Below are 276,698 nucleotides of genomic sequence, written 5' to 3'. Positions count from 1 at the left end.
TGGAAGAAATACTATTACGTTTTATTTAACGTTACATATTCTACAATACATCTGTTACTATTCAGTTCTTCTATTTTATCGTGTCGAATCGATCACCACCAAGTAGATCATAGTTGTGCTTGCGAGCTAGGCAAAGAACACGTGACCTTGGACGGTCAAATTTTTCGGTCTCGGGTTTAGCACACTATCTATCGAAGCAAATATTTCCATGAATCCAGAACAAACGCTAAACACTTTGAGCGAAAAACCTGTTGAGTATATTAGTTCGGTTAGAGAAGTGCACAGATGATGGGAACAAATATGGCGACCCATTACGAACAAACTGGAACGATCTGCTGAATTTTTATTGCATTTATTTTAGTTTACTTTCAAAAATTATAAATAAAAATTATTTCTCAGAAATGTACGTATCAATGAATCGATAAGAATCAGAGAACTTTCTTAAGTTCTCGAAACAGAATCGTTCAGAAACTGGAACAGAATTGTTTTAGGTTTGCATCTTTATTGATGACATCCTACAGTAAGACATTATCTCTTTAACTCGTATTCATCACCTATAGTTCATACGAGATCGCTATATTTGTTCCAGATAGTGTATTGAATCCACTCCGATAGAAAAATACCTTTTCTTTACTCACTAATATATTTTACTATTCATTTCAGTATAACCGGGCGAGGAAAATTTGAACTATCACTCGAGAGACGAGAACATCATGAAATAGGACATTGTGTTCTTTACAAGCTGGAACGTAAGTATCGATGTAGAGTATTGTTTGGAGTAATGTTACGATATTGATTATGATAGAATCAATTGCAACGCGACATACCCCGGAGAAACCTTCGACCGATATATAATAGATGCCGAAAAAGGTTAAATTGACAGCATCACTGGACCTGAGCATAAAGATCAATAACAATTTCTGTATAAACACCGATGTTTCGTACCAATTAGTGTTGTATCTGTAAATTCGACAAAAATCTTATTAAGGTGTAAATTTGAAACTCTCGTAACAAACCCGAAAATTATGTAGAATTTGAAACTCTCGATTCACCGTAACGAACTCGAAAATTATGTAAAAATCGTCCAAGACGATTTTACGTTAACTGTAAAAGTACTATCAAACGAAATGAAGAGTTTAACGCTTACATTATCAAGGTAATGTTATCGGCGAAATCTAGCATTTGCTGTGCCAAATAGTTTATGAAAAACATGTAAAGTAGCTCGCTAACGGAAAACAGCAGGGAAATGACAAATTCCTCGATATCGTGTGTCAAAAATGCTGCTTGAGACAACTGGAATACAAGTGTGATCTTTTAAGGACGAATTTAGAGACGGTTACTTCCGGTGTGTCTGGCTTTCCATATTACCAACGTGATCGTTTTATTTTATTGGTTAACAAAGAAAATGAATTACTCACGCGAAAGAAATTAATGCTTAAGGAGACGACGGCAAGTATAAGGAGTAAAGAATACGAGACTTGAAACTTATCTTTTAAATCTTGAGTAAACCTTTACGAACAGATAAGATTATTTGAATGGAAAATAATAAATGTGCAGTGGTAATTAACGAGATCGATGCAAGGGTGCCAGCAGACAGAAAAAATCGTACCACATTGTCCACCAATGTAAATGTTTGCATATAATGAAGCATATTTTGACGAGTTTAATTAAACGTTCAGTGGCAGCTACATAGTTTTCTGATCGTATAATGAAACCTAGTATGAAATAATTTGCCACGACACTGAATGATCTTCGGTGTTACATAAGTATGCGTGAAAAGATCAAAATGGGTCTTCGTATGCAATCACAAACATTTAAGTACAGTTTACAGCTAAACATGTAATGTCGTTAAGTAAATACTGACTTTGACGCTTTTCTATGTGCAACTACTGCACTTATTAGATATTTCTTACTGTTAGGATCCAAATAATCCCGAGAAATATACTTCCACGCAGATGCTTTCGAAACTGCTTCTTGAATATGGTAACTGTAAATTACAGCAAACAATTCATTTAGATTGGAACATCGTTATTCTCTGATATTAAATATTAATAATATTTATAAACAGATGAGAAACATTTTGATCCTCAAGGTCTCCTGAGAATAATTTTCAAAAAAATCAGATCCCAAAGTTCGTTTAACGAAGCATCGTATAATATTCTAACTGTCGCGTTCAAGAATTTCAAATAACCTAGTTAATGACAAAATTTGTTCAATTCGAGGATTCCTTTCGTGTTCATTTTCTCAAACGTTCCTGAACATTTTTTATACGTTTGGTAAACATTAAACAAAATCTTTGAATTCTTCCAGAGGGCAATCATCCTATCTGTTGTCTTGTTTCCCTTTCGGTTACGCGACAGTTCCAAGAATTTTTGAATTATTCGTAATTGATGAGTATCCACGGTACGAGTACACTGTTCGTTGATAAGACGACGACGCCCCGGACAAACAATGCACCGCCAAAGGGGAAACAAGCACAGTGGTAGCGCAAACAATGGTGTCAAACAGTGCGATGATTAATGTGCGCCTCGTTTCTGTGAGACCACGATCGAGTAATTAGTCCTTTTTACCTGGTGATTTCAAACAGGCTGACGGCATGCTGTATCCACATAATGTACAACGTCTCCGTTGCTATAAACGTACTCGTGCATATGAAAATTGACAGATTCTGGTGTATCGCGATTAAATAGAGATACTTCTCTTCGTCGAGCAAGTACTCAGTCATTATTGGGAAATAGTTGGTTCGTGTCCCGTTCGTTGGTACGTTCGTGATCAGAACGAGCGATGCGAAATAGCAGATCGTCAGGATGAACGACGACGGATAAACAAACACTGTAACATATTCATTGGATCTTGGAATTGCAAACGAGAGCGGATCGTCCCGATCGATAGATCCTCTTTAAGGATCGTTCTTACAGGCATAGATCGTTGCGTACTGTTTTCCCACGCAGGCTCGCTTCTTCAAGATCTCGAGCTCGTGGTCCTGTTTCGTCTCCCATTCGCACTTCACGCGCTCCATAAATTCCTTAATCTGGATTTGCAATCGTCGTTACATTGGGCCTAACAAGCGTTAACATAACTGGGAATGTTTTGCAACTCACTGTATCGCTCTGATACCAAAACGCATAGTACTTCACGATGGAACCCATGTACATCAACAACGTTGACAGATGCTTTAACACTAGGGCCACCGTGAACTCCATGGTTTTGAAAACCATCAACTGAAAGAAGCGCTTTAGAATTCGTGTTCCGCTCGGTTATTACGCGCGACGTTCGCGCGATCCTTAACATTAATACCACTCGATAAACGGTCGCGTGCTCCCTCTATAAAACGTAGCGAATCGTCCCCGTTTACTGTTCGCGTTCCCGTCGATTGAACACCAAAGCGGGCCACCGATGCAAACTAAGAATTAGTATATTTCTGATTGTATCTTCGTTATTATTGTCAATGGGTCGGCGAGATTCTGGTTTAAATTATAGTTGGTTGAAAATTTTTCAAAAATTCTTCGATAACGTGCAGGTGAATGTTTCGAGTAAGATCGAGTTTGGTCTCGTTTTTATCGGGAGAATCTCACCGATCCATTGATAATACTTTCACGTGGATACAACGAGAAACTTATGAAAGTTGTTAATTTGCATTAGTATTATCCACTGACGCGCAGTATCGCTTTGAAGTTCGACAACCGAGCTCCTGTCACAGAGCTGTTCTCGCTGTTACGCTTACACTTGGTCCACATTTCGTTTACTTCTCTCATGTTTGCGTCTGTTCCTAACCCGAGATAGAAAAGGTCGGTTTCAGGAACAAATTCGCCACCGTTTCAGCTTAATATTTCACACAAGGTGTCGTTACACCGTACGGAAGCGTTTTATTTTCTGCTTGCAAAACCGTTTGTATATGTATAATACTATCGTGTGTGCTATTTATGCACAGATTACGTCGTTCGAGACACTCTATTGAAACACAGTTCAATTGTTTCGTAACTATGCCTTCAATAAGCAGAGATATCACCGCGGAGCAACAGTACGAAAATATATATAAATGTAGGGAATTTTCCAATTCGAAAAACGAATTTAGCGATGTAAATGATCGAATAACTGCGAACGTTATTGCAAATGTACGCGATGACGATACAGTTTCGAGTACAAAGTCGAAAATGCACAACGATGTAAAAAAAAAAAAAAAATAAACGAAAAAACGGAACTCTACGCCGTACTCGACGGGTTAAAAGGGTGAACGCGTTTTATCGAGGGGTTCGTGTGATCGTAAGTCGTTACGGTCGATAAATATCGAAAATTGACGTTTTACACGTACGTGGAAATATCTATCGCAAAGGACGAATAATCGTAACACTTTCGAATAGAAGTGTAACGTTAGATACATATGGTACCGATTCAGATTATAGAATCCAATACACGAGATAAAGCTACTGTACCTGAACTACTATGAAATAGAAGGATAAGAAACTGATAATGCCAATTTGAAATCGTCGAACCGTTGGATTTTGGTACGGCCAGATTCCTATCATCGACATCATATATATGCTCAGTTTGTAATATTTCTCCAATTCCGTCATCGTGGCCAATGGTTGAAACGCGACTGCTACCTCAGTATCTAACTACCTTCGGTTCCACCACTCCTTGAAGTCGATTTTACCTCTTCAGAGGATTACCTTGGAACTACAGCGAAAATTCACCGATCCGTGACAAAATGAATGGCAGAGTGTGCAATTTCCTCATAATTTATTCATTCGCAAATACTCGGAAAAGAAGAACGGAACGATCGATATTCTTTCACTCGTGATAATGTATACACCGTTATTACGAAAATGACACGTTTCGAAAACAAGGGAAAACACATTCTGAAGAGTTTAACCGTGTATTTGTATAATTCACGGTTGCTTTTTTTCTCTTTTCTGTTTCCTTGTATCTGTGGCGCGAATGTTCGCGCGTGGCAACTTCAGTCTCTATTGCATCGTCGGAGGGAACGGTCGAAGTCGAAGTAACTTTGCGACTCTGGCCGAGCTTTGAGATTCCAGACAAGGGTCCTCGTGGAATCGCGATGACCGCACCACGATTTATCAGCGGCAGTGTACTTGAAAGAGGACTAATTTCGCGCGAAGAAGTTGCGCGAAAGTCGTGCACGAAGAGGCGTATCGCAAGGTAAACGAATACTACATTAATCGCGCGATGAGTGTCTTTGGAATATTATAAAATGCACGAGCTCTTCAACATACGTATTTTGTATATACACACTCAGATGCTGATATTTAACTTCAAGCGAGTTTCAATATTCATACTTCGTTATTGTTACTTTCCCACATTAACCCCTTTCTATCGGAACCACTTACTTAATTTATGTCTGTATCAGATCACAAGATCACATGCCTCTCAAATACAAGATACAGACGTAACAAACTGTTACAAATTGACATTGGAATAAATACGAAACTTTTCGCATATTGAATGTTCTGTACGGTTGAACGCGTGTCACACGTTTGCGTACGCGTTATTCGAATAAGATGTGCAAAATGCTGCGACACGTATTTCATAAATAACAGTTTATCCTTGGATCGATCGTTTATTTCGTATATCACGCGTAGAGGGGTGGTGACGGATCGTTGTTATTTCGCTACGATTTACGCGACTCGACGTATGTGGGTCAATGGCATCTAGGTTAGATGTTTCGGAAGGTTAATGTCGCGCTGTTACGGGGTCATTGGCCTTATGATGTTGCGCATCTATGTCGCGCAGCCGTCACGTGCTGCGGCGCGCGAGACCGAGCCACGTGCCGCGTAGGAGTGGGGGTACCGCGAACGTGGCAATTAGTTCCGTAACCGACAAGACGTCAGTAGCAATTTCGCACGAGTGACGGTCGCTGCTGACGTCTCGCGACATCGTGCGGTAACGTGTAGCGTTTTGCCCGGGAACCGAAAATTGATACAGACGAAGAACATCCCGTGTCACCGACAAGATCCATTAATTCCATTTTGTTCAAAGTACGGTAATCGAGTCTTCTATTGTCACCTGATAGTACTCGTTCGAACGACGAGTCGTGTTGCTTTTCTTTATGTACGACTTGTACCGTAGTTCTTTCCATCGTAACCTTTCTAAGAGTAAACAACTTGGTATCTGTGATAAGTAAGGTAAACCCACTGAGCGTTTCGTCTTCAATGTCAATCGTTCCACACTCCATTGACAATATTTTTGCACGAGTAGGTTTGTGACCTTGAGTCGATGACTTTCTCTTCGCACGGAAAGAATGAATGGCGATTCAAGGATCTGCGTCTCGGTCGTCAGATGTACCGTAGCTCGTGGTAGTCGCTGGATGTGTAACCACGGCTTGAAACCGGGCACATGCTATCGACTTTCCGTCGACCAGACTGTTTAGTCGGTGTGCCAAAAGGCACGACCCTACTTGTCGAGTCGAGGAGCTATAGACAAGTGTACTCGCTTCCATAGAGGTCCGTGCCTTTTACCACATCGACCAAAGTGTCGTACGACAGAAATTCGATAGCGCGGGCCTAGCCTTAGTCGACTAGACGACGAAAGGTGAGGGGCTGTGCGCACGCAAGAATTGCGGGTGTTTCTCAGAAAAGTAGAAGAGGTCGTGCAGAGTACGATTGAGTGGGTGTATGCCTTAAAGACGAACAAAGAAAACAATCTGACTGACGAGTAGGGGTGTTTCTTCGTTAGAACGATGATTGCTCACTCGTATTAACCGGACTAAGTTAAAACGTAAATCGTATAGTGATTTATCAAATATAGTATCTAATGTATATTGAAAGTCAATTTGGGATGTTATTGTTTCGTTAAAGTCTCCTCGCGAAAATACCTTATTGGAAGGTTGATAAATCATAGAAGACGATAGGAAGAAAAATCAGAGAAGAGGAACGAAACGAAAAATGTATCCAATAACATAAAAGTAAACTTAATGCTTTAGAGCCAATTTCCTCGCAAGTACTTTTGTCTGACTGGTATATCGGTTTCCTGTGGAAACCAATCAATTTTCACGGGATCGAATGCACGTATACAATAAACGTAGCGTTATTTCCGGTACAATCTACGATCAATGTTTCTCGATTTAAACGATGATCGCTTCTTGTGCGAGATTTCATTTTCTTCTCAAATTATCGCCGTTTCAAATCGTTGTTTGGATGTCGTTCATGTTAGAGCTATATTTCGTGACGATGGAGTGACGTTGGGAAAGACATACTTTTAAGCCAGGAGCTGCGAACTCAACGATACTGAACGATTCAGCTCTGAACCTACCCTTGGACCAACCGTACGAGAATATCGTCCTGTATTGGTGTTGGGATTAGCTACCGAAACGCGTATTGGTCTAATCAGGCTCACCATCGATGACCAATAAGCAAACCGGATCGTTGCAGCGATCGTGTAAGGTGAGTGAGCTTCTCCATCTTTTCTTTTCGATGAAATACGTAGTTTGGCGCTCTGCTTGGGAGTAAAAACGTGTTACTCGTGGAAGAACGTTCTTCCAGAAGACGTACGCGGATTGTCCATAGGATTACCGCGTAAATTCGTGGAACGTCGTCCGATAAGCGAAACGAAAGCAAAAAGAACAGATCGTTAAAATAAATTAAAGAGACGAAAGATCTCGATTTCGAATTCAGCCGCCAGTGTTTCCCTTTGTTCGCGACTCTTGCGTTAGTGTAGATTAACAATCACGGGAAATAAACGACTGACAGTGAAGAGGTGTTTATTGCTCAATAATGGATAACAGATGCAAGTTAAGAATATGAGATAACGAAAGAAATCTATATACATTTGTTAACACATTCTTAACTGTTCTTGTATGTTTGTGAGAGCGTTGTTTGAATCTTCAGTGGGAGGAGTATATCACCATGCAATAAGATATGGATGTTTTCAACATCTGAAAATGTATCTATCGCTGGTTAAAAGGAAGATAACATCCCGATGCTGAATGAAAATGGTCTCGTTGTCAGACTAGATCGAACAAATACGTACCATCAAGAAACCTTCCATGGATGGTTTGTATACAAATAGCATATTGACATCAATCGCTCTGGAACATCTTAACATAATGAACAACACCGTTTTTTGGGTGGACAATGACATTTTGTACCATTCTGTATTATATCTATGCATTTTATAAGATATTATTATACAATATCCGGGATATTGTTATTCGAGGACACAATAGATATTTTTCTGCGTTCGGTCGAATAATGTGAGAAATACTTACAGTACCATAAAGATATTATTGCCACAGTCCAACGTTTGTTGTATTATGTAATTTAAATAAAACATGTAACTGAATATCGAAAAAATAAACATCAGGTTCATCAGCGTCTCTTCTATCTCGTTTGGCAGAAATATTGATTGGGTTAACTGAAAAACCATAGCTTTGAATTTCTATGAACTCCATTATTCCACAAGAGAACAAGAACTCACGCGAAATAAGCAAATGCTTTGGCACATGATACTTAATACCAGTAGAATAGAGTAGGGTAGTATAAACATCGTCTTGAAATTATTGAGAAACCTTTAATTGGAAATAGCGTTAATTGCATTGAAAGATAAAAAAGAAGTAACAAGAAGAAACATTTTCAAAGTTGATTTTAACATTTTATCATTTTTACGCAACCGCACGATTCACGTAAAAGTTGCTGGCAATAGACAGCAACTTTTACGTGTTTCAATGTAATACAACTCTCGAAACTGAGTTTTTGAGATTGAAAGAATTTGAAGTCATACGAGTATCAATTTTATCGACTTTACACGAATTGAAGATTGTGATTAATTACATGTTGTGATTACATACTATTTTGAAAAAAATACTGACTTTATTACTTTCGTATGCATCGTTACTATTCTTGATAGTCGTCTATTATTGTTTCGATAGCACGGTTTTCGAGAGACATACGAGTAACCAACACAGTCCACCAACGTGTTGTTGATACGATAGCTGTAAATTGACAATTATTTTAGCGTTCTGATATTTAGTACAACGAAAAATGAGGAACCCATTACGGTCTTCCATGTTTTCGGTATAGTAAAAAACATTTTACATTCAAAAATTTGAAAGTAAATCGAAAAGAAACTAAAAATTTAAACAATACATTCACCATAACGATATCGTAGATCATCGTCGTGTTTATTTGTAATCGTATGACGTTTCTCTTACCAAACGATCTTAAACAACGACACACTGTGTTGAAACATCATCGTAACGAACGCTTCAGTGCCTACGGTCGTAATTCCACATATGATGATTCCCAACTCCTGATAGATTGAGATAGGATAGAAGTATTTCTGTTCGTCTACGAAGTACTCTGTCACTACAGGATATTTATGAAGACGAGTTTCGTTCAATGGCCATATAACGTCCAAGATATAGGACAAAAAATAAGTCATTACTCCGATAACAACCGTTGGAGAAATAAACACTGAAACACAACCGTTGTTGCAGCGACCCGTGCACACCGATCCCTAATGTATCTTTTAACGTTTGTTCCTCACGTGCGAAAATGATCGAATACCATCTTCCCGTGTCAGTGTTCTCCTGAATGATCCTCAACTCCTCACCGGTAAACGTGCTCCAATCGTGTTTCACTTCTTCCATAAATGCCTTGATCTGTATTAGGAATCTTTCTCAGACTGTCTTAGGACACATTATTCCGACAATAATTCTATCAACTCACTACTTCGGTTTGCTGCCAAAACAAAGTGTACTTGAGGAGGCAGGATATTGTCATTATGATGCAAGCCGTGTTCTTTATAATTATTACCTTCGTGGACTCTTGTGTGGTAAACGGCGTCAGCTAAAATCGGTGCTGTACAATTGACTTTGTTCTGATTAATTACATTGTCGTCAGTTGTTGTAGCAACGAACGGCACGTAAGATCGTTCGGTGTTACAATAATTGTTGGTTCGTTTAAAATTAATCGAATCGAAAACATTGATATTTGTGATAAAGGTGTGACGTTGTATCATCATCGGTTATTGTAGCAACGAACAAAAGATTGTTCGGTGTTAGAATAATAGTTTGTTCGTTTAAAATTAATCGAATCGAAAACATTGATATTTGTGATAAAGGTGTGACGTTGTATCATCATCGGTTATTGTAGCAACGAACAAAAGATTGTTCGGTGTTAGAATAATAGTTTGTTCGTTTAAAATTAATCGAATCGAAAACATTCATATTTGTGATAAAGGTGTGACGTTATATCATCATCGGTTATTGTAACAACGAACAAAAGATTGTTCGGTGTTAGAATAATAGTTTGTTCGTTTAAAATTAATCGAATCGAAAACATTGATATTTGCGATAAAGGTGTGACATTATCGATTAATTTGTGTAATGTATATTGCGAAACGTCGTAGTAATTGTCCACAGAAATTAAATGCATTGAAAGTTAATGGAACCGAATAAGCGCGAAATTCGTACAGTCGAGAGTAATTGACATATGTCAGAGATTGAGATAAGTGGAACGATTTATATCATTCTAACGTGCATTATTTAAATCGAGCGAACAGATTTCAATTTCACAATTGTACCTGACTGATCAGAAGAGACGCTATTATAAGAGTGATCACAGGATTCAGAAAGCGACGAACTAATGCGCTCTGATACGGCCAAAGTCCAATAGAGGAGAGAATCAATGTAGTGAAATTATAGTACCGAGCTATTGTATCATCCATGTTGCGGCGCGACTGAAACACGACTGACCACAATGTCTCTACGCTCGATCAATTTCTCTTTCTAATTTTAATATCTTCCGTGAAAATATTTCCCTCTAAAATGAAACGCAAGATACAGCGGTACACGTTGATTGACAGGTGCTGTAATTTCGAAATTCTGCAAATAAACCGCGTCGGAGGCGCGCTGTGAACGTTATCGATCGATACGACTCCGTAGTAATTTGTGCAATATCCGCAATTATGAAGATTATACGTTACCGGGAGAAAATAAATTTTTTATCACTGTTTTCTCTCGTTGGACTATTCTTTTGCGAAAATTTCCTTTTATTCTCGTTTCGAATGGCGGAGTGTGTGGATCTTAGGAACGCAAATGACGAGAAGTTTGGTCTCGCGAACGTTTCATTCCTTCCATCGAGAGTGTATAAAATAGTCAACGTCCACTCTATTCGAGCATCGAGTATTTGAGATTTAAGCATGGTATTATAACAACGTGAGTGATTAAATTCAGCTTTATTATTGAGTGATTTTCACGAACGTGCGCTATGGATTAAAAGTTCGAGTACACCTACAGTTTGAACAAAATTATATTAATACTCTTATTTTGTATACGTAATACACAAGCTTTTGTAAAGTATTACTATGGGCGTATGTTAAACTGGCAGCTTCGTTAAATCGATAGAAGAATTTCTTTTTGTTGAAAATAATCAATAAATTTAAAAGAAACTGAATTGTACTACACTAAACTCTGGTTCTAAATCTAGCTTCTGCATCAAGTCTATTGCACTATGTAACTCTCTCGTTCTTCAAATTATTTACATACAGCACACAGTTCAGTAGCGTGTATTCCGACAACTGAAATCTTCAGATGGATTTCAAGAATATATTCTGCGGTGCTTTTCGCTTGCAAACGATGCTCTAGCATTCCGGTATGAACAGAATGCTCTACCATTCGCATTCTTTTACTTTGTCCCAGACACTTTTCATTTATTCGTGGTTATACAATCCGCTAAGAACAAATGTCACTCGTACTTACAATTATTAGTGACTTAGGGACAATCTAACGACTTAGATGACTCCGTCTTAAATGTTAGGTATGTCTGACTAGTCCTTAATGATAATTTACTATCTTAACATGATCTGGAGTCTGTAATCATATAACTATAATCATATAACTTATCATGAGCCCAGAACTAATTACAGTGTGGAGCTCAGGTGCAGTGTCTATGTACACTTTAGTTGTATGTTTGTCAGAGAAAATAATGCACAAATAGGTGGCATTCCCTGTGGAACTCGTTCAGCTCTAAGTATTATTAAAGTGGCTGTAATATTTCTGACAAGTGAGATTTGTATTCCTTCCAAAGTTAAACATTTGAGCTTCACATTGTAACAAGAAATGACCTTTGATTTTATAACTGCAATAAAAGATTGACCCTATTAGATCTCACGTTTTTGTTCATTTTTAACGATGATTTACTGACAGGGTTGGACGACGATAGAACCAACGTCTTAATAGTTCCACGTAGTCAAAGAAAGCTGAAAGCTGCATCGAGCAAGTAGATGTGCACTCTATGCGGAAGTATACTTCATGGAAAAACTATAACGAGGTACTCAAGGCAATCTCAGCTGACATGGAAAACGATACCCTTAAGAATACCTTCGAAATGTATCTTCCACCACGTGAGTTCAATTACGTTACTGTCTCTATTTCCTACTGCTTTACATTCATACTACAGGGCCTTTCTGAATTACCTGCTCTATTTTTTCAAGCTATACATTCTACTTATCCCACGTAACCTCTAAAGAGTTGTAACGTTCGGAATAGCTAATCACAATATAATCCTCTAGTGGATATCTAATTTTGTAAGAAATACTCATCAGATTCAGAGCTACAGTATCCACACAGAGATCCTATTGTCATAATTCTTGTTCTGTTACTTTTTAAATATCCTGTGTTCTTCTTTTATTTTGTTGATAGAACAGAAAATTCGATATTCACTTAACACTTACTTTGAAAGTGGATCTTTTTATGTGGCTTGTCGTATGGGTGTTGTAAATAGATTATTTTATGCATATGCGCAGTTTTGGTCGCGACGTTTCACGCATGCGTGCGTGGAGAAGCCCTGCGTGTAGACCCCGAGTTTGGACCGCGCACGAGGAATCCCTGCGTGTAGACCCCGAACCTATACAGCGTGTGTTGCTGATTACAGTGGTTACCGTTAATTATACGAGACACGTATTGTATTAAATTACACGTGCTGGACCTTTAATATTATTCGTACCTGACTGACCCGTAACGTTTGCTTATTCCCATGGCTAATCTATGCAAGCAACTAACGTCTACCAAGAAATATCAGACACGTTGCATTACTAATACCTCGTTGTTTTTAAGTTTATTACTTAAACGAAACATTTAATTCGGGGAAAATTATCTACGCGCGTGAATACGATACCTCGAAGCAGATTCAGTTTTCATTTTGCAGACAGAACACATTGTTCCTCAGAGAATTGACGTTACTTACCTGAAACAAAAAGAAGAATTGCAAGTTTATATCATTTCACGTTGTTGAGCATAAATTCGTGAGTAACGTTAAACTATATTTTCCTATCATCCCTGGGAAATCAAAATTATGTTTTGTATTACAACTTACATGGAAGACAATCTTTTTGATCGATATACACAATGAACATTTGTTTCCATTAGTGATGAGGAGGTGTCCTCTGGTAGTATCCTCAACTTAAAGGATAACATTATTGAAGGGACAATATTATCCAAAGAACGATTGAACTTACTTTCGCAGACTTGACATAAAACATAACGTACTTTAAAATAAATGACACTGACAATTGTATAGTGGCCATATTTACCAGGAAAGGTGCAATAGAACAAGGTTTATAAAGTATAGGAATAAATTGTGACAATTGTTACGTCAGAAAAAGTATTCAATACTTATACCATCGTGAGTAGTGGCGAATTATCCCTTGGAGGAGTCAAAGACTCGAACAAAGTTTGTGTAAGAGAGACAAATCTAACAATGCACTTGATTTTCTTTTGACAAGCATTTTCTTTTACCTTCGTTTTTTAATGCAATCATTTAAATTTTTCTTACGTAAATCTTGAGAATCCTAGGTCAGGTACTATTTTTCTCATATATGACAAAATGAATCATTTATTATCACTACATGAAGTCTGGAGTTTAATATACTAAGAAAGACATCATTTGTACCATATCATTTCACTAGATCAGTTACAGATATCTTCTTGCTGTCATGACTGTGTGGAATAAATGACGGTGAAATAAGAGAACGACATTCTGATAAGCTGTAAACGAAGGTTTGAGAGAAGATTAGAAATCGATAAATTCTAAATTGCTCGAGTATTATGTTACCGTGGAAAATCCCTCGTAACACGGTATGAATAGACCACCTATCAGGAAGGTATAATTTTTCATGCAGTGATGCATCATATACAAGAACATTTTTTGTACAGATAGAGGTGCCAGGTACCATCGTGTATCGTATCTGCAAAGTGAACACACCATTTGCCTCGATTCAGCAATTGTAGATCACACAAATAAGAGAAAATTCACTTCTTTAACGATTCGTTTCGAAAATCCATGTTAGATTGGTTACTCACACGTTCCTGAAAACCTTCGAACTGTTATCCGTAATTATTTGCCCCATGTAATTAGCCAGAAACAAGTATAAGAAGTGTACAAAAATGAGGACCACTTCGATCAGCATTGAGAACAACTTTTTGGTTTGTAACATGATCTGAGATGCCTGTACGATTTAAATAAAATACCGTTAATATACGTATTCAATCCATGAAAAAATGAAATAACTGTATCTATACGTACACGTAGGAGGTTAAGACTAAGGGAACTCACTCCCATGATGAGCAATATGAAATACGAACGTCCAAAAGCATTATCCGAGTGTTTACAAAACCTTCAAGAAGGGAACACTTCCATTAGACGATACGATTTCGATCGTACACATGAATTCAATTTTTACGGATAACGTGTAGGATTGAAAAAGATAAAATTTACTCGAAAGTATGGCTATATTCAACTGTACTGACTGTAGCGTTTTCCTGTGTACTTTTGCGGCGATTATTAATCTGCTACGTATTATCTTACTTCTGTCGAAAAACGAAGTGTTTAATACTTCGTCGCTGAATGCATCCTTTATGCGATAACTGTTACAGAAGATAAATATGAGACAAATGTGTGTGTCCAACAACAATTGACAGAGACGAATGTTCCGATTTATACGTAAGCTTACAGACAAAAGTTAAAAACTTTAGATTTACGGATAGATTGCAGTTGAATCCAAATGAAAATATATTAGGTTGTTCGGATATTGTGCACTACTATTTACGTATAACAACTTTATCTATATCTACATCTTATGAACTTCGATCAGCACTGAGAACAACTTTATTTATACATCTATTAAGTATATTTATATACTTCGTAAGTACACCTTGTCTCTTAACATTCGTCTGTAAACATTTGCGCAAAGCATGAAGATGAATTATTAATCGTGTCCACACCATGTTCACGTTCTTTCAAACACTTCTTACCATACAACGTGAAACAAAGCACAAGCGTAATTAGCGAATAACAGCGTTGTTACTTCTGCGCCTATCATGGCTGTTACTCCGAACGTGATAAAAGCGTATAAATGTAAGTTTTTCAAGTAAGTGTATTTATCGCGATCGACAAAATAATCCATTGTATCTTGCAAGTTAATGGAAAGTCCGCTGTTGTCGAGAGAAGTATCATAGAAGTTCGACCAAAATATATATATTACGTAGCCGGATATTGCTAGACAAATACTGCCTGTAATAATGCGATTTACGTTACTCTGTCTAACATTTCATACACAATTGAGTCCCCGAGAACGAGAGTCCGTGCAAGAGATGTTGGAAAAATCAACTTTCATTTACGTTTCCATTCTTACACCGAATAGTTTCGTTCAAATTTCTTCAAACGGTACAATGTTGTCGTAACTCTCGTTTTCAGTGATACAATTATTGAAGCGCTATCTCAGAAATACATGTTCATTCTTACATGTAAAAATTCCACTCACGAGCATTGCATGATTGGTTTGCTTTAGAACTATTCGGTGCTCGTTCTCATTCATGCATCTCCAGTCACGTCGAATATTTTCCACGATGATCTTTATCTACAGGCGCGAATGATTGTTGATTCGTGGCAATGAAATGAAAAATCGCGAATGAACATTTCGGTTTTTCAACATTCGGTCGAGAAATCGCATTTAATCAAATCACGGTGGTACTAAACAAAAAATGTTTCGAGTAGTTTCTTAAAGATTTACCTCTTTCTGGTTAGACCAATAGGTGTAGTATTTAAGAACAAAAATACTCGTAAACATTATGTTGGTCGTTTTCTTTATGAACACTTCCTGGTTATATTCCGTAGTACGTAAAAACCCAGCTAACTGAAATCGACAATTAGCAGGACGTTAACCGCGATTCTTTTTTTGTTCGAAATGGTGATAATTCATAGAAACATATAGATGTCATGTTCAATATGTGGAATATAATCATTTTATTTAAAATGGCGAAAAATCCAAAATTTAAACCCGTACTGATTCACGATATCAATCTCGGGACAATGTTGTATCATTGGAAAATCCAAATGCGATAACTTATTCGCAATTTGAACGAATGTACCATCTCAGGATCAAACTAGTCAACGATAACACAAGTATACCTGGAATACCATACCGGAACAAAGTATCAATACAATAAGTGCTCGTTTCCCATACGCAAACCGTTTATCCTCGTAGGGCCACAGTCCAATCAACGACAAAGAAACTTTGCTCAACTTGTAGCGAAGATCGTTAAGATCGTCCATTGCTAGCCGAAAACTGAAACGCGTCTACGGCGACAAACGCTCGAGAAACTCCCTCGAACCTCCGTTCCATTGTCTATTCTCGCTGGTATGTTTTTTCGTTGTTTCGCCGTATGAAAAAATAATGAATCTTGAATGACTGGGAGAACACCGAGTGGTAATGTATTTTACAGAAAAAGTCTACAAAGAGTGCGATAATTATAGGCTGGTGTTCAACGATCGATCCACCGACGTTACATTGTTTCCCCCAGGACGACAAATCGAGCGGCAAGAGTCACGTTAAATTACACGTTCGGTGAAACACGCAACCCCTTGATTTCACAGAATCGGTCTACCCCTCTTTGCGTTTGATTATCGGTTACGTCGAAACAGATGGCCCTTTCCCATAGATATATGAATACTTAACATTGCCGATTTCCCTTTGCCGCCGCGCTGTTTTACCTGGCCGCTGATGCCACAAGTGGGTGATCCGTAGTGTGTACTTGGTCACAGGTGTCTGTCAACCAGGGTACAGATGAGTCAGTTTCGAAGATGGCACAACGATCGTGCCGTGACATCGTATGATGGAAATTGGACACGTGAGGACGGTTTTCGTGATCACCTGGATGGATCACGGTGTTCTTAATCACCTGGATGGACATGCTTGTTTTCGTGATCACCCGAATGGATTAGAGTTTTCGTGATCACCTGGACGGATCGATGCGCTGGAATCATGCGTTGAAAATAGTGAGAGTTTCAAGGATCCTCGAGCTCACTGAAACGAGAACACTTGCCGCTGGGACGTTTAAGGAATCTGCTCCTGTGACGTAAGAAATTTTGCTTATACGCTTGAACTAGTTATGCAATAGTGTCATTACTGATTGTGCCCTTGTGACGCGAGAAATTTTTCGTTTATACGCTTGAACTAGTTATGCAATAGTGGAAACATTAATGTTGATTTGGAATAGCGTTTAGGACGATAGTGTCTTAAACGGACTTGTGGTAGAAGATTTTTGGAGATTTGAATGCTTATGGTTCGACATGGCAGTAAAATTGTACGATTGGTAAACATGCTTATAGTGTTGTCGATGATAATAGATGTAGTATTAGATTATGGTAAGACGTGGTATTATGATAGGTTTCTCTTTACGCTAAAAGTAGATCGATTATATATATCAGTTTAGTTTTATATTATATATATATATATATAACTAAACTGATCATCTTAAATGTATTGGGTTGCTCGGAGTCATTTCGTTTTCCAAAATGGAGAGTATATAATTTAATAAAATGTTTAATAAAATGTTTAATAAAAAAAAAAAACGAAATGACTTTCCGAACAATTTAATATTATTCCAGGCCTGCACTCGAAGCAGGTTCAAGTGCATTTCCGGGAACGGAAAATTCCGATACAGCAATAGTTTTGTCGTTACAAGAGAATTCTTTTGGAACGATACACTTGGAAATACGTTCTTTGGGACTTTTATCACTGCGATGCATTATCGTGTTCTACGAGATTAATTATAAACTTATATTTATATTTAGATTTAATAGAATTCTTTGGTATAAAACATACTATGAAATCTATCGAAAAGTTCCCAAGGAATATGTCAGAGATAGAATAATATTCAGTGTGTTATATTTTTATCGTCCTTTATTGTTTGCAGAACACGGAAACAGGTATGACACACGTGATGTCAGTGTTAGGTTTACTGGAGCAACCGAATACTATAATACAATTTTGAATATTTGAACATCGAAAAAACCATGTTATCCATGAAATGGAAATACAAATTTCATTCATATTTTAGAATTTTTCCACTTACTTCCTTATTGGAAAAATTTGTTTACTTCCGATGAGCAGAAATGAATTACTCTTACCTTTGAACTTTCGAAACGAACATTTACGTTTCTGTGAAATATTTCTGGTATTATCTATGTAGACAGTTTGCTACCGTGTTAGCTCTGCGTTTAACGAGAATCCATTCTACCTACAAAGTGGGAATTGATACTCGAACCATCGATAGTATTTGTCAAGTGTTATTTTTTTCTCGGATAATGCGAAATCACTGCTGTTTATTAGCGATACAGATCGTATCGAGTGTAACGTATCGATAAAGACACGTTCGCCTCGTTACTCGAACGGTTATGGAGATTCTCCTACCATCATAATTGTGTGGAATAAATAACGGTGAAATAGGAGAACGACATTCTGATAAGCTGTAAACGAAGATTTCGAAAAATTGTAGTATCGTAGATCAATGAATTTCGAACCGTTCGAATGTTATGTTACCGTGGAAAGTCCCTCGTAAGATGACGTGAATAGACCCCCGATCTTAATGGTACAGTGTTTGAGGCTGTGATGCATAATGTACAAGAACAATTTCTGCACTGGCACGGAAGTCGCGTACCACCGTGTATTGTACCTACGAATAAAAGCAACGTGAACGCAGGTTTGGTAATTATAAATTATACATTACCTCTCGACTCGGTTCGGTAATTATAAATTACTCAAATAAGAGAGAATTCAGTTCATTCAGTTTTTCAAAAGTTCTATTTTGAGAAACTGTTTGCTTTGCACGTGTCACTCACGTTTCCGTAAAGATCTTGGAACTGTTGTCTATGATCGCTTGCCCCATACTGTTAGCCATAAACACGTAGGAAAGATGACCAAGAATGAAAAATATTTCCGACAGTACTGCTGTGAACTTAGCTTGCAAAGTGACCCGAGAAAGCTACACGTTTCAACAGAACACCACCCGGTGTACATATGTAATTATTTCGTTTGAAAAACAAGGTAGCTACAGGCTTGTTCGTAATTCGTGGTACGTACGAGGCTAGAGAGTTTACAGCTCGGAAAGATGAAAATCAGGAATGACGAAATTGCGTTGGAAGTATCGTTTTCGAAAAAATTTACATTCGAAAGTCAGTCGAGTATCCGTGCCCTTAACCGACGATTGGCAGGTTGAATTTTATATAATTGTTATTTTAAGTAGTTTCTATCGTTTTTGTATACTATCATGGAAACTATAACGCCAATAATTAGGTGCACGTGTACTTGATTGATGTTTAAGCACACTTTTCACGAAAATCAAATCTCGTACGCAATTTCGTCTTGATTTTCGCTTCGCTTCGAGTCATAAAATCATCTTGACTCTACCGAATTGTGGACCATACTATATTTATATCTGTATATATATATGTACTTACGCGCAGTAAGTTGAAAGTCAGAGAACTCACCCCCATTGTCATTAACAACAAATACCATGGCCCGAGGATATCACTCAGGCGTTTGCACTCCCTTCGAGAAATTAGAATTTTATCGATTCAAGTATCACGCGTGAACACAATTTTATTACATGTATGGTGTGTCGGGTCGATATGGTAAAAATTGTGCGAAAATACGGAACTATGTTACTAACTGTAGCGTTTTTGTGTGTACTCTTGCGGCATTGATCAGTCTCTGGCGAGCTACTCTGTTTCGTTCGAAAACTGTAGCTTTGAGCAATTCGTCGCTAAACGCATCCTTTACGCGATAACTGTGACAGACAACGAAGATCAGATCAATGTTCGTGACTCGCGATAATTGCTCGTAACTTGTGCCTTGTGCACCCGGATAGCTCGAAAGCTAAATCTTTCGTTGTGTGTTAACTTTATCGTGGTGTGTCAAGTTTTTCAGGTGTACTTACTGGCTAATATTTCTTACCAGACAACGTTGAACAGACCGCAAGCGTGACGAACGAATAACATAATTGTTACTTCGGTCGATATCAGGGAGATTCCTCCCAATACGATGATAGCGTACATGTGCAACATCGTGACGTAAGAGGGTGCCTCGCCCTCGATAAAATAATCCATTTTCATGCGAAAGTCAATGGAATTCTCAATTTTATGGAACATAATCTCAGAAACGTTCCAGCAAGTCACGTATATCAAGTAGACGATAAGTGCCATACCTATACAACCTGTGATAATAAAACGGGAATTAACTGAATTGATAGTTCGAATATTGAGCCCATGGGAACGATAGTACGTGAAATTTAAATATTCAATAGTATTCCAGCCCTTCGTTTTCAATCGTTTCGTTCGAGTTTCGTAGAGCAGATTGAATTTTACATAATTGTTACTTTCACGGTTTCGATTACCAAACGAACGATACGAATTTTAGAAAAATTAACGATTATTCGTTCGAATGAGAAACACAGCTGTCGGATTTTCAGCATCGTGCTTTGTGATAAATTGCGTAACGTTTAACCTTACATGTGAACAACTGATTCACGAACATTCCATGGTCGATGCATTTTAGAATTATTCTTTGTTCGTTCTCGTCTCTCCAGTATGTCCAGTTGTCTCGAATGAACTGTACGGACTGTTTGATCTAAAATCGTAGAAAATTGTCGATGATTCGTAGGAACGGAACGAAAAATCTTACTGTTACTCGTAATTGGAATTTGGGGAACGAGTATTCCCCTCTATGACCAGGTTACTGAGAATGAGAGCGATGCAACTGACACAGAATCGAGTATCGCCCTGTATGCACTGGTTTCTGGATGTGAAATGAATTCGATCAACACCACTCTCGTTCTCATGACGTTCTTAAAGAAACAAAAGTTTCGTGCAGTTTCTCAAAAACTTACATCTTTCATGTAATGGCAAAAAGTGCACCACTTAATGACAAATATCATCGTTAACATGACGTTCGTGACGGTTTTTAATATTAGATCCATGGTGTATTCCGTGGCGTGTAAAAGTGCAGCTATCTGGAAGCAATGATTATCCCACGTGATGTGAAATTTACGAAGTGTTCAGATTACGGGCGCATCGATTAATTAAAATTCGTTTCCTCGTACAAAACGATGGTAATTTGACAAAAAGAAGCGTTCACTTCGAAGATTGTCATCCGTCGAGTTCAAGAGACGTTTAATCAATTTCGCGGAGAAATTCCACTGTTAGAAATAAATAAAAATTCAATAATTTCTACCAATCTTGTAACGACATTGTGGTGAGATTGGAAAATTTAAACGCGAAATTTTCTTTGTGGTCGTAATGCTTCCGTGTGAAATTATTTCAAATAATTGATCAATGAAACGCGAACGAAGTCAGTAACTCCAGTCGAGGTTAATTGAAACCAAGCGATAATAAACGGTAAGAGTAGAGTAGTACCTGAAAGACTATACCGGAGCCAAGTGTCGATATGAAAAATATTCTCTTCACGTACACGAACAGCGTGTCTTCGTAAGGCCACAGTCCGATCACTGATAAGGAAACTCTGCTCAGTGTATAGTGATGATCGTTCAGATCGTCCATTGCCACCCGAAAGCTAACACGCGACTAAGGCGACAGACCACTAGCGATCTCCCCTAGATTCCAGATCATCGTTTTTTACCTAAGGTACATTTTATCCTAGACGCGTCGTTTGAAAAAATAATGAACCTCGGTGTCGGAGAAAACACCGAGGAGAAAGGTAATTTTAAAAAAAAAAAGAAAAAAAAGAGCCCGCACCGGGTGCGATGATTATAGTGCGCTGTTCATCGATCGATCCACCGACGTTACATTGTTTCCCCCGAGACGACAAATCGAGCGGCAAGAGTCGCGGTAAATTACACGTTCGGTGAAACACGCAACCCCTTGATTTTCCACAGTTGGTGTAAACCTCTCTGCTTTTGAATATCTTTTGGCCCGAGGCAGATGGACACTTCCCACACTCATGGATAGCTAACGTCGTCAATTTTCTTTTCGTGTTACTCCACCAAGTTGGTCCCCTCCTTTGCTTTATTTTTCTCGCTCAGTGTTGCACGGTGGCTACAGCAAGTCCCGTACTGCTGTACGGGATAATCATCTGTTCAAGATATCATATGTTTCGAGAGTAGGTTCTTCCCTTACGGTGAAAATGGGAAATAAAAAAGTTTTATTACGAGTTGGATGATAAATATGCTTGAATTGGAACAGTGACGATTGCTTAGAGTGTTCGTCTTTTAAACAGTGCTGATCGATGAATTTTCGAGATTCGAGTGCTTGTAATTCAACGTGCGGACAAAGTTTCGGGATTAATCATCCACGAGTGATCATTCTTTCGGGATACATTTGGATGTACGTACTTCTTTTGGAAAATCTTCGATTTGTCAAGTTTTGTGCGATGTAATTGATCTCGAGGGTGTAATCGAACTGTTCGTTCGGTACAAATGCAATTTGGCGTAAGTATTCCATTTTGTTCGTCGATGACATTGCTCGAGAACTTTATGATTAATAGTTTATGATTAATAGTATTGATAAATGTAATGAAATAGAGTACAGTAGAAAGGTGCAGATTTTTTTAAACGAGACGTTACGTGCGATGCATCCACTGACGTTTACAGTTGCAATTAGAGTGCAGATTTTGCACGAATATTTACTTACGAGAGATAAATTGATGTTGGCTCCGGGGAAGCAAAAAATCAATAACATGGTGCAGTTATCTGTATATTTGTAAGTCTGTGTATTCTGCAAATCTTCGACAAGAAAAATATTTTCTTACCGTGCAAATATTACGACGTAACTGTGCGAAAATACTAGCGAAAGAAATCGTACAGTCGAGACTTTAAATTGCCTGAAAATTGCGTTAAGTCGACAGGGACGTCTGACCCAGCACGATCCACATTTCCTTCCTCAGGTCAGCTTCTGAATTCCAGACACTACTTTGCGCTGTTTTTACCAATCAAGGTATTATTCGAACAAATTTTCCTCACATTGCATATACATTTATCATCAATTGTTCAATTGATTGCGCTGTTTTTACCAATGAAGGTATTATTCAAACAAATTTTCCTCAAATTGCATATACATTTATCATCAATTGTTCAATTGTCTGTCGTTCTTTCTATTACTTTTTCTCCTTTCACTAAAATTACCCCTGCTCAATACTATATTGTAATAGTTACTTCAATATTTCAGAATTTGTTCGTTTATTTTATTGTCACCGAAGACTCACAAAGAGGATCTTTAGCCAAGGTAGAAAAATGTAACGGTACACTTGTTTTGTATCTGATAAGCAGAAATGAACGTATTTATATTTCTGTTAGATGGACATCGTTCCTTTTCAGACATTACAAAATTATTCATTTAATTGTACTACATGTAGCATTCGGTGTAACACATTGAGTAACAGATTGCTGTATTTTGATTGGAATAGTTACAGATACTCCTTTACCGCTGTGACTGTGTGGAATAAATGACGGTGAAATAAGAGAACGACATTTTGGTAAGCTGTAAACGAAGATTTGCGTAATCAGTGCGAGCAAAAATTGGAGATTGATGAATTCGAAACTGTTCGAGTGTTTATTGCGTTACCGTGGAAAATCCCTCGTAACACGGCGTGAACATTCCTGCGAGCTGATAAGAATAATGTTTGAGGCTGTGATGCATAATGTATAAGAAAACTTTTTGCGTTGGCACGGACATCGTGTACCACTGTGTTTGGCATCTAAAAAGTAAACACACCGCTTGAATCGATTCAGCGATCGTAAATTATTTAAATACGAAATGCATTTCGTTCGTTGTTCAATTATCTGAACAAAATTCATTTCGTTCAAGATACTTTTTGATACTGAGTTTCACTGGTCTCACTCACGTGTCGAGAAAGACCATGGAACTGTTATCCATGACTATTTGCCCCATGTAGTTGGCCATGAATAAGTACAGAAAGCATATAAAAATGAGAGCCAATTGCACCAGCAATGATGAAAGCTCTTTTTCCAGCAGAGCTTGAGATAGCTACACATTTGGATAAAAATATCGTCTGTATACATTCGTTAGAAAAAAATACATACATTTTGTTAGAAAAAAAGTAACTGTATTGTGTATTTACACGTAGAAGGTTAAGACTTAAGCAACACACCCCGAGCACCATCAATACCAGATACGATGGTCCCAGGGTAGCCTCTGTTTCTTTGCAGTACCTTCAGAAGACAGAATTTTACGTCATTATATTGGACAATACGACACGAAAATACGAATATGAATTTGGATTTTGCACGGTTGATGCGTACGATTGGAAAATTTTCGATTGTTTGAAAATATAAATTAATGGTACTGACTGCAGTGCTCTTTTGTGCACTTTTGCGGCACTGACCAGTCTGTCGTGAACCGCCTTGTTTCTTCGGGAGTCTGTAGTTTTCAGTAGCTCGTCGCTGAAGGTATTTTTTACGTGATAACTGTGACCGAGAAAACAAACGTATGAAGTAACTTGTCTCTACGAACGAAAGTTAAGAAACTATTGATTCGTGCTAGGGATCACAAGCACTCGAAAAGTTTAAGAAATATATGTTTTATCGAATGAAAATCGTACGGTACACACGTAGGTAAAAATTGTGCGCGACACGTACAATAATTGTACGAAAATATTCCATTTAGTGTTAGGTGATCAAGATCTAGAGATTTTCTAAAAGTATAGTACGCGAGATATATTTTGTAATCTCAAATATAGCAGTTCTTAGAAACGTATTAAATTGTTTTTACGTTTCGACCACCCTCTTGTGAATCGTTTCTTAACTTTTGTCCGTAAGTGTTCACGTGAAAGCTACGAAGCTGAGTTTTTTAATGGCGTCAGCTTTATGTTCACTCCCTTTGGAACATATCTTACCAAACAACGCGAAACAGACCGCAAGCGTGACAAAGGAATAACACTGCTGTTATTTCTGCCCCTAATATGGTGGTTGTTCCTAACAAAATAGCAACGTAAATGTGCAACAATGTAACATAAGGGGATGTCTCGCCTTCGGTTAAATAGTCCATTCTGATCTCTATTTTAACGGAATTTTCAGTTTCGTCGGTTGTTGCGTTGAGAGTGTTCATCCAGGTCAGATATATTAAAAGTCCGCCCATAGTCAGATAAATACTGCCTGCGATAATGAGATACGAATTAATTGGGTTAGCGGTTGACGTGGGATTGAAACCCTGAGAGTGTAATGAAAAAATGTTTGCAAGTACTGTTTGCGTTTGTTTCACAATTTTAAATTTCTTGAAACGATTTAAATATGAGAAAAGTCTCATTTTCGGGGTTGCGATCGTTGTACAGCGATAGAGATTTTCTTGAGTAAATGAGTATTGTATTTCTCAAAATAAGAAACACAGCTATCGGAGGTTTTTGTGTCAATGTTTTTTTTTGTAAAAAATGGTATAATATTGTCCTTACACGTGAACAGATGACTTAAGAACAATCCATGGTCAATGTATTTCAGAATTATTTTTCGTTCGTTCACGTTCTTGATGTAGGTCCAGTTGTCTCGCATGGCATCTATGTGCTTCTTTATCTGTTACAAGCGTAACTTGGTTTGTAAATAAAGAAAAGTGTTGAGCAATTTCTCAAAAACTTACATCGTTTATGTGATGCCAAAAAGTGCACCACTTAATAACAAATACCGTTGTCAGCACTATATTTGTGATGGTGCTTAAGACTAGATCCCTAGTGCATTTCGTATCGCGTAAAAGTGCTGTTATCTGGAAGCAATGATTAGCCACGATAGTCACGTGAAATTCACCAAGTATTCAGATTATAGTTCATTTGGTAAATCGTCGTTTCTTTTCTCGTATCGAACGATCGTAATTTAATAGAAAGAAGTGTCTGCTACGTAAACGATTGTCAGGTTCAAGAGACAGTCAGTCTATTTAAGGATAAACTTCTCTGATCCGGAAGATACAAAAATTCAAACTAATATCGACCCACGACACTTACTATACTTGTAACAATAATAATACTAACATCGGAGACTTGAAACATAAAATTGTATTTTCCATCTTAATGTTTACTTACGCGTTAAAATATTTAAAACTCCACCAACCGAACCTAGACAAATGAACTACAATCTCCATCCAGATTGATCAAACCCAAACGATAGATTAACCATACCAGGGATAAACGTACCTGAAAGATTACGCAGGAGGTAAGTATCAATATACAAAACACTCTTTTCACGTATGCGAACAACGTGTTCTCGTAAGGCCAGAGTCCAATGAACGACAAGAAAACTCTGCTCAGTGTGTAGTGTTGATCGTTCAGATCGTCCATTGCTACCCGAAAGCTGAAACACGTTTGAGGCGACGAACGATCGAGAAGCTCTCCCGGACCTCTGTCGCATCGTCTATTTTTTTCACGGTGCAGTTTCTCCGTGGCGCGCCATTTGAAAAAATAATGAACCTCGATGTCGGGTGGAAACACCGAGTGGAAATGAATTTAAAATAAAAGGGCTTGGACCGAGTGCGATGATTATAGGTTACCGTTCATCGATCGATCCACCGACGTTACATTGTTTCCCCCCAGGACGACAAATCGAGCGGCAAGACTCGCGGTAAATTACACGTTCGATGGAACACGCGACCCCTTGTTCTTGCAAAATCGGTATACTCGGATATCGTCGGCGGGAAACAGATGGAGTTTTCCCACAACGTTGGAAAGTTTACGCCGTCAATTTCCCTTCCGCGTCACTCTGTTTTACGTGGCCGCCGGTGCCACAAGTGGGTGACCTCCTCTGCTGTATTTTACTTGCTCATTGTCGTTCGACCGAGCAACAAGTTGCTCCCGGTTCTGGCGAGCGATACCTACGATACGTGGCGTATATATGTATACGTTTCAAAGAGAGCGAAACTAGCGAGCCACGATCGGCAGTCGGTGGATACGAGGAATTAGAAACGAGAGGTTTTACGATCGTCCAGATGTCGCAACACGTTCGATTAATTATTCGTCGAAGAGGGACTCGAGTTAACCTTAAAGAAGACATTTGCTTCTATGTGTCTTAGAGCGTTCTGGCTGTAAGTAAGAAATTTTGTCATAAATTTAAAGTGGTTAGAAAATAATCATGAATAGAACTCAGGAGTTAGAAGAGCGGATGTGTTTAAAAGATGAGATTTGGATATTTGTGGTTCGAGATGTGAACGAAATTAAAGAAGATAAACACGCATGTTATATATGTATCGAGTATTTTATCTTGGTACTGTTCGGCCAAGAAAGAGTGAGGTTACGAATGCGCATGCGTGAACCGATGAGTACGATCAACACGGAGTCTCGTCTCTTCCACTTCCTATTCTGTGACTTAAACGTTTGTATGTGCCAATCCTGCGGTTGCTCCCCATTCATCACCTCCCACTGTGACGTCAATTGGCCTATAGCTGTGGTCCGCCAATTGTCCGTGAGCTGAAACGAGCACCATGGCTTACGAAGACATCGATTGACCATTCTCGGGTCTAGTGGAAGGTTTCGTGCCCTGTTTTCTCCATAAACGCATCCGCTTTCACACCCCACTCTGACTTGGACGTTTATATGTACGAGAATATTCGAATCGAGATTTCCGTATATTCTCGTACGTTCGTATATCTGAATTGCAGGTATATCCGAGTAACGTAGGTTCGTATATTCGAATTCTGGGTACATCCGAGTCACGTAGGTTCGTATATTCGAATTCTGGGTATATCCGAGTCATGTAGGTTCGTATATTCGAATTCTAGGTATATCCGAGTAACATAGGTTCGTATATTCGAATTCTGGGTATATCCGAGTCATGTAGGTTTGTATATTCGAATTCTAGGTACATCCGAGACATGTAGATTCGTATATTCAAATTCTAGGTATATCCGAGTCACGTAGGTTCGTATATTCGAATTTCAGATATTTCCAAGTTACGTATGTTCGTATATACGAATTTGAGGTACATTCGAGTCTTATGTACTTATGTATATGTACTATCTGAATTTCACATGTTCTCTTACTATAATATTTTCTATTCATTTTTTTCATTAACTTAAAGGACATGAAAATTAAAATTAATCATTACTTTCGTTGTTCACAGTTATGCTGGAGTGTAATTCGATGCATAAGCGAGGAATGTTGTATAGAATGACTCCTTCAAACGGAAATAATTGGAAAAAATGAGGTACGATGTAACAGATTATGCATTTATTACTAGTACTATTTGTGCACAAATAAAGGGACAAATGATGCTTCTGAACTAGTTCATTTGACACTTTAGCTTTGATACTCAGTCATTGATGATTGTAAGATTTTTTAGTACGTTTTTTTACCGTATAGAGTAAATGAACATAAAGTATGAAACAGATACACGGATACACTGAAAGAAACAGGTGCAATTAGAACTAAGAACGAACTAAGTTGTATATCATTATCAATGTACTTATTTAACTATTTACCGTAAAAAAACCCATACAACTGGGTACGAATAACTCTTTTACTGTCAATAAATGACAGGGCTTCATGCTTCTTTGCATAAGCAACAACAGTAACTTTTGCGCAGGCAATGGTGCTATGTACCAGAGGCTATTGTAGCTATGAAATTCGTATAAACAATTCTGAATTTATAAAAAATGAATCGTAGATTGTAAAGCAGACATGTGAGATTATATTTTATTGTTCTTTTTATCACTTGGAGTAGATTGGTAGACCGAGTAAATTCTTTCAGGATAAATTTGAAATACATACGTTTTGTAGAAAATCTCGTTACTATGATCGATCAAGACCTGTCCCATGTAATTAATCATAAATGAGTAAAGAAACTGTGCAATCAGTACGCTCGATATTATCCAGAAGTCTTCTATATTTTTTGTTATTAATATTGCTTGAAAAACCTGCGATGAATATAATTTTTATTGCCAGTACTAATGAAAAGGATCAATCGTTGAATAATATTACAAAGTAACACAGTGCAAAGTTTTTTCGAATGAAATGTTTAGGTGCAATGGTTTTGTTGACACTCGAAGACACAATTATATTTTTAAAAGCATTTACTCACACGATACAGATTGAGGCTAGTTCCAACGATAGAAGTGATCAATAATATATTGTAGGAAACTGCAAAGTTGCAGTTTATGTATTCTAGGAACCTTTAACAAGAAAAATATTTTGTTAGTCTACGTAAGCATTTTGAATATTAAACGTGGTCAATTGGTCTTTCCATAACTATAAAAATGAACAAATTTAACCAATATAGAAAGGCAAATAGGATTAAGATTGAACGGTAATTCTGAGCAAAAAATTCTGAGAAGCAATTCGGGAAGCAATTTCAAGCAAGAGACTCTACAAATATTACGAAGAAAATATTTTTATAACGAAACATCATGCAACGTGGATACAAACTCCGTGGCTTGTTTATGAGTTTCTATCACTTCGATTATATTCCTGCAAGTAATGAAACATTTTTCGGTAACGTTCGGCAGTGCACACACGTCCATCGAACGTTCGATTCGATAACTGTGAAAAGTAAAGATCGTTACGTTCAAATATTAAAACATTGTTATTTATTTGAAGTGAAAGCGAATACGCGATATTTCGAAGAAAAACGAAATAATTGAAATAGAGTTTCCATGTTAATTGAATTGGTTTTGAATGAAACTTTTCGCTGGATGTAACAACACCAGTTTCAGAAACGAAAATAATTGGAAATAAAATCCGAAAAGATATATTTGTGCGCGTACGTTTGTGCTCACCTTGTAATTTTTAATATTGCGCAACAATATTGTACAAACACTATCACCGTGGTTTCGGTAATTATTATAAATAGTAATCCAATTGTAACGATCAGGTATTCGTGCAGCAGAATGTAAAGGATATACTTTTCTTGGTCGACAAAGTATACGATGTCGATGGGCAATTTAATTGCACGAGATTCGTTTAACGGTACTACAATATTGAGAATAGCAGGGTACAATGAAGACACCACAAATGTTACGACGATTGGAGAAAAGCACACTGCAACAAGCGCAGAACATCTAACAGATGCAACGACGAATGATTGGAAAAAATCACAATGCTTCTTAAATTTTTCTCTATAAGTTCGCTGTGCACACAAATATCAGCTCGCTCCTTAAATCATTGTCAGAGATATAAAATTTAAAGAAAGGAACAACGCTATTTTTTAAATATCATCTTTAAGCAGCGGATTAAAAATACACAGTGTATAAAGAAAAATTTAAGAATTTGGGGAGTATGATACAGGCTCGTGCGTTGTTTTATTTTCGTATGCAGACAATTCGACGAGCCACACTATACTGGGAAAAGGGGTTCATTGTTGTAAAGGAAATAAATTATTCGAATAACTTATTAGATGTCGATCTTACGTGTGAAAAATATAGCAAAGTATTGTCCACTGCCAATGTACTTCTCTATTATTTTGCATTCCTCGTCGTTATCTAGTTTGCTCCAATCGCTTTCAAAGTGATGTACAAGGTACTTGATCTGTTGCAAACAAGTACGAAAATGTAAGTATATTAGCTACAGGACGTTAGGATAACGTAGAGGTGTTCCTGTTAACTTACTTTGTCCGTGGAAAAGTATAGTATTTTGTATTTCATGATAAATGTCATCGTGAATAGAATGAACGGTACGTTCTTTAAAAAATTCTCCAGTTGAAACGACGTCATGATGAATGGCATTAACTACAATGAGCACGATTTTTTAACAAAATGTAACATTAGAAACATCGCGCGGCATTCCTCGATATAAAAATATAAAGTTTCATTAGTGTTAAATATTACAACAAGGCAGTAGTTACTAATATTGTAATTAAATATTCGTAATTAAATTTCTCAATAATGTAATTGATAGATGTTATGGGTAACCATTATTTTGAATTTTTGTTTATTTCAAACCAAGCAGTTCTACAAAACCGTTTCACAAAATTGTGCTTCTTGTTTATAATTTAAGAACGGTACAAAAAGTCGGTTAATTGTGAAATGCAATAAACGATAATTCTAAAATATTATTTCTCCGTTGAATTTGTGTTACATGAATTATTACGAATTGTCTGAATCATGGACAAAATGCTCCATAGAATGTGAATCGCTGTACCATCTCATTGTTGATCGAGATCGATTAATTAATACAAAGTTTAATTTTAACAATAACAAATAATTCCAACCACTCATTGTACGCAAGTAAGCAAGTTATAATTATTAAACGATAGAATATCAGAACAGACGGAACCGAAGCGTATTTAATAAAATCACGATATCTCTACTGAACATTTCGATCGTACGCTAAATCGAAATTAAGAAATTTCAATCGTTAGATCTAATTTCGTTAAGCAGTACAGTACCAAGGTAGTAAAAGGAACGAACAAACCTGAGCAATCAAGCCAGAAGTGAATAAAAACAAATAAATGAATCTGTGTATTCTTTCTAGCCATGTGTCGTTGCGTATCCAAATTTTGACGATACATAAAAGAACCTTGTGCAATTTATAGTAACGATAGTCTTCGAAGTTCATTTTCGCGCGGTCGTCGAAACACTGTCGTTTTCGAAGTGTCAGATGCTTCTCCCCACCAGTGAAAGTCCCGTATTATTTTTACCTTCAAATTTTCCGTAATATGTTCGATATTGTGGATTGTGTCAGTTTGAAATGATTGACGGAAGGTGTAATTTAAAAGTGTCTTTTCTTCTCAAGAATGCAAGGAGGAACCAATTTAACGATCGATACACGCTCCAGTCCCTGCACCGTTGCTGTTGTTTCGCGTTGAATTTCCTCAAAAACATGTGTGCATTTCTCGATGGCGATTCACTTGACTTTCCACTGTAACTTAATGACTGTTATTTGCTCGGACATCGATGTCGCGAGGGGTTGATATTTTCAGTCTTACATTTGAACAGTGAGCGAACAGTGAGCGAATAGTAAGCATTTAGATACCTCGCTACGAAGGCTTGACCTGGTGCATTCGTAATATCGTTCAGTATACATTGTACGTGTGCGAATCGATGAAACGTGCATTCGACGTGCAGCGACTTTGAAGCTCAGTTCATCGAATGATGTAAGTATAGCGAAGCTCATTCATTGATAATCATTTCTGAAGCTACATGGCAGAAGATGTTTGGAAGATAGAGGTACGTACAAACACAAAACAGTTGAATATTTAATTGTCGCACGGTACAAATATTACGTTAACATTTGCAAATATTACGACTCGAATATGTGGACCTTCAATATTTAATATTTGCAAATACATCCATAACTGTGTAACACGAATTATACTGCTGATCGTTCGGTAAAGCACAGTGAAGGCAGTGGTGAAATTAAAAGTGCATAAATTTCACTTACTTACTTGGTGTAAGTGACCTGTCAATCGGTGCAACTGCATTGAATTGCATTCATTAAGAAAAATAAAAAATTGTACGTTCTTGTCGTTGTACCTTTATGAGAATGTTATCGATAAGTTGGCCGTTTTTTACCGATGAAAATGAGTCCAAACACGGTCTAATTCGGATGATTTTTAATTATTCGGGTTTTTTTTTCAAAAATAGATAAATTTATTTTTTGAAGACGAGAGTACAGTGCAGAAGGGGACAAGGAAGACGAGAGAACAATGCAGAAGAAAAAATGGTAGCAAACGTGGGAGAATCAAGATCGTGGAAACTGTATTTTAGGTTATACCACGGTTTGACAACGATGATGGTACGTATTTTATATATTATGGAAACATGGTCATTGTTCGAAATGTTGCTGAGATTTTCAACTATTTGCGAGTTGTTCGACTGTAGCTACATTGTTGAATGATGTTCCTTTTCGGTGAATTGAGCAATGCATGCGCGTCGTGGCGTGTTAATGAAGTGCATTAGTTGAGAGCGAGAATCATGATACGTGCACACGTTGGTTAATTATAATGTATACAGTAACGTTCAGACTTAATCGAGTGATTTACAGTTATAATAGCGCGGTGTTTTTTTGAAGTAACATGGTTGCTCTCGAGACGTAAATAAATATGCAAATACGAAGTAACATTCACGTATAATTTATCGCGAGCTTGTAAATTGGGATAAATATGCTGTCGATACGAAAGCTGCGATTTCTTTCTGAATTTTCTAGGTCACGGATCGTTTTTTTCTTAAATAGGTTAAAATTGTTCGACTTATGTATATAAATCACGCTCCAAGCTGAAAGAATTGTTCACAACTTGAAGAACCATCTTCGCGAAAGAGCTGAAATCTCTCCCACCAACTTCTTAGAATTTTAATTTTTTCTTCATTTTCGAAATCGATACGAAGCGAGGTAAAATTGTCTCGGTTGAAACACACGCTTTTTATCAATAGTGAGCGTACAGTGCATAAAGGGACAGTCCATTTTGAAGATGAAAGTAGTGTCAAAGAGATTGTGGGGATTCTACTGCACATTGCATTGCAATCTTTAAATGGTAAGAATATATCTACTACACGAGTATATTAAGAAAGCATAAATATTGTTCTACTATTTGTCACAAGTGTTTTGAAAAATTTTATATTATCTAGGATGTTGCTTAGCTTATCTTCTTCTTATTAAAGTAAGGCACAAAGAACAAAAGTGATTTTTATAATAAAACGTACATGTTTTGGTATTGATCAATTTAATGGAAATATTACCACGAATATCATCTTGTTCTCTTATAAATAATTGTTTGAAGATAAACAATCAGAGTACGCCGAATTGTCGCCATTGATATTTACGATTTGAACAAATGTTTCATTACCGTAATTGGAATAATTCAACATTGCACGATCGTGTAATAACGTAACAAAATTACTGTCAAAGATTACAAGACGATTTTGTTCTATATTTTATTTTTGTTCTTTCATGAGAAGTCATTGTATATTTTTGGATCGACACTGTGGACATTTTATAACGTTATATCGTTTACAGGATACACTGTCGACAAGATCAATTACACTGCATTCAATATGAGTCACTGTTTTCTATTCAGAGAGAACGAATTGGCCATAATTGAAATAAAATCAAATAGGTGGTGTTACCTCCTCAGTGACTTTGAGCGATCGGTTGAGTTTCATCCAAGTATAGAAACCACAGTGGTTAATCGTAGTTCAGATTACCCGGTAAGTTTGAACAATCCGCAAGCGTGTTCCACGATTATTATGGTGGTAGTTTCGGTTGGAATTACAATGCTCGTATCCAGAACATTGACTGTGTCAATATGCAACATAATGAGGTGAAAGCAGTCGTCAAAGTTGACGTAATATTTGAAGAGAATTAGAATGCTCAGAGACCGATTATAAACAAATAAAATATTGCTAGAAAAATAAATATATACGAAAAGACGTCATGCTCCATTTACTCGTGTGCAACGATGTTAATGTAACGAGTGTGGAATTATGTACATTTGTCGGGCAAACATTCTATCGTTTATAAAATACTATAACGGTTCTCTCATTCATAGCATGTCTGGCTATAATCACTTGTTCCACTTCACCGACGAAGCAATCCACTTGCATCGAATCCAACATCCGTGTCATCTGCAAATTATGTTACGATGGTGTGTCTCTCAGAAATTATTATAAGAATTTGAATTATTTAAACTGACAGAGTACTGCCATGGTGTATGCTGATATAACGAACCGATCTTCGATAACAAGTTTACGTTTATTCAAATACGTGTCTTAAATTTAGCAATTGTTCAAACAAAAATATTTGACAAAAATTACTTTCACTGGTATCGATACGATAGATTGTACAATTAATGTGTTACATATATTGTGTGTTTTCAGGTGCCTTTAAATTGATGCTGCTTTTTAATTTAATAATTGTTTAATGAACAAAGAAAAAGACCCTGTGACGGTTTTATTAATACTGCTTGTGCTTCGATGTTCAAGTGCGTAAGTAATATCATAATCAATTCAAATAAAAGGTTCTTGCTGCGTCAAAAATCGTTAGTCTTAATTATTTCTATTAATATAAAATTATCGCGCGGAGAATATTGAAATTAAATAAAAAAAAGTAATACTTTAAAGCTCGGTACACCAATGATTAATATTCAAGAATACAATTTATTGGTTAATTTATTTAATTTCCTTTCGTAAATTTTCACATAAAAGCTGTATTCACTTTCAGTGAGCAATACTTTCAGGAATAAAATAAAAATTGTTAATTTTTTGGTCATGGTCTTAAGAACTAGTCAGTTAGAACCTCGGTGTGAAAACCTTTAAAATTTTTCTATTATTGCAAACATTTGTGAACAATCGTGTGTCAGGAGACATTTTGTACACTGTGCAGGAAAACATTAATCAGACAACAATAACGGTTGAACAAGTTACGGATACGTGTGAACGTCTCTTTCGTGCATTTCCTTCAATTCGTTTTCCAGTTTAATTGTAGTTACTTCTGAACCGACTGGAAGAGCATAAAGTATGAAAATGTTGTATTTAATATCTGAAATGAAAGAAAATCCATTTACACTTTGAACAATGTACCGTACAGATCGAACTGTGTATTATATCGTAACGAAGGAAATTCTTTTACCGAGGTGAGACCCTCCATAGAGTTAACGAAGAAACCTTTTTTGGTTAACATGCAGCTGTTTATGCTTCGTTGCAGAATAAATAGGTAGAATTTTTGAATTTCGAGAGGGATCTCGTACCAACTTGAGTCGTATCTAAAATTCATATACACGATAATTTCCTTTTTCGAACTACTTTGGCGGTACAGTGATCCCCGCTTTCAAGTGACAGATTCAGAATCGTCGATTCACTTGAAAGCGGGAATTACTGTAAAAAAGAACTACCATAGATCTATTATAAAGAAATACACAACACGTTAAGTACCAGAATATTTTAACGAAATACAAATATAAGGAAAGCCATTGATAGTTCTCAAGTTTTCGATACAACTCGTATTGTTTTTCAAAGTATTATATATTAACGAAAGTTAAGTACAGTAGAGGCTCCCATATCTGAATATTCTAACGTACGATTATAATAGAGCTGTGACAAAGACCTTATGATTATGACCTTAATAATGTGACCTTAAATAATTAAAAAAATTGTCAAGTTTCTTAATTTTCGAATAAGTGAAGTTTATTTAAATTTTTCTGGTTTCTTTAATATCAGAATAGTAATAATTCTATCGTTCGAACGCTTTGTATAAATTCTTATTAATTCGGATACGACAGCTCTACTGTGCACTTAAGTTTACTAAATTTCTTTTGCATGACTAATGATAATTTATTGATTGTACAGTCTCGAGAATTTCTAGTAGAAAAATACATAGCCAACGTGTTAATACAAAATTATGGATAAAGGAGAAGTTCGAGAAGAATGGTAATGTTTGTGATCGTGTTTAATGATGTATATATTAAATTAATGTTTCTACCAACTTGATTGTTTTCACGCGTATTGTTTCGTTCGGAGATGGGAAATTTTTTTAATGTACACGTCAATTGTGTATTTCAAATGGCGCCTATCCGGAACAAAATATAATTCATTGTGTGAATCAACGAAGGAGCTTTGTTATTTAATGCAAAACGACGGACACGAGGTATTGTTTTCGATACACACCAATTTTCGAAAAATTATATTGTTATCGCGGATTTTACGTATTCATGCCGCATGCCAATGTGCGAAATAGAATGAAAAACGTGTACAGAATATATTTCATAAACAGGAACAATAATATTAATACATCACTTCGAACAAACGGTACATATTCTGCGTAGATTTGATATATTTTTGTTGTTGTTTATATACGCCATAAATGCATAAACTAGAGAGTCTAGATGTTACAATATTAACTGTGTTTTCGTTTTATAAATTGTTGGTACACTACTTGTAATCGCGTGCGCAATGGTTGTCAACTATACAACGACAGATCGAAGAATAATGTCATCTTTACAATTTTTACGTAAAATTTCTTATTCAATGAAATGAAATTTTCTTTTTCTTCCACTTGAGAGTTTTAAGTGGAAATAAAATACAGACACCAACGTTTCTCGTGTATATACGACCAATGTTAAATTAACGGACAATATGACGTTCGATCCTCGAATTTACAACCCTTGGAGGACACCTGCGATCACGAATATCGTAGTGCACCAATATTAATCTATAAACCGAAAACGAACAGTGTTTATCGTAATAACTATACAGGAACTAATAATATTTAATGATCGATCGTATCGAATAATTTGAAGTGTTTGGTGCTTTCAAAGTGTTTAAAATTGAGATTACTCGTTCCATTGGTTGACCATTGAACATGGAATATTTTAATTAGGCATAGTGTTCGGTGTGAATAGAAAAGTGTTCAAGTTTCAGCACATTTTATGAATCAAGTCAGAGTGTGTAAAATCTGAACATTGGACATTGGTAAGTACACCGCGTTAATTGTACATTTTCTTTTTTTTAAATTTACTTTAGTGAATATTACGTTTCGAAAATTCTGAATGTTCGATTTTAAACACTCTTTCCTCTCAATATGTTCCTTACCCGACAATCCTGAACATCCCACACAGGTGTTCCAATAAAGTCAGGAAACTGGTTTCGGTTGCGATCACGAGGAAACAATTTACGGATAAGGATAATATTATACAAAACGCGATGGTGCGTATGTAGGTCTGCGGTCCAAAGTATTCGGCTAGGAATGGCTGCCTCTGAAGTAGCGAATAACAATCTGGCAATTCGTAGATGAAAAACGTTGCCAGAATAATTGTCACGCCGATCGTGCAGATCAGCAAGACTGAAATCAATGTATCGTTAATCCATCGAGTATCGAATCAATCGTTTACCCAAAATTGACGTTCATTCTCTGTATCTATCGTCAAAAATATCGAATAAGAAAAAAACAATTTCGTTCAAATATTACGTAAATACTGACGAGATACTCAACATATAGACTATTCAACAATCATCAATTAATTGTTAGAAACGTGGTAAAAAAATTTAAACAAAAAATTATCGTAGAACTTCGTATCTTGTAAGAGCACACGTTTGATAATTATTTACAAAAACACCTCGTGATTTATTACGATTTTTGAACATTTTACGAAGAACAGAGTTTCGAGTTATTCGTGATTCGAATCGTGTTTTATCGAGATTCCATTCGAAGCACGGATTACTCGAGATTCCACAATCTACCTGTGTCAAGGGCAAGGTCATGGACGATGCGCAACATTTTGTGAATACTCTGAACCCTCTTACAACACGGTTAATTCGTTGTGTTGTACTCTAACCCTATTAAACAAAACCGAGACAGTGTGGTGGAAATACTTGCGTTGCACTAGAGTCGTTTATTAAGTTTATTGAGTCGTGTTACACGGGAACCGTGCTGTAGGAGGGCTGTCACAATTTTTACACGATATTGTAGAACTGTCACAATTTTTGCCCCGTGTTATAGAAGAACTGTCACATTTTTTTACGGTGTTACAAGATTGTCACAATTTTTGCAAGTTATATCAAAACTGTGTTACGAGAGGACTGTCACAATATTTACACCATTTTCTAGGACTGTCACAATTTTTGCACCGTGTCAAAAAAGAACTGTCATAAATTTTTGCACCGTATTATTGGAGGATGCAATTTTTACACCGTTTTCTAGGAGTGTCACAATTTTTGCATCGTGTAACAAAAGTACTGTCGTAATTTTTGCATCGCGTCACAAGAGAACTGTCACAATTTTTGCCCCGTGTTATATCGAAACCGTATTTCAGAACTGTCAAAATTTGCACCGTGTTGCAAGAGGACTGTCACAATCTTTTCACCATATTATAAGTGAACTCTTCTAATTTTTGCACCGTGTTGCAAGAGGACTGTCACAAACTTTTCACCATATTATAAGTGAACTCTTCTAATTTTTGCACCGTGTTACAAGAGGACTGTCACAATTTTTGCCCCGTGTTATATCGAAACCGTATTACAGGTCTGTCAAAATTTGCACCGTGTTGCAAGAGGACTGTCACAATCTTTTCACCGTATTCTAAGTGAACTCTTCTAATTTTTGCACCGTGTTGCAAGAGGACTGTCACAAACTTTTCACCATATTATAAGTGAACTCTTCTAATTTTTGCACCGTGTTACAAGAGGACTATCACAAATTTTGCCCCATGTTATATCGAAACCGTATGACTGTCGAAATTTGCACCGTGTTGTAAGAGGACTGTCAAAATTTTTTACATCACGTAATAAAAAAAGTGTCGTAATTTTTGCACCTTTTACAAGAGTACCGTCACAAATTTTGCCCCGTGTTATATCGAAACCCTGTATTATATAACCGTCGAAATTTTCAATTTCTAATAATAAAACTGTCACAATTTTTTCACCGTGTACAAGCGTACGTCGTAATTTTCATCCGTGTTACATCGAAGCGATGTTCCCGGAGTCCCGAGTCACAAGAGAGTCTCCAAGCAATTACGAATCAAACTCTCCAAAAGTCACCTGAAAGTCTTACTGGTACTCAACGGTTCAAACTCAACCATCCCCGTCACTGGATCACGATCACGTCACTGCAGGTGAATTTCTCGCCGACTCTCCACCCCTTAAAATCAAAATCGTCACCGTTCTCTCCCCCTTTCTTACGTGTAAGCAGCATGTCGAAGAGACGTACGTTGCTCGCGTATTCCCGCAGGATCTCGATACTTTCACGGTCCTCCTTGAGAAACTCCCATTCGGTTGGTATCTCCGGGAACAGGTTTTCCAGCTAGTCACGTCGCACAGGACACACGGCTCGATCGTTAAACGTTTCGCGGTTGCGGTCCGGTTTCGTGTTAAAACGTTATCCCACGATTGTGTTAGCTTACGGTGGCGAGGCTGTCGTGGAAGCTGACGTACTTGACGCTGGTGAACACATTCGGGAGTACAGACGAGAGGATGCGTAGCTCGCAACGAATGTCGCACTCGTCGAAGAATATCAACGCCAGCTAGGGGAACAGAGACGGGTCTCTTTTCGATTAAGATGCGTTTCTTTTTCTTTATTTTTCTTTCTCTCCAACCGAACGGACACTGGTCCTGGAACCCTCGTACCTGGAACAGTATACCGAACACTGACACGAAATAGACGAAGAGCACCCTGAGTGTTCGCAGTCTTGGTCGGTGGCTGGGCCAGAGTCCGGCCAGAAGCCTTCAGAAGCGTTTTTTGGAACGTGTGCTCGTAACTGTCGACGAGGTACATTCTCCAGCGAGGTCGTGGACGCGAGTGCCGACCCGATCGATCGACGAGCTCCCTTTATATATCCTCACGCACCCCCGTGGCGGTGAAAATTCACTGGCACGCGTCGCGACGCGCGGCGCAAGGAAACACGGATGATCGACAGCGGGTGCAATTTGCGGGATCGATGACCCGTGGCGGGTCCTCGACCCCGTCCGTGAGAGAAATAAAAAGAAAAAAAGAAAAATGAAAGGAAAACAGAAAGAAATTATACTCAGAAACGAAGGAACGAAACCGGTGGGAAAAAATTGTCCCCGGTAATAACCGGGTGTCATCCACCGGTGACATCCCCCTCTTTTCGGGAAAAGTCGACGCAAGCGCAGGGCTTTCCCTTTGTTCGGTCACCCTCCGTCACTGGTGCTTGAAATGTTGCGTAGGGTGGAACGTTTTATACTTTGTCCAGGTGGGAGGGCGAAGTGTAATATTGTTGCGTTTCGCTTGGGAATTTAATAACGGTCGATGGGGGGACTTCGAGCGGGCTTGTGATAGTCGGTGAGCGCGCAGGGGTGGACAAGGAGGTGGTACTTGAATTTCGGCGGGGGTTCTATGCAAATTTTACCGAGGTGGTCCTCTTGAACGGTTACGGAAGGTTGCGGAATATTCGCCAGTCGTCGCTTCGGTATTATCGGTTATTCGTATTTATTAATACTTGCTACTTGTTCAGTTTGAAAAGAATTTATTGTTTAAAGAGAAGTATTTATTAGGCAAAGAAACAAGTGTTTACAGTGTATTTATTAATATTTGCTACTTGTTTACCTGGAAAAGAATTTATTATTAAAAGAGAAGTATTTACTAGGCAAAGAAAGAAGTGTTTATAGTGTATTTATTAATATTTGCTACTTGTTCACCTGGAAAAGAATTTATTATTTAAAGAGAAGTATTTACTAGGCAAAGAAAGAAGGGTTTATAGTGTATTTATTAATATTTGCTACTCGTTTATCTGGAAAAGAATTTATTACTTAAAGAGCAGTATTTACTAGGCAAAGAAAGAAGTATTTATGATGGGTTTATTAATATTTCCTACTTGTTTACTTGAAAAAGAATTTATTATTGAAAGAGAAATATTTATTATGCAAAGAAGGAAGTGTTTATAGTGTATTTATTAATATTTGCTACTTGTTTATTCGAAAGAGAAATTTTAATTCGAAGAGAAGTGTTTACTGTAATTGGACTCTAGATTGCATTGGTTGAAACAAGTGCAATCTTTCTTGTTTACGATGATGTTCGTAAGTGAATGGGGAATGGTATTTGATTTGGAGGATTTAGAAGCTTTTTAATGGAAAGCAAACACGATCGAGGAATTAAAGCGTGATTTAAATTAAAATTCGTTGACTTTGTGATAATGGTAAAATGATTTCTCGAGGAGATCGCTAGTGAGAAAGGTCAAGCCCCTCGGTGTGTCGCAGGACGTATCGATCCTTCGTGAAAGGGTGCGAAAGTGTGTCACGGGAGGAACGTGGCATGCAAGGAAAAATCAATATTCCCCCGTCCGCACGGTGGAGGCATTCAAATGAGGATCTTGACCTTCGCAACATCGGTACGGATCACGGGGAAGCTTCTGTCGAAACTAGGAACTAGGTAGCTAGATACTAGGTACTATAGAAACTATTATTACCCTGCATATTTCTGTTCGCAAGTCGCTGGACACTTAACAAATGCGAAATAAGAACGAATTGACATTACAAAATTGTACAAATCATGAAACGGAAGTAATACTCATCAATTGGTTGCGCTATAGAAGAAATACGAATCGTATCGCATATTAAAAATTTCAACATTTTCAATTTCAATTTTGTTGCAATATTCTCTACGTGTGATTTTAGGCATCTCGAAAATTTACTCGCGGATAAAATTACACTTTTTTCGTATTATTGTTAACTATACTGTAAAGTAACGACTTCAAATATGTAAATATAAGAAAATAAGACCACTTTGGGAATTTGTATCTGCATCTTAATTTACATTTTTCATGGCGGACATGCAAGCATCCGGTGACTTATAAATGGTAATGGTATTTATAAATTTTTTAAAAGCATTAAGAGTTTCTGTGCCCGAGACGAAATTTCCGTTAGGAAGCGAAATTAAAATTACACGATGTTTTTTTTTTTCGAGGGAATGCGCTATTCCCGAGATAAAGGAACTGTAAAAATGCGAAAAAGTGGAACGTTTTTGTCAACGGCTAAGCTTGATTATTGATTTCCCGTTAAAAGGTGCAAAAGTGTGTTACGGGGGAGACGTGTCACGCGAGGGAAAATCCATATAATCTGAAAATCAATATAATCTTATAACAGAATGAGTTAAGGGTGAGTGTTTTGACTTTTAGAAGGAGGTAAAGGTTAAACAAATAACAAATAATAATTTCCCTTCCAAATTAAAGTCTCGAAGTGGTTACAGAAATTATTATCGCGTTAATGTTATAGCTTTTCTGATACTAATATTATTATTACACTGTAACAGCATTGCAGGATGATATTATTGCAGAATATTATTGCACGGCGTAAGCGGTATCTCTTTGGAAGAACGTTCTGAAGTTTACACGGTCCAACACAGTATTGTACAATATTCTACGGTACAATAGAACATCGTACAATATTTCACGATTCAATAAAATATCGTACAATATTCCACGGTTCAATAGAGTATCGTACAATGTTCCACGGTTCAATAGAGTATCGTACAATGTTCCACGATACAATAGAGTATCTACAATATTTCGCGGTACAATAGAGCATCGTGCTATATTCCACGGTACAATAGAGCATTGTACAATATATTAGGATACAATAAAATATCATACAATATTCCACGGTTCAATAGAGTATCGTACAATGTTCCATGGTTCGATAGAGTATCGTACAATGTTCCACGATATAGTAGAGTATCTACAATATTTCGCGGTACAATAGAGTATCGTGCTATATTCCACGGTACAATAGAGCATTGTACACTATTTTACGATACAATAAAATATCGTACAATATTACACCGTACAATACAGTATCGTACAATGTTTCACGATATAATAAAATATCGTACAATATTACACGGTTCAATAGAGTATCGTACAATGTTCCACGGTATAATAGAGTATCTATTATACAATATTTCGCGGTACAATAGAGCATCGTGCTATATTCCACGGTATAATAGAGCATTGTACAATATTTTACGATACAATAAAATATCGTACAATATTACACGGTTCAATAGAGTATCGTACAATGTTCCACGGTATAATAGAGTATCGTACAATGTTCCACGGTATAATAGAGTATCTACAATATTTCGCGGTACAATAGAGCATCGTGCTATATTCCACGGTATAATAGAGCATTGTACAATATTTTACGATACAATAAAATATCGTACAATATTACACGGTTCAATAGAGTATCGTACAATGTTCCAAGGTACAATAGAGTATCGTGCAATGTTCCACGGTACAATAGAGCATCGTACTGTATTCCATGGTACAATAGAGCATTGTACAATATTTTACGATACAATAAAATATCGTACAATATTACACGGTTCAATAGAGTATCGTACAATGTTCCAAGGTACAATAGAGTATCGTGCAATGTTCCACGGTACAATAGAGCATCGTATAGTATTCCACGGTACAATAGACCAGCGTATAATATTCCACGGTACAATAGAGTATCGCATAATATTCCACGGTACAATAGAGCATCGTACAACGTTCCACGATACAATACCGTACGGGACAATACTTTGCAGCATCATACAGGATTATACAGTGTCACCGGGTATCGTAGAGAATTCCATTACCCTATTGATCAATGAATCATGTAGTAGACCTAGAATCAAATGTAGTAGATGTCAGTGTATCATTGGACACCCGATGAAGTTGTAGACGATTTAAAATCAATTATTCGCTCGAGGTTACTAAGGAATTATCTATCCCGTTTGTTTATTCATAAGGTGTTCTACCTACTGTAGCACTTGATCATCTTCACGCATAAATCCACAGGTACACGTTCTCTGTCACTAATAGTATCTCTCCCATCGCGAAAGTGAAAGTTATAGTCCAAGTGATTCGTAGTAGAGGGAGTAACCTTGTGCAGCCAATCGATTTTAATTTGCCTAAAAATACTGGCCAAACGTTGGAACACTCTTTTCAAAGAATACAACTCGAAAAAGATATAAGGTGAAGTATGAGAAAAATTTTTTCTGGGAATGGAAGTATGTAGACTGATCTAGCCTGTTGGTACGATAAGATTTATTGCTTGTATTGTTAAAACGAATCGTTAAATTGTTGGACAATTTGAGCAATTTATTATAATACAGCATAATATGCTTTGAGATATTTTCAGTAGAAACTATTTCTACTGAACATTCTACTATAACATTCTGTTAAGGATTAGAATAAACTGATCGAGACACTCGTATATTAATATTTTCTTCGTATACTTTACTTCAAATTTTCAATAACTAATATTGTGATAAAAATTACTCGAAGAACAGAGATATACTACGATAAATCGTAAGCATAGTCTAACAATTTCTCGATTCGTCCCGTCTATTAATTATCTCGTGAGTGGGTTCTTCTCAAAAACTTAAGTACTAATAAGCGATGCAAAACAATATGTATAAGGTATAAGATAGATCGTTTATTTTCACTAATGAGCGACACTGTTTCTGACAAGCTATTCTTTCGTAACATCACTATTGGCGGAATACTACGTTGAGCTACACTTTTGTACACTGCTCCGTTATCCAGTATAATTCATGTCGATATTAGGCTCCGCATCGAAGGAAATAAAATACACCGAAATATTAGAGAAACGTATCGAGCATTTGAAATTAATATTTCTTTTTTATCAAACTCCGTCACCTTTAATAGATGACGAAACGAAAAGAAATTTCATTTCAGGATTTCTTTCTCCTGGATTTTTTCGCTTAAATTATTTATCTGCAACGATATTGCGTCGAGTTAAAATGGGAAAAGCGTACGATTATTAAAACTCGTCAGAACGTCGAATGCATACGGTTATTAAAAATCGTGAAGATGTTACCAGTTAATGGGAGAAAGATTTCCAAAAATATTCAAATGGCGAAAATCCATTCGTCGATGGAAAGTAAATGGTGATGAAGATGGGAATACAGTCCTCCAAATTTCTTTGCAGTACTAAAAGTAATGATTTTTTTACTTTCAAGTGGTAGTACGTATTATAGTGTGTTACAGAAGAGTCGTTAATACATTTTTAACGAAAACTTACTGTCCACGCTATCGTCAACGGTTACACAATGTCGTTTTACTCACGCTTCGAGATACACGTTCAAGGAATAGTCGGTGTACATCCGGTGAATAAACTTCGCTTGGAAAGAGCAAAGAAAATGAATTAAAACGATCAATGCGTTCACTATCAGGTCGTTGAAGTGGCCCGACGAGTAACTGAATACGACCAACTGTTACGCAAAGAAAGCAAAAGTGGTTTCCTGTCTAGTAGAAGCGAGACTTGTTTTACGATTGTACGAAATATCGTTAAATATTGGAACAGTCCACAAGTTCGTATTTTTCAACTTACACGAAACGAAATATTACTTTTTTAAGTTTTACCGTTTTAAAGGCAATTTTTTTTATGTTGTCTTTATAGACAACACATTGATGCCAAGAAGAAGGTGTCAACCATACTGATAGTTATTGCTTAGAGCAACCACAAGGGAGTAAATATAATTAAATAATATTTTCTACGTTCATGACAGAGAAAATATTTTTTAACCGATTATTAATATTTATATTATATTTAGGGATTGTATCAGTATTTGACAACATTATTATAATAGCGATGATCACAGATGTTTTTACTAAAAGGAGATAAATTTAAGAGCTGACCCGATATGTGTGTGAGAATTGTTCGTAAATTTATTTCGAGCAAATGAAATTTGTATCAATGGTGGAACAGTAGAGTATTATGCAAAAATAATATTTTCGAACAGATGTTTTGGTTTGTGACCAGTTTGGAAATAAATACTCTTAGAATAGTCATTACAGTCGATTTAAGAAACGAATTGTAGAATTTTGACAAGTTACTTACTTCGATCATGTGAATCGGGTGGTCGATGTGATCGTCGTGTTATACTCGAAGATTCTTGAATAGTGAAAACTTTATTACACTTTGATTGTTATATGGTCATCGTGATCTCAATACCGACCTCGCGAGTCTTCTATAAATATCCATCGTCTTGCAAATTTTTTACGAGACTGACAACTTTCCTCGAGAGTTGAACATCTCTTTTTAAGCCAATCGTTGATCGTTGATTTTATTCGGTAACTGCAAGTGTAAACATTTATTGCGTACACGAGCGACGTTCGATGCTAATAAATAAAATTCACTCGCATTATTTGCTTCATCGGCATTTTTTTATGGAAATGAACAATGCAGAGGATCCAAATGTAAACTTCCGATAACAAGTCGCTAACGAAGCAAATAGAATGGCAAAAATTTCATTTATATCGTAAACGAAATTTATACAGTAAACGAAAGAATTTGGTTAAATTACCTTATACGAAACATTGCACAGTGGTGATGTGTTATTAAAGTAAATAGAGAATTTGTTGTTGTTGTTTTTTTATTTGGGGCTCCGTTTTCGAGAAAATCGACTCTAAAGTTTGTTCAACTTTGTGAATGATTTAGTTGTGTATTATGGAGAGATTCGAGAAATTAAAAAACGATGTCAGCTTAGATTCAGTTCACATATTATTAATTCGTCGAGCAAACTTATGTATGGAAATAACATTGTATGTAACAATACTTGTAATAGTAAACTTTATTGTAGTATTGCGATAGAAAATATTAATAATTAGGAACAATCAATAGAAACACTTTGTATTGCTTTAAGAATACAATAAATAATATTTGTAAACACTATTTCGGATAGAGGCAACCATGATAGAAGTTCACAAAGATGAATAAACTTTAAAGTTAATTTTCTCGTAAATTGAACCCTGGATGAATAAATGTTATACTAAATTTTATTCTTATTTTTTCACATAGAATTGCTCAGTTTTACTATGAATTTCGGCCCACTCTGTATAATAAACTGTACGAGATGCATATCACAATGTTCAAGACAAATGATTGATTAGTTTCAAGGAACAGCGAGGGCTTACGTTAGGAAAATTAATTAAACCCTCCAACGGATAGAATCGTTATTTTACACACTTAGTTTTTCAGGATCGGGCGATTTCTTTCATCCAGAGCACTCGGAGAATGTCCGGAATTTTTAATAAGTTCCTTGACATCCTGCAAATTCTAGCTGGGTAGTCTTGAGTTTTTACATTTTTGCATGGTTCTTCAGTTCACGAGATCAGTAACGAAACATCGACTGTTCCTTGGAGAATTCAGTATGCATACGAAGGGTTAATTAAAATTTATTAATCAAAGGAAGGTTGTTTAAATCAACTGATTAAAATTTGTATCGTTAGATATAAGGTAATAACTGACATATGAAATTTACAAATTTTACGCGTACTTTGCCGATACTGGGTAACTTGATAAGATTATCATGCACTTATGCAAATAAGTGCATGGTAAGTGCAGTGCACGAGTGCATAGAATTTCTAATCGAAGGAAATAAAATTGGTGAAATTAATCAAGGATTCGGTGAAGATACACTCGCAAGAAGTATTACATATGTAAATCAGGGTGATCAGTCTTTGAGTTTTGGTAAACTTTTGTAGTATTTTAATCTCCTTATCAACAAGTATGCACCAATCGTAAATTATATTCTCCAACACACATTTTATTCAGAGTTATATATTATTAGATTACTATCGGTCGTAATAAATACAACCCGACGTATTATACGGGAAATATGCATGATGAAATTCTATAAATTAATGCGTATACAGGGTGTGAAATACTTAAAATGATCACCTTGATGTACACCGATATTATTATCTCTGGTGAAAAACGAGTTAAAGAAATGTTATATGGTTACAAGGAGTGCGCTGCGCGGAAACATCGATTCTGCTGTGTCAAATCATTCGGGTCTTTTAAATAAATATTTTTCTCATTCACGAGTTGCATAATGAAATACACACATTTTACGTTAAACGTACATATTTCGAGGTAGTAATACCGAAGTAAATCGAGACTGTAGTATCAAGTACTCGTTGGAATTCATGATGAAAAAAAAAGGGCATAGTTACGGTCTGAATGAAAAATATTTATGTAAACGATACAACAACACCTTTTACGATTTACCATACGACACCTGACAAGTTCTAAAACAATAAAGCGCGAAAAAGTTTCGTTGCAACAAATTGGTATCAAAAGTTATTGTCAATCGACTCGTAAATCATAAGATAATATATACACCATAGAACACGAATTTACAATCTCAATTTACACAAAGATCCTTAAAACAATCGACAACAATTTTATTGCAAAGATTCTTACTTAAACAACATTTAAACAATATTTCCCCAGGTTTTGTTATTCGATTGAAAATAACCGAGAAGGTAACTCTACGTTTTTGCATGTAAATACATTTATCCACAATAGTAATTCAAAAGCGTATCCCGAGTACGATCCGAGGATTACATTTCTAAAACAAAATTTCACCCCTTTGAAGTTCAAGATTCGCGCTCAGTGGCGCATTCGTTCAACGAATCGGTAAAATCCACGAGGAAATATTTCCGCGTAAACTGCGCGGTTAACGAATCGGTTTCCATTACCTGATAAAAAATGAAAGACACCGCTAGGAGTGTGTACAGAGGCCCTTGGATCGTCACCAGTATCGAGTTCCTATACGGCCAGAGATCGATGACTATCAGAAGTTTGCGACCCGGATTATAAGGACTGTTCTGGTAAGTGTTTCGTGTCGCTGCGAGTGATGATGATAACTACTGTTACGATTATCTGGTGGCTAGTCGTTAGACTGAGCTGAATGTAGTACGGTGAAGTAGGAGAAGGATGTACTTATCATCTAAAATGGAAACGGTTTTAACGTGGGAGCGGATGACTGCACGGGACGCGTGCCGGTTGAATAATGGCGAACGATAAAACGGGGAAAAATTACCGCCGAAAAGCCCTGATAGGACGCTATAAACAGACCAGAAAGATCGAACGTGCACTCGATCGTGCTCCTCTGCATTATAATTAACACCATCTTCTGCATCCTCAATGGTACGCAATACCACATTGAATCGTATCTGTATTGTTTTCGCACAGCGTCATTATTTTCCTCTTATCCATCGATAGTTTATTGGCTAACCGATAGTTTCACAACTATCGTACGACAAGACTCACGTTTCGTAAAAGACGCCTACGCTGTCGTTTATTATCATTTGTCCCATGTGATTGTTCATGAACATGATTATGAGATGTATGCCGAATATCGTGGCAGATAAAAGGATTTCTTGTACATCGGTCACCATTGTCAGTGCTAGATAAAACTGTCAAATAGAAGGGAAAATCGCGGCTGATTCTCGTTGGCGGGGAACAATTATAAATATAGCGTGAGTTTTCGATTCATTGATGTATGATTTCAATTCGATGTAACGTCGAGTAGCGAGACGATACGATTCACCTCTTCAAGGATATCGTCGATCTTAACCTATTTGCATCTTTGCTTTAAATGTGAAACTTGGACTGTTCCAGGTTGAACCATGAAAACGGTAACATCGAGGTAATTGCTAAATTGAAAATAAATATAATTGAAATTTCCAATTGTCACGGGACAATTTTCGAATCGTCCCTGAAGAGGTTGAAGCGTCGAAGTACCGAATCTTGATCGAAAGAAATATTTGTTTCAAAGTGGAAAAATATTGAAAACGATAGCGATAGTAGTCCAGCGATACTTACGCGATACATACTGAAAATGAAGGAAAATACGACCATCGAGGTTGCTACTAAGTAGGATATCTTCGTCCCGTTCACAAATGTGTCGATCACTCTGGATCGTGTAGATCGCAGTGATCCGGTACCACGAGAAGCAAAAATTGAGGCAAGAAACAAAGCTTGATGAAAAATAATCCTACCGAAGAAAGTTATGTTGCAAACTGTAAACGAATGGTACCAACTTGATACTCTTCTCGTGTATTATGATAGCATCGCGAATGTTGATTTCAGCCGAGATCTTGTGTTTCGAATCGATTAAATGATTGGCTGCTTCCTCGATCGCGTTTTTCACTCGGTAACTAGAAAGGTGATAATGGATCGTTAAATTTCGTTAAATTTATTCGTCGTTGGAGTGTCTCCAACCCCATAGAAATACCGTTCGCGAAAAGAAGGCACAGTTGTGTTTACAGACAGAATGATCTTTTTTAGTATTTATACATGACTGCTACACACTGAGTACTACAACCGAGTGATTCTTTGTACTGCTCTAACCACGTAGTAAACAATGTTTGTGAACACTATCTCGAATGGGGAGAATTAAATCGTACGTAAAGATGAACGATCTTAAAAGTTATCAATCAACGATCTTATATATCAAGTTCAATTTCGTAAATGAATACCTGGATGAAAAAATGTTGCATCAAATTTTTTTCTTATTCTTTCACGTAGAATCCAGCCTGTGCTCGGTTGTACTACGAATTCGTTGATTTTCTAGCGAGGATGTAAACACAGCTGTGCTTTCTTATCGTGTACGAACGTTACACGAAGCAAAGTATGGATTCCAGCGTACCTGGTGATCTTGAACAATCCGCTCGTATAATAGGCCATAATAGTGAGTGTCGCTTCGGTGCACGATAACGTCGCCAAGCCTATCCCAACGGTCAATACAACGTGCAACGATATGATATTGATATATTTCCCTTGATCGATGAAAAATCCAAAGGCTTTTAGGTAACTGTATTGGGACACGTTTAGCGATTGTGTTACGTCCAGAATTATTGGCAACGATAGCAATGTAAAGGCGACAACGAATCCTGAACCACATACACCTAGAATTCAGGACAGTTGTGCAATAAATGCAAATTGTGGGACAGATGTCGTCGAAACGTGAGAACAAACATGTGGAAGGACAGTGGAACACTTTGGAGCAGTGCTGTTCAAGCTAGGTCTCGCGAGATCTCTGAGCGCTAAGGGTCATATCCCTGATGGAATTGTTTGTTAAATTCCAGCAGGAAAAAATGACCCGAGAGTAAACACAACTGGTGCAAACTGAAGTCAAGAGTAATACGAGAGGAGATCAGACTCCCTGGTACTGGTGGATTTTAGATGGTAGATACTTGTATAGGTCGATCAATGGGGGTTGAAAGTAAAAGTTTCAGTAGCCATGGACACCACTCGTGCAACTTGCAATAGGACAAAGAGACCTCTGGAGACTCACCAAATGCTGCCTCAATGTGACACCGACCCAGACGTTATGGGTACTATGCAGAAATCGTAAGTTATTAAGTCCCTACAAACTGAAAGAGGGGCAAAGGGACTAGGCTCTTGTTTCACCCAATCCTCACCAAGAATCCTCGCATTTAGGTGCTAAGTGATAACATTGCACAGGAATGGAATTTCCGTATCCATGGAAAATATTCAAAACCGTTTCATATGTATGATCTTACTGCATAACAAAATTCCTCGTGTATATCTTTTATAAAGTTAAAGGTATCTTTAGTATAGTTCTGAACGATATATTGCACTCTAAAGGAGTATGTTAAAAAGTGATAAAAATTTGAGTAGTTCTGGTAGATAAAATGTTAATAAAGTTCCATGGGTAATAAGGAATTGCAAACGTACAATTATCTATCGAAAATGGGATGGAAAAGTTATTTAAAGAAAACAGTTGATCGGATGTGTAGAGCGAGTAAACGAGAAAATTTTACTTAATTGTGATACTTATCCTTGAGAATGTTTGTTAGGTAGAATTTATTAGGATTATATTACGAAAGGTAGAGGAATTTTATTTCTTCTTCGTGACTTTATTACTCGATAGAGTCGTATGTGATTGCCTTAGTTAATAAACAAAATGTGTGTAATTCGAAGTAGAACGATTAATATGTTGGCAACTTACGATCTTTACATAGTAGGAATGTCGCGTAAAGAAAAGAATGATTAAAAGAGGACAGTTAGGGCGTGAAATGCGGAGGATTTGAGAATTATTTTCTTTGCAATGTATCGACGGAACAATATTCATCGAATTTCTTACCCAACAATATCAAGTTCAAACGCCGCGAAGAGTTTAGATAATTCGCTAGTATCTTCAGTTCGTTCGGATTCTGTATCGTTTTGTAATCATTCTGTAGGTTCTCATAGAGTATTCTGATCTGTGATCAAAGAGAATAGTAAGATCATAGCAAGTCCATTTAATCTCGTAACACTCAGTTAAATTTTTTGAAACGTATTTCAAATCTCCCGCCCATTTCGTCACAAAGAACAAGACTTTGACGCATACTTTTCGACGAGTGTTCGAGAAACATCTTGTGTGTCACTTTCGATAATTTAAACACGTTAGAAATTGTTGTAAACATATCTGTTTAAGAATCTCCCATTTTTAAAAACAAGTTGAAATTTCACCCTTCCAAATTCAGCGATTCGATTACAGCTCAACAAGATAAATAAGGTCTCTCAGATCTAAGATCTGTCTCATTAATTTACAACAGAAATAATATTGTATTCGTAACACATTTACTATGAATCACAATGATTAACCAGTGTACAATTCGTTATTTTAGCAATACTATTTTTTGTTTCTTCAAGCATCAGACAGACACGTTATTTATGTGCTCAGATGATTCCTGAATGAACTTCGAATGCAATCTTTTTACATGCGTATTGTACAATGAAAATTTCGTTCGAAAGCTATTTCGACACTCTTCGTTCAGACTCCAATGACTGGCAAAACTAAATTAGAAACACGCTACGAAGCTTTTTCGGGCTGCAGAATTGAAAGAGAAATCAATTTTGCGAGCCAAAAGTAGTCAATATTGTATTTGGTAACTTACGGTTGGAAAATTCGAGATAAAACCGATATATCGTAAAAGGAACAATATCAACGGCCCGCTGAAGGTTAACGTCATTAATAAATTCCTCATCGTAAGCTCGGTCATTGCTAGCGTTGTTAACTGAAAAAATGTTTCGTTCATTAGTCGACAATCACAGGACGTAACAACGACAGCATGAATTGTTAAAGAAGTTTACGTGACGATATTAACTCTTTCACCGCTGAATTAATAAACATCGGTACTGTCAATTAATTTTATAATTTATTTATTAAGAGAACGATTTCACGATGAAAAAATTAAACAAAGAAGAAAAAAGTATGTTTTTTTTTCTTCAACTGGATCATTTGAATTAATATCGATTAAAAGTTTAATAACACGATGAATGGACAAAAATTTACTGTTAGATCAAGGAAAAGAATGTACAGTAGAATTCCATTTATTAGAACGAAACATCATGGTATGGGGCTGTTTGACTGCGTTTGATCGTGTTATTCATCGAATGAATGAAAGGACGACTGCAAAGGATTAGATAAATATTTTAAATATTTCTTTGATGGGTTATTTGAAAAACGAAGATGTGAATTTTAAAGAAACAGATTTATCATGGGAAAATATATTAGAACATTGCAAAGACAGAATTTAAGTTATCGATACCAAGAGCAGGTACACAAAATTAAAGTTATTTGATGTCGAGTCATACTATCGATCACTTTCAACATTACACCCAGTATTTAATTATTCTTTCGATGAATATTATTTTCGACATGTTTTGTATTTTTATTAAAAAAAAAATAACAATTCAAGTTATTCGCAAGTTGTGTTAAATCTGCACGAACGAAAAACTGGAATATATCGTGCTGAAATAAAAAAAAAAAAAAAATACGAGACTGAAGTGAAAATTGGAAGAATTTCTACAAAGATTGAAATATCGTCATAATCCACAGAACGAGCTAAGTTGTGCGATCGGATCCGATTATACGAACGAAACGTTACGCACGATGTAGATTAATAATAATTTAACGGTAATCACTTTGACAAACTATTACTTTCGTCAATTGTCACGTTAACGGTAATCGCTTCGACGAAGTATTACTTTCGGTAATGATCAATTTAATAATAATTCCATTACACGAACCTACACCGTCACGCGAATCGTTTGTCCACCGTTGGGTTTGCATAAATGGATCTCCACTGTATCGTCGATGACGGATAGCCATTGGATAAAATTTCACAGCTACGCGAATACAAAGACAGACGCGATTTAGTTACCTGGACCGCTAGACAGCAGACAATAACGATGCTGAAAATCGTTCGTTGAATCTTCGTGAGGATTGAGTTGTCGAACGGCCACAGGCCAGTGATGCACAACACGAAATAGTAGATGTTGTAGGGTCCTTGGAATACGTCCATCTTCTTGTCCAATGCCGAAGAAGATCTGAGCGCAAAACCGGGCGCATCGTCCGACTACACCTCGGTGTCATGTTTTATTCACGGTGTTACGTTTTTGTCTCGAATTCCCAGCCCGTAGCTTGTCCATAGAAATAGACAATAATACATCGAAATTACAGGTTTCAGCGCGAAACCGATCGATTTGATTACCGTTGTCGGGGAAATTTAAAAACCAAGAAATATCGAGCTCACGTGAACCGGCGCGCGACACGAAAAACATTCCCGTTTTACCCTCTTATTTGCCGATACGGAAACATTTTCATTTTACCCTCTTATTTGTCGAAACCGTGGGGTTCGGAATTTTTATTCCCGATGGTAGTTCTCAGAATTGATACGGACATTGGACGAAGTGGACCTCTACGTGTTTGCTCTCGGTATTCCCTCGAGTACAATGGATAGAGAGATGAGATGCTGACACACCACCCACAAGTTGAACCGACACGGGGGTAAGGGGAACCGTTCGTGGCGTAACAGTGACGCGACTGTTCGCACATATATTGTCATTATTGACCGTGTCGATCGCAAATAGAAATCCATCGTGTAACGAACGAGACAGATCGCGACAGAGTGACATTGACGTAGATGTATTCGTTTTCATCGTGGTCCGGTGTGGATTCTTTGTCCTTTCTTACGCGAAGCTACCGTGGACAGGGTAAGAGTATCGATTAGTGTGAACATTGAGATCGAGTTTTTAGAGTTTTTTCTTTTTTTTTTTTATTAAATCGAACCAACGTCCTTTCTTTTTTCAATTCTTAAAACGCGTGTGCTGTGTTTGAACGATTTAAAATATCGAAAGAAGCGAACCGGTTATAACTGAAAAATGTGGGAAGAATCGGTTATCGTGTGTTGATTATACTCTGCTCGGTTTTTGAATACTTAAATAAAATTATTCAAATTGCGCCAACATTACACCTCGAAATTAATACTTGATATTATAACGAAAACGAAAATGGAACGAAATTTACACAGGAAGATTACCACCGAAGAAACTATTGCTTTCGATATTGCGAGTAACCTGATCGTTCTTCGAACTCTTATGGAAGAAATGTATAATTATTCATTATTCAATGCATAATTTATCTAATGCAAAAATTTAACTTTCAGTATTTAATAATTACACAGTTAGACAGACTTAGTCGTTTCGTCCATTGAAAAGACTTTTAATTTTCTTAAATATATACGATTGCATTTATCTCGATAATTTTCATTGACTCACGAGTACAGAGATTCCGTTACCATGCATTGTAACCGTCGAGAACCTAAAAAGTAGGATTTCGAGCAAATGATTCACCCTTCATCTGTATTGGTTCAACTTGTGGATGGTGTGTCAACATTTCATTTTTCTACAGTACAAACGGGACCAGAGAAGGATGGATACTGGAAAGACAAACAAGGAAAGCCTCGAAGAATACTCGAAGCACCGAAACGGGGTAGAACACTCGAAGATTCATGCGTTTCATTATAAAACAGTGTGAACGTGCATAGAAATGCCCTCGAGATACGTCGAGCGGCGTTCCTTCTCTTAAAAACATACTCAAGCATTCCTTCTTGGGTAGACAGGTGCGTAGAAATCTCGGTTAAGATCTAGCCTAAATTGGTACGTCGGTTATCTTCATCTTTTTATTCGCGTCTTCCACTTTCGAGGGAAATACACTTTCCATGGTGAAAACTGCCGGCTCTACTGTATATACAATTCCCTTTAACATCCGAATGCACTTTTCTCGGAAGTTGCGCATTAAATTGAAAAAATTATTCTACTTGTTGCGACGAGTAAATATCGGCTGGAAAGGAAATTAGAATTGAGAAAAATATGTCACAGAAATGCACGAGAAACGTGTCGTTTATATCCAACAACATCTGTATGAATGAAAAATATATTTCGGTTTATTTTCGAGGACAAGAGTCTGTAGGAGACATTATTGTAAATATATAACGCATATGTAACGCATATTGTAAATATGTAATCGGATTTACATAAATTTGAGGAGATGTAGTTCGAGAAATAATTGTTTAGAACGAGTAACAACAGTCTCGAGATAAATTTCTTAGTTAAATTTTATTTAAATTGGTAATTCCCGAGCTTTCGATATTCGATGAGAAATAATTATAACAGTGTAGTAAATCTAAATTTTAGTCCATTCGAGTCACGGTTGGTACCTCGTATACATTTAGCGATAACAATAATCCAAGAGTGTTTCGAGCACAATGTACGGTTTGTATTTCTTAAATAATACTCCCTTCGAAGCTCAATCAGCGTATTTGTTTCACGAATCGCCATCGTTAAACATTCGACACTTTTTACGGTCACTGATGGAGTTCAACTCAGATTATAGTACGTTCGTGTCGCTGTGAGTTGTGAAACATCTGCAAGATGAAAAGCAAAAAACTACTCGCTACAGAAAGACACGATTATTTATTTATTACGAGATCCTCACCTGCAGGGTTTTCTACACAGTTGTCCTTCTCAAAAACGATCTCAAAAATAGCACAAGTCGTATTAAAAATACATTGAAATTCGAAACATTGAGCAAACAATGTTTTACCTGGAGGTAAACAACTTTAGATTTACAATACCGAAAGCTTCCAACGATTTGAATATTTATTAAATTATTTCCAATGAGAGATGAATTTTGATATTGATACCAATGTACGAGAAAAATTGATCGATTTTTTCGAAATCTTACAAAAATTATTCAGTATACACAACTAACTAAAACTTGCCACTGATTACACGAACGATCATTAAATTACTAAAATATAAACGTACTGGTACGTTACCTGAAGACGAAGTAACACGTTACCGACAAGGCACTTCGTAATTGCATGTTGTTTTTAATCGTGGATGCCTCTGAGTGCCATTAACTTTATGATAACTACTAACCATGATCGTCGTTGCTACGCGCTCTATTGTATCGAATAGAGCATAGTAAAATACGAGAAGGATGTACTGACCATCTGAAATGTAATTGCTTTTAACGTGGTATCGTAGACTGGTAGCCATTCCTAGACGTAGAAACGTTGAAAATTACCGTCGAAAAGCCCTGGTAACACGGCACGAATAAACCGGAGAGATTAAACGCACATTCGATCGAGCTCCTGTGCATTATCAACAAAAGTTGTTTCTGCATTCTCAGCGGGATACAATACCACATGGAGTTGTATCTGTATCATTAAATAGAGCCGCGTCAGTATTTTCGTACTCGCGGTTCAACTTTGGTGAATTTATCGCGTAACAGAAACGAAGAGATCTCTCAGTGTACGAACAATGTTCGAAATATGAACTCACGTCTCATAAAAAACATCCACGCTGTCGTCCAGTATCAATTGCCCGCTATAGTTGTTCAAGAACATGATCACCAGATGGATGAACACTACCAGACCACTGAAGACAATTTCGAGTATATCGGTCAACTCCACAACCGCTAAGAAAAACTGTCACACAGGATGAAACGTTTTTACGAAAAAACGAAGCTCCCTAAAACGTTCCTTGCAAAAACAGAATTTAATTGCACACGTGTATATTACACGTGTACTGAAAGTATCCGTACTGTGACCGGTGTTATGTTTCGTGTAACCTGTATTATTTCGCAATGTTTACATTCTCTAGGAATTCTTCTAGAGTAACGATATTTCCAACAGTTGAGAAACACCATACGGGAGGAACTAATGTCGCGTGTGCAATTGGACAGAATTTAGAATTTTTCTGGATACGTATTTTTACATTAAAACAATTTTAGTTAAATCATTTCGCACACCTGTATCCGAAATTGATCACACTTTCCTTTGATTATTAACGTAAAAAACTTAGTAGTATTCTTTCGTAACGAATCAATTCTATGAATTAAATGTATACATTTAATTAAATGTAACAATATCTAGAAATCGGGAATCGTACGTCGTCCTTAATTCTTCGAGGGAAATTTTTTAAACACGTAAAATTATACAAAATGACCAAAAATAAAAAACAGATCGATTAGATATTTAATTACGGGGATGTGATATTAATAGTCCCATCGTGTAGCTTGTCTTCGGTTATTTTACAAGATGGGACACTTTTTTATTCCACTCGGCTACAAAGAGTCGGGTTAAAGTCCAATCGTACAAATTGTCTCAACCGTTTCGAGGTGCGAAGATATCTTAGGAGAATATAGTCGTTGAACCATCATAGTGGTACTTACACGGTACATGTTCACAGCAAACGAGGCCACAACCATCAGAATCGCCATTAAATAGGACCACATCAGCTCACTTATCATTGTATTGATGATGCTGTTATCACGGGCACGGTGCAACCATTATCGAAGGTTGACGAACCGTACGCAAGAGAAGAAGGTAATTCGGTAATAACGTCCACGGATAAGAAACATTGCTACGAAGTTTGAATCAATTTTACTAACTTAATTGTTTTTTTATGCATCTCCACAGCCTTCTGAATGCTACCGAAATTCGAGACGTCCTGTTTCGACATCGTGTTCTCTTTGGCCGCGTTGTTCACTGCACGTTGTATACGATAACTGAATAAGGAGATTGAAAAATAATAACTAAATTCCATTAAATAAAATACGTCGCGATAGAAATTAATACCTGGTTATTTTGAACAGACCGCATAAATAGTGCGCAACAACAGTGAGCATCGATTCGCTGCACGTTATCGTCAACATTCCGATTATGGTCGTCATTATCACGTGCACGGATACCAAATTGACGTACTTTTGTTGATGAACGATATACCCCAAGGCTCTCAGATATTCGGATCGAGGTTCGTCCAGGGGCGCCACAGCGTCGAGCAAAATCGCGACCAATAACAGTGTAGAGACGAAAACTATTCCAGCTAAACATACCTCTAGAGTTTGGAGCAATTGTTGAATAAGTCTCTACATGAATCTTATAGAAACGCAAACACAATTTCGCGATACATTTTTGTCAGAAGGGATTCCTGGCCATTTTGATCCGTAGCTCTACAATCAATACTGTTCGATATTGGTGCGCGCCTTGTTATCGTTAAGGACTCATTGGCTGTCCACGTTGGGAGTCTACAAGAGGCAGTAGCTTCACGAGACACTTTTTCATGAGATAATAGTAACAACCAGGGAGAGTTCATCGTGGTAAATATTGGAAATCATTGAACACTCCAAGAATATCGATTGGAGCTCTTATCGTGTAGGAGCGTATCCGTGCAAAATTCAAAATCTTGGAAGCGAAGGGGCATGTAAATCACTTGTGAATATTAGATTGTAAATAATGATCGATTAGCGATCGATTGGAACCCTCGCGAGAGAAGGGTAGCATGGACAGATGTTAAATTATTTTTTTATTGAAAAATCCCAACGAATTAACCGATCAATCGACGAGTATTGATCGATTTGTGAAATCGAACGAATATTTCTTGTATTCTAATACATCGAACAGTATCAATTGTAGAGTAGGCTTTGTTAACATATTGAATACAAGTTCGGTGCCAAGCTGCAAATCGTAAAAGATTGAATTAAACTTAAATTCTGTTTCGACATTTTCTTTTTCGGTATAAATTTGTTATCGTAACGTGTACGTAAAGTGAAACTGTTCCGTTTTTTGCAACGGAATTTTGACTGTTTTTTAGGAAACTTTTATAGCTCGACACATTGAAAGGATCAACGAGTAAAACGTGGATTCGAAATTAGGATATCCACGGGCTCGCTTCTTCGGGCAACAAAGGCTATAATAAATATATTTGTTGAACATCTTACGGAAAAACATTCGTACTACACGCCTTGATTCCTTTACATACTTCATTAGTATCTCCATTTCGGTCGGATTTTTTATCGTGTTGCAATCAGTTTGTATGTGACTATAGACATATCTCAGCTGCGGTCAGACAAAGACATTTAAATCGTTTTAGTTCCGTTTCAACAATCAAAAATTTATCGATTCTTGTAATTTCATGGTATAGTAGTGTTTCGTATAATTGTTAGATTCAACTTATACGATCGTCGCTATTCTCACCCTCTAGGGGTTTCGAAGCATCAAATACGTGTCGTGAAAAAGATATTAATAAGAATCCTCAATTTTAAAAATAAAATCATTATTTTTAAAATCTTCAAATTTTTTAAATTATCATTTTTAGAATCTCCAAATTAAAAAAATTATATTTTCAAAATCTCTAGAAAAATTTCTATTTCAAGTTTAGAGAAAGTACATGTATTTGATGGTTCCGTTACTTTGTAAGAAAATGTTCAAATTTTTGGTTTTATTCTTATGAAAAAATTTGGAACGCAATAATGAGATTTTTCTGATTAAAATAAGACCAAACACGATATGATTTTGATAATATTTAGTTACGAGATATTTGAAAATTGTTCAGATATAGGAGCCACTATTGTAATTGGTTGACAAGCGGAAGGAACGCGAACGAAATCAATGTCGAAGGGTGAATCTAACTCGTGTCTGGTTACTTACAGTTGAGAAATTGAAGATTATACCGACGTATCGTAAAACGAACAATATCATTGGAAAACTCCAGGTTATCATTAATAATATATTCTTCAACGTAATCTCAGACATCAATAGCGTTGTAAACTGAAATAATTTATTCATTAGTTGACAATCACAAGAAAACGAGTTCGTACTGAAAAAAGAAGCACAAAAATTACATATCGTGATTATGGAAAATGAAATCGATAAAGCGAAGGAGTAAGAAAGTCTCGTTACAGTAAACAATTTGACAAATGTCCTCGAATCCTTTTTCATCGGTGTTTAAATTCTTCAACTTTTATATTTCTCGTTTTATCTTCGCGAGAGTATTGTTAATGGATTGGCGAGATTCTCACGATGAAAACGAGACCAAACATGACCGTATTCGGACTATTTTTAATTATACGTAGTTGAGAGTTCTTTGAAAATGATTCGTATAACATATAATGTAAAGATTAAATATCTTCTCTCATTTTGATCAGAAGAACTTTCTCAATCCGTTAATAATACTCTCGAAAAGGTAGGAGAAGAAATATAAGAGTTGTTAGCTTGCATTAATGTTATCAAACTGATAACACGCGAGTGGCGTCGCTTTGAAGTTCAGCGACCAACTTCACGATTCGCAGGTAGTTGAATCTCAAGTTACGAGTTCATTACACTTTTAATCGTAAAACGAGACGAAAGAATAAGACGAAGTTTCTAATTTAACGCTTGTGATAGATACAACATAATTTTTGTTGTCCGAATCTAAAAGAAATTCGCAAAAGCAACGTGTAGTGTGTTGTTCACAACATATAAATAGAGGAGAAATCAGAAAATACACACAACACTATTATCGAAATTGTAACACTGGTTCGTGTATACCGTGTTTCAAAATTGATCAGACTAAAATCAACGACCAAAAACATTGAAAAACATGTACAACAAATACGTCAAATTGATACAAGTTACAAAAGAATCTTTGATTCAGTGAACGTCATAAATGTTAAATACTATCGCATTTATCGAGCACCGGTCTGCACTTAAGAGACCCCCTTAAGAGATTAGTTACATTTGATAAAAAATAAATCAACGTAACAGTCGAAACATCCATTATATTTTAACATACTTATAGAACTATATCATTATACAGTAAATTGAAATTAGAAACTATACCGGTACAATTGAAACGTATCGTACAATGTAGGTTTCCCGAAAAGTGTAGATTTTTAAAGAACATTCCATACGGTAAGTGACCAAAATTTTTTAATCGTTTTAAAATAGGAATAAAAGGGCTTACAATTTCTAGGAGCAAGACTATCGAGTTACTGTACCGAACTGAGGAGAAATTGTACGCATAAATCATCGAATGACCGCAGGATAAAAATTCACAGTAACGTAGGTAGTGTACGTTAAGTGTACGTTGAGTGTACGTTGAGTGTACGTTACCTGGACCACTATACAGCTGAGCGGAATGAGACAGAAGATCACTCTTTGAACGTTTGTGAAGATCGAGTTGTCGAATGGCCACAAGCCAGTGATACACAACAAGGAATAATAGGTGTTGTACTCTCTTCGGAACACGTCCATGTTTTCGTCCGATGTCGAAGTACGTCTGAGCGTAAAACCGGGCGCATCATCCGACTACACCTCGCAATTATATTTTATTCAAGCACTTACGTTTTTGTCTCGAATTTCCAACGTGTCGCTCGTCCGTAGAAATAGACTATAATTTCCCGATATTATAGACTCCCGCGCGAAACCGATCGATTTGATTACCACTTACGTGGGAATTTGAGTAAAATACACATCAAACTCAAGAAAACCAGGAGACGCAAAATAATACTCCTTTTTTCTCTCACATTTTTCAATATCGGGGGTTCGACGATTTTTACTTCCGATATTGGTTCTCAGAAACGATTTGGACGTTGCACGGAACAGACGTATCCGCGTGCTCTCGGCCACTGAATAATAAACGGAGAGACGGAGATACAATACTTGACACGAACAGTCGAAATGTTTGGGATATATTTGTGTTACTCGATAATTTAGTATGTATCTTCCGAACGTGTGGAAGGTTCTAAAAATCGAAGGGAAAGGTACGTAGGAATTTTCTAAAGATTTATCTCACACCGTGTCAATTTCCATCTGCTTTAATAATAAACGGAGAGACGGAGATACAATACTTGACGAGCGAACGCGAACAGTCGAAATGTTTGGGATATATTTGTGTTGCTCGATAATTTAGTATGTATCTTCCGAACGTGTGGAAGGTTCTAAAAATCGAAGGGAAAGGTACGTAGGAATTTTCTAAAGATTTATCTCGCACCGTGTCAATTTCCATCTGCTTTAATAATAAACGGAGAGACGGAGATACAATACTTGACGAGCGAACGCGAACAGTCGAAATGTTTGGGATATATTTGTGTTACTCGATAATTTAGTATGTATCTTCCGAACGTGTGGAAGGTTCTAAAAATCGAAGGGAAAGGTACGTAGGAATTTTCTAAGGATTTATCTCGTACCGTGTCAATTTCCATCCCGCTTTGACGAAGAATGCACTTTCGATCATCGATCGGTACAGTGACTGTTGCGCGTGCACAATTTTTTGCGCGAGCTACGAAAATGTAATAACAGTTGGCTGCACGGGGGACGGTTATTTTCACTTCGAAGCTATGGGTGTGTAAAAAAAAAAAAACAATTTACCCGTAACATCATTATCGAAGTTGCGTGGAACGACAGCGAGGACATAACTGTGCCTCGTGCGTCCTTTTTTTTCGCTGTGTCATCCGCCACGGGTCATCCGGTAATTTGTTTCTTATTTGGCAAAAAGGATCGAACGGTACAATCCATTCCGGTTGAAATCGAAAGAGATTGTGTCAGCTGTCTGAGATTAGAATTTCTTGCAACGATACATTTTCCTCGATTCGTAACCGCCAACGATCCTCATCTTCTGGGATCACACTCTCCTAGAATTGAACGTTTGCCGAACGACAACAGACCAGTCCAGGTTTTAATCGCGATAATTTACTGAACTGAATAATCACGAGGGCAACAATTCTGCAATGTTCGACCAAAGTTGTGAATCAATCCCAAATTCAAACGGATGACCGTGGTCATCGATAGGATTCAGTGGGCTATGACGAATGACTATAGATAATGGTAATATACAGCAACGTGCGATGATGAACGACTATAGATACCATTAGTATCGAAAGGGCCATTAAGTAAATTTTCACCTCTCAGTTTCAAGAAGAAAGTGCCACAGTTTCGTGCCGTACATCTGCATTTTATATTGTTAATTTAAAGGTAGAACATAGACAAACCGTGCTCTCGGGTGAAACACAGTTACGAAAGATATAGTTAACGTGGTTACAATCTTACCAAAAGTCGATCGTGTTCACTCCTTCGATTTGGTCCTCCGATCCAGCATCGTAGGAACCTCGATCAACATCGTTCGACAGTTTCGAGATAATCAATGTCCTTGACACGTTAAACGTAGTCACGGTGATTCCTGGGGACTGGTAAAGTTACATTGATTCTCTGGACACGAATTGTAGTACTTGTAAACTTTCAAATTGTAGGCGATGAGTGGAACGATCAGTTGGACGACGAATGACATATAGTACATTTGATCGTTTATGTGGTAGTGGGAACAGGTGGTCTTGCGTGTGGTCCGGGGAAAATGTGAAGTGTTTGGGATGGACGAGTGAGTGAAGTGTTCTTAACGTGTGAAAGAAGAGCGTTTGAACTGGACCAAGGTGTGAAAGACGAACAGTCGAGTTGGCGTCAGAACGATGAATTTTGGGTGAACGTTTGGAAATGTTTGTTGGAAATTTGTCACGAAATAAAGATCATTTGCGAAAAAAATAATCCACTGGCCTTCAATTACGTATCCTGTGCGTAATGTTGCGTCTATTGTAAAGTAGTATTGCTCTCGTTGGTATAGAGCGACAAGTACGTCGACAAATTATCGAATGTTTTAATTTTTTGCTACAGGGGTTCGAACAAGTATCGGGGACATTCTTAAGTATAGAAAACCGGTGTGGCGTTTAACGTGTTGAACAGTATCGAATCGGTGGATTCGAGAGTACAGTTTGCGCGACATCTGTCACCACCAGTGGCACAGCGAATTCGTGTACGTCGAGGGATTCTTATTTGTCGTCGGTGCAAAAACTGATTAGCTGGCGGCAGAGTAATCAGAGACGCGAGACAGAGAACAGTTTCGTCTGTTCAGTCATCGTACTAGTCATAGTCCACGCAATACATCGAACCCAAGTCTGACTTGAAAGAGAGCGCAAGACCTTTGGGTCACGGATTCGCAAGAAAGGGTCCCAAAATCGTTGGTCCCCCTATACAATGTTGCTTTTTGAAAATTTATAATCGAATACGCATAATTCAAGATTCATTCTTGGCAGTACACAAAATTGTAAGTAACAGTTTTTCTACCACAACAGATCTTTGCACTATCTATACAATTTTGACGAATACTACAGTTTCATCACCAATTCAACAATACACTGTTACTTTCACGTTGTACAATAAATGAACAAACTAGCCAAAGCATTCAATTATTTTTTTTTTAATGTACTTCTACAATTCTATTATTCCGGTACTAAATATAAATTGGAAACTATATCGACAGAACTTCGTAAAATGTAGTTTCCTGGAAAATATCGATTTTTAAAGAACTTTTTAATTATATTCGAATAGAATGTAGAAAATTGTGAAATCAGTGTTTAGAAGAATGTTAATTGGAGTTTGTGTGAGAGAAGCTAATTTCGATCGTTTCTTTTTTTCTTTATTTTTATCATTATTGCTATTATTGTAATTACTACTACAACTTCTATAATCCCCAGTGACCTTCCCAGTACTTCGTCCTCGACGTTGGGTATGGAACAAGGTGGAACGAATTGCATCGTAAATTAGAATATCTATTTCTGAGCGATAATAATGAAACAGGTGACGTTTCCTTTATTGATTTACAGTGCCGGTGAGTCAAAAGTGATTCGACATCGTCGACTTTGTACGCTACACTTCCCTTTGTTCCCTCGATAGAGCGTCGTTGGAGAAATTTGAGGATCAGGCTGCTCAGTAGGTGCAGAAACGTCCCTAACTGATATCGAATCGACGTATTCGCTGGCAATGTGAACGCTACATCTAACCGGTGATGGCACGGTAAATTCAAGAGCGACGTGGAGGTTCCCTTAGTCGTCGTCTACTCGACAAGGGATTCGGTAGCGTCGGGACGCGCCACGTCGATGAACAGAGACGCGACGAAACAGCAACGTCGGATGGGATCTTCCAGCGTGGAAATGTTTCGTATCCGACAACCCAGCAATCCTCTGTCTTTAACAAATTCAGTCATCCTAACAACACCGAGCTTCTTGTTACGATGGTCGTGGTGGTGTTCGTACTGTATTTTCTCTACAGCTACATTCTATTTCATCGAATGAAGCATAGTGAAATACGAGAAAGACGTACTCATCATCTGAAATGTAAACACGATTCGTTTCAGACTCTTCTCAACTCGATTCCCGGGTGGTAAAATGTAGAAGATTACCATCGAAAAGCTTTTCAGGCAGGGCACGAATAAACCGGAGAGATTAAACTCGCACTCGGTCATGCTTCTCGTCAGTATTATTAGGATCAATTTCTGCGTACCGATCGGTGTACGGTACCACACAGAGTCGCATCTGTATCGTTAAATAATCGAGTATTTTCTTACTTGTCGACTTTTCGAAGAAACTTGTCCGATCGATTCCTTGTGTACGAACGGTGCGTTTAAAAGGCATGCAAACTCACGTCTGATCGAAAACATCCACGCTATTGTCGATCAGTTTCTGTCCGCTGTAATTGTTCGTGAGTATGATTACCAAGTGCATGACGAATAGCACGTTGGAAATGATAATTTCCTCTGCATCGTTTGTCTCCGTCATCGCTAGAAATACCTGTCGCGCACGGTACGAAACGTTTTAACGAAAGTTTTCCGAATAACTGAAATCTCCACCGATACTTACGCGGTATATATTTAAACCGAACGAGACCATAACTACTGGAATAACTATCAAGTAGAATATCATCAACCCTTTCGCCGTCACGTTGACGATGCTGTTACGACGATTCGGTCGGTTGACGAACAACGTGCACGTGAAAATAAAACACGTTAACAAATCAATAACAGAATCAACGCTGGGTAACGTAGCTACGAAGTTTAAACGAGTTTTACCAACTTAATCGTTCTCCAGTGCATCTGCACGGCCTCGCGAATGGAAGCGTGGCCGATGACGTTCTGTTTCGATACGATGAACTCTTCCGCTGCCAAGTTAACCGCGTTAGATATTCGGTAACTACAAAACACGAAGACGTCTCTAAATTCGTTCGAGTGAGCACCATTTTTTTTTTTTTATCAAACATCTGTACCTAGTGATTTTAAACAGTCCGCATACATAGTAGGCGAAAACACTCAGCGTTAATTCGGTGCACGTTATCATTGGGAATCCCATCATGCAGGTCAGTATGGCGTACCAGGATATGAAATCGATGTATTTCCTTTCGTCGATAAAAAATCCAAAGTGTTTCAAATAGTGAGGCCAGGATTCGTTCCGGGGTGCCACGTAGTTCAGTAACATTGGGTATGATAATATTATAACGAGGAACAGAAGTGAAAAGGTACACGTACCTAGAATTCAGTAGAGTCGTTCTAGAGCAAAACCTCGGGATGCATTTCTATAGTGCGTCCGCTACGATAGTGATATTTTTATCTCGAAACTCTCGGCTGATAACACGTGTCCTTTTATGATAGACGAAGTTTCGTCAGCATTGCAGTTAACTTCGCAAACTGTCCGATGTCTTTCGTCGTGTAAACGAAAGTTAGCGATGCTCGAGAGAAACAAGAAGACCGGGAACGTAGGATATTTGTTGAGAAATATTTTACTTTATGTATCGCGAAAGGAAAATGGAAACGAAGATTTGGAAACTTTTGGACGACTCAACTGCTATTCGTGACTCATTCTTCCCAATGATTTCAGTAAGTGAGAAGTTGTGATCAGTGATCGATAATCCGTACACATTAGTATCGGTTTATCACGGGATATCTGACGAAGCTAACTGCAGTGTTGGAGAAATGGACATAGATTATACCGAGACACATTGAAGAGTATTAGTTGTGAAGAACGTGTTACTTTCGTTCGATGTTATCGGTGAAGAGAACAGACTCGGTCTTAGGGATCACAGATTCGCGAAAGAAACGTTTATTGGTTGTATTTTAAAACTTTGAAATCCAGTCGGATACGGTCAAGTGTTCGACGTTGAAATACAATACGTAAATCATAAAACTGAGCTGGAATTTTTGATTCCACCGATGCAAATTGTTCCCTCGCTTCTTCACGTTCGAACTACTTATACGGAACGGGAACAGATCGTGAAATAATTCATCGATGACATAAAATGTCAAAACAATCGACCGGTAAATGACACACTCGTAATTAGAAACTTGCACGATCGTGTTACATTTTTCTTGTGATATCGAAGAGTGTATATATTTGTTGAAAGTCTTACAGAAGTAGAACAGGATAATACGCTTCGAAGCATCCATATATTTCATTAGTATTTCCAGTTCGATTGGATTTTTCAGCTTGGTGCAATCAGTTTGTATGTTGTCGTAGATAAATCTCACCTGCAGTCGTATAAGAACATTAAAATAATTGCAATCGACTTAATGCTTTTAAAGTCATCGATTTACGCAATTGTTACTATTTGCGATTCGATATATAAACGACCATATTTCAATTCTGCTAGATGAATAGATCTTCGTGGAATATACCGAGTAATGATTTCAATAGATCTTCGATATGTACCGATTGATCGTAACGTTTCTTTTTTTCAGATTATCACCACACGTTTTCGAAAGGCTGAACAACAATAGTACATCGCAAATGGATACTTATAGGAAGATCTTTCACGGGGCAGGATTGGAAACGACATCGATTTCTGTAGTTGAAAACGGTTTGCATAGGTGTTTGGTGACTTACAGTTGGAAAGCAACAGAGAAAACCAATATATCTTAAAATATATAACAGTATTGGGAATGAAATGGACAATGTTTTTACTATGTTCTTCAACGAATGCTCGGCGAATGCTAACGTCGTAAGCTGAAAAAATGTTACGTACATTAATCGAAAACTACAGCGCTTAAAGACAAACGTGTAAGCTGGTATTCAAGTAAAAGAATACAGAAATTGGTACGGACGTCGAAATTATGAAAAAAAGAGAAAAAATTGATAAAAGATCGTTTATAGAAATAAAACGTACTATGGAATAGATATGGTTATTACCTGGACTATTATACAGCAGAACGGAATGATAGCGAAGAACGTTCTTTGAACCTTTACGAATTTTGAGTGATCGAATGGCCACAGGCCAATGATGTACAATGTCGAATAGTAGATGTTGAACGTTCTTTGGACCGTGTCCATTTCTTTGTCGAATATCGAAGAACGTCTGAGCGCAAAACTAGACGCAGCGTCCGACTACACCTCGCCGTCATATTTTATTCACGCTATTGCCTTATGGTCTCATATCTCCAACGTGTTGCCCGTTTGTAGAAATGGACTATAATTTCATGAAATTACACTTCGTGCAAAACCGATCGATTTGATTACCATTGTCGCGGATATACGACTAGACTGCATATCAAACTCAAGGAAATACAGAGAAGCAAAGTATTGTCTTTTTCTTCTCTCATATTTTTCAATATCGGGGGTTGAACAGTTCTATTTCCAATGTTGATTTTCAGAATCGGTGCAGACGTTACACGTAACAGACGTATCTGGATTTACTGTTCAGATCTTCTTGAGTGTAAAACAGTAAGGAGGGGAGATAGACAAGGTTGATTCGTTTGAAGAATAGTCGCTACAGAGATACAAACAACAATGCGTACGAGAATTTGGGTATTGTTAAAAAATTGTATAAATGTGTTCTCGAATTACTAATTAGTGTTTGAAGTATTAATTCTTCATTAGATGTGTACATAGACGTTTCTCTAATGACTGCCTCGAAACGGAATATCGATTCTTTAACGCGAATGCACTTTCAATTCTTCAATTGTTAACTTACGATCCACAGATGTGTGAAAAGCAATCAGTCGGCAATGTTGCTATCGAAGTTGCGCGCAAGTACAATCGAATCGTAGCTGTGCACCGTGAAAGTTTTCTTTTTTAAATATTGATACAAGGCTCTGTCGTTCATCGTTGATTATCCAGTGACGTGTTTCTTATTTGATCTAAGATGTTTCAAAATGCGAAACATTTTAATAAAAGAAGATTGGTGAAGGAAAAAACAAACGAAAAGTATACTTCTAAGCGAAATTCAAGTTATTTATTGCTTTTCACGATAAATTCTAAAACATTCATCTACACACAGCTCTATGGGTAGCCTCTTATTTGTTCTACTTATCATAGATTAAGTTTTTCTGTAATAATATTTTCTCTTTGTTTGTTTCATGTCTCCTCCAGGACTGAAATTGTTCTATCGCTTGAATCGAGATCATTAAGCTACCCGATATCTCGAACGACAGCTTATGGTAATACTAACGCTACTATGTCACCTACAGAAGACTCACGCATGATCGACAAAGACGTTTGCAATTTCGTAGCGATCGAATTGTTGCTAATGGTCGTGGATTCATCCGCGTGATGTTACTTCACAATAATTACTGCCACGATCTGGATCTCTAAACGGACTAGAATGTGGAATATAGTATGGAAAAGTAGGAGAAGGATGCACTCATCATCTAAAACATAAATGCTTTTCATTGATCACTGTGGTAACTCAAACAGGATAGAACGTAAAACATTACCATCGAGAAACCCTGGTAGCATGCTACAAACAAACCGGCGATATGAAACGAACATTCGATCGAACTTCTGTGCACTATCACTAGAAGCAGTTTCTGTGTACTCATTGGTGCGCAATACCACATAGAGTTGCATCTGTATTGTTAAATGGTGCAACGTAAGTATTCTCATACTTGCGGTTCAATGTTCATAAACGATTTCACGTCGGAAATCGCGAAACCCGCTAAGGTAGAAGCAACATTTAAAGTAACTGTGAACTCACATCTGTTGAAAAATATCCAAACTATCGTTGATTACTTTCTGACCGCTATGATTGTTCATAAATATGATGAAAAGATGACCAAAAATTATCAGGATAGAAATGACAAATTCCTCCGCATCGTTCCTCTCTACAATTGCTAGAAGAAACTATTGTAGAGAATGAAAGATTTTAACAAAAGGTAGTCTCGATGGCCCTTAAAGAAGTGATGGGAATATGATACGAAACAAAATGTGGTGTACAAATGTGGTATGAAAGAAAATGTGGTGTACAAATATGGTACGAAACAAAATGTGGTGTACAAATATGGTACGAAACAAAATGTGGTGTACAAATATGATACGAAACAAAATGTGGTGTACAAATATGATACGAAACAAAATGTGGTGTAGAAATATAATACGAAACAAAATGTGGTGTACAAATGTGGTATGAAACAAAATGTGGTGTACAAATATAATATGAAACAAATGAAACAAACTGTATGGTGCATACGACAATGTGGTTGAATTAAAAGGTATCAATGGATACGAGAGTTTGGATTGTTAAAGATATCTAGTTTAGAAACGTCACTACTATTATACTTGGTAGTCTACTGTAGTGATACTTACACGGTATAGATTTATAGCAAACGATACTATAATCATCATAACTGCTCCTAAATATGATATTGTTTGCTTGGTTAGTGTCGCTACAATCATGCTGTTTTCACGCACGTATCGTAACGATGCGATCGGTCGACGAACGATATACATAAAAATAAACGAGAAATGTTTAATAATAGAATGAACGGTCGCCAATATCGATTCGAAGTTTAATTTCGTTCTACCAACTTAATCGATTTCGTATGCATGTCCATGGCCTCTCGAATACCAGCGTGACTAGTGGCGTTGTTTTTCGAAACGATCCGTTTCGTCGCCACGTCAATTGCATTACATATTCGGTAACTAGAAATACAAAGGGTGATCAGTAAATTTGGACGGGCATCTTCTCGTAATGTGTTGCGTACCTGGTAATTTTAAACAATCCGCATGCATAGTATGCACAAAGAGTGAACGACGATTCGGTGCACGCTGCCACGAAGAGTCCGAACCAAATCGAGAATATTGCAAGGATCGATAAAAAATTGACGTACTTGTTTTGTACGACATGAAATCCAAGAATCTGTAGAACGTGAGGCAGAAGTTCTTTCGTGGGTTCTACGTGGTTAAACAAAAGTGGAAACAATAGAAATGTAAAGCCGCAAATGCATATAGACATTTGCACCGCTAGAATTAAGAAGAATCATCGTTAAGCATTACATCGAGATTATTATTCTCGATACGCGTACGCAATCTCGGGCAACAATTTTTGTTCTTTCTGTCAAGATATAGATCTTAAAACACGCAATTATATTAAAAATTTGTTCCTTTGTATCCGTTTATACAAATGTGTTGTCGTTTCGTTGCTTCTTTGTACGCAAATTCTTTATACGTAATTGCACGGTTTATTTACAAGTTCTTCTCGTATCGAGTTTGAAAATTGAGCTCGGTGTAAAACGATCAATATTACCAATATCGTCATTACGGTTTCAAAATGTTGAAACCATCAACCAATTAAGGACAGACTCGAGACACGAAAATTGATCGTATCGTTCTTTTCTTGTAGGAAGGAATATGTATTTGTTGAACGTCTTACATAAATAGATCAGCATAATACGCCGCGAAGCATTTAAATGATTCATTAGTATTTCCGTTTCGATTGGATTTTTCAATCCAGTGTAATCAGTTTGTATGCTGCGATAGATGAATCTCACCTGCAATCACGTATAAACACATTAAAACAGTTGCATTTGTATTTGATGCCTTTCGAGTCAGTAGTTTACACATTTTATTGCTATCCTCAATTCTCAAACCATATTTTCTCTAATCCTAATCACTGCTAGAACATTGTTCCTACAACTGACCAACGAAGATACATTAGAAATCGATATGCGCTACGAAGATCTTTTTCACTTTAAAGGGTTAAGTCGCAAGCAACTTCGATTTCTGTGGCAAACAAGAGATCTCTATCGCGTTTGGTGACTTACAGATGGGAACCAATAAATAAAACCAACGTATCGTAAAAAGAACAATATCAGTATACTTCCAAAGGACAATGTCATTAATATCTTCTTCAACGAAAGCTCAGACAATGCTAACATCGTGAACTGAAAGAACGTTACAACGATTACGAAAAATTGTCAAAGTGGCGAAAACAAATATATACATACATATAAAATTGGTTACTTGTAGCCATCCGATAAAATTTCGCAGAAAGGCACTATGGGTTATACGTATATGATTCTTATTACCTGAACTATTATAGAGGTCAGCATGATGAGAGCGAGAGTCGTTCGTTGAATCTTTGTAAAAGTCGATTGGTCAAATGGCCACAGGCCAGCCATACGCAAAATGGTGTAGTAGGTGCTGTAATATCTTTGAAACACGTCCATCTCTTCGTTCGCTGTCGAAGAATGTCTGAGCGGAAAACCAGTCGCATCGTCCGACTACACCTCGGTTTCATATTTTATTAACACTACCACGACTTTACCTCGAATTTCCAACGCGTCGGTTCGCCCATGGAAATGGACAATAATAAACAGAAATTGTAGCGTACGGTGAAAAACCGATCGATTTAATCGCCCACGTCTCGGAAATTTGCAAAATAGGAGTATCAGTTTCAAGAAAACCGAGGGACTAAATGTTGTCGTTCGTCTCCTTGTTTTGCACGCCAGAGGGCACCGAATTTGTACTCGGAATTTCAACGTTCAGAAACGATCGGGACGTTGCTCGGTACAGACGTATCTGCCCTTGCTGTGGGTAGACGGACGATTCGTTTCAAGAATAGCTTATACAGTGATACAAACAATACTGTGTACAGTTAGAGGTCTGTAGATCGCGGTAAAATAGTGCAAATGTGTATAACGTATAACTTAGAAGTTATATGTGTATAACTCTGAAATTTGACAAAGAATGTGTCGACCGTTTGAAATTAAGTTTAATAGAACAATACCATCTCTTCAGTTTCTACCCTTGGACGTGATTGAAATTTCTTTTTCTTTTTTTCTTTAGGTATTCCGCATGGACCTTTCCAATCACTTGACGTGTGCTGCAAGTGTTGCAGTTTAATTGGATGTCCATCCTTCCTTTACATTGTACATGGTTTTTGAAACTCGCTGTGTTCAAAGGTGGAATTTATTCTCTTCTGAAAAAGCAGTAGGCCTACTCGAGTCGTCACCTTAGACAGTTTAAAGGACTGTAGGTAAGAATTTTTCCATCGTTGCTAAAAGTTCCATTGTTACACCGCTCATAAAATTCTGACCAATACCAGAGTATTCTCGGTATTGGTTAATATCAGTTCCGAGAAAACAATCACGTTCTTTGACACACAGTAGCGTTTCAATCTCGAAAAGAAAACAACACTCTCGTATTGATGTTACATAGTTATATTGCACACTGTTAACTTAACTGTTGAACGTACATAGATAAACTCTAGCCTCGAGCAAAATCTAGTTCCTGTTCGTGAATCTTAACGATTAAAAGATAAGAAGAAGGTGATTTGCAAAATAAAAGGGTGTCAGTGCCAGTGGATCGAATGTGATTCAATGTCGTTGACTTTTTTTTTTTTGTAGCTCACAATTTTCTCGTGTTCAGACACGCTCGGGAGTTGACATTGAACGTGACTGTGGCTTACTTGTTCGATCCAGGATCAGAATTGTCGTATCAGTTGAATCGAGATCATTGAACTATTAGAAATCGTAAACGACACCTGATACTACTCGAGACACTACTGTGTCACCAGCAGAGGACTCGTGTACGATTGACAGTGACATTTCCAATTACGTGGCAATTGAATTGTTGATTTTAATCGTGGATTCGTCCGCGTGCCGTTGAATTTTAATAAAAAAAAACTGCCACGATCGCCACTGCTGTGCTGGACTACAGAATTGAATACAGTACAGAAAAATACGAGAACGATGAACTCACCAACTGAAACGTAAACACTTTCAACGTGGTATCGTTACGGGTGTAGACGGCCTAAGGAGGATAAAAGGTTAAACATTACCGTTGAGAAACCCTCGTAGCATAACATAAATATACCGGTGACATGAAACGAGCATTGGATCGAACTTCTGTGTATTATCACCAGGAGCATTTTCTGTGTACTGATTGGTGCACAATACCACATGGAATCGTATCTGCATTGTTAAATGGTGCAACCGTGAGTATTACTAGCTCTTCAATATTCGCAATAGACAACGTTTAATAAACAGCACGATAAACAACTATTAAAACGATTGTGAACTCACGTCTGATAAAAAATATCCAGGCTATCGTCGATTATTTTTTGACCGCTGCGATTGCTCATGTACATTAGGAACATGTAACCCGATAATATTAGGCTACATAATAAAAACTCTTCGAGTGCAGCCCCCTCGACGATCATTAGAACAATCTGTCGAACGTAACGGAAAATTTTAACAAAAGATAGTCTTCTCGATGCTTCCTAAAGAATTCACCGAAAAGAATAAATCAAAATCAGAATCTCATTGCAATCTTATATTTCGAAAGAAAGCGCGTGTAAACTGTACGGTGCGTTCGGTATTGCAATTCAATTGAATTATAATCGATACGAGTGCTTAGAGCGCGAAAATAATCTACAAGAGAGAACATCGTTTGTGGAATGGATACTACAGAGATACTTACACGGTATAGATTTATTGTCAAAGACGGTACAAACACCAATGCTATTAATACATATGGTACCGTGTTGCTAGCTAATGCTAGTAGAATGATGCTGTTTTCATGCATATATTTTAATGACACGGTCGGTGACGAACAATATGCACGAGAAAACGAGGCATGTTTAATAATATAATAAACGATCGGGTACATTGATTGGAAGATTAAATTTGTTCTACCAACTTAATCGTTTTCGTGTGCATGTCCAGTGCATCTCGCATCATGGCGTGACTGGTGACGTTGTTTTTCGGAACGACTCGCTTCGTCGCCACGTCAATTGCATTGGATATTCGATAACTAGGAAGTCAAAGACAGGTTGTTAAATTTGGGCGCATTTTTGGGACAGAGGTTTCTTTTCTTCTTTTTTTTTTTTACGTAATGTATTCTATACCTAGTTATTTTAAACAGCCCGCATACATAGTACGTACAAACAGCGAGAGTCGATTCGCTGCACGTTAGCACTAAGCTTCCAATTACATATCCGAGTGAATTAAGTATCGCTATCAAATACACGTATTTGTCTCGATCAATGGCAAATCCGAAAGCTTTTAGAACGAAAAACAAAGATTTTCTTATCGGTGTCGGGTAGTTAAACAAAATTGGAAACACGAACATTACAAAGCCAGCAACGAGTATAAATAATACCATAACTAGAATTAAGAAGAGTCATTGTATAAGTACAGCTTCGTTTCGGGATTATTCTTGTTGATGCACGAAAATGAACCCGGGAAGTGATTTTTCTCGTAAAATAGAAATTGCAAAAAAAAGAAAAAAACTAAATTACACTTGAATTTAATTTTTCCGTTTCTATAGATGTGAATTCGTTATTGCACCGTGAGTTTCAACGTTTTCAATATAAAAGCAGAACCGGTTTCTTCGATGCCCGCACTGCGATCGTATCGGTATTAGACTCGGAGCGAAACAATTTATTAATAAGATATAGTACTATTAATCGATCCATGGCAGAAACGACAAAATTGATGGTATGCTTCTCTTTTTGTACGAAGGAGTATGTATCTGTTGAACGTCTTACATAAGTAGATCATAATAACACGCCTCGAAGCACTTAAATGTTTCATAAATATTTCCATTTCGATCGGATTCGTCAGTCTATTGAAGTCAGAGAGTAGGCTACGACAGGTGAATCTAACCTGCAGTCACGTATAAGTATATTATAGTAGTTGCATTTATATTTAACGCTTTTTGAGTTATCGGATTACACATTTCTTGCTATTTTCAATTCGTAAACCTTCGTTTCGCTAATCTTATTCAATGGTATAATAGAACATCGCAGAAAGGATAGAGCGGGATCATTCCGGCCAGCTGGTAATGTTGTGCTTTGTTCTTTAAAAAATAGAAAACGCATTAGGTAGGTAACTTGTTATGCCTCTGTAACCTATTACAGATGCAACTACTTAATATACATAATAGGAGAAATGTGTCTCCTATGAAACTCTCGTTTGGTTTTTGGTGATATTTAAATCCAACTAAATTTCTTACTTGATAAACTTGTGCGCAAAGTAACTCGTTCTTTAAATTGTATTACATTTTTTACTCAGATAGCCGGTATTACGCCGCTTTCTCCTAGCAAGTATCTAATTCCAAAGCCAGTTGCGAATCATTCACTCTAATTTTTCTCAAACTAACCGAGATATATCACAAATCAATACACACTACGAAGGTGTTCCGTGTGGTGAATTGAAAACAACATCGGTTTCTCTGGCCAATAGAGGTCAGTATTGGGAATAGTGACTTACAACTGGAAAACAATACATAACACCAATATATCGTAAAAGGAACAATGTATGTAGACTACCAAATGACAATGCCAGTAATAAGTTCTTCAACGAAACCTCAGACGATGCCAACGTTGCAAACTGGAAAAATGTTGTATGGGTTACGACAATTATACTGGCTAACGACACATTAAATATAAAACCTTATTTACGTAAACACACGAAACAAAAATCAGGACGCACGTAGTGATTAAGAAATACTGTCAGAGTGAAGGAAAAAGAATCATTTGCAATTAGCAATTCGATAAAATTTGTCAGTGACGTAGAATAATTTAGATACGGTTCTCATTACCTGAACTATTATGCAGCAGAGCATAGTGAGAGTGAAAATAGATCGATGAATATATGCCAATGATGATTGGTTAAATGGCCACAGGCCAGTAATATGCAACAAAGCATAGTAAGTGTAGTAATATCTTTGAAGCTCGTTCATTCCTTCGTCCAGTGTCGAAGACCATCTGAGCGCAAAATCGAACGCATCGTTCGACTACACCTCGGTCTCATATTTTATTCACACTACCGCGAATTTATTTCAAGTTTCCAAGGCATTGTTTGCACATAGAGATGGACAATAATAACCAGACATTATAGACTTCGCGGAAAAAGCGATCGATTTAATTATCCAAGTACCGGAAATTTGAAAAATAGAAATACCAGTTTCAAGAAATCCAAATTATACGATGGTGTCATTCATTTTCTTATTTTGCAGACTAGAGGTGCACAATTTTTATTCGGAATTTTAACGTTCAGAAACGTTGTAGATATTGCACGGGATGGATGTATCTACGTTTGCTGTGAATACATACGACGATTCGTTTGAAGAATAGAAGATATAGTGATCAACAGAACGTCGAGTATAGTTAGACACATATGTGTTTCCGAATGAAGGATCAACTTTTAGACGATTAATTCTTAGGAAGAAGAGTACGTACAGGTTTCTATGATTTCTGTCTCCGAAGTGAAATGAATTTTCAACATTTTGTTACGTGCGACAATTCTTCTTCGCTTTTCAAACTCTTGACTACGACACATACACAGAATTTTGTGCAAGTTACAATAAACATGATAGCAATTTATCGCACGTGAAGGTTAATTATTCTTAGTCAGTGATGTGCAAAATGCTGATCGACTGCGACGTTATTATAGAAGGCAAATATTCCAACGGGGAAACTATAACTGTGCCTAATAAATATATTCGGTATGACGCATTGCTCTTAAATGGTCAAACCTTGTATTACCTCTCCCAATACAAGTTTATTTTATAATAATACCTCGTCTCCTCTTTTTAAACTGTGACGTAATAGAAATTAATTTCTTTTCCCGGTGTTCTGCATGGGCTGTTCCTTAAGAAGTGTTTCCTGCAACACTCTGTTCAGAAGTTTTCCAGCTGAATTTCACATACTTCAGGCACATGGGCGATAAATGTGTTTCGAATCGTTTGATACCAAGACACCTGTCTTCGTTCGCATTTTAAAATGTGTAAAACGGTTGAATATGTCCAATCTCTGCTTCAAGTAGTTTGCAGAAATGTAAGTAACAATTTCTTTACTTTATTTTAGCGTTTGAATAGCGGAAAGAAAACAAAAGATTCGTATTATAGTTATTCAGTTATATTGCGTTCTATTAAGTTGAACATATAACATTCTCCACGTATAAAACTCAGTTCGTGACACGCTTAACAATTTACCAGCTGATAGTCATTGCTTTACTATAAAATAATGGGGAGTCAATGGCAGTGGATCGAAAGTGATTCAATGTCGTTGACTCCGTACCATTCCGTTGTTTCGTATTTCACAATTTTCCCGTGTAGACAAGGTCAGAACTTCACATCAAATGCCGCAATTGCTTATGTCAAGATAGGTGCAGGACTCGAATTTCCTAACCAGGTGACTAGAGAAGAATAAACCATTAGAAAATTTCAAACGACAGTTTATACAACTGGAGACATTACTGCGTTACCTGCAGAAGGCGTACGTAGGATTGACAAAGACATTTCTAATTAGGTGACGATTGAATTGTTGTTTTTCGTCTTAGATTCGTTGCTTGCCGTTAATTTTTAGTAACTACTGCCATGATCTGGACCTCTAATGGGACTGCAGTGTTGAATAGAGTATAGAAAAATACGAGAAGGATGCACTCATCATCTAAAGCATGAATGGTTTTAATGTGGTATCGATAACTCTAGTCACTCGTAGACGATAAAACGCGAAACGTTACCGTCCAAAAGCCCCGGTAGGATGGCACAAATAATCCGCCAAGATTAAACGAACATTGGATCGCACTTCTGTGTATTATCACTAGCAACAGTTTCTGTATACTCATCGGTGCGCAGTACCACATAGAATCGCACCTGCATTGTTAAACGGTGCAACGTGAGTATTCTCTTGCTCATCAATTTTCGTAAACAATCACACGTCATAAATCGTGAGACTCCCAGAGATGTGAACAATATTTCAAATGATTGTGAACTTACGTCTGGTAAAAAACATCCAAGCTATTGTCGATTACTTTTTGACCGCTGTAATTGTTCATGTACATGACGAACAGATAACCAGATACTATCATGCTGGTCAAGAGAACCTCTTCCAGAGCAGCTTCCTCCGAGATCATTAGAGTGACCTGTCGGACATGGCGAAACATTGTAACAAAACGTACTTTCGATGGTTCTTAATGAATACATATGTGAACAATATGAAACATAATGTTCTTGTAACCTTATGCTTTAGAAGAACTCGTAGCTAAAATGTGCGGTGCGTTTGGTATTCTAAATCAATTAAACTATATCAATGAACACAAGTATATAAATGCCCAGCGAAAGTACATTACTCGAGAAACATCACTGTTACTTGTATCCTAGTATTGTGATACTTACACGGTATAGATTCACAACGAACGTTGTCATAAACACCAACGTTGCTGGTAAATATGATATCGAGTGCCTAGTTCTTGATACTACAATGATACTGTTTTACGCATATATTGTAATGATGCGGTCGGTTGACGAACAATATGCGCGTGAAAACAAAACATGTTTAATAATGTAATAAACGATTGGCAACATTGATTCGAAGGTTAAATTCGTTCTACCAACTTGATCGATTTCCTATGCATGTCCATGGCCTCGCGAATGCTAGCGTGTCTGTTTACGTTGTTTTTCGAAACGAACCGTTTCGTTGCCATGTCAATTGCATTACACATTCGGTAACTGGAAAGTCAAAGACAGGTGTCAGAATTCGGGTGAATTATTCGAGCGGGGGTCGTTTCGTAATGTATAGTATACCTAGTAATTTTAAACAGTCCACTAACATAGTAAGCACCAACAGATAGCATCGATTCGCTGCAGGCTGCCACTAAGGCTCCACACGTATACCCGAATGCGTGAATAATCGATAACAAATAGATGTAATTGTGAAGTCCGCGTGTTCTCAGAGAACGAGACAGAGATTCTTTTGGTGGCAAGTTGAAGTTATATACAGTTGGACACAATACAATTGTACTGCCGCAAATGAACGTAAGTAATCCCAACACTGAAATTAAGGAGAATTATTCTATAAGTTTATTATCGGGATTACACTTCTTGATGCACGAACACAGATTCGGGAAACAATTTTCATTTCGAAATAGAAATTGTATGGAAAATTATACTTAAATTCAATTTTTCCGATTCTCTATATGAAAATTTGTCATTAAATTGTTCGTTCTTTGCGCACGAACCGTACAAAAATGGAGTCATTTTTTCGAAGTTCGATGACGATAGTTTCAATATCAGCGTGAAACAATATATCTGTATGGTGTAACTTCAAAACTATCGATCAGTCCGTGACAGAATCAGAATTAAGAAATTGTTCCCTCTTTGTACGAAGGAATATCCATCTCTTGAACGTCTTACGTAAGTAGATCTGGGTAACACGTCTCGAAGCATTTAAATGTTTCGTTAGTATTTCCATTTCAATTGGATTTTTCAGCTCAGTGTAGTCAGTGAGTATGTTGCGACAGACGAATCTCATCTGAAGTCATGTACAAACATATGAAAATAGTTACATTTCTACTTAATGCTATTCAACCCAACAGCTTGCTACAAATTTCTTGCTATTTTCAATTCGCACATATATTAATGTTCGTGATCCCACTCAATGGTAGAACTTCGCAGTAAATATAAATTGAAAATAACATTGATTTCTGTACCTACGGAAGATCTGTTCTGTCAATATTAACTTACAGTTGGGAAGCAATATATAAAACCAATATATCGTATAAGTAACAACATCAATAAACCTCCAAAGGAAAGTGTTATTAATAGGTTCTTTGATGAAAAGTCGGACCATGCTAACGTTGCAAACTGGAAAAATAATACATGCGTTATTCAACAGTTATACCGTTTAACGACAAATTGAATACGACATCTTGTTGAAGTGTTGCGTGATAGTAGGCGAGAAATATTGAATTGAATTATCTCGTCGATTTCGCTTCTGGAAGAACAAATTAATGTTATTAGGATCGTTGGAATTTAATGAACGAAGAAATTCAATTTTATAAATGTGTAATTGGTCGTACTTGACCATCGAAGTGGACTCCTTGTTGTATACGGAAAATTTACAGAAATGAATGTTGGTAGGATGTGTGTTGAGTACTGAATGTAGAATGAATGTGACGGAATGAATATTTTTCGTGTGTGTATGCTGTTTATATAGGTTTGGTGTGTGTTTCTATTAGTTAAGCGGTGTGTCGGAGAAGTGAACATCGTTGTGCCTGATTGGTCCGTGTAGGTGTGGTTAATTTTGCGTGGAAAGAAAGGGAAATGCGAAGTAAGAATTTTCCTTCACAGTGTGAACCTGGAATTCTTAGAAGTAATATTACATTGAATTGAATAATTACGGAAAAAGTCCTAATTTGCCTCGCACATGTTTCACAGCTGTCCAAAAATCACAGATTATGGGAATCGTTGTCAGTAATGGCTAATTAGACTAATTGAAGACTGCGAGTCGATCGGAGATATTGTTCGGTGGTTCGGTACGCGAATTAATTCTGTCATAAATTGACAAATATCGAGAACTCGTGCAGAGAGTATGCATGCGTAATCATTAAGGGAACAAAACGAAACAGAAACCTGAACGCGTATAATGATCACGAAATACTGTCCAAGTGATGAAAAAAAATCATAAACAAATCGTTCACGCGTAGCGATACGATAAAAGTTTGCCGTCATATAATATGAGTTAAAGATGGTTCTTATTACCTGAACTATTATAGAGCACAGCATAGCGAGAGCGAAAGTCGTTCGTTGAATCTTTGCAAAGAATGATTGATCAAATGGACACAGGCCAGCAATACGCAAACAGGAATCGTAGGTGGTATAATATGTTCGAAGCACGTCCATTTCTTCGTCCAGTGTCGAAGAACGTCTGAGCTCAACACCAGTCGCATCGTCCGACAACACCTCGGTTTCATATTTTATTAACACTATCGATTTTACCTCGAATTTTCAACGCGTCGGTTATTCATAGAAATGGACAATAATAACCGGAAATTATAGCATACGATGGAAAACCGATCGATTTAATTACATATGTCTCAGGAATTTACGGAATAGAAGTATCGGTTTCAAGAAACCTGAGGAATAAAATGTTGTCGTTTATACTCTTATTTTGCGCGTTAGAGGGTGCAGAATTTTTGTTCGGAAATAAATGTACAGAAACGATTCGGACATTGCTCGGAACAGACGTATCTGTCCTTGCTGTAGTTAGACTAGACGATTCGCTTGAAGAGTAGTTTGCACAGTGAGTTAAATAATATTGCGTAGAAGTAGAGTTCTGTAAGTAGTTAATTAGTACGAATGGATATAACGCACTCGGTTGTTATTTTGCCAAGAACGTGTTTGTGGTATTAAAATAAGTTTTTTAGAATACCATCTCTTCAAATTTTTGGCTTGGACGTAACACAAATTGATTTGCGTTTTCTAGGTACTTCGGATGTACCCCTTCTAGCATTTTTGTCTGCTGCAAGTGTAGAAGCTCAACTGTGTATGCATTTTGTACCTACGTGGTAAATGTCTTCTGAAAAACACATGCTGGAATGTTCGGTCCTCAAAAGCGAAATGCGTTTCTTTCTGATAACTTTGGAAGCAATAGGCCTAGTCCAGCCTCGACTTCAGTTAGTTCACAGGATGGTAAGTAAGAATTGCTCTACCATCGCTAAAGTTCCATTGTTGTAGCACCTATAAAGTCTTGGTCACTACTATAAGATTTCATATCAGATCCGAAGAAACAATCAGGTTTTTATTTAACGTTGTAGTCTCGGAAAAAAAAACAACACAATTTCGTATGATAGCCATTCAGTTGTATTGCGCACTGTTTACTTAAATATAGAACAGAGACGGATAAACTTTGCCATCGATCAAAGTCTAGGTCCTATTCGTAAACCACAACAATTAACTCATAACAACATGGTGATGTTTACTGTATTCTTCGAAGATAAAAGGGTATCAGTGGCAGTGGATTAGAAACGATGCAATGTTGTTGACCCACAACGCTGCAATTTTTTGTACATTCCCGTGTAGATTCGACTAGATCATAACATTGAATGTCACCGTAATTTACTTTATGTCTAGTCCCGGACTTGAATCGTCTTATTGACCGAGTACAAACAATCAAGCTATTAGAGATCTCAAACCACAGCTTACGCTGTTGGAGACCCGAGTACGTTACCTTCGAAAAACATAGGAATGATTGACAAGGACATTTCGAATTGCGTAGCGATCGAAATGTTGTTTACAGTCGTGAATGTATCCGCGTGCCGTTACTTTATAATAAATACTGCCACTATCACCGCCGCTGTACAGGTTACAGTGTTGAATAGAGTACAGAAAAATACGAGAAGGATGCACTCATCATCTAAAGGATGAATGGTTTTAATGTGGTATCGATAACTCTAGTCACTCGTAGAGGATAAAACGCGAAACGTTACCGTCCAAAACCCCTGGTGGGATGGCACAAATAATCCGCCAAGATTAAACGAACATTGGATCGAACTTCTGTGTATTATCATTAGCAACAGTTTCTGTATACTCATCGGTGCACAGTACCACATAGAATCGCACCTGCATTGTTAAACGGTGCAACGTGAGTATTCTCTTGCTATTCAGTTTTCGTAAACAATCACACGTCATAAATCGTGAGACTCCCAGAGATGTGAACAATATTTCAAATGAATGTGAACTTACGTCTGGTAAAAAACATCCAAGCTATTGTCGATTATTTTTTGACCGCTGTAATTGTTCATGTACATGACGAACAAATAACCAGATACTATCATGCTGGCCAAGAGAACCTCTTCCAGAGCAGCTTCCTCCGAGATCATTAGAGTGACCTGTCGGACATGGCGAAACATTTTAACAAAACGTACTTTCGATGGTTCTTAATGAACACATATGTGAACAATGTGAAACATAATGTTCTTGTAACCTTATGCTTTAGAAGAACTCGTAGCTAAAATGTGCGGTGCGTTTGCTATTGTAAATCAATTAAACTATATCAATGAACACAAGTATATAAATGCCCAGCGAAAGTACATTACTCGAGAAACATCACTGTTACTTGTATCCTAGTATTGTGATACTTACACGGTATAGATTTACAACGAACGTTGTCATAAACACCAACGTTGCTGGTAAATATGATATCGAGTGCCTAGTTACTGCTACTACAACGATACTGTTTTACGCATATATTGTAATGATGAGGTCGGTTGACGAACAATATGCGCGTGAAAACAAAGATGTTTAATAATGTAATAAACGATTGACAACATTGATTGGAAGGTTAAATTCGTTCTACCAACTTGATCGATTTCCTATGCATGTCCATGGCCTCGCGAATGCTAGCGTGACTGTTTACGTTGTTTTTCGAAACGAACCGTTTCGTTGCCATGTCAATTGCATTACATATTCGGTAACTGGAAAGTCAAAGACAGGTGTCAGAATTCGGGTGAATTATTCCAGCGGGCGTCGTTTCGTAATGTATCGTATACCTAGTAATTTTAAACAGTCCACATACATAGTAAGCACAAACAGATACCATCGATTCGCTGCAGGTTACCACTAAGGCTCCACACGTATACCCGAATGCGTGAATAATCGATAACAAATAGATGTAATTGTGAAGTCCGCGTGTTCTCAGAGAACGAGACAGAGATTCTTTTGGTGGCAAGTTGAAGTTATATACAGTTGGACACAATACAATTGTACTGCCGCAAATGAACGTAAGTAATCCCAACACTGAAATTAAGGAGAATTATTCTATAAGTTTATTATCGGGATTACACTTCTTGATGCACGAACACAGATTCGGGAAACAATTTTCATTTCGAAATAGAAATTGTATGGAAAATTATACTTAAATTCAATTTTTCCGATTCTCTATATGAAAATTTGTCATTAAATTGTTCGTTCTTTGCGCACGAACCGTACAAAAATGGAGTCATTTTTTCGAAGTTCGATGACGATAGTTTCAATATCAGCGTGAAACAATATATCTGTATGGTGTAACTTCAAAACTATCGATCAGTCCGTGACAGAATCAGAATTAAGAAATTGTTCCCTCTTTGTACGAAGGAATATCCATCTCTTGAACGTCTTACGTAAGTAGATCTGGGTAACACGTCTCGAAGCATTTAAATGTTTCGTTAGTATTTCCATTTCAATTGGATTTTTCAGCTCAGTGTAGTCAGTGAGTATGTTGCGACAGACGAATCTCATCTGAAGTCATGTACAAACATATGAAAATAGTTACATTTCTACTTAATGCTATTCAACCCAACAGCTTGCTACAAATTTCTTGCTATTTTCAATTCGCACATATATTAATGTTCGTGATCCCACTCAATGGTAGAACTTCGCAGTAAATATAAATTGAAAATAACATTGATTTCTGTACCTACGGAAGATCTGTTCTGTCAATATTAACTTACAGTTGGGAAGCAATATATAAAACCAATATATCGTATAAGTAACAACATCAATAAACCTCCAAAGGAAAGTGTTATTAATAGGTTCTTTGATGAAAAGTCGGACCATGCTAACGTTGCAAACTGGAAAAATAATACATGCGTTATTCAACAGTTATACCGTTTAACGACAAATTGAATACGACATCTTGTTGAAGTGTTGCGTGATAGTAGGCGAGAAATATTGAATTGAATTATCTCGTCGATTTCGCTTCTGGAAGAACAAATTAATGTTATTAGGATCGTTGGAATTTAATGAACGAAGAAATTCAATTTTATAAATGTGTAATTGGTCGTACTTGACCATCGAAGTGGACTCCTTGTTGTATACGGAAAATTTACAGAAATGAATGTTGGTAGGATGTGTGTTGAGTACTGAATGTAGAATGAATGTGACGGAATGAATATTTTTCGTGTGTGTATGCTGTTTATATAGGTTTGGTGTGTGTTTCTATTAGTTAAGCGGTGTGTCGGAGAAGTGAACATCGTTGTGCCTGATTGGTCCGTGTAGGTGTGGTTAATTTTGCGTGGAAAGAAAGGGAAATGCGAAGTAAGAATTTTCCTTCACAGTGTGAACCTGGAATTCTTAGAAGTAATATTACATTGAATTGAATAATTACGGAAAAAGTCCTAATTTGCCTCGCACATGTTTCACAGCTGTCCAAAAATCACAGATTATGGGAATCGTTGTCAGTAATGGCTAATTAGACTAATTGAAGACTGCGAGTCGATCGGAGATATTGTTCGGTGGTTCGGTACGCGAATTAATTCTGTCATAAATTGACAAATATCGAGAACTCGTGCAGAGAGTATGCATGCGTAATCATTAAGGGAACAAAACGAAACAGAAACCTGAACGCGTATAATGATCACGAAATACTGTCCAAGTGATGAAAAAAAATCATAAACAAATCGTTCACGCGTAGCGATACGATAAAAGTTTGCCGTCATATAATATGAGTTAAAGATGGTTCTTATTACCTGAACTATTATAGAGCACAGCATAGCGAGAGCGAAAGTCGTTCGTTGAATCTTTGCAAAGAATGATTGATCAAATGGACACAGGCCAGCAATACGCAAACAGGAATCGTAGGTGGTATAATATGTTCGAAGCACGTCCATTTCTTCGTCCAGTGTCGAAGAACGTCTGAGCTCAACACCAGTCGCATCGTCCGACAACACCTCGGTTTCATATTTTATTAACACTATCGATTTTACCTCGAATTTTCAACGCGTCGGTTATTCATAGAAATGGACAATAATAACCGGAAATTATAGCATACGATGGAAAACCGATCGATTTAATTACATATGTCTCAGGAATTTACGGAATAGAAGTATCGGTTTCAAGAAACCTGAGGAATAAAATGTTGTCGTTTATACTCTTATTTTGCGCGTTAGAGGGTGCAGAATTTTTGTTCGGAAATAAATGTACAGAAACGATTCGGACATTGCTCGGAACAGACGTATCTGTCCTTGCTGTAGTTAGACTAGACGATTCGCTTGAAGAGTAGTTTGCACAGTGAGTTAAATAATATTGCGTAGAAGTAGAGTTCTGTAAGTAGTTAATTAGTACGAATGGATATAACGCACTCGGTTGTTATTTTGCCAAGAACGTGTTTGTGGTATTAAAATAAGTTTTTTAGAATACCATCTCTTCAAATTTTTGGCTTGGACGTAACACAAATTGATTTGCGTTTTCTAGGTACTTCGGATGTACCCCTTCTAGCATTTTTGTCTGCTGCAAGTGTAGAAGCTCAACTGTGTATGCATTTTGTACCTACGTGGTAAATGTCTTCTGAAAAACACATGCTGGAATGTTCGGTCCTCAAAAGCGAAATGCGTTTCTTTCTGATAACTTTGGAAGCAATAGGCCTAGTCCAGCCTCGACTTCAGTTAGTTCACAGGATGGTAAGTAAGAATTGCTCTACCATCGCTAAAGTTCCATTGTTGTAGCACCTATAAAGTCTTGGTCACTACTATAAGATTTCATATCAGATCCGAAGAAACAATCAGGTTTTTATTTAACGTTGTAGTCTCGGAAAAAAAAACAACACAATTTCGTATGATAGCCATTCAGTTGTATTGCGCACTGTTTACTTAAATATAGAACAGAGACGGATAAACTTTGCCATCGATCAAAGTCTAGGTCCTATTCGTAAACCACAACAATTAACTCATAACAACATGGTGATGTTTACTGTATTCTTCGAAGATAAAAGGGTATCAGTGGCAGTGGATTAGAAACGATGCAATGTTGTTGACCCACAACGCTGCAATTTTTTGTACATTCCCGTGTAGATTCGACTAGATCATAACATTGAATGTCACCGTAATTTACTTTATGTCTAGTCCCGGACTTGAATCGTCTTATTGACCGAGTACAAACAATCAAGCTATTAGAGATCTCAAACCACAGCTTACGCTGTTGGAGACCCGAGTACGTTACCTTCGAAAAACAGGAATGATTGACAAGGACATTTCGAATTGCGTAGCGATCGAAATGTTGTTTACAGTCGTGAATGTATCCGCGTGCCGTTACTTTATAATAAATACTGCCACTATCACCGCCGCTGTACAGGTTACAGTGTTGAATAGAGTACAGAAAAATACGAGAAGGATGCACTCATCATCTAAAGGATGAATGGTTTTAATGTGGTATCGATAACTCTAGTCACTCGTAGAGGATAAAACGCGAAACGTTACCGTCCAAAACCCCTGGTGGGATGGTACAAATAATCCACCAAGATTAAACGAACATTGGATCGAACTTCTGTGTATTATCACTAGCAACAGTTTCTGTATACTCATCGGTGCGCAGTACCACATAGAATCGCACCTGCATTGTTAAACGGTGCAACGTGAGTATTCTCTTGCTCTTCAATTTTCGTAAACAATCACACGTCATAAATCGTGAGACTCCCAGAGATGTGAACAACATTTCAAATGATTGTGAACTTACGTCTGGTAAAAAACATCCAAGCTATTGTCGATTATTTTTTGACCGCTGTAATTGTTCATGTACATGACGAGCAGATAACCAGATACTATCATGCTGGCCAAGAGAACCTCTTCCAGAGCAGCTTCCTCCGAGATCATTAGAGTGACCTGTCGGACATGGCGAAACACTTTAACAAAACGTACTTTTGATGGTTCTTAATGAATACATATGTGAACAATATGAAACATAATGTTCTTGTAACCTTATGCTTTAGAAGAAGTCCTAGCTAAAATGAGCGGTGCGTTTAGTATTGTAAATCAATTAAACTGTATCAATGAACACAAGTATATAAATGCCCAGCGAAAGTACATTACTCGAGAAACATCACTGTTACTTGTATCCTAGTATTGTGATACTTACACGGTATAGATTTACAACGAACGTTGTCATAAACACCAACGTTGCTGGTAAATATGATATCGAGTGCCTAGTTACTGCTACTACAACGATACTGTTTTACGCATATATTGTAATGATGAGGTCGGTTGACGAACAATATGCGCGTGAAAACAAAACATGTTTAATAATGTAATAAACGATTGACAACATTGATTGGAAGGTTAAATTCGTTCTACCAACTTGAACGATTTCCTATGCATGTCCATGGCCTCGCGAATGCTAGCGTGACTGTTTACGTTGTTTTTCGAAACGAACCGTTTCGTTGCCATGTCAATTGCATTACATATTCGGTAACTGGAAAGTCAAAGACAGGTGTCAGAATTCGGGTGAATTATTCCAGCGGGCGTCGTTTCGTAATGTATCGTATACCTAGTAATTTTAAACAGTCCACATACATAGTAAGCACAAACAGATACCATCGATTCGCTGCAGGTTACCACTAAGGCTCCACACGTATACCCGAATGCGTGAAGAAGCGATAACAAATAGGTATACTGTTCGTGATCGACGTAAAGTCCGAGGGTTCTCAGAGAACGGGACACAGATTCTTTTGGTGGCAAGATGAAGTTAAATATAATTGGAGACAATACAATTGAACCGCCGGAAATGAACGTAAGTAATCCCAACACTGAAATTAAGGTGAATCATTCTATGAGTTTATTTTCGGGATTACACTTCTTGATGCACGAACACAAATTCGGGAAACAATTTTCATTTCAAAATTGAAATTGTAAGGAAAATTATATTTAAATTCAATTTTTCCGATTCTCTAGATCTAAATTTGTCATTACATCGTTCGTTCTTTGTGTGCGAGCGAACTGTACAAAACCGGAATCATTTTTTCGGAGTCCGATGACGATAGTTTCAATATCACAGTGAAACAATTTATCTGTAAGGTGTAACTTCAAAACTATCGATCAGTCCGTGACAGAATCAGAATGAAGAAATTGTTCCCTCTTTGTACGAAGGAATATCCATCTCTTGAACGTCTTACGTAAGTAGATCTGGGTGACACGTTTCGAAGCATTTAAATGTTTCGTTAGTATTTCCATTTCAATTGGATTTTTCAGCTCAGTGTAGTCAGTGAGTATGTTGTGACAGATGAATCTCACCTGAAGTCGTGTACAAACATATGAAAATAGTTACATTTCTACTTAATGTTTTTCAAACCAACGGCTTGCTACACATTTATTGCTATTTTCAATTCGCACATATATTAATGTTTGTGATTACACTCAATGGTAGAACTTCGCAGTAAATATAAATTGAAAATAACATTGATTTCTATACCTACGGAAGATCTGGTCTGAGAATATTAACTTACGGTTGGGAAGCAATATATAAAACCAATATATCGTACAAGTAACAACATCAGTAAACCTCCAAAGGAAAGTGTTATTAATAGGTTCTCCGATGAAAAGTCGGACCATGCTAACGTTGCAAACTGGAAAAATAATACATGCGTTATTCAACAGTTATACCGTTTAACGACAAATTGAATATAACATCTTGTTTAAGTGTTGCGTGATAGTAGGCGAGAAATATTGAATTGAATTATCTCGTCGATATCGCTTCTCGAAGAACAAATTAATGTTATTAGGATCGTTGGAATTTAATGAACGAAGAAATTCAATTTTATAAATGTGTAATTGGTCGTACTTGACTATCGAAGTGGACTCCTTGTTGTATATGGAAAATTTAGAAAAATGAATGTTGGCAGAATGTGTGTTGAGTACTGAATGCACAGTGAATGTGACGGAATGAATATTTTTCGTGTGTGTTTGCTGTCTATATAGGTTTGGTGTGTGTTTCTATTAGTTAAGCGGTGTGTCGGAGAAGTGAACATCGTTGTGCCTGATTGGTCCGTGTAGGTGTGGTTAATTTTGCGTGGAAAGAAAGGGAAATGCGAAGTAAGAATTTTCCTTCACAGTGTGAACCTGGAATTCTTAGAAGTAATATTACATTGAATTGAATAATTACGGAAAAAGTCCTAATTTGCCTCGCACATGTTTCACAGCTGTCCAAAAATCACAGATTATGGGAATCGTTGTCAGTAATGGCTAATTAGACTAATTGAAGACAGCGAGTCGTTCGGAGATACTGTTTGGTGGTTCGGCGGTTCGGAATTAATTCTGTTATAAATTGGCAGATTTCGAGAACTCGTGCAGAGTATGTACACGCGTGAACATTAGGGGAACACAACAAAACAGAAACCAGGACACGTATAATGATCACGAAATACTATCCGGGTGGTGAAAAAAAAAAAAATGATAAAAAATCGTTCACGCGTAGCGATACGAGAAAAATTTGCTGTAATGTAATATGAGTTAAACATGATTCTTATTACCTGAACTATTATAGAGCACAGCATAGCGAGAGCGAATGTCGTTCGTTGAATCTTTGCAAAGAATGATTGGTCAAATGGACACAGGCCACTAATACGCAACAAGGAATCGTAGGTGGTATAATGTGTTCGAAGCACGTCCATTTCTTCGTCCAGTGTCGAAGAGCGTCTGAGCGCGAAACGGGACGCATCGTTCGACTACACCTCGGTCTCATATTTTATTAAAATTACCACGATTTTCTCTTGAATTTCTGACGCGGCGCTCGTCCATAGAAATCGACAATAACGCTCTCGAATTATAGACTTCAGCGGAAAACCAATCGATTTAATTCCCCAAGTCTCGGAAATTTGAGAAATAGAAATATCAGTTTCAAGAAAATTGAAGTATACGATGGTACCATTTATTTTCTTATTTTCCGGACTAGAGGAAGTAGAATTTTCAGCCGGAATTTTAACGTTCAGAAACGTTGTAGATATTGCACGGGATGGATGTATCTACGTTTGCTGTGAATACATACGACGTTTCGTTTGAAGAATAGAAGATATAGTGATCAACACAACGTCGAGTATAGTTAGAGACATCTGTGTTTCCGAATGAAGGATCAACTTTTGGACGATTAATTCTTAGGAAGAAGAGTACGTAGAGGTTTCTATGATTTCTGTCACCAAACTGAAATGAATTTTCATTATTTCGTTATGTGCGACAATTTTTCTTCGCTTTTCAAACGCTTGACTACGACACATACAGAGAATTTTGAGCAAGTTACAATAAACGTAATGGCAATTTATCGCACCTAAAGGTTAATTATTCTTAGTCAGTGATGTGCAAAATGCTGATCGACTGCGACGTTATTATAGAAGTCGAATATTCCAACGGGGAAACTATAACTGTGCTTAATAAATATATTCGGTATGACGCATTGCTCTTAAATGGTCAAACCTTGTATTACCTCTTTCACTACAAGTTTACTTTATAATAATACCTCGTCTCCTCTTTTTAAACTGTGACGTAATAGAAATTTATTATTTTTCCCGGTGTTCTGCATGGGCTGTTCCTTAAGAAGTGTTTCCTGTAACTCGCTGTTCAGAAGTTTTCCAGCTGAGGTTCACATACTTCAGGCACGTGGGCGATAAATGTGTTTCGAATCGTTTGGTACCAAGACACCTGTCTTGGTTCCCATTTTAAAATGTGTAAAACGGTTGAATATGTTCAATCTCTGCTTCAAGTAGTTTGCAGAAATGTAAGTAACAATTTCTTTACTTTATTTTAGCGTTTGAATCGCGGAAAGAAAACAAAAGCTTCGTGTTATAGTTATTCAGTTATATTGCGTTCTATTAAATTGAATATAGAACATTCTCCACGTATAAAACACATTTCGTGACGCGCGTAACAATTTACCAGCTGATAGTCATTGCTTTACTATAAAATAAAGAGGGGTCAATGGCAGTGGATCGAAAGTGATTCAATGTCGTTGACTCTGTACCATTCCGTTGTTTCGTAATTCACAATTTTCCCGTGTAGACAAAGTCAGAACTTGACATCAAATGCCGCTATAGCTTATTTCAAGTTAGGTGCAGGACTCGAATTTTCCAATCAGGTGAATAGAGAACATTAAGCTATTAGAAATTTCAAACGACTGTTTATACTACGGGAGACATTACTGCGTTACCTGGAGAAGGCGCACGTAGGATTGACAAAGACATTTCTAATTAGGTGACGATTGAATTGTTGTTTTTCGTCGTAGATTCGATGCTTTCCGTTATTTTTAGTAACTACTGCCATGATCTGGACCTCTAATGGGACTGCAGTGTTGCATACAGTATAGAAAAGTACGAGAAGGATGCACTCATCATCTAAAACATAAATGCTTTTAATGTGACGTCACTGACTGTAGTCTCTCATACCAGATAAAACGTTAAACTTTACCGTCGAGAATCCCTGGTAGCATGTTTCAAATAAACCGGCTAGATTAAACGAACATTGAATGGAACTTCTGTGCATTATCACTAGCAGCATTTTCTGCATACTCATTGGTGCGCGATACCACATAGAGTCGCATCTGTATTGTTAAATGATGCAACGTAAGTATTCTCATACAATTGCAGTTCAATGTTCATAAACGATTTTACATTAGAAATGACGAAATTTCTGGTGGTGTAACGAACATTTAAAATAAGTGTGAACTTACATACGGTAAAAAATATCTACGCTTTCGTCGATTACTTTTTGACCATTATGATTATTAATGAACATGTAGAACAGGTGGGCGTAGACCATCATACCCGAAAAAGCAACTTCGTCGATATCCTCCTTCTCCATGATCGCTCTTAGCAACTATCAGACACATTGTAAAATCTTAACAAAGGTAGTTACGATGATTCCTAATTAATTTGTACAAAAATGATATGAACCGAAGGTTGTTGCCATTCAGTTAAATTATATTACTGGATTGATACTCGTTAGTTAGTTCACTGTAGTCATACTTACACGGTATAGATTAACAGCGAACGATAGTATCACCATCAGGATTGCTCCTAAGTAGCATAACGTATGCCCAGCTACTGCTACTAGAATGATGCTGTTTTCGCGCACACATTATAACGATACGGTCGGACATATATGCAAGAAAACGAGAAATGTTTAGTAATGGAATAAACATTCGCGAACGTTAATTAGAAATTGAATTTCATTCAACAAACTTAATCGATTTAGTATGCATGTCTATGGCCTCGCGTATCTTAGCCTGAGTGGTGGCATTGTTTTTCGGAACTATTCGTTTAGTCGCCACGTCAATTGCATTACACATTCGGTAACTAAAAAGACAACGACTTGTTGTTACATTTAGGCTGATTATTCAGACGACGATATTTCGTAATGTATTGTCTACCTAGCGATTTTCAACAGTCTACATGCATAGTATGCACAAATAGTAATCGCCGATTCAGTGCACGCCAGAACGAAATTCGCAAACCAAATCGAGAATATTGCTAGGATTGATATAAAATGGACGTATTGGTTTTGAGGCACATGAAATCCGGCAGCTTTTAGAATGCGAGGCAGATATTCTTTCTGGGGTTCTACGTAGTTAAGCAAAATTGGGTAGAATAAAATTATAAAGATGAAAATGAATATGAAAGTGTTCCCCACTAGAATTAAGAAGAGTTATCGTTAAGCATGGCATTGGTATTATTATTCTCTTATACACGAATAGATTCTCGGAATCAATTTTTTCATCAATATGTAATTCTTAAAACACGAAAGAATTTATAATTGCATCGTTTTTTTCAAACCCGCGCTGCGGGCCATGTTTGTTTTAAAGTCGATTTCAGAGGGAAACAATTTATTAACAATAAAACTTGTTAAAACCTAAAGTGTCAAAACTGTATCTTTCTTTTCTGACAGAAAAAGATATGCATTTGTTGAACATCTTACGTAAGTAGATCAGGAAAATGCGGCTCGAAGTATTTAAATGATTCGCTAGTATTTCCATTTCCATTGGATTTTTCAGCCTAGTGTAATCATTTTGTATGTTGTGATAGATGAATCTCATCTGCAGTCACGTATAAACACATTAAAATCGTTGCATTTCTACTTAATGCTACTCGAGTTATCGGTTTATATATTTCTTGCTAATTTCAATACGCGAACTTTCTTTTTACTAATGCTACTCAATGGTAGAACGTCGCGGTTAGTATAAAGTGACGAGCGTGGATAAATTTCGGCTAGGTGATAATTTCGTCCATTATTCTTCACAAAATAGAAATCACGTTACGTATTGGACTGTTAATGGTCGTGTCATCTACTTATGATAGACTACTTAATGCCGGAATTGCTACCCATTTTTGTTTGATATTACTGTAAGTGTGCTCACTTTCAATTATAATCGTCTAACAGTGGTTGATTTTTAAGTATTGTAACTAACTTATAAATGGGTCGGATATAAGTTATTGATGTCAATCTCGTTAAATAGAGAAACGTTTCTAGTTTTAAATTCACGTTTCGTTTACGGTCTGCATCGTGCTGATGACTTACAGTTGGGAAAGAGTAAATAGAACCAACGTATCGTAAAAAGGACAAGATTAGTATGCTTCCAATGGACAATGCTACTAACATGTTCTTCAATGAAAGTTCGGAAAATGCTACCATCGTGAACTGAAAAAAAAATTACACGAGTTATTCGACAATCACGGTGCTCAATAACGAATTAAATGTGATATTTTACTCAATTAAAAAAAAAAAACAGAACTTGGTGTGCGCACAATTATGGAACGCTGTCAGACTGACGAATAAATTGAAGAGATAATTTACACGTAGCAATTCGATAAAATTTCGCAGAAACGTAGTACGAATTAAACTTATATTTTATCACCTGGACTATTATAGAGAAGAACGTGGCGAGGGCGAAAGTCGTTCGTTGAATATATGCAAGAGCAGACTGATCAAATGGCCATAGACCAGCAATACGCAATGAAAAATAGTAGATGCCATGATGTTTGTGGAATACGTCCATGACTTTGTCCAGTGTCGAAGAACGTCTGAGCTCAACACCAGTCGCATCGTCCGACAACACCTCGGTTTCATATTTTATTAACACTATCGGTTTTACCTCGAATTTTCAACGCGTCGGTTATTCATAGAAATGGACAATAATAACTGGAAATTATAGCATACGATGGAAAACCGATCGATTTAATTACATATGTCTCAGGAATTTACGGAATAGAAGTATCGGTTTCAAGAAACCTGAGGAATAAAATGTTGTCGTTTATACTCTTATTTTGCGCGTTAGAGGGTGCAGAATTTTTATTCGGAAATAAACGTACAGAAACGATTCGGACATTGCTCGGAACAGACGTATCTGTCCTTGCTGTAGTTAGACTAGACGATTCGCTTGAAGAGTAGTTTACACAGCGAGTTAAATAATATTGCGTAGAAGTAGAGTTCTGTAAGTAGTTAATTAGTACGAATGGATATAACGCATTCGGCTGTTATTTGGCAAATAACGTGTTTGTGGTATTAAAATAAGTTTTTTAGAATACCATCTCTTCAAATTTTTGGCTTGGACGTAATACAAATTGATTTGTGTTTTCTAGGTACTCTGCATGGACCCCTCCTAACATTTAATGTCTGCTGCAAGTGTTGAAGTTCAATTGGGCATGCATTTTGTACCTACGTGGTAAATGTTTTCTCAAAGATATTTGCTGGAATATTCGGTCGTCAAAAGAAGAATAAGTTCCCTTCTGAAAATGTTGGAAGCAATAGGCCTAGTCCAGCCTCGACTTCAGTTAGTTCACAGGATGGTAAGTGAGAATTGCTCTACCATTGCTAAAGTTCCATTGTTGTAGCACCTATAAAGTCTTGGTCACTACTATAAAGTTTCATATCAGTTCCGAAGAAGCAATCAGGTTCTTATGTAACGTTTTAATCTCGGAAAGAAAACAACACAAATTCGTATTATAGCCATTCAGTTATATTGCACACTGGTAACTTATATATGGAATAGAAATGGATAAACTTTGCGATTCAAGAAAATCTAGTTCCTATTCGTGAAACATTACATTTAAGTATTATGTTATGATAACAAGAAGGTGGTTTTTACTATATTGTTTGAAGATAAAAGGGTGTCAGTGGCAGTGGATTAGAAGCCGTGTAGACCCGAGCAGATCTTCACATTAAATAACAACAGTTTAGTCCAGGACTTAAATCGTCGTGTCAACTGAGTACAAATAATCAAGCTGTTAGAAATCTCAAACGATAAATTATACTGACACAAGTACGTTACCTACAGAAGATTTAGACATGGTTGACAGAAATTTTGAATTGTGTAGCGATTGAATTGCTGTTTTTAGTCGTGGATTCGTCCTTGTGCCGTTGAATTTAAACAAATACTGTCACGATCACCGCTGCCGAACGAACTACAGTGTTGAATATAGTATAGAGAAGTACGAGAAAGATAAACTCAGTATCTAAAACATAAATACTTTTAATGTGGCATCGATGAGTGTAATCACTTATACAGGATAAAACATTAATCATTACCGCTGAAAACCCCTCGTAGCTTGGAGCAACTATATTGAACAGATTAAAGGAACATTGAATCGAACTTCTGTGCACTACTATCAAAAGCAATTTTTGTATACTTATTGGCGCGCAGTACCACACAGAGTCGCATCTGTATTGTTAAATCATTCAACGTAAATACTCTCTTGTTTGCTCTTCGATTTTTATAAACGATTACACGTCAGAAGTATTGAAATTTCCTCAAGTGTGAACTATATTAGATGTGGATGTGAACTTACGTCTTGTAGAAAACATCGATGCTACTGTCGATTATTATTTGACAGTTATGATTGTTTATGAATATAAAGAACAGGTGGCCACCAACTAGCAGGGAAGAAATGCCAAATTCCAATAAATTGTTCCTTTCCGCAATCGCTAGAGTAAACTATTACACACGGTGAAAAATTTTAATATAAAGTACTTTCGATGACACCTGAAGGATTCGCGAAAAATCGATATTAAACCGAATTATTCTAATCTTATATTTCGCGAGGACTCATAACGAAGCGGTATTATACTTTCGGTAATGTAATTTAATTAAACTGTATCAATTCACACGAGTGTTTAGAAAACGGTGGAAGTATTGTATGCGAGAAACGTCACCCTTATAATACTAAGTGATCCATTCTAGTGATACTTACACGGTACAGATTTATAGGGAACGACAGTACAACCACCAGGAGTAGCGATAAGTATGGTAATGCATTTTCCGTTATTAATACAGTAACGACGCTATTTTCATGCACGTATTGCATTCATTTGGTTGATTGACGAAGAATATGCAAGGGAAAATATAGCACGCTTAATAATAAAATCTACCGTAAGGAAGATTGATAAGAAGTTTAAATATATTGCACCAACTTAATCGATTTCTTATGGAAGTCCATGGCTTCCCGTATGCAATCCTTACTGGTGAGGTTGTTTTTCGAGACGACTCTGTTGGCGGCTATGTCGATTGCGTTACATATTCGGTAACTAGAAGGAGAACAAGTTGTTACTAAATTTAGACGGATCATTGGGAAGGTTATCTATTCGTAATTTGTAATATACCTAGTAATTTTAAACAGTCCACGTATGTAATATGTAACAAAGACGAATGACGATTCAATGCAGCTCATCATTAGGGTTCCAACGACAGTTTCTACTATTGCAAGGACTGTTACCCAATTGGCATGTTTGGTTTGTTGAACATGAAATCCGAGGGCATTTAGAAAGGGAAGTTGAATTTCGTCGAAGTGTGCCAGGTAGGTGAGTAGCATTGCGCATATTAAAATTGCAACACCGAAAAATGTTCCAGAAAATCCCACCACTAAAATCGAGAGTAATTATCGTATTAGGAAAAGCTTGAGATTCTCATTCTTGATAGGCGAACACTAATTCGGGAAACAATTCGAAACCGTAAAAATATGAGGTGCAAAACACGACGATGTAAATTTGATATTAGGTTGGTTTCTTGTGTGCACATTGTCTATATAAAATTAGAACAGGATGACAATCATTTCAATATGAGTCCCATAGTGAAACAGTTCCTCAATAACATATAAGGAGAAAACTATCAGTCAGGCTATGATAGACTCGAAATCGCAAAGTTGAGTGTAGGATTTTCTTTTTGTATGAAATAGTATGTATATGTTAAACATCTTACTTATGTATATCAGGATAATACGCCTCGATGTATTTAAATGATTCGTTAGTATTTCTGTTTCGACTGGATTTTTTAGCGTAATGCAATCATTTTCAATACTCCGATAGATAAATTTCGCCTGCAGTCAAGTATAAACGTATTAAAATAGTCACATGGTTGCAATTGACATGTTGCAGACGATCTTTTCTTTAATGGTTCGCGGTGATAGAACTTCGTAGTAAGTATACAGTGATGAGCGGATAATTTTGTGCGTCATTTTTCTGCAAATAGTAAACCCGACTGTTGGCTGGCAAGCAAGATGACAAAATTGTTTAGAGTAGCTCTCGAGATGTCAAAGAGATAATATTTTATTTCTTGCCTCCCAATATCGAATAATTTCACGTTCAATTATTAAATATTACATCAAGTTACCGAAGTCTGAGATCATCTCTCCTTTTTTTCGTAAAACTGACCAATAAATGTACATCACGAATCGATACTCACTACGAAGAGATCTTCCACGCGGGAAATTCGAAATATCGATTTCTGTGGCTGAAAGTGTTCTGTATCGGATTTGGAGACTTACGACTGAAAAACAATACATAAAACCGAGATATCGTAGAAGAAGCAACAAGAGCAGGCCTGAAAAGCACAACGTGGATAACAGATTCTTCATCGTAAACTCGGAGTAAATTAACGTTGTGTACTGAAAAAATGTTCCGTGCGTTAGGTGTGAATTATAGTGCATAACCACATTAATGTAGGAATTCTTATTGGATTAAAAAAGCAAAAAAAAAAAAGAAAATTGGCATATCGTTATTGCCCGACATTGTCACAAGGTGTAAGAAATTATAATTAATCGTTTACACGTAAGAATTGTATTAAATTTCGCAATTTCGATTAGACCTGGTTTTTATCACCTGGATTATTATACAGCCGAGCGTGAGCACACAGAATATGGTTCTTTGAACTTTTGCGAACATCGAGTCGTCAAATGGCCATAAGCCAGCGGAACGAGCCAAGTAGTAGTAAGTATTGTAATGTTTCACAAGATCTTTCACGTCCATATCTTCGTCCGCTGTCGAAGAACGTCTGAGCTCGAAAAATCAGTCGTATCGCCCGACTACACCTCGCCATCATATTTTATTCACGCTGTTTTGTTGTCACGAATTTTCACCGTGTCGCGCGTTCATAGAAGTGGACTACATTTCCCTGAAAATATTGACTTCCGCCGAAGGCCGATCGATTTAATTACGAACGTCGTGGGAACTTAAGAAATACGGAAAATAGTTTCAAGGAAGCCGAGGCATCAAATGTTTTCATTTTACCTCTTTCCTACCAAGAAGAGGGGGGTGTAGAATTTTTATTCCGGATATCGATGTTCAGAAACGACGTGGACGTTGCACGGAGCGGACGTATCTGCTTGCACTGTTTGAGTTTTCTCGAGTACATTAGACCAAGTTTACATCTGTTTCTTCATTATCGATTAGGAAGACAGTCAAGATAATTCGTGTGATGGATAGTTGATACAGTGACGTTAACAATGGTGCATATAGCGGAGTGCCAATGTTATCCACGTCTCGGAAATTTGAGAAATAGAAACACCAGTCTTAATGAAACTGAACTATGTAATGTTGTCGTCTGCCTCGTTATTGTGCACGCAAAGTGGCGCAGAATTTAAATTAGGAATTTTAACGTTCAGAAACGATGCCGAGATTGCACGAAACAGACATGGCTGTCCTTACTGTAGATAAACAAGGTGATTCGTTTCAAGCATAATATACAGTGTTATGTAAATAATTCTGTGAACAGTTAGGGCCCTGTTTATTGGGGTGAAATAGTGTAAATGTGAATAACGTATTCCCGTCAATATTTGGTAAACAAAGCGTGGTCCATTTGAAATTAAGTTTAATAGAACAGTGCCATCTCTTTAGTTTTTAGCATTGGAGCTAATACAAATTAATTTGTCTCTTTTAGGTACTTTACAAGGACCCCTGCCAGCATTTACTGTCTGCTGTAAATATTGAAACTCAACTGGACATGTCTTTTGTATGTATGTGATCAATGTCGTCTGGAACATACATGCTGGAACATTCGGTTCTCGAAAGAGGAATAGGTTCTCGTTTGAATACGTTGGAAGCAGTAGGCCTGGTCCAGCCTCCACATCGGATAGATTACAGGACTGCAAGTAAGAATTGCTCCACCATCGCAAAAAGTTCCATTGTTGTACCACTTGTAAAATCTTGTGCAGGACTATAAGGTTTCATATAAGTTTCGAAGAACCAATCAGGTTTTTACGTAGAGCTTTAAGACCGGAAAGAAAACAACACAAATTCGTATCATAGTTAATCAGTTATATTGCACACTGTTAACTTATGTATAGAATAGAGATGGATAAACTTTGCCATCGAACAAAATCTAGTTCCTATCCGTGAACCATAACAACTAAGTAATAACAACAAGGTGATTTTTACTATACTGTTTCAAGATAAAGGGTTGTCAGTGGCAGTGGATTAACAGCGATTCAATGTCGTTGACGCACTACGCTGCCGTCTTTTCGGATTTTCAAGTGTTGACATGACCAGATCTTGACGGTCAATGACACAATAGTTGATTTTATATGGGATCCAGGACTTGAAACGTCTTATCAACTGAGTACAAATAATCAAGCTATTAGAAATCTCAAACGACAGTTTACGCTGACATAAGTACGTTACCTGCAGAAGATTTAGGCATGATAGACCAAAATTTCGAAATGCGTAGCGATTGAATTGTTGTTTTTACTCGTGGATTCGTTCTTGTGCCGTTGAGTTTTAATAAATACTGCCACGATCACCACTGCGGAACGGACTACAGTGATGAATATAGTATAGAAAAGTAGGAGAAAGTTACACTCAGTATCTAAAACATAAATACTTTTAATGTGGCATCGATGAGTGTAATCACTTAGAGAGGATAAAACATTAATCGTTACCGTCGAAAACCCCTCATAGCTTGGCACAACTATACCGAATAGATTAAACGAACATTGAATCGAACTTCTGTGGATTATTACCAGAAGCAATTTTTGTATACTTATTGGCGCGCAGTACCACACAGTGTCGCACCTGTATTGTTAAATCGTTCAACGTAAATACTGTCTTGTTTGCTCTTCGATTTTCATAAACGATTTCGCATAAGAAATAATGAAATTTCCTGGGCGGTGAACTATTTTAGAATTGTTTGTGAACTTACGTCTTGTAAAAAACATCCATGCTAGTGTCTCGTATTGTTTGACAGTTATGATTGTTCATGAATAGAAAGAACAGATGACCACAGACTATCACTGCAGAAAGGCCAAATTCCAATAAATTATTCCTTTCCGCAACCGTTAGAGTAAACTATCACAAACGGGGAAAAATTTTAATATAAGGTAGTTTCGATGGTTCGTAAAGGATTCCCAAGAAACCGATGTTAAACGGAATTATTCTAACTCTATTCATCGTGAGGATTCGTAAAGAATCTGTACTATACTTTCGGTAATGTAGTTTAACTGAACCATGTCTACGCACACGAGTCTTTAGACGGAGGAAATGTTCAACGCGAGAAACGTCACTGTTGTACTAATTAGTGATTAACTCTTGTAATACTTACACGGTATAGATTTAGAGCTAACGACAGTATAGCCAATAGAATTAGTGGTAAGAATGGTAATGCATTTTCTGTTACGATTATAGTAACAGCGCTGTTTGCACGCACATATTAGGTTCATTCAGTTGATTGACGGATTATATGCAAGAGAAAACAAAGTACGTTTAATAATAAAGTTTGAGGAAAGGAAGATTCATTAGAATTTATATATATATTGCACAAACTTAATCGATTTCTTATGCATGTCCATGGCTTGGCGTATGCAATCGTGACCGGTGGCGTTGTTTTTCGAAACGACTCTGTTGGCGGCTACGTCAATTGCGTTACATATTCGGTAACTAAAAGAAGAACGAGTTGTTACTAAATTTAGGGAGGTTCTTAGGGCGGTTATGCATTTGTAATTTGCAATGTACCTAGTAATTTTAAACAATCCACGTATGTAATATGCAGTAATAACGAATGATGATTCAGTGCACCCCATCATTAAGCCACCAACTATAGATTCTGCTATTGCAACAAGTGATATCAAATTTACATATTTGGTTTGTTGAACATGAAATCCTAGGACCTGTAGAAAACGAGGTCGCAAATCGTCGAAGTGTACCAGGTAGGTAAGTAGTACTGGGACGGTCATAAGTATAACACCGAAAACAATTGTAGAAAGTCCCACCACTAGAATCCAGAGTGATTAACGTATAGGCAGAAGTTTGTGATTGTCATTTTTGTTACGCGAATCCTAACTGCGAAAACAATTTTTTTCGTCAAAATATGAGTCGTGAACTACATTATTTTAATACAATATTGGGCCATCGGTACTCTGCGTGCAAACTGTCTATATAAAATTAGCACCGTTTGATCGAATCCCGCACTGTGGATGACGATCATTTGAATATCAGAGTCAAAGTGAAACAGTTTATCAATAATATATATCGTCAAAACTATCAGTCAGGTCATGATAAACTCAAAATCGTTTAACTGACTGTAGGGTTGCCTACTTGTATGAAATAGTATGTACGTGTTAAACGTCTTACTTATGTACATCAGGATAATACGCCTCGATGCAGTTAAATGATTCGTCAGTATCTTCGCTTCGACTGGATCTTTTAGCGTAATGCAATCACTTTCAATACTCCGATAGATAAATTTCGCCTGTAGAAAAGTATAAGCATATTAAAATTGTTACATAGTTGCAATTGGCAAGTTGCAGACGATTTTTTCTGCAATGTTTCGCGGAGATAGAACTTTGTGTTTGGCGACTTACGAGTGAGAAACAATATATAAAAGCGAGGTATCGCAGAAAAATCAACAACAGTGGGCCTGAAAAGCACAACGAAGCTAATAGATTCTTCACCGTAAATTCGGCGTATATTAACGTTACAAACTGAAAGAATGTTTCGTGCGTTAGTTGTCGATTATAGTGTTTAACAACTTTAAATTATGAGTTCTTATACGATTAAAAAAGCGAAACAAGAAATGGGTATGTCGTTATTGCGCGACATTGTGCGAATGATAGGGAGAATTATTATACAATTAATCGTTTGCACGTAAGAATCGTATCTAATTTCGCAGTAGCGGTTAGACATGGTGTTTATTACCTGGATCATTACGCAGCCGAGCGTCAGCAGAGGAAAAGTTATTCTTTGAACTTTAGCAAGCATCGAATTGTCGAATGGCCATAGCCCGGCGAAACGAGCAATGTAGTAGTAAGTGTTGTAATGCTTTACGAGATCTGTCACGTCCATCTCTAGGTCCGCTGTCGAAGAACGTCTGAGCTCGAAAACCAGACGCATCGTCCGACTACACCTCGCCATCATATTTTATTCACGCTGTTTTGTTGTCACGAATTTTCACCGTGTCGCGCGTTCATAGAAGTGGACTACATTTCCCTGAAAATATTGACTTCCGCCGAAGGCCGATCGATTTAATTACGAACGTCGTGGGAACTTAAGAAATACGGAAAATAGTTTCAAGGAAGCCGAGGCATATAATGTTTTCATTTTACCTCTTTCCTACCAAGAAGAGGGGGGTGTAGAATTTTTATTCCGGATATCGATGTTCAGAAGCGACGTGGTCGTTGCACGGATTGGACGTATCTGCTTGCACTGTTTGAGTTTTCTCGAGTACATAAGACTAGGATTACATCTGTTTCTTCATTATCGACTAGGAAGACAGTCAAGATAATTCGTGTGATGGATAGTTGGCACATTGACTCGAACAATAATAATAATTCTCGGAAAGAAGGGTACGTAGAGATTTCTGTAAGGTATGTCTCAAAATGGTACATCAATTTCCATCATTTTTTTATTCACACTTTCTCTTATCGGTCAGCGCTTTGACACGAACTGAGCTTTTAATCTTCAGGTTGCTATATGGTGCACAGAATTTCCTGTGCATTTACGTATGTTTAATATCAGTTTACTACATATGCATTTGTCGCAATAAGGTTGGAATGCTATTCGTCCGTAACACGATTGTCGATAGTTGCGTTGGGGTTCATCGAGGACATAACATTTTTAAATACAAGCCCGTGATTCGCCAGTGTTTGTTCAACTGTTTGTATCTCGATTAGGAACCGTATCGTACGGTGTAGAGTACAGTGAAATAGGAGAAGGACGTGTTGAGCATCTGAAATTAAGATTCTTTGTGCAGACATCAGAATTGTCAATCGCGATGGAAGTGTTATCAGTGAATAGAGAAGCGTGTATTTTCGAATGTAAATTCCCGTTAAACGTCAATATTACCGAGGCGAATCCCTGCACCGATGGAACGTAAACGCTAGCCAACACCGGTATACAGCTTTTCGACGTTCTTTGAAGTATCATAAGTAGCAATTTCTTTAGTCTCTGCGGAAGCGCGTACCATCGTGTGTTGCACCTAAATTATGAGTACGCTTTTGACTTTTCAATAATTTACATATACATATATATATTTATTTATAAATTAATATAAATAATATATAAATGTATATATATAAATAATATCTATATCTTCTCCGAATAATCCGGATACTTGTAACATTACTTCTACCGTAGTTTACTCACGTTTCGTGGAACACGGTCAAAGAATGATCGATGTACATCTGATAGTTGTAGTTCTCGTGGTAGGAGTAGAGAAAATATAAGAGAGTGATGCAACCGAATAGTACAGTCTCGTTTAATTTGTTTGTCGAATGACAAAGTACAACGATCTATTGTTCGAAAAGAAACAGTTTCTATTGTAGTCGAGATTAGATTTATCGTTTCTTTCTTACGCAAAATATTCGTAAATACACGAGAAGCGTTTGTACAATTTAAGCAACGTTTACGGTACCCTAGATCCGCGAAAAGGAGGCTAATGTGTGTTTACATTCCCACTCTGGTATACCAGCTACCCTATCGTTATATGTATTCATCGATAGCGGCCAATAGCAACAATACGTGCGATGGTAGGGGAGCTGGTAGAGCGTAACTGTAGTTAACGAATAACTAACACGTGCTTACATCCCCCACTGACGTCTTCTAGCTCCCCTATTGTTCCATACATTGTCGCAGTTGGACGAGGAGGGCAACGATGATCGACAGTGGCCAATAGCAACAATGCGTGCGATGGTAGGGTCGCTGGTGGATAGGAGTGGGGCTATAATACTTGTTAACCTTCGTCTAGTTGACGGCCAGTAGTTCGCGCACAAGGTTGTTCGTGTTTCTTCTGGCGAATGAACCGCGTTCTCCTGGTAATTTAGTTTCATTGTTTGCCTATGGTGTATGTATATTTATAATATGTTCTTCGTTGATCGGGTTTTACTGTTCGTTGTGAGTTCTGGACGACTTCTACCTTCGTTTGAGCTCTGTGTGAATACTACCTTCGTTGTGAGTTCTGTGTGAATTCTACCTTCGTTTGAGTTCTGTGTGATTTCTACCTTTGTTGTGAGTTCTGTACGACTTCTACCTTCGTTGTGAGTTCTGTGTCAATTCTACCTTCGTTGTGAGTCCTGTACAACTTCCACCTTTGTTGTGAGTTCTGTACGACTTCTACCTTCGTTGTGAGTTCTGTGTAAACTCTACCTTCGTTGTGAGTTTTCTACGATTTATACCTTCGTCGTGAATTCTACATGAGTTAGATAAGAGATATATTCTTGGGGATAAATTTCAGGATTATCTAATTAGTCTATCGAGCGATTAAGCACGCGACAGTAACTAGATCGAGATCACGTTGGTTGTGAAAATCGGTAGCATAACTTCTTGTAAAATACGAAGGGTAAATCACTCACCTGGAACATGTGAACTGTCGTGGAGATTACTATCACCCCGATGATAAGGGAATACGTCGTCGATGTGAACGATCTGGTGTATTCGAAGATGCTTGAACAGCGAAAACATTGTTACACCCGGATTGTCACTATGATCGTCGCGTTTAACAATCTCGGTACCGACCTCACGAGTCTTTTGTACATTTTCAATGCCCCGCAAATTCTGCCATAAGTCTGATAGTCGCTCTCGAATCCCGAATGTTCCGTTTCGGGCGAATCGTCGATCGCGCTCTTTATTCGATAACTGCAAGTGTTAACATTTTTTTTCTATTTGCGAATACGAACGAAGGAAAGATAAGAAATATAGTAGAGCCTTCTGTATACGTATTAATTGCGAAACGAAAAACGAGGGAATTTTTGGACAATAGAACGATCACTTTTTATATCGAATTTCATTTACTCGAATGGAAATCAAGAAAATGCATGTTTTGTTTCAATATTTAAGGATCTTGTGTGTTTCACTCTGCTAGATCACATAGGTTTTTCAATACGTGTAACAATGTAGAGTTATATCCTTTTTGTCCTTCAAAAAGCTTTGTGGATGACTTGGGACGTTCAAGAGTGAACAAGGAAACAGTTAGGAGATATTTTACATCGATTTATTTATATAAGAGGCATCGATGGGTCGACTACAGGATTCCGTGTCTGACTAGATCCGAGAGAAACTACTTGTGGACCGAGAATAGCAATCTATATCATTCTTAGCATCGAACAAACGGTGCACTTGTTTCGGGCCTTGCATTCACGGGGCCTCACAGGTATTATTACTCCTAGAATTCATAAAAAATGAACGAAGGTAATCGTATTATTCCTGTGGTAAATTTAAATTAAGAACTATATATCCACAGAATTGAGATGCACCGTGAAAGGTAGTTTACAGAAGAATGTAAGTTTGTAAAGGACATTGTATAGTGTAGGGATTAACATCTAGAAACTCTTTAATTGTGTTAAAATATAGGGACCTGCAATCTTTTGAAACGTCACTGATAACGACTGCCATTTGTAGAGTAGTCAGTTAACTATCAATTATAAAGACTATTGTGAATCGTTCTGATAGAGAAGAGGGGGTTTGGATACAGGAGGCTCTATTGTCATTCGTTTCTCAAAGTACCTGATTATACGAAATATCGCGCAATGATGATGCGTTATAAGGGAGAACAGAGAATCCACTGCTATCACTATCGCAAACCCGATAATGTAGACGGTAAGCGCGTGTCCAAATATTAGAAAAATGTGCTCGTCTTGATCCGTGGAATGTACTATTCCTAATATAAAGTGAAGCGGTCGTGATTCGTTCAAAGGAACCACGATATCCAAGAGGCACGGCCATATCAGCGTCAAACAAGCAACACCGATTACCGCAATGACAATTACTGAAATTTTTCGCATGTTAAAAACGCATCCTTCGATTGAATATTTTTTTAACGGTATATTGTTTAAAACTTGTGAATTTCGCGTGCACGCAGCTAGTATTACATTGTACTGGAAGACATTTCATTTGCAAAGTCCACTTAGTTGCAAAGAAGTCTAATTTTCGAGAAAGTATACAATAATTGTAACTTTTTTTTTTCAAGAAACTATGATATATTTTAATTGACAATTTTGCACATGTATTTATACGTCTTCTTTAAAGGTGTACAATATATATATATATATATATATATTTTTATGTAACAAAAATATTGAAACACATGTATAAAATTTCAAACTCGTAAATTCGGTGAACGTAATTTCTGAAGTGTCTTACGTATGCGAATCAGGATGATCCGGTTTTGCATTTTCGCGTATCGTTCCAGTATCTCGGTCTCCTTTTTGTCGATGATCACGTCCCAATCGTAATCTATATTTTCTAAGACATACTTTATCTAGAGTTACGAATTTTTGCGTCAAAATCAACCACAATTCGTTCAATATATTCGACACGGTGTGTTTGATATGTGTTAAGGGTACGAAATTAGCATGCATGGTTGCCATTTCCACTTACAACTAAGGTAAACAGTTACGTTGTAAATGAAAAATGTACCAGATTAATTTTCGCTGCAATAGCGTCAACATTGTTGTTGCTATTCGTTCACTCACTTTATCCTGATGCAATATGATACTAATGTACTTGACGGCGACCAGTAGGTACTGACACAAAAAGGTGATGAAGAAGATGAGACGATTCCCAGTAACCTTGTACTCGATCAGCGATATTGTCTGAAGGAATTTGTTTCTTATTAATCGATAACAAGTCAACAGTGTCATTAGTGTGAGATCTACACCGAGAGAAAACGAGACAGAGTTAACTATGTAACCATAATTGTTACATTTTTTCGTTATATCTTTTTGCAAGTATTACCGATCGATCGGTGATATTTTTCCGGTGAAAATGAACCCAAACACGACCATATTCGGATTACTTCTATTATAAGTCATTCGAATCATTTATAAAGAATGTCCAATGATTTGTAATTGAAAGTAATCCGAACTAGGTCGTGTTTGGACTCATTTTAATCGGGAAAATTCCGCCGATCCTTTAATAATACTCTCATGAAAATATATTGAAAAATATACAAATTTCAAGTTCCATTGGCGCTCTCACCACGAACTGTCACGCGTTTGAGTCAGTGGTGAGAATGATTTTGTTACTCAGATGAGGTGCAACTACTGTAGCTCGAAAGCAGGAATTACTGTATTCATATTGTTCGTTATCGTTCCGCCTGACGGAATAATAACAAATATTAACAGTTACATGTGGTACTGAACATAAAATAAATACTGCTTCACAAAATCGGTACATATACGGTGTTCCGAACTATTCGATCACACATAATCCGTGTAAATCATCAATCGTATTTAATTAAAATTAAATGTGTTTCCTTTAAAATCAGAATGACACGTGAATTCGTATTGTTTCTGTTCTTGGGAACATTGTGGCAATACTTTTATTGTTCTTTATTCATAATGAAACGAGGCAAAGAAGTGTATTGTTATAACGAATCAACGAACGAAAACAATCGAAAATTACTAATCGTATCAATAAATAAGTATCGTGTACACATAGGTGTGCGTTTCTTCTTTAAACTTCTGAGTTTAGAAGTTATTTTAAACGCAAAAATTTAATAATGAGCCAAGAACTGTTACCTCAGAAACCAGGATAGATATCAGTACACCCAAACATATTACTCTTTGCACGATAACGAATAAGGATCTCTTGAAGGGCCAGATGCCAGTTAACGTTAAAAGTTTACGATTCAAAGTGAAAGAGTCCCTTTCGAAGACGTTCATGTCGCCACGATCGACGAATCGCATCTACGGGATGAGAAATGAAGCAACTATCGAGCGAAACTCGCTACCATTATTTATTTAACGAGTTACAATCTTCGGGTGCAGAGTTCTCCGTATCGTGTTTCGAAACGACGCGAATAACATTGTAAAATTTATTTGAAAAATTGCACGCGTCGTGTGAAAAATACCGGTTGCGTTACACGTTGTTGCACTCTCCCTCTCCAAATGGAGGTAAATAAATTACACCCTGTGGAAAATGATGTTTCGATCGCCGTGAGATAGTCAACGTTAGTTATTTTTCTATTTCATAGGGGAGGGGGAATTCTTGAGAAAATCGAGAAGCACAGCACAGTCCGTATCGAGCTTTCGAACGAACAACTTCGTTGTGGTCTCCAGAGAATTCTTTTTTTTTTTCATTTAAAAAGTGTTTGTTCTTTTTGAACGGTTTGCGCTCAAAATATGGGGAATATCAGAGCTGTACTATAAGGGAGAAATTTTTTCTTTATTGCTTAATCGAATTAAATTTGTTTTCGAACAAATCATAGCGATTGGCAATTTGAAAGTAAAGAATATGGTACGTTGTTTCTCGTCGAGAGCATAATTTGTGATTATTTAAAGAATAACAATATTGTACGATATTAAGACTCGCAGTGAATATAAATTTTGTAACACGAATTTAACGACGATTTACAATGTGTGATATTAAATATTTCCGTATTTATGATATTAAACATTTTTTTGAATTTGTTTAAATTTTCTTCGATAACTGTGTGTTGTAAATAATGAGATCAATGATTGTAAATTAAAACAATATGCATGCTTCGAACGAATCATTTAATACATTTAATAACGCGTGAAAATATTTTATTACATTCTCATATATTGCCCTGTTATTGTGTATTGGTATATGTGTGTTTGAGAACCTTTAAATGAAAAATATAAACAGCGAATATTATCGATAATATAAATAGGATGCTTCGTGTCTTAATTGCATTGAATCTATATTATTATTATATCACACTCGATGTAGTATAAATACAACCAAACAAATTGTTAAGAAGAATCTGTTAGTTACTGAATGATATCAACAATTTCTCAATACTTATCGTCTATCCAATTACGTAGAATTTCTACACGAAATATTGGTGTAAAATATTCTTATCAACGTTGAAAGTTAACCAAAAGTTATTTAGTCGTGCAATATTAAAAGCAGTATCGTATGTTTGTACTGGGTAATAATTGGAAATTGAATCTCGACGGAGAAAATTTTACAAAGATAAAACTAATTATGAAACTTTCGTTCTGTTACAGATTTGAAACAAACTCCAGTAGAATACGGTCTTTCAAGACAAAATCCAATCTGTAGCTTGATCTGTAGACGATTGTGGAGTTGAATTTTTTACAATTAACAAGTGAAAAGGGAAATTATTACACAAGAATAACGTGCGGTTACATCGAGGAGAAAGAAATTCAGGTACAGCAATTTAATGGTTAACTGTATAAATGAATTCTAAATATTTTACGCGAGAAACAGAACAATATACATATTTCATTTTTACAACAATATATATACTTCATGGAATTATGTACTGTTGATCATACATGCCACGAATAGATTTTCAATGGGAATTCTCGCATATGTACGACGTACTTCGAAAGAGTCTGGCTCGTAAAATTATGATCGTTATTTCCGACGATTGAAATAAATCTGATCCAAGAACCGAATGTAAATTTCATTGTACGCATACGCGTCATTGCGCACAGTAGTGCATCGATCACGTTACGTTTTTTACAATCACCGTAATTTAATACTATTTTCCTAACATACGACGATACGAACCTGCATGACCGAGACGTTTCAACAGAATCTTTGAAGAATTTTTAAAAACAAGTAATTAAAAAGAAACCAGATTCAATATACAGATTATCCAACCACTCGACGAACCTTTCTTCTTTAAATTTATCTAACCAACGAAAACCAATTTTCAGTGCGTAAATTTAAAATACGAAAAGTACACAGTTAAAGAAATAGAAGATTATCGCAACGAGGTAGCAAAAATCTGCGCAGAGACACGAATAATTTACAATCAACAGACAACAAAATTTCTAAAGATTTTAAAATTATTCAAATCTACGTTCGTAGAATTCTACACTACCTCCTAAACATTAGAAGCTCTCAGAAACAATCGTAGAAAAATCATTCGTTCCTGATTAGAAGCATAAATTCAAAATACGGTAGAAAAATAGTAAAATCATATTTCTTTGCATATTTTTTATCGTATTCTTTCATATTGTACAATCGCTTTAAACGTGACAAAAGTCTATTGATTCTTCTTCGAAAAGTTGTCACCTGTTACCAAAAAAAAAAAAGAAAAAAAACAATCTCTGTCCAATTCTTCGAATTCCTAACGGACAACCCTCCTCGATTAAAGGCGCGCACTCGCCCGACGCGAATCGCTCGAGGCCCTCGCTAAGCGGCAAAACGAAGCCTTGGCGGTTGATTTACGCGTCGTTTCGAGGTGAGCTATCGCAAAATTGCTAGTCTAGGGGGACGAAGGGGTCTCTCCCCTCCTCCCGTACAGCATAACTGATTGCTCTAAGCGTTGCCGATCTCTCGATGTCCTTCCTTCCTTCCTGCCTGGCTACCTACCTACCTATCTGCCTACGTGGTCGCTGGACAGCCTACCAGGTGATAGGCTAACCGACACCGATCGTGTGGGCACGCGATCAGCGACGAGGTAAGGATTCGATCGACGATACGAGTGTTACGGGTCACGTCGACTCTTCCATCGGGTCTCTATCCGTGGATTGGTCCTTTTTCCGATTGGATTTCTTCCTTTTCTAGCCCCCGGTGGACGTTTTTCTTCCCCGAACGGAGAACCGAGACCTTCCAGGGATCCTCGAGGATACGGAGCCTCACGGACAACATTGCTCGGGACTGAGCAGGTATACTTGGAACCGACTGATGTTGGCTGTGTAACAACACGCCCGAGGTTGTTCAAAGACCGCGCGGATTTTGGGATACGCGAGTTCGCTGCTGACTTTCGGAACGGTACCGTAATTAGTATTTGTCGAGCCAGGGCCAAGTAGAGAGTTACAGGGACTTATTTCTAAATAGTTTTCAAATGTTGTTGCAGTGTGCGATGGTACTTTAGAAACCTACATTTCGGGACAGTATGTTTTATGGTTACTATATATATGTGTAAAAGTACGTCGGAAGAATTGTACGCCCCGTCTGGTGTAATTATATTCGTTCGTTTTGTATAAAATGTGAAAGTATCGATCAGAGTGGGACTCGAGACGAGTGCGGGGCCTCTGAAGTGGATTGCTCATCGAGACCTGTTGATTCTAGCAGCAGAGTCATTTGTTTAATGCGTCTGTACTTTTGGTTCGTCTTATTGTCGAATATGAAGTGTGTGAATTCAGATTCAAGAAATCCTAAATTATAAGTTTGATGGTCAATGAGTTTCAATTCGCGAAAGTTGATCCAAAAGGGGGTTGTAAATAATTATCGAACCGCGAGATTCTCCAATTTGATTATCCAAGTTTTCAACTTCGAACTGCTTTTTATAGTAAGGGAATGTTCAGTGTAATCGTCGTATCGCTTTGTTATTTAGTTAATAATCCACGAGTCGGTTCTATCAACGAACCGAGACACCAGAGGGAAGCACTAAACTCGCATGGTACGGCTCGAGGGGTCTGTTTCATTCCTCGCGTACTGTTTCAGCTCTGTCCCCGCGAGGATACATGTTTCATCCGTAGGCGGGGGTTTACAAAGAAATTTACAGCCTTTTCCATCTGCCGTAAACCGGTATAAAACAATGAAAGTGAACAACGAACGTATCCATCCGGGGGGAAAAACAACGAAAACAGAAGGAGAACGAGAGATGTGTCCAATATATTTCAATCAGAAGCTGGTCGAATATTGGCGCGCTGCGAAACGACTCTCTGTCACTTTTACTGTTTCTCGAACTGTGATCCGGGGAAACCGGTTGCAGACGTGTACAGAGTGTTCCAGAACTATTGGTACATAAACTTGGCTGGTCGATAAAAATCATAAATGGAGACGGAGACGACTCGCGTGGATCATCCCCAAAGTGGCCGATACTAATGAAACGTTACAGGTTTGAACAACGAGTGAAAATAAAAGATACGGTACACTTTTTGTCACCTATTGTAACTCGAGTTTATGATACGAAAGTACCATATTTTTCACCGATCTACGAACCTTCGAAATTTCATCGAAGTATGCGTTGACAATTTTGCGAACGTTGGTTTGCAATATTTCTTCTTTTATGTAAATTTTTATATCGATAGTCTTCTGTACACCCGTTGGATACTATTGCGAGAGAACTAATATGTCGACTGATAGCGTTTCTTTTTAGTTTGCAAATGATAAAATTAAATACAACGGAATACCTCGATAATTGCACAAAATGGCTCTGAAAATACCTACAGGTATCGAGGTTTGTGCAGTTATTGGGGTAACTTTGTCTCTAGCTATGTAATTTCTGTACTATCGACATCATTTAATGAAACTTGACAGAAATACTGTTTAAAGTATGCTCTCTTAACGCGTATACGAAACATTGATATCAGAGGTTCAATATCGTTGGAAAAAAATTTCCAAAATTATCTTTTTGTTTCGGAAGGTGACGTTCTTCCTTGAGACTCTTCTCGTGTTTGTATATTTGAGTTTTATTCGCTTGAGAATTTAAAGAACGATACAAACTTGCGCAAATTCCGACTGTAGATTTTCATCGTGGAAAATTTACACGATTTTGGAGCACCCTGTATTTCACCGACTGCGAAGAGGACAGCGACGGTTTGAACGCGAGTTATCGAGCCTTGAAGTCGAATGAATCGACGCGAGTAGGCGTATTGATATCGATATTGAATTACGACGCCGTGACACTCTTTTGAGAAGCCACTGAGAGGATCGATCGTGCTCGAATCCTTTGTGTTAACATGGCTCGAGGATGTCGTTTCTCTTCTTAACGACCGTCCGATCGTGGCCACCGATCGATTGTTATTTTACCATCGTGTCCGGTACTATGATGTTTTCATTTTATGTATACGATGCCAGAAGGATAGCGATATATCACGATCGTAAGATTTGTTGGCTGTTCGAAGTTTTGATAGATATCACTCGAGCTCTGGATTTTTACGCGACTCCATTTTGTATCGATGGGACGTATCAAGGGTTTCTCAATGGGATCGATAATTTTTCATAACGGTGGGATAACGACACGAAAATTATAACGTTCGAGAATTTAGTAATTGTTAATAGTTGCGTATTAATACTAAATATCCGTGCGTTGAAAAACATACGATTACGTGTAAAAGAAAAAAAGGAAAACATTTTTAATCACACGGATCTTGTACACCTCAACTTGCAAAAAAGTTAATAACGTTCGAGGATTCAGTAATTGTTAGCGAATGGTTATTAATACTAAAATATCCATGCATTGAAAAACATATGATTACGTTAAAAAAAAAAAAAAAGAACGTAGTTAATCTCACAGACCTCGCACACCTCACCCTACAAAAAAGTTAATAACATCAGAATATGCCTCTCCGAGGCGTTCAATTTTCATTGAAACATTTCTCGCTACGGATAATAACAGAGACGTAAATCAAGATCGTAATATCAGACGAGACACCCTATATAGCAGTCAGATGAAAGGTCGAGGTACGAATATAGCTGTTCTACGACTTAACCCTTTAGCTCCCAAAGGGGTTCGCACGATAGATGCCATTGCAAATTTGATGAAATGGCAGCGTCTCCAATATAACAAACATTGCCTCTTGTCGACAAAAGGATCGATCCCAATTTTATGCATCGTGCTAATGAACACGAGATATAATCAACATGAAATATACCTACAACTTGACGTTTCAGCTAGAGGAGGTTCATAAGTTAGAGACAAATTTGGAGTGTTAGGAAAGAATAAACAAAATAGAACGTAAGTACAAGAACGTTGTACTTTGTAGCAGTAACGTGCAATGTAGAGTTTGGAATATAGCTACTTGACAACCTAATCCATAAACTCCCAAAGGGATTGCAAATTTGACACTATTGCGTTATTCTAAATTTATAATAGTTAGCGAAACAAAAAGAAAACAGAATCCAAGTGCAAGAATATCCGATTCTCTAGCAACAAGACTCAAGATCCAACTTGGAATACATCCGTTTCACAATCAAACCATTCATCTCCCAAAGGAATTGAACATTTGGTACCAGCGCCCTATTGCACTGCTGCACCATTGCAATTTCGGAGTATTGAACAAAAATAAACTTAGCAGAATCCAAGCACAATAGCCACCCATTCTGTAACAACAAGACGAAAGCTTCAACTTGGAATACATCTGTTCCACAAGCTAACCCTTCACCTCCCAAAGGAATTGCAAATTTGGTATCACTGTTGCACCATTCTGCTATTACAAACTTGGAGTATTGAAGAAAAACACATCAAATATAATACAAAGTACATTTCCATTCTGTACCAAGACCAAAGGTCCAACTCGGAATACATCTGTGTTCCACAAGCTGACCCTTCATCTCCCAAAAGGTGTTCACCGATACGATTGGTGTTCACAAATTCGAAGAAACTGGGCATTGTCTCGAACGATCGAATGTTGTCTTTCCAACGAAAAGGAGATTCCCTCTCCTAGTACACGCACACACAGACACACATACATACATATACACGTACACCAATCCTCCTAGAGAGTCCGCGCAATTATCAGACCAGTAAAAGCCTCGTGCATCAACGTCGAACGCTTAACAGCGTAAACGAGGGAAAAATGGGAAATTGGACGGTTTAATCGCGGCATTATGCCCCCGGTGGCCGCGGTAATAAGCTCCTTTTATCGTCCCGAGACGATTCCCGTGGCCACGGTGCCCGAACAGGGGCGGACTTCTTCGTGGCCGGCGAGAGAGAGTCACTCGACCGGAATCCCCGGGAGTTCATTATCGCCCTGTGCATCGTCTCCGGGCGCTTTCTTATTGAACCGTGGCGCGGGGCCCCCGTTCCGTGGATTATCGTCCGACTAATTTGAGAACATAAACGAAACTGACGCGCAATTTGGCCCCGGCTGCACCGAAACGGGGCTGATGACGGGTTTCGCGAGTGGTCTTGATTAAAGCACGCGATGCCAGAAGCGGAGGATTCGTAGGCCAAGGACTCTCGAGCCAATCGCGAGAGTGAGAAAGAGAAAGATAAAGAGAGAGAGAGAGGGGCTGGGGTTGCGTAAAAGTACATCGTGGTCGCTAATTACGGTATTCAGGGGCAGGGGGTACGAAGATCGGTGTTACGGGGGTCCCATAACTCGCGTGATTAGCCTACCCCGTCGTGGTGAGCACCCCATGCGACCTCGGTTAACCGTGGTTTGACGCGGACCTGATTAACCTTTTCGCCGGTTCGACGAATGCTTTTTCTCGTTCGCGCGTGCACGGTCGATTTGTGGCTGGGCCAGCGAATGGGGATTAGGTTCGACACGCAGCGAGAAATCGATTTCGTACGCGTTCGGTCGATTTGGTCGCTGTTTATCGGCGATCTGGAACCTGGCGGGCACGATCGGAGGGGTGGAGGGTCCGAGGGATTTAATAGTGGAATACTTTAATGGTACTCGAACGCTAGAAGCGAGTTTCGAAGAATGGTTGAGTAGTCGAATATTATTACTCGAGTATCGGTGGTCGAATATTATTCTCAAGTATTGTTCGACGGTTGTGGTTCAGATAGAAGTATTTGTACTTGCACTGGGATTGAGATTATTTGGGGAATTGTACTGTTCGAATATTAGGAATAGTCAGATAATTCGTCGGTGTGCGAAATATTCGAAAAGTTCGGTATTTGAGTTGTCATGTACTTGAATAGTATTGAGAAGTACTTAGTGTTTCAGTATTTAAACAACTCGGTATTTGAATGACCAAGTATTCAAATGGTCGAGTAGTCGAATAGTCAAATATTTGAATAGCCAAGTATTCAAATGGTTGAGTAGTCGAATAGCCAAATATTCAAATGGTCGAGTAGTCGAATAGTCAAATACTTGAATAGCCAAGTATTCAAATGGTCGGGTAGTCGAATAGTCACATACTTGAATATCCAAGTTATTCAAATGGTCGAGTAGTCGAATAGCCAAATATTCAAATGTTTGGGTAGTCAAATAGTTAAACACTTGAATAGCCAAGTATTCAAATGGTCGGGTACTCGAATAGTCAAATACTTAAATAACCAAGTATTCAAATAATCGGGTAGTCGAATAGTCAAATATTCGAATAGCCAAATATTCAAATGGTCAGGTGGTCGACACGTCGAAAACGACAGTATCGTATGACTTTATTACACCGAACAATAAAATGTTACAAAGTGTACCGCACAAAAATTTTGCTCATTCGATACTTTTATATTTCAGAGCCCGACTAGCAGTGTACTCATGGAAATATTCTTTCGGAGAAAACACAATTCCCAGGAGATAGTAAGAGAAGTCTTTGGAGGATATCGAAGACACAAGTTTTCCAAAGCACGAGTCTCGAAAAGTTGAATACTCGTGCCGCTACTACGAACTATGAATACCTAGTATGTTTCGTATCTCGAAAGATGGAATTAAAACACAAGCGTACATCTTCAAGTACCGTATTGCTCAGCGTTGAGAATTAACCTGAGAACTATCAACAGATTCGGGTGTACATAGATCTATTTCATACGTACCTCAAAAAAGAAACTTATACATACAATAAAGAAAAAAGTTACAACGCTTTGAGAATTTATTGGAATTCTTTCGAGTAAAATTTTCTCACACGAATGTTTCTATCGCCATTCTCTTCGAATAAAATTTTATCATAGAAACAGTTCGATTGGAATTCATCTTCGAGTAAAATTTGCTCACAATATTACCACTTAGATTCTCAAATTTTTGTAAAGACCATCTACTGCATTATTTTCGTACGTACAAGTCGAAATCGATCGTTTCGATCGGTTGGAGCGAATCCGACGTTGAAGAACGTTTAATTTCAGATGCGGACTTTTAAATAAAAATTCATCCCGTACGTCCAGTGGGAGAACGACGAGGGGAGTATTCGAAACTCGTCTGGATGCCTGTTATTTCGTAATTTCGAGAGAAACACTCGCGACTCGCATAGTCGGACGCGGCAAGGTCGACATTCAATGGGCAGTAGGTGTTCTCCCGAGGCCGGCAAATAAAACAAAATTCCCTGGCGAAGGCGTGCCCGGACCATGGTTGGTCACAAAGGCACCGAAAACGGCGGGACTACGCTGAGAAAGGGACTTCATTAAAAATGCACCAGCGACTTCGGTGCGCGCAGTGTCTCTCAGGAACAATGCGTGCACGAAATATGCAGAGTAGCGTCAACAGAAACGAACGAACGCGCGGTCGCAATGGCGTAACTTAGTAACTAGAAGCGTTTCTGGCTGGCGTCTGGGAAATACGTTCAGCCAGACATATTCCGTGGTATCTAACGAGGATTCCTACGGAACGAGAGTTAAAACGAACGAACCGAACGAAGTATTCGAGAAGCTTACTTAGGATTCGTGCGAAGTGCTACCAATGGTTAATGCGAGACATGTCCGACTAATCTAGATTTAGTTACGAGAGGTTCAGTTCGAATCGATCGAATCAGACGTACGAACAACGGTGGTTAATACGATACTTATTAGACTGATCTAGATTTAATTGATGTATTGTGCAATTTAGGTTTAATCGATCGAATCAATTCTACGAACAAAACGGTAGTTGATACGACACTCATTGGACTGATATAGATTTAAATAATAGATTGTTCAATCGGAGTTTGAATCGATGAAATCATACGTAGGGAGAATCTAGGATCAGGTTGTTTTTAAACGTTTCTAGTAGCGAGCGAATAAGCTTTAGAATGAATCTTAACGCGAAGGAAAACGAGAGCAATGACTGATAAGATAGCGGGGTTAGAATGAATTAAAAATGACATTGAATAATTAGGTCAGGGTATGACGGTTCTCGAGTCAAGATAGCACAACTATGTCAATATTAAGTAAACAGTACACTTTTCTCGACGTTTTATCTATGTTTAAGCTAAGACACTTGACCTCGTAAAAAATTAATAATCTCGTTCGTTGTTCAAGAAGCAAGTAGGTTTCCTCGTTGTAAAGTAAACATTTACTGATTTCGTTCAGCCTTTATTCGATAATTGGACGAACATAGCTGCACTCTATTTAAATATTCGAACTCCAACAATCTGGTTACCGAATATTGAACTTAGACTGACTTTGTGTTCTTGAAATCTTTGATATTTTATCCGGAAAACCAGGTGAAACGTCAAAGTACCGATCACCAGTTAGTATATTTTTGTTAAATTTATTTTCATCTGCTGTCTCTTTTTGGAAACTCACGATTCGATTTCGTTAGATATAGGAATAGGTATTTAATAGGCAAGTAGGTTTCTTCGTCGTAAAATCAATACGAATTTCATTTAATTTTGCCCTAATTCGTCAATTAACAATCTTGACTTAGAAGTTCTTGAGAATGTTAGAGTACTATACTATAGCAACTCAGTAAACAAGTTACTTAACACGAATAACTTAAAAGAACAATTTATTTTCTCTTAGAACATCTAAATCTACGAAGGATAAACATGTTCCAGTAATGAAAGACCACATACCTACATCTTTCTGAACTTCACTGCCTCCTTTATCAGAGGTAATATTTCCAGATTAACCTTCTATCTATATTCAATCCAAGGTATTCGGTTTCACCAGATATAGACTCGTTTTTTAAAATACAAGTAGTTTTCATTATCGTGTAATCGACACGTATCGATTCAATCGATCCTCGTTCGTCAATTGAGACTAAAACTATAACGAACGTATTCCCATTATACTTCTTCGAAAGTAAAAGGGGAAGAGACGAATTAATTTACGAATATAATTACTCATACATCATAATACAATTATATTAAAACATAATTGATCCATTTCGATAACTGTCACCGAAAATTCCAGCCAAAAGCGTCGTTAACAATCGAATAACTTGAAAAAGAGATTCAAAACGGATCAAAGGATCCCTTTGGTGGTTCAGAGTTAACAACCACACCCTGACCCAAGTGTCCCGGAGTGTGTTCAGGTGCAACTACTATTCAGTTGATCCTCGTTCGTCTATCGAAACTAAAACTACAACGAACGTATTCCCATTATACTTCTTCGAAAGTAAAAGGGGAAGAGACGAATTAATTAACGAATATAATTATTCATACATCATAATACAATTATATTAAAACATAATTGATCCATTTCGATAACTGTCACCGAAAATTCTAGCCAAAAGCGTCGTTAACAATCGAATAACTTCAAAAAGAGATTCAAAACGGATCAAAGGATCCCTTTGGTGGTTCAGAGTTAACAACCACACCCTGACCCAAGTGTCCCGGAGTGTGTTCAGGCGCAACTACAGCGACCCAACGACCCAGGGAGCCGACATTCGATCACGAAGGTTGGTACTGTTTCCTCGCGAAACACTTGGACGTGTTGCCACAAGGAACGGAGGTGTCCTCGGAGGACATTACGGTGGCGCGTTTTAAGCGAGAGCGTGGTTGTGCGCGTGTTCCTCGCGAAAGTGGCGTCAGGTACCGGATTTGGTGTCGGTTCCCTCCCATTCGGTCCTCGTGGGCCCCAGCTAGCGCATAATGCGACGCGGTTTTTCGTTTTACCCGCGGCAGTTAGGCCCGCGCAGCTTCCTTCTTGAATTTATCGCCCGTCCGAATCGCGGACCAGTCCATATAACCCGTTCGCGATCGGTTCCCACCTTGGACCACGGTTAGGTGCTTCACTCCCCTCCCGCCCCTTCTTCGGCCTCCGCGCACTGTTTTCATTCTTTTATAAATCTTGCAGAAGGTAATATATATCGGCGTACGGGTGTATTCACTCGCGTTTTATGCGGCCGTATCCTTTTTGCATACGCGCGGCATTGAAATTGATTTCGGCTTGGCCGACGCCGGTGCACCGGATAGCCACCGGAAGATTAATACCTACAGCGCCCCCTTCGATCGTGTTTTTTAATCCGTTTTCTCTCTCTCTCTCTCTCTCTCTCTCTCTTTCTCTCTCTGTCCCTCTCTCTCTCTCACTCGTTATTTCGCCAAGCTTCGGAGTATCCCCGTGGAAAAGTACACCTCGAAACCTCTCAGCCTTTCGATTTTCGAAACGAACGATCGTATATACGTTGCATCCAGTGATTGTTGTCGAATCATTGCTACATTGTGCGGACTTCGAACCGGAGGTTGCAAAAGGCTGAGAGATGGTTCAATCCGATGATATATGAAAGGTATTTACGTGATACTCGGAGGTATGAAATACCGGAGTGTTAGGCTAGCAGACTGGTGTATGCGCGAGTTATCCTCGATGTTGTGGAATCCACGTTGAACAAGTAGCAGGTGTTATCGTGACAATGATAACTGCTCGTAGGGAGCAGTATTTTCTAATTCCATTGGTAAACGATGAGACCGATTCAGTGATATATCTACCGGTACTTAGACTCATCAAACTTCTGAACGGTAGGGTATTGAACAGGTGTAAGAGAACAAAATGATAGATCTAGTCTTGCAAATAGTCAGTTGTAACATTCGTGTTAGACAAGTAGTAGGTATCATTCAGGCACTATTATAGCCTATTATGATACATACTACCTTATAGTAGTAGGTATCATTGAGTCACTATTATAGCCTATTATGATATACACTACCTTATAGTAGTAGGTATCATTGAGTCACTATTATAGCCTATTATGATACATACTACCTTATAGTGGTAGGTATCATTGAGTCACTATTATAGCCTATTATGATACATACTACCTTATAGTAGTAGGTATCATTGAGTCACTATTATAGCCTATTATGATACATACTACCTTATAGTAGTAGGTATCATTGAGTCACTATTATAGCCTATTATGATACATACTACCTTATAGTAATACGTATCATTGAGTGACTATTCTCAACGATCGGTAAATCTTAATGTTTTACTATTTAATGGTCGCAATGAAGAAACGTAGGCTCGGATAGTAACTTCAAGCTTCGTTTCTAATAAAGTCTATTTTCATCGACTGAATGTTTTCTACGTCAGCTTTTCTTAATTTGGTAAGGTATCGGACCGGTTGGAATAAAAAAAGAAGAAAAAGATCTACGATTGCAAGTTACAAAGATTTTAAACCGTAAGGGAAACGATCGTGTTACAGATACCATTGGTCGTAGTTTTCCATTTCGTCCATTCAACCTCGAATGATATCAATTTTTCTTCACCCAGAAATGGTACGACCGGCAACTGGATTAAAGGAGCCATTTCTGTTACAGTCACGGTTCGGTCAAATTCAGTGCACACCAGTGTTCATGCTATGGTCACGTTCTAGGGTATCGGATAACCCATGTGGTTACCGTGCCGAGCTACTTTCTACGCCACTCTTACGCTTTCGTTTTTTAAACTGAAATTCAACGCCACGTAGAATTTTCTAGAAGTAGCTGCTAAAGATAAATTATCTGTTTATCGACTTGTTGAATTTGTTCCCAGTAAGAACAAGTGATAACATACTTAATAATAACAAACTCCTCGATAATCTCCAATTAATCGTCACTCAATTTTCAAGTCAAATTTTATCAGATACAAATTTTACTTTACACAAGATCTTGTTAAGAGTAATTTAAACTACAGCTTAATTACGATATAAATTAATATCAAAGAGAGTATTAAAAATTCGGATCAACGATTGAATTGTGATTTAAGAGAAGCGAGAAGAAAAATGTAAAATAAATAGCTCATAAATTTGACGATAACAATATTACTGTGGGTATACATCACTGGAAATGTATATAATTAATTCGACTACTATTTGTATTCTTATATTATTAGTTATTTTACGAATACGATTGTTTCTCTAAAACAACGATTGAAGTCGACAAAGTTTTCCCTCGAAAATTGTCAGATTCCATGTCCAAACTGTTCCAATGGATAGCATCCGGTACTTTTCAAGGCCAAACGAATAAACCGCGACAGACTACGTAGTTTCTCGAGAAGAAAGTGCATTATCAAAATTCGATCGGGATCCTGGACACAGCCTGGAGGGTTCTCTCGATTCGACTACTTCGAACATCATGGAAGTCGATACTCGGCCAAGTTCTTGCCGTTTATCCGTCAAGACAAGGAAAAAGAAGAGTGTACCGAATAAAGGAAACGAACTCGCATCTGCGACCGGAAACAGAAGGCCCTCGAGGGGATCTCCTATCTGTTGAGGTTCGCGAACCGCGACCGAAGAAAAATATTCGGTTGTCGCAACTGAGCGCGTCAATCCTGACACCTAACAATTGTAAAGCAATTCTTTTCCACTAGTTTTGGTTCCCATTCGAGGGACAAGATAAATTCCTAAAATTACAATTATACACAAAGTAGATAGTTGAATTAGAAACTCGAGTAAAGAACAAGAGAAAGAAATGTATAATCTCAAGTGTCATCGAGTAACCAAAGTTGCAAAAGTGATACCGGAATAACTAATCAATATTTTTTAAAATTCCATAAACGCAACGATTAGTTCGTTTAGTTTCTGAAAATTTTAATTTCGTTCGATTTTTTAAATTAGAAACTTGAGAAAAGTATAAGAGAAGAAATGACTAACTCCAGGGATACCAAGCTTGGGCAAGCAAAGTTTAAAAAATGATACCGGAATAACGGATCGATATTTTTCAAAAATTCGTATACGCGGCGATAGCAACAATTGCCTAGTTTCTAAATATTCTAATTTGATTCGATCCTGACCAATAGAACCAGAAAAATCCACCCTACGATGCGTTTAGGTAATTCGGGTAGCGTGGTACGAAAACGTTTATATCTTTTATACGTGTGAAGATTTTTTAATAGAAATTAGCAGAAATATTATTGAAAATATACACTTTTAATACGTACAAGTAATTTACATTAAACATTTCGTATTGTTAAAAAAATCTCCCATAGTATCGACTTCCTCCCATATGAGAATAAAACAAGGCTTCCGTTTGTTTTTCACATTTTTCACGAGGATAGAAGGGGGGAATTATTTTTCACAACAAATCTGAAAAATTGTTGGCAGTCTGATAAAATGGAGTTATACGGTTATTTATCGCGTCGCGGGATAGATTCGATATCCGGGCTGCAAGTGGTTTGTCCGGTTAAAAATTATTTCGCCGGAAATAACCCGCGGCATTTGAATCTCAAACACAATGAGGGATTAGTTCTGCGGTTCAACCAAACAGGGTGTCCCTGGAGGCTTTTGTTCTTGTGGTTTTCCAATTGTACTCGCGTACAAAATGAAAATCTATTATTACGTTTCAACCACTTTTTCGGCGGTTGAGCGAAAACAGTCGATTTTCGGGATTACTATTATTTGTAAAAACCTAACAATTTTACAAAACATTCATCCACTAAATTCATGAGTTATTCATGTATCTCTTCGTGTACTATAAATTAATATTTTTTCTCCATTGATCTTTCTCTCTTTCCTTTTTCACACACTAGACAACGGTGTCGTTAAAAGAACTGAAAGTCATCTTTGTATGTGTGAAAATATAAGAGATAAAATATTAAAAAAATAATCATTCAATGCGTATCCTACGAAATAATTTTCTAATTCGAATCAATAGATAACATACAGAGATATTTCATACAGCGAATTCTCATCGACACACCTTGTGCAGGATTAATTTAAATATTTTCACACCACGTTCCAGCTCTCAAATAATTTCCATTTCACTTTTCTCTTCCTCGTTGAACTTCAAGAGAAATATTTCTCGTTCTTCTTCTCTCACACTTACTCTCCATACTTCTTTTCTTTCTTCATTAACATCAACGTTTATCCCGCACCAAGTTTACCGCCGAAAACCCACACTCTAACAATTAGAAAAGTTCCAAATGTATTTACGTTAAAACCTACACTCTCCACGAAAAAATTCTTACCCTCCCTCGATCGTTACACTCGACGAGCACAATCGATAAGATCGCGATCGAAAAATGTTGTTTCCACGTCTACAGCTAGGAACCAAGTACAAACCATCGATCTTAGCTAAAAGTGATCCCCCTTCTCGCGAGAAGACGAAAAGATATTTACTTTACGCGACCGGTTAAGTTCTAAGTTAAGCGAATTGCACAGGTGTGAAATACTAGGCGGGAATGCTGGGAAAAGCGAGCGAGCAGTGTTCTCCACGCACGAGTTCTCCAGCGCGGCGAAGTGACTAATACGAGAAGTTATCCGTTTAGGAATCCACCATAAATAGTTGAGGTTGGCACAGGCCGAGAAAATGTTTGATGTCCTATTATCCACGCCAGGAATCGAAATCCTCTGACGCCCCCCGTCGCCCCTATTCCACGAGTTTCAGCTCGAGAATATTCCCAGGAGTAGGCAAATATTTGCGCGTTCTGTCGAATCGTCCCGAAGCGTCTTAAATTCCAGCTGGCCCCGTTTTCTTGTCGCTGGAATTTTCTGAATTCGCGCGGCGCCGTTCTATCGGTATTTAATAAACGGAACAACGTTTTCAACGTCGTGGATTCCGAACGATCGCGGCCCGATCGTTTGCACAAGACCGCCGAGAGGTACTCAATTTATGGCGTTTAATGCGATTCGTTATCACGCGCGCGGTAATTTCGCCAATTAAAACACCACGAGCCCCGAGGTGAATAATTTTTGCGGATGCTCGGGGAGGAGCATTAGCCGGATTATCGTAGACGAATAAATTATTAAACGATTCGTGTAAATCCGTGGAACTAATTGGACCGGTGGCAAGGGTTTCCGTTGGTACGAGGGAACGTTTCTCGTGAAAGTTCCGCGATTTGTTGGTGACGGTGTACGCCCCCCTTGATAAATAATAAACGATCGAAGGTACGCGCGTGTTCACAATACATTAATTGCGGGGCTTTCGTTAGATCGTGAAAGTTTTCACGCGAGAATCGACGCGCAATGTCCCCGGGAATTTCCACCCTTGATAAATAATAAATTAACGGAAACACGAGCGCGTGTTTGCGATATATGGATCGTTAGCGCGAATCTCCACCCTTAATAAGTAATCAATTATTACCGGCACGCGCGTATTTACAATACATTAATTGTTGGCACGAATCTCCCACCTTGATAAATAATAAATTGTTAGGAGCACGCGCGTGTTTGTAATACGTTAATCGCGTGGCTTTCGTCGGTCTGAAAAACTGCGTTGCCAACTCCGAAAATTATGTTCGGTGTAATGTACTGTTCGTACCTCGGAAAAACGCATGTTCGGTTTTTCGGGAATAATTCTTACAGAAGCGAAGCTTTCGAGCTGAAATTTTGTTTAATTATTCCTACAAGTGTATCGGATAGACGAAAGCCTATACCGATCGAATTGTTCAATAAAAAAATATTTTTATCATCACGGATTCAACGTCAATACTTACACACAAGTACAAATTTCCTAACAATTCTCTCCAAACTTACTCATTTATCCCATCTACGACTCAATAAATAAAAAATTACTCAATTCAAGAAATTTGCGATAATTCTGTTATTTACTTCCGCAATGAACAACGATCTACATTTTTAACCTTCTTTTTCCCCAGATACAAGATACACAGTGTTTGGGAGTCATTTATCCGGGACGAAGTTCGAGCAGCTATCCGGGGTATCGGGAGGACCGACACACCCTCGCAAAGAAGAAACTTTCGACGCTCCCCACCCCCTTCCCGTAAACCCAAAGAACTCCCGCTTCTTCGCCTCTCGAAATGCAATTATACTCAGGATCGGGGTGGTTTTGCACGCGGGAGGGGGCACAGCTGCGAAACAGTAGGCATGAATTCCCGTACCGGTCGACAGGGCGGTTACCGGTTAATACGGCAAGTTATCCACTTAGGTATACGCTCTTATAACGGGGCGCGGGTGTCGGCGGAGGAGGCGACACCACGGTAACGGAGAGTTTCACCGGGACGTAGAAGTAACAGGACTGTTACCAAGTTCGGATAAACCGAGCCAAGTTTGCTCGGCTGGTGCTTACGGGACCGGTTGTCTAGTGGCGAAAATGCACGGACGAAGTTTATTCCCCGCTCGGCCGCCCATCCACCCACCAGCCAACCAACCTCCCACCATTCGCCCCGAGAAATACCGGGGACACTGATTTACATAACGATTAAGTTAATTAACGAGGTCTGCCGGCTGGATTGTTAATCCCCGACGCGGAAGGACGAGCCGCGTCGAACGTCCCGTGGCGTTTGCTCCGCGCGGAACGAGAATTATTAGCGGTGCTGGGTTGCGGGTTGTTTGACTCGAATCGACTCGGAAGAGTTTAGACGATCCTCATCTCCAACCCCACCGTTTCGAATTGTTGTTCTTCGTTGGTTATTGGGTCACCGAGAGCGGAGACAGTCCGCCCGCGGGACTCCTCGAGAACTAGGGTTTACGATACGGATTTCGACAGCTGGAGGGAGTTAATTTTCGAGACAGTTGCGGACCAAGTTGTTGTTCGTTCGCTGATCTGTTTATCGGGCGCGGGAACTTTCTCGCAAAGGACATTCGTATCGAGCGACAGCACGGGGATTTCAGTGCTGGGGATCGGGGGGAGACTGGATACGGGGTTTGATATTAGACGGCTATTATCTACGTGCAAGGTTAGGCGGAGTCTGCGGCACGACTGGAATCGTGAACAAGGTAGAGAGTGAATTTAGAGGAGGTGCGTCGAGGGAGACGGGAAATGATGCGATCTGGTTGATTGTTTAGTGGAGAAATTACGAAAATGTTGCAATTCTGCGTTAAACAAGTTGCGAGAATTCAACAATTGACGAATATTGTTGGATTCGTTTGATTGGCGGAGCGTTGAGTCGTGATCGATGTATAAGATGACAGAGGAGGTTGAATAATTGGATGTATGGAAAATGATACTTTTTCTAAGGAAATATACAGCGAATAATTGTACAGAAAATTGTAGATCCAACCAAAGTCAAGATTTATTCATTTACCTTTGCTGTATCGATGTTTTACAAAATGTGTGAGTATTTTTGTTTGTAAGATAACACATTTCAGTCGCAATAAAATTATTGAAAATTTAAAGCAAAGAGTCTTATTTACAGTATATACACCTCACAAAAACCCCATCACCGTCCTTTCCTTCTATGTACCTTCCAAATTTTGCTGATATTTCATTTGAAAATACCGCAGAAATTGAAATCGCGGAATTTTTTGGAAATGAAGTCATTTCCAGGAATAGTCGTAATCGTGCCATCTCCTCTAACATCATATTCTCCTGATACCAAAGTCCCAAAAACGGCGAAAAATTTTAGCGAAAGTTCAGAAATTCATTTAAAATTCCCGCCTAGCGGAAATTCTTGGAAATGACGTCATTTCCAAGAATCGACGGAATCGTGCCACCTCTTCATACATCATGTTCTCCTGATACCAAAGCTCGAAAATCGGCGAAAAATTTTAGCGAAAGTTCAGAAATTCGTTTAAAATTCCCGCCTAGCGGAAATTCTTGGAAATGACGTCATTTCCAGGAATGGACGAAATCGTGCCACCTCTTCGGCTATCATGTTCTCCTGATACCAAAGTCCCAAAAACGGCGAAAAATTTCAGCAAAAGTCCAGAAACTCGTTCAAAATTCCTGCCTAATGGAAATTCTTGGAAATGACGTCATTTCCAGGAATGGACGAAATCGTGCCACCTCCTCGGCTATCATGTTCTCCTGATACCAAAGTCCCAAAAACGGCGAAAAATTTTAGCGAAAGTTCAGAAATTCGTTCAAAATTCCCGCCTAGCGGAAATTCTTGGAAATGACGTCATTTCCAGGAATCGACGAAATCGTGCCACCTCCTGGGCTATCATGTTCTCCTGATACCAAAGTCCCAAAATCGGCGAAAAATTTTAGCCAAAGTCCAGAATTCGTTTAAAATTCCCGCCTAGCGGAAATTCTTGGAAATGACGTCAGTTCCAAGAATCGACGGAATCGTGCCACCTCCTCGGCTATCATGTTCTCCTGATACCAAAGCTCGAAAATCGGCAAAATTTCATTTGGAAATCCCGTAAATTTTCAATATTTGAGTCCCTTATTTAATTTTACTTTCTTAACGTATTATATAACTTAAGGAAGTGATTGGGGAACAGGGTAAGGAGTGCCCAATTAAAAAGTACTTCAAATACTGAACACTTATGCTGTTTATTAATAGAAATATAATTTCGTGTATGTCGATACCAAATCCTTTGTTTAAGTATTTTTCCATGGATTGGTGTATATGTATATGGCTGATAGTATTCATTGATAGCTCATTGATTGCACATGTGACGTAATCTATGAAGCCTCATGGTCAGAAGCTGATCGACGTGCGATGACTTGCACTCGTGTCGTTGTTAGATGTAGCGTAATGATGTTTAGAATCATCAACATGGTTTGTAGAGAACCTTTTTCTATGTCTGTTGGGTGCTTCGAGTATCGTGTTTGAAGAAACTGCAATCTTGCAACTGCTAGAAACGATAACTCTGCATGCCCTGTAAGGTTACGAATTTTCTACACTTTCCATTTTTATCAATTTTGGTGGGTTGGTCAGTTTTTGAGAATCATTTCGAACGGAAAGTTTGAGAATCAACCCTCCAGAATTTCTAAACATAAAATTTTCGCAATTACTGGCCGAGAATGTCGAAAACTCTGGCAGTATGTGCATCGACGTTTATGGAACGCTTACACTGTACTACGTTGAAGAATTTTCATTGACCAATCAGGGAGTTACAATAACCGGTAGCGGAATGTTGCTATTAATATCATGACGAAGGGAACGTCACACGGGCAGAAAATTCCTTTCGGTGGAAATTTCGAAATTTCTTTGACACCGTCAAGAAGAAGGATATTTCCTCGACTAACTATTCCCCAAGAAATAATAAACTTCCAAGGAATATTCGTCCGAATAAAAACATCTCGATGAAGATACATTATGAAACTATTCCTATCTTAAAATAATAAAAAGATACACAGGATTAAAAGTAAATTTAAAACTAATTTGTCACGTGAATCCTATAAGCTCTAAAACCTTGTAACAATTCCTTCGACACACCTGGTTTATTTAACATCTCTCTCGAAAACTTCCATCTCGCATCGTTCAATTACCCAGAATATTTTTATACGCACACTCTCGATTTAAACTAAATTATTCCATCTACTTTTATCCATAATTTATCATCCGATAATATTTGTATAAATATTTTCTCGTGTTCTTAACACGGAGATATTAGCTCGTGTTCTTAACACGGAGGTTAGCGAAAATACAAGATGGAGGAAAGAAAGGAAAAGACTTTTCAAATAGAACATGGAGAACGAGTACAACTTTTTAATTTTTCCCTGATAGACATTGTTAAGTGGAAGAAAAAAAAAAAAAAGACTAGTACGTGTACAACGGCTGTCACGATTAACCAGCTTAATGGGTTTCGATTTTCGAAGGATTACGGTGGAATCCTCGTGGGATCTGACCCACTGACGGAGGATCTCTTGTTTTTGCTACTTCCTGGTCCCCTACTGCCAGATATTTGAATATCCGTAATCTGGAAGCTGCTTAATCCCCGTCCTTTAAAATTAAATCGTTCTCGATCGCATTTCGCGCGACTTAGGCACATTCGTTGTTTCGAAACGGATTTATCGATTGAAAACTCGTCAGTGTCCACCACCGTGTACCTCGTGTTTACGCGCGACAAAGAACAATGAATGATTCGGAGCGGGTGAAATTATTCACGACCCGTTTCGGTTGCATTTTTAATACCGTTTTCGATTATTAAATCGCTTCGAAAGGGCGCCGAGAGGAACGCTAAGCTCGAAACAATTTCACAAAGGATATTTTACAAGCTTGAAACTACGCGGAGCGAGAATTAATCCGTTGATCATTTTGTTCACGGCGCGTTGAAGAAACGAACGTCGCCAGTTGAATTCTCGAGCGCGTGAAACGCTCCAAATATCAGACGATATTTTAATAACGGTGTCTCTGAAATTCGCGACGAAAAAACTGAACAGAGGAAGCACATCCGACGACACTCGCTGTCGTTCGAAGAATTCGAAACTATTTTACAATATTCGCGTCGAATTAAGTAAACGTACATAAGAGAAGAAATTTTCCGTTCGGAAATATTTATATTTAACGAGTCTCGATCAATTATAGCTTTGGAAGCGTTGTTAACGTATTATCCTGAATCGTGAATGGACTGGTTCTGGTTCTGTTTAAACGACTCTGTGTATTTTGTCCAATGACCTTGAACCTCACTTTTTCTAATAGCGCTCTGTACTTTCGGATTTACTACTGTCAAAGTGACAGATTGCACAAACATTGACTTGGAAGAAGCTGTCTGTCTAGTGTTTATATCTTACTCACTTTCAGTATTGAAATTCATAAATTTTCGTTTCGTTTTGAGGTTCAAGGTCAGTGGAAGGCTATCTTGTTACAAGTGACGTTGAATTTGTATTTTCAGCAGCTGTAATTAGCACGAAAAAGAGTACAAAATACTTGCAAAATGAAAATCTATCGCATCTCGTCGAATGCAAGAAATTACAATGGAAACATTTTTTTTACAAAGTCAATAGATAAGTTCTTTCAGATGGTCATTCTCATACCGACTCATAGTGTACAGTAAAAGACCAAAGTAGAACACACTTATCGAATTTTACATTCCCTGTATTTAAACACAATTTTTAATTTCGTGGCGGTCGAGACCTTAGTTAATCGATCGACAGTAACGAATCGATTAAAATTCATAGAATATTATCGATCGAAGTCTCCTCTCTCGATCTTGAGTCGTCGTTCAAAATCCTCGATTCGCGAGCCAGTGTGTTATCGCGTTAGCGTCACGCCGAAACGATTTCTACGCTTTTAATCAAACCGGCAAGATCGTGTCTCGGGACACTTTCGTGACGCGGAACAAAGACGTCTTCTAGGAGTCTTTGAGGACGAGATTGGCAGCGTTTCGAACGCTGTTTCGTCTTGACGCGACGATTTCCCAGGGAGAGCTAAAGAACACACACACACACATCGAGACAAAAAAAAAAAGAAAATTGGTACTCACGATGTCGAAGTCGAGGTTCTCTGCGATCCAGTCTCGTCCCTGTTTGAACTCGTCGTGAAGTCCCATGATGTAGAGGGTGTCGAGGCCATCGACGATGGTGGCGCCCATGTTCGACGCGCCGAAGATGCTCGCACTGTGACCCCGCTTAGAGATCGGCCTGAGCTCGTTCTTTCCCCAGGCGTACCTCACGTAATTGTCCCAGCCGTGCTTCATCATCTGTACAAACGAAGAATAAATGGTGAGAGACGAACAAGAGACTTGTTCAAGGTAACAGAGTAGACATAGGAGGGAATCCATGGCTCGAGGTGCGCCGTGGAAAAATGTTCAGAGTACTGTTCGCGACTCGCAAGAAGTCCCGCGAGACTGCCTCGCTCGGCACTGCTCAGAGGCAACAGAGATACGTGACCGACTTCAGCCAATCCCCACCTCTACCTCTCTCGTAACCCCCACTCCTTCACCGCTTATTATTGGTTCGTACTATTACGTTTCGTCCCTCCCCTTTTTGTCAGGTAACGCGATTGATAGTATTGGGATACTGTGGAATAGACCGTGACGTCACTGGCCATTGGATCACGTGACGAGTAGAGAGTAAAGAAAAGGAAGGGAGGGTGTTAGCAACGGTGTCTTGGCAACGCGAAAGATTGCAATGCAATGGCGTAGACTCGGAATATTAACTACAAGCGAAACAGAAAATTTCTCTACCTTTTGTAGTATAAATTAGATAAATTCTAGTTGATAACAATTATCCTCAAGAGCATGTATTACTATTGGTAGTAATACCAGTAGTATTATGAGTAAAATTTTGTTTTTTTTTACACCACTGAAGTAACAACCTCGTTAAAACGTTGCGTCCGTCCCTCGATAAAACGTATCGAATAGTTTCAAATGAATTCTTCGAGAGGATTTTTCGAGGAAAAATTTACTCTTTGTTTCTAGTTTCTACGACGAAGAAAAAATTCAACGAAATGTTGAATGTGTTAAGTCTGATAAGGACTATAATTGTCAGTGTTTCAAGGTAACGCGATGGAGCACGCTCGAGCAACATGGTTCCATTACGGGCTGATGCGCGGTGCGCAATCCTACGTGTGTTCACGTCGATAATTACGCCGCGAGATGAGTTTCCGGGTAAAGACCAGGAAAAACAAACGTGTGGCTAGCCAAGGATACTTGAAAGTCCCCCAGGGAGGTTCACTTGGACCGTGCTCGCCGACATTTATCCCTTTCTTTCCCTCGAGCCCTTCTTTTCTTCGTGGTTTCCGGGACGATACGGACGGAATGGCGTTTCCTTCTTCGAAATGAAATGAATTTCGTTTCGCCGAAGATTTCCGGGGAACGATGTTTATCTAGCCGGGTACGTACCGTGTTTGAGGAAACGAGGGTTCTTGCCGCGTTCCTCGTACGAGCAAACTTCGAGTATCGAGTTTCGCGATGGAGTTCGAAACGGTATCTTGCCGACTGTAAAGCGTTTAACGCCCCATTTCGAAGCTTTTCTTTTCGCAGCGAAGGTTTGTCGAGGATAGACGGAATTGGGCTAGTTATTTAGGTGGTACTCGCTGCTACCTCCGGGTATCTAGGAAAATTCTCTTCGACGAACTGGAAAGTCAGCACCGAGCGGAAATTTTCTAATCTCTTCCGTGACTTCTAAAAAAGAACATTCTTCCGTCTGGATTTTCTATCCCAGTTGATTGGAATAGAATATACCGCATAAAATTTTTTGCGCAATATTTGTGCATTATATTATTCAAAATTTCAACATTTATAATACCGTTTCCTTGCTCTCGAATTGCATCGTTGAAAACTTTAACACTACGGCATAGTGTGATTAAAAATTTCAATATTTATGCATTATATTGTCCAAATATTTCAATGTTCTCGCGATTCATTGTTCGAAATATCAATGTTTATACACGATATCGTTCAAAATAGCAACGTTTGTGTCACGATATCGTACAAAATTTCAACGTTTGTAAATTACGTAATTATCGTGATCGTTTAAAATTTCAATATTTTTGCATTGCATCGTTCGTAAGCCCACGTGGCCATGTAAAACGAACAAGCACGGGAATGCTCGCGACTATTCCCGAATGCTTCATCAAACGTGTCGTCGTGGTCGGAAATAATGGACAGATCCTTAGGCGGGGGACAGCATCGCGAATCGTACCGAGAAAAACGAATATATTAGCCTGTCTGGCCATTCGTTGACCATTATTCCCGTTCCCTTTGATTTTTCGTGCCATTCGCCGGGCTCTGCCAGTCCGCGGTCGCTTCATCACGTTTTTATGACGGTATAATTCAGGGGGCAATATAATATCTGTGAGCCCTGGCCGGTGGTAGCAACAGAAGTGAGTCCTTCTCTCTGGCTCTGCGGTCATGGTAGAAAAAAAAAAAAACAATAAATCGGAAAGAACGGTAGGAAGGGTAGAGAAAAAACAGGGGGGACAAGGGGGATGCACATGAAATTTGTTAACGTTATGTCACGAATTCTGGACGCACGGGAGTGAAGTGAAATTTGGTAACGAAACACCGAGCGGAAATAAATTCACCGATGAATTTTCTAGAGCGCTTCCATTCTTCGAATTTTGAAAAATATTTTCAAGGTATTGACTACAGTTCGATAGTTTCTTAAAAAATACGACAGTGTTTTGTAATCTATGAGAGAATCGAAATTATTACGGTAATTTGAATCGTATTGGAACTACTCTTCAATAACGAGTAATCGTTAGTTATTTCGATCTGTTTTTAATTTTGAAAATTTCGTCGAAAACGATGCAATAAAATTTGTAGGGAAAGAGATCGTTAGGTGGACGTTTCTATGCAAACGCAATTGTATAATAAAAATTGATAAAAGGATCTACAAAGTATGGACGAAAGCTCAAGATTTTTATGTTCAATTTATACAATTACTCCGAATAGTCCCAATTAATAATATTATCGAGTAAATAACCGAGAAAAAAATTATACTGGATCATCGTTCAAGTTTAAACGTAATTACAATGTTTACGAGTGTGTTCACCTCAACGAAATCCATCAATCCTTAACGTATGCATTTATTTACACCCTGTATATTTCTTGATACTACCTGAAAAGTTCTCAACAGGACAGAGAGCGACGACAACGGTCAGATACTTTGCTCGTGAATGTCGACTGCATAATCCACGGGACATCAATCATGCAGCAATCGCGCGGAATCAGGACAGAAATGGATGTCGCGACGCCACTTTGTCATTTCTTAACCCGCTGAAAACGTTTCACGGAACAAATTTAACTTGATTGCATGGATTAAGCGCGAAGGGTAGTCGCGCGTTGCCACCAACGACCAATTTTCTGCATCGTCACTCTCGGTTTCTGAGTCAACGGGACGTCTTCATCGTTTTAGTTTTTCCTTTTTTTCTCTCCCCCCAGGAAAATTTCACACCCTTCGTTTCTCGTTTTCGCGAGCACCAATTAACGCGCTCGAGTCGTTTTCGACCCGTCGCATCCTTGCAACGTATCGTTTCTTTCGTAATTAAAATTATTGCAATAGATCTTGAATTTTTCTGGGTCTCGTGACTAAAATGTGAAGTTAAAAATTTGAGTTCTGTGCATTCTGGATACTTTTTAAGACAAATTTTGAACGTATAGTCGAACAGAAGAATGTTTTGGGGTTAAGAAGGAATACTGGTCTTCTCAATTTCGAAGGACTAGTATTTTTTGTTCACAGTTTTTTAAAATTTAATGTTCCTTTAAATGTATTTTTCTGGAAACAGTGTTTTTCAAATTAATAACTTTTTCTCAGGGATAGACGTATAATAATATTCTCTAACGTTGTACATTTGGATTTTCTTTCCTATACTAAAAAAACTTAAAAAACTGTGAATTTTTTGTAAAATTTGTAATCTTTTCTTCAAGGATATTTCGTTTCTGAACGAATCGATATTTTAAACAATTTCGTACGTGCAACGACAGCGACATTTGTCCAGTTTCCATAAATTTTAGTTTAATACCATTTCGACCAATAGGAGCGGAGATATCTACCCCACCGTGCAATCAGGAAATTTGGAGCAGCGTGATACGAGGACGTTTGTACGATCTACGTGCGCTAATACTTTTTCGTGAAAATTGACAAAAATACTCTTTAAATCGTAAACTTTTAATATATACACGAAACATTTATATTAAACATTCCCTGTCGTCGGAAAAAATTCACAAATTTTTTCGGTTCGAAAGATAGCTTTCTTCCTTAAATTCCAGTAATTTTTTTCAGAATGTACAGAGCTATGGATATATGCTTTGAAAGTGTTTTCAAATTACAAGAGTATCTTCCTCTTAATTTAAAAAATTAAAACCGATGATAATGTATTCCGAGCACTTCCAGTATGATAATTTGAGAATCGCACAGACCGTATAGCAAACACGTTACGATTTAATTAATTCGAAATTTGTACCTTTTGATGGAATTTCTCTCGTTTTTAAAATATTCGCGATTATTTAATACCTAGATTATTATTCTGCGTTGATGTACAAATATGGTAATACTATATTTCGTGAGAATTATATTCGGTTACTTCACAATTACAAATTTTCCCGAGGCGAACTGTTTGCCAACTTCGTAAAAAATGACTTTGCTCCGAGTAAAGATATAATTTAATTATACATAAATGTGGTTAACACTTTTTTGAAGGCTGTGAAACTCGCTTTTGTAAAGGGTAATATTTTATTAGAAAGTAGGAACACGGATACAGATTGTTAAATACTTTCTCTTTTAACGTAAACCCACAGACACCTACCATACTATTACAATAATAACAACGATAATAATACACCCTTATGCACCAAGAACGTACATTAAAAAGTTAAATTCCGAGTGGAAAAGAAAGAACAAGTAAAAATAAGTATTCGTGCAAATCTACACGACCTAAATTTACACAAAAATGTTTAACCATAAAATGTCCAGCAATATATTTCAAATAATATAGAACAAATAAATGTATAATTTACCCTAGAGAAGTCTCTTTGTGTGAATAATTCCTCCTCCACTAAACCTACAAAACAATTGTTCACCGTCCACCGATAAAATATATTTCACGGGACAAAATAAATAAATATATAATTCACTTTAGAGGAGTCCCTTCGTGGAAATTATAACTGAATATACCGGGCGTAAATTCTTCACCATTCACCGATAGAAAACTCGAGGAAACGTAATCTGGCAGGGGAACAGGAAGAACGTAGCAAAGGAGGACAGATCTTGGAGACGCTGGTTACCGTAGAAGGGAGCGACGTTGCAGAAAATTGCAGAGGGCGGCCATCGTGGCTCCCGGTAGCGCGAATCGCGACAATCGACCCTTTTAGTCGTTATCCACGTAATCGCGGCTAATTTGTTCCGCGGCGACCGCAGTGAACGCGGACCTCGGACGACGGGCTCTCGGCTGGTAATCTGGTTAACATCCGTGTTAGGATTAAACCATTAGCTTGGCGGGAAAGGATACGGAAGGAAGTACAACGAGAGAGGCGAAGCTTCGTGCACGAGCTGCGGTCTTGTCCGATTACTTTCCCTCTGTTACGCTATTCTCCCGCGCGACACCTTGCACCATAGTTTCAACGATCTTCTTAGCGAATGGTCTTTTAACCCTCTCGGCGACCCTGCTGAAGATTGATTCTCAAGCTTAACCTCTAACAAGCGCAACGGAGTTTTTTAAGTTACTTTAAATATTATTACACGGTGATTACTGCATCTGGGGCACTGACGTTCAGTTTTTTTTAGTTACTTTAGACGTACGGTGACTATTATACTTGGGACAACGACGTTTAGATTTTTATTTTAGATATTGTTGCAGGTGACTATTATACTTGGAACGTTGAGGTTTAGATTTTTATTTTAGATATTGTTGCAGGTGACTATTATACTTGGAACGTTGAGGTTTAGATTTTTATTTTAGATATTGTTGCAGGTGACTATTATGCCTGGAACATAGACGTTTAAATTTTTATTTTAGATATTGTTGCAGGTGACTATTATATTTGGAACATAAACGTTTAGATTTTTATTTTAGATATTGTTGCAGGTGACTATTATGCGTGGAACATAGACGTTTAGATTTTTATTTTAGATATTGTTGCAGGTGACTATTATATCTGAAATACTGATGTTTAGATTTATAAGTTTATAAGTTTTTATAAGTTTAGATACTATTGCACGGTGACTGTTACACCTGGAACAATGACATTTAGATTTTTGTTACTTTAAATACTATTGCACGATGATTATTATATCGATATATTATACAAAGAAAATTATAGAACAGTTTTCTAAACAAGAAAAAATATTGAGATTACAATGCGCGAATAAATATCTTCGAGGGAAAAATGTATACAATTTATTTAAATACCTAGAAAACTAATAAATTCTCAAGGACGAACTGAAGATTGCTTCTCGGACGAAGTTCACGTTTAATTTTTAACAAGAATATTACCATACACGTATTCGTACGTTTCTAAATTATTTCGTATAATTATAACACGGTGAAAAGTTAATATTCGTAATCAAAACTTACATAAACTTATATTCGTAATTGAATTTCTACATTGGTAAGGTAATAGTGTTTCAACCCGTAATCAATGTTTCGTTGTAGTTCCTTACATGTAAATTGACGTCCCCGTTGGAAAATGAAATTCCGGCTAAAATTTGTATACAATCGGGAAAAAAATTTCCTCTCCGAAGGCGAGAGAGGTCGAGATTCCTCCCGTGACCCGAACTCCGGAATTCTGTTGATCAATTCATTAATACCCAAAGTTTCATCGCGCGCTCGTTTACTTTGCCGATAACAGAGGAGGGGAATCGAGGAGGAGGGAGGAACCGTGCTCGTCCAGCAATAGAACGGAGTTGCAACTAATTTGCCGAATAACCCGGAGAAGGAGCTTCGAGCCGTCCCACTCGACGCAGTCTCCTCGAATTCCGAAAGGGAGAATTTCTTTTCAAGCGCGCTGCGCGCCGCGTTTCCATTAATAAACAACAAAACGCCAGGTACTAGCGTGGTCTGAAAAGTACGAGGGGAGAGAGAAACAGAGCGAGAGTGAGTAAGACCGAGTGAGTGAGTAAGAGCGAGTGAGCGAGTCAGCGAAGGGAAATATATGAGAGAAAGAAAAACGTGAGTGAGTGAACGAGTGAACGAAAGAAAAAGTGAGTAAGAGTGAATGGTGAGCGAGTGAAAGGTTGAGTGGGAGAAAGTGAGTAAGAGTGAGCGAAAGAGGGTGAATGTGAGTAAGAGTGAGTGAGTGAGCGAAGGGAAAAATATGAGAGAAAGAAAAACGTGAGTGAGTGAATGAGTGAACGAAAGAAAAAGTGAGTAAGAGTGAATGGTGAGCGAGTGAAAGGTTGAGTGAGAGAAAGTGAGTAAGAGTGAGCGAAAGAGTAAGTGAGTGAGAAGGCAAAGTGAATGAGTTAGAGCGAGGGAGCTCTCCCTCAGCGAGGGAGAGAGAAAGTGAGTGAATGAGGGAGAGAAAAAGAAATAGTGAGTAAGGGTGAACGAGTGAGAGAGAAAGTGAGTAAGAGTGAGCGAAAGAGGGTGAATGTGAGTAAGAGTGAGTGAATGGAGGAGAATGTAAGTAAGAGTGAGTGAAAAAGTGAGTAAGGGTGAATGAATGAGAGAGAAGGTGAGTAGGAGTGAGCGAAAGAGGGTGAATTTGAATAAGAGTGAGTGAGTGGCGGAAAATGTAAGTAAGAGTGAGTGAAATAGTGAGTAAGCGAGAATGTGAGTAAGAGTGAGTGAAAGAGTGAATGAGTAGGAGAAGGAAGAGGGAGAAAGTTAGAGAGAAAGTAGACGAGTAAGTGAGAGAGAAGGTGAGTGAGTAGACGAGTGATTGAAAGAGTGAATAAACGAGTGAGTAAGAGAGAAAGACGAAGTGAGTTGGACATTAGTGAAAGGGAGAAAAAGCGAGTGAACGAGTGAACGAGGAAAAGAGAGACGGAGTGGGAGAGTGGAGGAGAGAGTGTAGCCTCCACCGGTTGATTGAGCGCGGTGCACACCGAATAAACAAAAGAATAAAAAAAAAATCCAACGAGCAACTTCGATGAATTCGCGAACAGCTGCATACTGGGATGTAGACTCGCGCGCGTATCTGTGGCGATGTATCGGTAATCAGTCACCGTGTGATTCGATCTCGCTGGGATTCGATTGATGAAAACTGATTCGGGGGTTGGGGAGGGTGAATTGATTTTCTCGAAAAGTTGAAACGAACCCACGATTACTTCCTTGCCTTCTTTGTCCCTTCAATGGCACTCGGGGTTCTTTGATACATTTTCAGTTTGGTTTCGCGTTCATGAAATGTATTGAACGGAATTGAAACGAGTGATTTCTAATAGCTTCTTCACGTGCCATTAGAAAATAGGTAAACACGAAGCGGAATAAAAACCGTATTAGAACCGACATCGATCCACGTTGGAGGTCTCGCGATCAATGTGACTGTTGTTGATCGAATTGGATACAAATAACAGTTACTGTACAACTGCTACCCTCGAAGCGGTTAAATATACCAGATGAATGTACGATAATTGATACGATATAGAGTTAACTTTAATCGCATTCTATCAATATCTGAGTTGTTCGATTTATAAATACAAAATGGTTTTCCATTGAAATTATTCGCCGCGCTTACAATAGATTACGCAATCGTCAAATGATAAAGGGCAAGGCGTTTGGAATTGGTGTTATTGATTAATTAAATAAATAATTAATTGTATTCAATAACGCTCTCGTTGGATACACCAAATAACGGTTATTTGTACGTACTACGATCTCCATAAATAATTACCCATTACATTTTACCGGGACAAATAACGCTCTTTATTTAATCACCGTTCCAAAATTAATCAGCATTGAAACGTTAACGAAGTTCTCCGATAATAACGCGTAACGAATCTCGTCTAAAAATAAATTCAAGCAAGACAAACCATATGGCTGGAGAAACAAGCGAGAAGACCGAAAAATGTTCGTCGTCGAAGGTTAAATCGTAAAATGGCTGACCCAATGTAGCATATAGGTACACTAGCTGCGCACATAAACGCGTGGATGCACGCGAAGTAACAAGGAAACTGGATCTATACTGACGCCTCCACCGATCCTCGATGCACATAACTGGACTTAACCGACCTGACTTTACTTCGTCTCCTTATTCCCCGCGGTTTTCAATTTATGTTATTTACTATCCTCTTGGTCGTTCCATCGTCGAGACGTCCCACAGTGATTCTGTGAAAGCTGGTTTAGTCTCCAACCCCGTATACATTCCTCTTCTTCCATTTCTATCTCGATCTGTTCCCTTGTTCCCCAGAACTCATGCTTCCCTGTACTTTTATTTATTTCTTCCACTGTTCCTGTGTCCCTATGTTCACCTGTCTCTATGTATCCATACTCTTTGTCCCTACATCCTATATCTATATCCCCTGTTCCTATGTTTTCACATCCATGTCACCTGTTCCTGCATTCTTATACCTCTATGTTTTCCTGTCTCCATTTTCCTATACCTCTATGCTCTCCTGTCTCTATGTCCCTATAATTTCCTGTCTCTATATTCTCATACCCCTATGTTTTCCTGTCTCTACGTTCCCCTGTCTCACTGTTCCTAATTATCGATACTCTTCTGTTCCTCTATCTATACCTCCTGTTTCTATGTTTTATATTTACGTCACCTGTCCCTGCATTCTTACATCCCTATGTTTTCCTGTTTCTATGTTTCTATATTCCTACGTTTCTACATCTCTATCTTCTCTTGTCTCTACGCTATGTCCCTATGTTTCCTTGTCTCCGTGTTCTCTTACATCACTATTCCTACGTCTCTCTGTTCCTACGTATCTTCACGCCTCCTACTCTTATATTCCTCTGTTATCGTACCCCCAGATTCTATGTTCCTTTGTTCCTATATCACCCTGTCCTTATGCCACCACATCACCATAATCATCTCTCCTCGCGTCTCAAGATTTCTCGAGTTCTTTGAATAATATCCGAGACACTCTTTCGCGCAATATTCAAGGCTACGATCGCTAAGGTCGTGACCTCATCTTCCTTTCCCATGATTCTCGATACCCTCGTTTCGTCTACTCGCTACGTTCCTGTCCCTCTGTCTCCACCCTCTTTCCCCTTCGTTCTGTTTCCATTATTGTCTCTGTTCTCGTTTTCTCTCTCTCTCTCCCCTTCTCGGGGTTCGATGTATCGACGATATTTTTCCCTCGGTCAATTCTGTCCCAAGATCGAGATCGCAAAACCATTTAAAGAGTGGCCGGTTCCCTCGTAAAAGGCTCAGGACGGTTTATGATTCGCCTGCCGCTGAGATATTACGCGGTTCCCGGTCGCGCTTCCCTCTCGCTGCCTCCATTAAATTTTGCAGCCACGCAGAAGAATGCCAACTCTTCCGCCCCTCCTTGCTGCGGTTCCGGATATTCTTCTCGCGGTTTATACGTTTCCGATAACGGGGGTTATGAAAAATTCGGCCCGAATTAGTTTAGGCAGTATAAAGAATTCTGGTCGAAAGTTCACGATATACGAAGAGCTCGTATTTCGGGTAATCAATGACCGGAAGTTGCCTCGACGGGTCATCGATGACCCACGATATTTATAACGAAATAAATTCTCTTTGGACAAACGAATGTATTTTTCAGGCTCTACGTGAAAATGAAACAGACAAAACTGAGAAACGAAATTACGTAAGATTTTTGATAATTGTTGCTTATAATTATATTGCACAGGGTGTACGATCGATAAGTTTTTGCTACGTATTTGTTTACAGATATTATAAAATCGTTCCAGGGGATCGTGGTTTACCTTCAATTTCTTCGGTAGAAATATTTTCTGAATTTCATTTCTGTTGCAAAATACCAACGGAGAAACTTGCAATTGTAGTTCTCTTATATCTGGGGAATGGAAACGGAGGTTGCCTCCCTCCGTCATTGGAAACTTTTTCTCCGGTGTGGAATCAGTATAACCGTATCGTGCCGTCTTAGCAGCGACGGAGATCTTCGTTAAAAATATCGCGGCGGATCTTGGGAAGATTACAGGACAGCATGAAAGTATTGGTAAGCGTTACGTAAATATTGTACGACCTGGATCGTTTGTAGAGCGAACGTTCGCTAACCAAGAATAAAGAAACCCTAAGCTAGAATTAACCAGGGAAAAGGTAACCGAAACATCCTCAAGAGAATATTGACAAGAATCTAATCTAATTTTCACTTGCGTTTTGTGAACAATTTGTTCACATCCTTTAAAATAGAAAACACTAACAGAGGATTAACAAGAGAGAAGATTCTAAACGAAAAAAATATGAACTTCAATTTTCTCTTCACTTACTCTCTGTGAATAATTTTTACAATTGTCTTATATTCATTGTTGATCCAAAAATTCTAAAAAAAAAAGCACAAGAAAATCTAATTCCATAATTGCCTACTTTCTTCATCTGATATTTCTGATTCTACACACGATGACACAGCAATTTTGAACGATGAAAAATTCCCTCAAATTTTCTTCTTTTCTTTAATTCGCAAGGTTAGTTTTTCTAACCCTTGCTCCTTCTCTAACCACCGAAAAGATTGTTCGAAAAGGACAGCGACTCGGAAAAAATTCCTGCTAAAGGATGTTCCGGTTATCGAGGCATGGGGGACACGAGCGAGTCGCAAATAGAGGAATTGGCCACGGTTCGCGAGGACGAGTATTTAAATTAATTTTTGAAACCAATTTAACTTTCATCCTTCGGAGGCGTAACGAATCCCATTCGTGGAAGGAAGGGAGCGTCGTTCGCAACGCGGAAAAACTCGATCACCGGGCTGGCTACTGCCAATTTTTCTTACCCGTTCAGCGTAAAATTACGTTCAGCTCGGGCCAGGCGGTCGGGAGGTCACGCGAGCGTTGCTACAAAATACACGTGCAGGTGTCTTCGACGTCCCGAAGGATCGGCGGGAGCGTCGAAGCGGGAACTCATCTTCACGGCAGGCCGAGCCCAATTATAGCGTCGACTCGTTACCGGATATAATGATATCCGAGGAGGAACGAGCCCGCAATTGCTTTTTTCCCGACGACCCTTCGATTGGAAAATTGCTCCATTGTCTAGGGCGTTGATGAGAACGACGTCATCGCGAGTGCTTCGAAAATGCGTTAAGGCGCGTCTACTCCGGACGAGAATATTCTTTTAAACGAGTTACTGAAAATACTCGATACAACCACACGAATCACCCTTTATCGTTATTGTTTCGAATGGCGTACAGTCCCAAACGAGAACGATAAAGTACAAAAGCGGAATGAAATGTTATTTAACGAAAGTAAAAATTGTTGCGTTATTGTACATTCGCGAGAGTCTCGTCGATAAATTGGCGAGATTCTCCCGATGAAAATGAGCCCAAACACGACCTACTTTGGACTATTTTTAGTTGTACGCGATTGGTAGTTTTTCGAAAATATTTTGACACATATATGAATAAAAATTATCCGAATGAGGTTGCGTTACTGTACATTCGCGAGAGTGTTGTCGATAAATTGGTAAGGTTCTCCTGATGAAAATTAGTCCAAACACGACCTACTTTGGACTATTTTTAGTTGTACGCGATTGGTAGTTTTTCGAAAATATTTTGAGACATATATGAATGAAAATTGTCCGAATGAGGTCGTGTTTGGATTCATTTTAAACGGAAAAATCTCGCCGATGTATTAATAATATTCTCGTGAAGATGTAACGAAATGTATAAAAGTTATTTTATCTTGATACATCTCACGTGCTTTCTCGTTCTTGGTTACAAACCGCTGAACGTGTAATGTGATACTCGCTCACTGATTCTCTGTCTCGCTTACTCATCGCTCTCGATTTTTCTTTCTCGTACTAAACTCGCACTTAATTAACGGTATAAATCGAGAACCTACCAATTTCTAAAATATGCTTCACACATGACGAGTACCTTGTGGTACACCGTCAAATGTGATCGTTAAATTAACCCGAAGAGTTTTATTCTCCTGACTGAAACTCAAACATAGTGATCAGAATTTTTGAAAAAGGTGATACGTACAGTAACAACTGACAACATGCCTATTAAGAAAATGCAATTTACAAACAAAAAGACGTATCTCTCGCATTGTGAATTCAGGGACTTTTATAACCCCGTACAATAAATGTTAAGCTACGACGCAAGAAAAAGGATGCATATTTCCAAATAATAAAATTTCTTAGGAAAAAATAGAATAGAATATCCCGTTTCGAGAACACCCCATCAGGAATCTGACGATTCCTCGATCTCGATTTGACAGTCGCGAATAAAAAATCAGCCAAAAGGTATCGTGTCGACGGTGATTCGTCCATCAACAACGGAGCATTTATCTACGGTGCAAACGCGAGGAATTCGCCAGAATTTCTGTCGGTCGGGATTTAACCAATCCGGAAGACTGTCACACAGCAACGGGGCACGTTGAACACGCTATTCAGGTTGCTCGCGCGGGACGTGAGAGCGGCAACACCATGGGAACGCTGCATAAGGGTGGCACGGTGGATTCCGCGCGTCTTGGACGCCTGACAACACACACAACCGACACCTCGAAGGTGTACAACGAGGGCTTAGGTACCTATTCCTTGCCCGGATTGACTGCACTGGGCGGACGAGGATCGTCGCACGTAGGACAGAGACAAGCGAAGCCAAAAGACAAGAAGACCGGAATTCTACACCGACGACGCTCCTCCGGCGGTATACTATAATTATGTCTTTGTTTATTGTCGTGGGTCGAGTCGAGCATTGTGCCGCTTCGGGCTAATAGCGTGAATTATTCTCTGCCGGTGGAGACCGACACCCTCGTCCTCCTGGCAGCGGATCTTGTTCTCCGATTTGTGAATGAAAGCTGGCCTCAAAAGGGTTGCACCGACTCCTCTCTTTTCCTCGATTTCTGTCCTCGTCGAACTGGTGGTGTACCGGGTGTCCCGTTGGAAAACCGGGATTAAAATCACGAAAGAGAAGGAAACGATCCGTACCGGAGAAAGATTTCAGTTCACTGCCACGGTTGTAAGAAAAGATGTTTACTAAACAGCTGCAAAGTGGATCATCCTCGATTTCTATCGCCTGATTTTATTTCGCGACTTGTTGTTGATCATTGGAAAGATGTTTCGTGTATCTTGGTACAAATTTTATTCGACCACTGTGCAGCTTGGATTACCATTCATTAGCAAATAGTGCCAGAAAATTCTTCGGAATAATAATAGACTAATTTTAAACGAAGAACGTGTACACATTCTTGTGTTTTGTATCAGATGTACTTGTTTTGTTCTCAGACATCCATCAGTATCATTCTCAGACATCCTCTGTATAATATTAGATCTCACACTATCAGTCATCCTCATCTTACTCTCAGACGCTCATCAGACTCTACACTACCAGCCATCCTCATCTTATTCTCAGATTTCCATCAAACTCTTTACACTACTAAATCTTTTCATTTTACTTTCAAACTCCCATCAGAGTCTATACACTATCAGTCATCCTCATCTCATTCTCAGACTCTCACCAGACTCTATACACTTATCAGTCAGCCTCATCCTATTCTCAGACTTCCATCAGACTCTTTACACTATTAGACCTTCTCACTTTACTTTCGAACTCCCATCAAAGTCTATACATTACCAGATTTCATTTTACTCTCGGACTTCCATCGGACTGCACTCCAAGTGCATCTGGTAGGATATCTGGTAGAGTATAGAGTCCAAGGTCTTGCACTACAAGCCCTCATCCCTGTACATCATTTCGATTCGCCAGCACGCTTCGCCGAGGTTCTCATTAGCCGGCAGTCCATGATTTACGGAACACCCTGTATTCGACACCCCACCCCCCGTTCTGTTCGTCCCTTTCGCCGTCTACCATTTCTCCCTTAACTAGCGTCTCATTAAAAGGAATCGCTTCCATTGTGCCAGACCCGTTCCTTCGACGGACAATGCGACTTTGTCGGAAGGTGCATTCGTTCGTGCATCATCGCGCAGCTCCAGCTCCTGCGTCGTGGTACCCACAGACCGGAAATGATAATTAGAATCGAGGAAGATCCACCTCGTGACGATGCGTGTCGCGCAGGTTGCGATAATCCGTGTAAGTGTCGCGCTTTAAGGAAATCTTGCGCGACTGATGAGCACTGTATACGTCGAGATCTTAGACGATGACGTTAAACCCACCCCCATCCGCTAGTTTAGACAGCTCGTGCTCCAGATCCCCGATTAGAAGCCTTGAGAGACGTAGGTAGACAGGACGCGAAGATAATCTTCACTTACGTATAAATATTTAATAGCCTAGATACGAATATAGGGCTTTACCGACGGATCAAGTTAAATTGACCGAGTTCGAAGAGTTCGAGGTTTACGGGTACGGTTCTGGATCGTCGTATGGGAATTCAAGGGGATCGGTACACACACGCGTACGGTTAACTTTTAAGTCATTTCAGAGAGAGCAAAATTGTGAATAAATACCGATTGTCGAGTAATAAATAACACCGTGTTTTATTTTCTTCCTTTTCGTTGTGTTTGCAAAGTGCCCCATGAATTGGAAACAAGGAATATTTTGAAAATTTTTGAAGGTGGAATAAAATATCACCAGGCAGAGTTAAACGGTTCGAAATGGAGCCATATTCTGATACCAATTTTATGCACTTTTATGCACCTTTGCGTCTGAAGAATTCAAGTGCATCTATTTTTTATATCTTACCTTACACTTTCGAATGGACCGATCGATACAATTTTTTCTCTTCTATAAGAAAGTATTATGAGATTCATGCTTTGAATCATTTTAAAAGCTATTGCAATTCAAAGTTTCCTATATCACATTGCACAATGTATTTTGGAAGGAAGAAAAAATTAAACAACGTTACTGAAACTTTCTGCACAGCATGACTTGCGAGAAGTAGTTACTACCAACTGAAAACTATTTTTTGTAAATAAATAAATAAATCGTGTGGAATAGAATTTTTGTACTTAAGCCTTGGTTCTCGAGAAAATCAATTTTGAAAAATTCCTCTCTTTAGAATTATTTTCAAACTTTATTTTCTTTTCTGCGTAGCGATAGGTTGTTCGATAAGTTTTGTCGTTCGAACAAACTAGTACCTTTGACGAATATCTTGACAAACGATAGCAACCCTGACGTCTCGAAAACTGAAATTGCAATTCTGCCTTTATACGCGGAACACCTTGAATTTCATAGATCAGAACCAGTGTATTTTTGTCTATCGTTTATTGTTAGTATACACGGATCGCATGTGCGCCGATAATTGGAGCCAACGTTAAAGCGTGATCTCTAATACGCAGGGATTAGCGATCGTTTGAGTAACGCTGTGCTGGCACCGCGTAATCAGATCGACGTCACGCTGAATCGATCCTAACGCCGTTCGAGGCATGTTGCGCTAACTTCTGGAATTGGAGAGACGTATGACGAGAAATCTAGTACGAAATAAACTGTGAATAAAGCTTGTAAGGTACTTCGGATAATACGAATGGATCTTGGTAAATAATTTGCACGATTATTTTTAATCTCGAGTATTATTTTTTTTTTATCGTAAGGAATATATAGAATTTTACATTTTACAGAACGTTTCGTATTAACGTTCATTGTTTCATTTTCCTACACTGTAATATCTATAATAAACAAATGAAAAATATTTGTATCGATTACCGTTACAACGACGTTACTGTACTAGATAATTTCAACTATTTATAAACGAGATCAAATTTAATCTAACTACAGTTTGATACACCTTGGGTTCATTTTTCGTTGTTAATTTCCCATTTTGTCTTGTTACTCCACCGTGGACAAATTAAACGAAACGTATCAAATGAACGGTTTAAATAAACTGTACGAAATATTCCTGTTGCCTTCTGCTAATCGTTGTTTCATACGTTTCATGTTCACTGTTTTTCTGGTTTTATAATACATTCCTTTTCCATTTTCTGCTTTGTTACGACGCGATACGAACGTTGAATGAAATAAATGAACAAAATATGGGGGTTACTCCTCTGTACTCGAACTGTACATTTCCCTCGTACTCCGAGAATATTAAATGTGATCAAGGAATAAAATGTTTAATTCGAGAGAACGAGTAACGCGACAGAGAGTATATCCCCGAAGGATTGTATTCTTTTTTCCGATATTAATTCTCTCCGTTTAAAAAAATTTGAAAAATACGTTTAAAGCGCGAAACGAAAATATCGCGTCATGGTTTTTCCCTCGTTTCGAAATCGCCACGGCGATGTCGCCGAGAGGCTCGGTCACGTGACTCACATGATCGTTTAAAAAAACTAACTCCTACGCGCGATTAAGGCACTTCTGTGGACAACGCGAGATGCACTCGCGACGATTGAGCGACTAATACGGGACGATGGAAAAAAATTGCTCGTTTCGTTGTTTCCGGTCGATGATTCGAGGATTCGTGAGTCACGTGTGAGTCAATTCCTGCAATTGCTGCGGAGTCAACGAAAGATTCCACACCAGTGACCTTACGTCGATCGAAGAAAAACTCTTCCCTGTTTTACTGTCTAAGCTGATCGGCTTGAATGCACGGAGTGCATTCAGTGCAGCGGTCAGTGCAAGAAGCGATGAGATCGAGTGTATCGAGTTAATCCTTGTATACACAAGGTATTTATACGAAATTTGTAGAAAGTCATTTTATCTCGATACGGTGGAATATCTCACGAAGAATCGAAAGTATCAAAAATATGTTCTCAAAGAAGTTTGTAGAGAACATTATATAGTATAAATAATTTATTCACTTCCTTTCTGATCGAGTAACATCCCTGAGAACGATATTTAATTATTCTCGAGATAAAAGAAACAACCTTTATATTACTTCGACGAACTTGTTACGTGTACTGTCCCCACACGAGAAGATTGCATTTAGCTTATCCTGTGGCTGTCTTCTCAGTCGCGAACAGTACATCGATGCTGAAAAATTTCAGGATATCTGCTATTGACAAAATTCTAATATTTAGCGTATACATTGTTCTGATTCTCAGAGCTTTTCAAAATATTGGAACGTTTATCCAAATAATCCTTTTTGCAACTTTACGCGAAATATAGTAACTGTTACGAATCTTTCTTCTCTTGCTAGTGCACGTTCGATAAAAGAGTTCGGTGATTATTTTCTGATATATTATATGTCATATATACAGTGTGATATATTATAAAATATATAAAATAAGTATCGGTTTCTACAACTCGTACATTACCTTTGTACAAATGAAATACGTTTAACATATAAAACAAGTTAAAGAAAAATCAATTTCTGTTGCATTCGACCGTCAAATATTTCTGCCTGGTAAACGTTTTCATTCCAAAGTATTGAACCGTCATTGTTTATTTTACGCGAACACGCCCTTCCTCCTTCCCACCCCACCCCACCCCCAAACACCTTAAACGAGCCGTGCAAGAACGCACGTTCAAGATGGAGCATGAATAGTAAATTGAGATATATCTCGAACGCGGTTTACCCATTTCGTGAATTATGCGAGTCCACTCGTAAAGCAAATTGCTTCGTTCGGAATGAACGATGTGTGCCGAATAGGGTGGGGGTGTGGGGGGTGTGGGGGGTTGTCGGGGTGCAGCAGGGATCGACGAGACGCACGTAACTTCGGTCGAACATTTCGAAACCGTGAGCGAGTTCACCGCGGCGAGTTCGCAACCATACACGCGACTATACTCGCCCGAGATCCAATTACAGAACTAATTATATTTCGCGGATCGTAAAAATAGCATCCCATTTGCCGAAACGGACCCGAATTGGAACCCGTGGTTTACTCACGGTTCACCCAGTTACCACTGGCTTTCGCCGGAACGAAGAAAGGAACATTCGGTGAAATTCCAGTCGACCCAATTGTTAAGAATAATTACCACTCGATCTCCAGTTTGAAATTCAAAGCTTCGGTCGTCTTTTACGGTAACCACGGTTCATCCAACTGGTGGGGGATACAAATTCGGTGAACGGATATTCGGAGAAAGAGTGTGAAAGATCATCGATGAGGATTTTTTGTACTATGAATTATGAAATGTGCTGTCGGAAAATTGTGAGCAGAAGCAATTTATGGCAGAGTTGTATATAGTATATAAACGCGTTAAATTGAATTTAATAGGTAAATTGAATTGTACATTGAACTTGTAAAATGAGAATAATGGGATAACAGTGAACCAAAATGAGAATTAAAGAGATAACGACAGAAATAGTGGCGAGTAAATTATTACGGATCAAAAATTGTTTTCCTTACGATTGATAAGGAATGAGGAAATCTTTTGGAAATGTTACTCTTGATCAGTTGAAAAATTGAACGAAGATCTGTCTGAGAGTAATCGAAATAATTTGAAAAAGGTTGGAAATTAAATTCGTGAAAAGTAACATGGCTCGAGAGAAAGTAGAGCTGTTATTATCGATATTAGCATGCCAAGATAGAGAACAACTTGGCAGATACTCGATCAAGATAAAAACGTTCTTTCTACGGTCGTTACCATTTCAGGAGCTTCCTGAAGATACGAGGGCACGATTGCATTCACTGGACCCAATAAATCGGTTCGATAAACTGGATAATAGCATGGTTGACCGTTCTTCGATAAAGTCTGACCAGATAGTGTAGAGAGTATCGGGCAGAAGTCGATTAAATTCGAAATGAAGGAAGCTTAGCTGGATTTGTCTATTTGTGTTTGATACGTCGTAGTGATGATGCATTCGTGCATCATTCACTCGTTAGAGGATCGATACTCTATCGGATGTCGCTCTGTTGCTATCACTGCGACGTCATTTTCGGGTCAGTTGTCCCCATAAATCATTTCACGTCTAAGTTTAGGTGACTCTTGTAGCGCAGAGCTGGGATTGTGTGTCGAACTCTTCTGTGTACATTCAAATACTATAATATTTTAGCAATGGTACAGTAATACTGCATTACGAATTAGGTAGAGTAATCTAATTCTTACGACACTGCGATAACTACTCTCAACTATCAGAATTCTAAATATGTATATTTTTATGAGTGTCTATAAATATTCTTTTTTTTTTCAAATTTACATTGTCCGAAGTGACGACCGAATCCACACAACCAAAAGTGTGTAAAAAAGTTTGTTTCAATGTGAAGCAAAAGTGTCAAAATTGAAAAAGAAATCACTGTATCTTCCCAAAGATTCATTTTATTCATTTTCAAATATTTGAATTTATTCTAATTGAAATAAAAGCTGCATTGGTATAAAATATTCTATATCTTTCGTTTCCAATTACGATGTCACTTCTATTATCAGCACTGGTACCGTTAAAAATAACACGTGCATCGTTAAAGGACATTGCATACAAAAATTCGCGTAAAAATAGTCTACTAACAATCGCAAAAAACTTCGATCGAATATCAAAGATTATCCACCATTCTATTCCTCGAGACTTGAAATTGTGTACAACGGTTAAGTTATTTATTGGTTCTAGAGGAGCTATACTTGCACTCGTAAAATAATCAAACTTCGGATGGTGTCGGTTTAATATTTGCCCCTCTTTCGTGAATTTAACCCGATTCCATCAACTAGATCGCTTCGTGTACGCTTTCCAACGGTTTCAATTAGCGGATACAGTTCGATACAAATCCATCGTTCAAAAGGGATTGATGCGGACAACGATAATCGAATGGTATAGATATAGAGAAACTACCATAGAGACAGCCATCGCGTCAGAATGAGAAGAACATAGATAGAGAGATAGCTAGATAGATAGGTAGATAGATATATGGATAGATATGCAGATAGATAGATAGGTGGGTAGATAGATATATAGAGATCTATATAGATAGATAGAAAGATAGATAGATAGGTAGGTCGATAGATATACAGAGAGATATATAGATAGATAGAAAGATAGATAGGTAGGTGGGTAGATAGATATATAGAGAGATATATAGATAGATAGATAGATAGATAGGTAGGTAGGTAGATAGATACATAGAGAGATATATAAATAGAAAGATAGATGGAAAGATAGATATATAGATAGAAAGATAGATGGAAAGATAGATAGAAAGATAAATAGAAGGATAGATACAAAGATAGATACAAAGATAGATACAAAGATAGATACAAAGATAGGTACAAAGATAGGTACAAAGATAGGTACAAAGATAGGTACAAAGATAGACACAAAGATAGATACAAAGATAGATACAAAGATACATACAAAGATAGGTACAAAGATAGATACAAAGATAGCTACAAAGATAGATACAAAGTTAGATAGATAGATAAATAGATAGATAGGTGGAAAGATGGAGACAGATAGATAGATATAGAGAGTGAGAGAGAGAAAGCCCAGAAAGACGAACGAGCTTTCAAAAGGATAATCGTTCCCAGCAGAGTTTCGAAGGGTCTTAATGTGATTGACTCATTATCGCTCGGATCTTGCTCCGCGAACGGAATTATCGCTGATATCCAGTTTACCGCTCTTTGCTAAATTAATTACGCGGAAATGGCAAAGGCGTTCCGACTGAATTTCCCCTTCGCTCATCCCACCTCTGATAAAGTTTGACGTACTGGTATCCCATTCCAGCGTCGATGCACCGGAATTCCGTAATTTCGTCAATTCATTTCACCCTCGATGATACCTTGCCGCTCGACTTTCACTCGATTCGACGATCTCATCTTTTTCGTAGTTATTGCCTCTCTTAATTGACCGAGGGGGCCATTGTTGCACGCTATCGTGATCGTTTCATTCTTCGCGAAACGTAATTCGATTTCGTTACTCGTTGAACCCGGGCTCGTAATCACGTGCAGCGTTTCGGAGTACTGTTTACCTTGTGAACAGGTATTGTTCGCGACGGAGTCGTCATTTTTTGTTATTTTGCCCTTTAGTATAGCGCAACACTCATCGATCGCAACACAATTTTTTTTATATCGTTCATTCGAGAGAAAATAATTCGTCCTGGAAGAGGAAGGTACCGTGAGCTTTGAAGACTCTAATAGTGCAAGTGTTTACATCTGTTTCATAATTGATACAGTTAGTACAGTTCGATAAATTGACTACGACATCGAAACAATTTTTTTTAATTTTCCAAACTAGTGAAAATATTGATCTAGAATAGTCTACCTTTCGGGAAAATTTGTCTCCGATGTTAACAAAATGTTGGTAATGAGAATTTTAATCGAATAAACTTCTTTGTAACACGTGATTCTATTTTTTCTCGAATTGACTTCAAGGTAAGAATTCTATAAATCGAAAAACAACCTAGAATAATTTATTACTTCACGAAATTAACTACGAGTAGGAAAATACTATTGTGTAATTTTGCGAGCGGAGGAAATATTTGGAGCAATAAAATCTCGTTAAACGAAGTGTCTCGTGTAACTATTCTTGCCCAACTTTCTTTGTCGACCTATTAACTCGATACCCCATGTGATTAACTATATACAGGTTAACTACGAATACTGTTCTGCAATTTTAAGAGCAGGGAAAAAGTGCCTCGTACAAGCTTGCGATCCTGATCCAGTCTCGAACACTTCAACGAGAATTACAATTCCGCTCGCGGATTCGTTAAAAGGGCGCGTTTCCATCTTTAATCCTCCGAACGGAGTCGGAATACATCACCGGTGGCTTTTGTGGATCAAAATGGATGGGAAAATTTAGAACGGTCGCGAAATACGTTTGATTAATCCGCTCTTCTCCGTGTCATTTTCCGTACCGTCTTGTTCCACCTTTGTGTCCCCGTTTTTTCCTCGAATTAACGTCAGATTATTGGCTAGCCCCGGACGGTGTAGGGAACTCGTTGATTTTCCTTTGCGATCCCCTTTAATTTCCGCTCTCTCTCGCGTGTTCTTTCAGGGACTTTGAGCCGCAATATTCGGCGGAAAGAGTCGCGGGATTTTTCAGGGGAGCTCGAAGAATCCAATATGTGTGGAAAGTTAAAGCTAGCGACAATCAGCCGGGAACTGAAGACAAAGAGACGATGAATTGATAGCGAACGAAAAAGCTTGTAGGCGCCACCGACTTCGACTATCCTCAATTTCGCGGTTTACATCGAGCGAACGATTCTCGCATCGAAATGAAATGGTAAAACAGGAAACATTCTAGTCGTGCCCCTTGAGGGACGAATTACTTTTACAACGAACAGAAATTCGAACCGATATTGCCCGATGATGGTAAATTTAATCTCGAATATTTATTCACAATCTTAACGGTCACTTGTCACAAGTATCGGAAAATAGAAAGTTTCAAATCTGAAAATTCGAACGATTGAACTCAGAATTTTTTAATTTTGCTTATTGAGAAGTATTAAATTCATACGATCACCGAGGGAGAAACATTTTTTATTTTTAACTAACAGTCTCTTCGAATTCAGTGACAATCTCATAGACGTACTCTCTTCGACAATAGCAAAGGAAATATAAGTGTAAACAATCTTTAACAATGTACATAAAGTACGTCAAACCACTATCAACGTTTATACAATCGTTAATGAACTTGGTAATGCAAGTATCGTCATTGAAACATCATTTTAAAAAAAGAGAACTGCAAAATGAATTGAAAATTTGTTAAAATTTATACTCGATTACTAAGAAGTAGTGACTATTTGTTCCTGACTTCTTTTAACTTTGAAAACTTTAATTTTGACACTGCAATCAATTGATTGGATTATAGTCGATACGATTTTGTTTTTCAGGTATCTTTTTAAATGCAGTGTTCAAGATCGAATAGATGCGATCTATTCACGGAGAAATTGAGACCCTCTATCTTTGTTTCAAAATTACAGTTTTGGTCGAAAAGCACGTTTTGTTTGCACGTCGAATTGCTGGTTTCTTTGGGCAGAGGCACGGAATAATGTTAAAGCTCGAGCCACGGGGAGATTAAGTAATCGTTAAATCACTACTAGCAACCGAAATGAATGTTTTCAGGTCCGGGCAAGGCTTCAATTACTGCATCACGAAATGACGGATAATTTCAGTTATACCGGGTGGTACGGTTCCGAAGATTACGTGTATTATCGGGTGAAGCCGAGGACGAACATTACTCACCTTTATCCAATTACTTGAATATAGATTCGACGAGGAGAAAGCTACTTCTCCGTGAAAATGGCGAACTTACCTCCTTACTGGATCTGGTTAGCGATGCTTTTCGATGGTTAAGTATTGACAGAGACATGAACTTACAACTTCGAAGGTCGGTGTACTCGGTTTATTTCAATACACTCTTAGAAAATCATAGTATAGATACAGAATCGATAAAAGTAAACCTTACCTCGGATTAGCGGGAAAGATGCCTCTCGAGCTTAAAAAGAAAAGAAAAATTGTTCGCGCGTGTTCTTTTAACGAATTATTTTTTTTTCGCACGAATAATTATGGTTTCCATTTTCCTCAATTTCAGACGTTCGAACATTTTGAAAGTAACCTGAATTTGTCACTCGAAAGTGGGAATTAACGGAGATAATTCTTCGATTAGGCATTTTGTGACTCGAAAGCGGGGAACGTTATTTTACAAGAGAGCAACTTCGAAAGTAATCGTTCTGCTAACGTCACTTCTTTCGTTGCATTCACTCCAGTATCATCGGTTTGCAAAGGATATTGTTTCAATTATGTAACTTGAAAGCGGGAATTATTGTACAACGATATATCGAGGAATAACTCGCCTACTACGGACGTTACTCTAGCCCGTATTGATTTTAATACCATGGTTTCATACAGAATAATGCATTCTCTTCTCTTGTATAAAATAATGTATTTTCGACGTTGTCACATGAAAGCGGGAATTACCGTCCAACTAAACAACTATAAATAATTCTTACCGCTGTTACTCTACCTCGTATTGATTCTCGTGCCATCGTTTTGCACAGAGTAATATATTCCCGGTTTTGGCACTTGAAAGCGAGGATTACTTCCCAACAAAATAATCGCGAATAACTCTTCTGCTACTAACGTTACTCTCTCCCTTTTACGATCCTAATACGTAACACCACTTTACACGACACACTGTGCGCTTTTACGAAAAAAACAAAACTGAATTCTTTACTTTATGACCCGAAAGCGGGAATTATTATCCGATAAAAAGGCCACGAATAATTCTTTCCTTATTAATTCCACCACCACTGCTTCCACTGTTGATTCTAATACCATTGCTTTACACGAAACAACGTGTTCCCAATTCTGTAACTCGAAAGCGGGGATTACTTTCCAAAAAAAGAAAATACCCAAATAATTCTCCCACCGCAAACTTTCTTCCCCGTATTAATCCTTTCACGCGACGCGATACATTCTCGTACTCGAAATAACGTATTCTCGATATCGTAACTTGAAAGCGGGGATATGACTTTCCAATAAAATACACACAAATAATTCCTCCCCGATTAACATTCCTCTCTTCCGCGTACAAATCCTAATCCCATCCTTTCTTACGACACAATATATTCTCTTACTCTCTACTGTAACTTGAAAGCGGGTACATTACTCTCCATCGAAATGTTACTAACGTTACTCTCCTCCCAGTGCAAACCCACTACGATCCAATATCTTCAAAATTCGAATATTACTTTCCAACAAACTACAAACAATCCCTCCAACAATTAACCCTACACTCCCTCGTTCAAATCCTACCACAATCTTTCCGCGCGATCATACATCCCCATATTTCTCGACTCGAAAACAATCCTACCGCTATACTCCGCAAAACGAAAAAAATGATTCAAACCCTTCGTACCCCGGATTCAAGACTAATGACTACCACAATCGTTCCGCACGATCATACATCCCCATTTTTCTCGACTCGAAAACAATCCTACCGCTATACTCCCCAAAACGAAAAAAATGATTCAAACCCTTCACACCCCGGATTCAAGACTAATGGACAATATTCTCCCCGGAAAGAAACACCTACCTACCTTTAAGCGAGGTAAACCGCTGCTACCAAGCGTCACGAAAGGTTTCCCTCGCTCATCGGTGTAATTATCCGCGCGTGCTCGCGAGGAAGACGGAAAGAGGACGAAACGAAACGGCCGCTTACCTCTTTGATCTTCTCGCGGCGCTGATTAGTCACGTCGTCCAGGGGCGGATTAGGCGGTTTAATGACGTAGGGCCCCGGTACTGGTATCGGTGGAGGTCCGACCGCGGACGGCTCGGACTGGCCGTGTTTGAAGTCCACTCGTCGGTCCTTCTCCTCGACCTTGGCCTCATCCTGGCCGGGGATCGCGTTGTTCTGGACCCAGGCCGGATTCAGCGGCTCGCTTCGCTCTTCCGGCGCCACGCCGCGGTCGACGACGTTCGCCAGGTCGCGTCGCGTCACGAACGTCCCCGTCAGTAGCACGATCAGTATCACGGACAGCAGCCCGCTGATCGCCAGCCTTTGCATCAGCCTCATTTCGTCCAGGCACTTGCCGCACTCCCACAAGCCGCCCGGTGTTGCAGACGTTGCGCTCGTATTGACGGAGCTGCGCTCACAAGGCAGACGGGTGGTTTGTTTGATTTTTTTTTCTTTTTCGTTTTTTGTTTTTTGCCGCGTTTCGTTGGACGTCGATCAGTGTTAGACGATCAGTGTTTTTCGTGTCGCTTCGTCGAGTCGATTTTCAGCGCCGAACCGAGCAACGTCCGACTTGTAGCGCTAGGGCGTTACGATGCCGGGGATTCTCTCGGGCGATCGTTCATCGGGCTAGAACGAATCGGTCGGTTGTTGTGATTGGTCCGGCTCGGTGGAATTTTTCGACGTGAGTTTGCGAGGAGAGGGGAGGGTGAGGTGTCATTTCCGAGAAATGGGGGAAGGTCTTGCGTAGCTATACTGGGGCCAACGAGACGAGTCAACGAATGTAAACAAATATATATATATATATATATATATATATATACGATCGATGTATATGTTTAGCTACGATAAGAAGAAATTTACGGTTCGTCCTCTGTTACGTAAACTCCACAGGTACTTTTGTTTTTCTTTACTGACTCGTCTCTCTCTCTCTCTCGTTGGATCGAGTATAGCGCGATATGGTGTGACGTAGCGATTCCTTGAATTTGGGCAAGGTCGAAATTGGAACGTAAGCGCGAATGTGTTTCATTTTAGGGAAGAGGGTGGAGTGTTTTTCTGGAGTAGAATTTACAGGACGATTGGAGCAAATACGCGATTGGAGTAAAATTTGTTAATTAAGGAAATGAACGCGAGAGGGAGATGACTTGGTGCACGACCCGTCTGGGAAGTTACGATTGTATTTGCGAATAGTTTATTTACTGACGGGAATTATTATTTGTAATTTCTGAGAGCGGATGTTCGTCAAGAACAATTGAAACGAAATAATTCCGAACGATTTTTTCTACGATTTTCGAACAGTAAATCGCGACTTTTGTAACATCGTTCGATAAAACAGAAACAGTGGAACATTGTATTAATCACCGACAATAAAGGGTAACGCATTTGGTGCGAGAATTTTGTCTCGATTTTTGTTTGTTCTTTTTTTTTTACAACGCCCGGAACCGTGTTATCCGCGAAAACTATTGCCTCCTCGCAAATTCTCCGTTTCGAATATTTAATACCTTTGTCGCGATGCATCGAAAAAGCTACTATCGATACATCACAGACGGGTTAACGTACACCAAGCGAGCCTTCATCCCTTCGAATCCAGCGTCGAATAAAAATATACAAAAGAGACCAAATTCCCGGTTTTACCGTGTTTGGGTGTGCTGGATTTTTGCCGGGAATCGAACAAGGAACCGAAAGAGTGAAAAACGAAAAAAAAACAAAACAAAAAAAAAACAAAAAACAAAAGAAACAAAAATAGAGAAACGTATCTAAATTACCGAGCATCGAAACGACGAGAAACGAAAAACACAAAGTATTGTAAATTCGGGCGTATTGACTCGAAACTGGAGACCGGAAAAAAAAGGAAAAAAGAAAGATAAAAAAAAAAAAAAACAATAAAAAAACAGAAAGAACGGCCGCTTTCGAAATCGGGAGCAGCAATGAAGGTTAGAATCGAAACGATATACGAGCGAATAGGCGAGCGGGGGTGCGAGCACAGAGCCACTTACTTGCGAGCCACCTGTTGTGGGTAATTCGAGCACCCGCGACGAGTGCTCTACGGTCGTTTTAAGTAGCCCTCAACGACGGCTGTCGTCCGTTTTCAGCTCGCGTCCTGCTGGTTCGATCTCATCGACGCGGGCGCACCGGTGTCTGGTTAAGCCTCGAAAATTACCGGCAGCTGCGGAGAGAAACGATTCATTGCGTTCAACGACGGAACGACCGTGAAGGAAACGTTCTTTTGTACCCGGCGGTGATCGTTCGTTGAGTTCGACTCGCTTCGTTCGAAATTCGCCGCCCGTTTTCGCCCGAATCGACCCCTTTTTCTCCTCGCTCACTTTCCCTCGCTCGAAACTCCTGTCGCGCGATTCACCAACGTACGCCCATGCTTCGACTATTCGATTCCATCGTGATTTCGTCGTTGCGTAATCCTCGCGAAAGATACGGTTCGGTTCAAGTTCAATTACGGAAAATACGAGAGTTACTTCGCGGAGAAATGAATTTTTCAACGCGGTGTATTGTATTCGGTTACGAAAACACGAGAGTTAGTTTGTTGAGGAATTATCGCTGAATGCGGTGGATCGTGTTTAATTATGAAAATGTAAGGAATTATTTTGCGAAGAAACTGTTGTCGAATACGGTGTATTGTGTTTAATTTTGAAAATACGAGAATTATGGTGTAGAGAAACTATAGCTGAACGAAGTAACTAATTATTTGAAGTATCGCTGCTGTATTTGTATTAAATTTATTTACGAGAATATGAAAACATTCTTGGGTTTGATTTTGGTAGATTTAGAAAATAACGAAACTATTTATAAACGTAGTAATTGAACATTTTTAGTATGGCAATACACTGGCTTGAAATATTTATTCATAAATTTCGAATTATAAACAAAACGACATGTTTTGGATCAACGTATGGATATAAATTATGATTTAATTCTTTTAATATATATGTGCCCCCCCCCCCATTTAGTATTAATGCGTGTGATATCACAATGGTATTATATTCTATAATTGAATAGAATATTAATAATAGATCATCATTAAAACCAACGTAGGATTTTTTAAACACAGTTAAAAGTAAATACACATGTGGAAGACCCTTTGTAGCACACAAACAAATGGAGTAAATAAATAAGGATTGTAATTTACGATATTCTTTGACCCCACCAATTTTACGTAGCGTAAATAATTTTCCATGCGCTTCGTTGTTTGTTTTCTGTTCGTACAAGCACTCTTACACGTCGTAACGAGAAATAGTTTTTGTTTTAAATGTTATTTCAATCAACGACGATTCAAAAAAAGATAGTAACGAATCCAAATGGCTAATGAAAATTTTCGAAAAGTGAAACAAAGTATTCAAGGACAATAGAAACTGTTAAAAGTTTAAAACGCATTTTCGAACATTTAAATACCCATTAAACACACTTTATATTATAATGGAGCTTCGATGGAGGCACGATCTCGATTGCCCGCGAAATAATTGCATTTTCAAATTAACAAATCACCTCTGGTTATCAACTTAACTTTTAATTGAGAACAATAGCACTTGCGTATTCGCGCCGCAATAGTTCGTTCGCGAACATAACTCTTCGCCGTATTATCGAAACCTTGTTTCGCTATTACAAGCGGGAAAATTCAATTGAAAAGGAAACAAACGAAGAAGGATAATTGAAAAAGTTTGAAATCACGCTGAAAATGATAAAATTACTTTTTCCGCGTAATGATAAAAAATAGGTTAAAGAGACAATTTCATTGTTTCCGGTTTTCGCGATACTGTAAAACGAGCCGGGCATTCTTTTGGATATAAAAAATGTTTAAATAATATTCGGAATATTTGTAACACTTTATAATAATACCGTTTCGGAATGCACGAGTTGATGCATATTGCATTCTTTAAAAAGCGATCCACACGTAAAGCGATCCATTCGTCGTTCATGAATATTCAAAATTGAAATGTAAATGTCTCTTATGAAATTTATTATACTTCATTTTACTGTTCAGTAACATACAGGACTATAAAAGTCTTCCTGGGCGCTAATTTGCATCTCGTAACCGATCGTTTAAAATGTTGCATAACAAGGGTGTACAGTTTTGCAAATAAACAAAGGCTCGTCAAATACACTCGAATAAAATTAACAAGAATCGAATAAGACCAAGTACACTTCAATTGAATCTGACCTAGTTGGACAAATAAAATAAAGTTGGTCGGTGTAAAATGCAGTAGGACAAAGTGGATTAACCGTAACAGGTAATCAGTTTGTAATAAAATAACTGGAAAATAAATTAATAATTCAAAAGTTGCATTTAATACCCAATTAAAAAATGTCTAGTATAAACAATATATATTATTTTAAATTGAAGAACTTAATTTACTCCTACTGACAAAATTAATATTGCTACGCTATTAATCTCGTATAATCCTGCAATCACGATCCATTTGAATCAAGAAAAATCACCTATGGTTAATTTACATCTAACAAATACCAGATTAACCCACTTTAAGAATAAAGTAGGCTCAAATGGAATTGAGTACGATTAAGTGAAATGAAATAAATCCAAGCAGAGTCAAGCAGAGCCACGAACACATATATCATAATTCATTTCCTTGTCTCGGAATGAAGCATTCCGGATATTGTGACTTGAAAGCGGGGATATTACTTTCCAACGAGATACAAATAATTTCCCCACTACCAACATTCCTTTCTTCCTCGCATAAATCCTAATGCCATCCTTTGACACGGTAGAATAAATTTCCTTTCTCGGAAAAACGCATTCCGAGTATTGTAACTTGTAAGCGGGGATATTACTTCAAGTCCGAGATACTCCCGGATTAAAAATAAAATACGTCCAGTTAGAATCGATCATTGCCGAATAAACTAAAATAAACTCAAGTGAAATCGAACAGAGTCAACGATACAGTCGTCTCAACCATTGTACATTCAGTGTTAAAACACCCCCATCGTGATACCAAACTCCCCTATTTACACCCGCGCAAGAATACCCATCCCAGGGATCGACCAGATGGTACAACAGTACGTGGTCAGGTAAATTTCTCAAGGCCTCGAATCAGGTGTGTCTCGTGTCCATCAATGAAACGATACCTTCGATCGAGTCGAGTGCAGACGAGAGGGAAGTGCGAATCAGAAGAAGCGCGGGCAGATTGTAGATTCCGAAGTCTCTGCCGAAACGTGATCACTGCATTTTTTATCGTGCCCCGGGCATCGCGAAACGTTTCTTCGGTACCCCCTCCCACCCCCCTAAACCCACCGTGCCCCCTACCATCGTTCGCATCGAAAGTCCGCGCGCATTTTATCACCCGGTCGCTGCGGGCGTTACACCTGCAGAGCCTCCGATTTTCTTTACTTTTTTGCAACGAAGGATGCGCCTCGTCGCTGTTTCAAAACCCCTCCCGAGGCTCTCTCGCCCCGGCCTCGCCTGTAATTCTCTCTTCGCGCGGAAATTTTGGGGAATTCGCGCCGCTGTCGGTCCGACCAGCTCCGACCATTCGGGATCCACCAACGTGTTCCAGGCTAACACCATGTTTTCGGCAAGTTCGACAAGAGTTCCTGCCTTTTCTAATTCGACGAACACTGTTCTATCTTTTCGTTTGTTAATTTCTTTTTTTTATTCGCTGCAGGGAACCATTCGATGTGTATGGGTGCGAAGAGAGAACGATTCGAGAATGGAGAATATTGCGCGAAAGTGTATTATTGCGCATTCGATGAGCAATATTTAAATATTGAAAGTATTGTAACGTTATTCGCAAGGGTGATTTTTTTCGTGGACATTTTAGTATTGTATTGTTGTAAGTTGAAGGAACGATCGAAGATGTTTTTGTATTCTGCAATTGTACTGTGGCTGGAGTAAACTTTGACCGCTCAAGGTCACCGGATATAATATATTCCTTTCAATTAGGGTGATATTATTTCAAGGTGTCAAGTACGGATACTTACCATCCACGTTTCTATCATCATTGATGAAACTGTTTGGTAGAGTATCTTTCAACTTTTCAGCGATTACAAGCACTCCATTCTGTCGAGAACCAGCTGAGACTTCTTAGCAGTCACAAGTACTCTATTCTGTAGTAGACAATGATTTTTGAGCAGCCACAAGCGCTCTATTTTGTAGAACACTGTCTATGACTTCTCAATAATCACGAGCACTCTATTCTGTAGAATACTACCTATGACTTCTCAATAATCACGAGCACTCTATTCTGTAGAATACTGCCTATGACTTTTCAATAATCACGAGCACTCTGTTCTGTAGAATACTGCCTATGACTTCTCGATAATCACGAGCACTCTATTCCGTAGAACAGTATCGAGTAAGAGTTCCGCATCGTAACGTTCATGGATACCGAGGCCTCAACTCCTATAATCCAACTGACACGACAATCACGAACAATAACATCCCCTTCCTCCTATCCCCACTACTTCGAAGGACTCTTAACCCAAACAACTAGACCTCTCATTGTATTCGACTTATCGAGGACAGGTATAGAAGACCCTAACTCGAGTTTCGAACACCTGCAGAAATGTTTACTGTTGGGTTATTCCTGCTGCTCGAGTTTGACCTATCCAGGCAGACACACAGACAACTCTCTCTCTCTCTCTTCCTTATTTATTATAATTCCACATTGAGATTTTGTAAAGAATAATTCTGTTGTAACCACTGTAAATAGAACGACTTAAAAACTGACGATATCCATTTCTATACATCTCTATTGACAACCTCTAACAAGTGTAAAAATAAGTACACATCGGTAAAATTACTTTGGAAAAGTACGTTACTCGATTTACAAATATTTCGTATAAACATTCTATTCTCTCATCGTACCTTACTTAATTTCCAAGGAAAACTGTACCAAAGGTATAATCGGGCGAAACTCCGTCTGGGTCCGAAGAGACCCTGTCTTAACCAGACTTCAATCAATACACCTCCATCAGGGATACGTTTCATTTCATCGAGTAAACAATCGACTATAGTCTATCATTCGGTCTCATAGCCTGCACCACCATCGACTAAACTGTCGTACGACAGTTTGTCGATAGTTCACGGCTGACTTTCGGTAATTACCACTCTGATCTCTCAGCGTGAAAGCATAACTCGTCGATTCTTCCACGAAACTTCCGTCCGCCCGGGAACACTCTCAGGCTGATCGGTTCACGGTGTTCCGCGACTCCGCGAGCTGAGACATTGCTCGTTCAACTATTCAGGAACCCACAGCCTCGATAAGTCGGCAACTGTCGATAACGCGAAATATCGCAGCAGCGAGTTCCGAGATATCGAAGTTCACTGGGACATTGAATCAGGGCCCGAAAGGACACCAGGTGGGGCAAAGTGCACCAGTGGGTGAACGGTGTGTTACGCGCGAGGTCTCGTCGCGTCTTTGCAACCGAATGTCGCGGAAGATTGTCAGGACGAACAGGAAATACGGGAACTCGGCTCGAGATCTACGGTACGTGTAATCGCACAGAGGATCCACCCAGTGCAAACTCGGTTAGTTCCGAAAAGTTCTCGTAATGACACAAAGCTAGGGCCAGGGACGGTGTTCGAGTCGGTCTAGGACACCAAGAGGCGGAAACTCTAGAGTTTTGCAAAACTGTCGCGGCCACTGAGAGTCCTCCAAGTGTCCCGGATGTCTCGAAGATATCGGGAGCTTCGAACGTTTCGAAATTGTTGAGGATCCAGGCGAAACAAAAGTACGAGAACGAGCAATTTTTCATACCTCTGTGAGGGTTGAAATTTCGATGCAGAGTTATTCTTCGAACGCATATGGTTGCAGAATTGCAACGTATTTATTTTTTGTTAATAGAGATGTGAGTGATGTGTCTTTTAGTTGTGAGTATTATTGCAATAGTAGGTACATATAATGAAGAGAGTCTGAGAAAAAGAATGTTGCATTTGTACATACATTTATATATTTTTGTCAATTTTGTTTCACTTTCGAGCTACTTGTGATCGGTGGAATTATCTTTTCAATTTTATTAGCAACTTTCGAAACAAATTATAATCGCGAATATCGATGGTACGGAACGACGAGGATTATTACGAACATTCTAAATTTGTTGGATTCGTTTGATAAACAAGGATCACGTGGTAAGAAAAAAAGTTTGGTCACAAAGGAACAAAAGGGCATGGAAAAAGTAGCCGGTGCTCGGAAGCAAACTGGGGACAAAGGCAAAAAATTAATACGTATAAACAGAGCGCGTAAGAGGGGGTAGGGTGGGGGTGGTGGGAGAGAAAACGGTGAAATGAATTGAAAAGAAGCGCACGAGGTCGGGGAAAAAATAGTGGGGGAAATATGCAAAGCTTACGGGGGTGGGGCAACAAAAGGCACTCGGAAACTGACGGAAGAAGGAAACGACGGGGAAAAATATGCAAGAATGGAACAATAAGAAACAAAGAGCGAGGAATGAAGAGACCCCGAGGAGAAAGCTAAACCGAGTGGAAAGATGCGCGAAAGAACCAAAAAGGGTGAAAACAGAATGATCTAAGGCCTACAAAGGGAGATCCAGGAAGTCCTCGAGTTACGCGGATTTGTAGACACGCGAATGTAACCCCACTTACGTTCCTTGTACATATTTATACGAATACGTTAAATAAATTTTTCTTTCCACGATGAACAACATACATGTATATTGTTCTACTCGAGAAAAGTGGAGATTTATGTTAGATTAACGAGAAAAAGTGTTATCAATAATTCAAAATTTTGCTAATGCATTCGTAAATTGAATAATATTGTAATTTCAATATTTTGCGACGGTAATCAATCACGATTGGTAATCTATTCTTTAGAAGTATTACACGGGTAATTGTATTTAAAATTTTGTACACAAATTGTTATATTTCATTTCATCCTTCCTGCAGAATTGATATCTTCTTGGTTGCAATATATATCGCGCACAAGTGTGCGGTTACACGTTCGTTCCCTCATCGATTTTTTGTACTTATTCAAATTTTCAAATTAAGTTTCATTCTTCAAGTCCCGAGAGCAAGATTGTGGGCAAAATGTATTGTACGAAGAAAGAATGATCGTTCCTGGAAAAAATTACTGTCAGATTTCTTTCGCTCAGACTTTTTAAGGCTTATGAACTATGCAAAAATTATTCGACACTGTCCACCGTTCCCCTTACTTATGGCACCGCATCATTCTTCGCCTCGAAAGTGATTTTTTTTTTTCTCCCCGCAATACATCGTATTCGTGCAATTCGATTTACACGGCGAACCCTTGAACGTATTAATCGCGCGAGTACTTGCTGCACAACGAAAGAGGACGGTGCACGAACGAAATAAGGGTGAGAAGGAGAAGGGGCGACGGGAGAAGGGGATGGGGAGGGGGGAAAAAAAGGTAAATCGTCGAAGCTACACTCGGTAGCCAATAAATCGTGCACCGAGGCCCCGAGGTTACCAAGATTGCTACGTGTCACATTCTTGCGGAAAATTGGACCGGTGGAAGTACTTTAAAGCGAGGCAAATTCGTGTCGCGAATGGACACGTGCGCGAACGTGCCCGACCACCCATCAATTCGGAAAAGAGCTGGACAGAAAATGGAACTTTCCCAGCCAGTACTTTTCTCCTCGTAAATTCGACTGCGTACAGGGTGTCCATAAAATATTCCATCGTATTTATGGATTGCATTAAGAAAACACAACGATTCGGTTTACGTGTATGGATCCATGTTCGAAAATGTTACTCCTCGGGGTCACGTTGGGTCGGAAATGAAATAGAATAAAAATGATTTGGTAAATATTAAAAATGCAGTTTTCGCTGACTTTACTGTTGCCTAACATTATTTTTAATATTGATGAAAGATTACCCAAATTTGTAATATTTGATCTTTTGTGTGTTTGAATAAATATTTTTGTCGATGATGGAATGTAGAGGATAGATTGGTAATTACATACGAAACTACAATAGTTTCGAAGAAATTTTAATGTATCTTCGAAAAAAAAACAACATGTTCTTTAAAGCTTCAATTTACAGAGATTTAAAATACCGTTAAATAAGAAGCGTGAGTTTACGTGAGGTCTCGTGAGGTCACTGGAGGTCACCAAGGGTCACTGGAGGTCACTGGGGGTCACGTGAAGTCACTGGAGGTCACTGGGGGTCACGTGAAGTCACTGGAGGTCACGTGAAGTTACTGGAAGTCACGTGAGGTTACTGGAAGTCACGTGAGGTTACTGGAGGTCACACGAAGTGGCGTGCTCACGTGAGTTCATTGGAGAGCGCGTGAGTTTACGTGAGTTATCCATAATCGTACGTTCCGCGACGCTAGATAGTCGTTATTTAGATAAAATTCATCCCACGAATCGGTGTGTTAATTGCGGACAATTAACACTCGGTATAAAATGATGGAGTGGCAACGATTGTTACGGTAAAGGAAACTTTATTGTACGTTTTACGGTATTACCGACTCGAACGATACTCAATTTCTCACTTGAATTTAATCGTAGTCGATTAACACTTCCCTCGATCACCATACTGACCCTCGTTTCAGGGACCTCGGTGTAATCGGTTCGCGTTAAGTAAAAACGAAACGTTACGCGACCGATAACAACGATACGGGCACGAGGATCTTGACACGCTTCCGGAGAACTGAAATTTCCACCAACCGAAGGAAAACGAAGCCCTTGTTTACAGGAAAATAATTACTCACGAGTAATTACTCCGAGAGACCTGGAGTAAACTTACCCGAGTAACTTTTCGAGGCATTCGACGATTAGGAAGCGATTAATCTCCTCGCGAATATTTATCCACCGAAGTGGAAGAAAGCGAAGGATCGCGAGGTTTTCAATTTTGCGAAGCGGTCTCCGATCACGTGGATATGGTTAAAATTTTCTTCCAGGTTCTTTATAGTTTCACTTACCAACCCATTGTCTCAGAATTGCTCAACGTCTGTTGTAGAGATCTCGTAAATTGGTCCACATGGACTTGGTACCACGGTAACCCTTCGAAAATCCACGGTCTTCCTAGAATCCAATATTCCCACTGTCTAAGATAAATTTCATCGCTGTTAATTTCGACCGCTTTTTCAAGAGACGTTAAAACGCTGGAGAAGGAGTTCTTATCGCAAAAATGATCATGGAATTTCAGAGTTCACCAATTGCGAACCTCTAACAGAACTCTTCGAAACGCTACTGACCAACGTGTAGTTCATACCGATGGGCATGATGCATCCATCATCGGAAACACGACGAGAGTTCATTAACGCTCTTTCGACCCGAGAGGAACTTCCTCGAGACTCGTCGCGTCTAAGCGTTTAACGCTATGAGATTTCAAATGATCGATCTAAACATAGGCGATAATGCAAGAAGTACTCTTCAAGAGTGAGAAATGAGGGTTGGAAGAGAGCTGGACATGCTTTTGAAGTAGAAATGAGAACACGATCGAAGGTGTCTTTTAACGTATAGGCGATTTTAAAACCAATTAAACAATTTTTAACGAAACTGGTATACGATACAGAACACAATAAAAACACTATAAAGAATTCAATGCACATTATTGCAAAGAATATTCAAGTTCGAAGTGGAGAGAACAATATGGCAAGCGACTCTTATCGTATAGACGATTCTGAGACTGGATAACGAAGAATGCGAGTGAATTTTTCTAATATCAGTCCAAAAATAATGCAAGTCTGGACCAGAAAGAGGAATGCGTCGAAAAGAGTGTCTCTTAACGTGTAGAAAATTTCGAGATCACTTAACGAAGGATGCAAATGAATTTGATCGATACTTTTAATCTTCATCGCTCTTTCACTCTTCCTGAGAAACGTTAAGAAGCTCGAAGGAGTTCTTATCGCGGAACTCCAGGAATTTCGGAGTTCGCTCTCTGAACTGCACTCTTCGAAAGGCTACTTACCAACGGGAGACTCGTACCGAGTTCCATGATGCATCCATCATTGGAAACACCGTGCGAGTTCATTAACGCTCTCTCGAACCGAGGAGAAACTTTCTCGAAACGCGTCGCGATAAATACTTGTCGCTCGCACCCACTTGCGTTATTACTATTACTATTATTATCATCGTTATTATTATTATAATTATCATCATCATTATTATTATTATTATTGTTATTATTATTATATTTACAACTATCATTATTACTATTATTGTTATTATATTTATCATTATCATTAATACTATTATTATTATTGTTATTGTTATTATTATAATTATAATAATTATCATTATTATTATTATTATTCGCGCAAGAGAAGCTGTGTTTACTTCCGGTATCCGGTGGCCGTAGATGTTTACGATTTCGCGGGCGCAACGAGCGTGCGATAATTTGTTTCGCGGAACGTCGCCGGCCGCCGCGTGTTCCGGGCGATGCTTAATTAGATTCGCCGAGACGTCGGATAAGATCTCATTAAAATTCCATCGCGGCATCTGTAGCAACAACCTTCGAAGCTCCGCGTACGTTCGCTCGCTGACGCATGATAATGCGGTTCCGTGCACCGGGGGGCAGCGGAATGCACACGCGAGCGGGAGCCCCCGCGCGCAAGGACAGTTCCCCGTTCGAGAGTGCTTTTCGAGAGGCGGCGGTTGCACCGGATGCGCGCGGCCTTATCCGTAATGAAACTGTTGCCCCTCGTGGCAGGTAATTACCGTAATCTCGTTGCGGGAGAATCGCGGTAGAATTTTTGCCGATCCCTGAACTTGTTGCAACACTGGACGCGCCTCCGTTTCTGGATAAAGCGGCGTGCACCCGGTGCTCGGGATCTCGACACGCGACGCCACGGGAAATGGAATCGGTCGGGATTGAACCGAAGGTGTAAACCCGATGTCCGTCGTTAATTTCCGACTAAAGCCACAAACACACTCGATTCAATGTTCCGTGAAGCAATCTCGGCAGGGTACGCGTAGTCGGTGAAGCTTAATCAAACTTATAATCTAGAGGCATTGGGGGAACGTGTTTGAGGTTATTTGTGACTAAAGCCACAATCACACTTGGTGGAATGTTTCGTGAAATGTTCTGGGTGAGTGACACGATGGAACGTCTAGTTGGTGCAGTTTAATCAAACTTATAATCTAGAGGCGTTGAGATTGTGTTTGAAATTATTTGTGACTAAAGCCACAATCACACTTGGTGGAATGTTTTGTGAAATGTTCTGGGTGAGTGACACGATGGAACGTGTAGTTGGTGCAGTTTAATCAAACTTATAATCTAGAGGCATTGGGAGAACGTGTTTGAGGTTATTTGTGACTAAAGCCACAATCACACTTGGTAAAATGTTTTGTGAAACATTCTAGATGAGTGACACGATGGAATGTATAGTCGAACGTATAGCTTAATCAAACTTATTGCGATGTAGAAACGTTGAGACCCTGTTTGCGATTATTTGTGACTAAAGCCACAATCACACTTGGTAAAATGTTTTGTGAAACATTCTAGGTGAATGACACGATGGAATGTATAGTCGAACGTATAGCTTAATCAAACTTATTGCGATGTAGAAACGTTGAGACCCTGTTTGCGATTATTTGTGACTAAAGCCACAATCACACTTGAAACGCTTTGTGAAATATTCTGAGTAACGCGATGGAACGTGAAGTCGATGGAATTTAACCAAACTTATCGCAATGTAGAGGCACCGAGACCGTGTTTGCGATTACTTTCGACTAAAGCCACAATCACACCTGTCGAAATGTTTCGTGAGGCAATCTACTTTCCCAGTGCACTCGATAATAGAACGAAACGAGTTTAAACGAGACTTATTGACCACGAAGAGTCACTGACCGTTAGTATCTTCACCGAAGCCACGCACACACTCGAATAAACGTCACGTAAAGCAATCAAATTACACACCACGGTCAAGAACAGAACGAGTCGGTTGCAATCCAATTTATCGCAATGTAGATGCATTTTTCGCGGTTATTTCTCACTAAAGCCGCGCACACACGCCCGACGAAACCTCTCATGAGCAATCTGTTGGCGCAACGTGTCCAGTAATCGGTTTTGCCCGGCACGAAAACGGCTAAGCGATGTAAAGCGTAACGAACAGCGAACGGAACGAAATACAGACGCAATATTCAAATATCTCGTGATTCGTGCACCGTGCTTCGATATCGGAAAAAGTGGCAAATAATACGGTACGCTCGGGCAACGTGCAATTCCACGACGTCGAGGATCCTTCGGTACTTTGTAGAAAGACCGGTCATCGGTGTCCCGCTTTGATGTTACGCGATGAGGTTGCAGTTTTTCGTACAAACAAGTCGCTGGGCGGGGTTACGCTGCGAAATTTTACAATCATTGTATACAGAACTCGATACGAGACAAACGGTGCGTAACTGCCGACCGAGTTCTCGAGTTCACCCGATGAATCGCGTGGTTCGGAGGGTCGATCGTTTCCCTGTGTCCCTTGATAAATAAAATTCCTCCCAAACTTGACCAAATTGTACACCCCTGTACCAAATCGTAAACGATTAGAGTCGATAAATTTTCAACCGTAATTTTCATAATACTTTATCATTATTCGTTCCGCCCGATCCAGATAGAAACACTTTTTATCGTAATTTGCGGCCGGATAAATCAAACGGTAACTCGAATAGGAGTAACGCGGCAGTCGTCGCATTAAAAGAGAGAGATGGAGCACCTCTTAAGAGGACTACAAAGAAATACGTTGTTTCTTCAACACGAAACTACCCTGCCCCGTCGAGAGGAGGTGGCGAGACATGCCTCGCGGAGACGGGAGCTCTGGCTCGCCGGAGCAATGACGACTTTTTTCATCTTATTATTGCCAAAGAACGAGCGGGCCGATCTCACAAAAGGTCGTATCTGCCGACGCATCGAGTTCGACGCGGCGCTTGCAGCTCCGCCGCGGTGAATTACGAGACGAAGAAAAAGAACCAGGAGAGACGAACGGGATAAGGATCGAGGGGAGGCTAACAAAGAGTTAAAGAGTCACCGGGAGAAAGAGAGAGGTAGCAAACAACGGTGGACGACAAACGGAAGAGAGATGCGGAAGACACCGAGCAACAAAAATTCCAGCTACGAAATAACGAGACGTAGACACCGGGTGCTGTAAAACGCGGAGAGAGGTAAACACCGACGAAATTAAAAGGAGAACTACTCGAGGGTCATAAATTAGGGGTAGAAGGATGGTAACTGGATACACGGAATTAGTGTTTAAATGCTCGGAGAATTCGAAGAACGTCGTTGGGAAGAACGTCCAAGTTTCGAGTAGAAAGGTGAACACGGTGGAAAGGTGTCTCTCAACGTGTAGACGATTCTGAGACTAATTAACGAAAAGTTTCACCGGATTTTACCAATATGTGCACATAAAGGAACGTTCAACGTTGTAAGAGTTCAAACGATTGGTCCGAACAGAAGAAATCGACGAAGAAGTCAAAAAAATGAAAAAAATATGAAAAAATAACAAAATCTTACGTTTCGATATCTCATTTGTATTTCGTAATTTTATTTCTAGTCACATTCTGTGATCTTGCTCGCCCTAACAAACGAACACTCGTTCGAGTTCGTGGAAACGTTACACGTCGTAGGTGAAGCAAGGCGAAACGTCGAGGTTCAGCGAATCGCTGTTTTACAACCCAACCCTAACTGGAACGAGCCCCTCCAACGTGATTCCTTGATTGTTTCGAGCGGCGTGTACGTAGACACGGGCGTTTATCGACAGCGAAATGTGACTGCGTTGTTCAGGGAATAAAGATTCCTGGAACGCGAGCTGTCGGTGTGATCGCGATTGTGTGCGCTTAGGCGCGCGCGCGCTGGAGTGAATGTTCTTGAGGGCGATGCAAGGTGAGATTCTCAGGAATTTAGGGTTAGAGTTGAGAGAGTTTAGCGAGCGTGGCGTGGAACAGAGTACCGAGCGAGTTGGGGGCGTGTTTGCAGAGTACCGAGTTTAAATAGATCGATCACTGTTTATTCACCGTATGATGTACACGTATATATTAATTGAATTCACCGAAATTCTCGATCAACTGGTCTCAGAACTATCTACACATTGGAAGGCACTTTCCATCACATTTTCCTTTCCATTTGTAGAAAGAACTTGTACATTTTTTGCAATGACATTCGTCGTAATTTTCCACATTGTTGAACAGTAAGAATATTCAGTTATCTTCCTTCCTAAAAGAGCTGTCTTTTATTTCCACCATTGTATCTCTTCGACTCAAACGAAAACGACACATTCTCTAACTGTGTTTCGAATATTGATAATTGATAGTTGTAAATTACCTGTAAATTTATCCAACAAAAATTATTTAGGTGTACATGGATTAAATACGGTTTCCAGTGTCTCTGGATAACCTGGTGTCTTTCTATAGTCTTGCTAGTTTTCAACGATACCGAATAACTAGTTAGATAGCTTATAGACCTAGACGATAGTTTCATCCCTACGATTATTCCTCCGCGCTGGGGTCACTCCCTCGAGGAACTTTTTAAACTTCACGAGCTATTATATAACGCTGATCGAATGCTACTACAACCGAGTGAATCATCTAACACGTTTCCGACCTGACCGTTCGTAGACTCGTCTACCTATTATTCATACGATACAACAGGACGTCTGACGACATCAGGAAAGTTTAGTCACCGTCAGGTGTACATACTTGATTCGTATTATCGTATATAGCCTGGCTGAACGATATTACGAGATACTGAGAACTCTTCGAGTGTCATACACTAGGACTGGAAGAAAGGTAACTGAATGTGCTTAGAATTAAAATGTCTGGAGAATTCAATAAATGAACGATATTACGAGATACTGAGAACTCTTCGAGTGTCATAGACTAGGACTGGAAGAAAGGTAACCGAATGTGCTTAGAGTTAAAATGTGTGGAGAATTCAATAAATGCACAGAATGTGCAAGTACGAAATAGAAAGAAGAATATAGTAAAAAGTGTTACTAAGTGCTCTTAACGTGTAGATGATTCTAAGTACATTTAACGAGGGATGTAAGTGTACTTTACTAATATCAGTTCGAAAGTAAGAACCACCGAATATTCAAAGCACAGGTACGGAACAGAGTAGATGAATGTCGAACGAATTTGATTTACGACGAAACGAGAGTGTTCCGAACAATGCACATCGGTGTCCTCGAGCGGGTACTGACAGAACGCTCAAAGATGGGGGAAAAAGAAAATATGTTAACGAATAACGAGACGGGAGAAAACAATTGTACAAAGAGACTCGCAAACAGGGAGGAGGAGGGGGATCGGGGGAGTATCAAAAGGGCACACGGGAGACCGATCTCAAAGAAGAAGACACCGGGTAAACGATAAAACAGAGGTCAAGGGGCAGTCCGTCGATTTTCGTCGTAAGGGACTTCAAAGGGCCAACACTGTCTGACAACGGACACGGAGGAGAAAAAAAGTGCGGAGGAGGTGGGGGTGGGGCAAGAGCGGTCCAGAAGTTTACGAGAACACTGGCGCATGAACACGTCAAGGTAAAGCCCGAGGCGTCCCGACGATTATCATCGCGGTCGTTTGTGCAGCGCAATACGTGTGCGCGAGCACAGAGAGCTGGACCTTGAACGCGGTGCAGCTCTGGATGCAACGTGCTCCGGTCTAAATGCCAGGCATTAAAGGCAACTATAACGCTCTTTGAATCTCGATTATCGACGACTCCCGCTTCGCGGACGAGAGCAATGTATATACATAGCTCCGTAGAGATCGCCTTCGAGCTGCACGCGCGAATGCCTCACAATGGGATCGTTGCGACAGGGACACATCGGTGATCGACGTTACGATGTTTCTTTACAGTATTCCCACTTGCTGGAAATATTAGGTTTTTCGGAAAGTGATTTTCTTTTCCCAAAATGGAGAATTATTAACAACTAAATTATATCTATATTTAAATATAGATATAGATTATTATAGATTATAGATATTATAGATATTATAGATATTATGGATATTATAGATATTATAGATATTATAGATATTATAGATATTATAGATATTATAGTTATTATAGTTATTATAGATATTATAGATATTATAGATATTATAGATATTATAGATATTATAGATATTATAGATATTATAGATATTATAGATATTATAGATATTATAAATTATAGATATTATAGATTAAAGATATTATAGATTATATATATTATAGATTAAATATAGATTTAATATATTTAATTCCTATATTTATATTTAAATATAGATTTAATATATTTAATACCTATATTTATATTTAAATATAGATATATTTAGGTGTAACCATCATATTGATGAATATAATTTATCAAATAAAACTACTCATTTAATAAAATGTTTATACACTGTAAAAGAATCGTGTTTCATTTTCACCAAAAGAAACGAAATAACTTTCCGAACAACCCAATAGATGGCGAATTTCTCTCGAAATTCTACGATGGATATTTATATTTTTGTTACATTCTTTTAGCGAAATGAGAGCATCTCTCTGCTCGGACAGAAAGGTAAATGAAATTGGCTCGGTGCTCAACGTGTTAAGAGGAAAGAGCATCTTCTGCATCGGAATCGTCCATTTCGTTTACGTTTGCGCAACTCTTGTGTAAAAGGTATTGAGAAACTTTTTGAATAAAGGTGTAATATTTCTGGAGACTTGAAAGTTGGTAATGTTAGTAGTAATGAAATGGTTGAATAATTCTGACGTTTGGATATATATATAGGTAGCTGGAGTAGTATGGTAGGGATTAGTTGTACAATACGCTTGCGAGATAATTACGTGTAAGAATAATGTGAGTTTGATTTATTCAGAGATCGTCTCAGGCGCGTAGATGTACTGTGCGCGGTTCGCAAAAAGTCCTACGCGACACTAAGGACACTTTGCACTATCTCGCATGGTTTCGATACATTTCGTCTACTTTTTTCGTTACCACACTCAATTAGTGTGTGTGATCGCTTTGGATAATACACTATAAATGCAAAATGTGTGCAACTTTGACCAATTAGACCCGCGTTCCTTCCGCAGGACATCTTGTCGGTCGTGCACAGTACATAGATACTCTTCTCGACTATAAGGCTCGCCATAACTTCAGATGTAATTTCCTCGCGTGCGTACTGTACTTCTGTAGATATGAAAGCATTTAAAATTAAAACTTATTATTATGGAACTTCGAAACTTTTACTTGCAGACTTTTGAGCAAATCAAGAGTGCAAAATTGTTGTCTCGAATATGTTGAAAGTTCCGAGCGTTTCAAAAATCTTCAAAATATTTGAATTTTCGATAAATAGAACTAACTTAACTCTGCTCGTTAGTGTCGTAATACAGCATTGATTTTATACAATTGAATTAAAATCTTATCTTTACATTAATTCACTTTTAAACCATTTTTAGATATTCGATACATTTAAGACATCCAAGACTTTCAAAGAATTTGCAAACAATCCAATCGCGACTCGATTCAATATACCTTAAAATGATTTTAAGGTATCGATGAAATACTGTTCGAGAAACACTTTTTGCACTTTCTGGTCAATCCTAATCCCCCGATTCTCGGATCGAAGTCCACCGTGTTACACGCGTGGTTGGTGGAACATTTTTTTCTCCAATTTCTCTACGATTGAAAAATGTACGGTTCGGTTCCCAAACCGGGGAAAACCTTCTCAGTGGTCAGTCTGTTCGATGGAACCTAAATCGATCCCTGTTTGGACATTGGAGAGGCAGCGAGCGAGGCTGCCGGAGTTCATTGAAGGAGTTTACGTAGCTTGCAGACGAGCATCTCGTTCCTTGGACCGTGCAAACGGAAACAAACGGGTAGTTTGGTTGTTGGATGTATTGCGGGATGGTGTGTCGGCGGCGAAGATACACGAAGTTCCAGCCAAGCTTCACGGTCTGTCGGTGCACAGTCGGTCCCGAATGAGGCACGCGAAAGCCACGTCCAACTGGTTTAACAAGTCATTACACAATTCGCCGTGGGAAGTTTCGCGTTCCGTGAAATGAAATTTTCGAATTTACCACTGGTAAGCGCGGTTCTTTGTTCATTTTGGTCCACGGAATCGAAACTGGGCCTGGTTGTTTGGCATAATTGTCAAAATTAAGGAAAGACGATAAACGAGCTCTTTGCCATGGGGTTTCGAGTATCGAGTTATCTTTGGAAATTAAAAAGATAGCGAATCAAGAGCAGTAAAATTATAAGTGTAAAAGAAAAAATGGAAATAAAAGATTGAACACGTCGAGCTAATGAAGTGATTGGGTATTTTAGTAAAGTGAAAATAGATTGTGAATATATTGTATTGACTTTATATAAGATAGAAAAAGAGAAAAGAGAGAAAAAGGTAAGTAATATGTACGTGATAGTAAATCGTGTTATATAATATTTTGAAATTGAGCTTTTTGGTATATTATAGTATTCGAAAATACAGGGAAAATATGAGAAATTCTTAGATAACATTTGTATTATTTACTTTGTAACTTTTTTCTATTAGCTTAAAATAATTTTCATTCGCTACTATTTATTCTTCTGTACCCAAGGTTTTCAATCTTCATTATTTTGTTCTTAAATTATCGTTGCTTTATTTTTCAAACATGACCCAAAACTTGACGGTTGATACGTTGCATGTTTAAATTGTCGTTCCTTTTTTTATTGACGAGATTCGTTATTTGAGAATTAAACACTGAGATATCGAAATAGTTCACATTAAAGTACAGACGAAAATTCCAGAAATGTAAAATGGAACGGTAAATGAAAATCTGATAGAAATCTGGGCGAAAGCTAAAAAGAGATTTCGAAAATTGAACCTCGATGTTCGCGGGAGATTAGGTCAATTCGATAACGTTATTTTTCTTCGCCAAACAAAGAATAAACTTCCGGTACAGATGGCAAGCTACGTTTTATCGAAACCAATTTTATTTTCTATCGTTAACTTTCCCGTAGGGAACGAGTCTCAAATAAATTGCTACGAATTATTCGTGCTGCACAAACACAATTCTAAACACCGGTGAACGTTGTTGGACTTTTATCGAAAAAACGCGACATTCGAACGGATATGAAATGTTGACACAAAAATGTGTCGTTGATATTGAAACGTTTCGAGTACGTATCAGATACGAGATAAAACAGCTACAAATTTAATAGAATGTTACCGATAGATCGTAAGATCGTTAAAAAAGCAATTGTCAGCCCGAAAATTCAAAACGAATTAAAAACAAGGAAGAGAAATTTCAATAGTTCGTGTAAAATTGTCTTCTTAACGCAATATCAACCATTTATTTGCTATTAAAAAATTAGAATAACGTCGATGAATGAAAAAAAAAAAAAAATAGAAAGTAAATCGATAAGAAATTAAAATTGACAAAATCACTTTCAACGTAAACACACTTAAATATGTATTGTGAAAGAATGCCCAATATAAAATAAAATTTGTATATCTTTGATAATAGAAGCGGAGGTGATTTAACATAGCGTGAAAAATTTACAAATTATTTGTGTTAATAATTGGAATTCTTTTCATTTCACATTTTGGATTGCATTCGACTTTAGAAGATTTTCTGCAGTTATGAACGAGCGTTCAATCCTTCTGATCGTCAGAGTTGTTCAAAAGGGAAACACTAATTGCTGAGTTGCTAGAAAATTCTTAACCAGGAATCGGTTTCTCGATAATACCATTCGAAAGTCTGATGTTGCAACGAGAACCCTCGTGTGCCATTAAGAAAACGATTTTGTTAACATCGTATACCGAGCTCGAGTTCGGTTGCGTTTATAACTTAATTGTACCTACATGGAAGACAGTCTAGAGTAATATACTAAATTAGGAGTAAAGCGAGTTCGAACTTTCCCAGTTATTCTCAGGATTTAACCCACATCTTTGTAGCATTACGAAACTTCATACGTATCCCTTATATCCAATTACAACCATTTATTAACCCCTTGTGCAAAAATTAAGCTAGTGACACGTCACGTGTGTTTTGTACCAAATTGTAACATGGAACGTAAACGTACCATTGAAAAATGAATAACAGTGAACAACAGAAAACTGTAACGTCAGTAAGCCTTTGATTCATATCTATGTATAATGTCTCAATAATATTTTTCTATTCCACTACTTTCATATCTCAAATTTCATTAGCTCTCTCTCGACTCGATAATATACACAATAAACACTTCCCTTCCTATTAAAACAAATAATAATAATACATACTCGAACCAAGATTTACTCAGTGAAAACCGAAGGAAATTAATACACATTTATACTCTGTTACTTACGCTTACTGATCAACGAATCGTTAACCAAAACGATTCAAATTAAAGCTCGTTGTGCTAAAATCGATAAAAGATAAACATCTTCTTCGATTTAGATTATTCACTTCTGAGAACGATACCATCCATCCGAACCAAGATACGTTTCGTTCGTGATTACGGTGCACGAAATTAAATAATGTGCACAATATGCACCGTCGAACTGTACCACGGTGAACTTCACAATCCGATCGTAAAATACGATTCTCGAACCGAAATTCGAAGCTAAACGAAGCCAACAAAATGTCAGACGTAATCGAAATTCAAAGTTAGATGTATATCCAATTTCCATGGTGGATAGCAGCCACCCACTCGCCCCTCACCCTGTCACCGTCACGTCGTCTGACACCGTTCCATAGACACGTTCAACCTGTGTATACATGGTTGCGGGAGTGCACACGCGTGCAGCACTACGAAGTAGTTGCCCCGAAGACAATGCGGGTAACGTGTTAATCCCAGGATACCGCGTGTTTATCATGGTTGGTCCAAGTATCTCGGGGTCGTGGGTGGGTCTTTCAAGACACCCCGTTCCCCCTCCCCTTCATTCACCCCCAGGATGCCGCAAACCTCCGGCGTCGTCGACCGACGTCACCAACACCCGGGACCACTAACTTACGTCGTGCGATTAAGTCAAGGACTTCTCCTAAGAAGATGGATGCGCTCCAAGTAGTAGAAACCAGTGCATTATCAGACACGGTTCGAGAATAAAACGAAATCCGATATTTCGAGTCGATTCGAGAAATCGGTCGGCGAATATTCATTTCATGTGCGTTTCGTGGTTTTAGGACACCTTTCACGACAGAGAAAATTAATTACAGGATTATGGAATAGGAAGTGGAATTGCACAGTGATCGAGTGACAGGAGGAATGTACGTCGAGGATAATTATTCGTGGATATTCTTTTTATCGAAGATTACCGATGTTAGTTGAAATAAACGATCCTTAAATTTTAGTTTTACTAGAGTCGATTGTAGCAATTCCTTTTTGAGGAATACTGATTCAAAAGTGTTCTCGATAATGATTTAAGGTTTTCTTTGGTGATAAAAGAATTTACATTGCGAGAGAAATGAAAGTGGATGGTTATTGAGAAAGGAGTGAAATGTACAGTGTGGTGAGAATAATTATTCACGTTTATTAACAAATAAAATCTCAATTCCTCTTTTGTGAAAAGGGGTAGAAACAAGTTTGTTTGAGACGAATTTGGCGGTGATTTTTAACGTTTAGGAAAATTGATTTTAGTAATTGAAATAATGGAACGATTGCACAGAATTGCATTTGTGAATACCTGCTTAAGAAACACCGTGCTTGTTTCTTATTGTAAACGATCGAATGACTCAAGATGCATAATGTGTACAACTTGCACGCGAGAGTGAAATAGATCGATACGTGGTTAGACGCGGAGCGAGTGGAAAGGGTCGATGCTTGGTCAGACGTCTGGCAAAAGAGGAGCAGAAATTGGAGCTAAATGTGAAATTTGAATTCGACGACATTGGAATACATAGATATCCAAATCCGTGAATATTTGAATGTTAAAATCGTACAATTCTGGTACCGTGCAACGGTTCGGATATTATTTAAATATTCAACGAAAGAAGGCGATAAAATAGAACGGGTTGTAGCGTGACGAAGAAAAAGGAAATAAAGCAATTATCGAAATAAAAGAACCCAACTAACGTATTATTTTCAAGAAACTCGATCCGCTGATATTGCACATGCTGTTCCGATTTGAACAATTGTTTCCTCAAATTAGCGATTAAACGATCGCCAATTTCTCAGAATATGCAATTTACCATCGGACATATACGATTGCCCTTGCTGGAAGATCCTTCACTCCGCATAAGCATACGTCTATGCATATGTCCATAACCTGCTCAGCAGGTGCATTATCATCCCCTAGTACCTCGCTCCTGAATTCACGCATACATCAAGCTCCGAGAAGCAGAAATAAGCTTGCTGACGTAGACAAGGAATTGACAGACAGTGTAGCAGAGTTCATTGTACGTTACACCGATATACTTCGGTGGAAGCACCAGACAATTGTTGAAAGGATCAACGAGCAGTTTTCCATATTACACATCCTTTTGTACTTTGTACCGTGATGCTTTTAACGTGGCTCGGTTATATCTGTCATTAACGTGTTGGAAAAACGTCTCTGTGAATTACGTTTATTTCGTAACATCGATTTCTGTATTTACGAACCGTGTTATTAAAACGTAACGTTTCGACCATATTTTACAATCTCCTTTGTGTAAGCTGATACAATATCGCAGATTTATATTCCAAGGAAAACGATAGAGAAATGGAAACTGGAAAAATGGACTTGTTTCGCACGAAACCACGAATAAATACTTGTCGTCAACGTCAACGAATAACATTCTTTCCTCGTCCATGTCAGATCAATATATATAATTTTCATTTTAATCGAACGACACTCGACACCCTCCAGTACCGAAATTACCATACAACCGTATATCCATGCACGATACCTCCACCGTTATTATTTCGAATCGTCGACGCCCAGATCGATAAAAACCATTCGTTCTATTTGCATCGTGAAAGTTGTTAAATTACTTCCCATCCTCTGGATCATCGGCCCGGTCACTTCCGTTTCCTCGATCTCGCTACAGGCACGGTTACACGAGTCCGATGTCGACGTACATTCAATTACTTCCGATCGTTCGAGAAAATTAAACCGAAAAGAGAAAAAGAAGAAGAAAAAAAGAAAAAAAGAAACAACGAGAATTACCAGTTGGTAGTTTCAATCGCGTTCGATTCGTCTCCCTCCCGCCGCAGAGTAATCGCGTTTCAAAGAGGAGTTCTTCGCTGTTAACTCGGTTTCTTTTCCATGGAAGTTAACCGTTCGTTTCACGAGGCTTAACGTCTATTATTTTCAGGGAACCGGTGGAGACATTAAGGATTCATCGTGACGAAACGAGGCTCGAGAACGCGTGCAATAAAGGCTGTCGTCGTTGTTGTTGTCGTCGTGGCAGGTGTCAAGGAGACTCGACGAAAGCTTCCCTTTCATCTGTTCGTCGCCTCCGGGCGGCTACGAGGCTGTCTCGCGTACGGTTTCCGGCGGATGTGGATCCGTCGTTAGCCAAGTGAGAGGCTACGACCGTTTTGTCAGGCAATAACCTGCCCGCTGACCTGAACGTTACCCGGTCTTTCGCGACGCCTCCCTGTGACCGCCGAGTCGAGACAATTATTTCGAGAGTTCGTTACTTTGCGCGTGGCATTTCATTCCGTGCCGGATACTCGACGTGTGTTTGCCAATTACGCGTCTCGCGGATGTAACAGATTTTCACTTTGCGTGGAAACACGCCCGAGAAGTTCCAGTCTTCGCGAATCTCGAGGACTTTTGCTCAAGGTCCGTTGTTTTCTTTTCGAGGATGAATTCGCGGACGATACGACGAAACTTCGCCGGGTTTATCTCGCGGATAATGAGAGGATATCTTGATCATTTGTGCAGCTGCTTGTACGCGAATCGAACGAAACAAGGGAACGTTCGCGAATTATTGCGGAAGGTATGAAATTAGATAGTTATCGAGAAAAATGTGAAACGTATGGTAGGATAGTTAGAAATGCATGGGATAATTATATATTGTGAGAATAATTATTTACGTGTTTGTTCATCCAAGAGTATTTTTCAGCGAATTTGAATAATCGTATTCACTGTGGTTTCGAACATTTGCAAATCATTGTAAGAGAAATGAAATTGGATAGTTATTAAGAAAAGGATGAAACGCATCGTGAGAATAATTTAAGAATTATTTATATATTTCTTCATCTTCGAGTTAAATTAAAATTGTACCAATTGTAATTTTGAAACTTTCTGCATTTTATCCTCCAAAGAATGTATACATACGTTGAGAAAATGTTTGACAATTTCTCTTGAAAATTGTATACATATTCCAAGAAACTTACTTACGTGTAATAAACAAGACAAAGGCATACAAAGTTCCCGAAATAAATTTTCAAATATTTCCTCGACGGAAGTGCGCACGATCGACGTGTGCCAAGTGAAACATACTAATAAAAGTACCGATTCGAATAAATAAATTTCGTAGAATATCGACCGTCAATTTTCGATCCACTATTTGATATTTATTGTTAGAATTCGAATAATTTCACCAAGTTCCGGTACATTCTCCCCGCAATTTGTCGATAGGAGATTCGTGTCGGTTTCCTCCTCGTTTGAAAACATCTGCTTCCGCGAACGAACGTCTTACGATCGATCGCTTCTAAATTACACATCGACTCGCGTTGCACGAGAATAGGAAAACGAAAACGACGATGCACCAGCACTCGATGCAACTCGTCTTTGAAACGAGTTCCTGGGAGAAATAAACGAGCGCGATGCAGATGTCATCGACACAAAAGAAATAATGAACTCGGTCAGAAATAGTCCGGATTCTGCTTGTACGCGCGTGTGACAGGTTAATCACGAAGGAAGAGGAAGGCATTTGGAAACCAACCGTTTTCCACAAGCCAGCGAAAACTTTGATCGAGGATTTTGCCACACGCGGTTTTGCGGCCAACAGGTTGGTCAGCCACCTCGAGTCATGTAACCGGGGAGAATTGGAGCACCATCCGTGCCAACATTTAAATTTTCACTACTTTTCCCGAAATACAATGGTCTGGTCTCTCAGGTTCCCTCGTGTCGCGTGTTACCACATCACACGCACAGATACAGCTATTTTCTACGAAGCTGAAAGTTTCATCGACACGATCGAAGATCGAGGATAGATTTCGCAACGGTGCTGCACCTCGTTGCACTTTTCTTTCGTTTATTTTACTGTTCACCTGATTCCTTTATTCCTGTTCGTCGTGTATGCAAAGTGTACGGATGTAAGATAAAAGTAAATAAATCAAATATCGTGGAACAATTATCGGGTATTCTAATCTAAAATACCATTTTTTGGAATTTTTTTAAAGAAACCGTAAGATTTTTTTATATGGGTTATCTTCGGCTCGGAAAAATGTTTCATAATTTTCAAACATTGTACAGATCAATTTTGAAAAATATAGCGTGACATTTTCTGGAAAATTCTACGATAAGAGAAATCTCTACGGATCATAATTATTCCAACGACTTAGAAACAATTTAGAACTACAATTTTTGTACGAAATGTTATTTCTTTGGGGTTTAGAATCTTAGTTTCGTTATACAATCACGTTTGTTCAGAAAATGGCCGGTAAGATACGAATCGTGAAAGAATTGACTAGTTATTTATTTTTTATGTCGACGAGCATAGTCTTTCGTGCGACACGTTCTTTTGTTCCAGGTGTTTCGTTCGTCGAAACAGAAGTCCTCGCGACGAGAGAGAACCTTGCACGTTTCGCGAACGAATACTGAATACAACACGGTGTATTAATCGGTCAACGAACACCTGTTTGGCATTTTGGGAATCAATAAACAGGAGACTCGGCTCGAAATAGTGGCTGGATGATCGCCAAGCCGGAGGAGTTCGCGCTTTCGGAAAACCGAGGCTCGAGGGAACCCGTTTCTGGCCAACTGTGAAAGCAGATACGAAGCTTAATTCTATTTAATCGAATCAACAGTTCCTCCATCCAGTTCTGTAATTGTTATACGAAATTTCCATCCAGACCGAAACTTTGAATTCTTTCTTCTTTGCAGAAACTCGGATCGATCGTTCGAATCGATCGTAATTACATTTGGGAATTAATTATTTTGCATTACTTGAGATGTGTGAACTTCCAAAGAAAACATATAAATTTAATTCGTAAATTGTAGAATTCCACGAACAAATTTTTGCCTTTATTTTTATCGACTATTACAATTTTATTTGCAAATGAAAGTTGACTCAAAGTTGATTAAAAGGTTATTGTGTTTCTTATTGGAGTTAATATCGATATTACAACTTTTACTTCGGATAATTTAATAAACTCCCAATGGGACATTTGTATATAATATAACTATTATATTTGCGAATATTTACACCATTTCTTGAATTATTTCAGTGTCAATTACGTATTGGAAATTTCTAAGTACGATTAAACAATGGTAATATTTTGGAAACGAATTAAAAAAGAATAAAATTTTACGTGAACGTTTTATTATTCTCATACGGTAAATCCTTTTGAATTTTATGGAACATTCTGCGCAACGCTTATTTTAAACGTACTCGATTTCCCGAGACGAATAAAATCGAAATCGAGTTCGAATTTTAAGCCTCGTTTTGATGCACAGCCTCTTCTCGGGAGAACAAAATGTTTCCAAGCAAGATAAAAGTCTTCGAGTGGTAGAAAATACTGTTAATACCGCGATATTACCCGCAAGTAGGAAATTATACGCCCGGTAGCAATCTGTGCATCTTATCCTCTTCAGAATAATTCTTTCATATTCTTTTGTACCCGGTCAATTACTACCCGCGCTTTACCCCACAGATTATTTCCATCGTTTCGCGACATTTACGGGGGTTTCTTGTTTTACGTAAAAAAGTCGATTATATAGTCGTCGTTCAATTATTCGTATTCCGTTATCATAGAGAAGGCACATTCACCATGAATTCCTTAACTTCAAGTATAATTTATGTAAACGTATCCCATTATACTGTATATCTATCTTTAGATACTATTTTATTTTTTACATTGGTACAAAAATTTTGCCGAAAAGAAAACACGTCTCGGATTGTTTCATAGGAGATCTGTAAGATGGTAGTTTTGTTCAGTGTAGTGTTATTTATTTCTATACATTTACTTAAAGTAAATTTTTCGCGACGTAACACGACAATCTAAAGAATTCTATTTTCTTCTATTAATAACCGAAATATTGCAATCACATTTTCGTTATTATCTTGTTTTCTCTTCCGCTGCCCTTCCCGTCACGTTAATCTCACACATAAATATAAATGATACTTCACCGTGTGTAATTCTGTGAAATTTATTCGGTGTTTTACGAGAACCTGCTCAACTGGTGACAGTAATTGGGTAATTACGTTTTACCTACTCGCCACGTCTTCGATCTTTATTTCTTCGTTACGAAATGCCGTCCAGTTCGAACTCTAGAAAGTCGTTCTCCTGATTCGTCGTTGGCAAGAATTTTTATTAAAAGAATCCCGAGCCTACTCCGTTCTAACTTCGAAAACAACGAAAAAGAAGAAAGGGAGACGAAAGTGGCTCGGAAGAATCGCAGAAAACGTCGCTGCATCCGAAATATACAAGAGCAAAACGCGAGAAGCGATTTATCGTTATCCCAAGGTGCAATCTTTTTCCAAGATACAGCTGCGCCAATCTTTCTCCGACGTGTTTCCTTTTTCTCGCCGTGCAAACGCCTGCGAGCATGCTCACGCCTACACGCACGGTCGCGCGAGCGCGCGCGCACGCGCACTCGCGAGCCTGCGCACGCATGCACTTAATCACGGTCAACTCGAATGTTGCAAGCGATGCAACACGATGCAGATAAGGAGTCCTCTCTGTTGTAACTTCTCTCAGGCCCATCGCGTACCACGAACGAACTCAACTTGGCGCGAACACCACTCTCGCCGCGAACACGGAAATAAAATTACTGGAACGCGATGCCCGCGATACCGGGGCGAAAACATTCTTAATTTGGACAGGGTACACCGTCGCTCTCGATCGCCAATAATTGCAAACCGAGGCCCGGGAGATTGCGTGGATCTCGCGCGTACAGCGAGATCTCGCGTCGAATTACGTAAATCGATCTATCGATCCGTGTAGAAACGTCTTTAATTGTCTCCGAAACCTTCCAAAGCTGTACTCGTAAGGAGAAAACGTTTCAACGGTGAATATTTAATCGCGTATTTCAAAATCGTGTATTTTCTTTTTCATTCGAATTGCGAATGCATAGTACGAAAGATGAAAAGGAAAATGGTACGATCGCGTTCTCTAAGTTTTTCGCAAAAATTTCCTCGGTGCCGTTAACAGTGGTCCAATTTTGTTGTAAAAATATTATAGCAGCTTGAAATATTATTTACCTATTACTGTTCACGAAACCAGTATTTATATACCCACAATTTCGAGTGTTATTTACCTATTACTGTTTGCGCGACTAGTATTTGTATTCCCAAAATTTACAATAATATTTGCCTTTCGCGCGCCTAGTTTCGGTCACATCCGTGATTTCTTACGCAAATTTGACAAAGCGATGAATAATGGGCGCGGAATCTCCAGTAAAATTTCTCTTTCGTCGATTAAGGGGCACAGGGACGCGTCATTGCCAAATGTAGCGCGCAACCGATGATAACGGGGCCAAAGTTCGTGCACCTTGATGCGAGAATAAATCCTTGCTGGAACACGTGCTCGTAAATATTTTCTCGATCGACTCTTCGAGGATTCTGACATTTCGCGATTCTACCCTCTATAGGACAGGCGCACTCTTATTTCGCGTATGACATTATTCGATGGCGAAAATAACCGATTCGGGTTGGATCGAGATCCGCCAACTCCTGACATTTCGCTCTAATGTCGAGAAATTTATTCTCGCGCATGCCTTTAGACGTATCTGCTTGAAAACTGACGACGTGTACGGTGGTGGAGGTTCGATTAATGAAACCTCGTTTATTGAATGAGTGCCTCGTTTGTTGCACTGTATCGCCGAGTGGTGGGGATGGTCACTTGGCAACGGGTGAGATTGGTGGGGGGCGTAACAAGGTAGCAGTGGCCACACTGGAGTCGGTTATCTTGATCGTTGTAAGTGCCTGGGTCATTCTAGTCATTTTTAGCCCCGTTTTCTAGTAACAGACGAGTCTATGGTACAACGCAACGAACGCACAACTGTGAAATATAATCTACGGTGGATTGTAACTTGAAATAATACTCGTCTATTAGTTAACAACGACGAAAGGGAATAAAGTATTTTATCGAGGAGAGAGCAGAGATTCCTTGTCAATCAATTCGCCAATTGGAAATTTGTCCAATCTTTTTGCGAAATAAGTGAAATTTTTAGGGGTTTGGATATATCGAAATAATTGTAAAAATACTCGTTAGTACCCTAGAGTACGAAAAAGAAAAAAAGAAAAAAAAACAATACTGGGTTCCGTAAAAAGTGTACCCTTGTAAAATTCGCGAAACACTGTGCACGATGGAAAATTAAATTTCATCTCTTTCTTTTTCGATAAAGGTTCATGGTAGTTGCAATCGATCGCGTTAGCACGTAAAGGTACACATATATACGTACCATTTTTAACGGGAGTAATAGCGGACGATAAATCCACCGTTCATAACTTTACACAGTTAACTAGTTTGCGCCAGTTTCTGAAATTGTAGACCATACACGCGGCATACGTGGCTCTGCAAAATACTGAATTTCCACGTTCCCTCTATATGTAGTTCATTACAACTCGTTCCACCCTATCGTTATTTCTTTTTAACCGCTTTGACGTTCAAGTCGCTCGTAAATGAGAAATCGTCGATCGACCACAATATTCACGCGGCTCCAATTTATTTTCAATAGAACGGTAACAAACGGCAACAACGAGTACAATTTAAACAATAACATCGTATTCGGATTTATTCAAATACCGTATTATCGTTTAAATTATATTTCTGTTCACCATTGACATTCTCCTATTGATATTCAATGAGACAGCCGAACAATTTATAATTTATTTTATCAATATCGTAACCAAAATGTATTCACGATAATCGGTTAACCCAAAGATACATTACCTCTACTATCGAGTGTTTCGTTGTAATATTATCTTTTTATGCATTTGTTACTTCTGGTACGACAGTTATTTTCTCTTCCATTGAAATCCATAGAAACGTGGTTCGTTAAAATTCCACAGTTTAAAGAATATATATATATTTTTTTTCCTTCGAACGCGCGCGCCTGTGTAGTTCATTAATTTGTATATAATTATTCTTAATGTATCGAGTCCATCGAGATGTACAAATGCACGTTTATTTCCTCGTTCGATGCCCGGAAAGAAAATTGTTGCGTAAACGAAAACAATAACAATGCGGCAGAGGAGGAATGCAATTAGCGCAAGCGTTGTGTTAAATTAATAACAACTGGGTTACTACGGCAGCAAAACCACTATTAAACGTGATTAGGTTGATTAAATTATATCTCGCATCAAATTTCAGAATGGTAGCCACGCATAACGTGTCGCGAGCATGTTATTGAAAGTCCGAGCATCGCACCAACCAACACGTTTGATTAACCTAATTGCTTCCGAAGTATTTTACCTATAACGCGACCAACCCTGTCCGTTATAATTAAGTTTCAACCGGGAAACGGTGTGCAAATCAGTCGGTTCGAACTAAAATTCCACCATTAATAGAAATTGTATGCTACTAAACATATAACATGCAACAGTATGTAATATATAACTCTTTATATGTATATAATACATTATGTATTAAAACAAGAGGAGAAACTCGAACGCAAGCCGAGTAAAATTAATTATTTCAATCTACCGCGGGCAGCTAAAAATTTCATCCTCGATGTAATATTTAAATATTACATTTCCACAGTTTAAAATATGAATTTTAATTAAAAGATACCATCAAATTTTTGCGTTTAATTTAACGCTTCAATCTACCGAATTGCATTCGTTTCTCCTTCTAATTATTACAAGGCTGTGATAGTACGGTTCGAGTGAGATCAAACGACATACCTGTATCTACGGTAAATTATGCGAAATAACATTTTACGTGGTGAAAGTGCCTCCCCGATTAAGGGATAGAGAGCACGAGTGCGTAGGTTCGCGCGAAGACGCGATAACTGGTATGGTGGGGGTGAGAGAACGATAGAGTGGGGATACACTCCTCGGTGACCTTGAGCGGTCAATTGATTCCGTTCACACCTGAAGTAAGAATGTCAAAGGAACGCTCGAGATCAATATTATACTCTAAATTTTCATTAAGTCGATACGAATTTTTTTTTTTCGTCCTTAGTTACCAATCGATGAATGTACAGGACTAGAAAATCTTTTTGATTTTCAATAATTATTAACGGTGTCCTTGCCTGCAATAATGGTGAACAAGTATTGAAATAGACAACCAATGGTACTTGTAAAATAATTTGCTCTTTCCCCATTTAACTTCTAAGATACCTATGCGATCTGAGACAAATAGAAATAGGTCCATTGTCGTATTCAGTAGTTTTAGTGTTAACCCCTTCGCCTACCAACATAACAACCATGAGTAAGTTTTGGCCAAATTCGTACGTTCAACTATATTTTCTTAAAATTATTAAAAAAGAAGAAAATTTCGCGTTCACGAGGACAGTGAGAGTCGTGGCCCCAACTTGCTCTTGATTGTGTCACACTTATAGAAATTTAAATCGTATTTCTACAGTGTCAGTGCTTTCATATCTCAATTATCGAATTTTGTTTTCGGATTTCGGCCGTTTCGAACCTCCGTGCGACGTGTACGATTTATTTTTGGAGAGATCATTCGTTTTGCGAAGAATCACCGTTTCTCTTCGAGAGTCAAACAAAAAGTACCGTGTCTGTAGAAAAAGAAGGGAATACTGCTAAACGAGCAAGAGGAATGGGAAAGCGCGTAGATCGTAGCTCGCGACGCTCTTTCTCTTCGACTTTATCATCGTGTCACGTTTTCTCGGTCACGAAAGCAGCTCGGGGTACCAGCCACAAGCCGAACCGAGCATTCGTCTCGCATCGATCGTGCTCTACGACCATGTCGACCCCTGTCCGCTCGTAATCGCTAATCGAAGTTGTTTATCTCGGTCCCCTCGCGCGAAAGGAGTATGAAAGCTAGCAGGAAGAGGCGGACGAAGGTTTCGTCCCTACGGTCGTTGAACCGACCGGAACGGTTCTCAGGCTTTAAATAAACTATTACGGCGTTCGTGATTCCGAGTGAGCTACAAATGCTCGAAGATGACTGACGTGCGGATTGTATTTGGATCTTTTCGCGTGGCAGCGTGTAGGCATTGCTTTTGGTCGTTCCAGCTGGGTCAGAAATAGCCCAGAATCGACTGGTTTACCTAACGTTCAATTTGTATCAATTAGGATCATCGTGGCGGAGAAAATACAAGTCGATTGGAAAATGTTGTTGGACAAAGTTGTTTGAATGTCGAGAAGGGACTATAGATATATGGGCGTTAATTTTTCTTTTTCTGAGTTAGATCTCTTTTTTTTACTTCTTTAGGGACGAATATGTAGGGTGTTTGTGGTATTTTTAATACATGTTTTTTTTATAGAGGTAATAGGTTATCGAAAAACTTGAAAGAGAAGGTTTTAGTGTTTTTTTTTACGACTTGGTGCCAGACGATTTTTATGTTTGTAATATTTGTTGAGAAACGACATTTTATTTCTTTTGTGGAATGCTAGATATTTTTCTACGATTTAATACTATGAGCAGAATTCCATTGAACAGTTTATGGGCTGTTTGAGGGTTTAACTCGTAAATAAATAAACGAGAATAAGTAAATTCAGTTATGTGGTACACTAGAACCTTGATGACCACACAAGGTCAGAATTGATAGGAATGTAATATTTTCTTTTAATATTGTATCTATTATACCTGGAACGAATATATTTTGTTCGAGATAAATGAAAATTCTAACCGATATTGTTAATGATGCAATCGTAGCCGGGTTGTACCATTGAGAAATTTATTTACGATAACTAATTCCAGTGATTTTCCTCACGTTACAGTATTTAAAATAAATTGAGAACTAATGGCGCGGGTACGTGTCAATATCCTCGAAGAGGTTAAGTAGACGCATAGTCTATGTCTAAGCCACGGTGCTAACTCTTCAGAAATTGCAACGCAATTACAGTTCAACGATATAGCTTGTTCACGGGTGTGGCCACTGAAGGCCATTTCTGACATCTTTTATCGAATATTGTAATCGCTTCGAACGACTCTGTCTCAGAGATAAAACGAGTGCGAGGATCCAAATTTGGTAAGACACGTTTCTTAATTCTCGAGTGTAAAACAGGCTTTGAATTTTCCACAATATCGAATAACCTTTTCACGTTAACGTCCAATCACACCGTAACGTAAAATTATATTTTCATTCTACGCCAAGATTGTGTTACAACTATTTGGAAAATAACAAGAAACAGAGTATCTACTGATCTATGAACATTCGATAGAGACATCGATCGTGTACCTCGATTGTCCACCGATTACCTCTGTTAATTGTAGAAAATTTCGAGATTAAAAATGGTCACTTTTTGCAACTCGTTTTGTTCTTTGTATTTGTCAAAATAACTTCAATTTCTGTGGAAGGAATCGAAAGCACCGTATGCGAAATAAAAAAGAATTGTCTCCTCGAGAAACAACCCACAACCTCTTTTGCACTGTTCTCGATCCCAAACGTAAAGTCTCGCATATAATTTCAAGATTACTTAAAAACGATCAGCCTTCGACTTGTTCCGCTGTTCGATTCACCGGCTCGATCAAATTGGTCCGCGCGCGAAGCAAAAAGAAACACCATCAACGATTTCACGGTCCGGCGTGCATTAGAAAACATCGAGAATCTGAAGAACTGGAAGTCCCAAGGAATGTTAAGTCACGTATATATGGTGAATTGATGGGCGCATAAAATGCCAGCTTAACGATCAACAGAGGTCGATACTACCGCGGATAACATAAAGATAAAGACAAGAAGCTGAATTAATTACATACCTCGACGGAGAATAAAAGATTAATTAAACAGTGGCTGGATAAGCGACGCGCCATTACGGTGCTTCCGTGACGGAATACGAAGCGGTATATTAATCGCATGGCGAAAGCTGTTAAATATTTCACTGGCCGGACCACTGCTGGAATCCCCGTTCGAACTATAAAGGCAATGTGCAAATACTTGTCGAATATTTTACGGACCCCTTAATCAGAATACCAGGGGCACCGGACGCATAAAGCTGACATCTTTGTTACGCGGTCATTATTTAATTGAAGGGTGAACGTGATTCCGAATCGAGTAACGGCGATCGCATAAGTCCGTGTGACTAATGAGCGATCGCGTACGGACACGTGTGTTTATACGTCGTTACGTAAGACCGCGCCGAATCGCTCGATAATAATTGTCTAAGAGAACCGGTTCGTGAATTAAGAAGCATCCGGATGATTAATTCCGGACGCGGTGCAGCGAACTACTGCAACCAAGACAGGGTAGCTCGAGGTGCGGTGAAATCAACGCGAGATATATAGTCGGTACGGGGATACGAGTCAGAAAATATAAACAAATCGTTCGAGTAATATTCGCGTGATCGATGCTGCGGCTATAGTTATCGGCTCTCGAACGATACTCGATTGTCGACGTTCGGGGACGAATTTGCAACGGACCCTTGCCGGGATTATTATTTAATAAAATTTTCATTGCTGCTTTCACCGGTGTATAATTTGCTCTATACTAGAGGGATATTTTTTTTGTTTGATATTTATTCAAAAACAGTCACTGGGATGTATCTGACGAATTATTTGCAAAAATTTCATCATTTGTGAAAATAAATTTTCATTATTTTTTATCTTTCGTAAATTAAATTTTTTACAGCTTTTTAGCTTGGGTAAATTAAATATACCGAATACTGGTAATCGGTACTCCTTCTCGACATTTTGGAGCAAATGAAATTTACAGAAGTATTATATATAAAGAGAGATTTACAGAAACGATAGTTTTCTTCGGGTAGTGCATTAAAGATGGATATAAATATAAATGTAATAATTAAACTATACCCAATAGAAATTAATGAATATTATTTGCGGAAAAGAAAACTTTTTAACAATGGAAATATACTGAGCTTAAACCCACATGGTCGCACGTGTACCCCGATCGAAATTATTTATTAAACTATCAAAGGGATATTTTATCTTTTCTGCGACCCTAAATGATGATTACAAATATGCAACTCGAGTAACTCGAATATTCCATTTCTTCATAATGTATCTAATTCGAGATTAAATAAGTAATAACAAAACTATGAAAAAAAGCTAACGAATATTATACGTAAACTTACTAACAAAAAAATACCAAGCTTAAGATACATAATGGCAAGAACATCTCATTCGAAACTGTCAATGAACCCATCAAAGGAATATTTTGTATTTTTTGCGACCCTAAAATGTGATTACAGATTTGCAACTCGAGTAACTCGAATGTTGTGTTCGTTCGTAATTTACCCAATTTGAGATTAAATGGGTTAAGTCGAATGTCCAGTGACCCTAGAGTGGACGTCACGTCAGAACCTAGCCACGTTAGCTGTTCGTAATAAGTACCCGGACAAAACGACGCCATTAATCAAGACCCTTCTTCGTGGCGCGCAGGGATACACCAGGCCATTCTGGTGCACCGCCTCGCCAGGCATTTGCTAATAAATGCTCCTCGGTGACATGTGCATCTCTCTAGTCATTCATGTTGCTGCCATTGCAATCGACCCCCCTCGGGCCCGTCGAGCAAGCAGCCTGTCCGTATGAATTCACCCCATTTCTTCCCTCACGGTTCGCTCGCCCAGTTGACTCCTGTCAGACGGTTGGGGCGCCGACGTCGCCTAAGCCAATACAACCCTTGCAATTTAATCGTCGACGTATTCATCGACGAAATTTGTCTGGCTTGTTTCAACCGTTTTCTGCGAAACAATTCCTCCCAGCAGTGTTTCTCAATCCTCGCCATCCTCGATAAAGAAACACTCATTTCTAGTATGAAAAGTACTAGTATGAAAAGTATGAAAACGAAATTAAAGAGAGCTCTTTTTTGCTGATACACGTCGAGTAGTGAATGAATTTGTATTTCACGAATGGGTGGTGTGATTTATCGTGGTTTTTATACCGATTAGTATCGAGTGAATGGAGAAGAAACCACGGGTTGTACCGATAGTAGAAGGAATAACAAATAAATATTTAAAATTTTCTCCGAGTTGTATTTATCGATTATATATTATAAAGTTGAAGATCGTAATGATTGTTTAATTTTTTTTCAAGAAAAATTATACGATTTAAATATTATTAGGTTACTCGTCGTTGAGTAAAAGTGTGCTGGAACGACCTTCGTTTAGATTTTATATTTCGAGCTGGTTTCTCAAACGTAATTCTCTTAAAAGTCTGCGGGTAATTTAAACGATTCCATAGTTTTTTTTCTAAACTTTTTGTGTAGTTGTTTGTCAAAGTAATGCACAGAGATAAATGTGGACCAAAACCGATGGACAGGTGTGAGTATTTTAGGAATTTATTTAATATCGTTGAAATGATAAAAACCTTTTTTTCGATAGCGTATGGTCGGGGAACAAAAATCCTTATTACTTAAAAAATATCTCATTGTAAACGTAAAATGCGATACGATTTTCGGTATTTGTTGATTTCAACATTGCTGATGAAACTATGCAATACATTTCGACCGTTCCAAGTTTTATCGAAACTCTTTAATGATCGAATTATTGTTCGGATGCATTTACTACCGACTAGAGACTTTTTTAACGAGTATTTTCTGCAGAAATAAAACACTATGTGATACGCTTTTTTATTTCGATATGGAAGCTCGATCATTAAGAGTTGAAGCGAATGTTCGTTGAACATTCCCTTATGCAATGGGTAAATTTATTCAATTACGTGAAACCTTCCTTTTTATTTCTGGGGGGTATAATCGATTATTCAGGGTTTAGTGGATGTGAAATGCAAAAGTGCCGATCGATACTGCGCTCGGTTTTATTTAGAGTTCGATGGAGAAATGAAATTACCTCGTATATTAGTTCAACTTTCGACTCCTGTCAGCAAACGAAAACAACTATAAATATAAATGTAACAACTGCATCGAAATAATTCTTGTGTTTCGTCGAATAAACAGAAGCTGAATAATTAAACACGGAAAGAATATCAAACCAGACACTTATCTATCGACAACATTATTTCTACATTATTGTCTGTCACAACTTCAGCTACTCTTTAACAGATGTCTCCATTAGGGTTGACCTAATTAAGGTTCAGAAATATATCGAGCTTCGTGAAAGCTTTTCAGAGTTCCTATACTGCAATATCGAAGTTGTACATTATTATTATTATTCTTTTTTTCTCGTAACGGTACATTATTATTATTTCTCTCTTTCGCGTAATAATATATTATTATCATGTTTCTTCCCTTCATAATGGTATATTATTGTTACTGTTATTATTTCTCTTTCTCTCGTAATGGTCCGTTATTATTAAAAACAGAATGCACTTGGAGTAAGTGAGCGCTGTTACAAAACCTAACCGAAATTGCGCAAGGGGAACTTTTTGAAACGAAAATTTTCCCCCCGGAAGGTATTACACATTCTAACGTTACAGTCTCATTTTTATATCTATAAAATGCACGGCGAATTACATTTCTTTGTTATTTTTAATTCGAGCCATTAAACCTGCTGCTGTACTATTTGTTTTTGTTCGTAAATTCGCCGGTGTAACGTTTTAAGTACACGCGACCGTCTCCTCCACCTGTGGAGAATTAACTTTCACGAGGAAAAAGAAAAATTCCACATCTTCGGTTCAACATACGGGCAATAGACGAAATTCGTGGTTCTTGAACCTTCAGCGCCATGACAGAACGTCAGCTCTTAACGTGTGTCGACACGTGGGTAGAATACACGAGTGTGACCGCGATAGTTAGCCTAAACGATACGGCGCGACGAGCGAAATTCCACGCAGTGGTTTTGCAGATATCTAATAGAAGTTGTTTCGTAACGACTAAAATTATTCTTTCCATTCGTTAAACACAATTTCTCGATCCTCTAATTCGAAGAGAATTAGGAAAGATAATTTCATCCGTTTGATGAACGAACTTACATAACCGTTCGTCATCTAACGTTAAAATGTATTCGACCACTTCAAAGACATTGGCACGTTTCGTTCTTTGGTTGTTCAAAATTTTCAACACAGAGGCAATCGTAAAGATTTTGAATAATTATTCGTGATTAAATTTTCTAACGACACAACACAGCAATATCTTGAAAACATTGATAGATGTCATTTAAAATTTTTGTTTATTTCGTTTCTGAAGCGATAAATACACTTCGAAGGTATTGGCACATACGTGTGCCTTTGCTTTTCAAATTATTTTCAATACACAATTTCGCAATGATTGCGAATAAATATTCATGACTGAATATTGCTAACGACGTAAGATGGTAATATCGCAAGATCGATAGATTGGATTTTTGTTAATTTTGAACGGAATAATTCGTCACCGAAGAAAATAAAAATATTCGATTGTAACTACTTTGAAGTATATAAATGAAACGCAAAGTAGGTTATTCGTGCGTGCAACACTTTGAGGATATCCACTTGACCTATTTAACATATTTTCGTCACACTTAATGAAAAACACGCACGATGTCAAATGCAACTACTTAAAATGTAGCGTGGTCTGCAGTGGATGGGTTTTGAAGTGCACGGTGCAAGCGAACGTGTTAAATATCTGCAAAAGTTTAACTGCATCAGAAGTTTGCTGCGTTGGTTCAACCACTCGGAAATTAGCAAAAAAAAAAAAAAAAAATGTAGAGGATCGGAACTCGATCCACGTGAAATTTCATTGGAGCGTAACACTTCAGAAATAGTCAATTCCGCAATATTCTCCATCTTTTAAATAAATTCTTTATCGACGGTCTATTTAGTCATTTATAAATAATTTACCCGAGTCTTTGTACGCATCTGTAATTGTTTGGAATTATTCTTTTGCATATTAACCAAATATATTTATCATTACAATTTTAATGTCTCAATTTACTCACAGGCGAACAAAACACAAGAAACAGTAAATCTTTTACACCATTTTGTAATTTCAAAATATATTGCCACTGTACTTCATATTTTCTAAATAATATATCCAACCTCTTATAGACATTTATAATTCTGTGAATAACATTCGTGCATATCAACTACCTTTGTGTACCATTACGAAATAATTTTCGTGTACATCAATTATCTTTGTTTACCATTACGAAATAATCTCCGTGTATCTCAACTACCTTTGTTAACAATTACGAAATAATATTCACGTATATCGATTACCTTTATTTACCATCACGAAACAATGTCCGTGTACATCGACTACCTTTATTTCCCATTACGATTCGAGTGTCTCGATTCAAGATTCAACTCGATTCGTTACAATCGATGTGCAACGATACTTCGCGAGCCCAAACCCAACCCAACGCGCAACGAAGATTTTTCCTGCGACGAGAGACTTTTTCCGATTTCCCGGAGCACGTGGTCGAGAACACTATGCGACGTCCACTTAGTGCAACAACCGTGCTATTCCGAGTTGAACGCAATGTTGCAATCCGTAACGCGGTAACGAGACGCGCGCGAATGCTGTCCCGGTGTGTCACGCGAACTAAATTAATTTCGTGATAAGCGGCTACTTGCCGGAGTTACCGCGAATCTAACGAGTGAATGCAGCATTCTACCGCGCAATGCGTGACTACAATTTCGTTTAATTGCATTCGTACGGTATCTACTTGCACTCGCGGTATAATACGGCCCGCGACGACAGCCGTGTCGAATTATATCGAGTACAAGCCATTCGAGCGATTATCGTACCCAGTGAAACCGGACCAGGTTGAATGAAAATGTTGAATAAAAATAAAAACGTACACGGTGGCCACGTAACGTTGGATATCTCCGTTACTTTCAGCGACGTGACAAATTTTTATTTGCAAATGTTCCGCGTCACGAACGCGGCTATAACGGACCAGCGGGAACTTTTTTCTGTACTGTGGAGTCACCATGTTTTTAGATTTTTTTATCTGAAATTAGACGGTCATCGTGTATAGGCTTGCACCTACGGTGCAAAAATTGAGAGCTTTCGTAGAAGGATCGATGTTTCGAAATTCTTTCAGTTCTAACGAAGATGTGTTTCTTTTTTACTTGAAATTATATTTACTGTACTTGTTAAAGAATTCTCAGACCTAACCCAGACCTAATCCAGTTCTGTACTGAACAAAGACTCGTTGAATCTTACTGATACATACTATATTCTAATATAGTTTCTTATCTGTAATTAAATTTACTCTGCTTGTAAAAGAATTCTCAGACCTAACCCAGAGTTAATCCAGACCTATACTAAGCAAAGACTTGTTAAATCTTGCTGATACATACTCTGATATAGTTTCTTACCTGCAATTAAATTTACTCTGCTTGTAAAAGAATTCTCAGACCTAACCCAGAGTTAACCCAGACCTATACTAAGCAAAGTCTTGTTAAATCTTACCCATACATACCCCAAATATAGTTTCTTAGCCCAGACCTATACTAAGCAAAGACTTGTTAAATCTTGCTGATACATACTCTAACATAGTTTCTTACCTGCAATTAAATTTACTCTGCTTGTAAAAGAATTCTCAGACCTAATCCATATCTAACCCAGACCTGTACTGAACAAAGACTTGTTAAATCTTACCCATACATACCCCAAATATAGTTCCTTACGTTCAATTAAATTTACCGTACTCGTAAAAGAACTCTCGGTTGTAGATCGTTTCTTCACCGCACGCGCCCAAACGTTTCATGCACCTGGACGCTCGTGCAGAGTCCTGTCCGCAAAGGGTTAACCGTGTTATTGGTTCTATATAAAAGGTCCACCGTCTGTCGATAAATAAAGTGAGTAAAAAATGTAATCGAATGGTATCTCGCGACGAAATTGTACCAAGTACCGATACATCCAGCTGCTCGGCGAATTTATCGCGAAAGAAAGAGCTGCCAGGTGGCCGCTTCGTCGAACTCGTTGGAAAAAACTCGCGGGCGGCAAAGATCGATTCTTGGTAGTCGATCCGTGTGTCCACGGGCTGATGTATCCCTCTCCTCTGCGCGACGTTGTGTTCACTACCAAATTATTGCAGCTCATCGATCATCGAAATTTGACACTTATATGCACCGAAATCTCCCTAACAGTGCCACGGCCCACGGACCGAGGATGATCGATCGTTTCTCATAGTGATTGATCCGCGGCTACCGCGTGGAATACCACGAAGGTCGAGGAATCGAGACATTCTTCGATACCGGGTTGCGAGTTTCGCGATCGACCTATCGCCCCCTCCCCCCTGTGTTCGTTGATTCCAACGTGGGCGGGAAATCGAAGGGGAATCGTCATCCTTGTTGCTGTATACAGAGTGTCTCGTAGAAAGGAGAAACATTTACTTTGTTTCTTGTTTTCAACGACGCAAGAATGTTTAGTATCGGTTTCAAGGACGATTAAGGGACCCTTCGTATTTATCGATTGAATATTATTGAATATTAGTTTCATGATTTATCAAAAATAAACGAACGTAACAAGGTGTCCAATTTTTATCATTGTATCTTTACAATTGTGTAATTTCTCTGGTAAATTTAAGCTAATGGAAAGTTAAAATAATTATGATTGATAATTCGTTTACTCGATTCGACGAATAATATTAACCTTTCTATTGACGTTTCGTATATACGAATATTTTTCAGGACAATCGTATAAAATATGACACGGTTGGATACACTCTATTAAAATATTTCTCGCGTTTCATGGACTCGGTTTAAAAATAGAATGCCTTCGAAATGTCGAGGATCGCGAAAAAGATGTCCAATTTCTTTTTTTTTGTACAACAAGAAACATTCGTATGATAATTCGAATCGTATCAAACGTTTCCCACCGAAGTGGTACTCCGAGCGAAGAAAAACCGTCCAGTGAAAAAGTTGATCGTTTGGAATTATCTCGAATCGTTCGTTTGACTGTAGGCGGAACAGTGGATTTTTGGGGAAGTGGCCTGAAACGATGCGGTGGATAAAAAATCGTGGTTTCAGAAACGCCGGTGGAGCTTGCGGCTTCTGGAGGTGAGCGAAAATTGCGGTTTCACAGAGGCAGGAGTGAAAAACAGTGATCTGAAAAAAAGCGACCGAGATCGGAGGGTTTCACGGGAGCGGGTAAAATTGAGATGTTGCGCAGAGGCCGGTGAAACTCCGGTTTTAAAAGGGGCGAATAAAAAATTGTGTCTCTCTCGAAAACCACGGAGAAAATGGTGCGCTGAAAAATGCAAAAGGGATTGAAAAATCCCGAAACATCGTGCGATCGCGTCAAGTCGTGACGTTGAAGGACACATCGAAAATTAAAACACGCGTCGAATATTAATATTGCGAAGGGATGCGATTCAAGACGTTTAATTTCTACCCTTAAATGCACGATTTCACTAAATATAGGAAAACAGTGTTAAAATGAGGAATTATACGTCCTGAAATCATTGAAAAGTAATTTTAAATATCTATCTTATTTTTTTCTGTATTTGTTCGTGTTAAGGGTTTGTTACAAAATGGCTGTAATATGTGTGTTTGTGACTGATTGTAATGAAAATTTCCAAAACAGTTATAATTTTTATCGAGAACACCAATCCTACGCTTTTCGCATTTTTTGATCATTTATCGTTAGGTCGTACATTTTGTACTTTTTCACCGAATTATTTATCGTATAATTGATTTATCATAGGTTGCTGCACTAAGTTTACTATTGAATATTCGACGAGATCGTTTTTCAGATCGTTATTCTAAGATTCTAAGAAAATTTATTTATAGCTTCAAAGACTTGGGTATAACTGGAGGAAACCATCTCTGGAAAAGAGTCCAATGCTAAGATTCTCAACGTCACTTGACTCATTGTAGGCCCACACGCAACGAAAGAATCATGGTAATGTCACAGGCCTTCAAGGCCACCGGAGAATTATCCCCACCTGTACCATTTAGTTATCCCCATCATTCTATTTCTTCAGCAGAAAACTGGACAGTAAAAGCAGTTATCGTGTTTTACACTGAGAGATGTAGCCTTGAGCAAACAATTAAGTTTGATCCAGCTATAGGTACAAGAAAAGAAGTTAACGAAAAACAAAGCAACATCTAATGGAACGAAGATTGTTTATACCGAACAAAGAGTCATGTTACAAAAAAGATAATCGTTCTCAAAAATAAAAATACGGTCAAAGTTTCCATAATCGTACAGTACAATAGAAAAACTATTCTATTCTAGTTTCTTATACTCTACGATCGACATTTTTAAATAGTTTGATCCAACTATAAGTACAAGTGAAAGATCAATATCAACTGAAAACAGAGCAACAAAATTTTAAAAATTGAAAGAAAAAGAAGTCAAATTTATAAATTTTTTGAAAAGAAAAAGAAAATTTTTTTAAAGTTACAGAAAGTAGATAAATTTTAAAAAATTTGTAACAATTATTAAGATTGTTTATGCTATGTATAAAGACTCGTGTTACGAAAAAAAAGTTGTAACAATTGTTCTCAGGGAAAGAACCATGATCCAAGTTCGTATAATTACTCTGTGCGATAGAAAAATCAATAGTTTTCTATATTTTCTAAAATCAAAATTTGGAGATTCGTGGATCGATCCGAAACCATCCTAAAATCGGAGAGTGGCATAAATTTATGAAACGGACTGTCCCGACCGCCGCGTTGTAAACCGCTCGGGGCGTTTAAAAAGTAAGCCAAGTGCAAAAAGTCGGTACCCGCGGTACAAGAGAATCTCCTTAGGACACGAGGTGTACCAAACGGCCGCCATAATGCTGTAAAACAGCATCAAGAGACTCACGCCGCCAACAATTTAACGCCGCCAGCCATGGGGTCGAGCCACGGTTCGAAAGTCCTCAGTAGATCGCGAACGAACCGTGAAATCGATGAAACGAAACCCCGAAACACGCTCGACACGCTCGAACCGTTTACCCCTGTGAACCCCGGTAATTCATCGCGGTTCTGTTTCGCGTCCGTACAATTTTCTCCGGCCACCTTTATACGAAGCGTTACATTGTAACGCGGCGAGCTGTGACGATAATGAGGGTGCGAAACGGGCGGAACAGGAAACGAGGGGGAAGAAGAGTTGTCGAGAATAGCTTCGGAGATCGAGTCAGAGATACGAAATCGGTGATCGTACGAAGAAAAACTTCGAGACGGAAGGAAGAAAAGGGTGACGGACTCGGTACCGACTATGGAATGCTAATTAACGTTTGTACTCGTAGGAGTGTGGTATAAAGTCGTGTGTATGTTGGATAGAAGAGATCCTAATCGAGGCATAGATATGTAGTAGAAGATTTGAAAACAAAAGCAAGAAGAGGATGAGAGTGTTGGTGGAAACTATGGAATGTTGGTTAACGTTTGTACTCGTAGGAGTGTGGTATAAAGTCGTGTGTACGCTGGATAGAGTAGATACTAATCGAGGCATAGATATGTAGTAGAAGATTTGAAAACAAAAGCAAGAGGAGGATGAGAGTGTTGGTGGAAACTATGGAATGTTGGTTAATGTTTGTACTCGTAGGGGTGTGGTATAAAATCGTGTGTACGCTGGATAGAGGAGATACTAATCGAGGCATAGATATGTAGTAGAAGATTTGAAAACAAAAGCAAGAAGAGGATGAGAGTGTTGGTGGAAACTATGGAATGTTGGTTAACGTTTGTACACGTAGGAGTGTGGCATAAAGTCGTGTAGTGAATAGAAAAGATTCTAATCGAATATCGAGGGATAGATATGAAATAAAAGGTTTGAAAACAAAAGCAAGAAATTAAAAAATGTAAAAAAATGCAATTATTGAATGCACGTGCACCGTTGAATTTATGAAAGAAATGGTCCCAGAAATGCAGTACTCTTTGAACCATTCTTACATTTTTCTTCAATTGCACTGATAACGTTACGATCCGATACAGTTTCACGAATCACCCTGTATATCTGCTGAAAAATTTCTCGATCAAATATCGTCGATAAATGTACCCGTTGAAGAAAAAAATAAAATTCTGTTCTTTACGCTTCGTGTCTAATTTTGTTATAGCATTGAACACATGTTGTGCAACGAAGTTGCATTACGAGCCATTTCATTAAGAGTGTAAGCGGCTTAAGCCTGGGTGGTCGTTCTTAGCAACTCGTATCTTTGTTAAATGTATTCGTATCACGTTCGTATTAGTGCACTTGGCGTTCGATGGAATATTTTTCGAAGTTCTGTTTGTAAAAATTGTTCAATCTTGGATCGTTTACCGTTTTAACAATTCAATTTTTCCAAGAGTGCTTTTACAAATATAATTTTTCTATAGAATAAAATGACGTACTTGTAGCAATCTATTGGAATAAATTGATCGGTTCTATTAATTCTCTTAAGTATATTCGAGTAAATTTTGATACTGACAAAAAAATTGTCTACAGATTTTATAAGTAGGGTTCAAGTAGAGAAGTCGATCATGCAACAGTGATTACGTAATTTAATAATCGATTTTGATAAAATAATCGGTGAAAGAATGGCGAAATGGTACACAGTTCCACCAGTACATAATTACCCATCTTGGGCAATGCCATATATACATATTGTATATAGTATACAATATGTAACTTTAAAGGCAGTTGCCTGGGTACCTGTTTGAGAACTTCACGTGAATTAAGATAATCGTTTCGTCTACCAGGAAGTAAAGACAATTCCCGGAATAACCCTGGATTCTAAGCGCAGACAATATATTCTTCTTTCCAAGAACGACTAGAAGTTTCTTTACATCTACTTCCATACAGTTGCCGGAAGACACGAAGGCAAAGTGATCCCGAAGATACAACGCGTAACTTTTCTGTATTTCAGAACGGCTTCTTAGAAGTTTTTTAACTTCGTTAGTAAATGTATCGACCAATAATATTATACCGAGTGTATCTCGACAAGTACAGGAAGTAGAACCTGCCACGATAAACCTGGACCTCGAGTGCAGACAATACATTCTACTTTCCTGGAATTATCTACGAGTATTTCGTACGCCCTAGCCAAGAAAGCCTTCTCGGAAGTTTCTTAACTTATACTTACGTCCGTAAATAAAGGGTTTTCCAATAAGAACGATAGAACTTCGAATTGAAATAAGACGAAAACCATAAAAGATAATCCGGTTGTTCGATATTGAAATATAGAATACATTCAACGATATTGTGCACCAAGTGCAATATCGTTTAAACGACCACCACGAATTTAGTGAATTTAGTTGAAATAAATATTTCAATTGTTAAGAACGTCGTGGAGTCGATAAATTTGGATTCTCAGCAATACTCACAATTATCACTTGGTCTACATATATTGGAGCAGGTTGATCAACGATCGAACCAATCGAATTTTCCACTGAGTCAATAGATCCAAATATTTCCACATTTATCGAGACAATAGTGTGCATTTTCCATTAATATTTTTTCATTTTTACCCAAACCCACGAAAGTTTAGAAATTTCCCAAGCATCACCCAAGACACTACATCTACAGATTTCCACATTTATAGTAACAATAGTGTACACTTTCCACTCTCGTTTCTCAATTCCCACCCAAGCCCACGAAAGTTCAGAAATTTCCCAAGGATCACCCAAGACACTATAAATCCACAGATTTCCACGTTTCTCGTAACAATAGTGTACACTTTCCACTCTCGTTTCTCCATTCCCACCCAAACCCACGAAAGTTCAGAAATTTCCCAAGCATCACCCAAGACACTATACATCCACAGATTTCCACATTTCTCGTAACAATAGTGTACACTTTCCACTCTCGTTTCTATATTCCCACCCAAGCCCACGAAAAATTACAGAAAATTCCCAAGTATCCCCGTGACACTCGAGATCCACGGTTTCGTGATTTCTGCTCGAGGAGACAGATTTCCAAACGCAACGTACGTCCATCGTAGCCAATCCGTTCGACCCCCTCGGCTTCTTCCTCGCTCAATCATCGATCCATTATGTCCTGGAGGAGTGTACACCACCGAGCCCCCCCGTACCGACGATTACCGAGATCGATGGGTTGACATATCGTTGAGCATCGATAAGACACGATATAATTTCGGCGCGTCGGGCCGGGATAAAGACAGTGATAATCCGGCTTTTCGTGGGGCGGTAATAAGAGCGAGATTTCGGGCCACGGTCGGATTAAAGCGCCGCGAGGAACCCGAAGACGTTAGCCCCGTAGATCGGGAAGCCGATATCGGAGGTGAACGCCCGATTCGACGGGATCTTTCGTATCGAATCGTGCCACGGTGAATCTTACCAGCCGTTTCGCTGGATTCGGGTAATTCTAAATAATTTTTCGCTCGGCCCGCGAGAGACGAGGGAAAGAGTGTAGGGGAGGGGGCTAAGGGGATGGTCGATCGAAACGAGGAAACGACTTCGGTCGACGTTCGGACCCTTCCCGGTGCTCCCAGCCCCGGCTAAATCCGACTCGCGGAGCTTCGAAGCTTTGCACGGTGGTTACTTGAAAAGCTTCGCAAATTACGAAACATACGTACGAACGAACGGAATTTTGCCAAGGCGAAGCTTCGCGGAGATCGATCGCGCGATTCGACCCTGGGGATTGAAAGATTCTTGATTGCCGATTCAGAAGGATCGTTATCCGGTGCTGGAGAAGCAATTAGGAATTTATAGGTTCTTTTTTTTTCTATTTATTTTTCTTGTATACTAGTGCTGAATTTACCAACGGTTTATTTACCGGGATTTTGTGACCTATTTAGTGGGAAGAAATATACGAAAGGTTTGTAAATATTGAGCGAAAGTAGCTTGTCCGTAACACGTGAACTATTCTCGAACGTTGCTACAGTCTCCACTTGACAAGATTGCAGATTTCCCTTTTTCGTAATATCTCCAGAACGGAAAGAGATATCGAAGAGAACTTCGGACAAAAGTTGCATCGTTTTTCCGTATCTACAGAAATTGTGCAATAATTATCCAATAAGAGTATCTCGAGGAGTACCGATCACGAGTATACACGATTTTTCTCTCCGATTTCCCGCGTTACGAGAACCAAACGCAAAGTGTGTTTAAATGAAAAATAATTGTATACTTACACAACGAGTACGTTCGTGACGAATACTCTTTCGCGATTTGCGTGTAACAACAGAATTCCAAGCTTGAAACAAGCAAGACGTTTCAACTCCACCCGCGTCGAGTACACGCACGCGCTGCACAGCGCTGAAAATTCTACAGTTCGCGCCTCACGAACGATAATACAGAAACCTTGGCTCAATAGGCGGATATTAAGGTTTGCGGTTTTCTATGTTCCACTAAACACCGGTTAACTCACGGCGGTAGCTGATCCAACCTAACCTTCACACCCACGATTGCCAGTACACGCAACGATACTTCCGCGCGTGTACGGTTAATAATAGTTTACGCGGCGGTACACGATCGTGCCGATAAGTACATGCATTTGCTTCATCACGAGAGAGTATGACTGCAATCGGGCCAGTCTCGGCTAATAACACGATGATTCGATCGAGTAAATAGCACGAGTCGCCGATCTTGGTCGTTTCGAATAGAAATTAAACTCGAAGTTACAAATTACTTAACAAGGAAGAAGCAAGGTTTTTTGCTTGAAAATTATCCGTCTTTGCTTTCACGAGGGAAGGACACTGTCCCATGCTTATACACGACGACAATACGCATCGTTCTCGTACGTGATATTATTTTTTCTCGCTACATGCACTCGACCCAATGATAAATAACGAAAAAAATTCTCACAAAGACCACAAAGCTTACGCAAACAGAATCAGTCACAATTTTTCTCACTCTTCTACCTAATATCGTTTTCTATCGGCCCCAGCAAACACGAGACTCAATGATAAGTAACGAGTGAAATTTTCAGAAAAACCACAAAACTTGTCGCAATTCTAATCCCAATTTTATTGAATTGTTGGGAAAGTCATTTCGTTTGTTTTCGGTGAAAATGAAACACGATTTTCGAACAACCCAATAGCTACTTGAAATTTACTCGAACTACGTGAATATTACTCGAACAGAAAAGTACTCATCAAGAGAGTGTCACTGAAGCTAACCAAGTCCCACCCCTATTCTCGGTGGACGTTCAACGTCAGACGGTGGATCTATCCGCGAAGAAATCGATAACCAGATCGAGTATCCGCAAAAGTAGGTGGAAGAGGTCCCTGGTGGCCGACGAAACGCCAGGACAACGTAATTCGTTTTCCAATTACCGTTGCTTTCCGTAGCTTAAACCCTACGGAGGCATCTGTGTAGACCTCCTTCGCGATGTAACGTCCCTTATTTACCGAAACTTGGTTTCGCCGAGCGACTTTGAAAAAAAGAGTTCCTCACCGATATTCACGAACACAGCTCGATGGTAAACGCTCCCGTGACCGAACCGAGCAGGTGTATTCTACGTGCAACGAAGGGCCCTGCGAGTGCTGAATGCCCGGCGGGACCTGGTCGCAAAATATGAGAATTTCCGAGGTAACTTCGACGGAACTTGGGTTATCCGCTCGGCTGTCAATCAGCCACGATCGTTACCGACCTTCTTCTCCGTTGGCCTGTTTCAAGCTTGTCCGGCAACAGACGAGGCTTAAAACAGGGAGAAAAACAAGGTTCGCTCCACGGGGTGATGAACCGTGGCTGCTTCTCCCGGTCCAAGTGGTCGGGGCGAGTTACAAATTGTTCGGAGGCCTGGATGGAGTTGCCGAGTACTCGCGAGGCGGATAAGAACGCTTCCCGGCTGGCTGGAGCCCTCCTAGGACGGTTCATTTTCTGAACGAGAGCTATTAAATGTACCCGGGGTGCTACGGTTTAGCTCTGTACACCGGTGTACGGAACATTCTTTCACGGAGATTTAAAACCAACCACCGATGAAAAAGTCATTTTCTCTGGATTGGGCCTGGCCGCCAATTTGTTCGTGGTAAATTATTCGGGTACCTGGTTACAAATCCGGACCGATTCGGAACACGCGCTTCTTAATACCGTGGAACGAAGCTTCGGGGGCTCGGTCGTACTTTCGAAATTGTATTACTTTTTAGAATTTATCAACGTAGAAATTCATTACTCGGAGAGTAGAGTGAAAAAAGAAGTTGGCGAAGGTCGTTCGTTATTCCTTGAGTTATTCACCGCGGAGGAAAATATCGTTTCGTGGTTCACGGTCATGGGGAAATTATTCAATTTTGTTAACGGTGTGTTTCGAAAATCGAAAAGAAGGTTTTTCAAGCGTGTTGCAAGCTCGTAAAAAATTGAGCAATTAACGAAGGTGTCTCGAAACGACGATGTTGGACTTGGTTTGCAAAATTTCCATCTGGAGATTTTGATGCACACTACAACGACCAAAAGTATTTTAATCGTATCATGGAATAAATAACAGGTGCAATCATCGTACGTCAGAAGCTTCTACCTTCATCGTCCGTGACAAACATCGAAAATAACCTCCTTCGCAGGAAGGGGTGAATTCTTCCAATGTACCCGCGGAGAACAACCCCCTACGGACAAATGAGTATTTATTGGAATTGTACCGTAGTGAATAAAAGCGCGTTCGCGGCCCCTCTCGGTCTCCCCGGGCTGTTCTCCAAGCGTTTCATCCCCCGAGTCTCGCGCTCCTTTCAACCCTGCGGCGTTTCGCCGCGGACACCGAGAGGATCGTTGCGATACATCCGCGCCGCCTTTCAACCGCGACAAACAAAGCGGCCTGCAGTCGTCCCTCCGGCCCCTCCGACCCCTCCATCGACCGGCCAAGTCCTCGAATCGGGTCCAATAACCCGTGGAAATTGGGTAGACATTGGAAATGAATCGAAAGAGCAAATAACCGGCCGCGAGTAAGCGAGGGTACCGAGCACAGAGCCAAGGGGTGCCTTTGTGCCACGATACCGGTTCAAGTGCACTTCCACGATCGCCAGGAACACGATTTTACCCGGCTCGCGAGAGATACTCGAGCAACCCCCTCCTCCTCGTTTACCAGGGTACGCGGGAGCACCCTCTATACGACCGATCTGCATCCCATCTCTCCCCCTCGTTCTCGTTACGTTTCTCCAGTTGCTGGTTCCTGTCAATTGGGGGTAGCAGGTGCCTCGATGCGTGGCGTTAAACGTCACGGATTCAATTTTGGGGTGGACGGAACCACGGAGGGTGAACCAGGCAGGGGTGTCGAGTGCATCGCGCTCGGACCTTCCGGACGATTCATCCAAGGGTGCGTACATTGGGATTTCATTTGGGGCTCCTTGTGGTCGGAGTCTCGTGTTTGCTACGGTTTGAGACGTCAATTGATTTTGTATCGATTTACACGCTCGAGAGGGGTTTGGATTCGTTTCGTTTCGGGGAGGGTTGGTTCGTGTACGGAGTCTTGTAATGGAACGTTTGTTTTCCGGGAACAAGTATGGCGATGTTTGTTTTCTAGGAACAAGTATAGCCTTCTGTGTCAGAATTAATAGGATGTTTGACAATTTAACGCGTTTGGGGTGGTAAATTGATTTTGTATCGATTTACACACTGAAGGGGAGTTTGGATTTGGTTCGTTTCGGGGAGGGTTGGTTCGTGTGCGGAGTCTTGTAATGGAATGTTTGTTTTCCAGGAACAAGTATGGCGATGTTTGTTCTCTAGGAACAAGTATAGCCTTCTGTGTCAGAATTAATAGTATGTTTGACAATTTAACGCGTTTGGGGTGGTAAATTGATTTTGTATCGATTTACACCCTCGAGGGGGGTTTGGATTTGGTTCGTTTCGGGGAGGGTCGGTTCGTGTGCGGAATCTTGTAATGGAATGTTTGTTTTCTAGGAACAAGTGTAGCCCCCTGTGTCTAAATTAATAGGATGTTTGACAGTTTAACGCACTTGGGGTGGTAAATTGATTTTGTATCGATTCGCACGCTCGAGGGGGCTTTGAATTTGTTTTGTTTCGGGGAGGGATGGTTCGTGCGTGGAGTTTTGTTACGGAATGTTTGTTTTCTGGGAACAATAATAATAAGATCTTCTGTGTTTGAATTAATAGGATGTTGAGATAATAGAACACTCGAAATGAAGAGAATTGACAATTTAACGCGTTGGCGGTGGTTTTCAATGTAGATTGATTTTGTATCGATTTACACACGTACGAGGGTGGTTTGAATATATTTTCTGTTGAGTGGATTGCTACGTGTAGGGAGTCTTGTAATGGAATGTTTTGTACGAACAAGTATGGTAAAGCTCCCTGTAACTGAATTAATAGCGTGTTTGACAATTTAACGCGTTTGGGGTGGTAAATTGATTTTGTATCGATTTACACGTTTCAGGGGGTTTGAATTTGGTTTGTTTTGGGGAGGGTTGCTACGTGTGGGGAGTTTTGTAATGGAATGTTTGTTTTCCAGGATGTAACTATAGTAAGGCCTCCTATGGTGCGAAATTATACGATGTTGTGACAATGGAACACTGGAAATGAATAGAATTGACAATTTGTTTAAATGTTTCAGGATTCTATATTCTTGCTAGAGCTGCATTACGTAAATAATCATATATCAGAGAATTCGAATATGGTTTTATTATATTTGTACCATGTTTTTACGAAAATAAAAATTTTTAATCTTAAATACTTTTTGAATCGACCAATAGGTAGTACAGTTTTTAAATTTAGTTTTATTTAGTTAAGCCAATATAGATGTAGAACGAATTCTGTGATATACTTCGTTGTTTGTGGAATACACTCGTTGAACTCACCAGTAATTCACTTCTCGAGTGTGTTCGAATTTATCTAACACTTGGATCGAATCTTCCTGTAAATTTGTCGACGAGGCAACATTGATTTACAATTAAGGTTGTCGAAACCTTATTGTCTACCTTCTTGAAATTTCTTTTGTTCAATTTCTAGAAGGACTTCGCCCGACTAACTTTTAAACCTATATTTCTTTTGGAAGGTTCCAAATAATTGGCTGAGAAATAAATTAAAATTGACAAAAATATATCGTAGAAACACAATAATAAACTTTTAAAACACAATTGTACTCTCTGGTAAAATAAGTAACCCCTGTCAGGATCCAAACTCTAATCAAATGCTTCGTACGCTTATCACAATTAAATGTTTTCACGAGGAATTCTGCTTTTTTCCCGGAAGTACCTTAAACCGGGGGAAGTTTCTTTAATTACGAAAAAAAAAGAACCCAGAGTCGTAATTTTTCGAGGAAATTTTGTTTCCAGCGAGAGTACATCGAGTCCGTGCTTAATTTATTCCAATTTCTAAGGCCACACGGTTTTAATTAATTTCGTGCCACTTATTTTTTCGAACCGGCCAAGTTTGACTTTCGTCGAAAGAGACCGCGCGTGATTATTACTCCAATTTTTTCGCCCGCTACCGTCGCGTTAATAAATCGGCGAGCATTTCACGGAAGCTGCGCCAGCCTTAAGAAAGTCAACTTTCTTTAATTAAAAGAACCGCGGCGAGCTTAGTTTCGAGCAAATACAACCGCGAGCTCCACCCTCGTTTTGAAATATGATTAACGGGGCTGCGCGATTGAGGCGATTTCCAAGTGCACTTCGCGAGGAGAACGTTTTTTCTTTTTTTTTTTTTTGGTAATTACGATTACACACGAATAAACGTGGACAAAAAAATTACAGCAATTTACACGGTGTGGGCGAAAATCATTCGTGTAACAATTCTTCGCGAATAACCTCGAGAAAATAATGTAAAGATCGATAGATTGATTGTCGAGTAAATGTAATTCTAACAATATGTAAAAATGAAAATTTTACCATGATATTACGTTATCAACGATTCGTTGAATTCTTGAAATAGAATTTTCAATTTCAATATTTGTAACGGAAGTTTAAATAAAAGGTTATTTTTAGGAGTTTGTTAACTGTACCAACAAAATTACATAGACACGAAAAGAAAATGTTAACGAAATATTATCACTGAAGAAAGCCTCGAAGAAAGACATCAGAACGATTAAAATACGTTCAAATATATTCGAATAATTGCTTGCAACAGTCTACATTACTTTTGGCTCACTGTGTGAAATAAATATTGCAAAATTAATTGTCCATTCACGAACGTTTCGACTCTTTCTATTTCAGGTGTTCTCCGATACCAGAAACTTGCTCCAAAATTCCTTCTCCTTTCTTTCAAACTTAACTACAACAATCTCAGAAAAAACAAATTCCTCGATCGAACTTTCCCAAGTTCCTCCACCAAACCAATAAAAAATTCCTCGAAACAGTACAGCAATAATATTCGATCGAAAAGGGCATTAACAACAAAAGAATGAACTATTTCTTTCTAATAAATTCAAACCAGATTACTTGGTGACTTTTCTATTCCGCGCGAATTTGTCCTCGAATTGAAAAATCGTATAGTCACCGAACGGTGCGGAGGAAAATCCTAGAAACAAAACCAAAAAAAAACCCTAGAGAAAGAGAGCGAGGGTGAAAAAAAAAACCCCGAACGTTCCTTCGCACGGTCACGGGTTATCAGCGATCGATTGGGCGAAATTGAATTTTTCCAGGGGCGGTCGCGTGGTGCATGTTCGCAGGAAATGCGCGCAGAATTTCCGCGGAGGTCATTTCCGCATTTCGTGCCGGATCGCGAGGAAGCGGCGCGCGCAGAAACGGGCGAGCAACACGGTCGGTCCCGTGCATTGGAAAAGTTCGCAGCGCGTAACTGATGGTGGTGATCGTTCAATGTCGCGTGTGGACATTGTATTAGATATCATTACGAAGTCGCGGCGTACGCGTGTTTAAATGATTCATTCCCGCCCCGGGCGTAGCTGGAACCTCGGAACACACCGGAGCGTCGTTTCTTCGCGTTCCGTCGTCCCGTTATCTCGACACTGTGTTCCGTGATTAATGATCGACAGGAAGCTGCGTGCTGCGCGAGTTCTAATCGATCTCTCCGGGCAAAACCGGAACGAGGGAACGTTGATTTTCGCCGCTTTAACGCGTATCCCTTGTTAGATGAATATTTCCACGCGATACGCCACGCTGACTCTTCTGTCCTTTGAATAGACGTTTCACGCGATCGGTAGCGTTAACGTTGTGCGTGCGTTTATTTTCAAACAAAGTGGGAGGATATACGTTCCGCTGTCATTGCTAAATCCAAGCACGGCGCTTTCTAGGCTGTTTACTGTCACGGTGAATTTTAATTGCGGTGAACACTGTTTTATGTGCCATTGAACGTCGAAGAAAATATTTTAGTTTCACACCTGGGCAGGCGAAGAATATTTCGAGTTGACAATTCGGGAAAAAATATTTCAATTTAACGCTCGGGGAGATGAATATTTCATTTTCGCACACAATTTCATTTTAGTACGCTTTCTACTGGTAATTAATAAATATGTATACAATTTTATGCTCGATTTCGATTAACAGCGTTGCGTCGCACGCTTCGAAGAAATTCTTTTTTCCGAGCTCCTAATCCTGAGCTCGATCGGAGGTACGACGTTTATTACCAGAAGAAATCAATTATCTCGAACGTTCGTTGCACGAGGAGATAAATTTTCTCGTATTAAAAAAGTAATCTTAAATTTCACGCGCTCTACAATGTACGGCAAGTCTGGGAAGATCAACGAACGAGCTCCAAGTCGAATCAATTTTTACCAATCACGAGGTCCCGTTGATCAGATTACGAACACCAATGGAGTAATTTAATCGCGACCGTTCGATATGCATCGTCCGTTATTCGCGCGTATCCGCGATACGATATTGCATTTCCTGGAAATCGAAATTCATTTTAACAACTATAGCTGTTCTACGTTGAATAATCAACCTCGTGCCGATTAATGAATACCTGGATCGTATCCGCATCCTTCGACGCCGGTGCGTGTAACGGAGAATCGGTGTCCAATAACCCAGTTACGAGGTAGTAATTAACACGGAATATTAATTATAAACACGAACCGATTCACCGGTTCGTACGAACTCGTGCTCGACGTCCGGCCTGAATTCTTTCCCTCGACGAGAACGGAGGTAGGATCAACGCGGGAATAATTGAGAACTCTTGAGATCGACGAACGATCGGTGAACATTTTCCTATTGCTTTTGCAGAACTGTTACGAACGATAATCGAAAGAGCGGCTGCATTTGAAATACAAATCTTGAGTTATCGAGCAGTGGATTAGGAAGTTCTCCAATAGGTTGGGACAGAATTAATTGGCCGTTCAAGGTCACTGTCCCCACCATAAAGGTTGGAGCTATTCTCATAGCTTCGTCTCGGGGAAAAATAAATTTACAGAGTTCATTTTTCAATCGTGGACTCAAATTTGTAACATTGTCGCACAGAGGTGTGCGAAACTCGCAGTTTGTTTGATTTTTCAAATTATGAATAAACATTTTTCCCATTCTTTCCTCGAAACAACGATAGAGAATATACTCCAATGGGGAGTAGACATTACAAATTTATGAGTAAAGTAAAAAATTATTTCTACATCATATCCACGAAGATTCGGTATAAAAAAATTTCGTTTGGAAATATTTTTGAAAGTAGAGCATATTACAAAAATTTGTTTTCGCATTTCTACAAGTTCGATGACAATATAAAATGAATCATCTCCGAGAGACGAGATTCTCTCTTGGAGATGAAAAAATATTTAACGATTGGTGGCTGACATACTGTAATTCGAGTTTCTTTTACGAATTTCAATAGATCATGACCTTATTTTCTACATTATCCTTCATAGTGTTATACCAATGTGTATTTCCTTAGGGACGTGATACGATTTGCAAGGTTAGGCGGTCAATTCTAATCTATATACACTCGTATATGCACAATGCAATATTAGGTGGTCAATTCTAATCTATATACAATCATATATGCACAATGCAATATTAGGTGGTCAATTCTAATCTATATACACTCATATACACACAATACACATTAGGTGGTCAATTCTAATCCGTATACACTCAATACACAATAGATTACACCTTGATCCCTCCAGGTCGATCGACGGATGTTGGACGGTTCGTGAAGTTAAAAATACTCCTCAAAGGTATAACTCGAGTCGTAAATAAGTTAGTTTCGAGCCACGGGCGCGCAACATACGAGGGAATAATAAAATTCCCAGGACGAAGCCAGTCCCGACTGTCGAGTCAGCCTCAGACGAACGAGCTCGTCGGCTCGATAAGACACGATCGGAGCATTTTTCGATCTCGCCGAGTGACAAATTGACGGGGCCTGTCGATCCTTGGGAATCGCTGGAGCCTGGTGAACGAGTCCCCCGCGAAACCATCGGGGGAGCAGAAAACGAGTATTCCGGTGCTGAATAGCAATGCCTTGCCGGGGAGCTGCCGCGCACGTGCTTCCGGTCCGCGCGCGGAATTCCCGTAGCCACGGGGCTCGTGGAACGTAAAAAGATCGACGAGTCTCTGTGAATTTCATCCTGGAGAAACCGCGGGATCAGAAACGTCGAGACGACTGACAAACCGATGAAAAAATCAAATACGCGATTCGTCGAGACGAATTATCCAGGAGGATAGAAATGTGTTTTTTTTTTTTTTTTCGAAAGGTTGGAATTTACACGAGGAACTAAAATTGGTGCGATTCTGACAGCGAGAGGGGATCTGCGAATGGATAATCGTGAAAAATCGATAAACGGAGCCTCGAGAACGAGCAATCTCGGCGATCGTTGAATTTTCCAACGAAGGGGAATTAGCAGCGATTTTATTGCACGGCGATGGGAGTCTTACGGGTTCTATTTCGTCTTGGATTTTAATGAACTTTTTCTAGAGATACTCCCAGGATGAAATTCGAAAATTAATTTCCACCGGCGGTGTGAATTTTTTCGAATTCTTCGAACGCTTTACCGACTGCTGTTGAGTCGCGAGTAAGGAATGCTCGGAGGACGTGTTTTAACGACGAAGGGAGTCGAGAACCAAGCGAGTAATATTTTGTACGATTGCGAGGAGTGTCTAGGTTACTTTTATACGTTTGCGTAGATCGAGTAGGTTTCCTGTATATTGTTTAGGTTATTCTTACGAGTTGCTGTGCACCGTGTAGGTTACTTTTATAATTTTGTGTACACTGTGCAGATTACTTCTCCAAGTCAGTGTACATCGTGCAGATTACTTCTCTAAGTCGGTGTACATTGGGCAGATTAATTCTATAAGTAAGTGTACACTGTGTAGATTATTTTTATAAGTCTCTCTGTAGATTACTTGTATAAGTCAGTGTACATTGCGTAGGTTACTTTTATAAGTCTGTGTACACAGTGTAGATTACTTCTCTGTGTCAATGTACATTGTGTAGGTTACTTCTATAATTTTGTGTACATTGTATAAAAGTTATATCTGCAATTTGATCTACAAGGTGATGGTTGCTTCAACAACTTGGTGTACAAACAGTGATATCTCCGTAATACTATAATATTTTCATTCCACGGACTTCTGTATCATTTTCGTCGATTATAGAGAATCCGTGTTACGCAAACCATTGCGTCGGGCATCTGTTTCGAATCGCACACCATGATGCAATATTCCAGTAGCAGGAATTTCAACCAAAGACCCGTATAAAGAGTTCCAACGCTGTGTCGGAAGATAAAGAATCTTTTCTAGGTTATACACCCCCAGAGACTAAACTGAAGAGTAGGTTTAAGCACTCCTCAAACCCCAGACTACATTTTGATTCAAATCCCACTTGTAGAAACGAGCTTTGAAGATACACTTGAAAAAAGAGGTGCACCTCCAATGCACCTTATTAAAGATTCAAGACGACCGAGACATCTACGGAAATATTTGCTAACTTTAATTAACCGTGTGTTCCAAATTCTTTTAATCGCCTCTTCGCGAGATTAATCCACGACCGTGATACACGTTTCGTCGGATCGCGTTCACGATTTTCCATGTTTCTTCTTAAACACGAAAACAGATCAATCACGTTGGATAATGTTCCTTCGAAATACGAATGAAAACGCGCGATACGGCTCGTCCATTACTTCATTAGCGACGGTGGTTAATTACTTCGTTAGCGAGTTGAATTTTTCGACGAGCATAATAAGACTAATGTCGTATTTTGCTGGTTATCGGTATTCCCGGTGTCCTTCGTGCTTGCGGAGTAAACGGAACGAGAAGCTGACATCTTAATTAATGAAGAAGCATGGGACAAGTAACGCGATGGGAAATATGGCTGGAACATTGGTTACCTGGTTTCCACCGTAATTAGCCCTGTGTCGGTGTTATCGTGTTCCAACGTCCCTATTATATGAATATTATTCACCGACACGATCTCTGGACATCGTTAAAATCTCTGGGAGCTTGATCGTTGAACTTTATCGAGATTCCGTTGGAGTGCACACCGAGGGAGATTTACTTTCGTACAAATATTCTTGTAGGTACGTACGAGAATTTCGAAATAACCGAAACTACCTCCACGGAATGCGTGTGGTCAACGATGTGGTACCACGTTCTTTCGTAAGTTACAACTAGATAGCCATTGACGTAATAATACGTCTGTCCTTTTTACGACGTAATACAGAAATTCTCTCTTTCGAATTACTTTCCTTTTCTTATTATTGTTTTCTTTTCTTTTAATCATACAGTACCAGGATAGAATACAGAGACGCTGTTTTGTAAACTACTTTTCATATTTTTAATGTCTGAAGTGTAAAAGTTGGCGTTCCTTTCTTATTATTGTTTCATTGTTCTTCAGTCTGACGGTATCAGGACACAATACAGAAACACTTACTTTTGAATTATTTTCTATGGACAGAAATTCATGGAAATTAGTACCCTCTTCTTTTATTATTGTTCCATTTTTTCAATACCACTGTACGATATTATACAGAGACACTGTGTTTTGAATTATTTTCTATGGACGAAAATGTGTAGAATTACTCTTCTCTTCTCTTATTACTCTTCCATTTTGTTTTTCAATCCCACTGAACGACATTGTACAGAGATCCTATGCATTGAATTATTTTCCATAAACAAAAGCGTTTAGAATATATTGCTCTTCCCTTCTCCTATTATTGTCCCATCTTTTTTCACTCCCACTATACAAAACATAGAAATGCTGTATTTCGAATTATTTTCTATTAAAAAAAATAGGTGTCAAAAAGTTAGTATTCCTCTCTCCTCGTACCATTACTTCGTTTTACCTTTCGTTACAATCTTAGAGTACCCGCAGGTGAAAAAAGTACCCGACACGAGAGCGTTGAAACAATCGACTTGAAGAACATCGAAAATGGGGTGAAGTAAAATTTCCAAGCCTCGCACGAACAACGATCTCCTGGGTCTTACATGCTCGAAGAATCACGGAACAACGGAGCACGATCGATTATGTAATTTCGGATGGTTAAGCGCTATAATGGAAGGGGACGAGTTTCGGTCGAGGTTCGCACGAGACACGAGTGGGGGGACAGAAGACGGGGAAACAACGGCATTCAGGTGAATACCGAGGATTCCAGGGTCGCTGGAAATAGGATACCTGGGTCCCAGGAGCGGCGAACATCGACTGGATCGTTTCCCTAGGACCTTCGTCCGCACGGTCGTTCGCTTCCTCCGAAGACGTCATTGAATACTGATCGTGGAATCTTGGAAGCAATCGGACGCGTGAAATGTACGGGAATGGGCACGTAAAAACGTGCAACCAGCGCGACATTCTTCTCGTCGGGATTTAATCGAGCTGGCGTCGATTCAACAAGTCCCAACTGTGGTAAATGGAAATTGAACCGCGACGAAAGATCGCGTGGTAAATACAAAATAATTCGGCACTCTCCCGACGCGATCTCGAGGCGACAGTTTCATCTGGATCAGAATTTCGAGCGAATTGGAGGGGTTGTTACTTTTGGAGCGTTGGATAGTTCGAATGTGTAACTACGTAACGATTTACCGAGCCAATTGGAAGCGATTCGTTGGCGACTAATTGAAAAATATTTGTACGAAATATTGTGTAAAATTGTGTATTTAAGAGGAAGTAAAAAAATAAGGTTGGTCAAAGACACGGTGATGGTTTTTTAATCGTATTAACCGTGTTGGGGAATGTAGAAAATTTGAAAATAAAGAATATTGAATATTATGTTTGAAATGTAGTATTTCTTGGAATTGTCTACTTTCGATGGTACCGATCCAATAGAAAGTATTAAACTGATTTCTTTTAGATTGTTTTATCGTAGAGTATTTATTGTGATTTATACCGCGGAAGTAGCTTTTAAAATATTAATTCCCTCGTTCGCGACCATAGTGATCAAATTATTTCGAGCAGTGCGGTAAATCGAAGATTGTATTACGTTCCACGCACACATTAATTACATTATTATTGGCTATGGTTTCGGTAGCCACTTGAAGTTAGTATCAACCATGTGGAAAGTTTTCCCTTTAATAACAAAATTGATACTCTTTTCTTTTCTGTTTAGAAACGATTCGATGTACTTTCCAATGTAGTTTCCACGTTTAAAAAATTATTCGTTTAATTATTGCGAATGTAAAAAATACCTCAATTTATTCAATATCAGGTAGAACATAATATTGTAAAAATATTCTTCTTACTTTTCGACTCAAAGACTACACTTTCCGACGAGAATAAAGATGAAAAAAGGGGAACTGTAGTAAAAGGAATAACTTGTTCAAAATTAATGCAAAAATGGCGCTAAAAAAAAATGAAAAGGCACTGTGGACTATACAGAAAGATACCTCAATTCTTTTAACATTAAAGAGCCCAACGACAATGTCGCAAAAATATTCTTCTTGTTTTTCGACCGAAAGACTACACTTTCCATCAGGAATAAAGCTGAAAAACGGGGAACAGGGTGAAAAGAGATAACGTGTTCGAAATGAATGCAAAAATAGCGCCGAGGAAAAATAAAAGGGCACGGTGGATTATACAGAAAGATACCTCAATTCTTTTAACATTAAAGAGCCCAACGAACAATGTCGCAAAAATATTCTTCTTATTTTTCGACTCAAAGACCACACTTTCCATCAGGAATAAAGCTGAAAACCGGGGAAGAGGGTGAGAAGGGCGTGTTGAGAATAAATTAAAAAAAAAAAAAAAAAAAAAAAAATGGCACCAAGAAAAAGAAAGAATATTTAAAGGGCACAGAGGAATATACAGGGTCAAAGTGCACCTCGAGGAAGAGAATACTAAGCAGCAACTAAAAGGGGAGCGTAGTAATCGAGGGGACAAGGAAACTGTATGAATATACATGCACCGAAAGGGGTCGCTACCCTCGTCGTTTTATGCGTCCTTACACGCAGGAAACAACCTCCGTAAGGTAATTAGCATTTTACCAGCCGGCATTTTCGCGCCGAGACGACCGACTAAAGAGACCACGATGGTCGCGAAGAACGTCTCGTTTGGGGGATGAATTTTTTTATCGTCGTTCTTCGCGCGACCAGGTTACACGATTCTCCGTCGATCTTTTGTCCTCACGGATCTCTGCAATTTTCTACCGTCCCTTCGACCGAGATCCTGAGTCCTTTTCGTCCTTTCTTTCGAGCGCGGGACAACCTTCGACTCGACCCAATTTTCCACCGGGCCCTCACTTCAACGAATGACCGCTAAAATTGGTTAAATGTCGGCAAACGACTTCGAGGATATTCGGATTCTCGACGACGATCTCGCAGAAATTTGGCAACTTTTTTCAACGATCGACCGGTCTAAGATCTCCTCGTGCTTTATACGGTTCGTAAACGTAACGATTTACTGAACGATAAATCGTACGTCGAGTTCGCAACGATAGTCGCATGATAGCTCCGTAATGCCATTCAATATAATCGCGTCACGAGGCAGGGCCAACAACCCCGCATACTTTGCAATTGAAGAGCTGTTGTGGAAAGTAACGCAACTGTCGAGACGTAAATTTCCAAGACGGGAAAACTCATCCCGCTTGCAATTATTTGCATATTTTTGTTCGTTTTCTTGGCACTTAAATACGCGACAATGAATGCTTTTCTTCTATTTCGCGAATTAAATTTATGTATATATTATTATACATTAATATGGAATTTTTTATAAAACCTAGTACGTATCGAAGAAGAATCGACATATGTCGATCGCTTAAATTTACGAACAATACGAGTGCAAATTTGAATCGATTTTGAAATTTCCTCTTCAAGTCTTAGATTGTCACGGGAGGAGTTAAAATCAATGAAAAAATAAAGAAAGAAATCAGGAATAATAGTACATAAAATATGACATAAACGAATTAAAAAAATAAATAAATTTTTCACAAGAATGTCTCATTTATGGTTGAAACGATCGTACGTGGCTTCTAGTAGAGTCGAGAAGATCCACACTAGGCAGAATTTTACAATTTTAACGACGCAATGTTAATACATATTCTCAATAAGCAAAGTTCGCGCAAAAGAGGATGCAAATTTTTCAAATTTCACGCATCTCCGCTACAATACTTCGTCCACGTAACGAAGAATCGCGCGTATAACCGCGAAGACAAAGTTTACAGGCTTCGTGAACACGAGAGATGAATCATTACCATATGCTGCTATTCTTAATTACCAGCGGCGTGAGACACGCTCGCATGAATTTTAAACAATATCCGAGGCGTCTGAACGCAGAATTACTCGAGGTCGGAGGAAACGTTCCTTGCACTCTAAGATGCTGTTAGGTATTCCTTCTTCGCGTACCAACGAGACAATTCGCTCGATTATTATTTCGAAGTCAGTATTGTGTATCAAAAGTGTTTGCTCCTCGTCTCAATTTCCCTTTACGACTCGAGTGGAACTTGTCAAAACGGAGAAAGAGTTTATCGTGTTCACAGACCATTTATTTTATTCGTGGTTTCAACTGTTGCCGATACAATATTGAACGCATGCATCCTCGAAGAGGTTAAAAGACGTTACGTACAGCTACTACGATGAATAATGAGTGCTACTCGAAGGAAATCTTAATGAGTTCATACGGCAAGATAAACACGACGAGATTGGTATTAGATATTCATCATAGTACTACCATGAGAATGTGCACGTACACAAAGCTTTAGCTCTCACTCGGTTTCATTGGCATTCTGGGTAACCGGGAATCGCATCAGACCGAAATAATTAACGCGATAATGGCTACGAGCATCCAGCACGGTTTCTCGGAAAACTGTAACTGTGTTAATTATTAACCTACATCGAAATATCTGTAAAATTCAAATTTTTCTTCATCTAAATTGTACTACACACGCCCAATGTAAAGAATGATTTTCACGAAGTACTAATGTAAATCGAAAATTGAAATTATTGGAGTAATTAAAAAAGAAATGAATCGAAAATAGTAATCGAGCGTTTGTTAATTTGCAAATTTAATTTCCCTACCAATAAACCGAGAAAATCCGCGTTCAAACGGAGCGTCTTTTTCTCGATTTTTTAAGCTCCTCGTGACTAAAATTCTTTGAAAAATTATATCGATTGTTGTTAGATTGCTCGCTAGAAATAAAATACTCCATGTACACTTTATCAAATCCAAAGATTCAACCCGTTTGCAAGAAACTGAATAAATAAAACACGGTACCGTAGCTCGCATCGCCAAACACCCACAAGAAAATGACGTCGCGGAAAAATGGTGATCGCAATTATTAAACAAACAAAAATTTCCTCTAGAAATGTTCCTCTCGGCGCGAACTTTCCGCGCGTTGTGAAATTTCGCCGCCCCTTCCCCGAGTTCCCTTTCCTAGCGATTTCCAGGTGCAAATAAAATCCAACGAAGCTTTAAGTCCACCCAGGGAAAGCATGACAGCCGCGCTCAAAGCGCTCCAAATAAAATCATACGCGCCCCGAGTGCGCAAACATCGTCAAAGGGACTCGTGAATCAGGCCGCGGCGTTCTTATCAAACGGAAAGCACAAATATCCAGCTAATCAGCGAGGAACGTCTTAATTCGCATCAAGGTAAACTCGAGGCTCACGGTGCGCGACATCCTTCGGTGACTCGTCGGGAGGACGGGTGGGGGGCCTGGGGGCGGGGCCGAGTAAACGAAGGGACATCGCTTGAAATTCGAGAAACCGGGCGATTATAGCTCGACGTTTTCTTTTAGTTATGCAAACTAGTCCCCGAGCGAACCGTTCGAACCGAAATCCTTTCGTTCGAGGGAACAAGAACAGTGACTGCACACTGCAGAGATGTATCGTCACGACCTCCTAACAGAATCGTCTCGACCTCGAAAAATATACCTCGTAAAATTGTCACCTGGTCACGATCGATGCAACTCACTTAGCGATGCACTCGTGAGATGCACCGCAGAGAAATTTCGATACGCTGGGAGAAAGACAGGGCAAATTTTATTCGACTGCGTTTCTCGGGTCTTTCTCGACCCATAATGTCCTCGCAATTATATTGTATTTTTTATCACAGTTGAAGTTACTGTAATATATTGAATGTTCTTACGAAGATTGCAACCTGTGTTGCATACATTCAGAACGTTTTTGCCTCAGAATGGAAAAAGATTTATATAATTCTTTTGGATTTAAATTTTACATAACTTTCCCGCAAAGCAGTGTATCTACACATTTACGTTTCAAATTAGAACTTCTGTATAAAACAATTTGGAAGAATTTGAATACTATAATTTTTCAAAGTACTGCCTCGTAAAATCGAATACCACTTTCATCGTAGATACACTCGTCTCTGGATTAATTCACGACCGTTTCCGCGAACTTGAATTCGAGATCGTTTAGAAACTGACCCATCGAATTAGAGAACTCTATTACCCCGGAACGTCCCGTTGTGAAAAATCGTGGCATTGAAAAATCCAGCGAAGAGGGTCCAATTGAAATAAAAGTGGCAGGCGTTTAAAGTTGACGTAGAAAAAGTGCAGCTTTATCCGAACGTTCGGTACAATAAAATGTTTCCGCGCAAACAAGAACGAAGTCCACCCCATTTACCTTTTTCATTCGGAGCGCCGCGAGGAGAAAATCGGCCGCGAGTGACGCGACTATTGCCCGGGAAGCCCATAACGCAAAATAACAAGGGATCACGCGGGATCGTTTCGACGTTTTATACTGGCTCGTAAGAGCATCTTTATCGAGGTAAATTGTGGCAGCCTCGCACGTTTCGCTACTTACAGTTATTAGTTGCGGTCTTTAAACGGCACGTCGTCGTTTTCAATTTATTTCCCCGCCCGCGTCGCGTCGCGTCGCGCCGCGACGCGCCTGCGCGGCTCACTTCGGAACCGGTCTACGTCCGCGCTCTAAAATGTCGATAACGGGTCGTCTATCGGGCCGTTACGTCCCTAAAAATTTTTTACTCACCAACGTTGCGCGTGTGGACGAAAATTTATCGCCGCGGAAAACCGACCGAGAAACCTGCTGAGATCGTTTGCCGCCAAAATTCAATTACGAGTAAAAAAATCCGAGGCGAATAACAGCTGGGAGTACAATGGACATTCTTTTTCATTCGAGAGAAAAATGAATTATGTATGGGGAGAAATTGATTTTTTTTTTTTTGGTTACCACCGAAATTCTCTGTCCGTGGACAACAAAGGGATCGGGTCCGGGTTAGGTCTCGTGTATGGAGTGGATTAATTTAGATTATTGTGCTGTGTGTTGATTGGCCATTTTTTGTTTCATAAGGACAGAGAGATAATTAGAGTATATATTTTGTCGACTTTTTCTTTTTGCGGAGTTTTCAAGATTACTTTCAGTGTTTTATGGACAAATGTATAATTTTGTTATGGTATTTTTTAATAGATAAGTATTTGTGAGAAATACTGTTTTTTTTTCATTCGAACCGAAGAAATATTTCTTTTTAAATTTCATGTTTTTTTTCGTAGAATTCTAGAATTATAATTTAACAAACGAATCTTAATTTACGCGAATTTTAGTAAAATATTTACAGAATATTACAAAATAGAGTGACCATGTAGGAGTATCGTGTACCAAATAATAAATAAATTATATATAAATAAAGGACAAGCGAATGTCAGTACTTAACAAGCTATTCGTTTCTAAACACTTCGATTCGTTGAGTCGTCTTCGATTTAAAACATGCAACAAAACGGGCGCGTATTTTCTAATTATAATTACTTATTTTCGAGTTCAAATTGAAGATAATAATAACGAATTAACGAATCGAAGCGTGTATAAATGAATTGCACGCTTAAGACCGATAACGAGTCGTTTTCTGCTCCTTAATAAAAACAATCCTGAATGGAACGCATTGTTTGCAAATGGGTTTGGAAATTTTTCACATTTTCTCTAGCGTGAAACGAGATTCCGAAACATCAGCATTTCACGCTGTTTCGCGCGTGAAATGCAAAAATTAAGATAAGAAGTGAACTAACTGCACCTCGAATCCGTCATACACCAAGGACCGTTAATTATCTTTGCAATTGCGATCCCGGGGACCAGAAAATTCCGTTTAATAGGCGAATCATTATTTCCCAGACACGCCGTTATCTTTTTACGTTATTATACGCCACAATAATTACAAGAAAAAACGCAGGCATCAGCTGCTTTTACGAGCGGACCGTTCAACAAATCATAATTAATTATGAACACGTTCGAGATAGAAGCCCACGGAAGAAATATTAGCGGAACGATACGAGTAATAAAAAAAAATCCGCTTGTTAACAGTGAATCACGCCAGACGAAATTATAACCCGCGTGCCCGCGATACGAAACAATCCCAATGTCGAAAATCGAAGAAACAACGGAAATTCAAGAACGAAGAAACAACGAACAAATATTCGACATCTCCGAAGAACGAAACGAACGAGCAGGGTTGCGCGATATCGAAATAAAATATTATTCTAACAATTATTCGAATAAAATTTGTATTTTAATCTTGTTTGGTCAAAAATATATTTAACAATTGATTCCCAAATAATTTCAAATAATAATGCAATCGTTTCATTGTAATAATTAAAATTATACAATTGGTAAATTATTCAATTTTAAAAGGACGGACTTCTATAATATTCTGGAACGTATTGTAGAAAACGTTTCTTGTAAAGGAAAATTAAAGTTTGAAAACGACAATGACTTTAATTTTTCGTCTGACAACAAAATTATTGACGAATTTATTTGGAGAATAAATCACTTGGAAATAAGGTTTCAGAATTTATTTGTGTGCATCGTTATTCTCGAATATTTATTATTCTATTTCAACTAAGTATTTGTCCTTTTTATTCGTTATCTTTATTTCGAACAGAAAGTGGTAATTTCTGTTAAAAAGATACAATTTTCTGTAATTACCATTCAGATTTAACGATTAATCCTTCGGACTGCGGACGACTTGGTCGCAAAATGCACACCGTGTGCGGATTATCTTCTCACGTATTGAGCACGTACAGTAAAGAAGGTAAAATAGGACATATGTTTATACGAACTCATTTCATCGTTTTTAAGTACTGATTAAGCCCCTGAAGTATTACCCAGTTATTACGTTACACTCTGTGGATATACAGGCTGAACGCTTATTGCACGCGATAAGCGACTGAGTGCTTATAGGCACCTATCTCAAAGGGTTAAATAATCTCACCGTGATACACCATTGGGTGTACTCGCGTTAATGTTGAATATCATTGTAAGATAGATCGCGCGCGCGCACACATACGCGCATAGATTATAAGAGAAAAAAATTGTTACTATCGGAGCGAAGCTCATTTCCCATGGAAACAAAGTACCGATTAATCGGACAAATTTCGCAACGATAAAGTCGAATTAACAGGCTATATTTCGTTACATGGTACGCTTTGTTCGGAGGATGCAGTCGCTTCACTGCAACTGAAATTTATCGATTCTACTTCTCACCGAAGCGATCCAATTCAATATCGAAAACCAAGTACGCGGAAAGCAATGAAAACAGTCGAAAGTCGAAATATTCCGTTCGTAAAAAGCGGATTTCCATGGCGTGCTCGATCGAAATTTATTTGAAAGTACGGTTTCAAAAACACAGAACCACATTACGGACGATTTTCCTCCGATGTGTATACTCATACATAGGACTTTCACTGTAGAGATATTTGCAATTGGAAATCGATTAAGAGAAATTGAAATAATTCAATCGATATTTGTCCTTTTCAATGAGCTTCGAAAACTCTTCGAGTTTGTTTAAACTTTGTGTACAATGTTTCTTTAGAACTCATAGGACACATGATTTTTTATTTCTAAATAAATAAAATTAAATGCATGACAATTTTTCTGGAGAAAGGTGTTAAAATGATACTTGAATTGGTTTCTTTACTTAATTTGAAAAAACAATTTTCCAGTTTGTAGTGAATACCATTGACAAATTACAATTGAATATATTATTCTCTGAATTGAACAATTCCCTTAAATACTCCGAATCCCAAAGTACACACCAATTGAAGCGAACAGTAAAAGAAGATTTCGGTTACAGTCATAGATAGATGAGATAAATTTTATCCGAATAAAAAAATATTCGTATCTTATTCGAAACTTTTATCCAGATAAAAATTATTCACATTTCTATAGACACAAGCTGAATATACACTTAAAAAGGAAACAAATAACATTTTTAGCCCTTTCGAACATCATCTTACACACTATTTTAAACATCTCGATAATCTCAGATAAAATATAAATTCGTACCAAGAGTCAAAAAATCGAAACAGAACGCTTGAAAAATATTTCGATACTCGTTGAGAATTTGGTAACACTTTCATCTGTGCGAAATCGAAATGTGTACTTCGACGTTTCCTTCGTAAATTTTATCCGCGAGGGAAGATAATCTTTGCCGCTCAAACAATGACGAATGTCGCGATTCCCTGTGTGGTTATCGACTGACAGTGGCCACGGACTCCCGATTAGAGTTTTCTCCATGGTAGAGGCCACGTGGCCCACTTTGGAAACTTGGTCCTAGCGATAGGCCAGCCCACGTCCCCGTAAACAATGGAATACGATGAGGACTCGCGTTGTTTCAACTGACAGCGGGCTTAAACTCTTCGAAGCAAACCACTGACCGGAACAACGTAAACTGATAACGTTTCCGACTGATACGGACCCATGTCCCTGTTCCCTTGATCTCCATTGGCACGGAAAATTTCAACGAATCGAAATACGAACGAACTTAATTATCAGCTTGTCCGGCAAGTGGGATCGATCGCTACACGGTGTCCAATTTCTATACGAGAAGATCGAGGAAACATAATTTCCAACGAAAATAAAGAAAATTAAGATCCGGTTCACTGTTCTTCTTTTATTCAATTATTGTTAAGGGAAAATATCAGGGAGATGGCGAGGAGTAGTGAAAACGTGAAAACAGAAATAATGTATGTAAGTGTAAGTAATAAAAATGTAAGAAAAATATAATACAAAAAGAGAGTAAAAGGAACAAGTAAAAAATGTATATGGTATAATGCACAAAGTTGGAATTTTTGGTACTTAACAAATGATTCTCGTTACCAAATGTACTGGGTAAAGTTGAAAACTTAGCCCTTGAGAGGAATTATTTTTACTTTATGAATAATTCTCGTTATCAACTGTACGAGATAACCTAGTCCATGGAAGGAATTATTTTTACTTCTTTGCGCATAATTTTAATTATTCATTTCTTGGATAGGAATCGATCGATTTTATATTTATTCGATTTCATTTTTCATCGATTTTTTGCAGTTTGATAATTAAAAAAATGCTGCAATATATTTATCCTGCGTCTGTATAAGCTGGCTGAAAACGACGCGGTATATGTTTTACCGATCGTTCTGGTAGAAACTGGTAAACTAATTTACTTTCTTATGCAAATTTAAATAATACCACGCTGCTACAGCTTTCGAGAAATCTACGGTTAATAAAGACCTAACGCAAAGATACGATCGATGAAATGTAAATTCCTTTTATATTTCGAAATTGGTGTTTAATTAAACATCGAGTACGGTGGATCGTATTTCGATTAATAATTTATATTAATTCGTTCTCGGTATGACACCCTGGCATCAAGGTACGATCGACGGAACATAAATTTCATTCATTTTTCAAAATTAATATTTAATTAAGCATCGAATAACGCGGATCGTATTTCAATTAATAATTTATATTAATTCGTTTTCGGTACGATTGTAGCCACCGTAGATTTCATTAAGAATTCGCGCGTTTCATCTGCAACAATGAAGAGGTTTCGCGTGCATTCGCGAGCTGAATCGTGGATGCAACGCGCAAGATGCAACGTACCGTGAGGATAAAAAAAGAAAACAAAAAAGAAGAAAAAATGGGGAACGTACGAGACACGACGATTCATGTGGAATTCAAGATGCTGGAAGGAAAGTATGAAACGAGTGATTAAAAATACAGAAATACCAGATTTCGAAGCGTTCTAAAATTAACGAAAAAATAAACGAGTAAATTGAGTTTGCATTTTTATGGCATACTCGGTTCGTTCGTTAAGCCCGCGTCTTTTACGGCAGCCGATAAATCAGGTACGCATTTTTATAGCTTTACACTTACTTTCGCCTCCAGTCTGTAATTAATTGTTATGGCTCGAGTCACCGGAGGATACCCATCCGATAATAAGCCAATTTCTGAATAATAAACTCCCCAAAATAGAGTATCGGAGACAACAATTAAAGGAGGATTGCAATTAAACGGCGAACGCGATGAAAACTGTCCATCGACCAAATTGTTGATCCCCGGTGAGTCTATTTTTGGAACAGTTGTTATCGAGAAACACGGGGGAAAGACCTTTCGACCTATACTGAATTTATACGTTTGTGTTTTTCGATTAAGCGTGTAATTTATTTACCGGAACTGATTTCTCCCTTTGTTATTAAAACGATCGACTCTGAAAATGTACCAATCCGTCAAACAATTGTCTCCTTTCAAACATGGACCGATAACTACCTGCATTATTAAGATATTACTTTCCCTTTATGACTCCACTTCGTTCATTTCCAATAATGATATCTGTACGTGTACACGTAGATCCCTTTCGGGTAAAATCGGTGAAATATTTTAATTTCAGTTCGAGATTCGTGCATACCCCATTTTCTAGATCCCGAACTTAGATTTGTTATTCTCTCTCGCAAGGTCTACGTTCGAACACGTCAAAGGGACTCACCGATGCGATTTAATCGTAATTCGTCCGCCAAGTGGCCGTGCACAAAAGAGTTCCTTCGAAAATTTGAAATTTCTGCATTATTCGAGTCTCGAGAGCAAGTACCGCTCGCGCGTTCCACGAGCAGCCAGCTGAGAAAGGAAGTGCACCAGCGACGCTAGATACGTTCTTCGACGGAGGTATGTAAGGTCAAGCTCTGGGAGGACCTCGTGGCCTAGTTCGCCAACTCCCGAGAGTGAAACACTTTATTCGATTTTGGTCTACTTCGTTCCCACATGCTCCGGGAAAATTCACTCGAAGAGGTTCGACGCGAAGACAATGTTGGCGCACGGACGGAACATTGGAAAGCGTTGACGCGAGTCTCCCAATATTTATAGCAATTTTCATGCTACGAATGCTAGCGTACACACATCCATACGTCCGGAACGAGTATAGTTTGTTCGATGTAAACGTTTCGATTCACGATTTCGTGTTCCCTTTGGTACGTACAGGGTGTCTAGCGTTACTTCGAACGACACGTGAAAATTAAACGCGGTTTAGTATTTAAAGGCGGAAGGATTAGAGGAGATTCAGAAGTTTATTTCTTTTTTTTTTTTAGTGGAACGTTTTTCAATGGGGAATTATTTAATGGAAGAATTTTGAGGGTAGAAATAGTAAATTGTAAAAGTAGTAAACTTACAAGTTTTGTGAATAATATTTGTAATAATATAACGTGTGGTTTGACATAATGAGAATGTTCAAGTGGACAGAGTTCGTGAGTACACTGTAGAAAGTATTGATAATTAACTTTGATATACAGAAAGAGCTAAAATGAAAGGTCGAATAAATTATTTTTTTACGTAATAAGTATGTAACAAATATGATAAAATAAAGAGATCATAATGCAAAGTATCTAATAATATTGATCAGGAATGGAAAGAATACTTTTTCGAATACTATGCTCGCTACAGGCTATGCACGACGTAATGTTTTGCTTCAAACGTGACGAGCAACACTCACGCTTGTGCTCGATCCTTCAGAAATCGAAGAATTGTTGGAGAGAAAGCGAGAAACGCACAATCGAGCTTGCAAACGAGTGTTTTTACCGCATAGGGTCTCGTTTCTCTTTACCAAGGCGAAAATTATGATAATAAATAACGTCGGGTCGGGCTTCGTTTAGCTGCAACTCATATTACCGTGGACTTTCTCAGAGTTAGTATCAATTATTCCAAGGCCCGGAGAAAATTATTAGCCGAGGTAAAAGTTTCGTAATCCGAGTTTATAGCAAAAACTCGTGTTCGAAAGACTTGCAGCGCCATTAAAGGCGCGGGTAGTTTAAAAGATGTCGATTTCTGAAAGCGTAGCCGTGTTTAAATATTTAACCCACTTAATCCTCTCTAATGCATCTCAAAAATTTATACTCTGATCACTTTTAAACCTTAAAATCCAATTTCATGGTTATTTATTCTCTCGAATTGGACCCCCGGATTTCGCCAAATAATTTTTGCCTCTTAACAGAAGAAACGAAGAATAACTCGATTACGAGCAATAGCACGAAAGAATCGCTGATACACGAAAAGAGCTTAAGTGGCGCGAGTTCGAATTTGAATAACAATTTAACCAATCTTTTGTCATATACGATATTTGAAACGTGGTGCCGTTAACAAATTCCGAGACTGCATCGTTTTTTGAAAGAAACACCTATTGTTTCTCTTCAGGAAGTACCAGCCAACAGAAACTTAATACGTAAACCGTGACTAACAGAAAGTTATATACCGTACTGGCCAACGTTTATTAATTATTCGAATGGAAAGTCAGGCTCCAATGTTGACAGACAAACAACGAGCGACCAAAGAACCCCATTGTAATTACCAACCTTACAGTTTCGCAACAAGCGTTAAATACATTATCGATTAAACTCCACCGAAACTGTTCAACATTTTGTTAATTATTATAAAATAATCTATTTAGCTGTCTGAGCGGAACGATCGATACTGCGAAACCTTTGAGTTGTTACACGAGTTAGATCGGAGAAAAATATTGTTGTCCGTTGTTTCTGGTATTTAGAATATTTTTCAGAACCACGGAAAAAAATTGTAAAGAATTTGTGGGGAATCATAATCTTTGTCGCGCGACTAATGGCGCACTAAACGGGTTCCAAAGACACTTATTTTTTTCCTTATACTCGCTTTATCTTTAAAATTCCTATCCTTGAAAGGTTCAGGGAATTCGTTCTACCGAATTGTTCAAAAGTGACGTCCTAATGGTTTCGAGCTATGTGAATATAACCTTTCTTTGGTCTGAAGGAACACTGGTCGATAATATTTACAATTTCGTTCCAATGCTCTTACAATAGAGTACACAATGTCTCTCAATCTGTATCAAAGAGACTCTGTCACGAAGACTATTTAATCCTCTTAAATTCCAGTTTACAAACTGTAGCATCTGCACTGATGCGAAAACTGTCAAACGTGCATAACAATTTATCATTACGCGGTACGAACTAATTACCATAATTTTCCATACGCGAGGCACTTATGACGATACTATCGTTGAACTCCATCCGTACACTTCAAATTATTCACTTTACGTCGAGAAGCTTGAAGGACTCAGAAATAATTAAGTACACATTGTTTACTATACATTAAACTCGTGTTTCAATGAAACTTTAGTAACAATTTAGCAAATCTTATAATTCGAAGGCCATCGTGAAACATCAGAGCAATTTCGCCAATCCCGAATTAAAATTTGTATCGAAATTAAAATATTTTGCATTGAATACAACTTTTGCCCAAACTCAAATATTCTGTAGATTTTATTTTCGAGGAACTCTCAAATCGAGGATTACGTTCACCTCGTTAAAAGTACTGTTCTCACAAACATATAATTAAAAGAACTCCATGTGTAAGATGAGCAAACATTTTGAACGATTATTTTCGTCTCGAGTAAAAATCTGCAACCTTTGCCCAAATTCAAATATTCGGCAGATTCTATTCTAAAAAAAAAAAATAAAAAATAAAAAAATTCAAATCGAGGCTAACGTCTGCCTCGTGAATCTTACCAGTTTTCCCAGTAAAGTTAAACGATTTCGATGCAAAGGATTTATTCGCCAAGATTATACGATTGGTCGCGAACGGAGCATTGCAAACAACGGAACACACGAAAGACAAAAGTGTCAATACTCGGAGCGGTTGTCTCCAAACTGCTTCTTCGAATACGTTGAAAACGATTCCACGGCCTCGATCGATCCAGCTGCGCGTACTCTCCTGTCGATACGTCGATAAATCATTCCGACGAGTCGAGCGAAAAGTTTTTAGCGAACGAACCACCGCCACGACGGTGGTCCAAAGGCAACGAAAACGATGAATTTACCAGAGGAGGACCTTTTGTTCGCCCGTATCTTCCCTGTTTGTTTCTTTTTGTCCCGTCTTACGGATTTCGTTCCTATCATCGCGAGGCACACGGGAAATTAACGGTTGCGTGAACTCTACGAAACGAGCCTTCTTCTTCTTCTTCTTCTTCAGCGAGATTTATTGCGGGAGGTTGATGCATTAACGTACAATGGAAGATTCTTTCGCGTTCATTATCGCGCGAGAGGCTCGCGATCATCGGGCATCGAAATCTCCGAATTCTTGGATCTCTCGCGGCACGAACCTTTCACCTCGAGAAATAATTCCATTCGAGTTTAACGAGTGTACAGGTTGCATCGATACCTCCGATCGTTGATTTTTATCCCGAAGGCCGAGCGGGTAACGCGTACAATATTTACTTAACTGTTCATTGTATTTTTAAAACGTCGCGATAAGATCGAGCCCCGCAACTGAGATAACCGAAAGTCGTTTAGGTTTGTTCATCGCATATAAAACGGAAAAACACGTGAATAATTAAAGAGTACTTACAAATATTTAAACCCTCTGTTACGAAGGTTTCCAAAGAATATTAAAATACTACGGACTGGGAAGACTTAAATAAATTAGGAATGAATCTACATTTCTTCCGTAATAATTATTTTATATTCAACGTGCTCGGTACAGGGTCGCTAAATTTACACCGAAATATATTCTTACCACGAAGAGAACGTAGAATTAATTTTAAAATCGAGAGCAATCGTTCGATAAACGCAGAGCTCCCGAGCTTGAGATTCGAGAACCCGAAGGTGTTGCATCCATCGAACGACTTCGGACAAATTTGAACAACGAGATAAATCGAAGGTAAAACAACGAGATAAACCTTAAAGAAACATACGTAACCTTGCACATTCCTCGATTCGATGTTATCTACCCTGTGTCGTGTTGTTATCCGATTGGTTGCAATCAGCTGCGTGAGACTCGAACGTTCAAGATACGTGTCGCGCAACGTTTCTCGATAATTCGTTGCTGATTATTCATCGCGAGTTGGAAAAATTCCAGCCGGTACGGTGCTACGGACAGGGAAATATATTTCCACGGGGCGTTAATCAGGCGAGGGAAATAAATCAAGTGGTTCTCGGTATTGTTCCAGGGTCAACGGGAGCTACGCGGGAAGACGTGCAAACGGACCGGTCGGGGATCAGCCATGGGGTAAAGTTCCACGACGGAAGTTCTACCGGTGAACTTTCATTACGCTCGTCTCCGCTTACCCTCCGTCTGCACGCCTGTTCGCGGCAAGTTCGGCCGTGGTATGATTGGAAAAGTTGGAAAGGTAGGGTGGCCCTGGTTATTTCCGAATGTCGATTTCCGACGATAGCCCCGACACGCGTATGACTAAACCTCCGGTTAAAGCGACGGAGATCCTTTTCCCAAGAAGATGAGTTTCACTCGCAATTCGACCCTGTGGTTCTCTTTACCGAGTGCTCGTTACCGGGGTCGGTTTATGGGGGGAACACCTTTCGCAACGAGGAAAGGTGACGTTTCGATATTTTTTTACGGCGATACGGTATGTTGAATACAAATGTTCCGTACGTGTGCTGGAAATACATGGTTCGAGCGGTATTTTGGAAATTTTTGAGAAAATATTTTAACGAATCTGAAAGAAATTAATTTCCAAGTAAGGAGAAACACCATTTTTGAAGAATGGTGATGTTTGGGTATTTTTTACGGTGATACGGGATGTTGAATACAAATGTTTCGTACGTGGGGTGGAAATACACGCTTTCAATGGTATTTTGGAAATTTTTGGGAAAATATTTTAACGAATATGGAAGAGATTAGCTTTCAAGTAAGGAGAAACGCTATTTTTGAAAAATGGTGGTGTTTGGGTATTTTTTACGGTGGTATGGGATGTTGAATACAAATGTTTCGTACGTGTGGTGGAAATAGACGCTTTGAACGGTATTTTGAAAATTTTTGGGAAAATATTGTAACCAGTAGAGAAAAGATTAGGGTCCATGTAAGAAGAAACACCATTTTTGAAAAATGGTGATGTTTGGGTATTTCTTACGGCGATACGGTATGTTGAATACAAATGTTTCTTACGTGTGATAAAAGTACATGCTTTGAACAATGGTTTGTTAATTTTGGTAAAAAAATTTTAACGAGTATAAAAAAGATTAACGTTTATGTAAGGAGAAACGCCTTTTTTGAAAAAATGATGATGTTTGGGAATTGTTTCCAATATAAATGCTTCATATCCATACAAAAAGTACACACTTTGTACAGTATCTCTACTAATTTACATAAAAGAGTATTAATGCACATGGAAAATATAAGAGCTCTTGTATCACGCTACTCCGAATTTCCTAATTCAATGATGAGCTAAATTCCTCTGACGCGAAGAGTCAGAATTGAATAAAATTGGAACGTTTAATAACTAAACGAACGTCGCATACCAATGCAAATAAGAATTTTGAAAAATATTTCTTTATTCGGAAAAGTTAAATTTCAGTATCAAAAGTTTTACCGAAAATCATTGATCACTTCCGTGCACATTTACTGCGAAAGTATTCGCAACGTAACCAACTTCAGTTGAATTTTTGCACTGTCACTACTTTCGAACGAAATATTACATTCACCTACGAAATTCTTTCCTTCTGGAATAAAAAAAATCAAACAGCGTTCTCTTCGTAATAATCTGAACCCTGTTCAGATTTACACGATACGTAATTCTATTACAAAAGAAACTCCGTTTGATATTATTTTGCTCCAAATCAACGCAAAAAAATACCAGACGTCATCGACAGGAAGATCCACAATAACTTCAAAATCGTTACTTCGCAAAAAATCGATAAATTGTAACGGAGAAGGATTTATACTTCAATACATCGAACAACGTATACAAAAATATAATAAAAACCTGTATCGAGGATTTCACCTTACGAAAGGAATCATCGAAGATCGTTTTTATTCGAGTCTTTTGGTCGAGAGTTGCGAAAAATATTTCGTTGTTCGGTTTTCGCGTAACGCGCGACACCGAAACGGTGCAGCGAACTGTAACGTGGGCGTCCCGCGAAAGAGGACGCGAAATCACCGCTCTGTACGGTCAAGGTGGTAAGGAGGCTATCTATTTACGAGCCACGTTCATATCTCCGAGATAGCGCGGGCGTAGCTCGTGGCGCGGCATGAATGGCAATTCGCCTCTCGGCGAATCATTCAAGCCGTACGTCACGCGAGTCGTCCGTGCAGCGATGCACCGTGTATCAATCTGTTGTGCACCGCGGTGCATCGTCGTTGTATTAGGTAACGCTCGCGGTGAAATCGACCGCGTGTACGTGACCTCGGACTTGGCGTCGGGATGCTCGCGACTCGCGTGTCGCGTCTTTGTAAGTACGTTCAATGCACGGGACGATTTTAATCGGTCACGCTGATCTTCGAGCTCGATGGTTAGACGAACGACTCGTCGGTACTCGGTTACTTCGGGGACAGTTTAATTGCTTTTGTTCGAGGAGTGGGGACAGTGATATATATATATGTACGTATATACAGCTTCGAGAGTTTCGCGCGAAGAAAGTGCTAATTGGAAGAGAATCGTATTACGTTTACACACCGGAACTTTTATTTGTTACTTCTGGTAATTTAATATTTTCAATCAGAACCGTCGATCGAATTAAACTCGACACCTTTTAAGTCGTTCGAAGAACGAGTCGGATTTCGTTTCCGGGTTAATTCGACGTTTAGGTAAATCGATTAACGAGTATCCTTCGATCGATAAAACGAGTGAAAATTGTACCGAAGATAAATCCGTTTCGCAAGAGATAGATCGAGTCGACGAATGGGTCTTAATAATGAATAATTACAATTCGAAGGATAGATCTGATACTGAAAAGTAGACACTTTTATTTGTAATGTCTAATGACTACTGTTTTGTCGTAACACGTAGGAAGAAACCTTCAATTCTTTTTTTATCTTGATTTTAGTTTACAGTGTTGTACAAACACTGCGACACGAAAGAACATTTCGTTGCGTAAAAATGTATGTTTTAACATTCTCAACTTGTTAACATTTTTACCAAATATTTAAGTTACGATTATTTGTTCACATATTCGATACGGTGGATGTTACCGTGTCGCGTACGATGTGACATACGTTCGATACTATAAAAACGGCAATGTCGCGTAGGAGGTGACATACGTCCGTAAAGGACTAATAGCTCGACCAATATCCAACATACTTAGTATTTGTAACGGAACGTAATACCGTTTGCAATGTCGGATCGAAGCGTTCAGAAACGCAGAAATGGACAGTTTCTTACACACATCGTTACACGCCAAGTCACGTATTATCTGAAGTGTCTTCCTGTTAATACCGGATATAACTCGAGCATTTCGTGTTGCACACGCGACATCGACCTCTCAACCTAGTTCCATGTGCTTAATACAGTAATCTCTGTGTCATGTGTCACCGTGTCATGCGTCGAGTGCATCGACACACGCTAATAAACTCGAGCAATTTTTAAAGGGACGTTTTTCGAAGCATCTCCCCGATTATTGTCCTCCAGGTTGCCCTCTATAAAAGTAAACACTCCGAATGATCTCCATCTTCGCGATAATCGTACAATTATTCCAAGAAATATTTTTTATCTCTATTCTATATAATTTTCAAACTCGAGTAATCGAGTTTTCAATTACTTGAAACATTTTCGAAATTATTCTCATCGAAAGTACCCTCTGTAAGAGTAAACGCTCCGAATGATCTCTCATCTTCGCGATAATCGTAGAATTATTCCAAGAAATATTTTTTATCCCTATTCTATAAAATTTTCAAACTCGAGTAATCGAGTTTTCAATTACTTGAAACATTTTCGAAATTATTATCATCGAAAGTACCCTCTGTAAGAGTAAACGCTCCGAATGATCTCTCATCTTCGCGATAATCGTAACATCATCGTAATTCGAAAGAGGGAAGAAATATTATGCATTTTTATTCGAGAAAGTTTTCGAATAAATTCGAAAGATTTGAAAATTTCGATTAAGAATTACTGTGATTGATTTTTGTTTGCAAAGCGTGTAATACTTGTTTTCTGTAAAAGTTTCCCCAGTATACGAAAATTGTGAAATAACGCCAGGGATAGCTATAAATAATGTCATTCTTGATCAGGGACGCGGCGTACTTTTCCAAACTTTTTTCCTTCGAATAATTGACAATGATGTATCGAGTTCGTCGGTCCATTCTGCAACCATTTATTTAGGTTTTATTTCGACCTCAACCCCTGCAAGTTTTATACCCAATTCAACAGGCTATCCAGTTCCAGTGGTTAAAATTGCATTCTTTAAATGTTTTAGGCCCGCGTTGACATTTTCCGAAATTCGATACATCGTCGTGCACTTTAAAATATCGCTTTCCGGTGTTTTCTTTTCCAACTCAAGTAGCATTACCCACCTATATTATCGCTCTGTGAATATAATTGATCGCTTTGCGTCTAATTTTTGTTTGTAATCTACCTCCATATCTATTTTTCGACAATATTCAACACAATGATCGTTTACAACACCCTGAGCGTGACTACACTCAACGATGAGACACAGAAATATTATTCGATCGTTAAATAATAATCGACCTCGCACAATATTTTCCTAACAGATTTCAATTCTATTTAAATAAATTCTATCCACGTACACCACTTTATTTAAAATTCTTACAACAGGTACCACTTCTATTTAAATAAGTTTTATTTACGTGTACGACTTATCTAAAATTGTTACAACAGAGTTCAGTCCCATTTAAGTAATTTTTATTTACGTCTACGACTTTATCTGTAGAACTGAAATATTTAAAAAAAAAAAAAAACTAACGTCACTCGTGCAGTACCTCTGAAACGATACTGGCTATTTTCGCGATGTTTGCAATCGCGTGAATAAAGATATCTCCCGCACGAGATCTACCCGAAGTACAACGAGATCGGAATTTTTGGTAAACGCGATTAAACCGATTGGATCGGTTCCCGCGGCTTGTCAAGAGGTTTGCACCAACGAAGGGGAACCTTATCAGTTACGTAACTCACGACTACGCGACACAAATAGCTCGCGTTTGCACGACACGTGGTGCACGTGCACTGTGCCGTCTGCGAGTGACAAATGCGAACGTGAATCGGCTAGTCAAACAGAACAGGATTGAACGCGTGAAGTCAATCGACCCTAGACAGCAACCATAGGAGGGGAAATCAGGCCAGCCCGTTTAATCTCGTCTCTTTAATTCGGAGAAGCCTCGAACGACTCGGTAAACCCTAGCTCCGAGCATAAACCCGATCATTTTGTGCCGATACAACGAAACAAGCGTATACTTGCTCTACCAAACTTAAGGAACCATTTGACCATCGTTTCGGAGCAACTCTTCGCTATTTAAATCATCGACGCTGAATAAATGGTCCAACGATGTGCGACTCGAAAGAAAATTTGTTCGTTGTACCGTTTGTTGGGATTAGTCGATTTGTTAGCGTTTCGTGGTAAATTTTTGTTCAATATTGTTTATGATTTCTTAGGGTATTATGGTTTACCACGTGCGATGAAAATGACCCATAAATAACGATAACGATAATGAAGATTTAGTAAGATAATGTGTAAGAGATTATCTATACAGGCGATGTCTTCAATTGCGAAGATACTCGTTGCATTGAACGTTCGGATGATAAAAATGACGTGTAAATAATAAAAATGATAGAAAATTGATTCGTCAAAGTATATGTTGCTTTATATGTAGAATACGTGTGAATAATGAAGACGATAGAAACTTTAATAAGAAAATATTTGAAGAATGACACCTGTCGCTCGACTTCGTTCAGGTGACATTGATTATTATCAATGCATTCCTTACGATAAAAATACCACCGTATTGTGTGTATAAGACAGGTGTGCGATAAAGTATATCGAATGTCAATAATTGACATTTATCCCTGATTATTCGCAGCTGATGCTTCCAATCTTTCCGAAGCAATCGTTTCTAAATTTCGTTACTTTCGTATTACATACGTATATCTCGAACATTTCAGGAGCTCGGGAAACCCTTAAAATTAATTTGCATAAAAATCTCGCGAACGAAGTGACTTTCGTTCGGAAGATACACGTGGAAAATTAAATATTATCTCTCGTCGCGATATCTCGAGATAAACGGGGATTCTATGTTTTGAACGCGACTCTGGGTATATAAATAAAAAGAAGAAAGAAAAAGAAAAGGAAAAAATGACGAATCAAGGATAAATTTATCGCCAAGAATCACTGATAAAAATCACCAACGAAGTATTCCTTCTGAGAACATCTTCTCCATTTTACTACCTTTTAATATCGTGCAATTAATATGCCGATGGCAGTAGCTGCGCGCTCGGGCACGTTTTAACGATAACATTAGGAACTTCTGGGAATAACCATTGCACATTTTCCATTTGTTCCTTTCTTTCTCTCTTTCGAAGAACCAGTTTGACGGATCCTCGTAACGCTCGAGCCGAAGCGGAAAATATTTATCACGCTCGGGACGCTCGCCTCGATGATGGTTCGCGAAACGAGCGGGTGTCCTCCATCTTGGCCCCCTTTGATTGCAACTATCGAAGCAGCCCGGCTGCATAATGCACGAAACGCCGTAGATGCAAAGGAGACCGAGAAAAGAGCCGTGAGGAAATCGAATAAAACCACGCCGAGCTAAATTACTCGCGAAAAGTTAACGAAAGAGAAGTTTGCACGCGATTTTAAAGCAGGTTGCGCTCAGTTTGATCGTAATCGCGAACATCATTATGCGACCGCTGTCTATGAGTACCGTGATAATAATAAGAAACTTCTCATCTACTTACTCGGCCAGATTATTACCACCGAATCGGGAATTCGTTTTACTTCGTTCGGACGACTCGTAAAACTACGACGTTTATATATCATTTTTCGTATCGCAAATGGAATTATTGCGCGTTTTGTACAATTCCATCGAAATTATACGTTTTTTGATAACGCGAGATTCCGTATTTTTTTTAGATTCGAACACGAAATCGCGTCAGTCCGAAACGATTGCACATTGCAGGATACATAATGAATGTGTGTATCAACTGTACATTATCAAGGTGATAAAAACTAAAACTATCGACAGATTTCTGAATATTAAGGTGTACCTCATATGTGTCTAAAAAAAGAAAAGAAAAAAAACAATCCACGAGGAAAAAGAGGAATTTATGAAATTGATCATATGCGTAGAATAGAAAAATATGCTAGGGAATTGAAAGCACGTTTTATTATGAAAACAGTTGGAGCCAGTCTTTTTGACCGGTTGATAAATCTGAATATTAAATTCCATAGCGGGTCGAATATTCACGTTCGCGAATTAAAAAGAAAATAATCGAATTATAATTGAAAATGCGTTTCGTATCGCGAAATTCGAAGTTAAACGTTCTAGAAGTATTAATTAAAAAAGCAGGAATCGATCGAAATTAACTTTTGTGCAATAACGTTACGCACAAATACACACAGAGAGAGAGAGAGAGAGAGAGAAAGATTTTTTTCTCTAATAATTGAGATACGTCCGTTTGAACTTTTGACACGAACTTGAACCGTATTTCCGTCTGCGCTAGATAGTCCGCACAAAAGATTAATTTCCCATTATCTCGGACTTCGTTTCACAATAACTGTCACGCTTTTTAGTCTAGCAAGAAAATTACATTATTGCACAAATAGGCTCCATGACAAGATTTCCCTCGCTTATGCACGACAGAAATTAATAATTCTGTTGGAACGAGTTTCTCGAAATGTTCGTATCAGACGTGCCGGACACCCATGATCGATAACTGGTGTTCCTTTACGAATTTCTTTCATTTATTAGCGATTATTTATATATTTCAAGTTCGGTTACTGTATTACTGAACACGCGTTACTTCTGTATAGTAATAAACGTTTATTCCGTACAACAAACTTACATTTTAAACAGTATTTACAAATTCATTTTTCTTCTTCAAAGCTACGAACGCTCGGTAATTGCAATGTTTTTTTCTTTTTTAATTTTTTACTCACACTTCGAACAATACTTACCACAAACTCATATTTGTTCTTCAATATTACAGACGCACGGTAATTGCAGTTCTTTTCTTTCTTAAATCCCTAATATATTTTCCGCAATTTGTCTCGCGAGAGATTCGACGAGTTGTGTCTTTGGCGAGTAGCGCGATGGTTGCTAATCCCATTGGTGCAGCACTATTGCGATATTTTTGTACTTGCGATAGATTCTCCGAGTCGAACGAGTTATTCCGTAACGATTTCGCTCGTTTCGATGGAGAATTCAATTTTCAATTTAATTGCAAACGATCGAAAAGTATTTTACAGCGAACGATACCGGTATCGTAGTCACGGCGGAGAGGAGATACGAACGAGCATGGAAAAGAGATAGTACCTATCGCGAAGTATGCGAGGAATATTCATAGCGGAGCAGGGATGTGTTATTTCAGGCGCGCAGACCGAGTCAGACCTTTCACGTTTCGGATTCCGTTCCGATTCGGGCACAATCGAAGCACCTTTCACTTTTAGTATCGTACGGGGTTCTGCCTCGTCGCAATTAGCATGAAATGTCAGTGAAAGAAAGTTCAAAGCTATCGATTTACGTCGATAACTCGGCGAATGTCACCGAGGAACGTCGCGGATTATCCGGCGCGTCGAAACGTATTCAGATTATCAATGTCGATATTAAACGCTGTTGTAATTAGTCCGTGACGAACTATCGCACCGACGAAGCAAGTTCATCGAGTCGATTATTAAACCTTACTGAAAAAACGTCGAACGAAATCGAGTAAAAGGAACGTGCAGTCGAGGGGTGTACGAGAATCGTAAAATATAGAATATTTCTTTAAGCGTAGCTTCTATCGTGAAATTGTGTAGGAATAATATTACTGTAAATTAAATTCCCAAGCTTTTCGATTCTATGACAATTTTTAGTAGGATCGACATTAACGCAGATATTCACTTACTTATATCGAATGCCCCACGAGGTTAAGTAGCCTGCGAAAAGGTTACCCGAAATGGAGTAAAAGGAACAATAATCGCTTAAACGTTGCTTCTATCGTAAAATTGTACAGAGATACAATTATTGCAAATTAAATTTCCAAGTTTTTCGATCCTGTGACAATTTTCGATAAAATCGATATTAACGCGGATATGTATTTATTTATACCGGATACCCCACGAGGTTAAGTAACAGCGGGGTTCTCCCCACGAGAAAGAGACAGAATAAAACTGTAAAAGAACTTTCTCGTTCGTACAATATTTTATGCACCTAAAAAAAAAACAAGCTCGAGTAACTCCAGCGATAATTCCTTAAATTTCGAGCTCGGGGCTACCCGCGGAAAAATACACGAGTCGCGCGCGCGCGCGCGCGAGCACCGGTGCCCGTGAGTGGAACGGTGGAAAGAACCAGAACGAAAAACGATAAATAAACAAGAAAGAAACGAGGGGCAAGAAAGGGGGTAGGAAACGTGGCCGCGTGTGCGTGTACGCGTGCGCGTGCACGTGTTAGTGGAAACCGCCGTAGGTGGGGGGGAGAACGCGGGAAAAAGACAGGCACGCCCGGTGACAAAGAGAACGGACGAGGGGGGGTGAGGCGGACACTCGAAAGAAACGTAGAAAGAGGCAGGGAGGGCATAAAGTTGCACGCGACGCTGCACGAGGGCGCAATTTAAATTTTCGGACTGGCTCACCGTGTCTGGAACTTTTTCAATGTATACAGTTTTAAAAGGCCCGTTGCATAATGTAGAGCACCCTCGTATCATCCTACCTACCTACCTATCCCCCCCACTCCGTCCACCGTGTCACGTCTGGATCCACGCCGCGGCTATCTTGTTCGTGAATTTGTACGTGCATAGAATATGGCCAAGCGGCAGCCTCGAGCTCTGCCAGGGTTACCATTTAACGCGACGTTTTCCTCCATTCTTTTCCTCCCCACTCCCTTTTTCTCCGCCACGGTCCACTTTGGAGCTTGCGAGCTGGCAAATTTACGATCCTACGATTTCGCGTTCTTTTTTTTTTCTTTTCTCTTTCTATCGCCCTCCCGCTTGCCCTCTCCCACTTTTTAATGCCTTTTTAAGCGTCTCTTTTCTTCTCGAACAATTTTGCGCCAAACGGTGCGATTTTGACTTCCGCGTTTCCACACCCGAGACCGCTTTTGTTTCTATAGGTGGCGGATGGAAAGATTGCTTATGGACGAATTGAAGTGACGAAGGTCGCGATTGATAGATGCGATTTCGCGTTCTTTTTTTCTTCTATCCCCCTCTCGCTTCCTCTCCTCCCCTTTCTAGTGCCTTTTTCAGCGTCTCTTTTCTTCTCGAACAATTTTGCGCCAAACGGTGCGATTTTGACTTCCGCGTTTCCACACGCGAGATCGCTTTTGTTTCTATAGGTGGCGGATGGAAAGATTGCTTATGGACGAATTGACGCGACGAAGGTCGCGATAAATTGGTGGATGCGACTGGTGGTTGTTACGTGACTTAAAAATCGTGTAAATTGACGAGAGATGTGTACGTTGAGTGAGATATCGTGGTGAAGTTTTTTTGAAGAATTTGTTGTTTGTAGATATTGTATATTTTTGAATCGAACGATTCGAGGAAGGATGTGGAGTGCCAAGAAGGTACCATTTCGAACAAAAGATTCGAACAATACCAAATTTGTCTATTGGAAGACAGATACTCGGTATATTTTTTTTTTTTTTTTGATAGTTGCAGATAAAATTGACAAAATTATTTTGGTCACAGTAAACAGACATTGGCTGGGGAAATAAATTAAAATCGACGATAATACGTCGCAGAAATACAATACTGGATGAGAAACACGTTGATAGCGGCTAATAACGGCCACATAAATGAAAAACAAATATATTCCAGTTCTGCATCCATATGCATTTGAAAGTTGAATATGTAGAAGAAGAAAGGCAGATAACCGTATTACGTGCAATGTATAATAAAGATATTTAATTATTCATGTTTAAGTTCAAGTTGAAGCAACTCGTGGAAAAACAATCTAAAATTAAAAATTCAATGTTTAACCCCATAAACTACAAATTATAAATGTGTAGTAAAAAATCGGCAAACGGACCGTCCGAAAAGTTTCCAGTTTCTCGGAATCTCTGATTGTTACCAACCTAGGATGTTACTAGATCGCATGGAAAAATATAAAATATAACGTGGAAGTTACTTCAATCGAATACATCGAGCGTTAAAACGGTTACGTGTCTCTGAACCTCTGAATGAAAACCGATACTTTGTGTGCAATCTAATAATAGATTAACCGTAATCGTAGCTTCGCGGTGCACTCGGTGCACAACGAACGTACCGATCGAATGCAGACAGTTTTCAGTGCTTCGAATACCACGACGGAAAAAAAAAAAAAAAAAGAAATTAGCCGCGATAAATCCACCAATCGAATTTAAATGGGCTGTAAAAAGTGAGAAAGTGAAAAACATTGGTATCTCGTCTGTTCGGATGGACCGTGTAGTTTCGACGGCAGCCAGTACGCGTTATAGAGGGGTCGAGCGTACAATATCTTCGCGTTAGCGAGTTTCGTCGCGTCGTTTTACCCCGCGGCGCAAAATATCGCCGAGCACACCGTGAAATTTATTTATCCAGAGAAATGAGTTCTCCTGGGGGCCCGTGCACCGAAACAGAACTCCGCGCACCTTTCTCACGGCATACTTAATCGCTTCCACGTAAAGCGAGCCTGATTCTGCGCAAGTGCGCAGGCAGTTTACCCGACGGGCCGCGAAGAGATTCAATGAAAAGCAGCGTTACACGTTTCACTCAGGAATGCCGAGAGGGCTTACGGCATCGAGAAATTTCATAAGAACGAACCGGTTTGGTTCTCGAATTACTCGTCGCGATGCTGCCCCGCGAAAAAGGAATCCACGCGGCGATGCTTCTCGCGTAAAAGTGTCAAATATCGGCGAGCCGAGACGAGGAAGCCGATATTCCGCGGAAACCGTGCGAAGCTTGCGTACGACGGATGAAAAACACTTATCCGCGCCCGGGCGCGATTTTATTAACGCTGAAAACCAACGAAGGAGAACCTATTCTTACTTTCACCGGACTTTGAAGGTATCTTTGAAATTAAAAGGGGAAAAGACGAATTGATGTAATTAGTATTCCGTTTGAAGAATTGTCACCGAATATTACGTGACAGAAATGTGTTAACGGGTTAACGATCGAGTAACGTTAAAAAGAAATTCAAAAATGGTCGAACGATCTCTTTGGTTGTTCTGGTGTTAACAAGGAAAGGGAGAAGACGAAGAACAAACGCGGATCGAGATACGATCGCGTCGAAGACGACGAGATCGTCTCGAGGAGGACCGAATCGTCTCAAAGAGGATCAAATCGTCTCAGAGACTACGAAATCGTCTCGAGGACGACGAAATCGTCTCGAAGAATTTACACAGCATCGAAAAAGTCGACGAATTGTCGTTTAATCATCGATTCGTTCGGAATACCGCGCCGGAACGCGTAAAACTGCAACGCGGCTCAGGGAAACGCGTTATTTCCCGAATCGAACGACGTGCCCGTCGAACGAGCGTCGAAAATTTTATTCCGTTGTTTACAACGACGAAATGCAAAGTAACGACCGTTTCGTTGGAATTCGACGACGAGAGCGCGAGACCGATAAACGTGGCGTTTTCGTCGCCAACCGTGAACCAACGCGACAGGACAATGTTTGCGAAATGGGCGGTAAAATTTTTCGGCGCTTGTTTTTTTTTTTTTTTTTTTTTTTCAGAGAAATAAAGATCGTTGCGCAAGGTGGCCTAATTGGTGAACGGTTATGTACGTATTCGTGCGTTTTTGCTGAAAGGGAAAATTACATTTCAGAGGAAGTCTGCTGTATGCACACGTTTTCCAAAATACAGTTTAGAAATTATTTGGTTTACGAAACCAGACTCCCAATTCTTCAAAATTGGATCGAATTAAATATTTCCAACTTAAAATCGAAATTTTACAGTACATTTGTATCCGACCGGTGGGTAATTATATAGTACAACCTTGTTTGATCGATTGTTTTTGTTTAATTTGTTTTAAGATCCATGAAAGGAAATAATAATAATGGTGGAGAACGGTTGAAATTTTGTCTGGAATGCATTCTAGTCATTTTTGCTACCGTGCGACAGAATCTAGGCCGGAAATCGCTCAAGAGAGGAAGTGGGAGCGAGATCGAGTAACAGCGAGAGAGACTCGCATTACATGCGCAGAGTCTCGACTTCGAACAGCTACGAGGAAGGGAGAAATCGTGAACAATTTTTGGAGAATAATAACCGAATCGTAAACCGAATAATTTCTAAACTATTTTTTGGAAAACGTTGTACGTGATGTATTTAACAGATTCTTTTTCAAATGTGTAATTTTTGCTTTCGATAGAAACGCATGAGTAATAAATATTTAACCGTGAAACAAATTTTGGTTCTCTTTTGGGGAAAATAAATATTAATAAGGGTTTTCAAAGGTCTTCGCCTATCTTCAATTTTCCTATTATTTTGAAAGAGGCACCTAAGTTTTCTATTGAATGAAAAAAAACGATGACGGTAAAAATGGTACTCGACTTAATCGTTAATAATTCATTAACTCTATACGCCGTGGGAAGTCGCACCGATATTTGCAAGTTGTCCGCGAATGAATTATCGTCGGATTAATTACAGAAACTCTCTACGCGCGGTTGCATAAAGGAGAACGTTATTCGCGCACATGTTGCATTATCCGGTGACAATGCAAGCGTAAAGTGTAATTAATTGAGTGACCAATAAAACGTTCCAATCGCTTGACACGTGCGACATCCGCGGATACGTGTAAATCTACGAACCGCTAAAATGAAAATAATTTTATCGCATCGTATCGCGTGATGTTAAATCAAAGAAAGATCGGTTATAAATTCACTCCTCGTGTGCAAATTTAATCGCGAGTAGTTGCGACAAAAATTAATTACTTTATCCAGATTGATACAGTTAAAATCTGTAATACTTTAAATTCCCTTTCAGGTGAGCCTGCCATTGGATCGAACCGATACTTGTATAAAAATTTCTTTTTTCTAAAATCAATTTTACATATCAAGACAACGTTTTATTCGAGTTCGTTGCTATGCTCGCAGAAAAGACACTAATGTTTCAATTATCGTATCATTTCTCAAAGCACACCATTCGTATACGAATAACATATATAGAAACCTCTGCAGAAACTATTGATCCAATTTACCGAAACAAATAATACATTAAATTATACACCATTATATATTATTTATTTACGAAGGTAAATTGCCAAAAATCCTAGCACGCATTTTTTTAAAGAAACAAAGATGTCTTTAATATTGTACGTTCACCTAGGCGATATTTTTCGCACAGTTTCTCTAATAGTACCCAAAGTGTCCAATAGTGATTCTTCTACGCGCATTAATCTCTGTATACGCGAACTTCGATGAACTTTGATTCGACTTATCGTCCATAGCTCATCAACGCCCATTTCCTCGAACTATTGCGCGTACTGGTACGGTCTGGTGATAAGAACCCGTGTCTCCGATAAACCGACGTCCCTCTTAGCCACCGAGTAGGCACACGCTCGCCAGAGGCGTTGCTAAAATAATTCAGGACTCCTGAGGCGATCGGGCTCTCCCTCGCGAGCATTCTTCGAGGATCTACGAAAATACGATTCCCGGCAAATGTCTACCTCGTTACCGGCTCGCTATAAATAGACCCAAACGGCCTTGGTCAACCTTCTTCGAGTTCGTCGACTTCACCAACCGGTACCCTACTCTCTGCGTCCAACAAATACTTCACAGAGGAGGTTCTCGGAAGCGGAGATTCCGAAGATTCGAGACGACATGATTTAGAGACACGAAAACTAATTTTTTCATCCGTTCTTCCTTGCTTTGTGTCCGATTGAATAGACCTGGCTTGGGTGAGTAGCTATCATAGTGGAATTTAGCTATCCTGGATAAATTGGTATAGTAGCGAAATGTAGCTATTTTTGATAAATAGCTACAATAGTGGAATGTAGCTATAAGATTGAAATGTATCTGTTCCGGATATCTAGCTATAATAATCGAATGTAGCTATCCCGGATAAGTAACTACAATAGTGAAACATAGCTATCCTGGATAAATAGGTATAGTAGCAAAATGTAGCTATTTTTGATAAGTAGCTACAATAGTGGAATGCAGCTATCCTGGATAAGTGACTACAATAGTGAAACATAGCTATTCTAGATAAAGAGGTATAGTAGCAAAATGTAGCTATTTTTGATAAGTAGTTACAATAGTGGAATGTAGCTGTAAGATTGAAATGTATCTATCCTGCATAACTAGGTATAATAATCGAATGTAGCTATACTGGATATCTATCTATGGTAGTGGAATGTACTTATTCTGCATGACTAGCTATAATTGTGGAATATACCTGTCCTGAATAACTAGCTAAGCTTTTGCGTTTGACGTTCAAGATCTCGTGGCAAGTATTTCGTATCGTAGCTTTATCGCGTCGATCTTCGAGGAACCTGTCCGTCGGCCCACATCCCCTTCTAGGAAAACCCTTTATCCTCTTAGGGGACCAATTATTTTTTCTAATAAAAGTTTCGACCTTGCGTTCGGGTCCTCGTCCGATATAAATGATTACGCGTCCAAAGAGAAAAATTACACAACGATTAATATCAGGCAAGAAGAATTAAGTCACAGATACGAAAGAAATGAAGTGAACGTCGACTCACGGTTACACGACGAGGACTTTTTCAGACAAAGATGATCATTTATATCGAAGAAGATCCAATCTGAAGGTCGAAACGTTTATTTAAAAAGAAATGACACGTACCTAGAGACTTCGTGCGTGTTTTGATTTCCCACTGTGCAGGAATTAACGCGAATTCTCCATTTGACAAATCATTTTATTTCGAACTAACGTCGACCCACGAGATCCATCAGACTTGCCACGACGTCGTGTTACATCATTGAGGAATTTAATTACGCGTATATTTATTCGCATTTCAAGTGGTCGTTTCCATGTTTAAATTTGCTTGAAAAGTATACATTCGGGTACGTGTCCGTATCCTTGAAGAGGTTCAGTCGATGGAACACAATACCAAGGTTGGAAGCTCTTCGAATCGTAGCTATTTCTTTTCCGTGGAGTGTATGTACTTTCGTACAGTTGGTTACACTCTGTGGTAAAATTCTTACGGACGACTTCACGGAGGTTCGCACGATTTGAAATTACAACTTAATCCGGTTCAACGACAAGCCGAAGACGGAGTACGCAATGTTTCGAGACAACTGCTTCATAGCGGTCGACATCGTTTAACAGATGACACGTCGGACGAATCTGTAAGGTTATGTCACGAACGTGGAATGAAATTGTTGCTCGATTGCCTTTCGGAGTTTTCTACCATTTCGCCCGGCGAAATGAGATTTCGAGAAGAATAATGAGGAAATCTTGATCCGTGATATTTTACGGAGATCTTTTATCAACCTTAAATTGATCGAATGAATCGTCGTGACTGGTCAAATAAAACTGGGACTCGGTCAAACATATGGGTAAAAATACACTTCGTCCAAAGATAGCCTATTTAATCTCTTAATTACTCGACGAAACTGATACGAGATAATCGTAGATTTATATAAATATCAGCGAACGTCGATTTCGATTTATCAAAGGTGACACTTTCGCGTATTTGTACTGTACTTTGTTCGGAGCTAAATATCAAATTAAGTGTAAAATACAGAAAGCACCGAGTAGACGAGTTCTACGAATAATTAATCATGGCACCTTGAGCGAATAATGTACACTTGCGAGTAAAATATCGGTCGATGCTCGAAAATCAATAAGAGTTATCGCGACGTCCGATATATCTGTTACTGAAAATAAAATTCGTCTTGTTCGCAACAGGTGACGATTCGGCTGATAAATGAAATACTTATCTTCGTGAAGTTAAATAATAACAGCACGGAATCGGTTAGGTTATCGATCACACGATGTACTTGAATGAATAAAAAAATATTTTCCCGCTTATGTGATATCGATGATACGTTGGAGACTTTGTCGATGTAACGCAACAATGCGGTTTCATTGGGAATTTTCCTGCATAATCAACGTCTACGGAAAATTTACAAATCGCGTAACACACGAAATATATTCCTTGTATATTCGGAATTACGTGTAACTTTTAAAAAACGTTTAACATCTGTACTCGGTATTGTTATCGCAACACGTATTCCCTCGTTCCTTTATCGGATTTATCGAACAAATTGAAATTAACCACCGCTTCCATATTCGAAACGATTGTTGTCAACGTACCGCGATGTATCTATTTAATATCGCACTTCTATGAGACGCGGCGTAATTTCTATGATAATACAACGATAAAATCTTGAAGCTTAATCTTCTTCATTGGCCGCAAAAAGGAAGAAGATTGAAGACGACGTCGATTGTGATCAACCACCCAATCGCAGCGTATCTCCCCACCCCCTTGTCCATTAATTCAGATTGCGTGATACGAAATCAAAACGAAGATAAATCGGTCTGTAAGTACATATTATAAGGCGCATAAATATACGAATTTCGTCCTTTCGATCGTTACGTCGATAAGATACCGAAGTATCTTAACAGTGTATCTATTTTTCGAAACATTTCCTCGACGCAACGTATACGTAACTTAAATCGCAAAGAGCATTTCCTGAGCGGAAATTTGTTCCCTCCATTTGGGAATATATTGCGCATGAAAAGTAATACCAATGTGACCTCTTTGTCCTTGTACCGTACAACGACCGTATCTGTCAGATTTAGATAGCATCAAAAATAACGAATTCGCGAGTCTTCGAGTTCAATTATTCAATTGGCCACCCGATAGAAACGATTCTAAAGTATTTTTACATCCTTGAAGAATTTGTTCCTTCACGGAACAGCGTAAATGTACGTGTAATTGTGTAATTTATTTTTCACGAGAAACGTTAATACATTTACAAGTTACCTTTCGTTTCTTGTTACACTTCCCTCGCGACGGTTCGTTTAAACAAAAATACGCAGGCACGTGACAACGGGAGCAACCGATACCAATCTCACCGTTGTGTTTCGAATGTAATTTTTTTATCAATAACACAATTCGTTTCAACGAGAAACGTTTTGAAGTATATTCACCATTGTTCCTCACGCGTTGAAAAATTCAGACGCGACATTATTTTTCATTTCGTGTAATACTTTTCCCAAAAAGATACCGCGCGAAGAATCGCGTTATCCGTATCTCCGCCCATCGTTCCGATTCAAACATCGTTGCACAACACAAACGAACAACAAATTACCCGTGTTATCTCTCGTCGAGCCTACAATCAACTTTCCTGCGGAATCGTATCCGCGACTCGTCGGTGGAAAAGAGATAGTAAAAAAAAACGAAAAAAAAAGAAAAACAACGTCGAAACAGGGAAAAGAATCGATCGATTTTCAATTCAACGATCCGGTAGCGTACACCGGTCGAAAGACACGCGGATTTTCAATTTCCCCCGGCGGAGTGGACGAACACACAATGTACAGCGAGGCTCGCTGGCCTCGGTACAAGAAAGCGAGTCGAACTCATTAACGACGCACCGCGCGCGCGGAAAAAGCAAGAAACGAAAAAAAAAAAGAAAAAAACGACTGTGTAAGCACGCGTTAAAAGGGAATAAAGAAAAGCAGCATTACCTGATATCACGAGACTCTTCTATCCGCTCCTTTTCACCATCCTGGTCTTCGATGTTTTCGACGACGCTCCCATCAAACGAAGACCTTAATTAACCGCACCGATCGCCACTGCCAATTATCATCCCACCAAGCGCGTTTTTCACTCCGCGGCACACAGCGATGCGTTTTATCGAACGACGACCGTCGACACACACACTCGCGGTACAATGAGTTCTCTCTCTCTCTCTCTCTTTCTTTCTCTCGAATATTTTCACGGATTTTTCACAGGCCCTCAGCTACGCACGACTTCCAACGAGCTCTTCACCGAAGACCGTGCGTGAGGTTTTTGTCAACGCAGCAAGAGTAACCTGTTCGTTGAACGCGGGGACATAGAGGACCACGGAAGTGCTGCATACAACGTAGAGTCTCTGACGCAGCAGCGTGCACGGAATCTTGTACTGTTTGGCAGTGATAGGTTTCGGGCGGCGTGAAACTACGAACACGTGTCTCGGAGCCACGGAGTGCGCGAGATTCCGATGATCCGTTGGAAGGAGCGAGTGAACGAGAGTTGACGACCACTTGGGGACGATCGTGGTTGAGATCACCGAGCCGAGTGAACGGTAGTCGAGACTTTCGAGCCGGTGGGAGTTTAACGTCGTTCGTCGACAAGGTCGCGGACCGCCCAGTGGTGACTCCTTCGACGTGAAATTCGGTAGTTAAACCCGTCGAGTGCAAGGTCGCCGATTTGCTTTTCGATCGAGCTCGCACCGATGGAATGTCGTCGATGCTGCACCGCGCGCAGCTTGGGAAACTCGAGGAACGCCTGTATCGTTGTCAGTGGCTCCCGCGAGCTCGTCACTCCAAAACCGAAAATCGGGGACGAATCGTTCTTCCGTGAAGCCGCCGCGTGGTCGTAACTATGAACGGCGTGTCGGGACTCCTCCAAATCGTGCCCTTGTTCGTCACTCGGCTCGTGTACCAACGACAAAGAGCACAGTCCATTCACCGGAAGCACGCGATTCCACGTTCTCTTGCCCGTGCGATGAAACCGACGCTACTGAACGACACACTCGCGCACGCGATCGCGTCCGCCGAAGCACTGACACGACTCAGGATTCCACGAGTGACTGCGGCCGCACACACGACTCGAGTCGAACGACTTCGCTCCACGGCGCCGCGACTCGTGCCAACCCGAGCGCGCCCGAGTCGCCACGAACCGCTTCTTCGGTCCGCCGTCGGCCCGCAGCCGCGCGCAATACGACTCCGACCGTCCGACGTGGTGGAACACGCGGAGACCCGACACTGTTCGCCCACTGGCTACCGAAGCGTACGCGAACTTCGTTACGAGTTAACTGGATCGTAATTTTTTGATGCAACGGAGGAACGTGTGTGTCATTCCTCGAATGATTTTTTTTCACAGAGAAACTTTTGCTCCATCTCTCGAATGCGTTACGACAATTTTTGCCGCGGAGTGGGAATATTGGGATCCGTGTGTCGCTTGAATACGGGGTAGGTTTAAGAACGAATACGTTCCTCGAACCGAATGATCTTTTTGTAGAGAAACTTTCGAATGATTTTCCCTTGGATGCATTGCGGCAATTTTTGTCGTCGAGTAAGAAAATTGATACCGACGAGTCACTTGAATGCGGGGTAGATACATTGAGAACGAGAGAGATAAAACAACCAACGAGAGAGACTCGCATTACGTACGCATATATATTTTTTTTATTCATCTTCGCGAGAATATTATGAAGCAGAACAACGAATTATAGATCAAGTCAAGACCATTTTGACCCGTGCACGGCTCGTGTGCCCTTGAGTCAGAACTATCGTGAATCATACACGGGCAAATAGACAGTGAACGTGGTACGATACTCTCATAATCATGCCACGTGTTTCCTTGCTCCACGTGCAATTCAAGATTCTCCACGGTGAAATAGTAAGCATAGTCGTGACAGAAGTAATTGCCCGCTCAAGGCTACTATCCCCACCGTTACTCTCCTCGCGCCACGCTTGTTTCACTGTGCAAACCTCCAGGCACATTCTGGCTCTAACACAGAAGACGCTGGAATTACGTAAAAGTAGAAGTCTCCAGTGTCATCTGCACTTGGGAAAATGATTTCGACCGATTCGTTCCGTCCCTACGTAGATACACGGTGGTCCCAGAGCCCTTACAAATATTACAATAATTCCCGTTTTCAAGTGACTCAAAGGTCACTATTTTACTGTATCCAAATATATGCTATACATTTATTTTAAATATATGCAAACGTATATGCTATATTACGTCTACAAATGTAGTAACATTTACAAATGTAAACAAAAAAATGTCAAAGTTAATTAACTCGTGTGCATCTCGGTTCATTTCAAGATAACTCCTACAAGTAGACTCGATTTAAAATATTTCCAATAGATTTTAATCGCATTGCAAATAAAATTATTTACGATTGTCAATTCGTATGAATGCAGGTGAAAGATAATAGGAAATCACGACCATCCATTTATTGAATGCTGATATAATTCATCGCACCTAACTTGTTGCTCAAGCATCGAACCTAACCTGACTTTGCTGCAAAATTCTCGATAATGCGTCCAAACTAGTGTCAACTTCGTTTAACCATGAAACGGTATATATGTATACATACGAAACAACAAAGTACACGGAGTGTTTCTAAAATGTCTGATCGAATTTTGCAAACATTATGCAAATTACACGATAACGAACAAACGCTGCAGAAACATGGCTCTGCGAACGTATTCTTTTCAAATTATTCGTCTCTTTGTAAACAAGGAGACCAGTTTTCATTGTTAAACATGTTCGAAAATTCTTGGCGCATTCTGAATCATACCATGACGTAAGCCTGCAATGCAACTGCGAACTAGCTAACTGGTCTCCGATCAGCTAATGAACAATGAAGTGGAGTGAAAGTTCCGTCATACACGATACGTGAAAAGAAGTACCCAAAGGGTTCTTCGTCTACCATGATATAAGAGCACGCTACAGCAATTTGTCGTGTGGTTCTTGGATCTCGCGATAGGATATCAAACATTTGTTCAACAGTCCGAGTTACACGGACCTTGGGTAGATCCTACAAAAATGAACTTGTTAACGCAATTGGATAACCGAAAATTGAAAGAAACTCGCGAGTCTTTTGGTGTAATTAATTCATCAGCACTCAAAGAGTAATTCTACGAATCATCTACTACGCTAAATGTTTCTTGCTAGAAACAAATCCTGGAAAGCCATTTTTCTATAGACCGAATAATCTGGATAAAATAATAGAAATAGCAACTTGAACTCAATTATATTCTGTAATGATAAATCTACCAATAATTTACTGCACATTAGCCCATACAATGTTCTCAAGTAACGTACCCAAATTTTCTCTAATTAATCTATTGAATCCTCTGTGACCATTTTTGGTCCTACCCATTTCAACAGTATTTTAGTATCCTGGAGTGTCCTACTCGAGCAATGGAAAATACCCTAAGTACTCCAGCTTGTTCTACTCGAGCAGTAGAAAATATCAGTCCCTATTACACATACCTTAAACAATGATTAAGCAATTGATCTTATGTATATCTCAAACACTGACTAAATAATTAATCGATTGGATTCTCTTGGATCGTTTTCTGTTCCATTGGTACAGAATGGACTGTTTCCATCTAATATCCTGGTTCCTCTATAGCGTACCCTATTCGAACAGTGGTAAACTTTAATCGACATTCGACGTCTGGGTAGACACTGTGGGACATTTTTCATCGATGTTTAAGTGTCGAGGACACGCAAAGATCGGTCGACGAACTTCGACACGGTTTGCCAGGTCACCGTCCAATTTACGTTCGGTCGCGAAAGCAGCCAGCGGTCAAACTTCGAATTTACATTCAGGTAAATTGGAGTGCGGCATTCAGCGCGGTGTGTTCGGAGCATACTGATAGTAAGACAACGTGTTTTCGAGAGCCGAATGTCGCCGGTTATCGAACCCCGGCAACGTTATTGATATGCTAACTAACTCGAGGCTGCGACATAATTTGCTCTTGTTTCACGCTGGCTCTCGCGGTCGAACTGGTCTCCCTTCGGTTTAAATCCGCACGAAGGATAGGCGGGAAAGTGTAAGCAAATTAACTCTTCGCGCTGGCGAATCTTCAACTGATAGCTGGGTTAGCTCAAAGTATGCGTGCGCGTGTGCGTGTGTGTGTGTGTTTTTTTTTAATTAAGGCACAGCGATTTTAAATTAAGCGAAACGATAACCTGTCTTCTCAAGGTATACACCAACGCAACGATAAAGATTATTTTATCGAAACGGAACGTAAAATACTTGTACAACGTTCCGTATGTATTAACACTTGCGTCAAATTGATTTCTCGAGAAATTACGGCTACAATTAAATCAGCCGGGAAGTGACGTCGTTTTTTTTTTTTTTTTTTTTGAATAGATTGCAAGTATTTATCAAAACGTTAACTTATTCCGTGCGATACACCGCTACAAAGTATGCGAACCGTTGAAGGAATACTCTTATAAATTTAATCCGATCGATTCGAGCCAACTAATAGACGTTACTGATTTTTTAACTCCTCAAGATTCGTAAACGTGTTTCATTGTTAAACGTATTTGAAGTGAGATTATTGCTCCAATTGCTCCAATCAGAAAACTATTCTCATTTAGAGAATGGGAATAGTTTACGAGTATTTCGTTAAGAAATTAGTTTTATTTGATTACAAACTTGAGTGTACACGATCGAAATTATTCCAGAAATTGATTTACGTTTATTCCAAAGCATCGGGCGGTTAATAATTGAACGGACACCGAGAATTGGTATAAATTGTGGAGTGTACAATGCATAAGATTTAGGGGAAGGCGACACACTTCCTAAGGAGAACGACTCAACACCATATCGCGACTTTTTTTTAAACAAAAGGAGCAATTCGGTGTTGAGAGGCATAGAGAAACGGAAGGAAGTACTGTTACCTACTTAGTACTGTTTCAAAAACCACGAATAGCAATTGCTCTTTGAAGTTCTGTAACGAGTCGCTTACACCGAACCGTGGGTTGTCCTCGAAGTTCTTCGCGGATTATTAGCCCACCTCTGGGCTACGCTTCCAGCTCGAACGAAATGCCGTGCAAGAATTTAAAGCAAGCGTATAACGAAGAATTACGAAAGATTATTTTTCGTCGAGTTTGTGAAAAAGTTCTCCCACGAATATAATGATAGAAGCAGTTCGCGAAGCTGCGCGAAATGTTTCACAAAGCGAGTCAATTATCCGAGCATAAATTACGAAGAGGCGATCGATCATCGAACTCGATTGCACAATTAGTTAGACAACTTAGTCAGTTCGGAACTACAAAGTTCTGGCAAGTCTACGGGGGGGGAAATCAGAGTGTTGCACGTTCCATTTTAAGTTAAGAAATTGTTTCTGAATGTGGCTTCCTATTGATTATTGATTTCCAACAGCGGCATGTATAGAGATGAGTACATTAAGGGAACAGTACATAGCGAAACTCCTTTATAAAGCAGAGGGCAATCTAATTTAATATACATCGAACTCGAACAGACCAAAGATCTCTTTTCTACATTTTTCTACATTTCATTGTGCAACCGTGTATATCAATTTGTCTATTAATTTTTTCCTGCTTCTCGTTTGGTCGATCGGCAAGAAGTCGAAATAATTTTATTTTACTGTAAATTGGGATCTTTCACCTTTCACTTCGTTGTTCTAACGCAACTTGAAATTTAATTAATAATTTTTGCGAGCTGTTTTATCTCAGCATTTGCCTACTTGGTGTTAATCTGTCAAAGAACATTTCACCGTCTGTGTATACACATGACTATTACGATAGTTACTTGCATTTCGCGCTCTAGAATGTCAAATGCATTCTTTCGACGAACGAACAGTACACTCGTCGCATACTGTTCCTTCCACTTCCTACTTTAATTTTGCTCCTCGAAAGGCTCTCGTTGCATCGACAATAACCAAATAAATTCAACACCAATCGCATCTCGTGCTCTAGAATGCCAAATGCGTTCTTTCGACGAACGAACAGTACACACCCCGTATACTGTATCTTCCACATCCTACATTAATTTTGCTCCTCGAAAGGCTGTCGTCGCATCGACAATGAACAAATAAATTCGTTCGGTGTGCCCCCGCGGTGGAAAATCGAACCATCGGCGAATAATTCGTATCGGCGAGGAAGGCCGGAATCCGGCGTGTCTCGCGATAAAGAATTTCCCCGCTCGCTCGATAAAAGACGGTCGCGTTCGCGAGGATTCGCCGCAGCCGACGTCGTAAAATTATTCAACAGGAGGGATGGGCGAGGGGGATGGAGGGTACCGCAAAACAGGCGAACTTAATCCACGGAACGGGAACGGGAACGGTCCCGGTTCGTTCGATCGTGTCGTGCCCGATGATCGTAACTTACCGGCGTGTCGCGCGGGTTTCACGTTAGATTAAGAGCGGAACGTGTGCGTGATGGAAATGATTTTCACGCGGGCCGTGTGTTACCCCACGGTGGTCCGTTCCGCGTTGCCGAAACCGACGGAAACTCGAACGGGACGTGCACGTCCAAGCCGATGCCGGTTCATCGGGATCTACTTAACTACTCCCGCGGATTGGCGAACTTCGATCCAATAACCGGGAACACGCGAGCCCATCCGACAAAGGCCGAGATTACGTCTTCATCGTGGCCCGTTTCGAGTGACGTACCCCACGTCCGCGGAATATTCATGAAGAACCGTGAAAATCGGACACGTTCAAACATCGAACGAGACGTTTTCGTAAATCGCGATCACGTTTCCCTCCTTGGAGACTGTGCAACTGATCACCGGTATCGATTTCGCTCCCGACGTCACTCGATGGTTTCCAGTTACCGTGGATCCGTCACAGGAGCGACATCTTTCGCGAAAGTCTCGCGTTTTTTGGGGTCTTTCGCGCTCTGAAGTGAACCTAGACGGTTAACACTGAGCAGGTTTTACCGGAGTCACTGTGGGTGATGATATGGTGGGTATATGATAACGTAACTGTGGGTGTATCATAATAGTAGGAAATAATGAAAGAACAATCTATTTGGTACCAAACTTCCATAATTGCGCGATAATACAAACTGTGCGATATATGTGTGTTAATATATTTATCGGTACATTGTTAAATGAAGAAATACATAAAAATAAAAGACAAGGAACTCGATCATGAGTACGATCAGCGAGACATCGCTGCACAGGTTAGCAACAAATGACAAAGTTTGACAAAGTTTACCCGATGTCAAAGATAGCTACGTTAGGGTGTCGTTGACACCGATACTAATGCAATTTGCAGCTATTACCTACTTAACCCCCTATATTGCACACGCGACAGGTCGGGAACTTAAGGGGAAGAATCCGTGTAAGATTTGCTGAGGAAGCTTCGCGGGATTGAGGTGGAATGTTTTCTTGCGGGGACACCTAAGTGGCTCTCCCACGGTCGTGTTCGAGAAACAATTTCTCGGAAACCGGTCTTCTATATTTGCTTTTGTTCTCCAATATGCGAAGAATATCCCCTCTTGATCGAAACGTGACTTTTAACCCTTCAACCATCGAGTTTCTGACTCGCATCGATATCCAACGAGATATCCGTATACTCGTATTCGAGTTCTTTGTTTCTAGACTTCATATTGAGCATTTACGGTGCTGTGGTGCATAATTAATTCTTATTTGATTATTTACACGCACAGTTACCATCTGCGTTATCGTTCTTGGGACGAATAGTTCGGATTTGAAACCAGTGTTAACTGTCCAGGCCAAAGATCAACCTACGAACACATTTTGAAACAGAGATTTCGAATAAATAGAAACATTACAGCCTAGGAAATTATTGTATCAGTTGCATCAGACTCTCAATTTCTTTAAATTTCTTTCTTACTGTTAAACAAATATTCTTCGGTGATCAATGAAGTCTCGTTTGTTAAATAATCCTTCGTGAACTCTGTAAGAGGGCACTTTCTGAAGACACTCGACCCTTCTATAATACGGTTAATTCGTTCCGTGTTGTATCGAAACTGTGTTAGGCGAAGCCTAGAATTAATACGAACCAGGGGAATGCGTTCCGGTGTTAGATGAGTTTGTCCAAGTTTATTAAGCCGCGCTATATGAAGACTTTGTTATAAGAATATCGTGTTATAGGGTAACTGTCGCAATTTGTGCGCCGTGTTATATCGAAACCGTATTTTCAGAGTACCGTGTTGTAAAAAGGTTGAGTGTAGTTTGTAAACCACTGCAATAGAGGGTTAACGCGTCGACTGCCTCTTCATCTGGACACTCTACAGGGTGTCCCAGAAAATCGAATAATTTCACCACTATATTTCGTAGATCATTCTGAATAAAAAGAAAACGTATATACAATGGGTTTTGGCCCACTCGTTTTTCATTTATTTCGAAAAATAGATTCTACCCCTGGATAATTGAAACTGGAGCAATCATTTCTTATTTTTCATTTATTTATATCTTTTTTCATTCGCACAGACCAAAGGGGGTGTTCCAAACGACCACGATTCTCTCGTAAACATAAATCTATTCGAAGTTTCAACTATCGTTGTCACTCCATTCTGGTAATTACGTTTCAAGTGTCGTCATTTGCTACGATCTGTCCTTAGGCTCGTTTTTTTCGTGATACTCGAATAAAGTAAACAACGATTATCTTGAAAATTAACCAAGAACCGTAGTGTACACAATCTTTTCGAATCAGAAAGACCTACCTAACATACTGGAAAAGTTATTCCATTTTTCACCGAACATTTTCTAGTACACACGACCTTTTTGATTCAGAGTGACCTAACAAACGTACCGCAAGAATTATGTGGTTTTTCACAGGGCACTCCGTAGAGGTTTTTCTTTTATTATTTATACTTTGAAACTTGGATCCTTACTCCCAGCAACTTGATTTTCCACGGAAACCACCGGCTCTCTGAACGCTGTACAGCGCAGCAGTAATTCCTCGTTAAAAGTCCAGGTGAACTGTTTCACCGAGTCCAGGGCTGCAGGATGATCAGAGGCTTTTATCGTGCGCGTTTCCGCGACATTGCGGAACTCGTAAAAAGGACGCGCGCGTCCTGGCGCGTCAGGAGTTTTCTTTTTTTATCGTTCGGGCTGCCCGAGTACCTACACTGCGAATTGCGATTGCACTGCAGAAACGTAAGTGGCTACCGGTTCGAAACTTTATTTGCCGTTTTTGTCGTGACGCCGGTCGCTTGATCAGTTCCGCTGATCAATTCGCGATGCGTCCCTCCGATCCGGAACGTAGTTCGGAATTATTGGAAACTGTCGACATCCGATCCTGGAGAATTCACCTAACAGTGGAAACGAAAATACAGGACCTCGTAACACTGGACTACCGATAGATATTACCATGTAAGGGAAAGTAAAATAACTTTGGCTACTTAACCCATAAGATGGAATCTGAGATCAGTGAATTTTATTGTTTGAAATTCGATCTAATCAGTCTCTTAATAAATTAATAAGAGTGATTCACAATATCAGTTCTTTTTTCTTAAAAATGTCTACACGTATTTAAACAATTATCGAGATCACACTTAGACACTCCACCGTATCGTATACGTGACAATAAAATTTGAAGAAATTAAACGTTTGGTAGTTTTCTTTATGTTGAATCGTAACTTGAAGTGCCTAGTTTATTCAACAAAATTAAACTCTTAAAACCAAAAACGGTTGAATAATTCTTCTTTGCGAAAGAGGTGAAAAAGGACTGTTGAATTAATTAAGAACTTTATCGGATTTCGTTTTCACGCGTTTAACTTTTATACGAATCATAAATAGAGCCATCGGTGGTATCCCATTCTGAACACTCTTCGTGAGCCCATTGAGCTCTTTTTTTAATTCTTTCGCGAAGCGTAGAATAGGGTATTCGAAACAATCGTGCAGCCTTATGTTTGGACATTTTCCCCTTACTGATTACCTCTATAGGCTTTAATAAGTTTTCGTGATTCCATTCTGTCTTTATAATCCGCTTACACGTACGTGGCATCTAAGCCAGTAAAAACAATGCTAGAAGCTGGCTGGAATTACCCCTTTATTTTGGCTGGTATTACCCCACACGCCTTATGTTCGGATATTTGAGGCAATACACTGAAGTTGGATTTAAATAGCAACGACAGCCAAATGCGAGTTCGAAAGTAGAAACGTTTCTCTATTTAACGAGATTAATGTTGCAGGTTGACCTCGACCGAGGTGCGATGTTATAGTATGCATAAATTAGTGGACAGGGGATAAAATCGGTCATTTTTACCGCGTGGTAAATCTGGTTTAAATAATTCTTCGAAATACGTATCTCGGAGGATTTTTCCGTTTCGAACGAGGTTTCAAGGTCACTCTCGTGCTCCGAAATGGGTCGATCCATTTTTTATTGCAACGCTGCTCAGAATTATCGAGAGACTGCTGATATCGAATCCTGGAGAATCCATTCGACAGTGGAAATGAAAATGTAGGATTTTCTTGAATAATTTTGCGAGATGTGTATTTCATGGATTTGTTCAGTTTCGAGAATGGTTTCAAGGTCACCCTCGTGCTTCGAAATGGGTCGATCCATTTTTTATTGCAAATCTCCGCAGCTACGAACGACCTTGAGCGTGGAATACTTTAAAATCTCCTTTGGAAACTCTCGGGGTTCTTGACACTGAACAAATTTATAAAATCCATATTTTCAAGAGGTAATTACTCGAGCTATTATAGAACGTCGACAATTGCAGGGAAATAGGTTATCGAGGTAGCCAATCCGATACGAGAACGCCCCATTTATGCAGTACGTCTGATACAATCCATGGTCACTATAGTTTCCTTTCAACTTCGACTTGCTAAGTGGTTCATCTCTTCCACCTGACGACGCAATGGACGAGGTTCTCGGCCAATTAATATTTTATTTAACGAATTTTTTCGTAAAAGAAACAGAAAAAGAAGTTTGAGTTCGCGAAAATATAAAATATTGTAGAGAGAGAGATCGTAAAAGGGCAAAGTACTCCAAATTGTTATTTTTCAACTTAAACCTTAATTCGTCGAGGATTTGCATCAACCATTTAAGTACTTGTATCGAGTATTTAGTTTGGAAAATAAATAAATTACAAATTCGTAAATTGTGCTACAAATAGCTCACTTTTTAAATCCCCCCAAGTTTCTGGAATTTGAAAACGAAAAAAATTTTTCTACGTATCGAATTTCCACATTAACCATTTAAATACTTGTATCGAGTATTCAGTTTAGAAAATAAATAAATCACAAATTCGTAAATCGTGCTACAAACACTCCACTTTTCAAGTTTCCCAAGTTTTTGAAATTTCAAAAAACAAACGTTTCCAATTGTACTAGTCTCGCTCTACGTATCGAATTTCCATATTAACCATTTAAGTATTCATATCGCGTATTTAGTTTAGAAAATAAATAAACTACAAATTATTGAATTAACCATTCAAGTACTCGTACCAAGTATACTATATTATCTTAGAGAATAAATAAACTGGAAATTCGTAAATTGCGCTAGAAATACTCGACTTCTCAAGTCTCTCGCACGTTCCCGAGACTTGAACAACCAAAAAGTTTCCAATTGTACCAGTCTCGCACCGGAATCGATATGATACGAAGTCGACGACCAGCGACTTAAATACCAATCGAAGAGGTAAGTTTCCACGGACGTCTCAAAGCGAGCGTCGTCGCTCGAGGTTTCAATTATACCCGGAATCGAGACTCGACCGTCCGAGCGTCTTCCGATTGGGCGAGAAAAGAACGAAACCGTTCACCGAACCGCGGCAATAACGCGACAATCGTCAACAGGGACCGAAACGTTGGCTCGAAGCTTCCAATATCAAACCGCTTGACCTCCGTTTGGCTCCGTTACATCGATCTACCACCGAAACTCCAACGAAGGGAAATAGGGCAAGACACCGGTGGCGGTGGCGGGACGAAGATCTGGAAACCAGAAGGACAAAGGACAGGGGGACCGAAGTGAGAGAAAGAAACTAGAGAGAGAGAGAGAGAGAGAGAGAGATAGAGACAGAAGACGGTTTGTAATTCATATTAGACTCCCGTGGGACAAAGCAATCAAGCGATTCTCGTGGCTTCGACTCGGTCGGATTTCCGTGTCGAATTAAACTTACAGATCCGTACAAAGAGCCGCGAACCCTACCTCCTCCCCAGATTCTCGAGGAAAAGAGTCGGCGAATTCGAATGAAAGGAAAATATTGTATTTTTTATGAGCGTCTCCCTACCGCTGCCCCATCCACGGCATCGAGTCTGGCCAGATTCGTGGTAAACGCGAGGATAGGGAGAAAGGGACAGAGGGTGTTGAACCGCGTGCTCTCGCGCGCGGGCACCAAAGAGAAGGAAAATATCGGGGTTGCTCCGGCTGGATCAAAGTTAAATGAATGCGTTTCGCGGGACACAAAGGATTTCCAAGGCACTTTATTACACCGAAACCCGTGGCTTTAGCGGCACTCGCGCGAGTGGTCTCTCTTTCGAGTTTCGGTTCTTTCGTTCTGGGCGCCGCTTGTTTCGCGCGCCCTCGAGACGGAGCCTTAATGGAAATGTAAATTCACGCTGCGAGCGCGCGCGACGTGCCCTGTCGAACCCCTCTCCACCCTTTTTTCTTTTTTTTTTTTTTTTTCTTTCTTTTTGCGCGCTCGCGATTTCGATCGGCGTTTTTTTCGAGGGGAGGGAAATTATTTTCTTCGACGGGTTCCCCGTTGTACGATTCGCAGCCATTTTTACGGACAATTTGAATCGATGTAACGAGTCGATAAGTTTTATCCGTTCGATAAGAAATGGAGCTATTAGATTCGTTGTTTTATTTTTTTAGGGATGGTACTACTGTTCGATGAACAGGTGCGAAGTTTTAGGTATATTTGTCGACTCGTTTGTATACTTACAGTTGTTCATAGTTGAAGTGTCATAGTATTTTTTTTACCTAAGTAATTGAACAACCTAGTGTTCTTGATTATCTTGTGGACGATTGTGAATCACTGAGGAAGATCACGAGAGATTCGGTGTTGGTGAGAAGGGTACTGTTCCATTTTGTTTTTAACGCAATTTTGCACGACGCTGGGAGACAGAAGCCTCGTTCCAATGGGTGAAATTTTAAGCGTAGACACTCGATAATTGCAAAAATACGAATAACTGAAGCGACGTAAGATTCTCTGAGTTCATTTACCAAAATTACTAAAATTGTACCGGCGAATGGTACAGAGTATTTTAGTCTTGTGAATTAACTTTACATTATATTTTACTCCTCAATCTAACTCGATCCATTTCCAAAAATAGAAAAGAGGATCCAAACTGCCCCTCGAATTTCCCCTAGATTTTAAAGAACCGCTCAAAACACAAACCTCATTGCGACGTGTAAACCATTAAACGAATACTCTGACTAGTCGCAAAGAACCAAATAATAGAAACGACGCAAATTTGGTAAAATTGCCTTGGTGTAGTAGATGGAACGAAATTGTATCCCGAGTCCTCGTTAAACGGTAGCACGAGCTCCGCTCTGAATGTTCTCACCGGTGGAAGAACGGGCACGGAGTCCATCAGCGATTCCTCGAATCCTACCCAGCGTCCCAAGACGCGAGATTTAAGGAGAGTCTCGAATCGAGCCAGCATTTTTCACCCGGAAAATATTTCACGACCCCACGGCGGACATAAAACGCTTCCCCCCGGTTGTCCTTGCGCCTGAGCTAATTCCCAGGCATCGAGGTAGCTCTTCGAACGCGCTGGATGTCCCTTTTCGTTAGGAGGCCGGCCCTTCGGTTGGGCGTAGCAGCAACCGGGCCGACAGTTGTTTACGATAAGTGACGCGGAATAGCCGGCCTAAAAACGACGTGACGGCACCGCCACCGGCAAGAAAACCCAGCGAAACTCTCCTGACGAGATAGATATATTACTTAGCCGGGGCTTTCGTTCGCCCCACCGCGCTTTTTCAGCCGTGGATTTGTGCGACCTATTACCATTCCGGAGCGAGGCCATCCCCGTTGTTCTCTTCCCCTGACCGTCGTTAGGCGAGCACCAATTGCTCCCCTACCTCCAGCACGGTGACTCCGGGCTGCCAGTTAACCCTTTGACTCCGGTGAGCCTCTTTTTTCGGGATATCGTCTCTATCTGACCTGGTGGCCGTTCTAGTCGCTCTAGTCACAGACAGGGTAATTTCTAGTACGGTGCGTTCTCCGGATGGTGAACGATAGAATTTTCCGTGTCGAGCGGGAATGGCGACGAGTTTCGTTTCTCGTGGAGATTTCTCGGTGAGAATTACTCGTAATTGAGGTCGACTGCATTCACGGAGAGATAACTTGTTTGGTTTTTGATAGGGATGCTTGGGGAGAACTACGAGAGGATTGACTGCATTGATGGAGAAAGGAAACTTGCTTCGTTTTCGATGAGGATGTTTGGGGAAGACTGTGATAGAATTGATTGTATCGATAGAGAGAGATGACTTGTTTGGTTTTTGATGAGGATGCTTGGGGAAGACTGTGATAGAATTGATTGTATTGATAGAGAGAGATGACTTGTTTGGTTTTTGATGAGGATGTTTGGGGAGAACTACGATAGAATTGATTGCATTGATAGAGAAAGAAAATTTGTTTCGTTTTTGATGGAGATGTTTTATGATAGAATTGATTGTATTGATAGAGAAAGATGACTTGTTTGGCTTTTGATAAGAATGTTTGGGGAGAACTATGATAGAATTGATTGCATTGATAGGGCAAGAAGACTTGTTTTATTTTTTATGGAGTTGTTTGGGGAGAACTACGATAAAATTGTATATATTGATAGAGAAAGATGACTTGTTTGGTTTTTGATAAGAATGTTTGGGGAGATAGAATTGATTGCATTGATAGGGCAAGAAGACTTGTATTATTCTTTATGGAGTTGTTTGGGGAGAACTACGATAGAATTGACTGTGTCGATAGGGCAAGAAGACTACTTTTATTTTTGATGGATGAAGAGTCCCTTCTTAGAACCGAAAATGAGACAGTAGGGGGAAGAGTCGAAGACTTCAAAGAATGCTGATTAATATCTTGAAGCATACGTGAGCACACGTGTACGTTTTTAACACCTTGACGATCAGATACGTCGAAAATTGTCTTTCATTGGTGACTGGAGACGTCAAATGTTATTTTCCATTTCTGAAACGTTGAGAGCCGGACACGTTTTCGTATTTTGACTCACTGGTGGTAGAAACCTTCAATTTATGTCTTCTAGGTACTGCACACTCCATCAGAGAAAATGTTTCGAAGCATACCATATTAAAATGCATTATTGATATTTTAACTGTTAAATAAAATATTTAAAAATTTTTCGTAAGATATGTAATATTTTATGTTAATAAACTTACAATAACACTATTTCCAAAGTATTCGTTCATTAATTATTTCGATACCCAAGTCCACGTACCTTTGAGAAAATGTTGTGCAACACTCCAATATGATTATACTCAGCAGTTTCAATTTTTGTATTTAGAACAAAATAATTCCTCTGGATAAACTAAAATTTAAGCAAATCGATTGCTCCTCTACTTGGATGCTTTACTAATGAAAATTGAAATACGTATATTTTTCGAACAATATTAGAGATTTACTTAAAATCGTTCGCATGTTCGATCGGTACTGTAATTTAATAAAAGCAGAAATTCTATAAAAATAAAATCTTTGGTGTTAAATTCATCGATGTTGATAAGAATCCTGGCGAAACTTTGTTTTCAAAAGAATCCAAACCGTGATGAGATATTTGAAACGTTGTAAAATACTTTTCCACGCGCAACGTGGATATTTAAATCGTACAAGATGGTCGATTTAAATTTTCACAGCGTGCGGGCCCGCGACTCGCAGTGACGCACGGTAAAGCTTATAATATTCAATTTCTTTCCTTTCGACGCGTGTGTTCGAAACACTCTTTCACTTTCGTGATGCAATATCGGCAACTTGTCGCCGCACAGGAATCACTCGATGCAGTTCCACGTACGTTTCTCGGGCACGAGAAATTTATCTCGATCCCGCAGGAGTACCTGTTTCTATACAGGAGCTCCTGGAGAACGCTTTCGTGCCTGCGCGTTTTCAACAAAAATGCACGTCGCTACGTCGATTGCTCTTTGATTCGGCACGAATATTCACTTCTTCGACGCTGAATGGAAAATCGTTGCCTGGAAAAGATTTGCAAATCACGTCATCCGTTTGTAAATAATTAATCGTTCCCCATTCATCGATTCCAGACCGTCGAACAGTTCATTCTCGGGTTATTCTCGGTTCAATCATTTTTAAATATTTATAAATCGATACGAAAATGTATTTAAACAGTTCTGCTCTAAATTCGTATTCCTGAATACTTTCTGTACAAAATTCAAAACATACGACTAATTTTTCTTCAGCATTAACTGTTAATCAAACAAATTTTAAAAGCCCAGTTAACGATACAAAAGTATTTTAACGCGACGCTCTTTTATTACGTAAATAAAATCAAGAAAGTGTATACGAATGTATTACATATTTGACATATTTAGACACATACGAATGACATATTTTTTATTCGAACAATGTCAAATGTTTTCACATTTGTAAGATAGATTGTAATAAAATTTTCTCGATTAATGGAAGTGTTTCCGCAGTCGTTCCGCGAAGCATACGCACGATACATGAATGCGGGCAGAGTGCTTGAAGCGAGGAATACTGCGGGATTTCAGTTCGTCGAATTAATTCACGCGAGGTAATCGTATCACCGGCTAGACCATAGCTTCGTTGCTTATGGCATTTAATCTGAAATACCTTTCCTATAGCGGTTGTATGCTGATTCCGTAAATCAAAGGCTAATCGTGTAACCCACATGCGATACGCTTCCCTCCCGGAAATGTAAGCAGCCCGCCGAATGTGACAATAAACACAAACACACGGGTAATGAAACTGTTTGTATCGAAGTTTGTTTCTTGGCTGTTTGAAACTGATCCAAGATCGACCCTACGATCGTTTCTCTTGTTTCGAGCTACCAAGAAACATCAAAGTTCAGTCACTCGTGGGATAAGTTTGAATATCGATATTAAATAAATTGATTAGAAACGAAATAATAAATTTTCTCGCCACCGAAGGAATCCAAATCCGACTATCGTTCACCCTCTTGGTAACGAATAATAAATGAGTTGATAATAAATGTCGATCCAACGACAATTTCTCATTCAAAATAACAAATATTAAATCGAATGATAAATTACATGGACAAACTGGATTGAAAAGGTAAAATTCTTCTACCTCTGAAATATCCGAGAACGGAACACAGAGATAACAGTCTGCTCGCGAAATAAGTTTGAAGAATCTTCGGCTATTTGTTACTTGTTCGGACAGAAGCTAACGAAGTTAATCGCGTCAGTTGATCACGTTACAAGTTACCATAATGCACGAAGACTACGATATATTTACGAAGCAGAGTTCAGTGATCCATAAACGTGGTCGATGCCTTTCAGAGATTATCGAATGTTACGACACGAAATTACAGACGATGTTCGAGATAATCTCGTATCGTTGACAATCGACAGCTGCCCGTTCTCATATATCGATATACCCGGTGGAACATTAGTACAATACAATAACCCATTATAACGTGCAACGCGATATTAATTCTTCCCGAAGAAGAACCGATCTTGGAATTAAATTCGTATCGAGAAATCTGATAGGTTGAGATCCATTGTTATTACAGTTACGGGATGTAGGTCGAAACATAGATCTTGTTACACGGATGTAGCACGAATAAAAGAGAAGCACGAAAGAAACGCGCGATACTTAAATTAAATCACAAATTATTCACCCTTGAAATTGATCGTTCAAGGGACACACACGTACCAGTTCTCGCCTAATTTCACCGTTCCGGAAACAGTGCGAAATTTGAGGCGTTAACGCAATTCGAGCGGGACATGGCACGTGTAACTACACTGACGCCATTACATTGGGAACAATTCGTTTCGGTGCGTTGTAAACGTAAATTTCTCTCTAAATGAAAATTGCTATCACTTTTCAGCTAGCTCACGCGAGCTAAGTCGTTACAGCACCCTTAGCCCCATCATACGCTGTATCCTGATTCAACGCACGTCTAACGACCTGCCAACCGAAGTGGTTTATCTAAACGTACGCGCAGAATGTGCCACGAAACTTTTTCACCAATGAAAAGGCAACGTGCTTGGTCCCGGAGAATTGTCTTTGTACGTTTCATTAAGAAAGATGCGTTATTTTCTCACCCGGAACGAAACGAGCTGCTCTGAATCGACAATTTATGAATGAACCTTTACAAATTTGACAGATCCTTTTCCGAGGATCTAGCGCACGTCTTTTATCTCGAAGAGTAGTCTCTCTTAAAGAGAAAACAAATGTTTCACAAGGATCTGTGAAGGGTTGAAGTCTTACGTTGCAATTTTTATTTGTAAATTACTTATTTACAAATTAGTAAAACCTTCTGCTATAGAGTTTAGTAACTTTGTTTGTATCTATAATTTACAAATAGAAACTGGAACGTTTCTACCTTTTACTGGAAAATTAGTACAGATCTTCTCTTTTGAGAGTCTCTTTTAAAGAGTAGTTTCCTTTAGAAGAGACAGAATCTTTAACGAAGAAATGTAAAAGTATCGTTGACTTACATTCTCTTACATAGAGAATGTAAAGTATCATTGGTTTAATTATAGTGATTGCAACCTTACAAAAATCGGGTCGTTTTTTTTTTTTTCGTCGATAATATGCAAACATTCCGATTCTCTGTGCAAATTAAACGAACACTATTTAATCGGGTAATAAATAACTGGGTAAAAAGTCTTGACATTGTTAAATGATAAGTACACACGGTAGAAGGTTCAATTACGCGAACATTCGCCACCTAACTCTCTATCATCCGAATGTGCAATTACAAGTTCTTGTGCAAAAGATATGGAAACAGTTTTGTTCGAGTAATGGAACAGGCACAGTTTGCCAATTTATCAGACCGAGTAATCTTCCCATTTGCGCAGAGAATCGACTGTCTGCTGTGTAATTACTGTATAATTATCAGTTACACGTAACGGTGGCTAATAATTATCGTATAGTTCTGTATAATTACGAGTTACGTGCAACTACCTATTGTAGGCATCTTCGAGTTTCGTTTTTGCCTCGTGGGCCCTTATCTCTTTGAAATCTTCAACGATGTGATTCCAAGAACCAGTTTTCATTTTCGATGGTGTGCAAGCATTGAAATCATTCGGGTCAACCGTGGCCCGTTGTTCCTATCGGTCTTTTAAATTTCGTCGAAATTGGAGGAAATTAACCCCTTAAGATTTATTTCAAAACGATCCTGCTCGTGTACGTTCTTTTTTTTTCCATTGCAATTTTGTACGTGAAATTGTTGCAAA

At 38.9% G+C, this 276,698-nt stretch overlaps 11 protein-coding genes and 6 long non-coding RNA genes across 20 annotated transcripts; 2 read left to right on the top strand and 15 right to left on the bottom strand.

Annotated features, from left to right (window-relative positions):
• Positions 1-7,831: 7,831 nt before the first annotated feature.
• LOC143150432 (uncharacterized) lies at positions 7,832-9,124 on the bottom strand. Its single transcript, XM_076318701.1, has 5 exons — positions 8,825-9,124; positions 8,434-8,524; positions 8,225-8,370; positions 7,987-8,119; positions 7,832-7,891 (listed from the first exon to the last, which is right to left on the bottom strand). The coding sequence occupies exons 1-5, from the start codon at positions 8,842-8,844 to the stop codon at positions 7,841-7,843; spliced, it is 441 nt and encodes a 146-aa protein (XP_076174816.1). The 5' UTR covers positions 8,845-9,124; the 3' UTR covers positions 7,832-7,840.
• Positions 9,125-23,648: 14,524 nt separating this feature from the next.
• LOC143150443 (uncharacterized) lies at positions 23,649-24,049 on the bottom strand. The gene is made up of 2 exons (XR_012993059.1): positions 23,871-24,049; positions 23,649-23,786 (listed from the first exon to the last, which is right to left on the bottom strand). It is a non-coding gene; the product is annotated as an uncharacterized LOC143150443 (long non-coding RNA).
• A 77-nt stretch (positions 24,050-24,126) lies between these two features.
• Positions 24,127-26,586, bottom strand: LOC143150326 (uncharacterized). The gene is made up of 7 exons (XM_076318510.1): positions 26,443-26,586; positions 25,896-26,018; positions 25,714-25,831; positions 25,162-25,420; positions 24,617-24,733; positions 24,388-24,478; positions 24,127-24,293 (listed from the first exon to the last, which is right to left on the bottom strand). Exons 1-7 carry the CDS (start codon positions 26,584-26,586, stop codon positions 24,147-24,149), a joined length of 999 nt encoding a protein of 332 aa, XP_076174625.1. The 3' UTR covers positions 24,127-24,146.
• Positions 26,587-32,041: 5,455 nt separating this feature from the next.
• LOC143150442 (uncharacterized) lies at positions 32,042-34,400 on the bottom strand. Its single transcript, XR_012993058.1, has 2 exons — positions 34,296-34,400; positions 32,042-32,368 (listed from the first exon to the last, which is right to left on the bottom strand). It is a non-coding gene; the product is annotated as an uncharacterized LOC143150442 (long non-coding RNA).
• Positions 34,401-56,784: 22,384 nt separating this feature from the next.
• LOC143150682 (uncharacterized) lies at positions 56,785-63,097 on the bottom strand. Its single transcript, XM_076319129.1, has 18 exons — positions 62,639-63,097; positions 62,565-62,569; positions 62,337-62,401; positions 62,182-62,244; positions 62,010-62,032; positions 61,642-61,704; positions 61,271-61,552; positions 60,440-60,679; positions 60,236-60,298; positions 59,752-59,793; positions 59,420-59,709; positions 59,233-59,349; positions 59,014-59,104; positions 58,122-58,267; positions 57,865-57,997; positions 57,614-57,790; positions 57,271-57,378; positions 56,785-57,199 (listed from the first exon to the last, which is right to left on the bottom strand). Exons 1-16 carry the CDS (start codon positions 62,852-62,854, stop codon positions 57,740-57,742), a joined length of 1,890 nt encoding a protein of 629 aa, XP_076175244.1. The 5' UTR covers positions 62,855-63,097; the 3' UTR covers positions 56,785-57,199; positions 57,271-57,378; positions 57,614-57,739.
• Positions 63,098-71,950: 8,853 nt separating this feature from the next.
• LOC143150434 (uncharacterized) lies at positions 71,951-73,560 on the bottom strand. Its single transcript, XM_076318704.1, has 2 exons — positions 72,390-73,560; positions 71,951-72,327 (listed from the first exon to the last, which is right to left on the bottom strand). Exons 1-2 carry the CDS (start codon positions 72,638-72,640, stop codon positions 72,195-72,197), a joined length of 384 nt encoding a protein of 127 aa, XP_076174819.1. The 5' UTR covers positions 72,641-73,560; the 3' UTR covers positions 71,951-72,194.
• A 1,595-nt stretch (positions 73,561-75,155) lies between these two features.
• Positions 75,156-75,859, bottom strand: LOC143150436 (uncharacterized). Of its 2 annotated transcripts, XM_076318708.1 has the most exons (3): positions 75,711-75,859; positions 75,467-75,599; positions 75,315-75,390 (listed from the first exon to the last, which is right to left on the bottom strand). In XM_076318708.1, exons 1-3 carry the CDS (start codon positions 75,845-75,847, stop codon positions 75,340-75,342), a joined length of 321 nt encoding a protein of 106 aa, XP_076174823.1. In that variant the 5' UTR covers positions 75,848-75,859; the 3' UTR covers positions 75,315-75,339. The 2 variants fall into 2 exon arrangements, with proteins under 2 accessions (XP_076174822.1, XP_076174823.1); XM_076318707.1 differs by having other exon boundaries at positions 75,156-75,390; positions 75,467-75,807.
• Positions 75,860-76,307: 448 nt separating this feature from the next.
• On the bottom strand, positions 76,308-77,244 carry LOC143150433 (uncharacterized). The gene is made up of 2 exons (XM_076318702.1): positions 76,535-77,244; positions 76,308-76,440 (listed from the first exon to the last, which is right to left on the bottom strand). The coding sequence occupies exons 1-2, from the start codon at positions 76,789-76,791 to the stop codon at positions 76,308-76,310; spliced, it is 390 nt and encodes a 129-aa protein (XP_076174817.1). The 5' UTR covers positions 76,792-77,244.
• A 2,306-nt stretch (positions 77,245-79,550) lies between these two features.
• LOC143150435 (uncharacterized) lies at positions 79,551-80,815 on the bottom strand. 2 transcript variants are annotated; one of them, XM_076318706.1, is made up of 5 exons: positions 80,812-80,815; positions 80,413-80,558; positions 80,157-80,289; positions 79,899-80,083; positions 79,551-79,829 (listed from the first exon to the last, which is right to left on the bottom strand). In XM_076318706.1, exons 2-4 carry the CDS (start codon positions 80,547-80,549, stop codon positions 80,024-80,026), a joined length of 330 nt encoding a protein of 109 aa, XP_076174821.1. In that variant the 5' UTR covers positions 80,550-80,558; positions 80,812-80,815; the 3' UTR covers positions 79,551-79,829; positions 79,899-80,023. The 2 variants fall into 2 exon arrangements, with proteins under 2 accessions (XP_076174821.1, XP_076174820.1); XM_076318705.1 differs by lacking the exon at positions 80,812-80,815 and having other exon boundaries at positions 80,413-80,584.
• Positions 80,756-81,353, bottom strand: LOC143150437 (uncharacterized). The gene is made up of 3 exons (XR_012993053.1): positions 81,220-81,353; positions 81,031-81,144; positions 80,756-80,902 (listed from the first exon to the last, which is right to left on the bottom strand). It is a non-coding gene; the product is annotated as an uncharacterized LOC143150437 (long non-coding RNA).
• A 2,933-nt stretch (positions 81,354-84,286) lies between these two features.
• Positions 84,287-85,385, bottom strand: LOC143150681 (uncharacterized). Its single transcript, XM_076319128.1, has 4 exons — positions 85,362-85,385; positions 85,159-85,304; positions 84,903-85,035; positions 84,287-84,829 (listed from the first exon to the last, which is right to left on the bottom strand). Exons 1-4 carry the CDS (start codon positions 85,383-85,385, stop codon positions 84,779-84,781), a joined length of 354 nt encoding a protein of 117 aa, XP_076175243.1. The 3' UTR covers positions 84,287-84,778.
• A 5,115-nt stretch (positions 85,386-90,500) lies between these two features.
• On the bottom strand, positions 90,501-92,876 carry LOC143150680 (uncharacterized). The gene is made up of 5 exons (XM_076319126.1): positions 92,687-92,876; positions 91,664-91,783; positions 91,334-91,451; positions 90,709-90,967; positions 90,501-90,633 (listed from the first exon to the last, which is right to left on the bottom strand). The coding sequence occupies exons 1-5, from the start codon at positions 92,825-92,827 to the stop codon at positions 90,501-90,503; spliced, it is 771 nt and encodes a 256-aa protein (XP_076175241.1). The 5' UTR covers positions 92,828-92,876.
• A 4,622-nt stretch (positions 92,877-97,498) lies between these two features.
• LOC143150429 (uncharacterized) lies at positions 97,499-102,186 on the bottom strand. Its single transcript, XM_076318699.1, has 10 exons — positions 101,697-102,186; positions 101,289-101,593; positions 100,955-101,074; positions 100,390-100,507; positions 99,795-100,053; positions 99,606-99,719; positions 99,386-99,476; positions 98,984-99,129; positions 98,471-98,856; positions 97,499-98,400 (listed from the first exon to the last, which is right to left on the bottom strand). The coding sequence occupies exons 2-9, from the start codon at positions 101,433-101,435 to the stop codon at positions 98,562-98,564; spliced, it is 1,290 nt and encodes a 429-aa protein (XP_076174814.1). The 5' UTR covers positions 101,436-101,593; positions 101,697-102,186; the 3' UTR covers positions 97,499-98,400; positions 98,471-98,561.
• Positions 97,935-103,173, top strand: LOC143150441 (uncharacterized). Of its 2 annotated transcripts, none has more exons than XR_012993057.1 (2): positions 97,935-97,984; positions 102,346-103,173. It is a non-coding gene; the product is annotated as an uncharacterized LOC143150441 (long non-coding RNA). The 2 variants fall into 2 exon arrangements; XR_012993056.1 differs by lacking the exon at positions 97,935-97,984 and adding an exon at positions 101,767-102,127.
• Positions 103,174-107,099: 3,926 nt separating this feature from the next.
• Positions 107,100-108,032, bottom strand: LOC143150438 (uncharacterized). Its single transcript, XR_012993054.1, has 2 exons — positions 107,478-108,032; positions 107,100-107,185 (listed from the first exon to the last, which is right to left on the bottom strand). It is a non-coding gene; the product is annotated as an uncharacterized LOC143150438 (long non-coding RNA).
• A 4,837-nt stretch (positions 108,033-112,869) lies between these two features.
• Positions 112,870-114,603, top strand: LOC143150444 (uncharacterized). Its single transcript, XR_012993060.1, has 3 exons — positions 112,870-113,027; positions 113,986-114,291; positions 114,399-114,603. It is a non-coding gene; the product is annotated as an uncharacterized LOC143150444 (long non-coding RNA).
• Positions 114,604-131,908: 17,305 nt separating this feature from the next.
• Positions 131,909-258,453, bottom strand: LOC143150431 (mannosyl-oligosaccharide 1,2-alpha-mannosidase IB-like). The gene is made up of 5 exons (XM_076318700.1): positions 257,349-258,453; positions 162,588-162,757; positions 160,579-161,220; positions 134,618-134,833; positions 131,909-132,067 (listed from the first exon to the last, which is right to left on the bottom strand). Exons 3-5 carry the CDS (start codon positions 160,930-160,932, stop codon positions 132,044-132,046), a joined length of 594 nt encoding a protein of 197 aa, XP_076174815.1. The 5' UTR covers positions 160,933-161,220; positions 162,588-162,757; positions 257,349-258,453; the 3' UTR covers positions 131,909-132,043.
• Positions 258,454-276,698: the final 18,245 nt, after the last annotated feature.

This window comes from Ptiloglossa arizonensis, chromosome 8 (assembly GCF_051014685.1).
Source record: "Ptiloglossa arizonensis isolate GNS036 chromosome 8, iyPtiAriz1_principal, whole genome shotgun sequence".
NCBI classification, from domain to species: Eukaryota; Metazoa; Arthropoda; class Insecta; order Hymenoptera; family Colletidae; genus Ptiloglossa; species Ptiloglossa arizonensis.
This window is presented reverse-complemented; position numbering and strand designations above follow the sequence as displayed.

What these genes read in the sequence shown, in the direction of transcription:
- LOC143150432 (XM_076318701.1), bottom strand. Translation starts at nt 8,844, where the DNA reads ATGCATACGAAAGTAATAAA. An exon ending in AAAGCATTTGCTTATTTCGC is followed by an intron (nt 8,371 to 8,433) that starts GTGAGTTCTTGT and finishes ATGGTTTTTCAG; the next exon opens with TTAACCCAATCAATATTTCT. An exon ending in AATAATATCTTTATGGTACT is followed by an intron (nt 8,120 to 8,224) that starts GTAAGTATTTCT and finishes TAAAATGCATAG; the next exon opens with ATATAATACAGAATGGTACA.
- LOC143150326 (XM_076318510.1), bottom strand. Translation starts at nt 26,586, where the DNA reads ATGGACGATCTGAACGATCAACACTACACACTGAGCAGAGTTTTCTTG. An exon ending in CCTCCTGCGTAATCTTTCAG is followed by an intron (nt 26,019 to 26,442) that starts GTACGTTTATCC and finishes CATTGCTTCCAG; the next exon opens with ATAACAGCACTTTTACGCGA. An exon ending in GGTCTGTTTCGCGTTGTTTG is followed by an intron (nt 24,734 to 25,161) that starts GTAAGATATGTT and finishes TCTCGGTCACAG; the next exon opens with TTATCACGTAAAAAATACCT.
- LOC143150682 (XM_076319129.1), bottom strand. Translation starts at nt 62,854, where the DNA reads ATGGACGTGTTCCGAAGAGAGTACAACACCTATTATTCCTTGTTGTGT. An exon ending in TGTTTGGTCTCGTTTTCATC is followed by an intron (nt 61,553 to 61,641) that starts GTGAGAATCTCG and finishes CCGATGAAAAAG; the next exon opens with GATTCGAGGACATTTGTCAA. An exon ending in TACAATTGATACTGTTCGAT is followed by an intron (nt 59,794 to 60,235) that starts GTATTAGAATAC and finishes TATTGATTGTAG; the next exon opens with AGCTACGGATCAAAATGGCC.
- LOC143150434 (XM_076318704.1), bottom strand. Translation starts at nt 72,640, where the DNA reads ATGTCTATATGCATTTGCGGCTTTACATTTCTATTGTTTCCACTTTTG. An exon ending in GGATTGTTTAAAATTACCAG is followed by an intron (nt 72,328 to 72,389) that starts GTACGCAACACA and finishes TTGTATTTCTAG; the next exon opens with TTACCGAATATGTAATGCAA.
- LOC143150436 (XM_076318707.1), bottom strand. Translation starts at nt 75,605, where the DNA reads ATGCAGATACGATTCCATGTGGTATTGTGCACCAATCAGTACACAGAA. An exon ending in GCTACGAGGGTTTCTCAACG is followed by an intron (nt 75,391 to 75,466) that starts GTAATGTTTAAC and finishes TTTACGTTTCAG; the next exon opens with TTGGTGAGTTCATCGTTCTC.
- LOC143150433 (XM_076318702.1), bottom strand. Translation starts at nt 76,791, where the DNA reads ATGGTATTATTTATACTCGTTGCTGGCTTTGTAATGTTCGTGTTTCCA. An exon ending in GGGCTGTTTAAAATAACTAG is followed by an intron (nt 76,441 to 76,534) that starts GTATAGAATACA and finishes TTGACTTCCTAG; the next exon opens with TTATCGAATATCCAATGCAA.
- LOC143150435 (XM_076318705.1), bottom strand. Translation starts at nt 80,579, where the DNA reads ATGTTTCGCCATGTCCGACAGGTCACTCTAATGATCTCGGAGGAAGCT. An exon ending in TTGGATGTTTTTTACCAGAC is followed by an intron (nt 80,290 to 80,412) that starts GTAAGTTCACAA and finishes TTAACAATGCAG; the next exon opens with GTGCGATTCTATGTGGTACT. An exon ending in CCTACCGGGGCTTTTGGACG is followed by an intron (nt 80,084 to 80,156) that starts GTAACGTTTCGC and finishes TTCATGCTTTAG; the next exon opens with ATGATGAGTGCATCCTTCTC.
- LOC143150681 (XM_076319128.1), bottom strand. Translation starts at nt 85,385, where the DNA reads ATGTTTCACATTGTTCACATATGT. An exon ending in TTCACATTGTTCACATATGT is followed by an intron (nt 85,305 to 85,361) that starts GTTCATTAAGAA and finishes CATGTCCGACAG; the next exon opens with GTCACTCTAATGATCTCGGA. An exon ending in TTGGATGTTTTTTACCAGAC is followed by an intron (nt 85,036 to 85,158) that starts GTAAGTTCACAT and finishes TTAACAATGCAG; the next exon opens with GTGCGATTCTATGTGGTACT.
- LOC143150680 (XM_076319126.1), bottom strand. Translation starts at nt 92,827, where the DNA reads ATGGACGTGCTTCGAACACATTATACCACCTACGATTCCTTGTTGCGT. An exon ending in TGTGCTCTATAATAGTTCAG is followed by an intron (nt 91,784 to 92,686) that starts GTAATAAGAATC and finishes TTATTTTTCCAG; the next exon opens with TTTGCAACGTTAGCATGGTC. An exon ending in TTATATATTGCTTCCCAACC is followed by an intron (nt 91,452 to 91,663) that starts GTAAGTTAATAT and finishes ACACGACTTCAG; the next exon opens with GTGAGATTCATCTGTCACAA.
- LOC143150429 (XM_076318699.1), bottom strand. Translation starts at nt 101,435, where the DNA reads ATGGACGTGAAAGATCTTGTGAAACATTACAATACTTACTACTACTTG. An exon ending in TATTATCCTGATATACATAA is followed by an intron (nt 100,054 to 100,389) that starts GTAAGATGTTTA and finishes TCTCGATTTTAG; the next exon opens with TGGTGGGATTTTCTGGAACA. An exon ending in GGACTGTTTAAAATTACTAG is followed by an intron (nt 99,720 to 99,794) that starts GTATATTACAAA and finishes TTCTCCTTCTAG; the next exon opens with TTACCGAATATGTAACGCAA.
- LOC143150431 (XM_076318700.1), bottom strand. Translation starts at nt 160,932, where the DNA reads ATGAGGCTGATGCAAAGGCTGGCGATCAGCGGGCTGCTGTCCGTGATA. An exon ending in GCCGCGAGAAGATCAAAGAG is followed by an intron (nt 134,834 to 160,578) that starts GTAAGCGGCCGT and finishes TCGTTTGTACAG; the next exon opens with ATGATGAAGCACGGCTGGGA. An exon ending in AGAACCTCGACTTCGACATC is followed by an intron (nt 132,068 to 134,617) that starts GTGAGTACCAAT and finishes GTAACCTTACAG; the next exon opens with GGCATGCAGAGTTATCGTTT.